Genomic DNA, 241,679 nt, shown 5'->3' with positions numbered 1-241,679 from the left:
TAGATTTCCCGTAGATCCGACTGGCGTAACTGTGTTACACCGTCGGATCGTAACTGCATATTTACGCTGGCCGCTAGGTGGCGCTTCCGTCGAATTCCGCGTTGAGTATGCAAATTAGCTAGATACGTGAATTCCCGAACGTACGCCCGGTCGACGCAGTAAAGTTACGCCGTTTACGTTAGGCTTTTCCCGGCGTATAGTTGCCCCTGCTATATGAGGCGTAAGTGCGGCGTGACAATGTTAAGTATGGCCGTCGTTCCCGCGTCTAAATTTGAAAAAGTTACATCGTTTGCGTAAGTCGTCCGTGAATGGGGCTGGACGTCATTTACGTTCACGTCAAAACCAATGACGTCCTTGCGGCGTACTTTGGAGCAATGCACACTGGGAAATTCCACGGACGGCGCATGCGCCGTTCGGGGAAAAACGTCAATCACGTCGGGTCACAGTACATTTACATAAAACACGCCCCCCTGATCCAAATTTGAATTAGGCGGGTTTACGCCGGCCGATTTACGCTACGCCGCCGCAACTTACGGAGCAAGTGCTTTGAGAATACAGCACTTGCCCGTCTAAGTTGCGGAGGCGTAACGTAAATCAGATACGTTACGCCCGCACAATTTTACGCGGATGTACAAGAATCTGGCCCTAAATGCCTAAATAAAGTGGCATCCACGTGCAAGAGCCCCTTGGCGTATATTTTAGCTTTGGATTATGTGAAGAGCTGTTCTAGATTGCAGGGAAGGGAGGAGTAAACTGTTGTGTTTTTGGGGTTCAGCAGCTCCTCATTTTCAATCCTCCTGTATTCCAACGACACCGGAGTTGCTTCTTGAAAACCAATTTGTGGCAATGCTGAAGATGTAAAACTGGTGCTACCTTTGCAGAGTAGGGGCTTTGAGGGGTCCTCATCGGGGGGCTTTCAGGGGTCCTCATCGGGGGGCTTTAATTTTCTTAAACACCGAGCTACTCTGCTGAAAAGCCTCTCCCCCTCTCACTTTTTAGTGAGGCCTCCCATCCAGAGCAGTGAGCCATTAGCAATGGATGGAAGGTGGGAGCGGCCAGGCAGGGATTCTGGAGCTTGTAGCCATTTTCATAAGCGCTCCCTTGTTTTCTGCAATGTAAACTCGCATAAGCCCACGGAGCGCCGACAGAAATGTCCTAGTGCTCTGGATTGAGACAAGTACACACTATAGATGGATCTACTATGATGTTTTTTGTTTTTTTTACTTGAAACTTTGCAATTTAGTCTTTTCAAATCCAACCAAAGAATAAAGAATTGAAAGTATTGTGTAGAGTCTTTGTTGTGTTGTCCTGTCACATGGATCCATTATAACGGGCCCTTCACCTCCTGTACCTTGTATGCATGGAGTGTGTTCCCATTAAAGCTGACCTCCAGCCTTCCCTTCAGTCTTATTTAGTCCATAGTTTATTGGATCTCCTGATCACACTTGTCAGAAAGAACCCACTGAATGACCGTGCCAGCCATAGAACCGGCATTTTCAGAAGAGTTCAGCAATGGCTGCTCCTAATTTGTTCCTGCAAGTGGTGGTATTGCACTATGAAATTGTGTCCGTAGTACTTCTTATTCACCACAAGATGTCCTCAGTCTCCTGGGTTGGGTGACACTGGGCAAAGGCTGAGGACATCTTGTGGACTGAGGAATGACTGCACTCACTCTACATTATAAACCGTCCCCCACCAGGAGGAGACCGAAGAGGTAGAGGACCCAGAAAAGTGTAAGGAAACAAACAAAACTTTAGAAAAAAAATATTTATTAGATGGAACAATGTATATGTAATGCTATCTTGACAAACAAATGTGGATCAATCATATTTGTTCAGCATTATTCATAAATAGGTATAGAATGGCATGAGAAGCGTAGACAAGCAACATTTGAGATATAGATATACTCGGCTAAATATATTTTATTTAAAATAAACTAAGGCCTACTTTTCTTTCGATAGTTCCACTTTAAGATTGATTCTATTAGAACTCCAAATCTAATAGACCCATACTCGGCTAGAAATGTATTTATTTTATTATTTTTTTTATTATTTTTTTATTATTTTTTTTTATTATTATTAGAGTTGCTACATTCTCTTCATTTGATCTGTAATAAAAATAATATAAGAAAAACAATGTATATACTGTATTTGTGTGTGTTCTCGTATCTGAGGACCATCATTCACTCGTATGGGACTAGGATTTGAGTCAGCTGTTCTCAACCTTTTAACCCCCCAAGGAACCCCTTGAAATAATTTTCCCGGTAGGATCAGTCCAATCGGTGGTCATTGGGAAAATGCCCCTCGTGTTGGTGGTGGTAAGTGGGAAGAATGCCCCAATTATAGGGTGGCCAGAATGACACCCTTGCAGTCATGCCACTGGCTCTGCCAAGTGGCATTGTACCCGGAACCAGGGCTTTTTTTCAGTAGGAACGCAGTTCCGGCACCTCCAGGACTGAATGTGTGCAAGGGGTTCTGAAGGGTCTGCTAATGCTGGCTGCTGGGGGATCTATTATAGCTGGGTGGGGGTCTAGTTTAGCATGGGGCGGGTCTGTTGTTGCTGAGGAAGTCTGTTGTTACTGGTGGGAGATCTATTGTGGGTGGGGGTGGGTCTTATGTTGCTGGGGTGGTTAGTTGTTGCTGGGAGAGATCTACTGTTGAGGGTAGTTGCTGGCTGCTGGAGGGTCTCTTGATGCTGGCTGTGGGGATATTTGTTGTTGCTGCCGGGGGTCGATAGTTTCTGGGGAGTCTATTGTTACTGGGGGTCTATTTTTGCTGGGGGATATTTCGCTGCCGGTGGTCCATTATTGTTGTAGGGAGATCTATTGTTGCTGGAGGTTCTATTGGTGTTGCTGGCTGCAAGGGATCTATTTTACTGCTTTTCTTTGTTTTTATTAACATCCATACAAATTACTTGGCACCAAAAAATTATACTTGGTTCTGTATTCTCTATAAAAGGCAGTAGTGGAAGGTGGGCAGGGGGTGGAGCCAAGGAACGGTCCTCGGAGGTGGGTAGGGGGAGGAGAAATGGGGTGACTCAGAAAGGGGGAGTTCCTGCACCTATTCTCTGACAACAAAAAAAGCCCTGCCCGGAACTACACAGGTATCATCAAATGGGAGGTCACCACTCAAGGAACTCCTAGCCACCGCTTAAGGAAACCTGGTTGACAAAGGCTGACTTAAAGCGGGAGTTCACCCAATGTTGTTTTTTTTTTATCTTTTCCCCTTAGATTCCTGCTCGTTTTGTCTAGGGGAATCGGCTAGTTGTTTTAAAATATGAGCCGTACTTACCGTTTTCGAGATGCATCTTCTCCGCCGCTTCCGGGTATGGGTCTTCGGGAGCGGGCGTTCCTTCTTGATTGACAGTCTTCCGAGAGGCTTTCGACGGTCGCATCCATCGCGTCACTAGTAGCCGAAAGAAGCCGAATGTCGGTGCGGCTCTATACGGCGCCTGCGCACCGACGTTCGGCTTCTTTCGGAAAATCGTGACGCGATGGATGCGACCGCCCATACCCGGAAGCGGCGGAGAAGATGCATTTCGTAAACGGTAAGTACGGATCATATTTTAAAACAACTAGCCGATTCCCCTAGACAAAACGAGCATCAATCTAAGGGGAAAAAGTGTCCTGTGCGGGTGAACCCCCGCTTTAAGTAGGACTATGCCCCCACCCCCTACAGGTTTGCCAGAATGACACCCTTTGAAGTCATGACACTGGCTCTGCCAAGTGGCATTGAACCTGGAACCTTGCAGGCATCATCAGATGGAAGGTCACAGCTCAAGGAAACACTAGCGGCCCTATAAGGAACCCTAGAGTTCCACACAACTATGGTTTAGAATGGCTGACTTAAGTAGTACTATGAAGAATGCCCCCCTAACAGGGTGGCCAGAATGACATCCTTGAAGTCATGCAACTGGCTCTGCCAAGTGGCATTGGTCCTGAAACTATGCAGGCGTCATCAGATGGGAGGTCACACCTTAAGGAATCCTAGGGTTTCATGGAACCCTGGTTGAGAACGGCTGACTTGGGTAGTACTACGTACAACACAATTTCAAGAAGAAAAGGACTTGTGTGCCAAATTTTGGTAAGTCAATTTGGTAGCCTACATTCTTTGTTCAAACCAGAATTTTTGGGATTTGAACAACTTATTTGCAATGAATATTACAAATTTTCCCAAGCAAGCAAACTTAAAGAGCACCACTGTTTGCCTTTGAAGGCGGCCATATTGTGGGCAAAACAGGTATTCATGTTGCAAGAAAAGCAGCATATAGACACAGAAACCTTGGATGGACGCAGACGCTATTATCAGCTGCTGATCTGCATGTATAGACACAAGGGTGAAATGGGGACATGTGATCTTTCATTAGTCCTAATTAGGCTTCTCCCTCAGCCAGCGGTAGGCTAAGAAGACTATAATATCATACATAACGCCCCACAGTAATATGTGGGCACTTCACGGCTGAACCCAGGCTGCACTGTGGAATGTGCAAGGCATGTCCAAACATTGACTTTCTAAAAAGTCTACATTTGCATAACTCCCCATAGGGTGATACAGAAGTATTTTAAGCTAACAATGGTGTGGGTGGCTACACTTTCTGGTGCCTACTGTAATACAGAAAAAAATATATATATATATATTTTTCTTGTTACATCTTTTTACATATTCAGTATGTGGCAGGTGTATTTTTTTACTTTTTTTTTAAAGTGTATTTTGTGCGTGTACTCGAGAGAGGAGCCGGACTGCAGGAGTTGGGAGTAGGCAGGCCTCCCCCAGAGGCAATCTGCCACCTTTCTCCATGCCCCGGGTGGCTATGGCGGGTGTGTGAGGGGGTCCTCCCACACAGCCCGCCCCTACCTGCTCCACTTTAAAGCCCAACGGGGCAGAGGGACTTCCTATAAGGGAGTGAGAGGATCTAGCCCGCTCAACCAGCCCCGTTAGTCCTTTGCCTCTCTTTTTAGAGACCGCGTGGTCAAAGTGTGTGCATTAACCCAATTTCGAGTGCGTGTAAGTGTGGTGGTTTTTGTGGGAGGGGGGCGGGCGTACTAAGCGCAGGCTTACCTCGCATAGCACACCCACCGGGAGCCGGGCTGAGACCACCAAACTCAATTCACATGTAGCCGAGACCAGGATCCGAACCCCTAGCTGCAGAGGTGAATGGCTTGTCAGCGCAGTGCCAATCGCGTTGAGCCACCGCAGCTCCCTGTGGCAGGTGTATTTAATATGGTAGCAGGTGTATTTAATATGGTAGCACAGGGGTCTCCAAACTACGGCCTGTGGACCACATCTGGCCCGTTATTGAATTTTATTCAGCCCACAGCCAGGGTCAGCGGCTGTTCCTTAAGCCTCGTACACACGATCGGATTCTCCCCAGACAAAGCCTTGGACGCACTTGTGTACACACACTCGGAAAATTCGACAACAGACCCTTGTTCGTTGAAAACTTTAAAGCATGCCATCCAACATTTGTCCGCGGAAAATCCGACAACAATTGTCCGATGGAGCGTACAAAACGGTCGGATTTTCCACCAACAGCCTGTCATCACGCAATTCCTGTCAGAAAATCTGATCGTGTGTACGAGGCTTTAGACTCAGTGCACAGATTGAGGATTCAGAATAGAGGATACTAATGGAGACACTAGTATGAGGGGAACTCTTAGGCCCCTTTCACATTGGACCTGTAGCCGTGGTGGCGGTATATCGCCGCTAAAAAAAGCGGCACTATACCGCCGAGATTGCCGCGGGAATCGGCCGCTAGCGGTGCGGTTTTAACCCCCGCTAGCGGGCGATAAAGGGTTTATACCGCCCGCAATGCACCTCTATAGAGGCGCATTGCGGGCGGTATTGCCGCGGCTCCTTATTGTTTTCAATGGGTAGGAGCGGTATACACGCCGCTCCTCTCACCGCTCCAAAGATGCTGCTGACAGGAGATTTTTTTGTCTCCCGCCAGCGCATCGCCTCAGTGTGAAAGCCCTCTGGCTTTCACATTGAGTCTGCAGTGAAGGAGTTTTTCAGGCGGGATAGCAGTGCTATTTTTAGCGCTGTACCGCCTGAAAAACTCCTCAATGTGAAAGGGGCCTAAAGGAGAACCCTTATATGAAATGGGATTTCTAATGGAGATCATGATATAAAAGGGGGTCTCTGATGAGGGCTATGATGTAAGAGGGGATTCCAATGTGTACTTTGTAAAATGGGATTCTGATAGGGACCATAATGTAAGGGGGGACTCTAATGGGAACCATGGTGTAAAGGGGAACCTTGATGGAGACCATGATATAAGAAGGAACTTTGATGGAGATCCTGATATAAGGGGGGATTCTAATGGAGATCATGATATAAAAGGGGGGTCTCTGATGAGGGCTATGATATAAGAGGGGATTCTAATGTGTACTTTGTAAGATGGGATTCTGATAGGGACCGTGATGTAAGGGGGGACTCTAATGGGAACCATGGTGTAAAGGGGAACCTTGATGGAGACCATGATATAAGAGGGAACTTTGATGGAGATCCTGATATAAGGCCCCCCTTATATCAGGATCTCCATCAAAGTTCCCTCTTCTAATGGAGATCATGATATAAAAGGGGGTCTCTGATGAGGACCATCATGTGAGGGGGGGATTTGTATGTGTACCTTGATGTAAGATGGGACTCTGATGGGAACCATGGTGTAAAGGGGAACCTTGATGGAGACCATGATATAAGAAGGAACTTTGATGGAGATCCTGCTATAAGGGGGGATTCTAATGGAGATCATGATATAAAAGGGGGTCTCTGATGAGGGCTATGATGTAAGAGGGAATTCTAATGTGTACTTTGTAAGATGGGATTCTGATAGGGACTGTGATGTAAGGGGGGACTCTAATGGGAATAATGGGAACCATGGTGTAAAGGGGAACCTTGATGGAGACCATGAAATAAGAGGGAACTTTGATGGAGATCCTGATATAAGGGGGGATTCTAATGGAGATTGTGATATAAAAGGGGGTCTCTGATGAGGGCCATCATGTGAGGGGGGATTTGTATGTGTACCTTGATGTAAGAGGGGACGGACCATGATGTAAGAGGGGACTCTGATGGGAACCATGATGTGAAGGAGAACCATGATGGAGATCATGGTCTAAGGGTGTCTCTAATGGGAACCCTGATATAAGGCGGGGACTCTAATGAAGATCATGATAAAAGGGGGGTCTCTGATGAGGGTCATGGCATGAGGGATTCTGATGTGTACATTGATGTAAGAGGGGACGGACCATGATGTAAGGGGGGGTCTCTGATGGGAACCATGGTGGAAAGGAGAACCATGATGGAGATCATGGTCTAAGGGTGTCTCTAATGGGAACCCTGATATAAGGCGGGGACTCTAATGAAGATCATGATAAAAGGGGGGTCTCTGATGAGGGTCATGGCATGAGGGATTCTGATGTGTACATTGATGTAAGAGGGGACGGACCATGATGTAAGGGGGGGTCTCTGATGGGAACCATGGTGGAAACCATGATATGGGAGGGGACTTTGATGGGGACCCTGATATATGCTGGGGACTGTGATGGAGTTCACAATAGGGGGCTCAATGAGGGGGGGGGCATGATGTAAGGGAAAGCTCTGATGGGGACCATGATGTAAAAGGGGTAAAGGGGAATCTTTGAGGAGATCATGATACTGTGGAACCTCGGATTATGAGCATAATCCGTTCCAGGAGAATGCTCGTAATCCAAAGTACTTGCATATCAAAGCGAGTTTCCCAATTGGAGTCAATGGAAATGAAAATAATTTGTTCCGCATTGACTTCAATGGCATACAATACCGCATGCGGCCAGAGGTGGGGGGGGGCGCCGGAGAGCCTCGGAAACAGCTGGAAAGGCCCGAGGACAGCTAGGCTGACCTCTGCAAACCTCGGAAAGGCTCGGGAACAAAGTGGAGGGGGTCACCGCTCCAGGTGGGTCTTTGCAGGCAATTAGAGGAACCTCTCAGGAGTCCAAGGTGCTGGCAATGCACAAGGCAAACATGGAAACATGGGGATAAATGGACAGCCGCACTCCAGAGGAACTTGAAGAAGTCGTCTTTATTAATAAAAGATGGACATGCAAATCCAAAAATACAGTCACATGAGGGGACAGCCGACGCGTTTCGCACTCAACTAGTGCTTAGTCATGGCTCAAAGTATTTTCGTGTCTTTCCGAGCATTTCCGAACGGTGCTGATCTGTGCTGTTTGGCTCGGCTCACCCCCCCCCCCCACCTCGGGCCAAATGCAGTACCACACACAGCTTTGGCCTGAACCTTGCTAGTTTTGTGAGACAACACTCGCAAACCGACTCAGATTTTTTTTTAAATACATCGCTCGTATTGCGAAACGCTCGTTAACTGCGTTACTCGCAATCCGAGGTTCCACTGTACAGTATATAGGGGGCTCTGATGGGGACACTTATTTTTTTATTACTAAAGTTCCCTCTCTTTTGTTCTAAATCATATTATTCGGATTACAAATACATTCAGGTAAAACATATTCATTCATTTTTAAATCAATTTTTTTTTTTTTAGCCCACGAAAATGTGTAAATGATACACTGTGGCCCTCATACTGAAGAGTTTGGGGGCCCCTGTGGTAGCGTAACACACATGCAAGAGAGAAATTAGCACAAAATAGAAGAAGACCTGGACAAATCCATCTCAGATGATCCCGAACTGGGACAGTTCATGCAACTCCAGGTGGCTGAACGCCTCCCAAGGACATATAACAGTGATATCTGCAAGATAATGAAAGAAAAAGACGTTACTAAACAAAATATCAATTAGTGATTCAGCAGGTTAATTAAAAACAAGCATCAGTCCAGTAATTTCCTTCTAAAATGCTAAGTGCCTGGCTGTCATACAAACCTTAACTCAAGTCAATGGGCGTCCGCTCCATAGGGCAAGGGGGGGGGGCATTGTTGGTGTCATAGGGGGATGAATTATGCACCATCGTTGGTGTCATTGGGCGCAATTGTGGGTGTCATTGGGAGAAATTGTGCCCCTTTATTGATGACATTGGAAGGAATTGTGTCCCATTGTTGGTGTCATTGGGTCCAATTGTTGGTGTGATTGTAGGAAGTTTGCGTCTTTATTGGTGTGATTGGGAGGAATTGTGCCCCATTGTTGTCATTGTGCCCAATTATTGGCATCATTGGGAGGAATTTTGCTACCCTGCTTTTTTTATTAATTTTTTTTATAGAAAACAATTTATTTATTTATTTTATTTAATATATTTTTTTTTTTTTTATTTTATTTTTATTAAAGGGCCCAGAGGTCCCCAGGGCCCCGGATGGCTAATCCCCACTTTTTGCTTTTATAATTTTGTAAGGTGCCCAGAGGTCCCCAGGGCAACCCCCCCCCCCCAATTCATGCCCCCCCCCCCGCTTCTCAATTCACAGCACCCCCCCCTCTGCTCCAGGGGGCCCATGCCTGAATTCCATATTCAGAATGGTGGATTGTCTCTCTAGAGTGGTCCTTGTATTACACGCCAGTCACACCACCTCTCTGACCAACAGCTGCTGGGATAAAGCGGCTGATTTACCAAAGGAGCTGAAAATCTTCCCAGAATAAATTGTGCTACTCTTTGCTTCAATTATCTAATAATAGGAAAAAAAAAACCTGTTTACTTATTTCATTTGTACATAAAGTGTATGGTTTTCAGGCTGTCAGACCTGCAGGGCCGGCGCTAGCGCAAGGCAACATGGGCACTTGCCTTACGGCGCCAGTGCCGCCTAGGGCGAAAAATTGACCGGGACAGTCGCCCGCCTGACACAGGCGTTGATAGGGGGGTGCAGACCGCACCTGGGTGACACCCGCCAGAGGGGTGACACCCGTGGATAGCGGCACCGCTATTACCGCCCGCTGCCGTTGATCTGACCTCGCTCTGTTTCGGTGGAGTGGACGGAAAGCCACCGGCTCCTCCTCCTCGCTCTTTACATACAATGAGGAGGAGGAGCCGAGGGACACACACCGCTGTGTGTATACGTCTGCTGCCGCGCTGTTCTGAGGTCTGTACTGTACACTTTATTACTCTATTATAAGTAGATGGACATGTGCGGGGGGGCACTATGGGAGGGGAGAGGGGTGCCTATGCTGATTGTGGGTCTGAACTAAGGGGGGTGTCTATACTGCGGAGGGGCTGTACTAAGGGGGGGGTGTCTATACTAATGGGGGGTGTCTATACTAAGGGGGATTCTATACTAGTGGGGGGTCTGCACTAAAGGGGGGAAATCTATACTGATGGGGGGGGTCTGCACTAAAGGTGGGGTGTCTGCACTAAGAGGGGGGATTCTACACTGATGGGGTGTCTGTACTGAGGGAGGGGGTCTATACTAGCGGAGGGTGGTCTGATCTTAGTGAGGGGATCCATACTGCGGGAGGGGGGTCTGTAGTTAGTGGAGGGGGGTCTGATATATATATATAATGTATGGTGTGTGTGCGCGCCGGGGGGGGGGGCAGCAATCCCAGTGTGCATTGCAGTACATATCCCAGTGTGCATTGCTCCAAAGTACGCCGCAAGGACGTATTGGTTTCGACGTGAACGTAAATTCCGTCCAGCCCCATTCACGGACGACTTACGCAAACGACGTACACTTTTCAAAATTCAACGCGGGAACGACGTCCATACTTAACATTGCGTACGCCTCATAGAAGCAGGAGCAACGTTACGCCGGAAAAAGCCTTACGCAAACGACGTAAAAAATTGCGCCGGGCGCACGTACATTTGTGAATCGGCGTATCTAGGTCATTTGCATATTCTACGCCGAAAACGACGGAAGCGCCACGTAGCGGCCAGCGTAAATATGCACCCTAAGATACGACGGCGTAAGAGACTTACGCCAGTCGGATCTTAGCCTAATTTCGGCGTATCTTGCTTTCTGAATACAGAAAGAAGATACGCCGGCGCAGATTTGAATTTACGCGGCGTATCAATAGATACGCCGGCGAAAATTCTCTCTGAATCTAGCCCAGAGTATATAGTTTGTTGCTTTTGTGTAATTTTTATGTTATTTTTTCATTAACCAAATTCACCACTAGGTGTCACCCTCATCCTATAAAATAAAGCTGTTGGGTGTGATTCTCATGGTAAGGTGTATTGCTCTAGCTTTGTACCTTGGCAGGCATTTCAGTAGGGATGGGGGAATCTGTCCAGGTTTGATTTGTGGTCACTTAAGGGAAAGAACCGCAATATTCATAAAATCAGAACTTTTCTCCCCAAACCCTATTGAAATCTATAGAAGGGGTGAATCTTTATATTCAGTTTGGTCGTTTTGTGGAACTAAAATTCTTGTCAACAAAGAACCCCAGGAACCTGGACACTGCAACCCAGAGGAACCCTGCAAAGAACTTTCCAGTTCCAGGGAACCTCTGCTATAAAAGACTATTAGCCAGATTCACATAGAGTTACGCCGGCGTATCAGTAGATACGCCGTCGTAACTCTGAATCTGCGCTGTCCTATATTTAAGTGTATTCTCAAATTGAGCTACACTTAAATCTAGCTAAGATACGACCGCCGGCGCCGTCGTATCTTAGCTGTCTATTTACACCGGCTGCTAGGGGCGTAAATCAGCGAGATGCGCCGATTCACGAACGTCGCAGTAAAGATACGCCGTTTAAGTAAGGCGTTTTCAGGCCTAAAGATATTCCACCAAAAAGATGGCGCAGCCAATGTTAAGTATGGACGTCAGACCCACCGTCGAATTTCACGTTGTTTGCGTAAGTCGATTCAGAATAGGACTGGTCGTAGGTTACGTTCACGTCGAAACCAATGAGTCTTTGCGGCGTAATTTGGAGCATGCGCACTGGGATACGTCCACGGACGGCGCATGCGCCGTTCGTTCAAAACATCAAGCACGTCGGGTCACGATTCATTAGCATAAAACACGCCCACCTCATCACAATTTGAATTAGGCGCGCTTACGCCGGCACATTTACGCTACGCCGCCGTGCTTTGTGAATACAGCACTTGCCTCTGTAACTTACAGCGGTGTAGCGTATATGAGATACGCTACGCCTGCCTAACGTTAGGCTCATGTTTTTGAATCCAGCTATATATCTGCAACTCAGGATACATTAGTGCGATATTAATTGTAAGAACGCGCCTTACACTTGTGGTCATTGGGAAGAATTACCACCTTACAGATAAAAAGATTAATGATGTCAGTGGGAATTTACACTATATTTTCAAAAGTATTGGGACACCTGCCTTTACACACATCAACTCTTCTGGGAAGACTTTCCACAAGGTTTAGGAGTGATGCCTCGTACACACGATCATTTTTCGGCATGAAAATGTCATTTAAAATGATCGTGTGTGGGCTTCACATCGTTTTTCGCCTTCTGAAAAACGACAAAAAAAAAAAAAAAATCGAATATGCTGCATTTTTTAACGTCGTTTTAAAAAATTTAATTTTTCAGGTTGTAAAAAATGATCGTGTGTGGGCTAAAACGATGTTTTAAACCCGCGCATGCTCAGAAGCAAGTTATGAGACGGGAGCGCTCGTTCTGGTAAAACTACCGTTCATAATGGAGTAAGCACATTCATCACGCTGTAACAGACAGAAAAGCGCAAATCGTCTTTTACTAACACGGAATCAGCTAAAGCAGCCCCAAGGCGAATGGAACTTCCCCTTTAGAGTGTCGTCGTACGCGTTGTACGTCATTTTTTTAAAACGATGGTGTGTGGGCCAAGCGTCGTTTTTAATGATGAAGTTGGAAAAATGTTGTTTTTTGGACATGCTAAAAAACAATGTTTTTTTTCATGCCGAAAAATGATCGTGTGTACGCGGCATGAGTCTATGGGAATTCTTCCAGAAGCACATTTGTCAGGCACTGATGTTGGATGAGAAGGCTTGGCTCGCAATCTCCACTCTAATTCCTCCCAAAGGTGTTCTATCGGGTTGAGATCAGGACTTTGTGCAGGCCAGTCAAGCTCCTCCACCCCAAACTCGCTCATTGTTCATCACTGTTATAGCTGCAAAGGGCGGGGCCAACTCAATATTGAACCCTACGGAGTAAGACTGGGATGTCATTAAAGTTCATGTGTGTGTAAAGGCAGGCGTCCCAATACTTTTGGTACTAGAGAGTATCTGAGAGGCAAAAATTGCTCATGGAACCCCCTAGCAATCTCTTGAGAAACCCTAAAGTTCCACAGAACCCTGGTTGAAAACCTCTGCTTTAAAGGATAGGTTCACCTTCGGTCACTTTTTTTTCTTCCAAATTCCAGCTTCCCTATGTACCAATATAGCATTCATGTACTTTTTTTACACTCCCTCCTATGTACAGTATTTTTTTAAAGATGGCCACACACTATGCAATCTGATTAGTGAGAAGGGTGATCACTGATTTATTGCCTCTCATTTATAAAAACGTGCAGCTGGGAATGGGCGGGTGGATGATGCAGGGTGTGTGCTAATGAGGTCAGCTGGTCAACTCCTTCCTGTACCATGACCTACAATCTGATCAGGAAGTAAGGCAGAAGCAATAGATACGTTTGGAAACATGGATGAGGACAGTAAAGTAGGAGGTCTGTAGATTTAACCACTTGGACCTCCCGGCCATAGACAAAAGACGGCCACAAGGAGGCTCTCAAATGCCGGGAGGACGTCTATTGACGTCCTTGGCTCCTCCGGCCGCTGGGGGGCATGTGAGCGCTGTGTCACTGAGGTGCCAATGCGCATGCCTGGCCGCCACGATGTCCGCCACGTACCCGCGATCGGCCGTTACACAGACAAGGACGTGGATCTGTGTGTCTAAACAAACAGATCCACGTCCTGTCAGGGAGAGAGGAGACCGATCTGTGTCCCTTGTACATAGAGACACAGATCGATCACCTTCCCCAGTCACCCCCCTCCCCCCACAGTAAGAATCACTCCCAGGATCCACATTTAACCCCTTCCTCGCCCCCTAGTGTTAACCCCTTCCCTGCCAGTCACATTTATACAGTAATCGGTGCATGTGAATGGTCCCAAAATGTGTCAAAAGTGTCCGCCATAATGTTGCAGTTCCAATAAAAATCGCAGATCGCCGCCATTACTAGTAAAAAAAAAAAAAAGAAGAAGAAAAATTCATAATTCTGTCCCCTATTTTGTAGGCGCTATAACTTTTGTGCAAACCAATTGCTTATTGAGATTTTTTTTTTTTTTTTACCAAAAATATGTAAAAGAATACGTATCGGCCCAAACTGAAAAAAAAAAAATTGGGATATTTATTGTAGCAAAAAGTAAAAAATATTGGCCCGGATTCAGGTAGAATTGCGCATTATTTACGGAGGCGCAGGGCAAAGTTTTTGCGCTGCGCCCCCGCATATTTGCTCCGCTGCCCTTGATTCACGGAGCAGAAGCTCCGTAAATTGCGCGGGCGTGCCGGCAAAATGGCTGCCGCAAGAGTGCGCAATTTAAATGATCCCGTAGGGGGCGGGAATCATTTAAATTAGGCGCGTTCCCGCGCCGATCGTAGAGCGCATGCTCCGTCGGGAAACTTTCCCGACGTGCATTGCGGCAAATGACGTCGCAAGGACGTCATTTGCTTCAAAGTGAACGTGAATGGCGTCCAGCGCCATTCACGAATCACTTACGCAAACAACGTAAAATTCTAATTTCGCGACGCGGGAACGATGGGTATACGTAACATGGGCTGCCCCTGCTAATAGCAGGGGCAGCCTTGAGCGAAAACCGCCGTACGTAAACAACGTAAATTGCGTACGCAGGGCTCGCGCAACGTTGTGAATCGGCGTTAGTATGCAATTTGCATACTATACGCTGAGCACAACAGGAACGCCACCTAGCGGCCATCGCAAGAATGCAGCCTAAGGTATGCGGGCATAAGAGCCTTATGCCGTGCAGATCTTAGGCTGCAGTCGGCGTAACGAGGTTCCTGAATCAGGAGCACTCGTTACGCCGGGGCAAGTAAGCAATTGCGCTGTGTAACCTATGGTTACACAGGCGCAATTGCTTCTTGAATCTGGCCCATTGTGGTTTTTTTTTCAAAATTGTCGCTCTTTTTTTGTTTATAGCGCAAAAAATTAAAACTGCAGAGGTGATAAAATACCACCAAAAGAAAGCTCTATTTGTGGGGAAAAAAAGAACGTCAATTTTGTTTGGGAGCTACGTCGCACGACCGCGCAATTGTCCTTCAAAGCGTAACAGCGCTGAAAGCTGAAATTTCGCCTGGGCAGGAAGGGGGTATATGTGCCCAGTAAGCAGGTGGGTAATGGAAAGCTTTGATATTTTTTTGCAAAAAAAAGTACATGAATGTTATATTGGTACATAGGGGCGCTGGAAGGCGAGCTTCTCCTTTAACCTCCAAAATTATTATATTTGTTATTTTGGAAAGCTGGCGTAAAAGGAAAAGTATTGGTGGAAAAAATACACTTGGGTTCAACCAATCATTTTCTGAATATTAATTTTCTATGTAACTTGGTGTGTGGCGACTGGCGAGCGATCGTTTGCTTACATACGAATCCCTCTAATATCAGGGGAGGTTTGCCAGCCAGCCGATTCATCTTGCAAAACGCCCGGGCAGTAAGAGGTTAATACACATTTAATTTTATTAGGTAAGTAAATCGCGGATTATGCTCCCTCGTCATCATGTCCCGATGGCACTAATCCCTATTTTCTTGTCTATGGGGAGATGCATGGGAGGGATAAGGAGCTTATTTTTAACAAAAATCCTCTTACCCGCTGCGCATTTTGTCAGCAAAGAATACAACAATAAATATCGGAGACAGAAAAACCTCACTGCTGTCCAGTTTACCAAATTCTTCCGTATAGGGTAAAAAAAGTTTTGTGATTCGCCCGTGACAGGCCAAGCGTCTACAGGTGACGTCATCTGACAATGCGCGTCGATATAATACTAGGAGTGTATAGGGAAGATACACTATGGGCCAGTTTCACGTAGAATCGCGGCGGCGTAACGTATCCTAGATACGTTACACCGCCGCAAGTTTTCATCGCAAGTGCCTGATTCACAAAGCACTTGCGATGAAAACTGGCGGACCAATTCAAATGGGCGTGTGCCATTTAAATTAGGCACCTACTGCGCATGCTCAGTTTCGCAATTCCCGTCGTGCTTTGCGCGCCGTGACGTCATTTTTCTTCGAACGGCGACGCGCGTAGCGTACTTCTGTATTCCCGGACGTGTTACGCAAACGACGTTAAATTTAAAATTTCGACGCGGGAACGACGGCCATACTTTAGACAGCAATACGATTGCTGAATAAAGTTAGGGCACCCAAAACGACGACTAACTTTGCGACGGGAAACTAGACTAGCGGCGACGTAGCGAACGCGAAAATCCGTCGTGGATCGCCGTAACTCCCAATTTGCATGCCCGACGCTGGTTTACGACACGAACTCCCCCCAGCGGCGGCCGCGGTACTGCATCCTAAGATCCGACAGTGTAAAACAATTACACCTGTCGGATCTTAGGGCTAGCTATGCGTAACTGATTCTATGAATCAGTCGCATAGATAGAAACAGAGATACGACGGCGTATCCCTTTTGTGAATCTGGCCCTATACTACCAAAAGTATTGGGACACCTGCCTTTATACACACAGGGGCCCGGATTCACAAAGATTTACGACGGCGTATCCCCAGATACGCCGTCGTAACTCCAAAATGCGGGCCGTCGCATCTCGGCGTCTGAATCGTAGAATCAGATATGCCTCAATGTTGCCTAGACACGAGCGGCGTAAGTCTCCTACGCCGTCGTATCTAAGGGTGCAATATTTACACTGACCGCTAGAGGCGCTTCCCTAGACTTCCGCGTTGAATATGCAAATTAGGTAGATACGCCGATTCAGAAACGTACGTCCGCCCGACGCATTTTTTTTACGCCGTTTGCGTAAGGCTTTTTCCGGCGTAAAGTTACCCCTGCCTCTATGAGGCGTAGTCAATGTTAAGTATGGACGTCGGGCCACCGTAAATTTTTTTACGTTTTACGTCGTTTGCGTAAGTCGTTCGCGAATAGGGCTGTGCGTAAGTTACGTTCACGTCTAAAGCATTGACGATTTGCGGCGTAATTTCGAGCATGCGCACTGGGATTCTTTCACGAACAGCCCATGCGCCGTTCGTAAAAAACGTCAAATACGTGGGCTCACAATTAATTTAAATAAAACACGCCCACATCATCCACATTTGAATTAGGCGGGCTTACGCCGGACCACATACGTTACGCCGCCTTAACTTAGGGCGCAAGTTCTTTATGAATACGGAACTTGCGCCCTAATTTACGGCGGCGTAACGTATCCGAGATACGTTACGCCCGCCGATAGATACACTATTGTATCTGAATCCAGGCCAGGAACTTTAATGGCATCCCAGTCTTAGTCTGTCGGGTTCAATATTGAGTTGGCTCCGCCCTTTGCAGCTATAACAGCTTCACCTCTTCTGGGAAGGCTGTCCACAAGGTTTAGGAGTGTGTCTATGGGAATGTTTGATTATTCTTCTAGAAGTGCATTTGTGAGGTCAGGCACTGATGTTGGACAAGAAGGCCTGGCTCACAATCTCTGCTCCAATTCATCCCAAAGGTGTTCTCTCGGGTTGAGATCAGGACTTTGTGCAGACCAGTCAAGTTCCTCCACCCCAAACTCCCTCATCCTTGTCTTTATGGACCTTGCTTTGTGCACTGGTGAGTAGTCATGTTGGAACAGAAAGGGGCCGTTCCCCAAAATGTTCCCACAAAGTTGGGAGCATGAAATCTTGGTATGCTGACGCCTTAAGCGTTCCCTTCACTGGAACTAAGGGGCCAAGCCCAATTCCTGGAAAACAACCCCATGCCATAATCCCCCCTCCACCAAATGATTTGGACCAGTGCACAAAGCAAGGTCCATAAAGACATGGATGAGCTATCCCTTGTAATAGAAATAAGGATGACAGGTCCTCTTTATGTTGAGATCTGGGGTCAAAAAGACCCCGAATCTCTCCTTTACCGTTAAATGCAAGGTCCATAAAGACATGGATGAGTGAGTTTGGGGTGGAGGAACTTGACTGGCCTGTGCAGAGTCCTGACCTCAACCCGATAGAACACCTTTGGGATGAATTAGATTGGAGACTGCAAGACAGGCCTTCTCGTCCAACATCAGTGCCTGACCTCACAAATGGTCAAGCATTCCCATAGACACACTCCTAAACCTTGTGGACGGCCTTCTCAGAAGAGTTGAAGCTGTTATAGCTGCAAAGGGCGGGGCCAACTCAATATTGAACCCTACGGACTCATGCCCCATACACACCATCACTTTATGTGATGAAAAAAAATGACGTTTTTAAAAACGTCACTTTAATTGACCGTGTGTGGGGGGAAAACGTCGTTTTATGTCTTGTAAAAAACGACCAAAAAAAATTTAAGCATGCTTCAATTTTATGTGTCGTTTTTCAAAACGTCGTTCTTTACTTCACAGAAATTGACCGCGTGTAGCAAAAAACGTCGTTTAAAACGAAGTTTTTTCATCCGCGCATGCCCAGAAGCTACTTATGAAGCGAGCTTCAATGGAAAAAGTGGTGAACGTAACCTCACTTTGCTAGAACATTGTGAGAAAACGATGGTGTGTAGGCAACTTCGTCTTTGAAAATTGAAGTTTCAAAAACGTCGTTTTTTACTTCACAGAAAATGTCGTTTTTTTTCATCACATAAAGTGATGGTGTGTACGGGGGATTAGACTGGAGTGGCATTAAAGTTCATGTGCGTGTAAAGGCAGGCGTCCCAAGACTTTTGGTAACATAGTGTACTTTAAGTCTACCAGTCATGTTATCTCTAAACAAACCAGTCCATGTTTATTACATGGTTGAGTCAAAAAAAGGGCTGGCAACTCGGATGCTCTTGAATGAAAGTCCTTTATTGGTTACATGGGTACACGGGTACAGGCTGACGCGTTTCAGCAAAACATGACAGAGATCGTTTAGAAAATAAGTAGAAGATCTTAACATTTTACTTTCAGAAAGGCTATTTACAGAGACTGGGCAAGATTCTCAAAAGAGTTACGCCGGCGGAACAAGATACGCCGGAATTAGGCTAGGATCCGACTGGTGTAAGTCACTTACACCATCGGATCCTAAATGCAATACAATGCTGACCGCTAGGTGGCGTTTACGTTCAGGTCTCATTTGACTATGCAAATGAGCCTGATACACCGATTCCCAAACGAATTTGCGACGCGTCGTCGTCGTTTACGGTGTTTCCATAAGCGTAAGGTTACCCCTGGTATATGAGTGGTTACCTTACGCCAGTCCGCCGTATGCCATGTTAAGTATGGCGTCGGGTCCGCGTCGTCTTTTTCCGTTGGTTACGTCGTTTTACTAAGTCATTCTTGAATACGACTTTACGTCAATGACGCTCACGTCGGCGTCATTGACGTTTTCCGTCGTGAGCTGGAGCATGCGCACTGGGCTATTTTTCAGCCCATCGCATGCGCAGTTCAATCGGCGCGGGGGCGCGCTTAATTTGAATACAAGCCGCCCCCTTTGAATTACGCGGCCATACGCCGGGCTATTTACACTACGCCGCCGCAAATTACGGAGCAAGTGCTTGGGGAATACGGCAATTGCTCCAGTAAGTTGCGGTGGCGTGGTGTAAATGGCTTACTCTACGCCAACGCGGGATCTATGTGAATCTGGCCCTCTGTCCTCAACTCCCCTTCACAGCACAATCCCTCCTTTATATCAGTGTCCTCAGTTTCCCTTCACATCACAACACCCCTTTATATTACAGTGCCCCTTCATAGTCCAGTCCCCTTTACATCACGGCCTCCCTTTACATTTTTTTTTTTTTTTAAGTACAGATTTCCCATATCTCACCTGTTCCTAGTCCTTCCATTCCTGGAATTTCGTCTCCAAAACTAGAAAAAAACAGAAACCAGTGTGAGTAATAAAAATAAAAACATTTAATGAAATAGGTCTGATAATTAATTTATCCATTTATATTGCATCATCTAATCCTCTGTTTAGAGTACACAGATCATTTACATTTAGGCCCTGCCCCTGAGGAGCTCACACTCTGCTATCCCTATTAGAGTCTCGCACACATACACACCATAGTGGTCAATATCGATGGGGCAGATCCACAAAGATCTGCACCGGCGCAGCGTATCCAAGATACGCTACGCCGCTGTAACTTACTTTGCTTTGTTTCAAATCCACAACGAATTTGCGCCGTAACTTACGGAGGCGTAGCGTATCTCTCGCGGCGTAAGGGCACGGAATTCAAATGCGGCGGGTAGGGGGCGTGTTTTTTCATTTAAATGAAGCGCGTCCCCGCGCCGAATGAACTGCGCATGCGCCGTCCTTAAAATTTCCCGACGTGCATTGCGCTAAATGACGTCACAAGGACGTCATTGGTTTTTACGTAAACGTAAATGGCGTCCAGCCCCATTCACGGACAACTTCCGCAAACGACGTAAAATTTTCAAATTTAGACGCGGGAACGACGGCCATACTTAACATTGAGTACGCCACCAGATAGCAGCTTTAATTGTACGCCGGAAAAAGCCAAACGGAAACGACGTAAAATAATGCGACGGCCGCTCGTACGTTCGTGGATCGTCGGAAATAGCCGCGGATTACGACGAGAACGGCACCCAACGGCTGCCGTAAAATTGCATCTTAGATCCGCCGGCGTACTAAGGCGTGCGCCTGTTGGATCTAACACAGATGCCGTCGTATCTTGTTTGGTGGATACCAAAACAAAGATACGACACGCAAAATTTGAAATTACGCGGCGTATCAACAGATACGCCGGCGTAATTTCTTTGAGGATCTGCCCCAATGTTTTTTATATTGTGGGTGGAAAGTCACAGCAATGGTCATGTGGAAATCCAACCCACATTGCTAACCAATTAAACTTTATTGAATTTTTTATTTTATTTTATGTCACGTGCCTTATGCAACAAAAGTGACAGCGACGGAGCTAGGGGAAAAAATGATTACACTGCCAAATGGGCCCCTAGCAGTTACCGCCATAATTGTAGAAACCTGCTTGACCCTTAGAAACCTATCTGTAAGTCTACCTCTCCCCTCTCGTGTTTTACTTTTATAAGCTGTAGCCCTTAATACATTTTTCAGACTTGCTTTGCACATTGCCTGCTGTGTGTGTGTGTCATTGAGGTCTCCAGAATTCTAATTGCGCTCGCTGCGGATTTATCAGGATCAGGAGGGTGGTCGGCTGTCCAGTAATCTATCCTTTTACATCAGGGGTCTCAAACTCAAATTACCTGAGGGCCACAAGACAAGTTTTCATATGCCATGGGGGGCCGCATGCAAACTTTCAAACTTCAAAAACAACAGTACTGGTGTCAGCGAGCGCATTATTACCACCAGCACTGGTGTCAGCGAGCGCATTTTTACCACCAGCACTGGTGTCAGCGAGCGCATTATTACCACCAGTACTGGTGTCAGCGAGCGCATTATTACCACCAGCACTGGTGTCAGCGAGCGCATTATTACCACCAGTACTGGTGTCAGCGAGCGCATTATTACCACCAGCACTGGTGTCAGCGAGCGCATTATTACCACCAGCACTGGTGTCAGCGAGCGCATTATTACCACCAGCACTGGTGTCAGCGAGCGCATTATTACCACCAGCACTGGTGTAAGTCAGGGTTTGACAAATTTGCTTGGAATCTAGGAGCCAGCTAAAAAAGTTAGGAGCCAGAAAACGCACCCCGTCCCGACGAGCTTGCGCGCAGAACTAAACACATACGTGAGCAGCGCCCGCATATGTAAACGGTGTTCAAACCACACATGTGAGGTATCGGCGCGATTGGTAGAGCGATAGCAATAATTCTAGCACTAGACCTCCTCTGTAACTTAAAACATGCAACCTGTAGATTTTTTTAAACGTCGCCTATGAAGATTTTAAAGGGTAAAAAAGTTTGTCGGCATTCCACAAGCGGACACAATTTTGAAGCGTGACATGTTGGGTATGAATTTACTCGGCGTAACATTATCTTTCATAATATTAAAAAAAATGGGGATAACTTTACTGTTGTCTTATTTTTTAATTAAAATAAGTGTCATTTTTTCCCAAAAAAGTGCGCTTGTAAGACTGCTGCGCAAATACGGCGTAACAGAAAGTATTGGTATTTTATTCTCTAGGGTGTTAGGATAAAAAATATATATAATGTTTGGGGGTTCTAATTAGAGGGAAGAAGATGGCAGTGAAAATAGTGTAAAATGACATTAGAATTGCTGTTTAACTTGTAATGCTTAACTTGGAATACCAACGGCTCACCACCAGATGGCAACAGCTCACATCTGGTGGTAATAACTTGTAATACCAACGGCTCACCACCAGATGGCGCCAGCTCAAAAAAAAAATTTTTTATTTTTTTTGCTCCCCTCACTTCCACCCTGCCTGCGGGCCATTTATAACTGGTCCGCGGGCCGGTACTTTGAGACCACTGTTTTACAGGGACCACCAATCATGCCCACTTTATGGGATGTTCCCACCATACCCCACCCCTAAATAAGCAGGACTACCTATTCTCATCCCAGATTCATGAAATGAATGCCTTTTTGAGTTGCAGTGCAGGACTGCCCTAGTAAATCTGGAATAGTTGGCATGTATGTAATCAGTATAATTGATACCCTGTTTCCCCAAAAATAAGACCTACCCCGAAAATAAGACCTAGCATTATTTTCCAGGAGGGTTGCAATATAAGCCCTACCCCGAAAATAAGACCTAGTTTAAAATGCTTTTAAAATCCTATAATCCTACAGTATTATATAATGTACAATGTGTGTGTTTCTGTAATATAATTGGGGGGAAGAGAGCTCCGGCGGGTCACAGAAGCGCAGAACGGCGCTATAAAGAAGGTATTTGGCACAATTATATTACAGAAACACACACATTGTACATTATATATAATACTGTAATAGAGTGGATTATAAGATTTTACAAGCATTTTAACTCAGTTCACACTGGGGATTCCTGACAGGCAGGGAGAGAGAGGGGGAGAGAAGACATCACATTACATGGTAAGACCTACCCCGAAAATAAGCCCTACTGTGTCTTTTGTTGCCAAAATGAATATAAGACCCGGCCTTATTTTCGGGGAAACACGGTATGTGTAGGCCAACCATAGGTTCAATTTAAAGCTATGTACTGTAACTAATGGACAAACATACAAACACTATGAAAAATGCATACCTTAAAATACTTTCATGTGTTACCTTGAGGCATACACTTTTTTTTCTTACCCTAAAACTCCCCTTTTCGGAGGTTTGCTTTTAAACTCTTTGGACTTTCTCTGTTTAAATCTTGGAGCTTTCCTGGGAGTCGGCCCTGCTTTGCCTTTCACTTCTGGGATGTCCAACGATGTCGTCAGTTCATTGACGTCCATTGATTCGTTTGGCGCCGCTCCTCCTGAAGCATTCTCCACTTGGGCATTCTCCTCTCCTGCCTTGTCACCTTCATTGGCCTCTTCTGCGTTGGCATCAGCTTTTTGCCCTTCATCACCCCTGTCTTCTGTGCTGCCTCCCATGTTATTATTTTCCGTAATGGATCTCGTTGGCGTCTGCTGTGCCTGGCTGATGATATCGGTAATGGATATGGCTGACTCTACCTTATGGTTTTCATCGTCCTCTGGCTTATCTGAGGGTGTTTTAATCCTGTAAAGGGAAAATCACCTCTGTAAACATCAAAGTTTCTAGAAGGACTGTACAATATTGTATGCATGTAGCACCCTCTAGTGTGCTACTAGTGCAAATGCAGGCAAAATTATGTTAAGACTCATGGTAAACTATGTGAGCAAGAAATTTGGTTGGGTTACTGTAGGTCAGGGTGGATCTACAGAGGCAGGTTTCTGGTACCTCCCCCTGGATCTGGAAGCTTGGAAAAGCTTCTGGAAGTTAGTGGGCGGAGGCAATGAAGACCTGGTTTGCATGCTTAAGGGAGTCTGACCAATCCCCAGGCAGAATGTCCTGACAGGGTGGAGATGGATCAGCCCTTAAACATAGCCTGGCCAGCAGGAGAGTCGGGTAGAAGATGGAGTGCTGAGGAGGCTGTCAGTGGCCTGGGAGGGAACCCCTGGGTTTGGGGGGGGGGGGGCTATGCCTCCAAGCTGGGGCTTGGGCTGGTTTAGGAAGATCATAAAGGTGGGCTGGTACACAAGCAGCCAGGAGGGAGGGCTTTAGTACCTGCAGTGGAGTTGGAGACACTCCTGTATACAGTTTGCAACGTGTTGTGCTATATTTCTAAAGGGGACTAAGACACCTTTCACACTGAGGGCATATTGCAGGCGTTATAGCGTTATAAATAGCACCTGCAATCCGCCCTCAAACAGCTGCGCCATTGTCTCCTGTGTGAAAGCCTGAGGGCATTTTACACTGGAGCGGTGCGCTAGCAGGACGGTAAAAAAAGTCCCGCTAGCCGCATCTTTGGAGCGGTGAAGGAGCAGTGTGTTTACCACTCCTCCACAGCTGCTGCCCATTGAAATCAATGGGACAGCGCAGCTATACCGCCCGCAATGCGCAGCGATGGTAACATTTGCATGGTGCTTGCTATTATCGACCAATTTGCACTCCCACCCCCCTCACCCCCCTCACCCTTGCCCATTTGGGTCCCATAGCACTGCTCAGAAAATGTATAGATTTTCAGCTCAGGCAAGAAGAGTTAATCATAAATACTTATCGATTTTTCCGTTCACGTTTCTTGAATTTGAAGCCTCCTCCTCCGATATCCTCATTTAGATTCATCTGTGAAAAGAGAAAACAGATGTCACATATTGCTGGTCCTGCCGTCTCGGTGGTTTATTAAATAAAGTCACCTCTTGGACAAGGGTCACTGTACACGTCCGATAAAGAGTTGCACCACGATAGCGAAAGGCAAAGTCATAATATTTCGAACTTTGAAAATAATTTTGATCACAGAGCATCTTGTTCGGTTATATTTGTGCATATTCTAGGAGCACTGGTAAAATCGAATGCAAAACTTTACAAAATGGGGACCAGGACCGGGACAAGGGGTGGGGAGGAGGGGAGGCTGCCCTGGGCACTGTGGTTTCATGTGAAGTGTGGGGGCACTGCAAGGAGATTGAGGGGGAGAGGCTTGGTGTTGAGAGGGGCAATTTGGGGGGTGGCAGGGGGTAATAATTGCAGGGAGTGGTAATTTACGGGGTGGGGGGGGGGGTAGAGAAAATTTTTGTTTGGGAGAATTTGCTCAGGAAGCCTGCAGAGCAGCGTGCGTTCCACCTCTCAGGAACAGAGAGCCAGCGCGACCAGAAGTATGTTGATTGTGTGTGACCACGCACAATCAAAGCACGGTGACGTACAACACGTACGACGGCACTATAAAGGGGAAGTTCCATTCGGATTAGCGCCACCCTTTGGGCTGCTTTAGCTGATTTTGTGTTAGTAAAAGACGATTCGCGCTTTTCTATCTGTTACAGCGTGATGAATGTGCTTACTCCATTATGAACGGTAGTTTTACCAGAACGAGCGCTCCCGTCTCATAACTTGCTTCTGAGCATTCGCGGGTTTTTCACGTCGTTTAAGCCCACACACGACCATTTTTTACAACCCGAAAAACGACATAGTTTAAAATGTCGTTAAAAAATGCAGCATGTTCAAATTTTTTTTTTTGTCATTTTTCAGAACCCGAAAAATGATGTGAAGCCCACGCACGATCGTTTTAAATAAAAAAAAATAAAAACGTTGTTTTTTACATGCCGCGGCATTAGGGCAAAGCCCATAAACAAGTAACACTTATGTCAAGCACGTAGTAAATAGGAATTGTAAAAACAACTAATAGTTGCATAAGAGAGGCAAATATAGCTCAGGTAATTTTGAAAGTAGATGTCCCTTTAAGATATTCTACAGCGAACTGGCACAACAATCAGTCCCAAGCAGTATCTTAGTATGCAATAAGACAGAGTTAAATACAATAAATGTTTAAGAGCAATTATATGTAGCAGGTCTTCCTGTGGAACTACAAGTGAAACAATTGCTACTTATCCATTTTGTAGGGCTTGAGTTTAGCAGCAAAGGACTCCATAGTGTAGGGCGTCAGCAAGGAAGAACACCCAGGTTGTCCGCAGCGATGGCAGGCTGGACGCAGTGAAGGTCTTTGCTAGCTGGCCATAATGTTGCCTGTATTGTAGCGTGGCCGGTACGGCTGACAATAATAGAACAGTCTATAAGTGTACCCTGAATGCCTTTATAGGCAGCAGCCAGGTGCAGAGCATAAGCACTGATGCGAGGCAGGGCAGCGTTCATGTGCGGTGCACTTCCGCGTTCCAGGCTGGAACGCACATGGCCCCGGGCGATGACGTCATCACGTGGAACGCATTACCAATAACAGACGGGAGCGCCTGTTACAATAAGGGTTTGCAGGTTCATATTTATGATGGCACATGCTAACTTTCCTTCACTCTCCCACTTCCCTGCTCAGCCAAGAGGAGCAGAGAGAAACACTCAGTACTTCCAGGTATGGGAAAGTATGTGGCTCACTCCCCTTTCCCTTGCATGATAGCTCTGGTGATTGATGATTGGCTGCTCAGACATCCAGCACTGTGACATGGGGACCACTAGAGGGTCCTCAGCCCTAAGCTCCAATTCGGAACCCGGAGGTTACCAGAAATTTCCTGCAGAGTTAACATAGCTGCACCCCATCTTCCATAAAGACATATTAGAACGTCAAAACTTTTTTGTGCAACCAAGTGAAAGAAAACTTTCGCTGGCTCAGATAAGGTGACTTACACTCAACAAAAAACTTCCCTCCATGGATACCCAGAAGTGACTCAATCAATGGAAACATGGAAAGGAAAGCCAAAACATGTCCAAGATTATTTTACTTGGTTACTATTCCATCACATAACAGCCGACAGGTTTTGAGCTCCAAAAACACTACCCCTTCATCAGGGCTGAAATAACGAAATAAGTAAGTCTAAGATGGACTCAAAAGAACTGCTAAATAGATCTGTTGCAATGGGGCCTCCAGTCCTAATGAACTGTTGTATGCCAGTAATAATCAGCATGATTTTAAGCCCTGATGAAGGGTGAATGTTTTTGGCCTTCAAAATGTGTTGGATGTTGTATGTGATTGAATTATTAACCAATAATATTTGTCTCTATATTTGTCTCTATATTTTTGGGGTTTTGGCAGTCCTTTCTGTATTTGATTAGTTGGAGGCACTCTGTCTTTCTGCAAGTATTAAGCATTATTTTACTGACGTGTTTCGCCCAACTTGCTCAGTCATACACAATGTAAGCAGAGAACTGGTCTACCATTAAAGTGGACCTTCTGTTTCATCTTACATGGGCAAAGAACATTTTAATGTTCAGTATCAGTACTTTCTTAAAGTCTCTATGGACCTGATATAACAGCCTAGTGATCCAACCATGTTTGGCCAGTTGAAGTGGCAATGTTTTGTCTAGGATGCACCTGCAGACTCTGCTGGCCAGAACGCATTGGGAGGAATAGGGATCATCAGAAAAGGTTAGCAGACCTTCCTTTGTTTAATAAGACAGAGGTGCCTCCCCCACCCTGCTTCTTAGGCTCGAGCTTGATGTGACCATTCATTTTAGAAAAACAATGGCTGACAAGGGTGCCCAAGAACAGTTTTTTTGTTTTTTTGTGTGAGCATGTCTGATCGACCTCTATTGTCCATGGTCGGCACATAAATAGGAGGACTTTAAGCTTTACTGTTTATGCTAGGTCAACAATTCAAATAACTGAATCGGAAGATGAGCACCTCAAGTGGGAATTGGGAAAGTATTTTTTTGGAAGGGGTTTAGAATTACTACGCCAAAGGAGAAATATAGCAGTCGCCTTTGATCCCACTCGCTAGTAGTAATAGCACGCCACTTCTATTCCTAAGCAGATCTTGTCATTTCAGAGTATCATGCCTTGGCATGCCCTCATTGCATCCTACAATGCAGTACAGGCAGGGGTGGACTGACCATTTGGATACTGCCTGAGGGCCCCATGCCACTAGAGGGCCCCATCAGGGCTACCAGCCTCAGTAAAACCAGGGATAGTATGTAAAAAGCTGTGTTTTATAGCCTTTATAGTACCTTTTCAGTGTGTATGTGTATTCTGTGTGTATGTATACTGTATGTGTGTGTGTGTATGTATACTGTGTGGCCCCATAATCTATTGCCTGGGGGCCCCATAATCTCCTATTGTCCGGGGGCCCCATAGTCTCCTATTGCCCGGGGGCCCCATGAGTTGTCAGTCCGCCCCTGAGTACAGGTGTCTCTCAATAGGTCCCTCTAGCAGCCTTATTGAATTGTTGAATGCTGTGCTTAGGCTAATTTCTCAAAAAGAGGAAGCAGCATACAAAGGGTCTGGCCGTCGCAGTAAAGATACGCCGTTTACGTAAGGGGTTTTCAGGCGTAAAGATAAACCAAAAACATGGCGCAGCCAATGTTAAGTATGGCCGTCGAAAATTTTACATTGTTTGCGTAACTCGTCCGTGAATGGGGCTGGCCGTAATTTACGTTCACGTCGAAAGCATGACGATTTGCCGACGTCATTTGGAGCATGCGCACTGGGATACGTCCACGGACGGCGCATGCGCCGTACATTAAAAACGTCAAATACGTGGGGTCACTAGTATTTTACATAGTACACGCCCCCAACCAGCCTATTTTGAATTAGGCGGGCTTACGCCGGCCCAGTTACACTGCGCCGCCGTAAGTTTCAGCGCAAGTTCTTTGTGAATACAGGACTTGCTGCTCAAACTTACGGCGGCGTAGTGTATCTGAGATACGCTACGCCCGCCTAATTCTACCTGAATCTAGCCCTTAGAAGGGAAAAAGGAAAAGGTAAGTGAACCAACAATGCACTAGCTTAAAGGAACCTATTTAGAAAATAAAAAACAAACCTTTACAACCCCTTTAAGGGTTAAAGTATAACTAAAGGCAAAACTTTTTTTTCAGTTTTGGATAGTGGAGAGGGTTTTATTTGGCTGTCTGTGCTCTCGTTATGGAAATTCAACTTCTCTATTTGTCCTGTTTTCTATTATCATTGAAAGTGATAGTAAAGAAAATCCCAAATTTTGTGTTGTTTCCTGAAAAATAATAAAGGGGGAATCTTCCAATGGGGACACGAGTTCTGGTGATCTGGGGGTCCCCAAGAGATTACGGTGGGGCTCAGGTGCGAATTCAGGCCCATTATCTTCTATGGGCACGCATCTAATTCGCAGATGTGTTCATTTCTCTTCAGGATTTGTCTCATTCACCTCAATACACTTCCCCCCTCCCCCTCCCCCTCCCCTCTCCCAGGTCTCCAAATTTGCATCTAAAACGGAGCTGATCTGCTGAACAGATCTCTTATGTCTCTGCAGATATAAGAGAGCTGAAATTTGCACCGCACAAGTGTGAATCCGGCCTAAAAAGTGTATACATATAGGTGGATTCAGGTAGGGCGGCGTATTTTAGAGCCGGCGTAGCGTATTTACGCTACGCCGCCGTAAGTCAGAGAGGCAAGTGCTGTATTCACAAAGCACTTGCCTCCTAAGTTACGGCGGCGTAGCGTAAATGGGCAGGCGTAAGCGCGCCTAATTCAAATTGTGAAGAGGTGGGCGTGTTTTATGTAAATAAACCATGACCCGACGTGATTGACGTTTTTAACGAACGGCACATGCGCCGTCCGTGGACATATCCCAGTGTGCATTGCTCCAAATTACGCCGCAAGGACTTATTGGTTTCGACGTGAACGTAAATTATGTCCAGCCCCATTCACGGACGACTTACGCAAACGACGTAAAATTTTCAAAATTCAACGCAGGAACGACGTCCATACTTAACATTGGCTGGGCCAGCTATTTGTTCGACTAACTTTACGCCTGAAAACGCTTTACGTAAACGGCGTATCTTTACTGCGACGGGCAAGCGTACGTTCGTGAATAGGCGTATCTCGCTGATTTGCGCTTTCTAGGCGTAAATCAGCGTTCACGCCCCTAGCGGCCGGCGTAACTAGACAGCTAAGATACGACGGCGCAGGCTGTCGTATCTTAGCTACATTTAAGTGTATCTCAATTTGAGAATACACTTAAATGTACGACGGTGCAGATTCGGAGTTACGACGGCGTATCTACTGATACGCCGGCTTAACTCTTTGTGAATCTAGCTAATAGCTAAAATTGCAAATAGAAAAAAATAAATAAAAATGCAACAAAGAAACAAAAAAAAGGCAAAGAACAAAACGAAAACATGCAACGAAGAATAAGAAAAAGAAAACGTAGAAAATGTTACTTACCGTGCTGGGATGGGGTGCCTTGTTCACCCGCCTGTTTGTAAACCCAGAAAGCACTAATTAAACTGTGTGGCAGGTGGATAAGCATATTAATAGCGATTAGCCTGGGTCGCTGACATCATTAAGTACTGAGCTGACACACACACGTCTGAAGTTGCAATGTACACGCATTACAGATTAGCAGCAGCTGATTGCATTAAACACTGATACTATGGACCTGGGCAAAGGCTGCCACTTGTGCTGGACTCAGTGCCGGCCCAAGACATTGTGCTGCCTGGGACCAAGAATGAAATGCTGCCCCCCCCCCCCCCAGAAAAAAAATCACGCCAACCAAAGGCCCCCACATTCATTATTTTATATCATGATAACTAAAGAGGACCTGTCATGGCTCTATACATGTATATAGGAGCATAAAGAGGACCTGTCATTGCTCTATACATGTATATAGGAGCATAAAGAGGACCTGTCATTACTCTTTACAGGTAAAGGAATATCAAGAGGACCTGTCATGGCTCTATAAATGTATATAGGACTATAAAGAGTACTTGACATGGCTCTATACATGTATAAAGGAGTATAACGTGGGCCTGTCATGGCTCTATACATGTATAAAGAGAACCTGTCATGGCTCTATACATGCATATAGGCGTATAAAAGGACCTGCCATGGCTCTATAAATGTATATAGGACTATAAAGAGTACTTGACATGGCTCTATACATGTATAAAGGAGTATAACGAGGGCCTGTCATGGCTCTATACATGTATATAGGAGTATAAAGAGGACCTGTCGTGGCTCTATAAATGTATATAGGAGTATAAAGAGGACCTGTCATGGCTCTATACATGTATATAGGAGTATATAGAGGACCTGTCATGGCTCTATACATGTATAAAGGAGTATAACGAGGGCCTGTCATGGCTCTATACATGTATATAGGAGTATAAAGAGGACCTGTCGTGGCTCTATAAATGTATATAGGAGTATAAAGAGGACCTGTCATGGCTCTATAAATGTATATAGGAGTATAAAGAGGACCTGTCATGGCTCTATACATGTATAAAGGAGTATAACGAGGGCCTGTCATGGCTCTATAGATGTATAAAGAGGGCCTGTCATGGCTCTATACATGCATATAGGCGTATAAAAGGACCTGCCATGGCTCTATACATGTATCCAGAAAATAAAGGGACCTGTGAATTGCCGGCGGCCACAATATCTTTTGCGCAAACTAATCAATGTACGCTAATTGTGGTTTTTTTTTTTGGTACCAAAAATATGTAGAAGACTACATATTGGCCTAAACTGAAGAAAATAGTTTATTTTTCTAAATTTTGGGGATATTTATTATAGCAAAAAGTAAAAAAATATATATATTTATAGCACAAAAAAAAAACAACGCAGAGGTGATCAAATATCACCAAAAGAAAGCTCTATTTGTGGGGAAAAAAAGGACATCAATTTTATTTGGGTGGCGGAACGGGCTGGCGGGCACCAGTCTGCTGCCCCCCTAAAAGTGCTGCCTGGTACCCATGGTACCACCCGGTCCCATCATAGGGCCGGCCCTGGCTGGACTTCTTCTGTATAGGGTCTGTGTACCCCCAAATGTGTGTTATAACCATGACCTGCATTACAACACACCGCAATGCATGGTAAATGGTAATGCAATGTCAGTGTGCATTGCAGTGTATTGTTATGGAAAGCCAATTCCCCAACAATGCACATCTACAGCAATGCACCTGCCCTTAAAGCGGGGGTTCACCCTAAAAACTATTTTCTAACATTACATTGAGCTCACTGGGCCGGATTCAGATACATCGGCGTATCTGTCCGGCCCGCGTAACATATCTCCGATACGTTACGCCGCTCTAACTTTGGGCGCAAGTTCTTTATTCACAAAGAACTTGCGCCCTTAGTTAGAGCGGCGTAGCGTATGTGTTGCGGCGTAAGGCCGCGTAATTCAAATGTGGAAGGGGGGGCGTGTTTTATGTTAATGTGCGTTGACCTGACGTGATTGACGTTTTTTACGAACGGCGCATGCGCCGTCCGTGTACATATCCCAGTGTGCATTGCTCTAAATGACGTTGCTAGGACGTCATTGGTTTTGACGTGAACTGAAATTACGTCCATCCGTATTCGCGAACGACTTACGCAAACGACGTAAAAATTCAAAACTCGGCGCGGGAACGACGGCCATACTTAACATAGGATACGCCGCATATAGCAGGGGTAACTATCCGCCGGAAAAAGCCGAACGCAAACGACGTAAAAAAAAAAGCGACGGGCGGGCGTTCGTTTTTGAATCGGCGGATCTCCTCATTTACATATTCGTCGCGTATACAGATGGAAGCGCCACCTAGCGGCCGGCGGGAGATTGCAGCTTGAGATCCGACGGTGTAAGTCACTTACACCTGTCGGATCTTAGGGAGATCTATGCGTAACCTGATTCTATGAATCAGTCGCATAGATACGACCGTCGGATCTCAGAGATACGACGGCGTATCAAGAGATACGCCGTCGTATCTCTATCTGAATCTACCCCACTCTCGACATTGACAAAAAAAAGGCAGTGCTGGAAAATAATGGTGGCCATAGGTGTGCGCAGCCTTTGGCATTAGGGTGTGCACCCCAAAGCTCAAACACACTCTACCGATCACTCACGATGTTCATTCAGAAAGGGAAGGGGCCAGTAAATGGCATATTTACTGACCCCTTCCCCGACTCCTCCTAAAACATCCACAGTAACAACCGGTGGGAGAGGAGGGAAGCTGGCAGTGCTGTGGGGGGTGGAGTAGGGAGAGCCAGGTCAGTAGGGGGGATCTGTTCTGCACAGGGTGATTAGGGTGTGCCTGGGCACACCTGGCACACCCTGTGCGCACGCCCATGATGGTGGCCACATAAAATATTGACACTTTGGGCCCAATTTGGAAATTTTCACTTTTGTTGCCAGCGGTTTAGACATTAATGGCTGTGTGAGTTCGTTTTTGTTATACAAGCTGTACACTCACTACTTTACATTGTAGCAAAGTGTCATTTCTTCAGTGTTGTCACATGAAAAGATAGAATAAAATATTTACAAAAATGTGAGGGTGTACTCACTTTTGTCAGATACTGTATAATTTTGTTTTCTCCCTGCCCCCCCCCCCTCCATGTGCCCCCCCTAAATATGAAATCTGCAGACGCCACTGATTATTTGGCACCCTTTAAAGTCCCTTGTGCATAGAATACACAATTAAAGTATTTATCAATAATGGCCCGGATTCAGAGAGCAATTGCGCCTGCGTAACCATAGTTACGCAGCGCAATTGCTGACTTGCGCCGGCGTTACGAATGCTCCTGATTCAGGAACATCGTAACGCCGACTGCAGCCTAAAATCTGCATGGCATAAGGCTCTTAGGCCACGCATATTTTAGGCTGCATTCTTGCGATGGCCGCTAGGGGGCGCTCCCATTGTGCTCAGTGTATAGTATGCAAATTGCATACTAACGCCGATTCACAATGTTGCGCGAGCCCTGCTTACGCAAGTTACGTCGTTTCCGTACGGCGTGTTTAGCGTAAGGCTGCCCCTTCTAATAGTAGGGGCAGCCAATGCTAAAGGATACCCGCCGTTCCCGCGTCGCCAAATTTGAATTTCACGTCGTTTGCGTAAGTGATTCGTGAATGGCGCTGGACGCCATTCACGTTCACTTGGAAGCAAATGACGTCCTTGCGACGTCATTTGCCGCAATGCACGTCGGGAAAGTTTCCCGACGGAGCATGCGCTCTACGCTCGGCGCGGGAGCGCGCCTAATTTAAATGATTCCCGCCCCCTACGGGATCATTTACATTAGGCGCCCTTACGCAGGGCAATTTTAAAGAGCGTACACGCAATTTACGGAGCTACTGCTCCGTGAATCGCGCGCAGCGCAGATAATTTGCGGGGGGCGCAGGGCAAAAACGCTGCCCTGTGCCTCCGTAAAAAAGGGGCAAATCTCTTTGAATCCGGGCCAATGAAGATTACTTTTTTAATGAGATTTTAGGTTTACATATACTTCAATTATTTCACTGAAAGTCTGTGACAGCCGGAAAACATGGCCTGTTGGTGGAAATGTTTGTAGATGACCAATCCGGATCCTGTTTGGCAGCTCCTGCCGGCACGGTCTTGTTTTGGTAAATTCGGGAGATTGTTAGTTGTATGCGTCCTGTGAAATGGGTCGATCCGTCAAGCGGATTTAAGAATGTGAAGGGATAAGGTGATTGCTTGCGACACATATTCCAACGAGCGGCTGAATCAGCACATCGTAAATCCATGACGTCAGCGTCCAGGTGTGACTGTGTGAGGGAGGAGAGAGGGGCCGCAGACAGGACGCCATACCAATGAGAGCTCATAGATTTGTACCAACCACACATGCTGCTCGCTGCCAGGTCTGCCCTCCACCCATCTGCCATTGGTACCTGGCATAGAAATACAAACATCCCAACATCCTTAGTGTTTCAGAGGGAAACACTGGGGCAGATTCATATAGATCTGCGGATCTTTAGATCGGCTAGATCTACCTGGTTTACGATCCGCCGGTGCAATTTAGCGAGGCAAGTGCATGATTCATAAAGCACTTACCTCGCAAACTGCACCGTCGGATCCTAACTCCCCCCGGCGGAATGCAAATTCCGCGGCTAGGGGGAGTGTACAATTTAAATCAGGCGCGTTCCCGCGCCGATTTAACTGCGCATGCGCCGGGGCGAAAAAGCCCAGTGCGCATGCTCCAAATGACGTCGCTACGGGTTTGCGGCGGGTACGTCGTTTGCGGCCATCGGTATTCCCGATCGCGGTACGCAAACGACGTAGAAAATTAAAAAATCGGCGCGGGAACGTCGGCCATACTTAACATTAGCTACCCCTCATAGAAGCAGGGGTAGCTATCCGCCGGAAAAACCCGAACGCAAACGACGTAGAAAACGAGCGACGGGCGGGCGTACGGACGTGAATCGGCGGTTTTCCTCATTTGCATATGCGACGGGTAAAAAATCGCGCCGACACCTAGCGGCCGGCGGGAGATTACAGCCTAAGATTCGACTGGTGTAAGTCACTTACACCTGTCGGATCCAAGGGAGATCTATGCGGAACTGATTCTTATGAATCAGTCGCATAGCTCCGACGGTGGGATCTCACAGATCCGACCGTCGGGTCTCACAGATACGACGGCAGATCAGGAGATCCGCCGGCGTATCTATTGATGAATCTGCCCCACTGAGTTTTGTCCAATTTTGATGCTCGGTTCAAACTTCAGCAAGTCGTTTTCACCACGTCTAGATGCCTAAATGCATTGGGGCAGATCCACGAAGCGTTTACGCTGGCGTATCTATTGATACGCAGCGTAACTTCTAGTTTGCTCCGGCATATCTTTGTTTTGTATCCACAAAACAAGATACGCCTGAAGCTGGGCTAGATCCGACTGGCGTAGTACGCTTAGTACGCCGTCGGATCTAAGGTGCATATTTACCCTGGCCGCTAGGTGCCGTTTCCGTCGATTTCCACGTCGAGTATGCAAATTAGCTACATACAGTGATCTACGAATGCACGTCCAGCCGGCGCATTTTTTTCCGTCGTTTCCGTAAGGCTTTTTTTGGCGTATAGTTACCCCTGCTATATGAGGCGTACTTAATGTTAAGTATGGACGTCGTTCCCGCATCGAATTTTGAAAATTTTACGTCGTTTGCGTAAGTCGTTTGCGAATAGGGCTTTGCGTAGAATGACGTTCACGTCGTAAGCATTGGCTTGTTGCGGGTTAATTTTGAGCATGCGCACTGGGATACCCCCACGGACGGCGCATGCGCCGTTCAGAAAAAACGTCATTTACGTCGGGTCAAGACGTATTACCATAAAACACGCCCCCATCTCATTCATTTGAATTGCGCGCCCTTACGCCGACACAGTTACACTACGCCGCCGTAACTTACGGCACAAATTCTTTGAGAATACGGGAAATACGCTGTAAGTTACGGCGGCGTAGTGTATCTGAGATACACTAGGCCGGCCGCAAAGAAGCGCCACGCTTCGTGGACCTGGCCCATTGAGTCGCTGCCATGTGATTGGCTGATTAGCTGAGTTGCTGCCATGTGATTGGCTGATTTGTGTTACCAAGCAACTGAACAGGTGTACCTAATAAAGTGACTGGTGAGTGTAGATCAATTATACCTTTAGGAATAGATCGATTAGAAAAGAAATCGATCATTTATTAAACACTACCCTCCCCCCACACTGACAATGCTGCTGTTCCAAGGAGCCCCCCCAACCAGAGTGGAGACAGACTAATGGCCGCACACACGATCCGAAAATTGGACGACAGATCGTCCGACTTTTTCCACTTAACCGCTACCCGACCGCCGCACGCCGATATATGTCGGCAGAATGGCACGGGCAGGCAAATGGGCGTACCTGTGCGTCACTTCGCGTGCCTCGGGAGTGTGCTCGCGGGTCCCGGGAACTCGATTTCCCATGGCGCCCCGCGATTGCGATCAGGAGAGGCAGAACGAGGAGAGGCCTATGTAAACAAAGGCCCAGATTCACAAAAGAGATACGACGGCGCATCTCCAGATACGCCGTCGTATCTCTGCCTTGCGCCGTCGTATCTATGCGACTGATTCATAGAATCAGTTACGCATAGATATTCAGTAGATCCGACAGGCGTAAGTCTCTTACGCCGTCGGATCTTAACTGCAATTTTTTTTTTGCCCGCTAGGTGGCGCTTCCGTCGATTTCCCCGTCGAGTATGCAAATTAGCTAGATACGCGAATTCCCGAACGCACGCGCGGCCGACGCAGCAAAGTTACGACGTTTACGTTAGGCTTTTCCTGGCGTAAAGTTGCCCCTGGATCTATGAGGCGCATTCAATGTTAAAGGAGTTCTCTGACCTAAAACTTTTAACCCGCGCTGTGCCCGGGCTGTAAAAAAATAGAAAATAAACTGTCACTTACCTGCCTACGATCCCCCGTTGTTCCGATATCGCCGTCCCGTTCTCCGGTCCCGGTCTCTTCCGCTTCCTGTGTGTCGGTGACTCATAGTGCGCTCAGCCTATCAGTGGCCGCGACGGGACATTGCTGCGGCCGCTGATAGGCTGAGCGCACTATGAGTCACCGACACACAGGAAGCGGAAGGGGCCCGGGACCGGAGAACGGGACGGCGATATCGGAACAACGGGGGATCGTAGGCAGGTAAGTGACAGTTTATTTTCTATTTTTTTACAGCCCGGGCACAGCGCGGGTTAAAAGTTTTAGGTCAGAGAACTCCTTTAAGTATGGCCGTCGTTCCTGCGTCGAAAATTTATAAAATTAAGTCGTTTGCGTAAGTCGTCCGTGAATGGTGCTGGACGCAATTTACGTCCACGTCAAAAACAATGACGTCCTTGCGACGTCATTTAGAGCAATGCACGCTGGGATATTTTAGGGACGGCGCATGCGCAGTTCGTTCAGCGCGGGGACGCGCATCATTTAAATGATACACGCCCCCCTACCCACCGAATTTGAATTCCGCCTGGTGATTTACGTTACGCCTCCGCAACTTTACACGCAAGTGCTTTGTGAATAAAGCACTTGCCTGAAAAACTTGCGGCGGCGTAACGTAAATGAGATACGTTACGCCCGCACAGAGATACGCCGATCTCTGAGAATCTGGGCCAAAGCATTTCCCTGTTCTGCTTAGTGATAGGACACTGATCTTCTGCTCCCTGTCATCGGGAGCAGTGATCACTGTCATGTCACTAGTAGCCCATCCCCCCCATAGTTAGAATCACTACTTAGGTCAGACTTACCCCTTCATCACCCCCTAGTGTTTAACCCCTTCCCTGCCAGTGTCATTTACACGTTAATCAGTGCATTTTTATAGCACTGATCGCTGTATAAATGTGAATGGTCCCAAAAACTTGTCAAAAGTGTCCGATGTGTCCGCTATAATGTTGTGGTCATGATAAAAATCGCAGATCGCCGCCATTACTAGATAAAAATATATAATAATAAAAAAAACATAAAACGAACCCCTATTTTGTAGACGCTATAACTTTTGCGCAAACCAATCAATAAACGCTTATTGTGATTTTTTTTACCAAAATTATTTAGAAGAATACGTATCGGCCTAAACCGAGGAAAATGTTTTTTTATATATTTTTTGGGGGATATTTATTATAGCAAAAAGTGGCGGCGTAAGGGCGCGGAATTCAAATGGATGTAATGGGGGCGTGTTTTATGTAAATACGTCGTGACCCGACGTAAACAACGTTTTTTTTTTAACGGCGAATGAGCCGTCCGTGGGGGTATCCCAGTACGCATGCTCGAAATTAAACCGGAACAAGCCAATGCTTACAACGGTGACGTCATTCTATGCAAATCCCTATTCGCGAACGACTTACGCAAACAACGTAAAAAATTCAAAATGCGAGGCGGGAACGACGGCCATACTTAACATTGAGTACGCCACCATATAGCAGGGGTAACTATACGCCGGAAAAAGCCGAACGCAAACGACGTAAAAAAATGCGCCGGCTGGACGTATGTTCGTGGATCGCCGTAACTAGCTAATTTGCATACTCGACGCGGAATTCGACGGAAACGCCACCTAGCGGCCGCCGAAAAAATGCACCTAAGATCCGACGGCGTACTAAGACGTACGCCTGTCGGATCCATCCGAGATGCCGTCGTATCTTGTTTTGTGGATACAAAACAAAGATACGACGCGGGAACTTTGAAATTACGCGGCATATCAATAGATACGCCGGCGTAATTCTTTTGTGGATCTGGCCCAGTATGTACAAGATTAATAGTAGGGTAACAAATATACTGATCGCGGGACGCTTGACTGGCCTCTGACGCACGGAGGATTATTACGCTAAGTGAGCTGTCTGCTTTTGACTTACTCGTGCCACTGAGTTTAACTGCCTGAGGGTCAGACCATGGTAATGGAACACTATACCTGTTTTTGGTTCACTTTTATTATTAAGACTAATAAATAAAATAAAATAAATAGATTAAATCAAGATATTGGGGCAGATCTACTGATACGCCGGCGTACTTTAAAATTTCCCGCGTCGTATCCCAGGCTTCAGGCCGCTGTCTGCTGAAAACAGGTCACAAGCTTTGTCTGTACTTCTTTAACAATAAAAATAAAAGTTTAAATATTAATTAAATAGTTATTTAGTTATAAATACCGTGTTTCCCCGAAAATAAAATAAAACAAAATAATCTTATATTAATTATGCCAACAAAAGACACGGTAGGGCTTATTTTCAGGGTACCATGTAATGTGCAGTCTTCTCTCCCCCTCTCCCTCCCTGCTTGTCAGGAATCCCAAGTGCTTGTACAATCCTATAATCCACTCTATTACAGTATTATATAATGTACAATGTGTGTGTTTCTGTAATATAATTGTGCCAAATACATTTGTTATAGCGCCGCTCTGCACTTCTGTTACCCACCGGATCTCTCTTCCCTGCACTTATATTACAGAAACACACACATTGTACATTATAAACTACTGTAATAGAGTGGATTATAGGATTTTACAAGCATTTTTAACTAGGGCTTATTTTCAGGGTAGGGCTTTATATTGCAGCCCTCCTGGAAAATAACGCTAGGTCTTATTTTCAGGGTAGGTCTTATTTTTGGGGAAACAGGGTATATAAAATAAAATGCTGTTTCATATATTTTCTTTTAATGATTTTACATGTGTATAAATATTCATTTAACAAAAAAATTATTTATTACCAGGATCACCTGTGACATTCCACTTATGTGACAAGGATGGGCACATACAGAAATTATGACTCCATCTTTTATTTTAAAAGGAACTTTATTTGTAGTGACATAAATATTATAACAGTTTTATATACAGAACAACAACCAATCCAATCTATGGAATAAATAATAGCTATACATTTTCTATATTATAACCTGTATCAGAGACAGTAAACCTGTGCACTTCGAAATGACAATTTCCAGACTGCCACTGCGGCAATGAGGGCCGCAAGGCCTGCTGGAGCTTGTAGTTCAGAAAAAGGGAGTTGTAAAATGTCAGTATCTGTAGAAGCATTGTATAATGACTCTAGTGACAGGGCACTTTAAAATACATGGCCCAGGGTTAGTCCTACTGTACATGGACGTAATGAGAAGATGAATAATGCAGACGGTACTTAGTGCAAATCGTATTCAGTAAAGTTGTGAATTGTGTTTGTTCTCAAATAAAACCAGGGATGGACTGGCCATTGGGACTACAGGGAGTTTCCCGGTGGGCCGATGGCTCAGTGGGCCGGCTTCAGTGACAGCAGAACGCCGCCCCCCTCTGCTCCTCTGTCTCTTCCTTCCCGCAGTGCTCACCTAGGGGGAACAAAGAAGCAGGGGGAGGACCAGAGGAGCAGGGGGAGGACCAGAGGAGCAGGGGGAGGACCAGAGGAGCATGGGGGAGGGGACAGACAGCTGACTCAACAGCTATGGCCTGGGAGTTTCTCACTTCTGCCTAATCTTGTTCCATAAGGGGGGGCACCAAACTGATTCTTTCCCCCGGGTGAAATAATGTCTATCTTCCCCACTGGTACTGCCTATAAGAGTACCAGTACCAGCCGTTCTACTGTAATAAAGTAGAACGGCTAGTGAAGGTGGAGAGGGGGCTTGGGTGGCCGGCGGGGTGCGGGAGTTGTCCGGCCGCCATGGGAGAGACCTGTCAAAGTGGGCCAGTCTGGATGAAGTCCAGGGCCAAATTTCTGTCCCAGTCCAGCCCTGAATAAAACTATGCATATAAATGGAAGAATGTGATGGATTTTCAAACACTTTGCAATGGGGTGACATAATGGTGGCAATGGGGTGACATAATGGTGGCAATGGGGTGACATAATGGTGGCAATGGAGTGACATAATGGTGGCAATGGGGTGACATAATGGTGGCAATGAGGTGACATAATGGTGGCAATGGAGTGACATAATGGTGGCAATGGGGTGACATAATGGTGGCAATGGAGTGACATAATGGTGGCGATGGGGTGACATAATGGTGGCGATGGGGTGACATAATGGTGGCAATGGAGTGACATAATGGTGGCAATGGGGTGACATAATGGTGGCAATGGAGTGACATAATGGTGGCAATGGGGTGACATAATGGTGGCAATGGGGTGACATAATGGTGGCAATGGGGTGACATAATGGTAGCAATGGGGTGACATAATGGTGGCAATGGAGTGACATAATGGTGGCAATGGGGTGACATAATGGTGGCAATGGGGTGACATAATGGTGGCAATGGAGTGACATAATGGTGGCAATGGGGTGACATAATGGTGGCAATGGGGTGACATAATGGTGGCAATGGAGTGACATAATGGTGGCAATGGGGTGACATAATGGTGGCAATGGAGTGACATAATGGTGGCAATGGGGTGACATAATGGTGGCAACGGAGTGACATAATGGTGGCAATGGGGTGACATAATGGTGGCAATGGGGTGACATAATGGTGGCGATGGGGTGACATAATGGTGGCAATGGGGTGACCATCATAATGGTGGTACTGTAGATACTAATGCTATAATGATGGGAAGCACTATAAGAATGAGCAGTATAATGAAGGTGCTATAATGGGGGCTCGCCGACCACCAATGTAAGAGGAGGTTATTGGGGCTCTTCACTGCACGCCAAAATAAGAGGGGATGTTACTGGGGCTCCTTGCTGCCTACCAATGTAAGAGAGGAGGTCACTGGGGATCTCCAAAGACATGCTGGTAGGTTAATTAGATTCCGGTCTAAATTGCCCCTAGTATGTATGATTGTGAGTTAGGGATGTGTAAGCTCCTTGAGGGTAGGGACTGATGGGAATATACAATGTATATGTAAAGTGCTGCGTAAACTGACGGCGCTAATAAGTACCTGAAATAAAATAGAATAATATAAATACATTTGTGCTGACCACCAATGTAAAATAGGAGGTTACTGGGGATCTGCACGGACTACCAGCGTTAGAGAGAAGCTTACTGGAGCTCCGCACTGACCACCAACGTAAGAGAGAAGCTTACTGGAGCTCCGCACTGACCACCAATGTAAGAGAGGAGGTTACTGGAGCTCCGCACTGACCACCAACGTAAGAGAGAAGCTTACTGGAGCTCCGCACTGACCACCAATGTAAGAGAGGAGGTTACTGGAGCTGCACACTGACCACCAATGTAAGAGAGGAGGTTACTGGAGCTCCACACTGACCACCAACGTAAGAGAGGAGGTTATGGAGCTTCACACGGACCACCAATGTAAGAGAGGAGATTACTGGAGCTTCACACTGACCACCAATGTAAGAGAGGAGATTACTGGAGCTCTGCACTGACCACCAACGTAAGAGAGGAGGTTACTGGAGCTCTGCACTGACCACCAACGTAAGAGAGGAGGTTACTGGAGCTTCACACTGACAACTAATGTAAGAGAGAAGCTTACTGGAGCTCCGCACTGACCACCAATGTAAGAGAGGAGGTTACTGGAGCTTCACACTGACCACCAATGTAAGAGAGGAGGTTACTGGAGCTTCACACTGACCACCAATGTAAGAGAGGAGGTTACTGGAGCTCTGCACTGACCACCAACGTAAGAGAGGAGGTTACTGGAGCTCTGCACTGACCACCAACGTAAGAGAGGAGGTTACTGGAGCTTCACACTGACAACTAATGTAAGAGAGAAGCTTACTGGAGCTCCGCACTGACCACCAATGTAAGAGAGGAGGTTACTGGAGCTTCACACTGACCACCAATGTAAGAGAGGAGGTTACTGGAGCTGCACACTGACCACCAATGTAAGAGAGGAGGTTACTGGAGCTTCACACTGACCACCAATGTAAGAGAGGAGGTTACTGGAGCTTCACACTGACCACCAATGTAAGAGAGGAGGTTACTGGAGCTTCACACTGACCACCAATGTAAGAGAGGAGGTTACTGGAGCTGCACACTGACCACCAATGTAAGAGAGGAGGTTACTGGAGCTTCACACTGACCACCAATGTAAGAGAGGAGATTACTGGAGCTGCACACTGACCACCAATGTAAGAGAGGAGGTTACTGGAGCTCCACACTGACCACCAATGTAAGAGAGGAGGTTACTGGAGCTCCACACTGACCACCAATGTAAGAGAGGAGATTACTGGAGCTGCACACTGACCACCAATGTAAGAGAGGAGGTTACTGGAGCTCCACACTGACCACCAATGTAAGAGATTTTGCTGTGTTACATGCTGTCTCTGCTTTGCTTGAAACGTTCTTCACTGATATTAAATCCCATAATGCACTGCTTCAATAACTGCCTAGTGTACGTATGCCCAGTGAATTAGGGGCAGATTCACGTAGAAATCTGTTACGCTGCGGCGGCGTAACGTATCCCATTTACGTTACACCGCCGCAAGTTTACAGCGTAAGTGCCTGATTCACAAAGCACTTACCTGTAAACTTGCGGAGGCGTAGCGTAAATCCGCTCGGCGCAAGCATGCCTAATTCAAATGTGGCGGGCACCATTTAAATTAGGCGCGTTCCCGCGCCGAACGTACTGCGCATGCTCCGTCCGTAAAATTACCCGACGTGCATTGCGCTAAATGACGTCGTAAATGACGTTGGTTTCAACGTTAACGTAAATGGCGACCAGCGCCATTCACAGACGATTTACGCAAACGACGTGAAATTTAAAAATTCGACGCGGGAGCGACGGCCATACTTAACATTGGTTAGACCACCTAGAGGGCATGCTTAGTTTTACGCGACGCATCTCTACGGAAACGGCGTAAATTTAGATCGACGGGGAAAGCGGACGTTCGTGAATGGGCGTAACTAGTTATTTGCATATTCTACGCCGACCGCAATGAAATCGCCACCTAGCGGCCGGCCTAGAATTGCAGCCTAAGATCCGACGGTGTAACACAGTTACACCTGTCGGATCTTAGGGCTATCTATGCGTAACTGATTCTATGAATCAGGCGCATAGATACGACACTCGTATCTCAGAGATACGACGGCGTATCAGGAGATACGCCGTCATATCTCTTTTGTGAATCTGGCCCTTATTTTATAGTATATTGAAGATAACTGAAGATAACTAAGAAAAACAATAACAATGTGTGAGATTTTAATTTTAAATGCAGGAAGTTACAAGGTCATTAGATTTCCATAAGAATAAACATTTATTTTACTGTACTTGTAGAAAATGTTCTTAGCCTGAAAACAAAACAAAAAAAAAAAGCAGCCATCACGTCTAAGGAATAGTAAGCTGCAAAATATAAAATGTTGTTATTGGGTTTAGATATAGTTCAATGTTGCAGGTACCAGGTACATTTTAGTGTATAGTGAGTGACATCAAGTGACAAACCCAGGTTACTGCAGCTGGCAAAGCATTGACCTTAGATAAGGCCTCTTTCACACAGGGCGTACCTAACATATGCACATAGCTCCCAACTGTCCCTGATTTCGAGCAATGTCCCTCTTTCCCCCTCATTTGTCCCTCATTTTGGTCTGATCTATATAGTTGTATATAAAATGCACTTTTTATCTTTCAAAAGGTGTTTCCGAGTGCTAAACTTTTAATCTAAATTCTAAATTGCTGCATTTGTAAATTTTAAAAGCCAATATAAGTATAGTAGTAAATAGTAGTGGTAAAAAAAAGTCCTTGTGGATTTAATTAACCTTTTTTGGTCAATTCTCATTTAAGGGGTAGATCCACAAAGAAAGTACGTCGGCGTATCTACTGATACACCGGCGTAATTTCAAAATTCCTGCGTCGTATCTTTGTTTTGAATCCTCAAAACAAGATACGACGGCATCTGTGTTAGATCCGACAGGCGTACGTCTTCGTACGCCTTCGGATCTTGGATGCAATTTTTCAACGTCCGTTCCCGTCGTAATCCGCGTAGAGTATGCAAATTAGCTATTTCCGACGATCCACGAACGTACGAGCGGCCGTCGCATTTTTTTTACGTCGTTTCCGTTCGGCTTTTTCCGGCGTATAGTTAAAGCTGCTATATGGTGGCGTACTCAATGTTAAGTATGGCCGTCGTTCCCGCGTATAATTTTGAAAATTTTACGTCGTTTGCATAAGTCGTTTGTGAATGGGGCTGGACGCCATTTACGTACACGTCGAAAACAATGACGTCCTTGCGACGTCATTTGGAGCAATGCACCCTGGGAGTTTTGACGGATGGGGCATGCACAGTTCGTTCGGCGCGGGGACGCACTTCATTTAAATGAAACACGCCCCCTACCCGCCCAATTTTAATTCCGCGCCCTTACGCCACGAGAGATACACTATGCCGCCGTAACTTACGGTGCAAATTCGTTGAGGATTCAAACCAAGTCAAAGTAAGTTACAGCGGCGCAGCGTATGTATGTGGATCTGCCCCTAAGGGTGTGTGGCAGGGGGCATATGCCTACATACGTTTGTTAGTAGGTGTCCCTCATTCCCATCTCAAAATGTTGAGAGGTATGTATGCCTGTACAGGGCCATGTTAAACTGCATGGGGATGCACAGGTGTTCTGAACACCATCATGCAGGCAGTCCCATAGATGTCAATTGGGATGCAATATCTGCAAGGACTCAGACACTGCTCCCAATTTGACAACTGTGCAGGTGCATGGCTCAGAACACACTCCATGTGGATTCAGGGCCATGTGCCCGCACCTACACAGATGTCAAATTGGGAGCAGTGTCTGTGTTCAACCAGCGCTGCATCCCATTTGACATAAATGGGTCTGCCTACACAGGGATGCACAGGACACCTTCGCTCTCCATGTGCGTAAGCATGGCCTTGCGCTGGCATACTCTAAAGTACACCCCATGTGAATGACACTCTATGGCAGTGGTTGTCAACTGATGAGAATGGTTGTCAACTGCTGTCTATGATATCACCAAAGGGCCAAACACACTGTTCAGTATATGTATTGCTAGAAAGGAATGTCAGAGACTGCAGACATACAACAGCAGCTGACCGGGGTTGATGTGGTCCGCATTTATTTCGGTGGTGTTTTGGTTTGGAAGGCATGAATATCTCCACTCCTGCATTTCTTTTGTGATATCTTCGTATACACACATGCGTTTTTTCCTGTGCTCTTTATTGTTAAACCAGCCATAGATAGGGGCATGGTCAGGTAGCACATCAACACCTTTGCTTCTATGTGCTGGGTGTTTGGTGTGCTCCTGCCCCTTTAAGGAGGACTGGGTTACCCCCAGTCACCTGCCCCTTATCTATTGATTAGCACACCTGTGCTCCCACTGAGGAGACTTTAAAATGTTAGTTAGGACTGCAGTACACAGAGAGCCTTGACGGGGCCTGCAGCTCACACAGGTATTTGCAAATGCGTGCAACTAAACCTCTGTTTTTAATGCATACAGTTAGACAGGTGAATTTGCTTTGTTGCTTTTTTGGTTGGTAACTTTGAGTCTGGATATTATGGAAAAATTGTTTATATATATATATATATATATATATATATATATATATTTAATTCTTTTTGAACAATTGCATATTGCTAAAAACGCATCTCATTCAAAGTCCCAAAACCTCCCTCTCCTCTATACAAGAGCAGGGGTCTCCAAACTTTTCAAACACTGGACCAGTTTACTGTCCTTCAGACTTTAAGGGGGACAGATTGAGGCCAGTAAAGGTAAAACATGTCCCAGGCCAGCATCACTGAGAATAAACATTGCCTCATTGTTGGTGGTTGGTGGTCAGTTACAGCGTCTGTTGTCAGTATGGTGCCCCATCATTGGTATTTTTGGGGGGAATAGTGCCCAGCCATTCCTGGGGGAATAGTGCTCCTTTATTGGTATTCCTAGGGGGGGGGGTGCCCAGTCATTGGTATTCCTGGGGAGAATAGTGAACCCATCCTTGGTATTCCTGGGCGGAATACCAAGGATGCAATACACACTCTCCACAGTGTTTGACTGCCAATATGATAACTGGACCTCAGTATCGCTGTCCATGCCTATACGCCTCTGGGGGTTAGTTATGCTTATTCACGGAGGAATCGTGTATCTACAGTATGTACTGATTGGTTGGAATGATCCTTTAACTGATACAAACAAGCTATGTATTGGTGCTCTGGTTACAGCACAGCATATACACATTGTATACCATTAGAGATATAACTTGTCCTGACTTACAATACACATGGGCTGGGAAGGAATGTTGGGGCTCCTCCAACAGCTAATGAGGCACAGGTTATATATATTTATAAAAACTGGGGTAAAGGAAGACTGTAGTATTGCCTATACCAACCAATCATGTTTCATTTATTTTCTAACCTGCGGTGGAAAAATGAAAACTGGAATCGGAGTGTTTGTCAAGCTTCATGTTTCTCCACTTGAGCCGCTGATGTCCAAAATCTTACATACTTCTCTGTATAAAGGCACCTGACCCAGTGGTTGACGGGAAAAGGAGTAGGAACAGCAGCCTTGCCATCAAAACACGGTGGAAGATTCTAGGCTTTCCGTGTCTGCCTGTGGTTTCTTCAGGTCCTCTTGCGCATTGAAGGCTTTATCTACAATGTATATTTGGCATTCCAGGGGGATTTCATTCCTGTGGTAAAGCAAATGAGAGAGCTTTAATATAAAGGATGAGATTCTGGTAAGTTCATTCTAAACGAATATGTTTATACACGATATTATCAAAAATATGTGCACACCCCTCTAAATTATTGACATTTTAGACAATCGTTCACCTCCAACCTTGTGGTAAAAGTTTGGTGCAGGCCATTTTTGGTTCCAGCATGACTGTACAACTGTGTACAAAGCCAGCTCCGTAAAGACATGGTTTGATGAGTTTGGTGTGGAGGGAAATTCACCTACTGAACTTTGGGAGAAATTGGTACGTCATTTGCAAGCCAGGTCTTCTCACATCAGTAGCTGACCTGACAAATGCTCTTCTGGCTGAATGGGCACAAATTCCCACAGACACCCTGGAAAATCTTGTAGAAAGCCTTCCCAAAAGTGTGGAGGCTGTTATATTAATGTGGAATCTAAAGTGGAGACACTTCATAATAATTCCTATGGATTTGGAATGAGATGTAGCTCATATGATGGTCAGGTGTCCACCAACATTTGGGGATTCAGTGTATATGTACTGAAATTAGCTTGTCAAAGTGTAGAACCAAGAGTGTTTGTGCAGGAATCCTAAGAGCCTGGATCCTCAACTGTGACGGCTACTCGGAGAGGCTTTCCTGACCGGCCACATTTAAAATAAGAATCACATGGGGCATATTGTTAAAGTCATAGGAGTACAGCAAACTAAGGGCCAGATTCACAGCCAAGATACGACGGAGTATCTCAGATACTCCGTCGTATCTCTCAGAGTATCTATGCGACTGATTCATAGAATCAGTTCCGCATAGATATCCCTTAGATCCGACAGGTGTAATTGTTTTACACTGTCGGATCTTAGGATGCAGTACCGCGGCCGCCGCTGGGGGGAGTTCGCGTCGTAAACCATCGGGTATGCAAATTAGTAGTTACGGCGATCCACGACGGATTTTCGCGTTCGCTATGTCGCTGCTAGTCTAGTTTCCCGTCGCAAAGTTAGTCGTCGTTTTAGGTGGCCTAACTTTACACAGCACACGTATGTGCTGTATAAAGTATGGCCGTCGTTCCCGCGTCGAAATTTTAAAATTTTTCCTTCTTGCGTAAGACGTCCGGGAATACGGAAGTACGCTACGCACGTCGCCGTTCGAAAAAATGACGTCACTTCGTGCAAAGCACGGCAGGAAATTCAAAAGGGAGCATGCGCAGTAGTTCCGGCGCGGGAGCGCGCCTAATTTAAATGGCACACGCCCCTTTGAATAACGCGGGCTTACGCCGGAGGCCGCCGGCGTAAGTTTTCACACAAGTGCTTGGTGAATCAGGCACTTGCGCTGAAAACTTGCGGCGGTGTAACGTATCTACGATACGTTACGCCGCCGCACTTCTACGTGAATCTGGGCCTAAAATGGGAAGCTTTGTTGTTTGATTACTGTGTTTTTTTTTTTTTCTTAGATATAGTTGTTTTTGTGTTATGTGAGTTTTATGTAGCTATTTTATAGAGTATTAGCTTAGTTAAATTTCCTGGCTTCCGTGCCTATTGCACTACTCATCGGGTAAGGTATCCTTTTCTCTATATACCATTTACTTCATTGCTGAATTTTATTATATGTAATTACTGTGTTATTTATTCTGTAGATTGGTTCTCCTAAAGAAGCGGTATTCCCGCGAAACTAGTAGAGACCCCGATCAATCTCTGATGTGCATTCCTGTCCATTTTTCAAATTTTTATTGTAATAAAATACCTTTTTAATACTTTTTATGTAACAATGTTTATTGTGCTTTATCAGTACCGAGATAGTCCACATACCAATTGGGTGGGTATGCTTTAGGCTAAGCCTCAGCAACTATCCCTTCGCACCCACCCCCCTCTTAGCTTAGTGAAATTGTTACAGTTGACTGTTTTTCAATGTTATACAATATCTTCTTCAAACAATACTGAATAATGTAGACTGAACACAGGCCCTCTCTTGCCGTCTCCCATGGATAATAGATGTTATGTAACTTATAAGAAGATCACAGATGGTTTTTAAATAATCTAAAGCTGGCCTGCAGCTTTTTATCTTTTCCTCTATAGTAAAATGCTCAGTTGGCGGAAGTGATTTTATTATGAAGAGATGGGACTAAAGCGCAAAGTAGTGGAGGGGGGGGGGGGCAGTAAGCTCAACGCAGAGATGTATAAAGGGCCTGTGATATTAAATAACATTGAGTGAAATAAGACATCTTTCCAAGGGCATTAAGTGAAGTATTTGAGGGGGGGGGGGGGGGGGGGGGGGGGGGGGGTTATACAGTCTGCGCGCTTATATAAAAAGAGATTTATTTAAATGGAAAAAAAAAAAGTCTTCAGAAAATGGGTCAGAGCTTAAAAATGTCTTCAGATTTAAGGTGGTCTGCTTTGCTTCACCTACTTTGAAGTTAAATCTGTGTATATTTTGACCTTCCTTCTTTCCCCTCTCATCAACATGCTAAGAACATTTTTTTTTTTTTTTAATAAAACTTTTCTATTTCTATTACATACCTTATTTTAGACCCAGTGACATCATCAATGTATCTCTGTCTTTCTCTGTGCAATGCAGGCAGATCATGGCTGGTAGGAAGGAGGGTCAGCAAGGTGCTGTACATAGCTTCCCAAAAACATCACCCTGTCTCAGTCATATAAGAGACCTACCTAACTTAACAGTGCCAATGCAAAAGTGGAGTTGGCCTTATTGGAAGTTACTGGGAATTACTAATCCCCCCCCCCCCCTCATCCCTGTTCTTCTCCTAACTCCCAACTTACCATCCCCTCCCTCCTAATTACTATCAGCAACAAATATTATACTGCATTGAAGCATTGAATCAATACAGTGTGGTCACCACCTCACCCCTGGCCTCTGATTGGACAGTAAATGAGCAGCAGAATTCTGATGAGCTCATCACTATTCTCTTTTCTCCCCTGCCAGCATGACTGCTGTCTTCACATATACACGTAGCACACCTGATTGGCTCCCAGTTCTGACCCTCCCTCTCTCAGTCTAAGCTCTCCTGTGAATGGCATTACAGGCCACAGATTATGGTACTTACACTAGCTGTCTTTAAAAAATATATTTTGTGATGAACTAATGAATGCATGGTTGCAGTAATTGGTATATTTTGCCTAGAATTCTGCTTTAAGTTATAACAGAGCTCTCAAAAACTTTTAGACACCAGGTTACACCTGAATGTTGCACTGCACATGTCTGAAATTGGAGCTTAAGGTCTATATACCGTGTTTCCCCCAAAGTAAGACCTGCCCCATCGTAAGACCTATCGTTAATTTCCAGGAGGACTATAAGCCCTGCCCTGAAAATAAGTCCTAGTTTAAAATACTTGTAAAATCTTATATTCCACTCTATTACAGTAGTTATATAATGTACAATGTGTGTGTTTCTGTAATTTAATTGAGGGGAAGAGAGCTCCGGAGGGTCACAGAATCGCAGCGCTGCGCTATAATGAAGGTATTTGGCACAATAATATTACAGAAACACACACATTGTACATTATATAATATTGTAATAGAGTGGATTATAGGATTTCACAAGCATTTTAACTCAGTTCACACTGGGGATTCCTGACAGGCAGGGAGAGAGAGGGGGAGAGAAGACAGCACATTACATGGTAAGACCTACCTTGAAAATAAGCCCTACTGTGTTTTTTTTTTTACAAAATTAATATAAGATCCGGGCTTATTTTCGGGGAAACACGGTATGACAACAGTTTTTTTTATATTTCTGTTTTACATCTAATACCCTAAAAAGCTGTTATAGATCATACCGATTTAAATGTTCTGCACAGCCCATACAATACAATAACAAAATACATCAAATTCATTAAAATGCGATTGAGTGCCTTTCCTGCTGCCAGATCACAGTTGTTGGCATTAAAACCAAATTTCAGCTAAACCAATTTTTATTGAGTAGGGAAGAGATAAAGCATTTCCTGTTGTTGTCATTAGGACAGAACGTGAGGGAAAATCGCCAAAGACTTACACAGGTTCTCCTTCCTGTCTTAACTTAAAAAACAAAAAATAATAATATTGGATTCACCCTAAAATGTCAAAGCCTACCCCCCCCCCCCCCCCATTTTTTAAATTGTGGTTAGATTAACATTTCATAGACAAATTCCCCCCAAACTTTTAAAATTTGGATAGATTAACTGTTCAACGGTTAAAAAGCCAAATCACCCCCAATATTTTAGTGTGGACAGGTTAACATTTTAAAGCCTAATTCCCCCCAGTATTTACATTTGTATAGATTAACATTTCAATCCCCTTGTTTTTATAGAGAATTAGATAAATTAACATTTCAAAGCCACCCCCCCCCCCCCAAATGTTTTATATTTTGTATATATTAACATTTCAAAGCCTAACCTATACCCAGTTTTCTTAATTTTGGAGAGATTAACATTTTAAGCCTTAACCCGCCCCACCCCAACTGCATGTTTTAAAATCTCGGATAGATTAATATTTCAAAACCTACTATCCCCAATAATTAAATAATTTGGATAGATTAACATTACAAAGTCCCATTCCCTCCATTAAATTTTTTTTTTTTTGGGATAGATTCAGGCCTCGTACACACGATAGGTTAACCAGAGGACAATGGTCTGATGGACCGTTTTCATCGGTCAAAACCGATCGTGTGTGGGCCCCATAGGTTATTTAACCATCGGTTAAAAAAAAGCCAACTTGCTTTAAATTTAACCTATGGATTGGTAACAGATAGGTCAAAACTGATCGTTAGTAGGCACAACCATCGGTTAAAAATCCACACATGCTCAGAATCAAGTCGACGCATGCTTGGAAGCATTGAACTTCGTTTTTTTCAGCATGTCGTTGTGTTTTACGTCACCGCGTTCTGACACAATTGTTTTTTTAACCGATGGTGTGTAGGCGCGACAGACTATCAATCAGCTTCTTCGGTTAACCGATGACAACGGTCCTTCAGACCGTTCTCATCGAATGGAATAATCGTGTGTACAAGGCTTAACATTGTAATTCCAAATCACGCCTAATATTTTAGTGTGAACAGATTGGCATTGCAAAGCTAAATTCTATCTTACACTTTACATTTTTGGATAGATTAATATTTCAAATCCCCAATCCCTCCCAAATTATTCAAATTTGCATAGATTTCAAAGCCAAATTCCCCCAGCTCTTTTAAAAAACATTTTGTATATCTTAAAATTTAAAAGCCTAATCCCCCCCATGTTAAAGTTTTGGATAGATTAACATGTCAAAGCCTTATCACCCCCAATTATTTAATTTTATTTAATTTTGGATAAAGTAAGATTTCAAAGCCAAACCACCCCCAATATTTTAGTGTGGACAATTTAACATTTTAAAGCCTAATTCCCCCCAGTGTTTAAATTTGGATTAGTTTACATTTCAAAACCTAATCAATCCCTCCCCCATTTTTAAAAATGTTGAAAACATTAACATTTCAAAGCCTTAATCCATAAATCCATAAATTAACACTTAAAAGACCCCCCCCCCAATTTTTTTTAATCCAGAGTAGACTAACAATTCAGTGTGCTTACATTTTGGATAGATTAATATTTCAAACCCTAACCTATACTAAATTCTCTTAGTTTTGGACAGATTAACATTTCAAAGTCTAAACACCCCAATGTTTAAATTTTGGATAAAGATTTCAAAGCCTAACCCCCCCCTTCATTTACATTTTTCATCTCCAACCCTAATAGCGCCCCCCCACCCAACCTCCATTATTTTAAATCTCAGATTGATCAACAAATTTAAAGCCTAATATCCCCAAAGCTTTTAAAATGTTGGATAGATTTACATTTCAAAGCCAAATCCCCCCCCCCCCCCCAATATTTTAGTGTGGACAGATTAACATTTTAAAGCCTAATTCCCCCCCAGTGTTTAAATTTGTATAGATTAACGTTTCCCAAAGCCTAATCTCTCCCTCCCCCATTTTTTTAAATTATGGATAGATACATTAAACATTTCAAAGCCTAATCCCCTAGTTTTTTTATAAAGAATTAGCTTAACTCTTAAATTAAAAGTTTTTTTAAATTAAAAGTTTTAAACTTTTAACTTAACTTTTCAAAGCCCCCCCCCCCCCACCCCAAATGTTTTACATTTTGGATATATTAACATTTCAAAGCCTAACCTATAAACAGCTTTTTAATTTTGGAGAGATTAACATTTTAAGTCTTAACCCTCCCTCCACCCCAACTCCATTTGTTTAGATCAAGGATTGATTAATATTTCAAAGCCCAATATCCCCAATAATTAAACATTTTGGATAGATTAACATTACACATTTTAAATGTTTTGGGGGGGATAGATTAACGCTGTAAAGCCAAATCACCCCCCCACAATTTTAGTGTGAACAGATTAGCATTGCAAAGCTAAATTCCATTCTACTTTTTAAAATTTTGGATAGATTAATATCTCGAACCCCAAATTATTAAAATTTGCATAGGCTTCAAAGCCAAATCACCGCCCCCCCACCACCACCACTTTTTTTTTAAATCATGTTGGATATCTTAAAATTTGAAGAATAATCCCCCCCATGTTATAGTTTTGGATAGATTAGCATTTCAAAGCCGTATCCCCCCCCCCCCCCCCCCGATTATTTAATTTTGGACAAGGTAACATTTCAAAGCCAAACCACCCCCAATATTTTAGTGTGGGCAAATGAACATTTTAAAGCCTTTTCCCCCCCAAGTGTTTAAATTTGGATAGATTCAAAAGTCAAAGTCTAATCACTCGCTCCCCCCATTTTTTAAAATTTTGGATACATTAACATTTCAAAGCCTAATACCCTCTTTTTTTTAATTCCCCTCGTTTTAATATTTTTTGGGGATAAATTAACACTTCAAAGCCTCCCTCAAATGTTTTAATCTAGAGTAGACTAACATTTCAAAACTTAACCTACTCTGTATGCTTATTTTTTGGATAGATTAGCATTTCAAAGCCGAATCCCCCCCCCCCCCACCATTATTTAATTTTGGACAAGGTAACATTTCAAAGCCAAACCACCCCCAATATTTTAGTGTGGGCAAATGAACATTTTAAAGCCTTTTCCCCCCAAGTGTTTAAATTTGGATAGATTCAAAAGTCAAAGTCTATCACTCCCCCCCATTTTTTAAAATGTTTGATACATTAACATTTCAAAGCCTAATACCCTCTTTTTTTTTAATTCCCCTCGTTTTAATATTTTTTGGGGATAAATTAACACTTCAAAGCCTCCCCCAAATGTTTTAATCTAGAATAGACTAAAATTTCGAACCCCCCCCCATTTTTTTTTTTTTAATAGTTAAAAATCTCAAAGCCTAATAGCCCCCCCCCCCCCGCCTCAACTCCATTATTTTAAATCTCGGATTGATCAACATTTTAAAGCCTAATATCCCCAAATCTTTAAAAAATTTGGATAGATTAACATTTCAAAGCATAATTCCACCCTATTTTTTTCAATTTGAAATAGATTAGGTCGAAGTTCTTCAACCTTTCAATTCTGCCTGTGAACCCATTGGGGAGATTTCCCCCCACATTCTATCCCTGTGACACCAGGACAAAAAATAGTCCTGACAGGAAGTCCAAATCTCCCGATGGGGATACAAGATGGCAGAAAAATCCTCAAAGCAGCTTTAACCCTTTCCAGCTCTATGCAAAATGAAATCTAGGGTTTTGGCTAATGTGAGTATTAAATAATTTTCTAATTTAGGAAAGAGATAGCATTAGCTGCCAGAAACAGTTACAGTATATATGAGTATGGCTTGGCCGCACCATATTAATTATTATTATTATTATTAAATAATCTAAGAAAACAAAGACAAGTGACAGAGATTACACCTCTCAGAGCCATTCGCGGAGGGAGGTAGGAAGGTGGAAGGAGCTTCCGGGTGAGCAGAGGAGGAGGAGGCACCGTGCAAGGACTGTCCTTCTTCGGGACAAGCAGGCAATAGATTTCCAGGTAACTTAGCCAAGGGACTGCTTAGCGGGGACAGCTGTGCAAATGAAATAGGAAAACACAGGTGACAATGGTAAAGGTGAGGACATACGCAAAAACACACACATGGAGTTGTCAACATCAACCAGACACAAACTATTTTTTTTCTCCAAGAAAATGGCAGCTTAAATATTTTTGGTCATCTGGAGCACCAGTTTTTCCTGTACATGATATGGCATCAGGAAGACACATTCCAAGCCACTAATTCCTGGCTAATGAATATATTGAATTCCCAATTTGGTGCACAAAAAAAGGTCACCTTCACATCACATCACTGACATGAAAAATTAATCGATTGGCTGTCAGATACACTACTGTTTTTTCACTTTATTTTTCTCCAAGTTGAATTACCCTCTCTGTTGGATCCGAGGTTCTTTTGTTTTTATTATAATTTTTTTAATATACATTTTTTTTTTATTAACATTTTTTAAGATGAATCATTTTTTAATGAATTAATTATCAGCCACAGACTTTCAGTTTTGCATTTCAGTAGAGAAAAAATAAATAAATGACTGCTTCACCAAAGCCTATTGGATTGATTGTCTGACTTTAGATTTTTTATTCATTTCATTTTTATTAGAAGAAACTTTTTTTTATTTTTTTTAGATTGACAAAATTATCCCCAGACAAAAAAACAATTATCGTAATTCTCTCTTTCCGTCTAGCATTATAACTCTACAATTTAAAATTACAGATAAACATCAAGCAGACAACGTAATATTTTAGATATAATAAGAAAAAAGAAAAAACAAATTTGATAGAATGAGTAGACTCAAAATTAAATAATAGAAGTGATTATAAACCTTTGTTTTTTTATAAACCAAAAGAACAAACATGTCATACTTACCGCTGAGCAATGGTTTTGCCTTCAGTTACACTTTAACAGAACAAAGCTAAATGTATTTTTAATTACTGTACAAGTACCTGAATTTTGTTTTACATAAGCTTCCCATAATCCCCTGCACATGAAGAGTCAGAATGGGAGCAGGCTCTGTTGTATAACACTGGGAACATGCTTTTAGAAACAGGGAAGACAGAGATAATGCCACTATTTAAAGTTGCTTATTTATTTTTTAGTCTGCAGGCTGGGAGCGGTAAGGTGGCTAAGAAAGAAGAATTTTTTTTAATGCAAGCACCCATCCATTGGGGCAGCAGCATTATCTATGACTTCGGGGAAGGTTGTTGAGCTGTGTTACAGGAGCATGTTACGCCGAGTAAATTGATACCCAACATGTCATGCTTTAAAATTGTGCCTGCTCGTGGAATGGCCACAAACTTTGGCACTTTAAAATCTCCATAGGCAAAGTTAAAAAATGTCTACAGGTTACCAGTTTTGAGTTACAGAGAAGGTCTTTTGCTAAAATTATTGCTCTCGCTCTACCAATCGTGGCAATACCTCACATGCGTGGTTTGAACAGCATTTTCATATGCGAGAGCGACTTACATATGCGTTCACTTCTGCGCACGAGCTCGACGGGACGGGGCACTTTCAATTATTTTATTTATTTTTCTTATTTATTTAACTTTTTTTTACACTGTCCTTTAAAAAAAAACATTTGGGTCACTTTTATTCCTATTACAAGGAATGTAAACATCCATTGTAATAGAGAAAAAAAGCATGACAGGTCCTCTTTAATGTGAGATCTGCGGTCAAAAAGACCTCAGATCTCACATTGAAGCTTAAATGCAATAAAAAAAATGTCCCCTTTAAGTCCATTGGGCGGAAGTGACGTTTGACGTTGCTTCTGTCATCCAATGGTATGGAGCCGGGTGGGGACCATCTTTCCCTCACTTGTCTCCATGTCAGGTTAGGGAAAGGACCCGATCGTCTCCGCCACTACCGACGGAGACCAACAGGGAGCGGCGGGAGGAGGGGCACCTCTCTGGCCGCTGATAAAAGTGATCTTGTGGCAAATCCGCCGCAGAGACCACTTTTATCTGAAAGCGGACTACCCGCTGTTTAACCGGGCGCATGAATTACATCAGCCAGGGTTTTTTTAAGCACCTAAATCAGAGGCTCTAATAGGCTTCAAAATAGGATAGGCTTGGGTCGCAGAGAATGTGTTCCGATCCCACTCAGGTGTGGTACAACAGCGAATAAATATTAGCTGTTGAGACACTGATCCTCAATCCGGACAATCAGAAGTGGGTGTGAGACCAGTTTTCCAATTGGCCGAAAAGTGAAGACTCCTGATTGGCTGCCGAGGAGGAGGGAAGAAACGAAAGTCGCCGGAGAATGGGAGGCCACCGCCGCCGAGCAGGGGAAGGTGCCGGTGATGTGGTAAGTGTTACCGACCGACCTGGGAGGGGTTGGCATACTGTTTCTCGCCCCCCCAAAAAAAAATATTCCACCAGCTGCCATTGTACAAGCCAATCCCTGATTAGTTGAAGTGGCGAGGATGGCCGGTGACCTCACAATCTACACTTCATCCAATCAGAGAATGTCTTGTAGTCACCGAAAAAACAACAAGGTGTTCTATAAATGGCGGAGGTGCTTAGCAAGCAACCACTTGTAGGCAATGTGCAGAAGCGAAGCCATTCACATAGGACCTTGAAGATTGCTCGTTATCACTGGATGAAGCGCAGGCTTTCTTTGAGTGAATGAGATGGAGATTTTCAGGTTGCCGACCCTCCTTTCCATTTTCGTCTAATCAGAGAATGCTTTGCATTTACTGCATACTTATATTGAGCCAAGCTGGTCCAATGTAACAATGCAAAAAATAATGGGCCAGATCCACGTACCTAGGCGCATATCTAAGACCGGCGTAGCGTATCTCAGATACACTACGCCGCCGTAAATTCCAGCGTATTTTCCGTATCCACAAAGAATTTGCGCCGTAAGCGTAACTGTGTCGGCGTAAGGGCGTGGAATTTAAATGACAAAGATGTGGGCGTGTTTAGCGTTAATTCTACTTGACCCCACGTAAATGACGTTTTTTTTGAACGGCGCATGTGCCGTCCATGGGGGTATCCCAGTGCGCATGCTCGAAATCACGTCGCAAATAGTCAATGCTTTCGACGTGAACGTAATTTACGCAAAGCCCTATTCGCGAACGTTTTACGCAAACGTCGTACACAACGGAAAATTCTACGCTGGCCCGACGTCCATACTTAATGTAACGGGAGTCCCTTTTTGGGCATAGGGTGACTGAGAACTGATATCTCGGATTACATGAGATGGGACATAACTGATAGTTCATATTGCAGGATGTCTTGAGATGTTACAGGTGGTTTCATGCCACACCAGGTCAATAGGCTCCTGAAAGACATTCCTTTGTCCATTTTGTGAGGCTGTTGAGATGCTAACTAAGACTGCTACTGTGGATTGAAACTGAGAGTCAACCTGGCTCCTAGACCTCTCATTGTGTATACTGTTTATGTGTGGAATGTACTTATCGGAGACGTAATGTCTGGGGGATAATTAACTCTGAATATCATTATGTAAAAGCATGTGATTGAAGCCCCCCATGGTGTGATGAGGGGGGTGGAGAGTTTTATTGTTCCTGTGATTACTGTAAGCTGTTGTACTGTATATAAGCAAGCTAAGAAACCATTAAAAGTTAGTTCATATATTTTGACGCAGTAACAGAGCTTGTCAGTCTCGTTATTGAGGGAATTCTTATGGAATGGTTCGGGCCTGCTGGATGGTTGGAGGGTCGAAAGCTGTCTTGGGTTGATGGAATGGGAGATCGTGAACAGTGTTAACCCCTGACCGTTACACTTAACATTGCATACGCCTCATAAAGCAGGGGTAACGTTACGCCGAAAAAAGCCTTACGTAAACGACGTAAAAAAGGCGCCTGGGCGGACGTACGTTTGTGGATTGGCGTATCTAGCTAATTTGCATACTCTACGCGGAAATCAACAGAAGCGCCACCTAGCGGCCAGCGTAAATATGCACCTTAGATCCGACGGCGTGCTAAGACGTACGTCAATCGGATCTAGCCCCCATTCAGTCCTATCTTGTTTTGTGGATGCAAAACAAAGATACGACGGCGCATCGTAGAAATTACGCGGCGTATCAATAGATACGCCGGCGTAATTTCTTTGTGGATCTGGGCCATAGTTTCTAAAGTTCAGCTTTAGATTAGCAATAAATAGGCATGTACATTAAATAAAGATTACTTTCACAGATCTGGTAATCTCTCTTCTAAAAATGTAAGATTAAAGAAAGGTACATGAAGTCACAAGAAAGTTATTAAAGGGGATTGAGACATCGTCTAATGAGGAACCCCGTCATGTCCAATAGTCCTGCATGTACAGTATGTGGGTCATAAATTTTGACTTTTGCTCGAAGTTCTAAATCATCTAAAGATAACTGTTCAGTATATGGAAAGCCTTCTGAAGTTCTGCCCAGATTCTGTGTTTTCATCCTCTGGGGGAAGTTATTTTTGTCATTTTATAAGTCTTTCCCCAGCAGGGGTCTTGTTCTAAGGCAGAAAGGACACACTTTAAAAATATTTCTCTCCCAAGGCCGGGAATGATTACAACTAATGGCCAGAAAACCACAACTAACAAACCAGCTATGTAAACTAACAGCTTAATTTGAAATTTTGTAAGTATTAGAGAATGGAGGAACATTAGAACCTGTAACCTATACTAGAATAATTACTCCATCCTGTTCTTGGACGATCAACATCTACATCAGGGGTCAAGTCCCGGGGAAAAAAGTGTGGGAACTCCCACCCAAGATCCACTCCCCCACCAAAAAAAATGATACGCTCATATGCATAATTACTAAACCGCATGTTTTTTCTAAATCCCGCGATAACTCGCGGCAGACCTCTGCAATGTCTCCTGGGAACAATGACAAAAGCTCCCAGGAGACATTGCGGCATCGAGGAAGTGACGGAATACCCGCACACTACCTGATGAATCCATATACAGGAAGTGCCCAGTAACAAAGGATTACTAAGGTTCGCCTGCCCCTGACAGTGACTCGAGCTGGGCATCGCCGCTTAGTGAAGGATTGGCTCGGGCGGCTCAGCTGCTCTTGGCTGCTCTAGTCCTGCAAAGGGAACTGAGTTCCTGCTGTGAAAAAAGTGCAGGAACTCCGTTCCCACACGTTCCCGCAGGACTTGAGCTCTGATCTACATATTGCAGCAGCACCGCGCAGTCACAGAACACACACAGAGAGCCCGAGGTAGTGACTTTCCAGGGGGTGGGGGGGGGGGTGCGAGCCGCACCCGAGTGACACCCTCCGGAACTCCGGTGCAACAAACCCTTTCTCTCCATGGTTGCGGCTGAGGCTCTGATCAGTATCGTCAGCGGCTGTCACAGCCGAGCAGAGTGAAGCCGCATCCCCCTCCTCCTTTATGTCTACACAGTGCTGTGCATGTCTTGATCATCTGTGTAATGTAAAGGGGTCCAGAAGTGCAGGGGGCTGTGTAATGGAAAGGGCGTCCAGAGGTGCAGGGTGCTGTGTAATGTAAAGGGGTCCAGAGGTGCAGGGTGCTGTGTAATGTAAAGGGGTCCAGAGGTGCAGGGTGCTGTGTAATGTAAAGGGGTCCAGAGGTGCAGGGTGCTGTGTAATGTAAAGGGGTCCAGAGGTGCAGGGTGCTGTGTAATGTAAAGGGGTACAGAGGTTCAGGGTGCTGTGTAATGTAAAGGGGTCCAGAGGTTCAGGGTGCTGTGTAATGTAAAGGGGTCTGGAGGTGCCTGGTTGGGAGAGATGGCTCATGCCGGGTACAGACGAGAGGATTGATCCGCGGATACGGTCCGCCGGACCGTATCCGCGGATAAATCCTTTCGAGGATTTCCGCGGATTTGGATCCGATGGAGTGTACTCACCATCGGATCGAAATCCGCGCCGAAATCCCATCGCGACGCTGTCATATAAGGATACCCACGCATGCGTCGAATCATTACGACGCATGCGAGGGAGGGAATCGGACGGATCGATCCGGTGAGTCTGTACAGACCACCGGATCGATCCGCTGAAGCCGATTCCAGCGGATAGATTTCTTAGCATGCTAAGAAATTTTTATCTGCTGGAAATCGGTCGGCCCGAAAAAAATCCGCGGAAAAAGATCCGCTGGGTTGTACACACCAGCGGATCTATCCGCTGGAACTGATCCGCAGATCAATTCCAGCGGATAGATCCTCTCGTGTGTACGGGGCCTCAGTGTCCTCTGCAAAGAGCCCCGGCGTGAAGGCAAGAGAGAAAAGTGGCGCGGTGGTGTGGCGGCCATCTTGGCAGGAGCGCGTGGTGATGTTCATCCTGCTCTCGCGTCTTCCAATCCACCAGATTCCTCAGAAAAGTATCCCAGGTTTGGAAGGGCAGGAGAGAAGGATTGCACAGGATTGTTCAGAGGGATCTCAGAGCTGCTAGGAAAGACGTCCGCTTACATGCTGCTCCAGGCCACGCCCCCTCCTTAATCTTTTGCTGGCGGAAATTTCGACAGCAAAAGTCCGATGGAGCCTACACGCGGTCGGAATTTCCATTCAAAAGCTCACATCGCACTTTTGGTGTCGGAATTTCCGATCGTGTGTACGTGGCATTACACCGCCTATAGCATGGTCACAGTCTCCAACAACTCCTATTTTGTATAGCCACATTTTCTAACTATCTCCTGTTCCATACTCGCAGTATCAAGCAGCTTTCCGTAGCACTACGGTCATTTGTGTTTTTTTTTTTTTATATGTGAGACCCTATAGTATTATAAAAGGCCACACATACCAGGAAAGTTTATCTCCATTGGCTTACACAAGCAGCTAAGCTACAAATTTAAGTAGGGAAAAAATTGCCAAGTATTTCCACGTTCTTGCCATATTTCTTTCTCTGCACACAGACAGCTCAGGACAAGCTGCCCCTGATTTAGATGCAGGAGTTGAATTTTTCTTGATGCCGGTATTAATGCATCATCACTGAATGTGGGAACAAGAACAGTCTCTCCAGAACAAGCTGGTCTGCGAAACTCCCCAGGGCCTGCTAATTTGTTGCTAGAATCAAATCTGGGGACTTTAAAGGCCTGGGAATCATTTCCGTCGCAGAGGCTAAAAAAACAACACAGGAAAAAAAGGATTTCTGTCAATGACCCGGACAGCTAATAATCCGCTCTTCTAAATATCTAAACAAGGGAATCATGTTACTTGGTAATCTAAAGCTAAAGTTCATGGAAAAAAAAAAGAGGATATTAAATGTATTGCCAGCAGGTGGCGATAGAGCTACAAGTTAGTAAATGTGTGCTCATCAACCAGGAAGGCCCCGTACACACGACCAAACATGTATGCTGAAACTGGTCCGCGGACCAGTTTCAGCATACATGTTCGGTCGTGTGTAGGCGCGAGCGGGCCGAATTCCAGCAAACATTTGCCCGCCGGGCCTTTTCCCAGCAGACAAATATTCCTGGACGTGTTTTAAAACCGTCCGCTGGAATCCTGCCCGCTCGGACATGTACGGTCGTCAGTACAGACCTACCGTACATGTCCGAGCGCCCGCCGTCCCTCGCATGCGTCGAATGACTTCGACGCATGCGTGGAAGCCTTTAAATGGCAGGCCCGCCCACATCGCCGCGTCATCGTCGCGGACACGCCCCGCGTATTGTCCGCCCTCTGGCAGACATGTACGGTGAAAACGGTCCGACGGACCGGTTTCATCGTACATGTTTGCTCGTTAGTACCCGGCCTCAGTGTTTGATCATCTTTTTTTAATTTGTAGCAGTTTCTACGATTTTGAAATTATTTATGAAGAATCTTGATTTCACATTTAACCACTTCCATACCGAGCCTATTCTGGCACTACTTTCCTACATGTAAAAATCATAATATGCTAGAAAATTACTCAAAACCCCCAAACATTATGGGCCGGATTCACAGACACTGGCGCACACTTATGCAGCCGTAGCGTATCTCCTGTACGCTACGCCGACGCAGCGCAGAGAGGCAAGCATTGAATTCACAAAGCCAATGCTCCCAAAACTGCGCTGGGTTTCCAAGGCGTAAGTCGGCGGAAGTGGAAGTGGGCGTGAGCCATGCTAATGGGGCGTGACCCCATGCAAATGATGGGCTGAGCGCCAGACAGATACGTATCGCCAACTGCGCATGCGCCATCTCGTGGACGCATCCCAGTGCGCATGCTCACAAATAGTTGGAACAACTGCCTAAGATACGCCGGATCACTGCCTACGGCGTAAACGTAACCTACGCCCAGCCATATTCACGTACTACGTAAACTACGTAAAATACACCGGCTTGCGTTCCCTGGTGCAGCCCTTTGCATGGATCCTGCTGAGTTACACCTGCTTTATGGGGCATAACTTTACGCCGTACGTACAACTTACGCGCACCAGTAGTAGCCTGCGTCGGGCGCAAGTACGATCGTGAATCGGCGTATCTTCCTCATTTGCATATTTGAATAGAAAATCAATGGGATCGCCACATGCGTCCAGCGTAAATATGCGCCCACTCTACGCCGGCGTAGGCAAGTTACGTCGGTGGAATGAAGCCTGTTTTTAGGCGTATCTTAGTTTTGTGGGCACGCCGCACAAAAAATAAAAACTGCAGAGGTGATCAAATACCACCAAAAGAAAGCTCTATTTGTGGGAAAAAAAGGACGCCAATTTTGTTTGGGAGCCACGTCGCACCACCGCGCAATTGTCAGTTAAAGCGACGCAGTGCCAAATTGCAAAAAGGGGCCTTTACCTGCATAATGGTCTGGGTCTTAAGTGGTTAAGGGAAGTGCCCGGATGTGCGGAAACAACCATATACACAGTAAACAATGTAATAATTAAAAACGAACCAGGAGATTAATAAAAGCAATAGGACGGGGCCCATGGGCTTGAGCCCAGTCAAGCCCAATGGTAAGTCCGGCCCTGGCTGCAGCATCAATCTGAGCTGCAGATGTCCCCCCAACAGCTCTACACAGCGAACTGAGCAATTAAAGACCACTAATACCTGAGTTCTCAGGTCTGCGCTGGGCACAGAGCGGTGACTGTAAGTCACCGCTCTGTGCTCTGCCCCTCCAGTGCTCACTGGAGCAGTGCCGGCCCAAGACATTGCGCTGCCTGGGACCAAGAATGAAATGCTGCCCCCCCCCCAAAAAAAAAATCACGCCAACCAAAAGGCCCCCACATTCATTATTTTATATCATGATAACTAAAGGGGACCCGTCATGGCTCTATACATGTATAAAGGAGTATAAAGAGGACCTGTCATGGCTCTATACATGAATATAGAGGACCTGTCATTACTCTTTACAAAAAGGAATATCAAGAGGACCTGTCATGGCTCTATAAATGTATATAGGACTATAAAGAGTACTTGACATGGCTCTATACATGTATAAAGGAGTATAACAAGGGCCTGTCATGGCTCTATAGATGTATAAAGAGAACCTGTCATGGCTCTATACATGTATATAGAGGACCTGTCATGGCTCTATACATGTATAAAGAGGACCTGTCATGGCTCTATACATGTATATAGAGGACCTGTCGCGACTCTTTACATGTAAAGGAATATAAAGAGGGCCTGTCATGGCTCTATACATGCATATAGGCGTATAAAAGGGCCTGCCATTGCTCTATACATGTATCCAGGAGTATAAAGGGACCTGTGAATTGCCGGCGGCCACAATGTCTTTTGCGCAAACGAATCAATGTACGTTAATTGTGGTTTTTTTTGTACCAAAAATATGTAGAAGAATACATTTTGGCCTAAACTGAAGAAAATAGTTTATTTTTCTAAATTTTGGGGATATTTATTATAGCAAAAAGTAAAAAAATATATATATTTATAGCACAAAAAATAAAAACCGCAGAGGTGATCAAATATCACCAAAAGAAAGCTCTATTTGTGGGAAAAAAAGGACATCAATTTTATTTGGGTAGCGGAGCTGGCGGAACAGGCTGGTGGGCATCAGTATGCTGCCCCCCTAAAAGTGCTGCCTGGTACCCATGGTACCACCCGGTCCCATCATAGGGCCGGCCCTGCACTGGAGTGCCATGCTTTGGAGGGGGGCTGGAGTGGCAGGCTAAGGCTCACAGCAGCGCGCTGAGAAGCTGAGCCAGCTTCCGCTCAGGCATCTGAACAGATCCCGACATTACTGTCAGAACCCCTGCAGAGCCTAGACAGGCTTTGTGATGTCAGCCGACAGCATACTTTAGCCCACTGTTGACTGAATACCGGTCACAGGAGTGCAGAAATAAGTGCACTCCTGTGACCCACAGGGGACGTTTGGCCAAAATAGCTGCGGCCATACTTCTCCTTTAATATAAAAATAATTTTTTTTTTTTTTTCAAAGGATGGAATTGAAATTAGTTTTTTTTAACATGCATTAGAATGGAGCAAATCTAAATTATTTTTTGTCTGCAGAGCCCACAGATAATTAAAAAAAAACTCAGAAAAGCTGTCATGAAATGATCGCTGCATATATAATGCTCTGCAGTCGTCTGTAAAACCCACATATTCAATCTTTCAAATCAGGAGTATTGTGTTTGAATTACTATTTTAATTGTGCTAATTTGTCATTCCGTGTTACAAGGTGACAAGGGCACGGATTCGTCACACAAGAGACTGCGGCCCGACACGGAGTTTGCAAGCAGAGCAGTTTTTATACATGGGGGGAAATAATTCAGGGCAGATAATTGACTGGGATCCCTATGCCAATGGTAATTGAATTCTGAAAGCATGGATATTAATCTTTAACAATGCAGAATAAATGAAGTGCAGTCAATCTATAGAAGGAGAAGCAGAGGAAGGAGGTGATTAGTTCTGTCTATTAAAAAGAGGCTTAACTCTGTCAAAGAAAAAACTTTTTTCTGTAGAAAGAGAAAAATGCGCAATTTAATACTACGTAGGGCAATGGGGAGGACAGCGAGGAGACAATACCAAGTTCCAAGCAATCAGCCATGCTAACCACCTCATTAAATATCCCTTCCTACGTTTTAATATAAACAGAGGTCCACCTGTAATCTATGGCCCAGATTCTCGTAGATCGGCGTATCTTTGTGCGGGCGTAACGTATCCTATTTACGTTACGCCTCCGCAACTTAGACGGGCAAGAGCAGTGGGCCAGATTCACGTAGAATCGCGGCGGCGTAACGTATCGTATATACGTTACACCGCCGCGAGTTTTCATCGCAAGTGCCTGATTCACCAAGCACTTGCGTGAAAACTTACGCCGGCGGCCTCCGGCGTAAGCCCGCGTAATTCAAAGGGGCGTGTGCCATTTAAATTAGGCGCGCTCCCGCGCCGGACCTACTGCGCATGCTCCGTTTTGAAATTCCCGCCGTGCTTTGCGCGAAGTGACGTAATTTTTTCAAACGGCGACGTGCGTAGCGTACTTTCGTATTCCCGGACGTCTTACGCAAGAAAAAAAAAAATTTGAAATTCGACGCGGGAACGACGGCCATACTTTAACCTGGGCTGTGTAAAGTTAGGGCAGGTAAAACGACGACTAACTTTGCGACGGGAAACTAGACTAGCAACAACGTAACGAACGCGAAAAACCATCGTGGATCGCCGTAAAACCTCATTTGCATATCCGACGCTGGAATACGACGCAAACTCCACTCAGCGGCGGCAGAGGTACTGCATCCTAAGATCCGACGGTGTAAGACAATTACACCTGTCGGATCTAAGGGCTATCTATGCGTAACTGATTCTTTGAATCAGTCGCATAGATACTCTGAGAGATACGACGGCGTTTCAGAGAAACGCCGTCGTATCTCTTCTGTGAATCTGGCCCAGTATTCTCAAAGCACTTGCTCCGTAAGTTGCGGCGGCATAGCGTAAATAGGCCGGCGTAAGCCCGCCTAATTCAAATTTGGAAGATGTGGGCGTGTGTTATGTAAATGTTGTGTGACCCCACGTAAATGACGCTTTTTACGAACGGCGCATGCGCCGTCCGTGGACATATGCCAGTGTGCATTGCTCCAAAGTACGCCGCAAGGACATATTGGTTTAGAAGTGAACGTAAATGACGTCCAGCCCCATTCACGGACGACTTACGCAAACGACGTAAAATTTTCAAAATTCGACGCGGGAACGACGTCCGTACTTAACATTGGTACGCCGCCTGTACGCCTCATATAGCAGGGGTAACTTTACGCCGGGAAAAGCCTAACGTAAACGGCGTATCTGAACTGTGTCGGCCGGGCGTACGTTCGTGAATTTGCGTATCTAGCTGATTTACATATTTCTAGGCGTAAATCAGCGTACATGCCCCTAGCGGCCAGCGTAAATATGCTATAATATTCGATACGCTACGCCGGCATAACTATGCGCCAATGTCTGTGAATCCGGGCCATAGGACACCCAACGTTAGAGGTTTATTCTTCCAAAGCAAATACACTTTTGCAAACTGGTACTCACTAGTCCAATGTTTCTCTTCTCCCTCAGTTTTTCTCCATCACTCAGTTAAGGTGCCCTCAATGCTGATGGAGAGGGGCGAGGGAGGGTCAAAGAAGGATGCTATGCAGGCGACTGACAGCCTCCTTATCAACTGATGATGCCATTGGTTGTTAGGATGCCGGTGGCTAGAAGGTTGTAATGGTGCACAATGAAAACCTGTGGCTTTGTGTAAATAAAAGGCAGCTTTATCCACACGCTGGCTTCTATACAATTTTTGGGCAATTTTTAGGCATTTTGACAAGGCGATCCTGAAGAAACCTCAAGGCACCCTGGTGGAAAAAGGCTGCTTTAGGAACCAATAAGAGAATTGTAGGAGGTGGGAGGGGGTGGGCCAGTCCATGACTTTTACAGAGCAAATCAAGATCAGCATCTTAGTCCACCCTGGGTTTTATGGGGCTGTTTGTGAATATAATATATAGGCGAAAACTGTATTTTAACCTCTTCCCCACCGAGCCATAGTAAAATGACGTCGGTGGGGACCTCTCGTCCTTCAGACTGGACATCATATGACGTCCTGGCTTTTCCGGCCGCTAGGGGGCGCACGCGCGCCCCCGCCGCATTGCTCGGGACCCGGTGGGCGTGCCCGGCGGACACGATGTCCGCCGGGCACCCGTGATTACCCGCAATCACGGCAGGACCATGGATCTGTGTGTGTAAACACACAGATCCATGTCCTGTCAGCGGTGAGGAGACTGATGTGTGTTCCCAGTACAGAGGAACACACATCGATCTCCTCCCCTTGTGAGTCCCCTCCCCCCTAACAGTTAGAACACACTTTAGGGAACATACAGTATTTAACCCCTTCAGCGCCCCCTAGTGTTAACTCCTTCTCTGCCAGTCACATTTACACAGTAATCAGTGCAGTTTTATAGCACTAATCGCTGTGTAAATGTGAATGGACCCAAAAATGTGTCAAAAGTGTCTGATGTGTCCGCCGCAATGTCACGGTCACAATAAAAATAAAAAAAAAATCGCAGATCGCCGCCATTACTAGTAAAAAAATAAAAAATAAATAAAAAATGCCATAATTCAATTTCCTATTTTGTAGACGCTAGAACTTTTGCGCAAACCGATCAAATACACTTATTGCGTTTTTTTTTGTTTGTTTTTTACATACATTTTTTCTTCTACATATTTACCAAAAATATGTAGAAGAATACGTATCGGTCTAAACTGAGGAAAAAAAACGTTTTTAAAAAAAAAAATATGATATTTATTAAATCAAAAAGTAATAGATATTGTGTTTTTTTTTTCAAAATTGTCGCTTTTCTTTTGTTTATAGCGCAAAAAATAAAAACCGCAGAGGTGATCAAATACCACCAAAGTAAAGCTCTATTTGTGGGAAAAAAAGGATGTCAATTTTGTTTGGGAGCCACGTCGCAAGACCGCGCATTTGTCATTCAAAGTGCGACAGCGCTGAAAACTAAAAATTGGTCTGGGCAGGAAGGGGGTGAAAATGCCCTGTATGGAAGGGGTTAATATAAGAAAAATAAGCAATTGTTTATGATAATCAGTGTAGCAAAACAAGTGTCATGCGCTTAGGGTTTGACCTACTTTCATTTGTACAGTACCGCGCCAAATGATAGCACTATATAAATCATCAGTAATGAAAACATTACTAAAACACTTTTTTAAGATACAGTATGACACAAGTACTTGATCAAAGATCCGAATATAAACATGTTGGTTATTTTTGGATTAACAAATAAACATTCATTTCATCCTTCCAGATGTACATTCCGGATGATTCTCAGAAATTTCTACCCATCAAAAAAACACCAAAAAACCAGCTACTTGTTTTATTTGTGGACTGTTATGCCGCGTACACGCGACCATAAATTGGTCGTGAAAAAAGGTCGTGTGTAGGCTCCAGAGCATTTTTCTTGACGAGAAAAATTACCATCAAAAGTTTAGAACCTGTTCTATTATTTCTCGTCGTTTTCCACGTTGTGAAAAACAGTGTATACGCTTTAACGAGGGGGAAAAAAATGCGCATGCTCAGAAGCAACGAGTAAGCAGCACAGGATGCGAAACATGTCAGCTCTTTTTTCCTAAACCACTTCTTGTTTGACTGCATGAATTTTGGCTGTTTTTTCCATTTAAATTTTTGTTGTTTTTTCATGTTTTGAATAAAGACATCGTTTTTTGAGGAGTACGGCGATCCAGGATTTTTCTTTCATCTCATGCTCAGAAGCAACTTATGAGACAGGGAAATTAGCATAAGCAGCCCAAAGGGTGGCGCCTTTCAAATGGAACTTCCCCTTTATAGTGCCGTCATACGTGTTGTACGTCACCGCGCCTTGCGCAAGCATTTTTTTCCACGAACGTGTGTAGGCAAGGCATGAGGGGAATCATGTCGAGAAAAACTTTGTTTTTTTCCATGACATGAATAACGGTCGTGTATACGCGGCGTTAGGGATTTATATCTGTGCTGTAATTATTTATCCATTGCATTTATTAGAACAGGGGCCTCCAAACCTTCTAAACAAAGGGCCAGTTTTTGTTGCCCTTTAGACTTTAGGGGGGCTGGACTGCTGGAGTAGAAACTGTACCAGGCTTGGTGGTCAGTGGGAGCAAATAAATTACACAGTGCCCGTGGTCAGTAGAAGTAGGTAGGATAGTTGGTGTCAGTGGGAAGAATCGTACCCAATTGTTTATATCTATGGGAACAATTATGTCTCATCATTGGTGTCAATGGGAGGAATAGTGTCCCATCATTGGTGTCAGTGGGAGGAATAGTGTCCCATCATTGGTGTCAGTGGGAGGAATAGTGTCCCATCATTGGTGTCAGTGGGAGGAATAGTGTCCCATCATTGGTGTCAGTGAGAGGAATAGTGTCCCATCATTGGTGTCAGTGGGAGGAATAGTGTACCATCATTGGTATCAGTGGGAGGAAAAGTGTCCCCATCACTGGTGTCAGTGGGAGGAAAAGTGTCCCATCATTGGTGTCAGTGGGAGGAATAGTGTCCCATCACTGGTGTCAGTGGGAGGAAAAGTGTCCCATCACTGGTGTCAGTGGGAGGAAAAGTGTCCCCATCACTGGTGTCAGTGGGAGGAATAGTGTCCCATCACTGGTGTCAGTGGGAGGAATAGTGCCCCATCACTGGTGTCAGTGGGAGGAATAGTGCCCCATCACTGGTGTCAGTGGGAGGAATAGTTTCCCATCATTGGTGTCAGTGGGAGGAATAGTGTCCCATCATTGGTGTCAGTGGGAGGAATAGTGTCCCATCATTGGTGTCGGTGGGAGGAATAGTGTCCCATCATTGGTGTCAGTGGGAGTAATAGTGCCCCATCATTGGTGTCTGTGGGAGTAATAGTGCCCCATCATTGGTGTCAGTGGGAGTAATAGTGCCCCATCCTTGGTGTCAGTAGAAGGACTACTACCCCATCATTGGCAAAAACCAATGGACACTATTCTGTACCCCTACTCCTGGACCTCTCTGCTGCCTTTGACACGGTTGACCACCCCCTCCTCTTCAAAAAACTCCACGCCTTTGGTCTCTGTGACTGTACTCTTTGCTGGTTCTCTTCCTACAAACGCAGCTTTTGCGTTATTTACAATTCTACTTTCCTTTTCCTCGCCTCTTCCTTTCTCTGTTGGGGTTCTGGTTCTGTTCTTGGGCCTCTCCTATTTTCAATCTAGACCTCCTAAGATACAAGTCAGATTTTTGGTATCCCCTGCAACAAAAATGTAATTTTTGGTAAGATACTTCCAAAGGGATGCAGACCCTGCCTTCCTCTTTATAGCCCTGCAGGTGCAGCAGCTGATTGATAATTATAAAACCACTCCCATACAGATTCACTTGGCACATGGACACAGACGAACAAACAGCTATTAATTTAGAATAAAAAAAGGTAGGAATCTGCAACAAAGTTTGTTAAAATCTTTGCCACGTACAGAGGGTAATGTTTTTTTCTGAAAAAAATGGGGGTTACTATTTAAAAATTACTCTTTTCACAGAGCCAGAGCCTCTGGGGATAATACAAAGCTTCTCACCTTATTTTATGTACAGTGGCGTCACTAGGGTTGGTGTCACCCGGTGCAGTAAAACATGGTGTCACCCCCCCGCCCCCCATCCGTCTAGGCTGCCCAGCACCAAGCAGGCAGGGCACGGGGCGCACCCCAAACCAGCCCCTGTAAATGATAGTATAGGGCAGTATAGTGGCAGGTTAGGGTAGTATAGAGTGGTATAGTGGCAGGTTGGTGTAGCGGGATGGTATAGGACAGGTTAAGGTGGTATAGGGCATGTTGGGGTGGTATAGGGTAGTTTGGGGTGGTATAGGGCAAGTTAGGGTTGCATAGGGCAGGTTGGGGTGTATAGGGCAGGTTGGGGTGGTATAGTGCAAGTTAGGGTGGCATAGGGCAAGTTGGGATGGCATGGGAAAGGTTGGGGTGGTACAGGGCAAGTTAGGGGGGCATTGGGCAGGTTGGGTGGTATAGGGCAAGTTATGGTGGCATAGGGCAGATTGGGGTGGTACAGGGCAAGTTGGGGTGCCATGGGAAAGTTTGGGGTGGTACAGGGCAGGCTGGGATTGCACAGGGTAGGCTGGGCATGTCAGCTAAAAAACAAACAAACAAAAAAAAAAAACGGGATGGTGTCACCCCTCTAGCGGGTGTCACCCGGTGCGGACCGCACCCCCCGCACCCCCCTAGCAACGCCTCTGTTTATGTACACTCGGATGTTCCATGTGGCCATGGCATTAAAGAACCAGCTTTTATGACCTGCATGAACATCCAGGACCACGTGTTGGAAGGGTTTATCGCGGGGTTAGGTGCTCATGGGGCACAATTATTCGAAATGGGGCACCACCAGCATTTTCCTAATCACCAGATATCACAAAGGACTCCTTGTATCCATAACAAATGGTATGACAACAAACACATGACTGGTAATCCACACCTGTGAGATGGCTGCCGGTGAGTTCACTTTACTGTCCCCATCCAACCTTGGATCTTGGTCTCCCGGTGGGAATAGGAAGGCCGGACTGGGACTGGAGTGACGCTGTCTTCTCATAAATGGAAACACGCTGCAACATTAACAATAATGTGAAAGATATGACACAAGTAAAGCACCCATGCACAAAACAAATTCCACCTGAGAAAGGATTCCTCGTCGTGGGCCCACAGGACTTCTAGTAGCCCCATTGATAAACACTTGCTGGAAGCTGTATTACTAGCAGGGCCATCTTTACCATAGGACAAACAGGAGCAGCTGCCCAGCTGCCCATAGTAGCAATAATCCTGTTAATTTCTTCCTGAAGAAGCCCCACGGTGAAACGCGTAGGCGACTTCAATAGGATTCTTTCACTATTCTCTTGTTCTGAATGGTTGTATTGTGATTGTTATCAGTTGCATTCCATTATACCATTGTTAGTGTACATTTTGTAAATTTATGTAATAAAATATATTTTTTATACTTCCACGAGCCTCAAAGTCCGATTTTGCCCACTCTTCTTGAAGGAGTACTGTTCTATATTCTGTTCTATATTCTTATCATTACGGATGCGGCCAATGTGAGTGCTTTCCTTGTGTATCTTGTCCCCCCTCCCCCTCCTTTTCTTTTTCTTTCTGATCATCCCTAGTTTTGTGTTTTTCCTTCCCTTCCCATCCCCCTCCTTCCTTTGTTTTCAATGCCCAGGGCCCTGTCACTGTTGGGGGCCCAAAGCAACCCTCTTTGAAAAAAAAATATATATATTTTTTTTAATATATTTTTATTTTATTTTTTATTAAAGGGACATTTTTTTTTTTTTTTTTTAGAGGTCTGGAGGTCCCCAGGGGCCCGGATGACAACCCCCCTTTTTTTTATAAAAAAAAACCTTTTTTTTTATATATATTTCTTTATTTCTTTTTTTTTTTATATATAGTTACATAGTTAGTCATATATATACGAAGGCATGGCAGCCCATTCAAATCAATGGGCTGCTGTGCCTGCACAAATGAGGGCCGCCAAAACACATACATGTGAACCAGCCAGGCCCAAAATAAGTTGGAGGGGGGCCCAAAAAAAATGTTTGCCCAGGGCCCAAACCATATTAAAGACGGCCCTGATTACTAGAGGAGGACTAGAACCTCTATCAGGTTTCTAATGTCTGTGTTCCCACTTGGGAGCTTTTCCACCACTTCTTGTCCCGGTGACAACCTTCGTGTCAGGGTATGACATGAAGTTATTGGGACAGGAAGTGAGAAAAACTCTTCCAATGGGAATACAGACAGCAATAAAATTCTGATAAGGATTCTCACCCTTTCACACTCCATCCAAAATACGCTTTGTCGGCTTTAGAGATTTAAAGGGGTTGTAAAGGGTTGTTTTTTATTTTCTAAATAGGTTCCTTTAACAACTTAACCCCCGGACCATATTGCTGCCCAAAGACCAGAGCACTTTTTGCGATTCGGCACTGCGTCGCTTTAACTGACAATCGCGCGGTCATGCGACGTGGCTCCCAAACAAAATTGGCGTCCTTTTTTTCCCACAAATAGAGCTTTCTTTTGGTGGTATTTGATCACCTCTGCGGTTTTTAGTTTTTGCACTATAAACAAAAATAGAGCGACAATTTTGATTTTTTTTTATATTTTTTACTTTTTGCTATAATAAATATCCCCCAAAATAATATAAAAAAACTTTTTTTTCCCACAGTTTAGGACGATACGTATTCTTCTACATATTTTTGGTAAAAAAAATCACAATAAGCGTTTATTGATTGGTTTGCGCAAAAGTTATAGCGTTTACAAAATAGGGGGTATTTTTATGGCATTTTTATGAATATTTTTTTTTTACTAGTAATGGCGGCGATCAGCGATTTTTTTCCGGTACTGCGACATTATGGCGGACACTTCGGACACTTTTGACACATGTTTGGGACAATTGGCATTTTTATAGCGATCAGTGCTATAAAAATGCATTGGATTACTATAAAAATGCCACTGGCAGAGAAGGGGTTAACACTAGGGGGCAAAAAGGGGTTAAGTATGTCCCTGGGTGTGTTCTAACTGTAGGGGGGGTGGCCTCACTAGGGGAAATGACTGATCTTCTGTTCATACATTGTATGAAGAGAAGATCAGCATTTCCCCCCCTGACAGGACCGAGAGCTGTGTGTTTACACACACAGCTCCCGGTCCCCGCTCTGTAACGAGCGAGTGCCCCTAGTGGCCTGCGAGAGAGGCAAAGTAGAGCTACGGGATCTCGCGCAGGGGAGCCGACCTGCCACCGTAAAACAACGGTGGCAGGTCGGCAAGCAGTTAAGCTAGTGCATTGTTGGTTCACTTACCTTTTCCTTCCATTTCCCTTCTAAATGTTTTTTTTCTTTGTCTGAATTTCCTATTTCTCCTCAGTAAGCTTGTCCCCATCATCCATAGGGGTTAGTCAGCCAGAACAGCTTACTGAGGAGGAACTGGAAGTGAGAAATTCATAAAAATAAAAAAAAACATTTAGGGCCCTTTCACACGGGGCAGATCCGCCTCCGTGTGTCCGTAAGCTCAGCGGGGATCGCTCCGTATATCCCCGCTGAGCCGGCGGCTGACAGGGCGGTCCCCGCACACTGTGCAGGGACCGCCCTGTCTTTCCTCTGCTCTCCCCTATGGGGGGATCGGATGAACACCGACCGTGTGTCCGTGTTCATCCGATCCGATCCGCAGACGGAAGAAAAAATAGGACATTCTTCCATCTGCAAAATCGGATCTTTGCGGAGGCGGGTGATTACGGGTGTCAGCAGATGTTCATCCGCTGACACCCGCAATCACATAGGGACCAATGTATGTCCCTTTTTCATCCGCAAACGGGTGAAAGGGGCCTTAGAAGGGAAATGGAAGGAAAAGGTAAGTGAACCAACAATGTACTAGCTTAAGGCCCCATACACACGATAGAATCCATCCGCTGAAAAATCCCAGCGAATGGGTTTCAGCGGATAGATCCTATGGTGTGTACACTCCAGCGGATCTGTTTCCGCGGATATTTATCCCCTGGGATGGATTCCAGCAGATCGAATATTCGCTGACATGCCAAACAAATCTATCCGCTGGAATCCATCCCAACGGATGGATCCGCTGGTCTGTATAGACTCACCGGATCCATCCGTCCGAAGGGATCCCCCGCATGCGTCGTAATGATTCGACGCATGCGTGGAATTCCTTATATGACAGCGTCGCGCATGTCGCCGCGTCATAATCGCGGCGACGGCGTGACACGTCATCGCCAGAGGATTTCGGCGCGGATTTCAATGCGATGGTGAGTACACTCCATCGCATGAAAATCCGCCGAAATCCTCGAGAGGATTTATCCGCGGAAACGGTCCGCTGGACCGTATCCGCGGATAAATCCTCCCGTGTGTATGGGGTCTAAAGGAACCTATTTAGAAAATAAAAAACAAACCTTTACAACGCCTTTAAAGCTTAACTCTAGGCAAATATAAAAGACAAAAATGATTAATACAGTACAACCTTGGTTTGAGAGCATTTTGGAAGATAAGCTACATTTTTAAATACATTTTGACTTGATATACAAGCGATGTCTTGATATAAGTGTAGCGTCATGTCACAACTGAATATACGTGAACGTAGCCTACGCCCAGCTAGACTCGTGTCCTACGTAAAATACTTTGGCTTGTGTTCCCTGGTGCAGCCCTTTGCATGGATACTGCTGAGTTACACCTCTTTTATGGGGCATAACTTTACGCCGGATGTATGACTTTACGCGCACATTTTCGGACGGACGTACGTTCGTGAGTCGGTGTATCTCCCTCATTTGCATATGTGAATAGAAAATCAATGGGAGCGACAAATACGTCCAGCGTAAATATGCGCCCACTCTACCCCGGCGTAGGCAAGTTACGTCGGTCGGATGAAGCCTATTTTCAGGCGTATCTTAGTTTTGTGGGCACGGCGCACAGATACGACGGCGCATATTTGCACTTACGCGGCGTATCTCGAGATACGTGGGCGCAAGTGCTTTGTGAATCCGGGCCTATGTCCCCACTATACAAATGAAGAAAAAGGCCAATGTCACCTGGGTGAATCCCATCGGAGAGTCTTCTGCTTACCTCTAAGGAATCACTACCTTGCTGGCCTGGATCACTACAGAATCTCCCTCACTGGCATGAGAGCAATGTCCCATTACCTTAGCTAGCAAAGGAGCGACCCCCCAGAACCAGAGGTAGGTTAGCGACCTTCCACCAAGAGTCATCAGCCTTACAATGATAATACATTAAAAAATAAGTTTTCAAACCCTTTCTTCGTTTCTGGTGGGATAAAAGCTTGACCGAGCAGATTCTTGTACATTTCAGATTTCAAATATCTGGGAAATGAATCCTGAAAAGAAAAAAGAACTAAATTAATAAATTATAAAAAAAAAAAATGAAGACGTGTTGTGTCATTATCTCACTTTTTATTTTTTTTACAGTGGAACCTTGGATTACAAGCATAATCCGTTCCAGGAGAATGCTTGTCATCCAAAGCACTAGCAGTTTCCCCATAGAAGTCAATGGAAACGAAGATAATTAGTTCCACATTGACTTCTATTGCATGCAATACCACATGTGACCAGAGGTGGGCGGGGGGGGGGGCGCCAGAGAGACATGGAAATACTCAGGCCCAGATTCTTGTATATCGGCGTATCTCTTGCGGCGGCGTAACGTATCTGATTTACGTTACGCCGCCGCAACTTACACAGGCAAATGCTGTATTCTCAAAGCACTTGCTCAGTAAGTTGCGGCGGCGTAGCGTAAATCGGCTGGCGTAAGCCCGCCTAATTCAAATGTGGAAGGGGGGGGCGTGTGTTAAATGTTAAACTACTGTGACCCGACGTGATTGACGTTTTTGCGGAACGGCGAATGCGCCGTCCGTGGAATTTCCCAGTGTGCATTGCTCCAAAGTACGCTGCAAGGACGTCATTGGTTTCCATAAGAATGTAAATGACGTCCAGCCCCATTCACGGACGACTTACGCAAACGACGTAACTTTTTCAAATTACGACGGCCATACTTAACATTGGCTGCGCCTCATATAGCAGGGGCAACTTTACGCTGGGAAAAGCCTAACGTAAATGTCGTAACTTTACTGCGTCGCCCGCGCGTACTTTCTGGAATTTGCGTATCTAGCTAATTTGCATACTCGACGCAAAATTTGACGGAAGCGCCACCTATCGGTCAAAAAAAAAAATGCAGTTTAGATCCGACGGCGTAAGAGACTTACGCCTGTCGGATCTAATGGATATCTATGCGTAACTGATTCTAAGAATCAGGCGCGTAGATACGACGGCTCGGATTAGGACTTACGACGGCGTACATGGCGCTGCTCCGTCGTAAGTCTTCTGAGAATCCGGGTTTCAGAGACCACTCGGATGCACTAGGAAACCCTCGGAAAGGATCGGAAACACTCAGGAACAGAGTATTTTGAGAGTTTGAGTATTTCCAAGTATTTCTGAGCGTCTCGGAGCGGCTATGAGTGTCACCGGTGCCCCCGCACCCCTGGCCAAATGCAGTACTGCACACCGCAGAGGCTTGAATCCTGATAGTTTTGCGAGACAACACTCGCAAACCGAGTCAGGATTTAAAAAAAAAAAAGAATTGCTCGTATTCCGAAACGCTCGCAATCCGAGGTTCCACTGTAGTTCAAATTGTTCTGGCTCATTGAAGTAAAGTGACTTTTTAAATATAACATTTTCCCAAATAAAAAATGTTTTACTTTCAGATTTCAAAGATTTTTTTATTTATTTTTTAGTTTTTTTATATGTGTGTACCAGATAAGGATACAAGGATATGCTGAACTATTCAGCCCACCTAAAGGTAAAACTGTTAAAAAAGAGAAAAAGAAGTAACACTTTTACAGCAAATTACAGAGAATGCAGATTGAAAAGTAATCTTTAATAATATTACATTTATATATATATATATATATATATATATATATATATATATATATATATATATATATATATATATATATATATATATATATATATATATATATATAAAATTACAGTTTGGCTTGTGTAGCAATTGTATATGCTATATTATTATTTTTTATTTCTGTATTTGTTTTTAGGAAAGCAGAGTTACTCTTTGTATAAATGTAAAAAAATTAAATACTGTAAAATGTTTAAAAAAATATATGAAAAAATAAATGTATTTATTTTTTTCATAGATTTTTTTAAAATTTTACAGTATTTTATTTTTTTAGATTTATACAAAGAGTAACTCTGCTTTCCTAAAAACAAATACAGAAATAAAAATAAAAAATAAACTGTAATTTAATATGATTATATATATATATATATATATATATATATATATATATATATATATATATATATATATATATATATATATATATATATATATATATTCATATTAATTTACAGTTTGGCTTGTGTAGCAATTTTATATGCTATATTATTATTTTTTATTTCTGTATTTGTTTTTAGGAAAGCAGAGTTACTCTTTGTATAAATATAAAAAAATAAAATACTGTAAAATTAAAAAAATATATATCTGAAAAAATAGATAAATGTATTTATTTATTTTTCATATTTTTTTTAAAATTGTACATTATTTTATTTTTTTACATTTATGCAAAGAGTAACTCTGCTTTCCTAAAAACAAATACACAAATAAAAAAAAATAAAAAAAAAATAAAAACTGTAATTTAATATGTATATATATATATATATATATATATATATATATATATATATATATATATATATATAATCATATTAAATTACAGTTTGGCTTGTGTAGCAATTGTATATGCTATATTATTATTTTTTATTTCTGTATTTGTTTTTAGGAAAGCAGAGTTACTCTTTGTTTAAATGTAAAAAAATAAAATACGGTAAAATTTAAAAAAATATATATGAAAAAATAAATAAATGTATTTATTTATTTTTTCATATATGTTTTTAAAAATTTACATTATTTTTTTTTTTTTTTACATTTATGCAAAGAGTAACTCTGCTTTCCTAAAAACAAATACATAAATAAAAAATAAATAAATAAAAACTGTAATTTAATATAAATATATATATATATATATATATATATATATATATATATATATATATATATATATATATATATATATATATATATATATATATATATATATATATATATATATATATATATAAAATCATATTAAATTACACTTTGGCTTGTGTAGCAATTGTATATGCTATATTATTATTTTTTATTTCTGTATTTGTTTTTAGGAAATCAGAGTTACTCTTTGCATAAATGTAAAAAAAACTTAAATAATGTAAGATTTTTAAAAAATATATTAAAAAATAAATAAATTAATTAATAAATAAAATAAAGTAAATAAATGTAAAAAAATTCTAAAGGCAATTTGTTGTTATTAGTTTTGGAGAGAGTAGAGAGTCATTAGATTGGTTGGATTTTGCATTGTCCTTTAATTTGTAAATTAAGCATATGATAACTTGAACCTTTTTCCTTGCTATCTCCCCCCCACTGCTTTAACCCACGGGAAAAAAATATTCTGTTTGTGTCTTGATCGTTCATTCGACAAGCAATCAAAAATATTTCTCCTTGAAAAAAGTAATCAAGTCAACGTCAACGCAGGAAATAATGAAAGCTTTGCAGAAACACACAATCAGTGCATGATGGAGCCGATTACAATAATTACAAGTGTATACAAAATTCAAGAACAGGTGCGCTGCCTGTCTACATCGAGCACTTCATTTTCATCAGTGACATTCAGGCTCCGCCAAACAGAAAAAGAAGTTTACTGCACAAAAGCTAATCAGAAATGATGGTACAGAAAGAGAAAATACGTTTTCTGTAGATACATATCAGCGGCCTTTTCTATATGTGACCATTAAAGCGGAGTTCCAGCCTTTTTTTAAGTTTATTAAAAGTCAGCAGCTACAAAAAGTGTAGCTGCTGGCTTTTAATAAACAGACACTTACCTGCTGCACGGTTCCAGCAACGCGCTGGCCGGGGCTCTGCTCCTCGGCCCCCCGTCTTCATTCCTAGTGTGGGCACCCGGCAGTGACAGCTTTCGGCTTCACGGCCGGGCACCCACTGCGCATGCGCGAGCGGCACTGCGCATGTGCGAGCGGCGCAGTCCGATTGGACAGGCGCTCGCCTACAGGGAGGGGCTGCAAGAAGGCGATAAAGCTAATCGCCTTTCCAGCCCCTCGGTGGAAGGAGGAAGTGGGACAGGAAGTCCCCTTCTCCTGAAGCCCCCACTCCCCCCCAAAAAAAATTACATGCCAAATGTGGCATGTAAGGGGGCGAGGAGTGGGTTAAGCGGAAGTTCCATTTTTAGGTGGAACTCCGCTTTAAACTGAGATTTAGGAAGGAGGGTCCTGCAACAGGGCCCTTGCTACAAGGGGAGACTGCTATGGCCCCTCCAGGCCACTTGCTGCCCTTTAGTGGCACAATAAAGTTGAATGCATCAACAGGATTGCCAGTACATATCTTTTTTAATTACTGAGATATGTAAACTACACAGATTCTAATTATACACAGCTGAGCCACCATCTTCACGGACCAGTTTCAGCAGACATGTTTGACCGTGTGTACGCGGCCTAAGAATGCAACTTATCCACCCACTAGAGACTGTTGACATCTCTAATAAAGCAGCCCATCAATTCACTAGAGATCAGTGATATCACTGGAAATTCAGCCTATCCTTCAACAGAGACCAATGACATCACTAAGAATGGGGCTTATCCACCCAATAAAGACCAATGACATCACTAAGAATGGGGCTTATCCACCCAATAGAGACCAATGACATCACTAAGAATGGGGCTTATCCACCCAATAGAGACCAATGACATCACTAAGAATGGGGCTTATCCACCCAATAGAGACCAATGACATCACTAAGAATGGGGCTTATCCACCCAATAGAGACCAATGACATCACTAAGAATGGGGCTTATCCACCCAATACAGACCAATGACATCACTACGAATGGGGCTTATCCACCCAATAGAGACCAATGACATCACTAAGAATGGGGCTTATCCACCCAATAGAGACCAATGACATCACTAAGAATGGGGCGTATCCACCCAATAGAGACCAATGAGATCGCTAAGAATGGGGCTTATCCACCCAATAGAGACGAATTACATCACTAAGAATGGGGCTTATCCACCCAATAGAGACCAATGACATCACTAAGAATGGGGCTTATCCACCCAATAGAGACCAGTGACATCACTGAGAATGCAGCCTATTCATTTATTAGAGACCGGTGAGATTATGGAAAATGTAGCCTATCCAGTCACTAGTGACTGGTGATATCACTAAAGGCGCAGCCTATTCATTCACTAGAGAGCAGCAACACAACCAAGAGTTAAATTAAGGTTGAATTGTCATTATGTGTCTTACAAAGTCCATTGCCTTGCTGATGTAGCACCCTGATGCAGGGTTGCTATCAAATTTATTTGCCAGGTGATAGTTGCCTTGGCTAATTGTTAGGAGATCAATTAATTCCTCTCTAAATCTGGACTTGTTGCACCCTTTCTCTTCTGCCACCGAGTGGCACTACACTAGTGACATTAGATAAGACAAGGGCTTTACAAGCTCAGACATGAATTGATGGGGTGTCTCAGCCAATGGGCAGGGATGTTCTTTGGTCCCTTGGCCTGCTGGGAGAGCCAATTTATTTGGGTGGAGTCATGTGATCGGGGTTCTGTGCCGCCTGGACGGCTGTCTGGGTGGACGTGTGTTGTACTGCCCCAGGCTGCTAGGCCAAGCCTGAGGCCTATCCTAGGCTGGCTTGCAGTCCAACCAGGAGTAGCGGTTCTGCCGGCCAGAGAACGTAGTCAGTAGTGGTCAGAGGTAGGGGGGAAGCTGTTGCCACTAAGGGACCAACCACCTTGTTACCGGAGACCATTGTGAGTAAGCGGACGCCAGTAACAGAGCAGTCTTCTCGCCAGCCGGGGATGGTGAAGAAGTGGGAAAACTTCAGTGCGTGCCAAGCCAGGGACCTAGCGGGTCAGCAGGAGTGACACTTGAAGAGTATCTGTGAGTGCCAAGCCAGGGACCCAGCAGGGAAGCGGGGGTGACAATTGAGGAAGACACTGAGCACTAAAGTGGAAGAGTGCAGGGGATTCAGTGGCTATTGGATCCGAAGTCTAGTGAAAGACTGGGAGTTCATTAAGTAAAGACCCACAGTGAGTGACTGTGGAGTAAGCGGAGAACAGTTTGTGTTGCCAATAGTTGAATACAATTATCGTTAATATCTGCTACAAGATTGTTACCATAGGAGACAGCGATCCTACCTATACAGAAGTGGTGTCTGGTTGGAGGCCTTCACCTGTATAGCTGTCTACCTATAGAAGTCTCAGAGTCTGCCAATTGTCATTGCATCTACTTAAGGGTGTCCTCAGTGCCGGCCCAAGACATTGTGCTGCCTGGTACCAAGAATGAAATGCTGCACCCCCCCCCCCCCCCAAAAAAAATTACGCCCACCAAAATGCCCCCACATCCATTATTTTATATCATGATAACTAAAGTGGACCTATCCTGGCTCTATACATGTATATAGAAGTATAAAAATGACCTGTTATGGCTCTTTTCATGCAATTAACCCCACAGTGGAGCGGAGAGCGGAACGGGAGGAGCGGTCCTTTGGCAATTAGCCCCACAGTGGAGTGGAGAGTGGAGCTGGCGGAATGGGATGGCGTGCAGGCAGGAAATTTGCTGCCCCCTTGAAAGTGCTGCCTGGTACAATGGTACCATCGGGTCCCATGGTAGGGTCGGCCCTGGGTGTCCTGACCCTAACCCTCTCTCCCACAGTTCTGTTCAAGAGACAATGAATCTCTTTGCATTCAAAAAGTGTCTGGCGCCCACCGTTTCATCTTGCAGTACACCCACCATGACTTGTAACCCATTCTACACTGAAGGATGTCAGCTGTCCCTGACTCTGGAGGTCACCATTGGCCTCTAGAGCTCCCGGACTTTGCTTTACTAGAATAAATGAATGCTGGAAATGTTGCGATATGAAGTAGCAGTGCCAGTGTCTTGTGAGCACCCACCTTTTTCATCAACATGTAGATATGCATTTGGGCATCATCAAACACATACCGATGTGGGTTCTTTATACCTTCTAGTGTCTTTTCCATTGTCTTGCTGTCAATGTTTACCCAGCGCGTCGCTCCAGGAGCCAGAAACTGCCTGTAATGGAAAGGGTAATGGAAAAAGTTCAGACAGAGAACATATACAATAACATTCTGGAATGTGAAGATTTGCAATGATTAAATGTATTTTTTTACACAGCTAAGAAGGTTTAATGATTGTAACTTCTGCTATCCCCTGTACAACATCACAGACTGAGAGGGAGGGGCAGCACTAGGAGCCAATCAGGGTCTGCTGCATGCACATGTGCTAACAGGAGGACAGAGCAGAGTGATCAGAGTTTAGTATTTTGTGTTTCCCTAATTTCCAATCAGTAGGCATGGGGTGGGGAGGTGACACCACTGTGCTCCTTAACTCAGTGTTTTGAATCGCGTTGCAGATTTGCAGCGGATCTGCCTGCGATTTGACGGTGCCGAAGTGTCAATGACAAAACGCGGACTCGTATTCGAGATTCCATTCATTTGATTGACACCTCAAATCGCAGTGCGGGTCTGTCGTGATTGTCCCGCGATAAAACGTGTTGCAATTGTGGCAACCCGCATTCCGGCCAAAAATAGTTCAGGAGCGTCAGGGGCGGGCCCCTATTGGCTGCTCGGCGAGATGACGTAGATCTACGTGATCTACGTGATCTCGCTCAGCAGAGCCAACCTGCCCCCATAAAACTGCGTCAGCTGGTCGGCAAGCGGTTAAAGAGTCATTGTAATCATTTGATGAAGATTTTTCTTTTGTTTTTTCACTTTGCTACATTCGAATTGAAAAAAAATAATCGATTCGGAAGATACAATATTTATCGATTCGAACTGTTATCCTGCAAACTATAAGGCCTTGTACACACGACCGAACATGTCCGACGGACCAGTTTCCGCGGCCATGTCCGACCGTGTGTAGGGCCTACCGGACAGTTTTCCGGCCTAGCGGACAGGTTTCCAGCGGACAAAAGTTTCTTAGCATGCTAAGAAACTTGTCCGCTGGAAGCCTGTCCGTCGGACATGTCCGATGGTCAGTACGACTCATCGGACATGTCCGCTGGCCCGAGAACCCGCGCATGGCATCAAAGTGATTCGACGCATGTGTGGAAGCATTGAACTTCCGGGTTTGCGGACGTGGCGGCGTCAACGTCACCGCCACGTCACCGCGCTGTCTGTCCGCGGGGATTTTGGTTTGATGGTGTGTACAACCATCAGACCAAAATCTCAGAGCGGACATGTCCGATGAAAACGGTCCGCGGACCGTTTTCATCGGACATGTCTGGTCGTCTGTACAAGGCCTAACAGATCTTGCAAGATTACAGCCCAATCATATCCACCATGATGAAGGGGAGGCATTTCCTCCAAAGTGCACTGGCTTCTCTTGATACCCTTCGTCAAATATAAAAGTTGGACTGAAACTTTTGAATAGTCATGATGAACTTTTGTACTGGGTGCTCATCAACACTCACCCCGAAGTACCAGATCCAGTTCATCTAACATTTGCAGGGAATGTAAAGCTGCAGCTATACAAAGAGAATCAAACCTAAACAACTTACTCATATACAGACTGCACAGTGGATGTCACTTTCGAATGCTCTCCGTACCGTAAATCTTCACAGGCCTCCCAGAAGAGGAGGTTCTCAGCTGGAAAAGTGGGAAACACACATAAAATAATGAATATCTGTTTTAAGAAGAAAAATAAATGTAAATTTCTCCATCAATAGACAGACACCCTTATAATGGGGGCACCACATGACCAGGGCTGCTGTTAGAAATCTCGGGGCCCCGTACAGCCTACCAGGTAGAGCCCCCCATGTATAAAAAAAAGATTTTCACTAAAAATACACTAAAATCATTGTTAGTGGACACAAACAACAGAGAACCTGTGCAAATGAGCCCTTTTATAATAGAACAGGGAGAGGGATCGGTGCGGGGGGAGGAAATTACAGGAACAATGCCCTGTGTCTATGTCTCTCCCTGCAGCAGCTGAAAGCTGGTGGGAGGGAGAAAACCTGTCTTTTATCTGCTGCAAAAAGCCGCACAGGACGTCTTTCTGTAATTGCCCCTCCGCTCGACCACACTGATTCCTCCTGTTGTTCAGGCCCCTCTGTGTGCCGGGGCCCCCTACAGGAGGGCTGGTGGTCCCCCCCTATCAGCGGCCCTCCACATGACACTGGATCTTTTGCTGTAGTCGTAAAAAATGGATGTCTCGATCTGTGTCCCACGTCCTCTGACACCGAAGGTGAATAATAATAACCATGCAAGTTCAGGCTTTGAGGCTGCATTCACACCTGAGCGTTTTGTTGCCTGAAGCACGACGCCCCAAAACGCTAGAGGGGAAAAAATACATTATTCTCTACGGAGATGATTCACATTTCCACTACAAAACGCCTGACGCTGAACGCCTGAAGCCCAAACAAGTTCTGGACCCTTTTTTGTCGCTCAAATTTGGGCGTTTTACATTGGTGACCCTAGACCTGTAAAAAATCACGGTAAAAAACACCGCGTAACGATACGCTCAGGTGTGAATGCAGCCTGAAGGACAAAAATACTGGGCCAAATCTTCAAAGGAGATACGCAGGCGGAACTGCTGTTCAGCCTGCGTATCCCTGTGGCTATCTTTGGAAACGATCCTCAGAAGGATTTTTCCAAAGATAATCAGAAGATCCTACATCTGTAAGACACTTACACTGTCGGATCATAGGATGCAGTACCGCATCTGGCGCTAGGGGCATTTCGAGTCGAAATGCCGGCTAGCGTATGCAAATGAGTACTTAAGCAGATCCACAAAGCTTTTAAGCTTTGTGTTTTCTGCGTAAGTTATGATTTACACGCGTTAAATTAGGGCTGGTTTTACAATGTGTAAAGTTAGTACACCATGTAAAACCAGACCTTTTTTTCGATCGCCGCTATTTTTTTTTAAATTTGAATTTTTTTTCCCGGCGCGTATTTTTTTTTTCACCCGTCGCAACTTTATTGTCCCGTCGCAATCCACAAAGCCCGGCGTAAATTACGTTCGCGCGCTGCACGTCGGGAAAATGACGTCACACGCATGCGCAGTACGTCCGGCGCGGGAGGAATCGCCCCCTCGAGGAGACGACCGCCTTGCGACGGAGGCACTTAGGTTACACGGCGTGTAATTTCTAGGTAAGTGCTTTGTGGATCGGGCACTTAGGTAGAAATTTAACGCCTGTGTAACTTAACTGCTGAAAGTTAAGTTAGGCAGCGTTTTTGAGAATTTGGCCCACTAAACTCAAGTCTTACATTATAGTTGCTGGTGGAACATAACAAGGTTGATTTACTAAAACTGAAGCACAAAAAATCTGGAGCAGTTCTGCAGAGAGACCAATCAGCTTCCAGGTTTTATTGTCAAAGCTTACTTGAAAAAGCTGAAGTTAGAAGCTGATTGGCTACCATGCACAGCTGCACCAGATTTTGCACTCTCCAGTTTTAGTAAATCAACCCCCATGTATCTGACAAAAAAAAAAAAAAGCTTACCGCTAAACTCCTTCTCCAAGAACTGTAAAAACTCCTTGCGGCCCCGCTGGTCATTGAGCACCTCCATAAAATTAAAGGTCCATCGGTCAAGCCGCAGTTTAGTTGGCATTGGTACCCTGGTGATTAGAGAAACATATCAGGAATGTGTATTATCTTGATATTTTTTGTATACATCACTGACCTAAAGCAATTTTATCCCTAAGTAAAGAAAACGAATAACCAGGCTATAAGGAAAGAGCAATAATATTTCAATCTTAAAGTGGAGGTTCACCCAGAAATAAAAAATTTTAAGATTAGATTCCTGCTCATTTTGTCAAGGGGAATCGGCTATTTTTTTTTAAATCGAAGCAGTACTTACCGTTTTAGAGAGCGATCTTCTCCGCCGCTTCCGGGTATGGGCTGCGGGACTGGGCGTTCCTATTTGATTGACAGTCTTCCGACAGGCTTCCGACGGTCGCAACCATCGCGTCACGATTTTCCGAAAGTAGCCGAACGTCGGTGCGCAGGCGCTGTATAGAGCCGCACCGACGTTCGGCTTCTTTCGGCTACTCGTGACGAGATGGATGCGACCGTCGGAAGCCTGTCGGAAGACTGTCAATCAAAATAGGAACGCCCAGTCCCGCAGCCCATACCCGGAAGTGGCGGAGAAGATCGCTCTCTAAAAAGATAAGTACTGCTTCGATTTTAAAACAACTACCCGATTCCCCTAGACAAAATGAGCATCAATCTAAGGGTAAAAAATGTTTTATGGGTGAACTCCCGCTTTAAGCATCTAATACTTTTTGGTGTGTTGGATGCCTGCATCCCCTGCTGTGAGTTGTGGTTCCACCTGCCAATCACTGCACCTCCACAGCTCAGTAGGGGACACTGAAGTGTAGACAAGTGCAATTTGTTTCATTCCGAATTCGTTTTTTTTTATGAATTTCGACAAATTTGTTTATTCAGAAATATCCGAAAATAAGAATGAAGATTCGAAAATCTGAAACAGTTTGACTGTTAGTGAACGTAACGAATACAAATTTATCCGAAGTTACAAACTATTCAAAGTAATGAATGCCGTATCTACATGAATGGAACGTAACAAATTATAAATAATAAATATTAATAAAAATGTTTTTCTATTATTATTATTTATTATGAATTTGTTTCTATTCCATTTGTTTAGATTCCATTCTTTATTTCAGATAATTCGTAACTTCAGATAAATTCGTATTCGTTATGTTCACTAACACCCACATTTTAAAGGAAATTCCAATACCAATAGTTAATAGTTAGTTATTATTAGTTTGTTAGTAATTTGGGATTTTGGTTCTTTCAAATTTTCTTTCTTATTTTTGTTTTTCAAATTTTCCTAATTTCCGAATTTTGGGATTTTCTAATTTTCAATTTTCTAATTTTCAAATTGCTGAATTTTTGAAATTCCAAATTTTTTAATATACGAATTAAAAAATTTCCGAATTTATAAATTTACGGGAAAAAAAACTACTAATCAAATGAAAACTATTTTTTTCGGCAGTACACGTCTACTGATGTGTTATATCAACCAGTGGATGGAACCAATGTGCACAGTGGGGAACACAGGAACGGCAGCATCCATCTTAAAACAAGCCTTTATTGACCTCTCTAGCTTCTTATACTGTGAAGTAATTCATTCCGAAAGTGGAACTAAACTCCAATGTAAAAACCATTGCTGTCAGGAAGGTTCTTGGGATGATCCCAGATATCAGGATGAATTAATTCCTATGTGCATGCACAGGAGTTATGTCACCCCAGTTGGCCAATCAAGATGACTCAAGATATAGACGCAGTTGATGATGAGCTTTGGCATGTAGGTCTGACATAATATGCAAATATGCCTTCGATTCTTGCTCATTATGGCAAAAACCCAAAATGTAATTCTGGTTTAAGGATCCTCAATAATTACAACAAACACTCTGGCCCGGATTCTCAAACGAGTTAAGTCTCCAGATACGCCGTCGTAACTCTGAGTCCGAGCCGTCGTATCTATGCGCCTGATTCTTAGAATCAGTTACGCATAGATTTGTATTAGATCCGACCGGCGTAAGTCTCTTACGCCGTCGTATCTTAACTGCATATTTACACTGGCCGCTAGGGGCGTGTACGCTGGCTTACGCCTAGAAATAGGTAAATCAGCTAGATACGCGAATTCACGAATGTACGCCCGGGCGACACAGTACAGATACGCCGTTTACGTTAGGCTTTTCCCGGAGTAAAGTTACCCCTGCTATATGAGGCGTACATGAGGCGTACCAATGTTAAGTATGGACGTCGTTCCAGCGTCGAATTTTGAAAATTTTACTTTGTTTGCGTAAGTCGTTCGCGAATAGGGCTGGGAGTCATTTACGTTCACGTTGAAAGCATTGGCTTCTTGCGGGTTAATTTGGAGCATGCGCACTGGGATACTTTCACGGACGGCGCATGCGCCGTTCGTAAAAAGCGTCATTTACGTGGGGGTCACATAAAATGTACATAACACACGCCCACATCTACCACATTTGAATTAGGCGGGCTTACGCCGGCCTATTTACGCAACGCCGACGCAACTTTCGTTTGAGAATACGGCACTTGCCTGTAAAAGTTGCGGAGGCGTAACGTAAATAGGATACGTTACGCCCGCACAAAGATACGCGATTCTACGTGAATCTGGGCCTCTGAAGTTCGGGTTTCAGTGGGTTTCTAATAGCTTTAAAAGTTCTTCTTTGTGTTTATGCTAGAAGGTATGGCAGGCTGCCAAGATTTGCTCTCCATACAAAACAACTGAGATTTCAGTGTCTCCGTTGTGATGTTTGAAGATGAATTTCTCCATATTGCCTGCAGCTGCAGAGGTGCTTATGGTACTTTATATTATAGTATGCATTGTCTGTGCACAGGTTCACATTTAAAAAAATAACAACCCCCACCCCCAGCTTATACAATTGACCTAATATTGCTAGTTAAATTGTGAGGACTGTGTACTGGGGGGAGGGGGGAATATCAAAATAATTTTTTATGGCTGTTCCACATCTGCACCCCAAAAGTACATCATAAACTCCTTGTTCACAATTTAGACTGGATGTAAATCTTTTGCCAGCCCTGGATAGACTACAAGCGAACAATTCTGAATATCACCAGAAAGGAGAGATGGTTTAATGTTTCCAGAACTAAAGAGTCTTCTGATTCTTCTAAAGACCCCCTGCAAGGAGCTCTTGGTCATGCCCAACTTTACTCCACTACTTGATTCTCTTGACATCAAGATATTTCCTTTGAAGGTTTTATTTGTATAAGGCTGGGTTCACACTATTGCAAATTGGATGCGGGATCCCAAATGAGAGACACCTATCAGCAAAAGTATGCAGGCAAAGGATGCACCCCTTGCCACGCCCCCTTAAAGGAGAACTGTACAAAAAAACAAGATTGGTTAAACCCACAAGTGCTTTTTTTACCAATAATATTCCTTTATATTGGCTTTTGAAATTTACAAATGCAGTAATTTAAAATTTGGATGAAAGGTTTAGCACTGGGAAGCACTTTTTGATAGATAAAAAGTGAATTTTATATACAACTATATAGATCAGACCAAAATGAGGGATGAGGGACAGAGGGACATTGCTCCAAATCAAGGACAGTCCCTTGAAATCAGGGACAGTCGGGAGCCATGGGTGTCTACGTTCTCGTGAAAGTGATCAGCAACCAAAACTGTAACAAAAACACAAGAGATGTATTCTGGGCCCATACTTACAAGGGTGCATTTAATGTCCAGAATGTGACATCGTCTGTTATCCATGGGTTACTGGGAAGACAGCCAGACATGATGGGGTCATGTGGCAAGTACTGTTCACTGAACTTAATGAAGCTAAAAAAAAAAAGCAATGAAAAAACAGTGACTAAAACAAATAATGCAAGGAAAGGGTGGGTGTTAAAATGGAACGCAATTGGGATAGATGGCTGGGGGACGGGGAGGCGTGTGTCTGATTGTTCCGTACCCGGAGGTTGTCCCATATTAAAATGTTCCTTGGCCCTCGTGAACATGTGAATGTATGACTAAAGGTATATGAGTAAACAAAATGAGCATGCATTTCACCGTATGATACTGTATTTTTATTGACAAATGTGATTGATCTGTCTTGTATTATGTGCTTTGAATGAATAAAGTTGGTTTTTTGAAGTAAAAAAAAAAAAATGGAACACAACATTTTTTTTTGTTTGTTTTTAGTCTTCTCTAATGAGTCAGGATTTGATCCCCACCAGGAAGATCCCACCACTGACCGGGCATAGGTCTCATTACATTGTATATATTGCTGTGAAGAATTCATACCAGAATGGGGAACATGGATGTTCTGAAGGGTAACTGGGAATGTTAATGTTAGGGTTACAAGAAGAGATAGTATTAAAGCACAGGGAAGATTAGTGTTACAGGAAGTTTTAATGTTAGTGTTACAGGGAGAGATAGTGTTAGGGGTACAGGGAGGGTTAGTATTAGAGTAAGGGTTAGTGTTTCTGTGAGGATTAGTATTAGGGTTACAAGAAAGATTCGTTTTAGGGTTACAGGAAGCAATAGTGCTAGGCTACAAGAAAGGTAAGTATTAGGGTTACAGGATGAGTTAGTGTTAGGGTTACTGGTAGAATTAGTGTTACTGTTACTGGGAAGGTTAGTGTTAGGGATACAGGAAGGGATAGTGTTAAGGTCACAGGGAAGGTTAGTGTTAGTGTTACAGGGAGAGATAGTGGTAGGATTACAGGAAGGGCTAGTGGTAGTGTTTCAGAAAGGGTTAGTGTTAGGGCTGCAGGGAGGGTTAGTGTTAGGGTTTCCGTGAGGATTAGTATTAGGGTTACAGGAAAAAATTGTGTAGGGTTACAGGAAGCATTAGCGTTAGGCTACAGGAAAGATACGTGTTAGGGGTACAGGAAGGGTTGGTGTTACAGGAAGAGTTAGTGTTACAGAAAGGGTTAGTGTTAATGTTACAGAAAAGGTTAGTGTTGGGGTTACAGGAAGGGTTATTGTTAGAATTATAGGAAGGGTTAATGTTAGGGTTACAGGAAGAGTTAATGTTAGGGTTACAGGAAGTAGAAAAATAATAATCAGCGCCAAACAACAAAATTTGAATAAAGAGAAAAACTTAAAATAAAATAATAAAAGCTGCTCCTCAAAAAACAATCTTTATTGTGATAAATGAAAAAACGTGTAGAGGGCGCTAAACCACTCAGTGCTAATGAATAGTGAACCAAATTAATAAATGAGAAATAGATTAAATTAAACTATTTCTAATACATATATAAAAAATATATAAAAAATACAAAATTCCAAAAGTGTCTCTGTGTCCAAAGGAATCTGTAAAAAAATGTCCCAATAAGTGTTCAATCAATGCATCACATGTGAACGAAGAGAAAACAAATCTTCTTTCTTGAATATTCTTTATGTGCAAAAAAAAGGAAAGCCGTCACCAACAAATCCAATCTTCTTAATCACCCTCTAATTGGTGTTGAAGCAAACAAATGTGCTTACCAGAATAAGTGGACTATTATAATGAAACAATAGTCAGCTAGACATATGCAGGATTGTGCCTGCATGCACATCGGACAGGAAATCAATAGTGAGCCTCAATGCCAGGGATTCCATATGGGATATATAATAAAACAAAAAGGCAATGGAGATGCCAATAGTGTGATACCACTTTAAAATTTATTGTACATAAAAACAGAAAAACCAAAAAACGAATGGCCCAGATGGCCTCTTACTTCTAAAAGTGCCTACCCGGCACTGGGGCTGCATGCGTGTCACCGCTACCTTGCGGTGCGGTAATGGACAGGGTCGTCTAATCCGGTGCTGTCTCCGCAACACGGTTTGGCGTCCCAGCTGGCAGCTCGTATGGGCAGGGAGGCACTTCTCGTGATCGGGTCCGCCTCCGACGTACGTTTCGTCAGGTATAACGTCTTCAGGGGGGCGTGCCCGATCACTGATGCATGATGGTATATGTAGTCTCATAGAGGCTACTGATTGGTCCAAATTTAAGACGGTGAAATGAAAGCAGCCGCGGTGCCGTTTAAGCCATATATCAAGGCATAACAGTCAAATTATTTAATAAATCATGGAATAGTAACTATACAGCAGCGGATGCCTCAGTATTTGCTAGATAGACTCAAAAAAACCAAAGACAAAAAAGAGTCGCAAAAGAAATCTAGCAAATACCAGAAAGCCGGGGGATGTTAAAAAATACTACACTCGTATCCCTCCGGATGTGCAGACTGAATCTCCATCGTGAAAACAATATATAGTAAAAAACCATCTCGCAGGCTAAACTAATACATAAGGATAACTGGAGAATGAATATAAAAATAAATAAAAAGAGTTGTAGACATTAAATGAATGGTCCACACAATTAGTGACATAAATTAGGGTAAATGAATAACTTTGCATCCCTCCGGTCGTGCAAGTCACCCACTCCACCCCAGTACAAAAATACTAAAAAAGTTTATTAATACCCATATGCACATCTAAGTTTCTGAAAAAAGGAGGATTCTTAGTTGGTGTATATAAATGAGAATATACAATATGAAGAAATATGTAAAAAAATATATATATATACAAATGGAGAGAATCTCTACCCCATAACCAATTAAAATAAATAAATGGATAAAGGTTATATAGAGTGTATTATTAATTGGATGGACTCTGTACCTCAGAGCCCAGACCAATTCAGACAATGAATTAAATTTCATAGATTACTGACAGACCATGATTCGCAATAGAAAAAGGTATTAAATTAAAAAATAAAATATTAATAAATTAATACCGAACCAAACCAAACCCTAGGTTGATCAATGTCCTAGTCATTAGCTAGAAAACAATTTAGGTCTAGCTCGATATTAAGACCAGTGGGCTGCATGGTACGAAGCCTATGCACCCACTTCATTTCATTCTGTGAGACACTCCTGGTCATATGTGTACCCCTCCAGTGCTTACTGATTTTATCTATGCCATAAAAGGTACATAGGCTTGGGTCACTGTTATGGTATTTGGTGAAATGTCTAGAAACACTATGATTGGGGAATTCTTTGGCAATGTTAGTTAGATGTTCATTTATTCGTATTTTGAGTTGTCGGGTGGTCCTGCCAACGTACTGAAGGGAGCACGGGCACTCCAGTACATAGGTCACATGATCTGACCCGCAGGTGATCAAGGGTTTGATGGTAAAAACCTCCCCTGTCACATTAGATTTGAAATGTGTAATCTTCTTCTTGTCTCCAGATTTACGTGTGGTTCTACATGCTTTGCATCGAGTGCAATGGTGGAAACCAGATCCATCTAGAAAGGTGACAAGTTTCTTAGGTGGATCGGGTACGTTAGGGGCTATTTTATTACGTAATCCTGGGGCTTTCCTGTAGATGAATTTGGGTACACCAGAGATGGATGATTTTAGGTCTTTGTCCTTCATTAAAATCGGCCAATGACGTTTGAAAATGGCCTCGACTTGCCGATATTGCCGGTGGAAGCCGGATATGAATGCGGCTTCGCTTTTAAACTCTTTTTTTGATTTAGAGGTTAACAAGGTTTTCCTGTCTAATACAGAGACTTGGTTAAGCACTTGTTGCAAAGTCTCAGCCGCATAGCCCTTCTCTAGGAATCTGTTGGTAAGATGCTTAGCTTGTTCACAAAAGTCTTCATCTGTGTCACAATTTCGTTTTAGTCGCATATATTGCCCTTTAGGCACTGCCCCTATCCATAGGGGATGATGGCAACTATTGGTAGGTACAAAGCCATTGCGGTCTGTGGCCTTGAAGTAGGTAAGAGTCTGGAATCTTTCTCCTTTCTTTCTTATGGTTAGATCTAAATAGTTGACAGTGGTCATACTGGTTTCTGCTGTAAATGTCAAACCATAGTTATTCTTATTCATTTTCTCAAGAAAAAGCTTCAGACTCTCCAATGGGCCCTCCCAAAACAAAATGACATCGTCAATATACCGTTTATAGAAACATAAAGAAAAATGCTTGTTCAAAAAAATGGTTTCCTGCTCCCATTTATTGAGAACAATGTTGGCCACGCTAGGGGCATAGCGGGCCCCCATTGCCACCCCGCCAATTTGATTGTAATATTGGTTATTAGCCCAAAAGTAGTTGTTAGACATCGCTATCTCTAGTCCTTTAATCAAAAAATTGATCTGGATTTTCTTTAATTTAGATTCCCGCTTCAAAGCCCAAGGTAGGGCTATAAGAGCATCTTTCTGGCGGATATTGGTATATAATGACTCGATGTCAATTGTAACCATAATAGTTTGGTCGGTGGCTTGTAAATGTTGGAGTTCTATAATTAGATCTTTGCTGTCTTTGAGATATGATGGACTTTGTGATACAAGTGGTTTAAAAAAACCATCTAAATATTCTCCCATCCGGGAGAAAAGTGATCCAATCCCACTAATTATGGTTCACTATTCATTAGCACTGAGTGGTTTAGCGCCCTCTACACGTTTTTTCAGGGTTACAGGAAGGGTTAGTATAACAGTTAGTGATAGATTTCAAGAGATTGTTAGTGTGAGGCCTCGTACACACTACCGGATCTATCCGCTGGAATTGATCCGTGGATCAGTTCCAGCGGATAAATCCGGTCGTCTGTACGGCCTAGCGGATATTTATCCGCGGACATTTCTCGGCCCGATCGATTTCAAGCGGATATAAATTTCTTAGCATGCTAAGAAATTTATCCGCTTGAATCGGGTCCAGCGGATTGATCCGGTGGTCTGTACAGACTCCGTCCGCTCCCCTCTCTCGCATGCGTCGTAATGATTCGACGCATGCGTGGAAGTACTTACCTTCCAGCGTCGCGCACGTCATCATCGCGGCGACGGCGCGACACGTCACCGCGGATGAATTCCGCGCGGATTTTGATCCGATGGCTTGTACAATCCAGCGGACCGTTTCCAGCGGAGATCCCCTCGTGTGTACGGGGCCTGAGGGTTAGCGGTAGAGTTAATGGGAGGGTTAATGGTAGAGAGGATAATGATTGACTCAAATCTTTACCCAACCAGTATATTTGAGACTAATGCAGTTCAGTAAGGTTATCAATTGTAATTAGAAATCATCACCTGCTTTGTTTTGTTATGTCTGTACAGAGTCTTTAAGTATCAGGCCTCGTACACACGACCGAGAAACTCGTCGTAAAAGAAACATTGTTTTCCTCGACGAGTTCCTTGTCAGGCTTGTCAAGAATCTTGTCAAGCTTCTTTTGCGTACACACTGTCAGGACAAAATCTCGTCGTTCTCAAACGCGGTAACGTACAACACGTTCAACGGCACTATAAAGGGGAAGTTTGATTCCACTGGCGCCACCGTTGGGGCTGCTTTTACTAATCTCATGTTACTGCGTGTTAAGTAAAAGTTTGGTGAGAGACGATTCGCACTTTTCAGTCTGTTACAGCGTGACGAATGTGCTATCTCCCATTACAAACCCTACTTTTACCGAAGGTGCGCTCCCGTCTCATACTTTATTCTGAGCATGCGCGTGTTTCTAAGCAGACACACGAATGTGTTTCTCGTCGTAAACCAGCCCGACGAGAAACACGACGAGGAAATTGAGACTCCAGACGAGAAAAAAAGAGAACTTGTTCTCTTTTTTTCTCGTCGAGATCCACGACAGTTTTCTCGCCAAAAAACATACACACGACCGTTTTCCTCGGCAAAAAAGCTCTCCCACCAAGTTTCTTGATGGATTTTGGCGAGGAAAACAGTCGTGTGTACGAGGCCTCAGTTAGCTTTAATGGCGAATGTAAGTTTAAACCTTGACCCAAACGTGGGACAGTTGGTTATTGGTCAGACTAGGAATGAACCCTTAAGGCCCCGTACACACGACCGAACATGTCTGTTGAAACTGGTCCGCGGACCAGTTTCAGCAGACATGTTCGGTCGTGTGTACGGCCAACCGGACAGGTTTCCAGCGGACATTTGTCCAGCCGACCGTTTTCCAGCGGACAAATGTTTCTTAGCATGCTAAGAAACATGTCCGCTGGAAGCCTGTCCTGACATGTTCGGTCGCCTGTACAGACTCACCGTACATGTCCACTCGGCCGCCATCCCTCGCATGCGTCGAAGTGATTCGACGCATGCGTGGAAGCATTGACCTTCCAGGGCCACACACGTCGCCGCGTAATCGTCGCGGCGACGGCACGGCCACGTCACCGCGTATCGTGTTAGCGCGGATTTCTGTCTGATGGTGTGTACAACCATCAGACAGAAATCTCCGGGCGGACATGTCCTCTGAAAACGGTCCGGCGGACCGATTTCAGCGGACAGTCCGTCCGTGTGTACGAGGCCTAAGATTAATTCTGAAAGACTGTTTGACACCTAGATTGAAGATTTGATCTCCAGTACAACAATAAAACAGCCACACTATAAATGTGTACAGTGATATGCAATCCATTGTCATGACTATGATGCCGCATACACACCATCACTTTATGTGATGAAAAAAAAACGACACTTTCTGTGAAGTAAAAAATGACGTTTTTGAAACTTCAATTTTCAAAGACGAAGTTGCCTACACACCATCGTTTTCTCACAATGTTCTTGCAAAGTGAGGTTACGTTCCACCACGTTTTTCCATTGAAGCTTGCTTCATAAGTAGCTTCTGGGCATGCGTGGATGAAAAAACGTCTTAGAAAACGACGTTTTTTGCTACACACGGTCAATTTCTGTGAAGTAAAAAGTGCACTTTTGAAAAACGACACATAAAATTGAAGCATGCTTCAATTTTTTTTGGTCGTTTTTTACAAGACATAAAACGACGTTTTCCCCCACACACGGTCAATTAAAGTGACGTTTTTAAAAACGTCATTTTTTTTCATCACATAAAGTGATGGTGTGTACGCGGCATTTGAGTCAGGATTAGTATTATGGTTGATTTCATTTGTCAAATTTGTCCTGAATCTGTATTATTATTTGGTATGTTAACTTGAATATAATAGATTTACCATTTACTAGTTCAGAATAGGAGATCCCCGAAGTGGAAATATAGTTAGCTGTATTTTTTCTTTATAGCGTAATATATTCCAAGGTTAGGTAATCCAGGATTTAATAAATGTATATAGAACTCAAGATGCAGTGAGAATAATCTAGCATCCAGGTGGCGGCTTTCCATAGTGATGGAACTTGTTCTTTCCGCTAACAATAACAGAAGAGGACCCGAAAGGTGGGGGTGGTGGCTGTCTTCCTCCAGCTCTGGCTGACTGACTCCTCAGATGTACATGTTAAAGGAATAATTTAAGTAACTTTGGGGACACAGCGTACCTCAGGCTGAACAAGTCTGTAAAAAGTTTCTAAGGAACATTTTAAACTCCTATTATTGTACTTAACTAGGCAACAGAGACAGCTATATATTTTATATATTTTCTGTAGATTTTTAGGGCTTGTATTAATAAAATGTGAACTCTTTCTGGTACTTAATGCAGTTTCACTCACCCTTCTAGGCAGATGGAGGATTTCACCCTAGTTCGTGCCATGGCCTTTTTCAGACATTCTATCTATTGTACAAAAAAAAAAACAATAAAACAGAAACATGGATGTCTACTTGTATTTTGATAATTTCTTTTCACAGCTATTTACTGATAATGCTAGGAATTTGTGCATTAAAATTCAAATATATTAGATTTCCCTCAAGGCACACATCAGACCCTATTCTCCTCATCAACGTTACATTTTTGTCATTATCGTTTATCTGTTTATTACTGTCATGTACCTGGGTGTATTCAAACCGGGATGTTCCTGGTCCCACAGCTGCAGTCTTACTTGTTGTGCCACGGAGGGGCTCTGGAGTTATGGCTATGTTCTCTCAGTTTGATGCATTACCTTGGACTCACTAGCCCCACCTACTGCCAGTTGTGGACAATCTACAATCAAAGCAGCCCATAAATAGCAGCACTTCCTGTCTCTCATTGCCCGTTTGTGTGGACTAGCTCCCTGGGTGTTGTGATAGCTTGGTGACTCTGAATACCTTGTATGAACTTCTGCCTGAATTCCTGACTACTCTCTAGCCTGCTGACTTTGTACTTCACCGCCAGCTCGTGTATGACCTCCGCCTGCCTGACCACTCTCTGGATTTCGAATGTGTACCGCTTTGCCTGATCTGTTGCCGACCTGGCCTGCTTGACTAAGTTTTTTGCCTGAATCCTCAGCACACAAGCTCCACTTCGGACACTACCTACCACTAGACATGTGCACACTGAAATATATTCGTTTTCGTCCGAAAAATAAATGTAGTTACTCCAGAAATTCGTTTTTATTTATTTTGGTTTGTTAAAAAATGCATTAGTCCAAAAATCTGAATTAATTAAGGTCGAATCTGTCAATTGAAGGCTTATGGTGTCTGTCGAATGTTCTAAGAAGATTAGACAAAGCAGCTAAACCGTACGATGCCGCGATCGTACATTTTCGGTCGAATACTCCGCCCACAAGCTATAGTAGAATTCCAATGTTGTATGACTAGTAATAATTATATTTAGAATTCTTCTATAGACTATGGGCTAAGCGGCGATCGTATGTTTTTAGCTGCTTCGTCGAATCTTCATGTCTCTATAATGTCGAATCTCTTCTCTCTATGTCGAATCTTTTCTCTCTGTCAAATAATCTTGGACTAATTTACACCAAATTTGTCTTCATACTTTCTCCTCAGCCTCCATCATCCACTTTCCTTCATAACTCCATCATTATCCATCGTCACTCTCTCCTCTCATCCTATACTCTCTCGTCTTCTGCCATTAGAACCTCTACCACAATCCTATTTTGTTACATAAGATCTCCTCCCTCCCTTCCTCCAAATCCTTGTCATCATCCGTTAACCCTACTTTCAACCAAATGTGCCCTCATCTTCCCTTCTCAGACCTTCCAAAGTCATCTCACCTCCATTACCCTGTGAAGTCCCTCTACTTCTTTGGATCCTTGCCATCATTTCTCCTCCCCTCTAGCCACCAAACATGTTTTTATACTTTCTCCCCAGACCCTCCATCAGCCATTTGTCTTCTTATCCCAAGCACTGTCTATCATCAGTCTCTCTCCTCTCTGCCAGTCATGGTCCTCTATCTTCTCCTCTAATTCGGTTATTACACTCGCTCATCTTCTGCTACTGAAACCTCTACCATAAGGCCTCATACACAGGATAGAATCCATCCGCTGAAAAATCCCAGCGAATGGGTTTCAGCGGATAGATCCTATGGTGTGTACACTCCAGCGGATCTGTTTCCGCGGATATTTCTCCCCTGGGATGGATTCCAGCAGATCGAATATTTGCTGACATGCTAAACAAATCTATCTGCTGGAATCCATCCCAACGGATGGATCCGCTGGTCTGTATAGACTCACCGGATCCATCCGTCCGAAGGGATCCTCCGCATGCGTCGTAATGATTCGACGCATGCGTGGAATTCCTTATATGACAGCGTCGCGCACGTCGCCGCGTCATAATCGCGGCGACGGCGCGACACGTCATCGCCAGAGGATTTCGGAGCGGATTTCAATGCGATGGTGAGTACACTCCATCGCAGAGAAATCCGCTGAAATCCTTGAGAGGATTTATCCGCGGAAACGTTCCGCTGGACCGTATTCGCGGATAAATCCTCTCGTGTGTATGGGGCCTAATACTCTCCCCTTCTCTGTCCTCAGACTTTCAATAGTCATCTCTCTTCCATAACCATGTCATCATCCATCATGAAACTCTTCAATCCTGTCATCAGTCTCTTGCCTTTGAAGTTTCACCATCTTTACTCCTCAAACGTACTACTATAATCGTATTTCTCCTCAGATGGTCCTCCTTTCCTTCAGATCCTTGCCATCTTCCCTCGCTCTTTCTTTCAAATAAACCTTTCTTCATACCCTCTCCTCAGACTCTCTGCTGTCTTCTCTTCTCCTTATCCCAGTCATCATCTGTCATCAGTCTCTCTCCTCTCTGTCAATCATTATCCTCTACCATCTGACCCTCTCATCGTCACTGCTCTTAAACTTTGTTCTACTCCCTCCCTCAGAACCTTCATCATTCATTCATCATAAACCTCTTACTAAAACATTTCACCATCCCCTCCCCTCCACATCCCTGTTATCATTTATCATAACCCTCCTATCCAAACCTTTCATCATCTGTCAGACTCTCTGGCCCAGATTCTCATACAATTACGTTGCTCCTGGGCAGCGTAACGTATGTGATTTACGTTACACCGCCGCAGGTTTACAGCGTTAGTGCCTGATTCTCAGAACACTTACCTGTAAACTTGCGGCTGTGTATCGTAAAAGCGCATGGCGCAAGCCCGCCCAATTCAAATGGGGCGGGCACCATTTAAATTAGGCGCGTTCCCGCGCCAAGCGTACTGCGCATGCTCCGTCGGGTAAATTACCCGACATGCATTGCGCTAAATGACGTCGCACCAACGTCATTTGCTTAGACGTTAACGTAAATGGCGTCCAGCGCCATTCACGGACGTCTTACGCAAATGACGTTGATTTTTCAAATTTCGACGCGGGAACGACGGCCATACTTAACATTGGCTGCGCCTCCATAGACCCAACTTTACGCGTCGGAAAGGCTACGGAAACAACGTAAATTCTCTGCGTCGAGCGCGCGTACGTTCGGGAATCGTCGTAATTTGCTAATTTACATAAGCGACGGGGAAAACGACGTCGGCGACACCTAGCGGCGGGAAAAAAAATAGCATTTAAGATCTGACAGCGTAAGAGCCTTACGCCTGTCAGATCTAATGGGTATCTATGCGTAACTGATTCTAAGAATCAGTCGGATAGATACCCGGGGCCAGATTAGGACTTACGACGGCGCAAATGGTGTTGCGCCGTCGTAGCGCCTTTGAGAATCTGGGCCTCTGTTTTGATCGTTGTCTGAATGTCCATCTTCTCTCTTCTATCATAATATTATCCCTTACAAATCTACATCATCTAGTCTCTCATCTAAAGTTTAGCTGTCCCCTCTTTTCTTAAAACTTTAATAATCACTGCCACTCAAACCTCTGTTATCACCCTTTTCTTCAAATCTGTGATCATTTCCGCTCCAAATCTCTTATCATTCTCTCGGAAATTTCTCAGAAGTAGCTCTTTGTCAAACATATGTTCCCTATCCACATTCCTAAAAACGACTTAAAGAAACTTGTTTACTCTGCAGTTCTGTTTCCCATCATTCGACCTCCCTAAACACTCATTCTTAATTTTATCTGCCACTTATCCTACCAATTCTTTTATAGAAGAAAAAGAAAAGCTCTGTAAATTGACTCATAACTATATCATAAAAATATGAAAAGCACACTTACCTCTCTTTTGTAGTAATCTGCATTCTTTCCCTAAATTAAAAAAAAAACCCTCCTATTACTTTCAAAAACCAAAATACCAGGCGATACTACTTTTCTTATCACAGTAGTGATTTAATGGTTATCTTTTAAAGGGATAGAGTGGCATAACTTTCAGTGGTGTACATACATTCCTGAGGTGTAAAAAAAGTTTTTTATTTACTGCATTTATCGGCGTATAAAAAGCACAGGCCTATAACACACACCTTAACCACTTGAGACCCGCGCTATTGACAAAAGACGTCAACAGCGCGGCTCTCAGGTGCCAACTGGACGTCTTTGGACGTCATTTGAAAGCATTACCCGTGCGCGCCACTGGGGGGCAAGCAGCGGGTAAACACTGTCCCGGCGCATAGCTGGGGACCCGATGCGTGTACCTGGCGGCCGCGATGTCCGCCGGGTACACGCGATCATCGGTAAGACAGCAGGGACGTGGAACACTGTAACTGGTGTAGCGGTGATCAGGGACACTGTAAGGCCCCGTACACACGACCAAGAAACTCGACGGGCAAAACACATCGTTTTGCTCGTTGAGTTCCTTGTTCGGCTGTCAGAAAACTCGTCGAGCCAAATTTTCCCATTGCCCAACGAGGAAATAGAGAACATGCTCTCTATTTGGCTCGACGAGTTTCCCGACGGGTTTCTCGGCGAAAAGTGTACACACGACCGTTTTTCTCGGCAGAATACGTCTCCCATCGAGTTTCTTGCTGAATTCTGCCGAGAAAACCGGTCGTGTGTACGGGGCCTCACTGGTGTGGCGGTGATCAGGGACACAGCAACTGGTGTGGCGGTGATCAGGGACACAGCAACTGGTGTGGCGGTGATCAGGGACACGGTAACTGGTGTGGTGGAGATCAGGGACACGGTAACTGGTGTGGCGGTGATCAGGGACACGGTAACTGGTGTGGCGGAGATCAGGGACACAGTAACTGGTGTGGCGGTGATCAGAGACAATATGACTCATGTGACAGTGATTAGGGAGACTGAGTGGGCGGCGGTGATTAGGGAGACTAACTGATACAGCAGCAGTGTGATTCTGCTGCGATTGTCGGCAATCCTAGTATCATACATGTTTAAAAATTGAGCTAAGCTTATTGTACAAAAAGGAGGAAGAGCTTCTTTTAAGAGACAAATGCGCATTGAAGTGAATGGGTTCCCTATGCGTGACGCCTAGAATCGTGTGAAAATCGCACAACAAAAAAATCACAACCAGAAACGCTCGTTCCCACTATGCAATATTGGAACAGGGCCTAAAATGGACAAGTACTGCACAGGCACCAGGAATGACAAGATTTCATTATCTATGTGCTGGCATCTCAGTCCAGGAAGTAGAGGCTGACCCTGGAGGATGCCTCAACAAAGATGGCGCTGTCCCTATAGAGAAACAAATTAGATGAAGGCACAGTCATAGGCACAGTCATAGGGAGTACTGTGATCTCTGTGAGAGGCAATACATACCAGGAACTATTACACTTACACATTATGCAGCATGTACACACATACCGTGAGAAGACAGATCTGCTGGTAGATCTACTTTGATGTCTACTTCACAATCGGGATGCATTTTTTGCTGATTTGAAAGCGATCTATAAGTGGGTTTTGGGGTCTGAGCCAGGAGATGTTTTGGCCCTGAAGTCATGACACAAAACCAACAGAAGCGTGAGGGAAATGTACACTTACAAGCTGCATTCTTCCCGCATAGCAGTCTCCCCTTTCCGGACCGTGATCCATCACATTTAAACACCCGGGCTATAAGAAACATGAACAATACACAGAGATGTTATGTCTGAAAAAGATAATTTCCCTGTCTCCATTCCTTATAATAATTAGATCTGACCTCCAGCCTTCAGTTCTGCACAGTACCGGCATCTCTCCTCTACTGAAATGGCTCATTCTGATTTCACCGCACACTGTGAGCTACTCACAATGGGCCAGATTCTCAAAAGAGTTACGGCGGTGTATCTACAGATACACCGGCGTAAATTCGAAATTCCCGCCAGCGTATCATTGTTTTGTATTCGCAAAACAAGATACGCCGGAATTAGTCACTTACACCGTCGGATCCTAAATGCAATACAACGCTGACCGCTAGGTGGCGTTTACGTTCAGGTCTCATTTGACTATGCAAATGAGCCTGATACGCCGATTCCCGAACGAATTTGCGTTGCGTAGTCGTCGCGTACGTCGTTTCCGTAAGCGTAAGGTTACCCCTGCTATATGAGGGGTAACCTTACGCCAGTCCGCCGTATGCCATGTTAAGTATGGCGTCGGGTCCGCGCCGTCTTTTTCCGTCGGGAACGTCGTTTTACTAAGTCGTTCTTGAATACGACCTTACGTCAATGACGCACACGTCGGCGTCATTGATGTTTTCCGTCGTGAGCTGGAGCATGCGCACTGGGCTATTTTTCAGCCCGGCGCATGCGCAGTTCAATTGGCGCGGGGGCGCGCTTAATTTGAATACAAGCCGCCCCCTTTGAATTATGCGGCCATACGCCGGGGCCATTTACACCACGCCGCCGCAAATTACGGAGCAAGTGCTTGAGGAATACGGCACTTGCTCCAGTAAGTTGCGGTGGCGTGGTGTAAATGGCTTACGCCAACGCCGATTCTACGAGAATCTGGCCCAATGTGCATTAGAAGCTGCTGCAAAAGTCATTTTCTGGCAGAAGAACATCCAGCATGATCTAGCACTTTCCTCCCCAGCCTGACCCGCCCCTTTCATTTATTGGATATCAATCGTGGAGGCTCTGGATCACATATGGGTGTTACCTACAGCCGATACACCCTGCAAAGGAATGCCCACCCCTCCAGACTAAATGCCCACCCATCAAGGGATTTGACTCGCATAACTCCTCCCAAGAACCAGCCCACTGCTTTCATCAAGCCGGAGGTACAGAGGCAGGGAGCGGTGATGTTTTCAGGAAGCTATGTGGAGCACCCCGCTGGCCCCTCCCACCAGCCATGATCTGCCTACATTACACAGAGAAGCACAGGGAGCCAGTAATGACAGTGGGGTAGATTCAGGTACCTTTTGCGCCCTCTTACGGAGGCGCAGCGTACCGTTTTAACGCTGCGCCTCCGTAAATTACGTGCACTACGCTTCATTCATGAAGCAGTAGCTACGTAATTTGCGCGGGCGCTCCTTGAAAATGCCCGGTGTAAGCGCGCTTAATTTAAATGATCCCGTAGGGGGCGCCGAACGTAGTGCGCATGCTTCGTCGGGAAACTTTCCCGACGTGCATTGCGGCAAATGACGTCGCAAGGACGTCATTTGCTTCAACGTGAACGTAAATGGCGTCCAGCGCCATTCACGATTCACTTACGCAAACTACGTAATTTTCAAACATCGCAACGCGGGAACGACGGGTATACTTAGCATTGGCTGCCCCTGCTAATAGCAGGAGCAGCCTTACGCGGAACCCGACGAACGTAAACGACGTAAACTGCGTACGTAGGGCGCGCGTACGGTTGTGAATCGGCGTTAGTATGCAATTTGCATACTCTACGCTGACCACTACGGGAACGCCACCTAGCGGCCATCGTAAGAATGCAGCCTACAATATGACTGGCATAAGAGCCTTATGCCAGTCATATCTTAGGCTGCAATCGGCGTATCGAGCTTCCTGAATCAGGAGCAGTTGATACGCCGGCGCAACTAAGCAATTGCGCTGCGTAACTATGGTTACGCGGACGCAATTGCTTTCTGAATCTACCCCATTGGGTCTAAAATAGAGTATGAAAGAATGAATGAAAGAAAGAATGAAAGAATGAATGAAAGAAAAAAATAATCTAAATCAGAAAGAAAGAATGAAAAAAATTGAAATCTGAAAGAAAGAAAAAGGAATCGAAATCTGAAAGAAAGAAAAAAAGATAAAATCGAAACCTGAAAGTCAGAAAGAAAGAAAAATAAAAAAATAAAAATCTGAAAGAAAAAAAGAGAATCGAAATCCAAAAGAAAGAAAAAATGTAAAGAAAGAAAGGGAGAAAGAAAATCTTAATCTGAAAGAAAGAATCGAAATCTGAAAAAAAAAGAAAGAAAGAGAATCGAAATCCAAAAGAAAGAAAGAAAGAAAGAAAAAATTTACAGTAAAAAAGAAAGAAAGAGAATCAAAATCCAAAAGTAAGAAAAAAAGAAATAATGTAAATCGGAAAGAAAAAAAAGAATCAAAATCTGAAAGGAAAAAGAGAAAAAAAAAGAATCACAATCCAAAAGAAAGAATCGAAATCAGAAAGAAAGATAAAATCGAAATCTGAAAGAAAGAGAATCAAAATCTGAAAGAAAAAAAAAATCGAAATCCAAGAAAGAGACTGAAAGAAAGAATCGAAATCCAAAAAGAAAGAAAACTAAATCTGAAAGAAAGAGAAAGAATGACAGAAAGAAGGAATCGAAATCCAAAAGAAAGAAAGAATCAAAATCTGAAAGAAAGAAAGAAAGAAAGAAAGAAAGAAAGAAAAAAAGATTCTAAATCCGAAAGAAAGAATCGAAATAAGAACGAAAGAAAGATAGAAAGAATCGAAAATTAAAAAGAGAGAATCTAAATCCTAAAGAAAGAAAGAATCAAAATCTGAAAGAAAGCAACACACAAACAACCAAAAAATGAAAAATTAAAGAATCAAAATCCAAAAGAAAGAAAGAAAGAAATAATCTAAATAAGAAAGAAAGAATCGAAAGAAAGGGCCAATGACAGTCAGGCTGGAGAGTAAATATTTTTTTTTTGAAAAGCCCATGGCGTCAGGCTGGAGAGGAAAGGGCTACATGATGCTGGATGTCCGCTAACCAGGAAATGAGGCGGGCCCTATCTGGCTTACTGCAGCTTCTAATGCACACAGTAAGAAGCTCACAGTGTGCGGTGACATCATAGTGAGCAATATCGGTCCAGGAGAGGAGCCGGTACAACTGTGCACACTGAAGGGAAGGCTGGAGGTCACATTTAAGTACTAAGCATTATCACTATGATATGAGAAGTATTTGTTTACTCTCCAAACTGTGATGATAAGTTTACAGTGCTAAGCACACGTCCCCCATGGGTAGCCCCCCTGCAGCGCTCCTATCGCTGGATCAAACCAGTAGTTAAAAGAACTGAAGAACATCAGAAAAACTGCCGGAAAATTTCCCAGTTTAGTCCTGTTAAATATTCAATGAAAACATGGAAAATAATTTCATACATTTCTATCAATGTTACTTTTTATTTGCATCAACTCCTCCTACACAGCAGCTAAAACCTCAGAGAGTGGGGGTGCTTGTACAGGCAGCTCAGGTCAAAGAGAAAAGGGGGACCACACAAGACTTGGGGCTCATTCACACAGACCAAAAAAGGTGTTTTTATATATAGATATACTGTATACACACACACATATACACACACATATATACACACACACAAACAGTATATATTGTAAAAGATGCACATACAGTGGGGATCGAAAGTTTGGGCACCCCAGGTAAAAATTTGTATTAATGTGCATAACGAAGCCAAGGAAAGATGGAAAAATCTCCAAAAGGCATCAAATTACAGATTAGACATTCTTATAATATGTCAAAAAAGTTAGATTTTATTTCCATCATTTACACTTTCAAAATTACAGAAAACAAAAAAATTACTGATCATTACTGATCCGCCCCGTGTGAAAGGGCCCTAAGGCTGGGTTCACACTTGAAACTGATGCGGCTGACAACAGGGGTCCAGTGCATTCCTGTTCTCCTTTTCAGGGACGAATTCAGACCTGAAACTGAGCCAAAGACGCACAGGACTCCTGTGCAATGAGCTCCACAGCCACTCCGGAGATATGTAAACCGGCTTCATTGAGAGCCGGTCACAATCTCCTATTATGCGAATTGGATGCAGGAAAGTAGCAGCTGCATCTGCACCCACTTGGACAGACTGTAACCTATACAAGTGAATACAGACATAGCAGCTGCTCCATCTAGTGGTCATAATGTGGTATTTTTTTGTCATTCATTATTTTAGGAAAATACCACATTTTGGCCACTAGAGCTGACGATCATAATAGACAGTGGCGGTTCGTCCATAGAGGGTGCTGGAGCGCCGCCTCCTCTGGCTCTCACCGCCACTGAGTCTAATAAAATAGATTCATGCATTGCACAAATCTATGTTATTATCGCCGCTGCCGCTGTTCTATTCAGATGGTCGTCGCTCATCTGAATAACGGCAGCTGGTTGGCTGTACGGAAGTGCATATCAGAGCCAACGGCTCTAATAGGCTTTTCCGAGTACAGCCCTCGGGTCCCGGAAGCTTATACAAGGAACGCACTAGGGATGCACTCCTTGTATAAGACTGACAGGCGTCTCAGCCAATCAGGTTGGCCTTTTCTGGCTAGTTTAACCTGATTGGCTGAGACGCCTGTCAGTCATCGAGGGCGGTAGAAGACATCGAGGGGCGCGGATGGCTGACTCCAGTAAAGGTAAGTGCCGGGCGGGGGGGAAAGGGGCACTTTACAGGGCACAGCGGCGACATCAATGGGCACAGTGGCGACAATAGGCACAGTGGGGACAATGGGCACAGTGGGGACAATTAAAGGGCACAGCGGTGACAATTAAAGGGCATAGTGGTGACACTTAAAGGGCACAGTGGTGACAATTGATGGCACAGTGGCTGTGTTTGATGGCATGGCACAGTGGCTGCGTTTGATGGCAAGGCACAGTGGTGACAATTGATGGCACAGTGGCTACGTTTGATGGCATGGCACAGTGGCTGCGTTTAATGGCATGGCACAGTGGTGACAATTGATGGCACAGTGGCTGCGTTTGATGGCATGGCACAGTGGTGATAATTGATGGCACAGTGGTGACAATTGATGGCACAGTGGCTGTGTTTGATGGCATGGCACAGTGGCTGCGTTTGATGGCATGGCACAGTGGTGACAATTGATGGCACAGTGGCTGCGTTTGATGGCATGGCACAGTGGCTGCGTTTAATGGCATGGCACAGTGGTGACAATTGATGGCACAGTGGCTGCGTTTGATGGCATGGCACAGTGGTGACAATTGATGGCACAGTGGTGACAATTGATGGCACAGTGGCTGCATTTGATGGGCACAGTGAGGCTGCAATTTTTTTTTTCGTTTGCGCCCCCCCCCCCCAAAAATTTTGAGCACCAGCCGCCACTGATAGTAGATAATCATATTACAACCAATGCGGTGGTCATTCGTGCCACCTGTGCGAATGTTTGAGACATTTGCACGGTGAATTATTTTTGCATAGACCCCCACCTGCAATGTATTAAGCATACATAAGCTGAAGGTTCAATTGGGCTTTAAAAATCCTCAACGCACAGAACGCCCGCGGCATTGCCATATTTAGGGGGGAGGGGCATATTAATATTTAGGAAGCTATATAAACTAACATCCTTCTTCACAAGGAAAGCGAACGCTAATTTTTAATAACATCAGATCAGAAAAAGGCCTGCCTGGTAATTATAACGAAAGACGATTTTTTTTTTCTTCCTTTTACTTTTATCCCAAATATTCAAATCCTTCCTGTGAAAAGTAGATCATTAAAAAAAAGAAAATTATAGCTGCGTTCGTGCCAACCAGAGAAACTATATTTAGTTTAATAAAAAAAAAAAAAAAAAAAGCAGCAGCATGTGTTAACAACACGACAGGAAGCAAATTATAGACATCTAATTATATACCGCTCACAAAACCTTGCGCTTTAATAAATATAATTGCGCTGGATGTGAGCTCGTCCGCGACCTTGACGGGAAGATGAAAGGGGCCATCAAAGTCATTCGAAGGTCACATGAAAGCTTCGGAATTGATTGTTCGATTTCTCGCATGTGTGCTTTTTTTTTTCTAATGAAGAAATGCAAAAGAGCGCGCGGCCTATATAAGGCTGAGATGAAAGACGAGCGTGGGAGAAAAACACGCGTTCGCTTCCCAAGGTGTGCAGATGTGGTTATGGCGCTGCTGTGACTCAAGCTGTGATACTTTTGTGCGAGAACTTTAAAGGCCAACAACTACATACTCGTTTCAAAGGAGCCTTGTAGCTGGCAAAATATTTACAAAGTGATACAGTAAAAAGATCGAAAAGTAAAAAGAAGCAATGGTTGTTTTAATGTTTTTTTAAAAGCAAACTGAACTTCCAGTTTAAATCAACTCAATACATTCGAGACAAAGTGTGTCCTACAGTTTATTGTCTTTAGAAAGCAGCCACAGCCTGAGTAGAAAGCCTGTCCCCTGCCAACATGCTGCAAAGAATAACCTTAGCGTAGAAGCAGTGGTCTCTCTGCCAAGGTCTGGCACACCCCTTGCTAGAGCTCTCCAATCAGCTGGCACACCCCTTGCTAGAGCTCTCCAATCAGCTGTTGGTCTGACTCACTGTGGGTGGGCTTCGAACCTCTGCAGAGTGACCTCTGTGTCCACACAGACAGCTAGAGCTCCACTCATTTTCTTATTGAATCCTATGTAAAGAAAATGTGTGGAAATGTGTGTGAATATTGGGTGAAACAATGATAAATAGACCCAGGGGAGTAACTACAGGGGTCACAAGGGTTGCAATTCCGACCCAGGCTCTATGCTCCAGGGGGCCCATGCGGCTCCCCTCTTCACCTGGACAGGAGGAGCAGCATATAGAGGAACCGATGCCCTCCATGTTCCTCCTGCTGCCACTGAATGCTCGCTTCTCCTCCTCTCTCCCACAGGCATTCAGCAGCTGCAGGAGAAACATGGAGGGCATTAGTTCCTCTATATGCTGCCCCCTCTGTCCAGCTTCTTTCTGTGGGCCCCTCTGCTCTCTCCTGGCCCCTTGTGATCTTCCCTGGCAACCTCTCATACCGGCCCCCACACCTCCACCCTGCTCTGGTCCAGTGCTCCTCTCTGGTCCTCCCTATGCTCTTTTCTGGTACCCATGCCCCCCCCCCTTTTTACAGTCCCATACTTATCTCCGCCCCACTGGTGTTTCCTGCCCTCCCTTCTCTTGCCGGCTGCTGCAGGGATGTGTCAGGATGGAGAGCGGGGAAGGGGCCCCTTCCAAATCACTGCTCACTGTTTATTCATAACTGAAGTGTAGTAAACTGTTTACTATCCTTTCAAATTTGAATGAACAGGAAGCTCTGTACAGAGCTATTCCTGTCCATTCATTCCGTGCAGATTAGGTAACAGCGATGGAGATTGAGGGCTGTGTCTTCAGTCTTCTTTCTCTGTCTCAAAGGTGAAACATCAGAGATCTGTTTAGACCCCTGATATCTCACCAAACCCCCCAACAGGGCTCATAATTTTTTTTTTTTTTAAATAATACTGATAACCACTTAAGACCCGTACCAAAATGCAGCTAAAGGACCAGGCCCCTTTTTGCAAATCGGAACTGCGTCGCTTTAACTGACAATTGAGCGGTCATGCGACGTGGCTCCCAAACAAAATTTGCATCCTTTTTCCCCCACAAATAGAGCTTTCTTTTGGTGGTATTTGATCACCTCTGCGGTTTTTATTTTTTGCGCTATAAACAAAAATAGAGCGTCAATTTTGAAAAAAATTCAATATTTTTTACTTTTTGCTATAATAAATATCCCCCAAAAATATATAAAAAAAAATTTTTTCCCTCAGTTTAGGCCGATACATATTCTTCTACCTATTTTTGGTAAAACAAATAGAAATAGGCGTTTATCCGTTGGTTTGCGCAAAATTTATAGCGTTTACAAAATAGAGGATAGTTTTATTGCATTTTTATAAAAAAATGTTTTACTACTAATGGCGGCGATCAGCGTTTTTTTTCGTGACTGCGACATTATGGCGGACACTTCGGACAATTTTGACACATTTTTGGGACCATTGTCATTTTCACAGCAAAAAATGCATTTAAAATGCATTGTTTACTGTGGAAATGACAGTTGCAGTTTGGGAGTTAACCACAGGGGGCGCTGAAGGGGTTATGTGTCACCTATTGTGTGTTTACAACTGTAGGGGGGTGTGGCTGTAGGTGTGACATCATCGATTGTGTATCCCTATAAAAGAGATCACACGATCGATGACACCGCCACAGTGAAGAACGGGGAAGCCGTGTTTACCTACGTCTCTCCCCGTTCTTCAGCTCCGGGGAGCGATCGCGGGACTCCAGCGGCGATCGGGTCCACGGGTCCCGGTCACGGAGCTTCGTACATATACGTTGATGTGCCCAGCCTGCCATTCTGCCGACGTATATGTGCAGGAGGCGGTCCTTAAGTGGTTAAAAAATAATTTACAAAAAATACTGACACCAGTGGCGGAACCAACAGGGTGACAAAGGTCGCACTTACGACCGGCCCTGGCATTCCACCACTGGACTCAGAGGGAAGGGCCCCCAGCTGGGGGTCAGGGGGCCTTCATGGTTGCTTGTACCGGAGCACTGAAGGTTCTAGTTATGCCTTTGAATAGACCACCTTATTTTTTTAATCTAAACAAAACTTTCAGGCATATGGCACATGGTCCCCCCCAGACACAGTAGGAAGAGAGTCATTTTTGTCCAGTATTTAAACTGCTTTAAGAAAGTTCATGGGACTGCGGCATGAACGCTGGTGAATAAAGGCAAATGCATGACCAACCCCATATCTTCTTATGGCCTTACCTGACCAACTCCTGACCATGCACCAAATCTTCATCACTTTCAGAGTAGCTACAATAGGTGATAACACCATGAAGAACTCACCGATGGCTTGCTGACGAGCCAGTACGCCTGTTCCTGGCATTCAATGACGATCCGATCGCCTTTTCGTCGCTGCTTGGCGGCCCTGTTTGTAGAAAAATACCGCATGGATTAAAGCCATGATCAATGGACCTCCTCAACTATTTTACTAGAGCGCTAAGCGCGATCTCTGCCTTCACTTCTAGGGAAATGATGCACCACGGTGCATACATTTCTCCACACAGATCTCAATGGTTTCATTCACTCTTCATTCACTCTTCATTCACTCTTCATTCACTCTCCTAAATTTCTTAAAGCTGAACTTCAGGTATGCATTGTTCATTACCCACCATCTTTTTCCAAATTTATTGATTGTTTGTTGATGTGCCCAGCTTGGCCAAGGCAAGTACACATCTTCCATACCTGTGTGAGGAGTGTGTAAATGCTCCTCTTCCTGACAGCTGCTGGTCCACATCCAGCATCCTGGTTCTGGCTATAATGCATTCTCCCTGTCTGTCCACCTGCAAGGTGATTGATGTTGATCTGGGTGGAGACCAAACCTGATTTAAGCCAGCCAAGGCCTCAGTCTCATGCTTGTGATATTGTGTTTGTAAGACGTGCTCCAAGCTCTCAGTTTGTCTGTAGTGCTCTACTGTTTGGATTGCCTTGTTGACAACCTCAGATAGGCTTTCGACTACTCTCTGAACCCTGTCTGTCTTTTGACTATGGATTTGTCCCTGACTATTCTGAGTCTGCCTTGTATCTGGACTGTCTTTGAACCTGCAGTCTCATACTTGTGATATTGTGTTTGTAAAGGCCCATACACACGATTGGACTTTTTGACAACAAATGTCAGACGGACCTGTTTGATCGGACAATCTGAGCGTGTGTACGCTCAATCGGACAAATGTTTTCGATTTTTCATCGGACAAATGTTCTCTGTGAAAACAGACTTTCCAGCAACAAATGTCCGCTGGAGGCTAATTCGATCGTGTGTACACAATTCCATCAGACTAAAGTCCAAAGTACAAACATGCATGCTCAGAACCAATGCTAAAGATCAGACAACAGCAGAAGTTGCCCACAGGGTGGCGGTAAAGAGCTGAAAAATGTGATTTTGTGAAAGTTGGCTGAAAAAGTCCTGCAGTATGTATGCAGAACAAGTTCATGGCCAACGCCCTTCGAACAAAAATCCACAGAAAAGTCAGATGGAAGTCCAATCGTGTGTATGAGGCTTAAGACATGCTCCAAGCTCTCAGTTCGTCTGTCCTGCTCCGCTGTTTGGATTCCCTTGTTGACAACTTCAGATCGGCTTTCGACTACTCTCTGAACCCGGCCTGTCTTTTGACCATGGATTCGTCCCTGACTATTCTGAACAATGTCTGCCTTGTATCTGTACTGTCTTTGAACCACTCTGCCTGTCTGCCAACCACAAGTACCTCTTCGTCGTGCTCAGTTCACACCTGCCCCAGCAATAAGTACCTGCTTGCCTCAAAGGAAAGGGGGCTGCTATAGGTGAAGAACACATGAGCTAGCTATAATGCCATCCGGGGCCCTGGGGCCCTTTAATAATAATTATATATATATATATAATTATATAATATAATTTTATATATATATAAAAAAGAAATAAAAAAATATATAAAAAAATATATTTCTTTTATAAAAAAAATATAAAAAAAGGGGGGGGTTGTCATCCAGCCCCTGGGGACCTCCAGACCTAAAAAAAAATAAAAAATTTTTTTCCCTTTAATAAAAAATAAAATAAAAATATATTAATTTTTTTTTAATAAAAAAAAAAAAAAAAAAAGGGGGGTTGCCATTTTTTTTTTTTAAAGGGGGTTGCCATCCGGGCCCCTGGAGACCTCCGGGCCCCTTACAGGTGTACTGCCTGTACCCCTCTGATGGCGGCCCTGTATATAGGTAATACCACAAGAAATTGTTGATCCAAGGAATATCCAATTTCCTCTTGATTGGTTCATCTTTTATTAGGGGTTTTTTTTTGGCCTCACTTTGGATCAGGTGTGGGAATAGCATTGTGTATATAGGGGTGTTCTATTTATTTTATTCTATTGATTGAACTAGATAGATCTGTGTCTTTTTTTAACCTAACTATTTAGATATATATAAAAGATCATTCAAAGTTTTGTTTTCACCTCTAGGGGCCAGAACCACGAAGCAGTTACGCTGGCGTATCTATTGATACGCCGCGTAACTGCTAGGTTGCTCCGGCGTATCTTTGTTTTGTATCCACAAAACAAGATACGCCTGAAGCTGGGCTAGATCCGACTGGTGTACGTCTTAGTACGCCGTCGTATCTAAGGTGCATATTTACGCTGGCCGCTAGGTGGCGCTTCCGTCGATTTCCGCGTTGAGTATGCAAATTATCTAGATACGCCAATCCACAAACGTACGTCCGGCCGGCACATTTTTTTACGTCGTTTCCGTAATGCTTTTTTCGGCGTAACGTTACCCCTGCTATATGAGGCGTAGCCAATGTTAAGTATGGACGTCGGGCCAGCGTCGAATTTTCCATTGTGTACGTCGTTTGCGTAAAACGTTCGAGAATAGGGCTTTGCGTAGAATGACGTTCACGTCGAAAGCATTGGCTTGTTGCGGGTTAATTTGGAGCATGCGCACTGGGATACCCCCACGGACGCCGCATGCGCCGTTCAGAAAAAACGTAATTTACGCTGGGTCAAGACGTATTAACATAAAACACGCCCCCCATCTCATCCATTTGAATTGCGCGCCCTTACGCCGACACAGTTACACTACGTCGCCGTAACTTACGGCGCAAATTCTTTCAGGATACGGAAAATACGCTGAAAGTTACGGCGGCGTAGTGAATCGGAGATACGCTACGCCGGACGGAAAAATGCGCGGAGGTACGTGGATCTGGCCCTAGGTACGCAATGACCTGCCCCTCCATGTAAGACTTTTTTTCAGAGCTGTCCATTCGGTGTCTTAAGTTGTTTATTGGCTGCCATTGGATGCTTTTCTTCCTAATCTTTTTTTATGTGAATGTGTCCCATTGTCATTATCGTGTTACAAAATTCCTTTTATTGCTTTGTACCTTTTGAAATATGTCATTGCCCTCTAAAAAAGAATAAAAAAAACTATCAAAAGGATCCGATTGACCTTCATTGCAGGAAGGGAACATTGTGATCTATAATCTTGTGACATTCTGTTTCTGGGAACTTCTTTTTTTAGTAAAATGTTCTAGTTATATTACGTACTGATAAAACATTAAAGGGAACTTTCACTAGTTTTGAAAAAGAACATTTATTATGATTATTGATGCTCCCATAGAGTCTAAAAATATAATAATATTCTATAATATTTTACATATCTACAGTATCTCACAAAAGTGAGTACACCCCTCACATTTTTGTAAATATTTTATTCTATCTTTTCATGTGACAACACTGAAGAAATGACACTTTGTTACAATGTTGTGTAGTGAGTGTACAGCTTGTATAACAGTGTAAATTTGCTGTCCCCTCAAAATAACTCAACACACAGCCATGAATGTCTAAACCGCTGGCAACAAAAGTGAGTACGCCCCTAAGAGAAAACGTCCAAATTGGGCCCAATTAGCCATTTTCCCTCCCCGGTGTCATGTGACTTGTTAGTGTTACAAGGTCTGATGCCCCGTACACACCATCACTTTATGTGATGAAAAAAAATGACGTTTTTAAAAACGTCACTTTAATTGACCGTGTGTGGGGGAAAACGTCGTTTTATGTCTTCTAAAAAACGACCAAAAAAAATTGAAGCATGCTTCAATTTTATGTGTCGTTTTTCAAAACGTCAACTTTTACTTCACAGAAATTGACCGTGTGTAGCAAAAACGTCGTTTAAAACGACGTTTTTTCACCCGCGCATGCTTAGAAGCTACTTATGAAGTGAGCTTCAATGGAAAAACGTGGTGGAACGTAACCTCACTTTGCTAGAACATTGTGAGAAAAACGATGGTGTGTAGGCAACTTCGTCTTTGAAAATTGAAATTTCAAAAACGTCATTTTTTACTTCACAGAAAATGTCGTTTTTTTTCATCACATAAAGTGATGGTGTGTATGCGGCATCAGGTTTGAATGGGGAGCAGGTGTGTTAAATTTGGTGTTATCGCTCTCACTCTCTCAAACTGGTCACTGGAAGTTCAACATGATACCTCATGGGAAAGAACTCTGAGGATCTGAAAAAAATGAATTGTTGCTCTACATAAAGATGGCTTAGGCTATAAGAAGATTGCCAAGACCCTGAAAATGAGCTGCAGCACGGTGGCCAAGACCATACAGCGGTATAACAGGACAGGTTCCACTCAGAACAGACCTCGCCATGGTCGACCAAAGAAGTTGAGTGCACATGCTCAGCGTCATATCCAGAGGTTGTCTTTGGACGTATGAGTGCTGCCAGCATTGCTGTAGAGGTTGAAGTGGTCGAGGGGGTGGTTAGCCTGTCAGTGCTCAGACCATACGCCGCACACTGCATCAAATCTGTCTGCATGGCTGTTGTCCCAGAAGGAAGCCTCTTCTAAAGATGATGCACAAGAAAGCCCACAAACAGTTTTCTGAAGACAAGCCGACTAAGGACATGGATTATTGGAACCATGTTCTGTGGTCTGATGAGATCAAGATAAACTTATTTGGTTCAGATGGTGTCAGGCGTGTGTGGCGGCAACCAGGTGAGGAGGACAAAGACAAGTGTGTCTTGTCTACAGTCAATGATGGTGGTGGGAGTGTCATGGTCTGGGGCTGCATGAGTGCTTCCGGCACTGGGGAGCTACAGATCATTGAGGGAACCATGAATGCCAACATGTACTGTGACATACTGAAGCAGAGCATGATCCCCTCCCTTCAGAGACTGGGCCGCAGGGCAGTATTCCAACATGATAACATCCCCAAACACACCTCCAAGATGACCACTGCCTTGCTAAAGAAGCTGAGGGTAAAGGTGATGGACTGGCCAAAACCCTATTGAGATTCTGTGGGGCATCCTCAAATGGAAGGTGGAGGAGCGTGAGATCTCTAACATCCACCAGCTCCGTGATGTCGCCATGGAGGAGTGGGAGAGGACTTCAGTGGCAACCTGTGAAGCTCTGGTGACCTCCATGCCCAAGAGGGTTAGAGCAGTGCTGGAAAATAATGGCGGCCACACAAAATATTGACACTTTGGACCCAATTTGGACATTTTCACTTAGGGGTGTACTCACTTTTGTTGCCAGCGGTTTAGACATTAATGGCTGTGTGTTGAGTTATTTTGAGGGGACGGCAAATGTACACTGTTATACAAGCTGTACACTCACTACACAACATTGTAGCAAAGTGTCATTTCTTCAGTGTTGTCACATGAAAAGATAGAATAAAATATTTACAAAAATGTGAGGGGTGTACTCACTTTTGTGAGATAATAGAGAGCAGGAGGAGTATGCAGTCCCAATCAGAACAGCCCTGGGTGACAGCGCGGCTCCTCCACAAATACAGTACAGTGAGTGAGGGTTGTCACTCTAGGACAGGAAGTGTGATAATAGCAGGATAACAGGAAAAAGCCTAAAAAAAGAAAAGGAATGCATCCGCCATTCTAATGCCGCGTACACACAATCATTTTTCGGGTTGTAAAAAATGTCATTTAAAGCGATCGTGTGTGGGCTTCAGAGCATTTTTCGGGCTCTGAAAAACGACCAAAAAAAAATTCGAACATGCTCTATTTTTTCACGACGTTTTAAACAATGTCGTTTTTCGGTTTGTAAAAAATGATCGCCCGTGGGCTTTAACAACGTGAAAAACCTGCGCATGCTCAGAAGCAAGTTATGAGACGGGAGCGCTCGTTCTGGTAAAACTAGCGTTCGTAATGGAGTAAGCACATTCATCACGCTGTAACAGACTGAAAAGCGCGAATCGTCTTTTACTAACACAAAATCAGCTAAAGCAGCCCAAAGGGCGGCGTCATCCGCATGGAACTTCCCCTTTATAGTGCCGTCGTACGTGTTGTACGTCACCGCGCTTTGCTAGAGCATTTTTTTTTTCACGATCGTGTCTAGGCAATGTCGTTTTAACGATGAAGTTGGAAAAAACGTTGTTTTTTTCTAGAGCCTGCAAAACGTTGTTTTTTACAAGCCGAAAAATGATCGTGTGTACGCGGCATAAGGACTGGTGCAGCATATTACATTTTTGTTCTTGGGTTTGGATATATGTTGCAGTTTCCTTTGAAGTAAATACCCAAGTCTGGTACAATTTCACTTAGAACCGCGCTAAATCAACATTATGGGCCAGATTCTCAAAAAAGCGCCTATCTATAGGCGGGCGTAGCGTATTCTCAAATACACTACGCCGCCGTAACTTAGTGAGGCAGGTCCCGTATTCTCAAAGAACTTGCGGCCAAAGTTACGGCGGCGTAGTGTAACTGTGCCGGCGTAAGCCCGCGTAATTCAAAGTAGGCTAGTGTGGGCGTGTTTTATGTTAATGTATCGTGACCCGACGTGATTGACGTTTTTTACGAACGGCGCATGCGCCGTCCGTGAACGTATCCCAGTGCGCATGCTCAAAATTACGCCGCAAATAGTCAATGCTTTAGACGTGAACGTAAATTACGTCCAGTCCCATTCACGGACGACTTACGTAAACTACGTAAAACACGACGCTGTTCGTACGTTTCCGACGTCCATACCTAACATGACTTACCCCTGCTTTATGAGGGGTAACTTTGCGCCGGCCTATATGTCTTACGTAAACGACGTATCTTGCTACGCCGGGCGCACGTACGTTTCGTGAATCGGCGTATCTAGCTCATTAGCATATTCGACTTGGAAATCTACGGAAGCGCCACCTAGCGGCCAGCGTAAATATGCAACTAAGATACGACGGCGTAAGAGACTTACGCCGCTCGTATCTTAGCCGAATTTATGCGTAACTGATTCTAAGAATCAGCCGGATAGATACGACGGCTCTCATTCGGACTTACGACGGCGTACATGGCCTTGAGAATGGTCCTTTGAGAATCTGGGCCTATGAGACCAAATTCAATAAGAAGAGGGATCTTTGGCCTTCCAAATGGAAAATAAATAAGGTATTTTATTTCTTGTGTTCTGAGCTGGATTTTAATTCACATGCCTCATTGAAGGAAAAAAAAAAACTCACTGAAATATTTTTGTACGTCTGTAAAAAGGCTTGCTTTAATAAGTACGGACAAATATGGTTCGATGTGCACATGCAGCAAAAATCACAGAAATCTTACACATTATTATGAATTTTTCATGGCGGATTTACATGAATATTTTATGGGCGCCTTCTGTATTAAGTATAGCGAATAAACACTTTACTTATTCATGGGGATTTAAAACACTCTTAAAGGAAGGGAATGTGTCTATAAAAGCGCGGTGCATCATGGGTAATTGCTTTACGTTGCCTGTATTTTCTTTAGGGACGTGCATGTATCGGCTTACAAGCTTGATTAGTCTGACTGTATCGCTCCTGGTGTGTCAAAGTTTCTGCATTAACCCCTGAATTAATTACACAAAGGGTGCATTTATATAAAAATTATTAGCGATTTGGTGAGAGTGCACATACATTCGTTCTGATTGTGATTGGGGCAAAAACAAACAATGGGGTAGATTCAGGTAGCTACGCTATAAGTTACGGCGGCGCAGCGTATTTACTCTACGCCTCCGCAACATACAGGAGCAAGTTCAGTATTCACAAAGCACTTGCTCCGTAAGTCGCGGCGGCGTAGCGTAAATGGGGCCGGCCCTGCCCGGGACAAATCTGCAAAATGCGGGACTGTCCTGGGCAATCCGGGACACGTGGTCACCCTAGTTTAGAGACTAATATCTAAACAAGCCTTAGCTCATCCCTGACGGTAAGTAGGGAACTTAACACAGCAGGGGGTGCAATAAATATTTCCTGCGTGCTAGCAAATGTTGCAATTGCTCTTTGGTCATTTCCTTTTTTCCATAAGAAAAAGGAACAGTCCTTTGTGGACTAAAGCACCAAAAATAATTCTCATCCCGAGGAGGACTGACACCTGGGCACTCCTTCTGGGACAGGCAGAAATGCAATATCGGCACACATAGTGCTGTACGTCTTACTTTTCAGCCAGAAGGCTGTGATTTGATGTCACTCGGCGTGCTTTGATATAACAGAATAAGATTAATTTTTCATTTTCCAGCTGAAAACTAATCTGGGCCTTATGAAAAGACGTATGAGGGGGATTAGTCCTGACATGACGAACTGTGAGCTAATGATGACTGGATGTCTTCTGCTCATAACGTGGAGATATCAGATTCGCCCCCCCTCCTCGCGCTCGGCGTGAGTCAATATGAAATAAATAACAATAGTTTACTGTCAACGATTTGAGGCAGATTGGGCCTGACAGGCCGAATTAATGTGCCAAGGAAGAGCTGTGGCCTTGTCTGTACTCATTTTAAGACCTCAGTCAGTTCTCGTTTACAGTCAGTGGACCTCAAATTGTCAATTGAAGCATCATTTTAGGCCTGTTGCCCAGGAGTTACTAGAGGAATTTATAGAGATTTATAGACATTATTCCGGGTACAGACGAGAGGATTGATCCGCGGATACGGTCCGCCGGACCGTATCCGCGGATAAATCCTCTCGAGGATTTCCGCGGATTTGGATCCGATGGAGTGTACTCACCATCGGATCGAAATCCGCGCCGAAATCCCATCGCGATGACGTGTCGCGCCGTCGCCGCGATGATGACGCGGCGACGTGCGCGACGCTGTCATATAAGGATACCCACGCATGCGTCGAATCATTACGACGCATGCGAGGGAGGGAATCGGACGGATCGATCCGGTGAGTCTGTACAGACCACCGGATCGATCCGCTGAAGCCGATTCCAGCGGATAGATTTCTTAGCATGCTAAGAAATTTTTATCTGCTGGAAATCGGTCGGCCCGAAAAAAATCCGCTGAAAAAGATCCGCTGGGATGTACACACCAGCGGATCTATCCGCTGGAACTGATCCGCAGATCAATTCCAGCGGATAGCTCCTCTCGTGTGTACGGGGCCTTAGTCTCTGCCTTTCCTTCTGTAAGCTACTCTTCAAAATAAAAACTGAGATGATTATTGGTTGCTGTTGGCAGCACGAGAAGTTTTTACTTCAGATGTTTTTAGACAAGACTCAGATGATTGTAGGTCTATGGCATAGCTCCCAACTCTCCCTGATTTCGAGGGACTGTCCCTGATTTGGAGCAATGTCCCTCTGTCTAGGGTGCCCACGTGTCCCGGATTGCCCGGGACTGTCCCGCAATTGACATGTCTGTCCTGGGTCCTGGGCATCTTCATTCCGGGACAATACAAGCAGGCCTGTCGCTACAAGGCAGGCAAACCAAGCAATTTCTTGGGGCCCCAAGCCGGCCTGGGGCCCCAAGCAGGGCCCTTGCTTGCCGCCCTTGCCGTGCTTCCTACAGCCGTCTGAGTGCTCTATAGTGAGCCTGCAGCACTGCTGCCTCGAGTCGTCACTTCCCCTTCTCTGTGAAGCGTGGCCGAGCAGCTCCTCTTCCTTCCTCCTGTCAGTCTGGACTCCGGCCGGGTATCGCGCGGTACAGGAGATTCAGTTTCCTGTTCCCGGCCGGACTGACAGGAAGTGCACAGTGAGTGCTCACTTCCTTTCAGTTCGGCCGGGAACAGGAAATTGATTCTCCCCTCGCGCAGTACGGACTCGGTAGGGAGGTGGGCTTGGGGGGGAGTAAAAAGAACATAGGGAGAGGGGTCCGGGGTGGAGTAAAAAGAACATAGGGAGGGAGGGGGGGCCCGGGGGAGTAAAAAAAAACATAGGGAGGGGGAGTAAAAAAAAAACATGGGGGGGGGGGGCGGGAGTAAAAAGAACATAGGGGGGAGGGGAGTAAGGACACAGGGAGGGGGAGGGGGAGTAAGAAGGACACAGGGAGGGGGGAGGACGACACTTTTTTATTTATATAAAGTGTGAGTGAACTTAAACTGTATCGCTATGCTGTGGTTCCTGTGGGCTTTGCGTGAGTGCGTGTGTGTGTTTGGTGGGGGGGAGGGGTCGGGCGGCCTCCATGTCCATTTTGCTTGGGGCCCCCAAATTCCTTCAAATGGCCCTGAATACAAGGTCCCGGGATAAAATAGAGGACACAGCCACCTCCTACTAACTACGTTTCTGGAACTGGTTGCTAGGGCCAGTGTTGCCTGGCATCTTGCAACCAGTGACAATTTACTCTCAGACAGTGAGACCGGGAGCGAGGCCTGCGCCTAGTGCAGCACTGCTGTCCCCACCCACCTCGGCACCTCCTCCTTCTCTGGCACCCAGCGGCAAGCAGAAGGGACTGGTGTGATCTTCACTCTCTTTCCTTCTACGCACGCGGCTCATGCAGAGGGAGTTACATCAGCATTGCATCTGGTGGCAGGCTATGGGTGGCAAGCGGCACTGCATCTGGTGGCAGGCTATGGGTGGCAAGCGGCACTGCATCTGGTGGCAAGTGGCACATTCACCTGACAAATTCCCCATCAACCCCAAAACTACATTACCCCCCCACCCCCCTTATCTTTTTTGGGGAAGGTGAGAGAGGGGGTGTGTCCCTGAATGGGAGTTTGGTTGATAGGCAAAACTGATGGGCACTGAAAGGCTGCAATGCTGGGTACTTGTGGGTGGCACTGATATGCAGCACTGATGGGGATTGATAGGCAGCACTGATGGGCACTCATGGGTGGCACTGATAGGCAACACTGATGGGCACTGAAAGGCTGCAATGATGGGTACTTGTCGGTGGCACTGATAGGCGGCACTGCTGGGCACTGATAGGCAGCACTGATGGGCATTGATACATGGCACTGATATGCGGCACTGATATGTGGCACCGATATGCATCCCTGGTGGCACTGGTAGGGCACTGGTTGGCAGCTGCCTGGGCATTGATTGGCAGCTGCCTTGGCACAGATTGCCATTTCCTGGGTGGTCTAGGGGACATACCTGGTGGTCTAGTGTGGATGCCCATCCCTGGTGGTCCCGGGCGGCCTACTGTCAGACGCGAGTGAGGAAAAGTCGATTAACAGCTCTTCCTGTTTACATTGTGATCAGCCTTTATTGGACACGGCTGATCACGTGGTAAATACCCTCCAACCGAGACCGGTGTAGCGGTGTGTCAGACTGACATCACCGATCCGCGCGATGCGCGCCCCCACGGGCACGCAGCGGCTGTTATCCTGCTGGATGTCATATGACGTCCAGTCAGGATAACTTAACCACCGCCCAACCGTCATTTTGCTATAGGCCAGGCGGGAAGTGGTTAAGCGGCAATCCTTTCTAGGAATTCAACATAACTGAATGTATTATGTGTTGCAGGGCAAGGATTATGAAAAAGAATGGGAAGAGTGAACTCCAGAATGTCAGTGTCGCACGGGGATCACTCACCTGAGTTGCTCTCGTGCTTGCATCACCACAAAGTCCCACGTGTGGTTGATTCGTTTGTGCAGCTGATTATAGTTATCCTGTTGAAACATAAAGAGAATGGATAGGTATCTTTTGGAGCAATCTACTAAACAAACATGACAACATGGAAACAATACATCTCAAAGGTAGTCACCTCACACACAGATATTCAGATAATAATTGATTTAATTAAAGTGACATGTCCACCCAATATTCCCCTTTGCAAATACTTACCTCCCCTTCACTTCCCAGGCCGCTGGGACTGAAGACAGGAGCCCAGATTCTCAAAGGACTTACGATGGCGTAGCGCCATGTACGCCGTCGTAAGTCCGAATAAGAGCCGTCGTATCTATGCGGCTGATTCTTAGAATCAGTTACGCATAAATTCGGCTAATATACGAGTGGCGTAAGTCTCTTACACCGTCGTATCTTAGTTGCATATTTACGCTGGCCGCTAGGTGGCGCTTCCGTAGATTTCCGTGTCAAATATGCTAATGAGCTAGATACGCCGATTCACGAACGTACGTGCGCCCGGCATAGCAAGATACGTCGTTTACGTAAGACATACGCCAGCGTAAAGTTACCCCTCATAAAGCAGGGGTAAGTCATGTTAGGTATGGACGTCAGAAACGTACGAACAGCGTCGTGTTTTTCGTTGTTTGCGTAAGTCGTCCGTGAATGGGGCTGGACGTAAGTTACGTTCACGTCGACTAGGCATTGAGCGGGCGTAATTTAATTAGAAAATTTGACGTGATACTGAGCATGCATGCGCATGCGCCGTTCGAAAAAAGAGTCATTTACGTGGGGTCATGATTAGTTTACATAAAACACGCCCCCCTGTTCCTCATTTGATTTAGGCGCGCTTACGCAGGCACATTTACGCTACGCCGCCGTAGCAAGTGCTTTGTGAATACAGCACTTGCCTCTCTAAGTTGCCGCGGCGTAGCGTAACTACGATACGCTACGCCCGCCTACATTTACGCCGCCCTACGAGAATCTGGGCCAGGAAGTCCAGCATAGGTGTGCGCAGCCTATTGCACTAGGGTGTGCACCCCAAAGTTCAAACACACATGAATGCCACCCGCTGTCACAGGAAGGGGGCACTGGTGATGGGAAACAGTTGATTGGGAGCATATTACAGTACACCCTAAATACAGGTGTAACAGGTGATTCCCTACCCTATATAAGTGATCTGAGCGGCTGATTAGCCGCTGGATACAGGTTGATACAGGTGTTTTGGCTGACAGCTGCAGCCAGATAGCCAGATTCACAAAGAGTTACGCCGGCCAGGGCCAGATTAAGAACATCATGGGCCTGGTGCTGAGAATTTTGGTGGGGCCTTTTAGGCTGCATTCACACCTCCGCGACAAGTAACGCTGCGTACGCGGCGTATTTTGCCGCGAATAGTGTAACTTTTTTTTTACAAATCCTTCCTATTGCTTTGTATGGCCGAACGCCAATGCCGCCTGAAAAAAAGGGTCCGGGACTTTTTTTCATGCCGCAGGTGTACGGCGTCTATGAGATGTGAACCATCTCATAGACAGCAATGGGAATTCTCCCCTCCAGCGGCACGAGTGGCCGGCGTCGGGCGTTTTGTCGCAGAGGTGTGAATGGGGTGTAATAAATAATAAATAAATGCGTGGGAATGACATGAACGCAGCCCAGCCAAGGCAAGTGACCAAAGGCACAGAACCCAGAAGGAAGACCGGGTGAAGATGGAAGTGTCCAGGCCCCGCCTGATTCATCGCAGCACTGGAGGGCTCAGTCTGAAAATTGAAGTGTACACTAATGTGCTAATATGCTGTGCATACTTGTACATTGTGGCATAACCTACCCCAGGGCCTCTAAAAAGTAGTAATGTCAGGAAAGTTTACTACCGCTTTATTATCACAGGATCCCAGGAGCCTCTCATGGGGCCCCCTACTGACCCGGTGGACGGTGGCCCTTGGGCAGTGCCTAAGTGCACAGTTGCCAACATTTAAAAAATATTTTCAGGGCCACTTTTTTATATAAGTGCTATATTTAGAGTAGCTGAGATCCCCGATGTTCCTCTATACATCATAGTAGTAATCACAAAATTAAATGAGTACTAATAATGGGGCAGAACAAATATGAGAACTGATATTTCCTTTAGTTGAACTAACAAAAGTGTGTCCATTCTAGAGCTGGTAACATTGAGGATATTCAGTATAATTTTAAAGAACTGTTTTTGTGGGTAAGCGACATAGGGGAGGAGTATGGACGGTATATAAGTGGGAAGTATGTGCAGGTGAGGGAGAGGAATGTGGAGGGTCTAACAGTGGGCACTATGTACAGGAGAGGAGTACAAAGGGTACGGAAAAAAGCACTATGTACAGGAGAGTAGTGTGAAGGGTATGACAATGGGCAGTATGTACAGGAAGAGTGAGGGGGTATGACAGAGGGTAGTACGTACCAGAGAGAAGTGTGGAGGGTATGATGGGGCAGTATGTACAGGAGAGGAGTGTGGAGGGTATGACAGTGGGCAGTATGTACAGGAGAGGAATGTAGACGGTATGATAGTGGGCTCTATGTATAGGAGAGGAGTGTGGAGGGTATGACAGTGAACACTATGTATAGGAGAGGAGTGTGGAGGGTATGACAGTGAGCAGTATGTACAGGAGAGGAGTGTGAAGGGTGCGACAGTGGGCACTAAGTACAGGAGAGAAGTGTATGACAGCAGGCACTATGTACAGGAGAGGAGTGTGAAGGGTATGACAGTGGGCGCTATGTATAGGAGAGGAGTGTGGAGGGTATGACAGTGGGCACTATGTACAGGAGAGGAGTGTGTAGGGTATGACAGTGAGCACTATGTATAGGAGAGAAGTGTGGAGAGTATGACAGTGGGCACTATGTACAGGAGAGGAGTGTGGAGAGTATGACAGTGAGCACTATGTACAGGAGTGGAAGGATGTTTAGGGACTGAGTAGTGGTTAAGCGGGTCATACATGGATTGAAATTACGCCAATTATGCAGAGACCAGCCATAGTCAATCTATGTGTGGGCTAGCTGGTTTTACACAAGTCAATCTATTAATCAACTTGAGTACAACCAGCCTGTTTTTTTTTTCTTAAAACAATCAGTGCTGCCAGCTAAAGTTAGCAACACTGATCATTGTACGCACTGGCAGATCACAATAACACTGCAGGAGTGATTCCCCCATCCACAGGTCAGCAGGTGAGAGGGTGTGTGGGGACAGGCTGGGGAGAGATACTAGTCAGTGGCTGGGTAGGCACTGGTAGTATCAGAGCCAGATACACACAGGTTACATACGCCACGATCGTTAGAGCGAGAACAATAATTCTAGTACTAGACCTCCTCTGTAACTCTAAACATGTAACCTAAAAAAATGTAAAGCATTGCTTAGGATACCAAAAAAAGTTGTGCTAACTTAACTAACTAACTGTTTTTTTAATGAATGAAACATTTTTTTCCAAAAAAACATGTTTGAAAAATTGCTGCGCAAATACCGTGCTAGAGCTGCACAAAAAATCGTGATCTCGATTCAACCCCCCTGACGATCTCCAATGCAGAGTTTGCTGATTCTTTCATATAACAAGTGGAGAGACTTTCAGCTGTCAAAAGAAAATATCTGGGCAGTCTGCCAAGTTTTTAACAGGAAACATTGTAACTGACACTTCCTTCTTAGATCAAAGGGATACACTTCTGTGTGTAAAGAACAAATCTGGGCAGTCTGCGAAGTTTGTAAACAAAATGAAACATTGTAACTAACTAACATTGTAACTAAATTTAACCACTTAAAGTCCAACACTTGTTTCTTAAGTTAGAAAGTAATATTATTTGCTAGAAAATTACTTGGAACTGCCAAACATTATATATATTTTAGCAGAGACTCTAGGGAATACAATGGCAATTGCTGCAATATGTTATGTCACACTGCATTTTCCCCACTTCAATGAATAATAAAAACCATAAAAACAAAACAGTGAAGTTAGCCCATTTTTTTTTTTTTTTTTTTTTTTTAATGTGAAAGATGATGTTACGCCGCAACAATCGTGAGAGAATCGTGATCTATCTTCTAAGCAAAAGAATTGCAATTCTCATTTTAGCCAGAATCGTGCAGCTCTATACCGTGCAACATAAAAAGTGCAAAGACCACCATAGAGTCATTTTCTAGCAAAAAACAAATGATGATTTTTACATGTAGTAGAGAAGTGTCAGAATTGGCCTGGGTGGCAAGGGGTTAATTACCATGAGTAATATACAAATAATTATTATAAGCACTGTGATCCTATCATTCTGCTGTAGTGTGTCAGCTTGTATTTATATTGGCCGCTCTGAATGTAGCTTCTGACAGGCTGTGCAAGCAGGCCCGTATCTCCGGAACCATAAATGATAGCCGTCCCATATTTTAACCAGTTGTGGGGTAGCTCTTCCCATGCCTACCCCCAAATGTGGGGTTTCTGTGACCTCTGGTCATCGAGCTACAACCCCCCAAATTCGATCTTAGAAAAAAAAAATTCTTAAAAAAAAAAAAAAAAAAAAAATTTTTTTTTTTTGGGCAAATGGGCCTATCTTGAGAAAGGGGCCTGGAGCTGCAGCTCCATCAGCCCCATTGTTAATCCGGCCCTGACGCCGGCGTATCAGTAGATACGCCGACGTAACTCGGAATCTAAGCCGTCGTAAGTTTAAGTGTATGTTCAAACTGAGATACACTTAAACCTAGCTAAGATACGACGCCCTGCGCCGTCGTATCTTTGGGTGCAATTTTTCCGCTGGCCGATAGGTGGCGCTTCCGAAATTTGTAAATTTTACGTCGTTTGTGTAAGTCGTCCGTGAATGGGGCTAGACGTCATTTACGTTCACGTCGAAACCAATACGTCCTTGCGGCGTACTTTGGAGCAATGCACACTGGGATATGTACACGGACGGAGCATGCGCCGTTCGTAAAAAACGTCAATCACGTTGGGTCATCACTCATTTACATAAAACACGCCCCCATCCTCATTTGAATTAGGCGCGCTTACGCCAGCCCCATTTACGCTACGCCGCCGTAACTTAGGAGGCAAGTGCTTTGTGAATACAGCATTTGCCTCTCTGACTTACGGCGGCGTAGCGTAAATACGATACGCTACGCTGCCGCAAAGATACACACATGTACCTGAATCCAGCTAAGAACCCTGGTATAACCACTTCGCAACAATCACAGACATGTATGTGATTTGGTGGTTAAATGCAGAGATTTGTAGATTAACCACAAGAGGGAGCTCTGTATATGACAGCCACACAGGGAGTGCATTGTTTTGAATAAGTAAACCAACCTTAAAACTTGCAATGTGAGAAAGAGAGGTAATGCCGCGTACACACGAACTATGTTTTTCGGCATGTAGAAAAAACGACGTTTTCCCAACTTCATCATTAAAACAACGTTGCCCACACACCATCGTTTTTAAAAAATGCTCTAGCAAAGCGCGGTGACGTACAACACGTACGACGGCACTCTAAAGGGGAAGTTCCATGCGGATGGCGCCACCCCTTGGGGCTGCTTTAGCTGATTCCGTGTTAGTAAAAGACGATTCACGCTTTTCTGTCTGTTACAGCGTGATGAATGTGCTTACTCCATTACGAATGGTAGTTTTACCAGAACGAGCGCTCCCGTCTCATAACTTGCTTCTGAGCATGTGCAGGTTTTTAACATCGTTTTAGCCCACACACGATCATTTTTTACAACCCGAAAAACGACATCGTTTATAACGTCGTTAAAAAATGCAGCATGTTCGAATTTTTTTTTGGTCGTTTTTCAGAACCTGAAAAATGATGTGAAGCCCACACACCATCATTTTAAATGACGTTTTTTAACCACTTAAGGACCGGACCAATATGCTGCTAAATGACCCAAGGGATTTTTACAATTCGGCACTGCGTCGCTTTAACAGACAATTGCGCGGTCGTGCGACGTGGCTCCCAAACAAAATTGGCGTCCTTTTTTTCCCACAAATAGAGCTTTCTTTTGGTGTTATTTGATCACCTCTGCGATTTTTATTTTTTGCGCTATAAACAAAAATAGAGCGACAATTTTGAAAAAAATGCAATATTTTTAACTTTTTGCTATAATAAATATCCCCCAAAAATATATAAAAAAAAAATTTTTTTCCTCAGTTTAGGCCGATACGTATTCTTCTACCTATTTTTGGTAAAAAAATCGCAATAAACGTTTATCGGTTGGTTTGCGCAAAATTTAGAGCGTTTATAAAATAGGGGATAGTTTTATTGCATTTTTATAATTTTTTTTTTTTTACTACTTATGGCGGCGATCAGCGATTTTTTTCGTGACTGTGACATTATGGCGGACACTTCGGACAATTTTGACACATTTTTGGGACAATTGTAATTTTCACAGCAAAAAATGAATTTAAATTGCATTCTTTATTGTGGAAATGACAGTTGCAGTTTGGGAGTTAACCACAGGGGGCGCTGAAGGAGTTTTGTTTCACCTAGTGTGTGTTTACAACTGTAGGGGGGTGTGGCTGTAGGTCTGACGTCATCGATTGTGTCTCCCTATAAAAGGGATGACACGAGCGATGCAGCCGCCACAGTGAAGCACGGGGAAGCCATGTTTACACACGGCTCTCCCCGTTCTTCAGCTCCAGGGACCGCGGTCCCGGAGCTTCGGACCGGGTCGCGGGCGCGCGCCCGCGACCCACGGCTGGGTACTAGTACAGGACGTACCTGTACGTACATGTGCCCAGCAGTGCCATTCTGCCGACGTATATGTGCAGGAGGCGGTCCTTAAGTGGTCTCCAAACTGCGGCCCTGGGGCCAGATGTGGCCCTTTGCCTGCCTTTATCCGGCCCTTGGGGAAACATTCCTCTTACTGTAATGAGGCACTTTTCGTCCAACTGACACCCAACAGCGAGGCATAATTTCTCCCCCTGACACCAATAATAGGGCATTATTCCTCCCCATGATACCAACGATGGGGCACTATTTCTTCCCCTAATACCAAATATGGTGATGTTTATGCCCATTGATGGCAGAAAATTTCCACTACTACTGGCCACTTGCCGGCCCCCCTAAAGTCTGAAGAACAATAAACTGGCCCTTTGTATATAAAGTTTGGAGGCCCTGGTCCAATCAGAAGGCTAGGAGCGGCTCAGAGAAGAGCTGTACCGTTTCAATGTAGTAGAGAGAGGTCAGGTCTCCGACTTGCCCATGCTGTCTGGCAGGACTACGTAGATTGTACAGCTGGCTGAACAGAATTACCATTTATTTACCAGGTTACCATGGAGGGAATGCAAGTGTGTGAGTTCCGCTTTAAGAGGAAGATTTTTGGAAGTGTTTTTTTCAAACATTAATTCTATACAAGAAATTGTGTGCAAAAAAATAATAGCTCACCTTCTCATGCTCCACCAAATCTCCTTGTTTTCTGATGTTTTTCTTTGCCAGATAAATTGCTAAAGAATAAAACCACAATAGGGAAAATATATTATTACAGACACGCCTAAACAGGTCTATGCTACTAGGTTTTAGGTAAGTAAATAATATATACCGTATTTTCATTGTTTATTTTTTATCAATTTACAAAGTGCAAACAGAAGAAAAATCGAAATCAAATCAATATTTGGTGCGACTACCCATTTTGCTGCAAACCAGCCTCGCTTCTTAAGCTGGATACACACTATACAACTTTTATTGTTAGATTTCCTTTAGATTTACCTTCACAACTATGTAGTGTAAGGGGCTGACTGCATACAAATTGAAATAGGTAGATTCACACACAATAGCCTAAACTTGCGGCGGCGTAGCTTAGCGTGTTTAGGCTACGCCGCCGTAAGTTAGCTAGGCAAGTACATGATTCTCAATGTACTTGCCTGCTATGTTACAGCGGCGTAGCCTAAAGCGGGCCGGCGTAAGGGCGCCGAATTCAAATGTGTGTTAGGGGGGCGTGTTGTATGCTAATTGTGCTTGACCTTACGTTTTTTATATTTTATTTACCTGCGCATGCGCCGGGCGCCTACATTTCCCAGTGTGCATTGCGGCTAAGTACGCCGTAAGGGCCTACTGATTTCGACGTGGACGTAAACGTCGTAAATCGCTATTCACGGACGACTTCCGCAAACGACGTAAAAAAATTCGAATTTCGACGCGGGAACGGCGGCCATACTTGACATTACTATTCCAATAGGGCCTAGCTCTAACTTTACGCGGCCTATCTCTTACGTAAACGGCGTAAAAGTACTGCGTCGGCCGGGCGTACATTCGTGAATCTGCGTATCTCCTCATTTACATATTCTACGCCGACCGCAATGGAAGCGCCACCTAGCGGCCATCCAAAATATTGCAATCTAAGATAGGACGGCGCAAGCTGTCGTATCTTAGATATGTTTAAGCGTATCTCTGTTTGAGAATACACTTAAACATAAGTCGGCGTAGATTCTGAGTTAGGTCGGCTTATCTACTGATAAGCCGGCCTAACTCTTTCTGAATCTACCTAAAAGTGTTTAGGTTTGACCTAATTTTTTATGGTTTTGGTAAATCTAAAAGGAATAAAATCGAAAGAAAATTGTATCGTGTGTAGCTAGCTTTAGGCTCTGTTTCCACTATTGCAACTCCAAAGTGCCGCGTTTTTACAGCAATTTTGATGCGGCTTGCCAGCAATGCCTGTGTATTCTTGAGGTCTTCTTGGACTTCAAGTCGCATAAAAGTGGGACCAAAGTAGTGCATTGACTACTTTGAAGTCGCTGTGACTTGAAAACGCACAGATGTGAACGGTACTCATTGGAAATCATGGGGTATGACTTGTCATGCGACTTTGCAGTCCCAAGTCGCATTGCAAGTCGCACAAGTGGAAACCGAAAATCGTAAGATTCTTCCTCGTGTGTACGGGCCATTACACTTGCACAAAGTCAGGGATTTTGTAGGATTAGAATCAGGTGTATGATTAAACCAACTATACCAAGCAGGTGCTAGTGATCATCATTTTCAGGTAGGTTGCAACACAATCATTAACAGAAACAGCTGTGTAGAAGGCTTAAATCTGGGTGAGGAACAGCCAAACTCTGCTATTAAGGTGAGGTTGTGGAAGACAGTTTTATGTCAAAGGTCATACAGCATGGCAAGACTGAGCACATCAACAAGACAAAAGGTAGTTATACTGCATCAGCAAGGTCTCTCCCAGGCAAAGATTTCAAAGCAGGCTGGAAACCTGTCCGCTAGGCCGTACACACGGTCGCACATGTCCGCGGAAACTGGTCCACGGACCAGTTTCAGCGGACATGTTCGACCGTGTGTACGGGGCCTTACAGTGTAAATTTGCTGTCCCCTCAAAATAACTCAACACACAGCCATTAAGAGAATTAATAATAATATTAATAACTACCGTAGTCCAGTTCTGTGGCAGGCCATTTGTTGGTTGTCCAGAAGTATGGGGTCTAGAAAACAAAAATCTGATATGAAATGACAAATGCATTACTCAAGATTTTCTCAATCTTTTTACCCTAGAGCAGTGATGGCAAACCTTGGCACCCCAGATGTTTTGGAAATACATTTCCCATGATGCCCATGCACTCTGCAGATTAGTTGAGCATCATGGGAAATGTAGTTCCAAAACATCTGGGGTGCCAAGGTTCCCCATCACTGCCCTAGAGGAACCTTTAAAATTATTTCCAGGTCTCAGAGAACCTCTGCTAAACCCATTTTATTAGTGGTCGGTGGGAAAAATGCATCTTTCATGGGTAGTCAGTTGGGAAAATGCTCTCCTTACTGTGGTGGTCCGATGGGCAATTCAAAAAAAACTCTGGTGTCTTGCTGCTGGCTCTGCAATATGGGGTTGGAACCAGAACCATGCAGGCATTACCAGATGGGAAGCCAATCAGCCACAGTTCAAGGAAGAAGAGGCTGGCTGTGGTTTTCCTCCATGGGATAACCCAACCGAAAGCAGTGAGCAGGAAAACATCACCAAACCAGCTCTAGATCTAAACAGAAATATATTGAGATCTGATTGAGACTTGTCCATAGACTTCCTTTTACTGAGCCTCAAATAGCAGATTCCCAGGGCTTTTTTTCTCAGAGAATAGGTGCAGGAACTCCCTACTTCCGAGTCACCTGTTGTGTGCACCCCCTACCCACCTCCGAGCACCATACCTTGGTTCCAACCCTCTACTTCCCTTTGAGCACCATTCGTTGGTTCCATCCCCTACCTACCTCCGAGCATCATTCTTTGGTTCCACTCCCCACCCACCTACGAGCACCATTCCTTGGTTCCACTCCCTACCAACTTCCGAGCACCATTCCTTGGTTCCCACCCCTACTCACCTCTGAGCACTATTCTTTGGTTCCACTCCCTACCAACTTCCGAGCACCATTCCTTGGTTTCCGCCCCCTACCAACCTCTGAGCACCATTCTTTGGTTCCACCCCCTACCAACCTCTGAGCACCATTCTTTGGTTCCACTCCCTACCAGCTTCTGAGCACCATTCCTTGGTTCCACCCCCTACCCACCTATGAGCACCATTCTTTAGTTCCACTCCCTACCCACCTATGAGCACCATTCCTTAGTTTCACTCCGTACCCACCTCTGAGCACCATTCCCTGGTTCCACCCCCTACCCACCTCTCAGTAATGGATTCAGAACCAAGTATCAAGTTGTGGTACTAAGTAATTCGTATATGATAGGAAGTAAAAAAGATCACCTGTAGCCAGCAACAATAGACTCCTCCTTCAGCAGTTGGTGTCTCCCAGCAACGATTGTCTCCCAGTAGCATAAGAGCCCTCCAACAACAATAGATCCTCTACCAGCAACAACTGACCTCCCCAGCAACAATAGACCTCCCCAGCAACGATAGACCTCCCCAGCAGCCAGCATTAGTAGACCCTCCAGTACACCCCAGCACCCCTTGCCATTACATACATTCAGAGCTGGAGGTGCCAGAACTGCGTTCCCCCGCGTTCCTGCTGAAAAAAAGCCCTGCAGATTCCAAATGTTTGTAGACACCTGACCATCACATCTACTATATGACCATAAGTATGTGGTTTATTACCACTACCATCATGACCACTTGTTTTCTTTGGTGAACTTTAAAACTTGGATCGTTGCTTTCACCATCACTTTTCATTTGTCCTTGTGCCAGGTTCATGTTCTACTTTAAGGTACGAATGGACTGCTGGACTTCGAATTTCTGGCCCCCATGTTCCTTTTCTGAGGCACAGCTCTTGGAATTGGAGTGTGGGCAGACACAGAGGGGTAGGGGCAGGAGGAAGAGGTGCAGATCGAGCCCTCTCTCCTCTCCCATCTGTGTGTGTGTTTGGGGGGGGGGGGGGGGGGGGGTTGTTACTGCTGGCTTTGGGCAGTGCGAAAGAGAGTGTAATAGACACTCTCGGCTTAGACAACTGCAGCCAGCAACCTTGCTGGGAAGCCATAGTCCAGTCTGAAACCCAGGCATTCTAAAACCCAGAGGCATGATTCCAAACCTGGAAGGTAGTGAGATCACTGGGAGAAGGCCCTTTTCTATTCCAGCATGGCGTTCACCTTCAACCATTTTGGGGACCTAAACCACCAAAAAAAACTCTAAAATTCAAATCTGGCCACACCCCCGTAAAATTCAGTCCAAACCTGTTATCATCCAAAATTTGTAATTAATATTGTATTCCAATACTGAAAAAAAAAAAAAACATGCGTGCTTAGAAACCTTTTTTTGGCGTCTCGCGGTGACACGGGCAGAGATGTTGCGCTATATTTAGCTCCCCTGCTATTAGGAAACAAGATTTGGTCAGATCCTGCGTTTCAGGCTAGTTAAATCAATCTTCTCCTAGACAAGCCTCTCTCTTTGTTTTGTTCTGTGCCCCCGGAGGAGCAGCATTGCGTCTGCCAGGCCCATAGTGTTCCTGACAGACTGCGGTAATTACAGAGCCATGGCACTACTCCTTGCCATATTGGGAGCCGCTCCTGTCACAATAAATGTCCCGTTGCTTTTGTGAGGATCTCTGGATGTTCGTAACTAAAACTGTTCCTGACATAATCCTCTGATTTGCTCCAAATTTAGCAGCGCGTACCTTAAGGGCAGTGCCCTTGTTATCTCGGCGCTGCCAGCCTCTCATTTGTGCCAGGGATTTGAGGTCTACAAATATTCATTATACGGCCGAGACAACTATTTAAAGGAAAAAAAAAATGGAAGAAGAAAAAAGGTCATCTTGAGTTGTTATGAGTAACTACTGCCTATGTGCCCGCTATCATTTTCTTGCTTTTGTGGTCGAGTCACCACATTTTGTGAGACTCAAAAAGATTATATGAGATGTTAAATTATTATATTATAAAATGAATATACTAATGTTAGGAGTAGAATGAATTTATATTATATATATATATATATATATATATATATATATACACACACACACACACACACACACACACACACACACACACACACACAGTTGCAAGAAAAAGTATGTGAACCCCTTTGAAATGATATGGATTTCTGCACAAATTGGTCATAAAATGTGATCTGATCTTCATCTAAGGCACAACAATAGACAATCACAGTCTGTTTAACCGATGAAAACGGTCCATCAGACCGTTTTCATCGGATGGACCGATCGTGTGTACAGGGCTTTAGTCTGTAGGGTTCAATATTAAGTTGAGTCACCCTTTGCAGCTATAACAGCTCCAAAAAAAAGTAAAGGCCCAGACACACGATCAGACTTTTTGACAAAAACAGTCCGACAGACGTGTTTGATCGGACAATCCGACCGTCTGTACACTCTATCGGACAATTGTTTTCACTTTTTCATCGGACAAATGTTCGCTGTGAATGCTCTCAAACTTTTCGACAACAAGTGTTCAATGGAGGATAATCCGATCGTGTGTACACAAGTCCAAAGTACAAAACACGCATGCTCAGAACCAATGCTAAAGATCAGACAACAATTTCAGATGTTGCCCACAGGGTGGCGGTAAAGAGTTAAAAAAACACGTGATTTGGTGAAAGTTGGCTGAAAAGGTCCTGCCGTGTGTATGCAGAACAAGTTCACGGCCAACGCCCATTCAGAGCAAAATCCACGGAAAAGTCAGATGGAAGTCCGATTGTGTGTATGAGGCTTTAGCCTCAAGCCTCGGACACACGATCGGATTTCCATCGGACAAAGCCTTGGACTTTTGTCCGAAGGGCATTGGCCGTAAACTTGTATTACATACTTACGGCAAAGAATTGTTGGCCAACAAACACAAAACTACATGTTTTTTCAGCTCTTTAGCGCCACCCTTTGGGCAACTTCTGCTAATGTTGTGTTATGGTTAGCATTGCTTCCGAGTATGCGTGTTTTTACTTTGGATTTTTGGGTGACATGATCGGATAATCCGACAACACAAATTTGTTGTTGGAAAATTTTAAAGCACGCTATCCCAATTGTCCGATGGAGCGTACAAACGGTCGGATTATCCGACAACATCCTGCCATCACACAATCCCCATCGGAAAATCCAATCGTTTGTACGAGGCTTTAGACAGCACATAGGATCATGGGACAAAATACTACATGTAATTTTCCCCGACGCCCCCCCAGGAACAAACTGATAAAAATGGAAGTGAGATTTCTTCTTTAGAAAGACTGAAGCAGTAATGTGATGGTGAATTTTGGCAACCCAGATGTTTAGGAACTAAGGGCCAGATCCACAAAAGGGATACGACGGCGTTTCTCCTGATACGCCGTCGTATCTCTGTTTCTATCTATGCGACTGATTCATAGAACCAGTTACGCATAGATAGCCATAAGATCCGACAGGTGTAATTGTTTTACACTGTCGGATCTTAGGATGCAGTACCGCGGCCGCCGCTGGGGGGAGTTTGCGTCGTAAACCAGCGTCGGGTATGCAAATTAGGAGTTACGGCCGATCCACGACGGTTTTTCGCGTTCGCTACGTCGTCCGTAGTCAAGTTTCCCGTCGCAAAGTTAGTCTTTTTTTTGGTGCCCTAACTTTAGTCAGCAAGTGTATTGCTGTCTAAAGTATGGCCGTCGTTCCCGCGTCGAAATTCAAAATTTAACGTCGTTTGCGTAAGCCGTCTGGGAATACAGAAGTACGCAACGTGCGTCGCCGTTCAAAAAAATGACGTCACGGCGCGCAAAGCACGGCGGGAGTTAGGAAACGGAGCATGTGCAGTAGGTCCGGCGTGGGAGCGCGCCTAATTTAAATGGCACATACCCATTTGAATTAGCCCGCCTTGCGCCGGAGGCCGCGGGCGTAGTTTTCATCGCAAGTGCTTGGTGAATCAGGCACTTGCGATGAAAAATTGCGGCGGTGTAACTTATCTAGGATAAGTTACGCCGCCGCGATTCTACGTGAATCTGGCCCTAAATTCCATGATGCTCATGCACTCTGTAGTATAGTTGAGCATCGTGGGAAATGTAGTTCCAAAACATCTGGGGTGCCAAGGTTCGCCATCACTGGCCCTAGGGTGTGTTCATGACAGCCTGATCTCACAGTACGTAGGTTGAATGCCGTTGGTCATCATTGAACTCGGAACACCAGTGCCATCTAGTGGACGAGTGGGCAGCAGCACTGGATTGAATGTAAGTATAGCTGCAAAGGCTGCTTTACTACTCCTGGGTCATTTTTTTTTGTTCAAACATGGAGTTTTGCTTTAAAATAAATTGAATGTTCTGACTTCAGCTTTTTTTTTTTTTTGTATTTGGCATTAGTCCTTCCCTAATGTCATTCGTTACGCAGTTTGTAAGGCAGCTACAAATTTATAGCAATGACCTGAAGGGCATACAGAAAGTTTCATGTAATGAGAAGCTTGGGAAGGTGACGTGGCTCGAACTTTCTCTCTCAGTTTAGATCATTTGTTTCATAGCAGAATCTATTCTAATTCCAGCTATTTACAGCCTCCCTGGTCCTGGGGGTATAGGAAACTCCAATTATCTGACAATTTTCTCGGGAGAATCTGGTGGAGGAGGAAGCCCTGGGGCACAATATACGCTGATTGTTGAACTGAGGCGATGGCGAGGAAATTAAACTCGGGAAGAGTCATCAATACAGTAGCAGGATGAGGAATGGTTTAAGATAACCGTTAAAGCTGAACTCCAGGCAAACAGCTAAATACACATTTCAAATACCGTATATACTCGAGTATAAGCCGAGTTTTTCAGCACATTATTTTGTGCTGAAAATGCCCCCCTCGGCTTATACTCGAGTCACCTTTTTGCACCTGATCTCCCGAACTTTGGGGACCCGGTACTGGCCGGCCATAGGTCCCCTGGACTAGGGTGACCAGACATCCCCAGTTTCAGGGGACAGTCCCCTGATTGAGGACACTGTCCCCGGACCAAGTCTGTCCCTGGTTTTGTCCCCAGATTGGATTTAATAGGGGGCAGGGGCAATTTCAAAGACAGTCAGTGCAGAATTAAAATAAAAAAAATTAAATTACACCCCCCCGCTCCGCCGTGCCTACTAGCATAGGGGGGGTTGTATTTTTCCTATTATCTGTGCCCCTTTCTGATGATCATGTGCTGGTCGGAGCGGAGGGAATATTTCTTCAGTTTCGGGCGCATGCCCATTCAGCTCCGCTCGCATGTTCTCCTGCCTTGGCTCAAATCCTGGCCAGCCACCTGCCTATCTCCTTGCCTTCCCTGGCGGAGTGATCTTCCTCCGCTTCCCATCCAGTAGTAGCCGGGGCCTGAAGAGTAAGACTTGAGAGGCTGTGAGGCGGGCCGCGACGGGCAGAGTGTCGCTGATTGCCGCCATTACTAGTAAAGAAAAAATATGTCCCCGGATTTCATTTTAAAAATCTGGTCACCTTACCTCACCTGGACCCCAACCTTCATAGACTCCAATGTTAAATGGTAATTTCTCTGGTGAATTTGGGGACCTGGTACCGGCCGATCGTAGGTCCCCTGGACACGGAAGTTGGCACACATGTAGCCCCATTTCTCCTCTACAAGTGTGCAAAGTTTGTTGGCTGGAGGACCTACGGCTGGGGAGAACCGATTTATCAAAGCCGGGCACCCCTCTCCATAGACTCCCATGTTAAACGTCAGTCTAGTCATGGGCACAGTGAGGCATGGGCACAGTGAGGCATGGACACAGTGAGGCACAGTGAGGCATGCAGATGGACATCATAGGCTTAGGGGGGATTATAGCGTGGGGTTGTTTTTCAGGGGTTGGGCATAGTCCCTTAGTTCCAGTGACGGGAACCCTTAAGGCGTCAGCATACCAAGACATTTTGGACAATTTCATGCTCCCAACTTTATGAGAATATTTTGGGATTACCCCGTCCTGTTCCAACATGACTGCCCACCAGTGCACAAAGCAAGGTCCATAAAGACATGGATGAGCGAGTTTGGGGTGGAGGAGCTTAACTGGCCTGCACAGAGTCCTGACCTCAACCCGATAGAACACCTTTGGGATTAATTCGAGCGGAGACTGTGAGCCAGGCCTTCTTGTGCAACATCAGTGCCTGACCTCACAAATACTCTATTGGAAGAATGGTCAAACATTCCCATAGACACACTCCTAAACCTTGTGGACGGCCTTCCCAGAAGAGCTGAAACTGTTATAGCTGCAAAGGGCGGGGCCAACTCAATATTGAACCCTACGGACTAGGACTGGGATGCCATTACATTTAATTTGCGTGTAAAGGCAGGCGTCCCAGTACTTTTGGTAATAGTGGGCCAGATTCTTGTAGAATCCGCGGCGGAGTAGCGTAAGCTATTTACACTACGCCGCCGCAACTTACTGGAGCAAGTGCCGTATTCCTCAAGCACTTGCTCCGTAGTTTGCGGCGGCGTAGTGTAGAAGGCCCGGCGTATCCCTGCATAATTCAAAGGGGGCGGCTTATATTTAAATTAAGCGCGCCCCTGTGCCGATCGAACTGCGCATGTGCCGGGCTAAAAATAGCCCAGTGCGCATGCTCCAGTTCTCGACGGAAAACGTCAATGACGCCGACGTGTGCGTAATTGACGTAAAGTCGTATTCAAGAACGACTTAGTAAAACGACGTACCCGACGGGAAAAGACGACGCGGACCCGACGCCATACTTAACATGGCATACGTCGGACTGGCGTAAGGCTACCCCTCATATAGCAGGGGTAACCTTACGCTTACGCAAACGACGTAAGCGACGGTTACGCGACGCGATTTTGTTCGGGAATCGGCGTTTCAGGCTCATTTGCATAAACAAATGAGACCTGAACGTAAACGCCACCTAGCGTTACATTTAAGATCCGACAGTGTAAGTGACTTACACATGTCGGATCTTCAGCGTATCTATGCGAAAATGATTCTAGGAAACACTCGCATAGATACGCGGGTCAAAAAACAGAGATACGACGGAGTTTCCTGAGATACACCGTCGTAACTCTTCTGAGAATATGGCCCCTAGTGTATATAGAAGCAACATTTTCCTGTGACAAAAATGTCCAAGAGTTACTTTCTGCCTTTTATAAACAGTCCCCCAACTGGTCCATTAGCCGCACCATTTATCATATATGACACACATAGACATTTCTGAATTATGTTTTTACGGGAATGGAAGTAAACTTTCTACTATTTTAATCCTCCATGTCCCTGGATTCTATTAATATCGTGGTCCACAGGGGAGTTCAGGGGAGGAAGTGATACAGCTGTTCTTGTAACTAGTCAATGCCAAGCGTTACTCGAGGGGCGTCAGAATGCAGGTTTTCCTCTGAGGACTCGGGAGGAGATGAGAAAGTAGAACTCCATATTGTTAACGTGCAAACTAATACAGATTTGCGAAGGAGGCAGAACGTAAAAGAACGCGTTGGTACAACATAAACATTTCCAAAGACCACTTGTTGGGAACCCTAAACCCCACAGAACCCTGGTGGAGAATGGGTGCTCTAAAGAACTCCTATGTGCAGTATATACTATACTATTAGCATAGGCGTGCGCACAGGGTGTGCCAGGTGTGCCTGGGCACACCCTAATCACCCTGTGTGGTGAAGATTGCACCAAAATATACTGCGTTAAACGTGCACTAACGCACAGAAAAATACAGCATTAAATGGCACATAACACACTGAAATATACACGTTAAACGTGCACAGAAATATACTGCATTAAACATGCAGTAACACACTGAAATATACTGCTTTAAACGTGCACTAATGCACAGAAAAATGCTGCATTAAACGTGCAGCAATGCACTGGAATATACTGTGTTAAGCGTGCACTAACGCATAGAAATAGACCCCTGATATTTCACCAAACCTCCCTAATAGGGCTCCTAAAATCAAAAAATATAATAAAAATAAAAACTACTGACATTAATCTCTGCCCTACTAACACCATCAGTATACTGTATATCAGCCTTTCTCAACCAGTGTGCCGCGGCACACTGGTGTGCCGTCAGAGGTTTTCAGGTGTGCCGCGGGGGTCAGTGGAGAGAAGGCTGTCAGATGAGCTCTCCTGCCGAACTGTGAGAAGCTCTGTCGGCTTCAAAAATGAAAGTGAAGTGCAGAGGAGTGTGCTGTGCTCTCTGCTTCCCCCTAGAGTGCAGTACCCGGCTAAAGAGAAATCTGAAAAGGTACTGAGCTAGAAGCTACATTATTTTTTTTTTAAATGGCTTTATACATTTGTCTGTGTCTGTGTGCACATGTGACTGTCTCTGTGTGTGCACATGTGACTGTCTGTATGTATGTGTGCGTGCACATGTGACTGTCTGTATGTGTGTGTGCGTGTGTGTGTGCACATGTGACTGTCTGTATGTGTGTGTGCACATGTGACTGTCTGTATGTATGTGTGCGTGCACATGTGACTGTCTGTATGTGTGTGTGCGTGTGTGTGTGCACATGTGACTGTCTGTATGTGTGTGTGCACATGTGACTGTCTGTATGTGTGTGTGCGTGTGTGTGTGCACATGTGACTGTCTGTATGTGTGTGTGCACATGTGACTGTCTGTATGTGTGTGTGCGTGCACATGTGACTGTCTGTCTGTATGTGTGTGTGTGCACATGTGACTGTGTATGTGTGTGTGTGCACATGTGACTGTCTGTCTGTATGTGTGCGTGCACATGTGACTGTCTGTCTGTATGTGTGTGTGTGCACATGTGACTGTGTATGTGTGTGTGTGCACATGTGACTGTCTGTCTGTATGTGTGTGTGTGTGCACATGTGACTGTGTATGTGTGTGTGTGCACATGTGACTGTGTATGTGTGTGTGTGCACATGTGACTGTGTATGTGTGTGTGTGCACATGTGACTGTGTATGTGTGTGTGTGCACATGTGACTGTGTATGTGTGTGTGTGCACATGTGACTGTCTGTCTGTATGTGTGTGCACATGTGACTGTCTGTCTGTATGTGTGTGCACATGTGACTGTCTGTCTGTATGTGTGTGCACATGTGACTGTCTGTCTGTATGTGTGTGCACATGTGACTGTCTGTCTGTATGTGTGTGCACATGTGACTGTCTGTCTGTATGTGTGTGCACATGTGACTGTCTGTCTGTATGTGTGTGCACATGTGACTGTCTGTCTGTGTGCGTGTGTGTATCAGGTTTGCCAACTTTCAGTAAATTTACAAAGAGTTTGTAAAATCCATACTTTTTGCATTTGTCCATGAATGTCCGTTACAGACATGCAGCCTACATGTCCGCAATGGACATTCAAGGACAGATGAAAAAAGTACGGATTTTACAAACTTCGTAAATTTACTGAAAGTTGGCAACCCTGGTATGTATGTGTATGCATGTGTAAGCCTGTGTCTGTAGTCTGTATGTATGTTACTTTTAATCCTGCCCCCCCCCCCATTCCTGTACCATGACAATGGATTTTGTAGGGCTTGTTTGATAGCAAGGACTGCTGCTTCTCTGAAAAGCAATCCATGCACAGATCGCTTTTCAGAGGCATTTGACAGGCCGTAAAGAGGCATTATGTTGCCTCTTTACTACCTGTTTTAAGCCCGTAAATGCAGCATCACTACACCGCAACCGTGCAATGCACACAGTTGCGGGGTAGTTGCAGTGCACCCCCATTCACCCTCGGTATACCTCCAGTTGCAGCCACAGCATGTGAACACCCCAGCTGCTGCCTCTGCAGCTAAAGGTAGAGAAGTTGGGAGTGGTAAAAACGTCTCAACCATGTGGTTTTACCGCCCCTTTGACATGTTAACAAGCCCTTGGTTCACATCTGTGCAGCTGCATGTAGGGCAGACCATTCATTTTAATGGGCTTCTGTACCCACAAAAATGCAGGGAAACAAGTCCCCAACCTTCTTTTTTTTTTTTTAATTGCACTGCAGCTAAAGCACCCGACATTTTCCAATGTGTGGGTGTACCATTAAGAATTAATGGTACCTCTAACGAGCAGAGCATTATTCTGTGTGTCAGGAATGAGCGCGATTTTGCGCGTGTTCTGCGACACACCATAATGTGAACCAAGCCTTGGACTGGGGTGCCTCAAGACTGAAAATACTTTTTAAGGGTGCCCCGACTGGAAAAAGGTTGAGAAACACTGCTGTATATACACATGCAATTATGTTTGCGCTTCGGGGTGCACACCCTAATGCAATAGGCTGCGCACACCAATGACTATTAGTCTTCTGTAGATTACCTGGAACCTGTACGGGGAATCGTCTGCTCTCAGAATGAGGTTCCTGGGGTCCTTCAGGGGGTAGATGTATCCAAACTTCACAAGCAAGTTCCCGAGGTGCAGAGACTCTGTGAAACAGAAAAATGGATATTCATAGCATAATAAACATTGGTGGGATCAATTAAAAGGAACGGGTTACTTTATCCAAACAAGCATGCAGATTAGGAGTCCTGACTTCACTTGCTACATGCTTGTTGCAGAGACGGGACCAAGAACGCCAAAGCTCAGCCTCTGCATTGCTCTCGTGACAAGTTTGCTTTAATAAGTACTGCTTGATAGAAAATGATGGTTGCATTGCTCTGTGTTGGGACTGCGCCGGGTTCCAACACACCTGGTGTAAATGGACAATGCAAAATGAAGGGAGGATTTCTGGACAGCCGCACTCCAAAACTTGTTGCTTTTATTGTAAAAATGAAAAACACAGGATACATGCCACAGCAAACGAGGTATAAGCTGACGCGTTTCACACTAAACTTTAGCGCTTAGTCATAGCTAAATGGACCCTGATGCCACGTACACACGATTGGACATTCCGACAACAAAACCACCGTTTTTTTCAACGGATGTTGGCTCAAACTTGTCTTGCGTACACACATGTCGGAAATTCCGAACGTCAAGAACGCGGTCATGTACAACACGTACGGCGAGCCGAGAAAAATGAAGTTCAATAGGCAAGTGCGGCTCTTCTGCTTTTTGTGCGTCGGAATTGGCTACACGCGACCGGAACTTTTGTTGCCGGAAAAATTGAGAACCAGATCTCAAACATTTGTTGGTGGAAGCGACAGCAAATGAACGATGGAGCCTACACACGGTCGGATTTTCCGACAACAAGCTCACATCGAACATTTGTTGTCGGAAATTCCGACCGTGTGTACGTGGCATAAGTGTTACTTAAGTGCAGTAGAGGAAAACCAGAAGGTTTTCTGCCTTGCGAGACAGCGCTGTGACAAGCCCTGTACACACGGGCCAGAATCTCGTCAGGAAAAAAAACGTTGTTTTCCCTAACGAGATTCTTGGCAAGAATCTCTTGCCTCCTGAGTGTGCAGACACTCCTTTCAAAAGAACCATGGTTCTTTTGGAAGGCAAGAATGCAGTGATGTCATCGCGTAAGACAAGCATGCGCTCGTCACATTCAATGCCATCGCCGCCATCTTGCTGCACCCTACCTAGGCCTAGGAAGCTACCGCGCATGCGTCAAAGTAATTTCGAGCATGCGTGGGTTTCCATGGCGACAGGTAAGTATACACACTCTCGGGTTTCTCGGCAGGAAAACACTGGGGTAGATTCAGGTACCTGTTACGGCGGCGTATCTCCAGATACGCCACCGTAATTTCAAATCTGCGTCAGCGTTTCGTTACGCCGATTCACAAAGGCAGTTACCCTGAAAAAATAGGCTTCCTCCACCGACGTAACTTGATTGCGGCGGCGTAGAATTGTGTGCAATATCACTTTGGCCGCTAAGGGGCGCTTCCGTTGTTGTCGGCGTAGAATATGCTAATTTGCTAGATACACCGATTCACAAACGTACGTGCGCCCGGCGTTCGTTTTTTACATCGTTTGCGTTAAGGCTTTTTCGGCGTAAGGCTGCTCCTGCTATTAGGAGGCGCAGCCAATGTTAAGTATGGACGTCGTTCCCGCTTAGAAATTTTAATTATTTACGTCGTTTGCGTAAGTCGTCCGTGAATGGCGCTGGATGCCATTTACGTTCACGTCGAAACCAATGACGTCCTTGCGACGTCATTTACCGCAATGCACGTCGGGAAATTTTAGGGACGGCGCATGCGCAGTACGTTCGGCGCGGGAACGCGCCTAATTTAAATGATCCACGGCCCCTACCGGATCATTTGAATTACGCACGCTTACGCCGGCCCCTTTTACGCTACGCCGCCGCAACTTACGGAGCAAGTGCTTTGTGAATACAGCACTTTCTCCTGTATGTTACGGCGTCGTAGCGTAAATACGATACGCTGCGCCGCCGTTTCATTGCGCGCCCCTACCTGAATCCACCCCACTGCCGAGAATCACTACGAGAAAATAGAGAGCAGGTTCTCTATTTTTCTCGTCGAGATTTTAGGCAGTTTTCTTGTTGAGAAACCTGAAAGCCTCGTACACACGCTCGGTTTACTCGGCAAGAAAGCTCTGCCGGCAGTTTACTTGCTGGTTCTTGCCGAGTAAACCGAGCGTGTGTACGAGGCTTAAATCTCAGGACTGGACGGGTAGATGTACAAATCCATTGATAGGCAACACCGCTCCCTGAGATGTCTTTCATCGAGGCCCGGATTCAGGTACGACTTGCGCATTATTTGCGGAGGCACAGGGCAACAATTTTGCCCTACGCCCCCGCAAATCATTTGCGCTGCCCTCGATTTACAGACAGTAGCTCCGTAAATTGCGAGGGCGCGCCGGCCAGGGGCGGGAATCATTTAAATTAGGCGCGCTCCCGCGCCGAGCGTACAGCGCATGCTCCGTCGGGAAACTTTCCCGACGTGCATTGCGGCAAATGACGTCGCAAGAACGTCATTTGCTTCAAAGTGAACGTGAATGGCGTCCAGCGCCATTCACGATTCACTTACGCAAACAACGTAAATTTCGAACGTTGCGACGCGGGAACGCCGGGTATCCTATAGCATTGGCTGCGCCTGCTATTAGGATGTGTAACCTTACGCGAAACCCGACGTACGCAAACTACGTAATTTGCGTACGCAGGGCTCGCGTAACGTTGTGAATCGGTGTTAGTATGCAATTTGCATACTATACACAGATCACAATGGGAGCGCCCCCTAGCGGTCATCGCTAGAATGCAACCTAAAATCTGCGTGGCATAAGAGCCTTATGCCACGCAGATTTTAGGCTGCAGTCGGCGTAACGAGTTCTCTGAATCAGGAGAACTCGTTACGCCGGCGCAAGTCAGCAATTGCGCTGCGTAACCTATGGTTACGCAGGCGCAATTGCTTACTGAATCTGGGCCTCTGTATTTAGCCTGAAGTTCAGCACTTACATATTTGCCTCCAATAAAAAAGTAAATTAGAAAGTAAAAACATGACATGGTCTCACACACGTCTCCCGAGCATTATTGCTTTCATGTAATATTAAAGAGCGATCATAACATCAGGTCGCCCATCCTGTAATGAAGCACACATCAGCTGCCAATATTTGTTTTCCCACATAAGAAAGATGGCCGTAGCCCCAAGCAGTCTCTTTTACAAAGACGTTTAACGTGCCGTCAGCGGCGTCAATAAGATGTTGTCCATTTTGTTAAAAAATATATATCTATCTCTGCTAATAAAATATGGATTAGGTGTACTATTGCCTGGAAGGAAGGCGTTCTCTTTCAGCTGTTCTTACGACAGCAAATCATCTATAATTGTGTTTGGAAAGACGGTCGGTCACCTACACGCGTCTAAACAAGATATCCGCTTTGACAGATAACGGTTTTTCTTGGCTTGGACTTCCAGTTGCGTGATTTATTATGCTTGTCCTTGGATAATTAAAGGGACAGTTGAAGGGAAGGGGTGACAATTGTAAATAACATCTGGCCCGACAGATAGGCTCCCTCCCGTCTTTGTGTCGCAGTACAACAAGTGAACAATGCGCAAAAAAAAAACAGTGCAACAGATATCAAGTCAGTATAAAAATGTGGAATTTGAAAATCAATAAACTATGGCCCAGATTCACAAAGGGTTTACGACGGCGCAACACCATGTACGCCGTCGTAAGTCCTAATCTGGGCCGTCGTATCTATGCGACTGATTCTTAGAATCAGTTACGCATAGATATACATTAGATCTGACAGGCGTAAGGCTCTTACGCTGTCGGATCTTGAATGCAATTTTTTTTTTTCGCCGCTAGGTGTCGCCTCTGTCGTTTTCCCCGTCAAGTATGCAAATTAGCTAGTTACACAAATTCCCGAACGTACGCCCGGTCGACGCAGTGAAGTTACGACGTTTACGTTAGGTTTGCGTGGCGTAAAGTTGCCCCTGCTATATGAGGGGCAACCAATGTTAAGTATGGCCGTCGTTCCCGCGTCGAAATTTTAAAATTTACGTTGTTTGCGTAAGTCGTCCGTGAATGGGGCTGGACGCCATTTACGTTCACGTTGAAACCAATGACGTCCTTGCGACGTCATTTGGAGCAATGCACCCTGGGATATTTTCAGGACGGCGCATGCGCCGTACGTGGGAACGCGCTTAATTTAAATGCTCCACGCCCCCAACCCGGCTAATTTGAATTAGGCGGGCTTGCGCCAGGTGATTTACGCTACGCCGCCGCAACTTTACAGGCAAGTGCTTTGTGAATAAAGCACTTGCCTGTAAAACTTGCGGCATTGTCGTAACATAAATGACATACGTTACGCCGCCGCAGACAAATGCCGGATCTACGAGAATCTGGCCCTCAGTTTATACTACACATGTCTACTATTGGGTTAGTAATCAGACTGTATCATATCCTTTTTTATTTTGACCAGAGTTCCACTTTAAAGAGTAAATCTGATTTGTCGCAACACGTAGCTCAGATGAGTCCTTCCGATACCGCGATAGAAGGAGGCCCCCGTAAAATACCAGGCTAATATTCGGCTTTCACTTATCTCGAGCCTCCAGATCAAATTTTCATAATGCTCCACTTCAAAAATGAGCCCGGCGTCTCCTAACATCCTAAGAAATGTAATGTTAATATTTCAGGCTCTGGCATTACACAGACCTCGGAAAATGAATTTTCTGCCTCGGCATTAGCAGATGAAAGAGATATCTAGAGGGAATTTGCAAAGTGGAAAAAAAATATACTGAAGAAAAAAAAAAAGGTTTAAGAGAGGATGTTGGATGAAGACAGCGGGCCCCAGGAGGTCGGGGGATTGTGGAAACAGTGCAGAGGAAAAGCCAATTCCTTCCAGGCCTGAGGACTCCCAGGGAAATAAGACGATCTGTTCTGGGACTTCTACAACGTGTTTCAATGTTAGAGTAACACCTGTGCTTCTGCTGGGACCATGAGCTTGGCTAAGGCAATACATTTAGAAGAGCTTCCTTTGCTGACTTAGTTTGGAAGGTGCAAGAGGCTCCAAATACATGTCCTTCGTCATTAGTGGCTGCATTGCAAAGAGAAGCAAGGGTTGAGCACACCACTTAGCCCTGCACTCTGTACACAGCGCACCCCTCAGCCCTGCACTTTGTACACAGCACACCCCTCAGCCCTGCATTTCGTGCACCGTGCACTCCTTAGCCCTGCACTTTTTACACAGCGCACCCCTCAGCCCTTCACTTTGTACACAGCACACCCCTCAGCCCTGCATTTTGTGCACCGTGCACTCCTTAGCCCTGCACTTTTTACACAGCGCACCCCTCAGCCCTGCACTCCGTGCACAGTGCACTCTGTAGCCCTGCACTTTGTACACAGCGCACCCCTCGGCCCTGCACTCCATGCACAGTGCACTCCTTAGCCCTGCACTTTGTACACAGCGCACCCCTCGGCCCTGCACTCCGTACACAGTGCACTCCTTAGCCCTGCACTCCATGCACAGCGCACCCCTAAACCCTGCACTCCAGGCACAGCCAACCCCTCAACCCTGCACTCTGTGCACAGCACATACCTCAGTACTGCAATCCGTACACAGCGCACCCCTCAACCCTGCACTTTGTACATAGCGCACCCTTCAACCCTGCACGCCGTACACATCGCACCCCTCAACTCTGCACTGTAATGATGTGCTGTAACCTCTAGCAACCAACCAGTGAGCTGTAATGATGTGATGTTACCTCTAGCACCAGTGAGTGGCAATGATGTGCCGTAACCTTCAGCAACAAATCAGTGAACAGTAATGATCTGCTGTCATTTCTAGCAAGCAAGTAGTGAGCAGCAATAATTTGAAGTAACCTCTAGCAACCAATCAGTTTGTAGCAATGATGTGCAGTAACCTCTAGCAACCAATTGGTGAGCGGTAATGATGTGCAGTAACCTCTAGCAACCAAGCAGTGAGCAGTAATAATGTGCAGTAACCTCTAGCAACCAAGAAGTGAGCAGTAATAATGTGCAATAACCTCTAGAAACCAATCAGTGAGTGATAAGGATGTGCCGTAACCTCTAGCAACCTATAAGTGAGCAGTAATAATGAGCAGTAACCTCTAGCAACCAATAAGTGATCAGTAATAATGTGCAGTAACCTCTAAAAACCAATCAGCAAGCAGAAATGATGTGCTGTAATCTCTAGCAACTAATCACTGAGCCATTATGTGTGCTGTAACCTCTAGCAACCTGTCAGTGAGCAGTAATGATACACTGTAATCTCTGGCAACCAATCACTGCCTGATTTTCTGCAGTGAACAGATTTTGAGTCTAGCTGCGATTTATTCTCTCAGAGTGGGGGCTTGGGGGGGGGGGCTATGTTTGCCTAGGGTCCAATCAATATTAAAGATGGCCCCGAGTATAGTATTAGTAAAAACGATTTAATCACAAAGATACAAAACACTCAAAAGATGTCAGTTAAAAGTACGCTCGTCTGTTAGTATAGTGTCCTTTAGGTCTGACATGAGCACAAAGATGCCATGTGGGAACGGAAGGACATTATTCTAACAAACGAGCATACTTTTAACTGACGTCTTGTGAGTGCTTTGTATCTTTGTGATTAAATCGTTTTTACTAATTAATACTATACTCAGGTGGCGCTTCCTGCTTTTTCCCCTTAAAGCGGGGGTTCACCCTAATAAAAAAAATTTAACATTAGATTCAGGCGAGTTGTTAGAATCACAATCGGGTGTTTTTCTTTTAAATCGTTGCCGTACATACCGTTTTATAGATATACGTTCACCGCGGCTTCCGGGTATAATCTGCGGGACTGGGCGTTCCTAATTGATTGACAGGCTTCCGACCGCCGAAAGAAGCCGAACGTCGGTGCGCAGGCGCAGTATAGAGCCGACTCGCAGTCCGGCTTCTTTCGGCAACTCATGATGCGCTGTATGCGACGGTCGGAAGCATGTCAATCAATTAGGAACGTCCAGTCCCGCAGATCATACCCGGAAGCCGCGGTGAACATGAATCTATAAAACAGTATGTACAGCAACGATTTAAAAAAAAAAAAACACCCGATTGTGATTCTAACAACTCGCCTGAATCTAATGTTACATTTTTTTTTTTGGGTGAACCCCCGCTTTAAGAGCCGGTTCACACAGGGGCGAGTCGCCCCCAAATATAAAGTCAATGCAGGTCGCCCTGAGTCGACCCCAAAGTCGTACAAGAACCCTTTTTTAAGTCGGAGCCACTTAAGTCGCTCCTATTAGAACGGTTCCATTGAACAGAGCGGACCGCGACTTGTCAGGTGGCTGAGTCGCCTGACGAGTCGCCCCTGCGTGAACCGGCTCTTAGGGCCCTTTCACACGGGGCGGATCAGTAATGATCCGCCCCGTGTGTCCGTAAGCTCAGCGGGGATTCCCTCCGTATATCCCCGCTGAGCCGGCGGCTGACAGGGCGGTCCCTGCACAGTGTCTTCTCTCCGCTCTCCCCAATGGGGGATCGGATGAACACGGACCATGTGTCCGTGTTCATCCGATCCGATCCGCAGACGGAAGAAAAAATAGGGTTTTCTTCCGTCCGCAAAATCGGATCTTTGCGGAGGCGGGTGATTACGGGTGTCAGCGGATGTTTATCCGCTGACACCCGCAATCACATAGGGACCAATGTATGTCCCTTTTTCATCCGCAAAAGGATGGATGAAAAAGCGGACATACGGTCCGCACGTCTGAAAGGGGCCTAAGGGTACTTTGCCTGTTGGAGAGTGACCCAGCTTGGGGAGGCGGTCTGCCCACCAAGGTGATCCATTGGAGTCTACAAGATGTTCTGTGGGATCCCAGCTCAGGGATAACTGAGGGAACTGACTATGAAAGCTGCAGGAACAGCTTGGAGCAAAGTCTGCTGAGGATTTGGCCAGGAAGCTCACAGTACAGGGTCTGGCTGATTCTGGAAGGAGACATCCATGTATACAGGGACACAGTGTAGCTGGATAGTGTCCTCAGCCAAAGTTTTCATTAGTTCTGGGTATACAAAGGCTCACCCTAATCCCTATGCCAGTTCTTTTACACCAACAAAAAAAAGCACTATCTGCTTGGTTACTGTATGGAGAGACTGAGAAAATATCATGAGCCTGTCTTATGTGCATTTACGAGGCAATAGAACCTGGGACAAACAACGGGCCAGTGTGGGGTCTGCGCTTAACATGTACTGTGGTGTGGTACACTGCCAAAAAACGGTACATGGACCTTTATTTGTGCAATTTGGTGTAATTGGCAGCCTATTTTAAATGATCAGCATTTAGACTTGAATAGTGTAATTAATGAATGGGCTGACATAACATGAGCATTCATATGCAAATAAATGGGCTGCCATAACACACATTGAGGTGTGTGCATTATCACCCCACAATAGTGTGAATGGGCCCTGAATTTGGCTATTGATATGCAATTTTCATAATTTAGGTAGAGCGTTACAAAACAAGTAAAAAAAAGGCTACAGCCATTATAGCACCTTGTACTATAATAATAGTACTTGATTGGAGGCTATATTGGCGGACTTTATGGCCTAGATTCACGTAGGGCGGCTTTACGTTGTGCGGGCGTAGCGTATCTTATTTACGCTACGGCGCCGCTACTTAGAGAGGCAAGTGCTGTATTCACAAAGCACTTGCATCCTAAGTTACGGTGGCGTATCGTAAATCGGCCGGCGTAAGCGCGCGTAATTCAAAGTAGGCAGGTCGTGGGCGTGTTGTATTTAAATTAAGCGTGACCCCATGTAGATGCATGGCCGAACGAACGGCGCATGCGCGCGCATGCTCAGTATCACGTCGTATTTACGCCCAAAGATACGCCGGCTCAATGCCTGTGACGTGAACGTAACCTACGCACAGCCCCATTCACGTACGACTTACGTAAACGACGTAAAAAGATACGCTTGTTCCGACGTCCATACCTTGCATGGGCTGCGCCACCTAGAGACCTGCTTTATCTTTACGCCAGCGTATGTCTTACGTAAACGGCGTAACTAATTGCGACGGGCGTACGTACATTCGTGAATCGGCGTATCTTGCTCATTTACATATTCAACGCGGAAATCAACAGAAGCGCTACCTAGCGGCCAGCGGAAATATGCATCCCAAGAAACTACGGCGTAGGAGACTTACGCCGCTCGTATCTTGGCCAAATCTATGCGCAACTGATTCTATGAATCAGGCGCATAGATACGACGGCGGGCATTCGGACTTACGACGGCGTATCTGGGGATACGCCGTCGTAAGTCTTTGAGAATCTGGGCCTATGAGTTTAAGGAGGGAGGGAAATGTTGGAGAAGCCAACGTCATTTCAGAAAAACAACAGATTCTTCCAATTTACGAGACATTATGAAAGACTGTGAGGGGTGGCACCGGAGGGCCAATCAGGTTCTCTTGAATGCACATATGCTGAAGAGTGAACATAAAGCCTCATACACACGATCGGACTTCCATCAGACTTTTCCGTGGATTTTGCTCCGAAGGGCATTGTCCGTGAACTTGGTATGCATACACACGGCAGAACTTTTTCAGCCAACAAACATGAACGTTGAAATGTTCGTGTTTGGTGCCGTGTGTATGCATACCAAGTTTACGGCCACGCCCATTCGGAGCAAAATCCACGCAAAAGTCAGTTGTAAGTCCGATCGTGTGTATGAGGCGTAACACTGCCCAATCATAGGTTGGACGGTGACCAAGCTCTGTAGGCAATATACAGCCCAGCGGAATCTTGTAGGACGGTGATGTTTCTCACAAAGATAATTTGATAAACCACAACCAAATTTCAGCTGCAGTGAGGGACAGCATGCATTTTCTTTTACATGGTTCAAATATGGTTTGGCAATTTATTGAACACTGTACAAAATTCCTTTAAATATCCAATAACACAAACAGTTCACAAAATAATGGAATGTAGAGGGGACTCACCTTCCTCATTGATGGAAAGTTTTTGTATGAGCCATTCTACCACGTCGTTACCTAGATTAATACACAGAGAATTATCAGCAATTTTAGAACAGGATGATATGCAAGAAATGCTAACTTCCAACAGTAAATGTAATCTTAAAAATATCTAATACAAAAGTTTTAGGGACTTAACCCTGTGGGTGGTTCAGTGGAAATGCAGTTGGCTAAAGGATAAATACGAGTGTAGTTGTAAATGGGGTTCACTCAGAACAGAAACCAGTAACTAGTGGTGTATTACAAGGCTCTGTACTAGGTCCTGTTCTATTTAACCTATATGTAAGTGTAGCACCCTCTAGTAGTGCTAGGATTGAGAGTTTTTGTCAGTGCAGGCAAATTCTTGAATTCTTGTAGGCTTGACTGGCAGCCAAGCCTGTCTCTGTTTTGATTCCTGGGTTGTCAGAAAGCCAAGGAGAGCTGGACGACTCGCAGGCAGCATTACTATGACCTCCATCCCTTTAGTTCCAGAGCATGCTAGAATCGTCTGGAAAAAGAGGAGAGGTAAGGTGGAGCTGTCTGGAGCATTCTGCGAACCCTGACCAATCCCCAACTTGGATTGGCAGGGGGCAGGCCTCCTCAAATACTCAGGGTCAACACGGCTGGGGGAGGAGTTGTTCGGGTGGAAGCTGGAGATGGAGTGTTAGGCTGTTGTGGCCTTCGGGGGCTCCCCAGTCTGGGGGCGTGACCATGGGCCTGGGCTCGGGTGCGGATAGGACCCTTTTAAGACACACAAAGGTGTCACAGACTTTCTAAGCAAAGCGTCAGTCCTTCAGACTTTAGGGGGCCCCGACTGTGGCCAATGGTAGTAAAGTGGTAGCAAACAGTGCCTCAGGCTTAGTGGCCAGTAGGAATAAAAAGTTTACATAGCACCCGTTGACAGCAGAAGCATAATGCCCCATCATTAGTGTCAAGGGGAGGAATTATGCCCCATCATTGGTAGTAGTGGGAGGAATAGAGTCCAATTGTTAGTATTAGTGGGAGGAGTAGTGCCCCATCTGCCCCATCATTGGTAGTAGTGGGAGTAATAGAGTCCCATCGTTAGTATCAGTGGGAGGAGTAATGCCCCATCCTTGGTATTAGGGGGAGGAATAGTGCCCCATTGTTAGTATCAGTGGGAGGAGTAGTGCCCCATCTGCCCCATCATTGGTAGTAGTGGGAGAAATAGAGTCCCATTGTTAGTATCAGTGGAAGGAGTAGTGCCCCATCCTTGGTATTAGGGGGAGGAATAGTGCCCCATAGTTAATGTCATTGGGAGGAATCATTGGTATTAGTGGGAGGAATAGTACCCCATAATTGGTGTAATTGGAAGGAACAGTGCCCCATCATTGGTATCAGTGAGAGGAATAGTTGCTCCATTGTTGGTATTAGTGGGAGATAAAGTGCCACACCCTTGGTTTTAAGGGGAGGAACAGTGCACCGTCGTTGGTATCAGGATGAATAGTGTTCCATCAATTATATCAGTAGCAGGGATTACTGTATGCCCCATTTTTGATGAAATAATAGTGCCTCATTGTTGGTGTCAGTGGGAAGTAAAATGCTTTGGGAGCTGGATTAAGACCAGCAAAGGACCCCAGTTTGGAGACCACTGACCTATAGGTAGGTTCACATCAAAAAATGTCTGTTGGAATTTCAACTTTTAATGTGACTCCGCATAAAAAGTCCTGGCCATTGTGTCCCCCTTATGCAAGCTGATAATTTATTATTTAGAGTAAAAAAAGAAAAGTTCCACAGATGTATTTCAGGTTTATTTTTATCTTTAGAGAAAAGAGCAGGAGCTCGGAAGGATACAGAGGAGATTATGAAGTCCCACAAGTACAACGAGGACCCTGGGGTTCAATTATCTCATTACCGCTCACTACCGCCACATAGAAACTGCTTTAATCATATCACTGGTAACAGTACCGAGGATAAAATACTACCGAAAAGATTTCTTATTCCAGCCGCTGAAAATGAAGGCAACCTGCTGCTTCCTGAAGACGATGGCGGTCTCCAAAATAAGCTGTGGTCTGTCGGTTCATATTAGTCAGGGTACCATTGTAGTGAAACACGATGGGGGGTTATTTACGAAAGGCAAATCCACTTTGCACTACAAGTGCAAACTACGGGCCAGATTCACAGAAAAAGTACTCCGGCGTACTTTCAAATTTGCCGCGTCGTATCTTTATTTGTAATTCACAAACAAAGATACGACGGCTTTTGGCTAAGATCCGACAGGCGTACGAAGCTTCGTACGCCTTCGGATCTTAGGATGCAATACTTCGGCGACCGCTGGGTGGAGTTTGCGTCGTTTTCCAGCGTCGGGTATGCAAATTAGCTGCTTACGGCGATCCACGAAGGTACGCGCGTTCGTCGCATTCTCTTACGTCGTCGCTAGTCGTTTTTTCCCGTCGTAAACTTAAGCCTGCTATTTCATGGCTTAGATTTAGACCAGCCATGTTAAAGTATGGCCGTCTTTCCCGCGTCGAATTTCACATTTTTTAGTTTTTTTTTTGCCTAAGACGTCCGGGAATACGAAAGGACGCACGTCGCCATTCAAAAAACACGTCAGGGCGCCGTAATTTCGCGCAAAGCACGGCGGGAAATTTCCTAACGGAGCATGCGCAGAACGTTATTTAAATGGTACACGCTCCATTAGAATTAGGCGGGCTTGCGCCGGACGGCTTTACGCTACGCCGCCGCAAGTTTACACGCAAGTGCTTTGTGAAGCAAGCACTTACGACGAAAACTTGCGGCGGAGTAACGTAAAGGGGATACGTTACGCCGCCGTAATTGTTTGTGAATCTGGCCCTACAAGTGCAAAGTGCACTGGAAATTCCACTGAAGTTGCACTTGGAAGTACAGTCACTGTAGATCCGAGGGGAGACATGCAAGGAAAATAAAAAACAACATTTTAGCTTGCACATGATTGGATAACAAAATCAGCAGAGCTTCCCCTCATTTCAGATCTTCCCCTCAGATTTACAGCGACTGCACTTCCAAGTGCAATTTCAAGTGCACTTTGCACTTATAGTGCAAAGTGGATTTGCCTTTTGTAAATAACCCCCCTATGTGTCAATGTAGTGAGATACAAGGTAAAGATAAAAAGGTGTAGCGCTAATACTACTTAATTTCTGTTAAAACATACATATGAAAAAAAATAATAAATAAATAAAAATGCCTATATAAAGTATTTTTTTGTGTTTTCTTTAGTAAAACATAATTATGAATACCTGCTTTAATAATGCATCCACTTCACTTTTCTACCTCCTGTGAATACCACCACCAGTTGGGTTCCCACCCTAAATATAGGACCCTCATATAATGAAAGGTCATAAAGCGCCTGTGTCCCCTTTAAATGTCCCCCTGAGGAAGTTACGTGTCCTGGTGACGAAACGCATCAGGGCTTTGGATGGCTTTGGATGGTGTCAGCAGGCTATACGCTCATAGCAGCCCGGGACATATGACACATGTCCACCCAGACAGCCGTCCTGGGGCCAGATCCACGAAGCGCTGCACTTCTTTACGGCCGGCGTAGTGTATCTCAGATACACTACACCGCCGTAACTTACAGCGTATTTCCCGTAATTCTCAAAGAAATTGCGCCGTAAGTTACGGCGGCGTAGTGTAACTGTGTCGGCGTAAGGGCGCGCAATTCAAATGGATGAGATGGGGGCGTGTTTTATGGTAATGCGTCTTGACCCGACGTAAATGACGTTTTTTCTGAACGGCGCATGCGCCGTCCGTGGGGGTATCCCAGTGCGCATGCTCGAAATTAACCAATTTCGCAACAAGCCAATGCTTACGACGTGAACGTCATTCTACGCAAAGCCCTATTAGCGAACGACTTACGCAAACGACGTAAAGTTTTCAAAATTCAACGTGGGAACGACGTCCATACTTAACATAGGATACGCCTCATATAGCAGGGGTAACTATACGCCAAAAAAAGCCTTACGGAAACGACGTTAAAAAATGCGTCGGACGGACGTACGTTCGTGGATCGCCGTATCTAGCTAATTTGCATACTCAACGCGGAAATCGACCGAAAATGCTACCTAGCGGCCAGCGTAAATATGCACCTTAGATCCGACTAAGACGTACGTCAGTCGGATCTAGCCCAGCTTCAGGCGTATCTTGTTTTGTGGATACAAAACAAAGATACGCTGGAGCAAACTAGAAGTTACGTGGCGTATCAATAGATACGCCAGCGTAACTTCTTTGTCGATTCGGCCCCTGGTGTCACAGAACATAGATCACCAGACCCCACCAGAATATATAGGTTCTCCCAGCAGGCCAAGATACCCCACATACCCATAACCTGACCTTTTGTTGCCCTTTTCATATCTAGTACCACCAAGCTCCCGGCCACCTAGTGGTAGAAGAGAAAAGTGCAACAAGGCCAAACTTAGAGAGAAATCAATAGATCTCTCTCCATCGACCAAGATAACTACTCTTGGCAAGTAAATTTGTGAGGAGCTCCCTGACTAAACCCCAGGGTGCTACATCAGTAAGGACCACCCAGCCAGGAAAAGAGGCGAAGTGGACCCTACTGTGTTAAATGACTGGGCTGAAGCCTTAACCGCTTAAGGACCGCCGCATGTAATTATACGTCGGCAAAATGGCACGGGCAGGCAGAACGGCGTGCCCGCACGTCGCTGCCTTGCCGCGGGTGGGGGGTCCGATCGGGACCCCCCCCCAGTACATGCGGCGGTCGGTAAGCCTCAGGGAGCGATCCAGGATGAGGGCGCGGCTATTCTTTTCTAGCCGCCCCCTCGCGATCGCTTCCCGGAGCTGAAGAACGGGGAGAGCCGTATGTAAACACGGCTTCCCCGTGCTTCACTGTGGCGGCGCATCGATTGTGTCATCCCCTTTATAGGGAGACACGATCGATGACGTCAGACCTACAGCCACACCCCCCTACAGTTGTAAACACACACTAGGTGAACCCTAACCCCTACAGCGCCCCCTGTGGTTAACTCCCAAACTGCAACTGTCATTTTCACAATAAACAATGCAATTTAAATGCATTTTCTGCTGTGAAAATGACAATGGTCCCAAAAAATGTGTCAAAATTGTCCGAAGTGTCCGCCATAATGTCGCAGTCATGAAAAAAATCGCTGACCGCCACCATTAGTAGTAAAAAAAAAAAAAAAAATTATAAAAATGCAATAAAACTCTCCCCTATTTTGTAAACGCTATAAACCAGTCGATAAACGCTTATTTTTTTTTACCAAAAATAGGTAGAAGAATACGTATCGGCCTAAACTGAGGGAAAAAAATGTTTTATAAATGTTTTTGGGGGATATTTATTATATTTATTATAGCAAAAAGTAAAAAATATTGCATTTTTTTCAAAATTGTCGCTCTATTTTTGTTTATAGCGCAACAAATAAAAACCGCAGAGGTGATCAAATACCACCAAAAGAAAGATCTATTTGTGGGAAAAAAGGACGTCAATTTTGTTTGGGAGCCACGTCGCACGACCGCGCAATTGTCTGTTAAAGCGACGCAGTGCCGAATCGCAAAACCTGGCCTGGGCATTTAGCTGCCTAAAGGTCCGGGGCTTAAGTAGTTAAAAAGCATAAAATCCAGCAAGCGGGGGCCAAAAGGTTTGGGGAGGGGGAGCTAAGATGTAAGACACATTTACGTTAGGAATTACGTTTTGGGAATAATAAAGGAGCGATCGGTATCATATATTATCTGCCGTGAAAACATGTCTGCGAGCCGCACCTGGCAGCGAAGGGTTTAAATGGCTTTCGAGTTTCTGAAAATTAAACTTACTGAATTATTAAGTATGTTTACTGGCAGGAAAACCTCCCTCATTCCCCGGCAAGAATTATGAAAATAAAAAGCAAACATTTCCTAAAATAGGTCAATGCCGGGGCCTCGATGTACATAGCCGTGTCCAATGCCGGCTCGGTACATCTGTCCAGCAAACTAACATGAAATGCGCACGTTTAGAGATTTAAAGAGACACTAAACTCTGGTTTATAAAATAAATGATATTCAAGTATGTATTCTTAAAGCGGGGGTTCACCCTAAAAACAATTTCCTAACATTACATTGACATGACTCTCGACAATGGCCCAGATTCAAAGAGATCTGCGCTATTTTTGCGGAGGCGCAGGGCAACGATTTTGTAAATTGCGAGGGCGCGCCGGCAAAATTGCCCGGCGTAAGCGCGCGCAATGTAAATGAACCCCCCTGGGGGCGGGAATCATTTAAATTAGGCGAGCTCCCGCGCTGAGCGTAGAGCGCATGCTCCGTCGGGAAACTTTCCCGACGTGCATTGCGGCAAATGACGTCGCAGGGACGTCATTTGCTTCAAAGTGAACGTGAATTGCGTCCAGCGCCATTCACGAATCACTTACGCAAAAAACGTGAAATTCAAATCTCACGTCGCGGGAACGGCGGCTATACTTTAGCATTGGCTGCCCCTACTATTAGAAGGGGCAGCCTTACGCTAAAGATGCCGTACGGAAACTCCGTACCTTGCGTACGCAAGGCCCGCGCAACATTGTGAATCGGCGTAAGTATGCAATTTGCATACTATACGATGACCACAATGGGAGCGCCCCCTAGCGGTCAACGCAAGAATGCAGCCTAAAATCTGCGTGGCATAAGAGCCTTATGCCACGCAGATTTTAGGCTGCAGTCGGCGTAACGAGTTCTCTGAATCAGGAGAACTCGTTACGCCGGCGCAAGTCAGCAATTGCGCTGCGTAACCTAAGGTTACGCAGGCGCAATTGCTTACTGAATCTGGGCCAATGACAGTATGCCGGGTTTTTTTTTTGATACCTTCGTACAGCTATTTTCTTCCCTGGCTTCCGGGTAGTGAATCCACGGGAGTGGGCATTCCTATCCAGCAGGTGATTGACGTGACGACAAAAACTACCTTCCTCCGTCGCATAAGGAGCGTCACGAGTTGCCGAAAGAAGCCGAACGGCGAGTCGGCGCTATACGGCGCCTGCGCACCGCCGTTCGGCTTCTTTCGGCAACTCGTGACGCTCCCTATGCGACGGAGGAAGGTAGTTTTTGTCGTCACGTCAATCACCTGCTGGATAGGAATGCCCACTCCCGTGGATTCACTACCCGGAAGCCAGGGAAGAAAATTGCTGTACGAAGGTATGTACAGCAAAAAAAAAAAAAAACGGCATACTGTCAATGTCGAGAGTCATGTCAATGTAATGTTAGAAAATAGTTTTTAGGGTGAAAGAGTTTTAACCACTTCACGCCCCATCATTGGTTCTAATGGGAGAAATAATTTCTTATTGTTGGTATTCAAGGGAGGAATGGTGCCAAATCATTGGTGTCAGGCCGCGTACACACGGTCGGACAAAACCGATGAGAATGAACCGAGGTTCAGTTTCATCGGTCCAAACCGACGGTGTGTATAGCCCATCGGTCTGTTGTCCTTCGGTCCAAAATTTTAAAACATGCTTCAAAATCAAACCGATGGACCGCTGCCCGATCGGTCCAAACCGATGGTTAGTACAGAAAGCATCGGTTCAAAACCCGTGCATGCTCAGAATCAAGTCGACGCATGCTTGGAAGCATTGAACTTCATTTTATTCAGCACGTCGTGTGTTTGACATCACCGCGTTCTGACACGATCGGTTTTCGGAACGATGGTGTGTACACACATCAGAACATCAGGCCACTTCAGCGGTGAACCAATGGAAATGGCCCGTCGGACCATTCTCATCGGTTTGGAACGACCGTGTGTACGCGGCCTCAGTGGTAGGAATGGTGCCAAATCATTGGTGTCAGTGGGAGGAATGGTGCCAAATCATTGGTGTCAGTGGGAGAAAGGATGCCCCATCATTGGTGTCAGTGGGAGAAAGGATGCCCCATCATTGGTGTCAGTGGGAGAAATGATGCCCCATCATTGGTGTCAGTGGGAGAAATGGTGCCCCATCATTGGTGTCAGTCGGAGGAATAGTGCCCCGTCATTGGTGTCTGTGGGAGGAATGGTGCCCCATCGTTGGTATCAGCGGATGGAATGGTGCTCCAAGGACCAGATAAAGGCAAACAAAGGGCTGCATCCAGCCCGCGGGCCGCAGTTTGGGGATCTCCGTGTTAAAGGCAGTTGGAAATTAACAGACTTGCTGCCAAGATCAGTGAGTAAAAACAAAGAAAAAAGCCTAAAAAATGGAAAGTAACACAGCCACTAAATCTGCAATATAATAATTTTTTATTTCTTTTTTTGCTGCAGAGTTTTTTGTTGAAGTTTTTAATACAACTTTAAGGCAAACATTTTTATGTTTTAGAAACAAGTGTTAAGTGATTTCACGGGGTCCGCAGAGGAACGTGCTGATGTGAATTTTACGCAGGGGGGGGGGCGAGAGGGGGGGGGGCGAGAGGGGGGGGGGGGTCAGCTTTAATACAAGACAAAATAAAAAAGGTTTTGGTTTGAATTGAAGAGGCGAAGTGCACTTCTGTACTTTAATAAGCAGAACATTTTAGGTTTGAACATTTTATTCCGCGAGATCGGCACATCGCTGAGAAACGTTCAGACGCATTCTTACAAGATCAATAGCGTTTTCCCAGGTCCTGCAAAAAACCTTTAGTGTGAATTATTCATCTTCCAGAAGCAGCATGAAATACAAACACTTCCTATATAGGAAAAAAGGAGCCTTCCCTTTCATATCCTATCCTGTGTGTCACATCAATAATGTCTCTGCGCCTCGCACCGGGTCCGGGTCTATTCAGTAACAAGGCAGAGACTGGATCAGAAACTGACAGACGCATCAAAACCAATGCAAGACATCAGATCTTCAATCCTCCCCGGGGGCGGCAAGTTTCGACATCGAATTCTACACCTCAGTGGAGTTCGTTAAATGTTGGAAATTAAATAAAGTGGGGAAGAGTTGGGGATGACTTAGGCCCCGTACACACGAGAGGATCCATCCGCTGAAAAAACTCAGCGGATCGGTTTCAGCGGATAGATCCCCTGGTGTGTACGTTCCAGCGGATATTTATCCGCGGATATTTCCGATTTCCAGCAGATAAAAATTTGTAGACATGCTAACAAATCTATCTGCTGGAATCGGCTGCAGCGGATCGATCCGGTGGTCTGTACAGACTCACCGGATCGATCCGTCCGAACCCATCCCTCGCATGCGTCGTAATGATTCGACGCATGCGTGGATATCCTTATATGACAGCGTCGCGCACGTCGCCACGTCATCATCGCGGCGACGGCGCGACACATCACCGCAATGGGAATTAGGCGTGCTTAGGCCGGCCCATTTACGCTACGCCGCCGTAACTTAGGAGGCAAGTGCTTTGTGAATACAGCACTTGCCTCTCTGACTTACGCGGCGTAGCTACGCCGGGTCAAAATTAAGCCGCCCTACCTGAATCTGGCCCTAAGTCATGTTTTGCTTGGGGATCAAATATTATTTTACTATTTATTTTTATCATGTGTTTTTTCTGGATTTTTGGTTGATATTCCAGAGCCGCAATTACATCACTCCAGCGTATATAGTAAATATATCCCAAACAGTGCAAGTTTAGGAGATATTTACAGTACCTAGAGGCAAGCCTTATTATAGGCTTACCTCTAGGTACAATTAAACAGGAAAACGTACTTCCTCTTTAAGCCAAACAGGAAGTCAGATACATTCGGGTTATACTGCCACCTACAGGATCTGAATTCCTGTGTCCCTAATGGACAGGAAAGAAAAAAGTTTTGGCTTTACACAAAAGATTTCTATGACAGGACTAATTACAAACTGCTTCTACTGATAAGACTGGACTCACCGGTCATGGCGTGAGGAATCACCGTGATGAGCAAGCGCTGGTTTCTCATTTTGATGCCGACATCTGGGTCCTGCATGGCCACGATCAAACGCTCCATCTGATGGGAAATAATGGAGGTGTCATTAGAGACATTGAGATAATGAGGGGCAGAAATATATCACTAAATGAACACACTTTAAAATACTTTAGCTCTTTTAAAATAGTCCAAAAATCAAGCAAAATTGCACACTCTATTTTCTTGTGAAAAAAAAAAAATTGCACACTCAAATTTTTTTATTTTTTACATTTCTTTTGCTTTCCTTTGTACTTGAATCTGGAATAATCACCAGTTCAAATATTTCCTGATAAAATCCATTGCAGGAATTACATCAAATTAGGCATTCCCAACATTCTCCTTTAGATAGGCATGGCTCCTGGGTATGGACAAGGATCGGTGGGCAGGGAGCCAATCCTTGGCATTTCCATCTGTCCAGAAGACACAGAAGTGCAGCAGAGGGATGAGTAGGGCTGATGGTATTTGCACAGCCGGGTATCAGAAGTTACATAGCAATTTTTTTTTTCTTTATCACAAAAGAACAGTTTACTAAACACAACCTCTGTACATAGACTGGTCATATAGCGTAATCCTAAATATTCACTTTCTATTGCAGTGTATTCATGGTGCGTACCATACCGATTGAAAGTGTTGCGTGGGATTTGGGGATTAACGCTTGATGTGTGGCAACATTTCCATAATTACACACCAATGGGGGTTTTCCCTGACAGCAAAATGTCAGATATAAGAAGATTATCTGTACAGATATTCAGACATCTGTTGTCCAAATTCTATCTCGTCCAAGTGACTGACCTCTTCCACCTCCAGACAAGCCTAGTGAGTGCAGCTATGGTGAGCTGGGACCTAATACCGCAGAATGGCCAAAGTCAGAGCTACTATGCTCTATAATCTGAAGTTTTATTTACAGTCATCCCTTGTGACCAGAGTCGAAGCCCAATTATAAAAATATAAAAATGAAGAAATGTTATCATCATTTAAATGTTACAAAGAATATAACAGAATATGTAAAAAGGAAATCAAGGACACAAAAATTCAAAACAAACGACAGATTGCAAAAGATAGTAGGACAAACCCCCAAAAATTCTTCAAATATATTAAAAGGTCAAGTCTGAGCATGTAGGCCCTTTATAAAAAAATCTAGAGAGGGTAACGGGGAAAAAGAGAAGGCAAATTTATTAAATACTTTCTTCAGCTCTGTGTATACAAAGGAGCATGGGGGAGCTCATGTCCATAATGGGGGTGGTAGTGGCACAGCCCCAAATGATTCACAATGGCTCAAAAGTGATATAATCCATTATTTAGAAAGAATAAAGGTGGATAAAGCATCTAGACCAGATGGCATCCACCCACGGATCCTAAAATAATTGAGCTCTGTCATTTCAAAGCCATTGGGCCAGATCCAGAGAGAGAGTACGCCGGCGTATCTACTGATACGCCAGCGTACTTTCAAATTTCCCGCGTCGTATCTTTAGTTTGAATCCTCAAACCAAGATACGACGGCTTCTGGGTTTGATCCGACAGGTGTACGGCTTCGTATGCCTTCGGATCGTAGGTGCAATACTTCGGTGCCCGCTGGGTGGAGTTCGCGTAGTTTTCCGCGTCGGGTATGCAAATTAGCGATTTACGACGATCCACGAACGTACGCGCGGCCGTCGCATGTTCTAACGTCGTCTGTAGTCGGCTTTTTCTGGCGTATAGTTAAAGCTGGTATTTTTTGGCGTATACATAGAATTGCCATGTTAAGTATGGCCGTCGTTCCCGCATCGAAATTTGAATTTTTTTTTTTTGCGTAAGTCGTCCGTGAATAGGGATGGACGTAACTCACGCCTAAGTTAAAAAAAATGACGTCCTAGCGACGTCATTTAGCGCAATGCACGGCGGGAAATTTTGCGACGACGCATGCGCAGTTCATTTGGCGCGGGGACGCGCTTCATTTAAATGAAACCCGCCCCCAACCCGCCCAATTTGAAATCCGTCGCCAGAAATACACTACGCCGCCGTAACTTACAGCGCGAAATCGCTGAGGATTCGAATATACGCCAGGTAAGGTACGGCGGCGTAGTGTATCTCTGATGCGCTGCGCCTAACTAAATGTATGTGGATCTGGCCCATTGTTTCTAATATTTAGGGACTTGTTAATGACTGGAATGGTACCACTGGATTGGAAGGGAAGATTAACGTCTTTACCAAGTAACTATAGACCTGTTAGTTTAAAGCGGATGTGCCACTAAAACAATATATTAAAAGCTAGCAGCTACAAATACTGCAGCTGCTGACTTTTAATATAAGGACACTTACCTGTCCTGGAGTCCAGCGGTGATCGCAGCAGAGGATGAGCCGATCGCTCGTCACCCTGCTGCTCCCCCCTCCATCCACGGTGAGGGAACCAGGAAGTGAAGCGCTGCGGCTTCACTGCCCGGTTCCCTACGGCGCATGCGCGAGTCGCGCTGCGCCCGCCGATTGGCTCACACGCTGTGTGCTGGGAGCCGAGTGTTCCCAGCACACAACGGGCGACAGACGGGATGTGACGGAATGCCCGTCTTTCGCCCGTAGCGTGTGGCCGGAAGTGGGTGCAAATACCTGTCTTTAGACAGGTGTCTGCACCCCCCTCCCCCCTGAAAGGTGTCAAATGTGACACCGGAGGGGGGGAGGGTTCCGATCAGCGGGACTCCACTTTAGGGTGGAGGACCGCTTTAACTTCTATAGTTGGGAAGATACTGGGGAGATTAATAAAAGACCGCATAGAGGAGTTCTTGCTGGAAAAAAAAATTTAAGCAACAGACAGCATGGATTCATGAAAGACAGAAGTTGTCAGACAAACCTGAGCAGGGGTGTGCACCAAGCAGGGGTGTGGCGCCAATACGCGGCGGCCGTATTGTAATTCCCGCCTTCTGGAGCCAGTGCAGCGCCTATGATGGACGCCACACGTCCCGCGGTTGTGGCATTGGATCAGTGGGACATCCATCATAGGCGTTGCGCAGGCTCCAGAAGGCGGGACCTGCTATGGGACTCGGCCGCACTCGGCCGCACTCTGCCAACCTTCACCTGTATCAATCCCATACTCAAAGTATCTTTGAGTATGGGAAAAAAACGATTCTGTACGAAGATTTTAAAAGATCTGAGTGAAAGCTTGTCTTTAATTTTTTATTGGATGTCACCAAAAATGTGACCCCTGCACCTCAGATATCATTGCGTGAAATCTCTGCTATCAAGGGAATGCCCCTTATTCCGCCCCCCCCCCCCCCCCATGTCCTTTCTTTCCTCTCCATTTTGCTTTTTCCTCCCTTTTTTTGCACACTTTAGGGGCAGATCCTCGTACAGCGGCGCATCTGTACGCCGGGCGCAGCGTATCTAAGATACACTACGGCGCCGTAACTTTTTTTTTATTTCGAATCCACAAAGAATTTGCGCCGTAAGTTACGGCGGCGTAGTGTATCTTGGGTGGCGTAAGGGCGCGGAATTCAAATGGATGTAATGGGGGGCGTGTTTTATGTAAATACGTCGTGACCCGACGTAAACAACGTTTTATTTGAACTGCGCATGCGCCGTCCCTGGGGGTATCCCAGTGCGCATGCTCGAAATTTAACCGGAACAAGCCAATGCTTACGACGGTGACGTCATTCTACGCAAATTCCTATTCGCAAACGACTTACGCAAACGACGTAAAAAATTCAAAATGCGAGGCGGGAACGACGGCCATACTTAACATTGGCCCAGATTCAGGTAGATCCGCGCAATATTTGCGTGGGCAAAGGGCAACGATTTTTGCTCAGCGCCCATGCAAATATTTCGATTTGCCCGCGATTCACGGAGCAGTAGCTCCGTAAATTGCGCAGGCACTATGCTAATTAGCCCGGCGTAAGGGCGTCTAATGTAAATGATCCCGCCGGGGGCGGGAATCATTTAAATTAGGCGCGCTCCCGCGCTGAGCGAACAGCGCATGCTCCGTCGGGAAACTTTCCCGACGTGCATTGCGGCAAATGACGTCGCAAGGACGTCATTTGCTTCTAAGTGAACGTGAATGGCGTCCAGCGCCATTCACGAATCACTTACGTAAACGACGTGAAATTTAAATTTCACGAGCGGGAAGGGCGGCTATACTTTAGCATTGGCTGCTCCTACTATTAGCAGGAGCAGCCTTGCGCTAAAGTCGCCGTACGGAAACTCCGTACCTTGCGTGTGCAGGGCCCGCGCAACTTTTGTGAATAGGTGGTAGTATCCAATTTGCATACTATACGCCGATCACAATGGCCACGCCCCCTAGCGGCCAACGCAAGAATGCAGCCTGAGATATGAAGGCATAAGGAGGCTTATGTCTGTCATATCCTAGGCTGCAGTCCGCGTAGCGATGTTCCTGAATCAGGGGCATTCGCTACGCGGGAGCAAAACAGCTATTGCGCCGCGCAACCTATGGTTGCGCGGGCGCAATATCTTCTTGAATCTGGGCCACTGAGTACGCCTCATAACAGTAGCTTTAACTATACGCCGAAAAAAGCCGAACGCAAACAACGTAAAAACAATGCGCCGGCCGGACGTACATTCGTGGATCGCCGTAACTAGCTAATTTGCATACTCGACGCGGAATTCGATGGAAACGCCACCTAGCGGCGGGCGGAAAAAATGCACCTAAGATTTGTAGATACAAAACAAAGATACGACGCGGGAATTTTAAAATTACGCCGGCGTATCAATAGATACGCCGGCGTAATCCTTTTGTGGATCTGCCCCTTTAGGCTTTTACTATTAGTTAACCTCTCTGCTTACAGAATGTTACATCTAGGCTCTCAATGTAACAGGCATATTATTAGGTGCAAATTAGCGTCCATCATCAGAGTCCATTAACGGTATTAGGCTGCCCCCACTTGTATCGTTATTTCATGAACATTTGATTGCGATATGTTTTCCAGCTGAAATTCATGCGCTGATGTTAATTGTGTGGTTATTATTCTGCTGTCATAACGTTATGGCATGATCCTTCAAATTTCAATATACATTTACTGAAGAAGAAAAGAAGAATAGTACCAGTTGGAGATGTACTGTCTGATGATCTAGGGGGGGGCTTCAGGGAAATTGTTGAGGGGTGGTACAAAACACTGTCATATACCCCTGTGCAATTCTTGTGACAACACACATTATTTGACCATGCTCTGGGGATGCATACTCACCGGGTGCCATTTAGTGTTGAGGCTTTAATATATATTTTTTTATTAATATAAATAATATTCCTATTATTAGAATTATTTTTGGTACTAAAACACCAATTTACATTTATACAATTTCCTAATAAAACAGGTAAATATTTAATATTTCCTATTTACCACTTGCAGCCAGCAGGTGGCATTCACCAAGCGAAAACCGCTGCTTTTGGCAGACTGACAAGACTTCACAGTTCCGCCGGAGACCTAAATAGCAGTAGATAGATTGCACAGGCTAATGAATGCCTCAGCGAAGGGATTTTGCCCATGGGCGTCCGCTCCATAGGGCAAGGGGGGTCGTTTTCCCCCCCTTGAAATTGCCAGGGAGAGCCAGAAGCAGGGTCGAACTGGCCCTGGGGACGATTTAAGCAGTGACTGCAGCGCTCCCCTTCCCTCTAGTTGTCCCTTATTAAGAGTGCCTGTCCCTCTTCTGGAATCAAATCCATTTTGTCCCTCTTTCCAAAAGGTTCCTCTTTTATACCTGAAATAAATATACTGTCAATATAATGTAGTGTTTCAGTCAAGGGAAAGAGGTGCTGTGTAATGTGAAGGGGTCCAGTGATACAGGGTGCTGTGTAATGTAAAGGGGTCCAGTGATACAGGGTGCTGTGTAATGTAAAGGGGTCCAGAGGTGCAGTTGTGGAGAGGGGGTACACAGTAGTGACAAAGAGATATTGAAAGATGCAATGGACACAGTGGGGTGTTTTTACATTTTAACGTGGGGGGGGGGGGGCGCTTTTAACCCCCGCTAGCGGTCGAAGAAAGGGTAAAATGCGACTGTATCGCCGAAGCGCCCCCCTCTGAAAAAATGTCAGCGGATGCCCATGATTTTGCCCCCTTGCTTTTCAAATTATCAAGCCTGTAGGTAGTGCTGGGCTTTCTCATTAGAAAGCACAGCAACCCTTGATAGAAACATCTAGGTAGATTCAGAAAGAGTTAGGCCGGCTTATCAGTAGATAAGCCGACCTAACTCAGAATCTACGCCGACTTATGTTTAAGCGTATGCTCAAACAGAGATACGCTTAAACATATCTAAGATAAGACGGCTTGCGCCGTCCTATCTTAGATTGCAATATTTTGGATGGCCGCTAGATGGCGCTTCCATTGCGGTCGGCGTAGAATATGTAAATGAGGAGATACGCCGATTCACGAACGTACGCCCGCCCGACGCAGTTCTTTCACGCCGTTTACGTAAGGGATAGGCCGCGTAAAGTTAGAGCTAGGCCCTAGTGGAATAGTAATGTCAAGTATGGCCGCCGTTCCCGCGTCGAAATTCGAATTTTTTACGTTGTTTGCGTAAGTCGTCAGTGAATCGGGGTTTACGTCCACGTCGAAATCAATAGGCCCGTACGGCGTACTTAGCCGCAATGCACACTGGGAAATGTAGGTGCCCGGCGCATGCGCAGTTAAAGAAAAACGTAAAAACCGTGAGGTCAAGCGCCATTAACATAAAACACGCCCCCCTAAAACACATTTGAATTAGGCGCCCTTACGCCCGCCGATTCAGGCTACGCCGACGTAACTTAGCAGGCAAGTACATTGTGAATCATGTACTTGCCTCGCTAACTTACGGCGGCGTAGCTTAAATTCCTTAAGCTACGCCGCCGTAAAGTTACGCGAACGTACCTGAATCTACCTAATCCTGTATAAAGCCTTAGACATATTAACCAGTTGCCGACCACATCACGTATATAGACGTTGTGGTGTGCAAGTGTTTTTTTTTTTTTCAGCAGGTGGCTGGCTCACCCATGAAAAAGATCTGAGAGGCTCATTAGCCACTGGATTGCTTTCTGAAGTGGCAGGAGAGGACATTTACCCAACCCCCACCCCACCATTTGCTGGTGTTTCTCAGGCTTACCCTTTACACCGGCGCACCCGAGAAACGATCTGACAGTGAGGCCCAGCTGGTCACAGAGGCAGTTAGAGAGTAGATCATCTCTGATTGCCTCTATGGTCTTGGAGGACCAGAGCGACGTCATGACGTCACATCCGGTTTAAAACGGAAGTAAAAAAAATTGTTTTAAACCTACATTTTATGGGGATCTTTTGCATTTAAAGGTAAAGGAGAGATTTGAGGTCTTTTTGACCCCAGATCTCCACATATTACAAGGGATAGCTCATCCATGTCTTTATGGACCTTGCTTTGTTCACTGGTCCACATCATTTGGTGGAGGGGGGATTATGGTGTGGGGGTTGTTTTTCAGGGCTTGGCCCCTTAGTTCCAGTGAAGGCGTCAGCATACCAAGACATTTTGGACAATTTCATGCTCCCAACTTTGTGGGAACAGTTTGGGGTTGGCCCCTTCCAGGTCCAACATGACTACTCACCAGTGCACAATGGAGTTTGGGGTGGAGGAACTTGACTGGCCTGACCTCAAGAACACCTTTGGGGTGAATTAAAGTGGAGACTGTGATCCAGGCCTTCTCGTGCAACATCAGTGCCTGACCTCACAAATGCGCTTCTGGAAGAATGGTCAAACATTCCCATAGACACTCCTAAACCTTGTGGACGACCTTCTCAGAAAAGTTGAAGCTGTTATAGCTGCAAAGGGCGGGGCCAACTCAATATAGAACCCTACAGACTAGGGATGCCATTAAAGGGGTTGTAAAGGTACAATTTGTTTTTCCTAAATAGCTTCCTTTACCTTAGTGCAGTCCTCCTTCACTTACCTCATCCTTCCATTTTGCTTTTAAATGTCCTTATTTCTTCTGAGAAATCCTCACTTCATGTTCTTCTGTCTGTAGCTCCACACAGTAATGCAAGGCTTTCTCCCTGGTGTGGAGTGTCGTGCTTGCCCCCCCCCCCCTTAAACTACAGGAGAGTCAGGACACTCTCTACGTTGCAGATAGAGAAAGGAGCTGTGTGTTAGAGAGCGTCCTGACTCTCCTGTAGTCCAAGGGAGGGGGTGAGCACGACACTCCACACCAGGGAGAAAGCCTCGCATTACTGTGTGGAGTTACAGACAGAAGAACAGGAAGTGAGGATTTCTCAGAAGAAATAAGGACATTTAAAAGCAAAATGGAAGGATGAGGTAAGTGAAGGAGGACTGCACTAAGGGAAAGGAAGCTATTTAGGAAAAAAAAAATTACCTTTACAGTTCATGTCAGGGCTGGACTGGGACAGAAATTTGGCCCTGGACTTCATCCAGACTGGCCCACTTTGACAGGTCTCTCCCATGGTGGCCGGACAACTCCCGCACCCCCCGCCGGCCACCCAAGCCCCCTCTCTACCTTCACTAGCCACTTCTACTTTATTAGAGTAGAATCGGTGGTACTGGTCCTCTTAAAGGCAGTACCAGTGGGGAAGCTAGACATTATTTCACCCGGGCCAAAGAATCAGTTCAGTGCCCCCCCTTATGGGACAAGATTAGGCAGAAGTGAGAAACTCCCAGGCCATAGCTGTTGAGTCAGCTGTCTGTCCCCTCCCCCATGCTCCTCTGTCGTCCCCCCTGCTCCTCTGGTCCTCCCCCTGCTTCTTTGTTCCCCCCAGGTGAGCGCTGCGAGGAGGGAGAGACAGAGGAGCAGAGGGGGCGGCAGTCCGTTGTCACTGAAGCCGGCCCACTGAGCCATCGGCCCACCGGGAAACTCCCTGTAGTCCCAATGGCCAGTCCATCCCTGGTTCATGTGCGTGTAATGGCAGGTGTCCCAATACTTTTGGTAAAATAGTGTAGATGTAAGTGCATCGCAATATTTCAAAGCAATCTCGAGCTGTGTGGAATCAAATTACTAAGTGCCCCCCCCCCCCCCCTAATCCTTAGCTCTGATGAGAAAATTCTCCGGAGCGTCTTTGAAATATATCTAGATGGCTACAATCAGATCCGGGAACAGATGGAGCGCTTCAACAAGCACGCTGGAAGTGCTATAGAATGACACTCAATAGCTTGCTTTTCTCACCGAAATCTATAATTGTGTGTACGGCGCAGCAAGGCAATATTCTTTACCAGCTGAGCTCCAGACAGAAGACTGGGGGGGACATAACCAAATGGAAAAGTATGAGTTGTTCAAGCGTGAATTTCGCCTTCGCGCCTCGTAAAAAATCGCAGGCCTACCACGTTCCTATGATCCTTATTCTGATATTTATCTAAAGTAGAACTCCAATCAAAACAATTTACAAGCTCTGCCGGGTTTTTATACCAGTTATTTCGTATGGAAAACTTGATAAATAAAATCCTGTTCGAGGCTCTAACTCTTATGCCGCGTACACACGACATTTTTTTAATGTCATTAACCCCTTAACGCCCGCCGCACGACTATTTACGTCCGCAGAATGGCACGGACAGGCAGAAGGACGTATATATACGTCCTTGCCTTCTAGCGGGTGGGGGGTCCGATCGGGACCCCCCCCCCCCCGCTGCGTGCGGCGGGCGGGTTCCCTCGGGGAGCGATCCGGGACGACGGCGCGGCTATTTGTTTATAGCCGCTCCGTCGCGATCGCTCCCCGAGGCTGAAGCACGGGGAGAGCCGTATGTAAACACGGCTTCCCCGTGCTTCACTGTGGCGGCTGCATCGATCGAGTGATCCCTTTTATAAGGGACACTCGATCGATGACGTCAGTCCTACAGCCACACCCCCTACAGTTGTAAACACACACTAAGTGAACCCTAACTCCTACAGCGCCCCCTGTGGTTAACTCCCAAACTGCAACTGTCATTTTCACAATAAAGAATGCAATTTAAATGCATTTTTTGCTGTGAAAATGACAATGGTCCCAAAAATGTGTCAAAATTGTCCGAAGTGTCCGCCATAATGTCGCAGTCACGAAAAAAATCGCTGATCGCCGCCATTAGTAGTAAAAAAAATTTTTTTATAAAAATGCAATAAAACGATCCCCTATTTTGTAAACGCTATACATTTTGCGCAAACCAATCGATAAACGCTTATTGCGATTTTTTTTACCAAAAATAGGTAGAAGAATACGTATCGGCCTAAACTGAGGGAAAAAAAATGTTAAATATGTTTTTAGGGGATATTTATTATAGCAAAAAGTAAAAAATATTGAATTATTTTCAAAATTGTCGCTCTATTTTTGTTTATAGCGCAAAAAATAAAAACCGCAGAGGTGATCAAATACCACCAAAAGAAAGCTCTATTTGTGGGGAAAAAAAGAAGGCCAATTTTGTTTGGGAGCCACGTCGCACGACCGCGCAATTGTCTGTTAAAGCGACGCAGTGCCGAATCGCAAAACCTGGCCTGGGCATTTAGCTGCAAAATGGTCCGGGGCTTAAGTGGTTAAAAACGATCGTGTGTGGGCTCAAGAGCATTTTTCGCGACGTTAAAAATGGGCATTAAAAATGTAGAACATGCTCTAAATTTTCGAGTCGTTTTTAAGGTTGTCGTTTTTAACGTCGTAAAAAAATGGTCGTGTGTGGGCTTTAACGACGTGAAAATAACGCGCATGCTCAGAAGCAAGTTATGAGACGGGAGCGCTCGTTCTGGTAAAACTAGCGTTCGTAATGGAGATAGCACATTCATCACGCTGTAACAGACAGAAAAGCGCAAATCGTCTCTCATCAAACTTTTACTAACACGAAATCAGCAAAAGCAGCCCAAAGGGTGGCGCCATCTGAATGGAACTTCCCCTTTATAGTGCCCTCGTACGTGTTGTACGTCACCGCACTTTTTCTAGACCATTAAAAACGGTCGTGTGTACGCGGCATAATTCACACTATGCAAGTGTCTACTGGAGGCTTATGCCACGTACGCACAGTCGTTTTTCGGCATGAAAAAAAACAGACGTTTTTAAAAACGTCATGTGTGGGCTTCACATAGTTTTTCGGCTTCAGAAAAGTTCTCCTTCACTTACCTCATCCTTCCATTTTACTTTTAAATGTCCTTATTTCTTCTGAGAAATCCTCACTTCCTGTTCTTCTGTCTGTAACTCCACACAGTAATGCAAGGCTTTCTCCCTGGTGTGGAGTGTCGTGCTCGCCCCCTCCCTTGGGCTACAGGAGAGTCAGGACACCCACTAACACCCAGCTCCTTTCTCTATCTGCAACGTAGAGAGCGTCCTGACTCTCCTGCAGTCCAAGGGAGGGGGTGAGCACGACACTCCACACCAGGGAGAAAGCCTTGCATTACTGTGTGGAGTTACAGACAGAAGAACAGGAAGTGAGGATTTCTCAGAAGAAATAAGGACATTAAAAAGCAAAATGGAAGGATGAGGTAAGTGAAGGAGGACGGCACTAAGGTAAAGGAAGATATTTAGGGGGAAAAAAATGCACCTTTACAACCCCTTTAAGATTGAAAACTACTTTTTAAATTGACATTAAAGCGGGGGTGCACCCTAAAAAAAATAAAAAAATTCTACCATGTCATCCAGCATACTAGCGCGAGCTACAGTATGCCTTTATTTAATTTTTTTGCGCCGTACTCACAGTTTAATCCCGTAGTTAAGTTTCAGTAGTAGGCGTTCCTATGCAGTGGGGAACATGATTGACGGCCGGCTATGGCGCGTCACGCTTCCCTAAAATAGCCGAAATAGGACTTGGCTCTTCACGGCGCCTGCGCAGTCAGCTCCTAGTCTGTGAGCAGGCGCCCTATAGCGCCGTGAAGAGCTGAGTCCTACTCCGGCTATTTTCGGGAAGCGGGGAGTCTGAAACTTAACTACGGGATTAAACTGTGAGTACGGCGCAAAAAATTAAAATAAAAAGGCATACTGTAGCTCACGCTAGTATGCTGGATTTCATGGTAGAAACTTGTTATTTAGGGTGAACCTCCGCTTTAACATTACATTTTAGCAAATGGGTTTAAAGGGGTTGTAAAGGAAAACACTTCCTGCTTGTCTGATTTTACTGACCACCGTGATGGGAGGCTTTACTGCGGTGGTCAGTAACGTGCTCGCCCCCTCCTGGGAACTACATCTGTGCGGCAGGACACTCTCTACGTGTTAGAGACTTCAAGTAGGTGTGACTTACTGGGCGTGCCGCAATGCATACTGGGAAATGTAGTTCTTACATGAACGAGCGATGCAAACCAGGAAGTGAATGAGAGAACAGAAACTAGAATGCCGGAGGTGATATAGATGAAGGAATTTAATAGGTATTTACTCGTTTTTTAACAGAATCATTACACTATTCTGTCTGTCTACCTTGCAGACACAGGGCTAGATTCAGGTAGGGGCGCGCAATGTTATGGCGGCGTAGCGTATCGTAAGTTAGAGAGGCAAGTGCTGTATTCACAAAGCACTTGCCTTCTAATTTACGGCGGCGTAGCGTAACTGGGGCTGGCTTAAGCACGCGTAATTTAAATGCGGATGAGGGGGCGTGTTTTATGTAAATTCTTGGTGACCCGACGTGATTGACGTTTTTTACAAACGGCGCATGCGCCGTCCGTGTACATATCCCAGTGTGCGTTGCTCCAAAGTTCGCCGCAAGGACGTATTGGTTTCGACGTGAACGTAAATTACATCCAGCCCTTTTTGCGAACGACTTACGCAAACGACGTAAAAAATTCAAATTTCGACGCGGGAAGGACGGCCATACTTAACATTGCGTGCGCCTCCTAATAGCAGGAGTAACCTTACGCCGAAAAATCCTAACGTAAACGACGTAAAAAAACAGCGCCGGCCGTACGTAAATTTGTGAATCGGCGTATCTAGGTCATTTGCATATTCTACGCCGAAAACAACGGAAGCGCCACCTAGCGGCCAGAGTAAAATTGCACACAATTATACGCCGGTGTATTCAAGTTACGTCGGCGGAGGAAGCCTATTTTTTTAAACGTATCTGCCTTTGAGAATCGGCGTAAAGATACGACGGCGCAGATTTGAAATTACGGCGGCGTATCTTGTTGCTGAATCTAGCCCATTAATTTTAGGCAAAAAAAAATTCCTTTACAACTCCTTTAATAGTGATATTATATCTTAATAATAGATGAGAGGGAAGGGCACGGTTTATTGGCGATCAATAAGCCTAAAAGGATGACTGATCGGCGCGGTCCTTTGTTCCATTACACGCTGCTTAGCAAACAAGCCTGCAGATTCCATTTCAGCTAAATATAACGCGCTTTATCTGGGAATTCGCTACAAACTGCTTGTCCTGACTTAGCACTGGCTGTAATCAGTACAGTGTAGAGGAGCGCTGATTATCATAGCAGGGAGGCTCCCAATATAGCTAAAACCCAACATGATTTTTTATGTGGGTGCACACATTATAAATATATATATATATATATATATATATATATATATACACACAGGGAAGTCCTAATAAAGGGCATCTCCACCCAAGCCTGACACTTCAGATTTGCATCATTCCTGGCAAGCCGAATGACAGCGCAACGTCTGTCGGAGATTCTTGGACCGTGTTCAGACTGGCTATCTCTCTTATTTATTACAAGGCAAATGGTGGCATCACCCTCCCCCGATGGATTTCCCATAATATAAAAAAATAAATAAAAAATTTGGGTTTATTAAGGTTTTGCAGAAAGGAGCAGAGACATAAACGGGGAAATCTCATTAGGCCCCGTACACACGAGGGGACATGTCCGATGGAAACGGTCCGCGGACCGTTTTCATCGGACATGTCCGTTCGGAGATTTCTGTCTGATGGTTGTACACACCATCAAACAGAAATCCGCGTGGACAGGATACGCGGTGACGTGGCCGCGACGATGACGCTGCGACGTGCGCGACCCTGGAAGGTCAATGCTTCCACGCATGCGTCGAATCACTTTGACGCATGCGAGGGCTTTCGGCCGAGCGGACATGTCCGGTGAGTTGTACAGACGACCGAACATGTCCGACGGACAGGCTTCCAGCGGACATGTTTCTTAGCATGCTAAGAAACATTTGTCCGCTGGAAACCTGTCCGATCCGCCGGAAAATTGTCCGGTCGGCCGTACACACGACCGAACATGTCCGCGGAAACTGGTCCGCCGGACCAGTTTCAGCGGACATGTTCGGTCGTGTGTACGAGGCCTTAGACTTTGGCACTGGCAGCTCCTTTGGCACTGATAAAAGTGGCACCCTAAAAATGATAATTCCTTAACCACTTAAGCCCCCGGACCAATATGCAGCTAAATGCCCAGAGGTGTTTTTACAATTTGGCACTGCGCTGCTTTAACTGGTAATTGCGCGGTCGTGCGATGTTGTACCGAAACTAAATTTGCGTCCTTTTTTCCCCACAAATAGAGCTTTCTTTTGGTGGTATTTGATCACCTCTGCGGTTTTTATTTTCTTTGCTATAAACAAAAATAGAGCGACAATTTTGAAAAAAATTAAATATTTTTTACTTTTTTCTATAATAAATATTCCCCAAAAATACATAAAAAAAACTTTTTTTTTCCTCAGTTTAGGCCGATACGTATTCTTCTACATATTTTTGGTAAAAAAATCGCAATAAGCGTTTGTCGATTGGTTTGCGCAAAATTTATAGCGTTTACAAAATAGGGGATAGTTTTTTTGCATTTTTATCAATTTTTTTTTTTACTACTAATGGCGGCGATCAGCGATTTTTTTCGTGACTGCGAAATAATGGCGGACACTTCGGTCAATTTTGACACATTTTTGGGACCATTGTCATTTTCACAGCAAAAAATGCATTTAAAATGCGTTGTTTATTGTGAAAATGACAGTTGCAGTTTGGGAGTTAACCACAGGGGGCGCTGAAGGAGTTATGCTTCACCTAGTGTGTGTTTACAACTGTAGGGGGGTGTGGCTGTAGGTCTGACGTCATCAATCGTGTCTCCCTATAAAAGGGATCACTCGATCGATGCAGCCGCCATAGTGAAGCACGGGGAAGCCGTGTTTACATACGGCTCTCCCCGTGCTTCAGCTCCGGGGAGCGATCGCGAGGGGGCGGCTAGAAATGAATGGCCTCGCCCTTATCCCAAGTCGCTCCAAGAGGTTTACCGACCACCGTATGTACCGGGGGGGGGGGGTCCCGATCGGACCCCCGACCCACGTCTAGGCAGCGACGTGCGGGCACGTCGTTCTGTCTGTCCGTGCCATTCTGCCGACGTATATGTACATGCGGCGGTCGTTAAGCGGTTAAAATCAACTCTAAACCCAGAGGTTCATGGCCGGCTATAATAGTTTATTTTACCTTTTTCAGCTGATAATGTTAGGAATAGTTAGACCCCTTTCACACTGGGGCCTTTTTCGGGCATTTTTCAGGCACTTTGGCGTTAAAAAAAAGCTCCCTCAATGGGAAGGGGGGCTTTAGGAGTAGAGTATTCATTGCTCCTAAAGCACTGCATAGAAGCTGCTTGTAGGACTTTTTTTGATGCCCTGCCAGTGCAGCGCCTCGGTGTGAAAGCGCTCAGGCTTTCACATTGGGACTGCAGATGAGGCTTCTTTCAGGCGCCTTTATTTAACGCTAAAGCGCCTGAAAAACGCCCCAGTGTGAAAGGGGTCTTATTTTTTTAATATTTGGAGAAGATCTTTATTTCAGAAATGCTTTTTCGCGGGAACGCACCTAATTTAAATGATTCCCGCCCCCTACGGGATCATTTAAATTGCGCGCGCTTACGCCGGGCAATTTTAAAGAGCGCACACGCAATTTACGGAGCTACTGCTCCGTGAATCGCGGGTAGCGCAGTAAATTTGCGGGGGCGCAGGGCAAAAACGTTGCCCTGCGCCTCCGCAAAAAAAGCGCAAAGGTACCTGAATCCAGCCCATTGTTTTTTTGCATGACATGAAAAACGGTCGTGTGTACGCGGCATTACAATATCTAAACACTTACTGTAAAATGAACCCCTAACCTGAACCCTAAACCTCAACCTCAACAGTCAAAATGTAACTCTCCCTTTGCGTTCTATGTAACAGCTCATTCATGTTCATATTATGCAATGTATCTACCTCTTTATGTATAAATAGAATGTTCTTGTTGGTCCTGTCAGTTCACACATCAGTCACATCTAATTTGAGTTTTGTGCCGATGTTAGTTCTTCTTGATGTTGTTGGTTCTCCTCAGCTAATTAGATAATTATGAATGACATCCGCACATTAGATGCCTCCTCCTTAACCCAAGTGTCCACAGAACTGTGCCCAGGTCAGTTGCTGCCTTTTGCCCTGATGTTTACTGCCCCTTTGGTTGTTAGGATACTAGCACAGCAACCAATGATGCTGTGGCCTGGCTGTCAGTATCCAATGACACTGAGCACCATTGATTGCTAGGATGCTGGCGGCTGGGATGTACTGCCTCATTGGTTGTTATGGTGGCAGGCAGCGTTGTGTCCCCACCTGTCATTCTCAGGCAGATATTTGTCTACGGTTAGCTACCACTGAAAGGTTCCTTATATCTATAGGGGGACTTCGGTGGTGAAATCTCTGCACCTCTACTCCAGGGGCTACTTGTCGGATGTGGGGATCCCTCCCTGCTTGATTTTTATTTGCTGTTGGTGACCTCATACTCTATCTGTGACTTGGAAACACGTTACTAAAAATTTCATGTGGACATATCTAGTTGACAGACAGATGGATAGACAGATAGATAGATAGATAGATAGATAGATAGATAGATAGATAGATAGATAGATAGATAGATAGATAGATCACTGAGGTCAGAGGAAGGAAGGAAAGAGAGGAGAGGAGAGGAGAAAAGGGGAAGGCAGAAGAAGGAAGGACGGGAGGGAGGAAGGAAGGAAGGAAAAGTGAGTAGAGCAAAAGAGGGAAGAAAAGGAAAGTAGGAAGGAAGGAAGGAAAAGGGGAAGGAGAGCATGGAAGGAAAGAAGGAAGGAGAGGATGGAGGCAAGAAAGAAGGAAGGTGGGGATGGAAGAAATAAATAAAGAAAGAACGAAAGAAAGAAAGAAAGAAAGAAAGAAAGAAAGAAAGAAAGAAAGAAAGAATAACAAAGAAAGAAGGGAGAGAAAGAAAGAAAGAAAGAAAGAAAGAACGAAAGAGAAAGAAAGAAGGATAACAAAGAAAGAAGGGAGAGAAAGAAAGTAGGGAGAGAAAGAAAGAAGGAAGAGAAAGAAATAAGGAAGAGAAAGAAAGAAAGAAAGAAAGAAAGAAAGAAAGAAAGAAAGAAAGAAAGAAAGAAAGAAAGAAAGAAAGGCAGGAAGGAAGGAAGGAAGGAATATAAATATAAATTAAAGGTAGGTAGGTAGATAGATTGATTGGTAGATAGATAGATCACTGGGGTCAGAGGAAGGAAAGAGAGGAGAGGGAAAGGGGAAGGAAGAAAGAAGGAAATGAGAGGAGAGGAAGGAGGAAAGGGGGGAGGAAGAGGAAAGAAGCAGAGGATAGAAGAAAGGATGGAAGAAATTAGAGGATGGAAAAAAGTAAGGAAGGAGAGGATGAGAGAAAGAAAGAAAGAAAGAAAGAAAGAAAGAAAGAAAGAAAGAAAGAAAGAAAGAAAGAAAGAAACAGAGAGAGAGAGAAAGGAAGGAAGGAAGGAAGGAATCTAAATATAAATTAGAGATAGATAGATAGATAGATAGATAGATAGATAGATAGATAGATAGATAGATAGATAGATAGATAGATAGATCACTGGGGTCAGAGGAAGGAAAGAAAAGAGAGGAGAGGGAAAAGGGAAGAAAGAAGGAAGGAAATGAGAGGAGAGGAAGAAGGAAAGGAGGGAGGAGGAGGAAAGGAGGGAGGAGGAGAAGGAAAGAAGCAGAGGATGGAAGAAAAGAAGGAAGAAATGAGAGGATGGAAAAAAGTAAGGAAGTAGAGGATGAAAGAAAAGAAGGAAAGAAAGAAAGAAAGAAAGAAAGAAAGAAAGAAAGAAAGAAAGAAAGAAAGAAAGAAAGAAAGAAAGAAAGAAAGAAAGAAAAAGAAACAGAGAGAGAAAAAAAGAAAAGAAAAACCAAGGGAAAGAAAGAAAGAGCGAGAGTAAGAAAGAAAGAATGAGAAAGAAAGAGAGGAAGAAAGGGAGAAGGAAAGAAAGAAGTAGATGTAGAGGAAGGAAGAAATGAAGGAAGCAATCTAAACCTAAATTAGATACAAATAGATAGATAGATAGATAGATAGATAGATAGATAGATAGATAGATAGATAGATAGATAGATAGATAGATAGATAGATAGATAGATAGATAGATAAATAGATTTACAGATTACATACAGATAATTTTTCGGGATTGCTGTGATATGTAGATAAACACACGGACATCTAGTTCATAGCTCGGAGCTCTCATGCTGCCACATAATACAATGTTCCAATCACAGTACATGGTGAAGAAATCACATTCTATGAAGTCATTTTCCAGCAACTGGATAATTTCTGTATTCCAATAATAAATTCCTCTCCACACACAGGCATAAAGTGGTTCTCCAGTCATGTCAGGAATAGGACACTCCAGGTTCCTGTCAGTCTGGCGCTCCTCTGAGACTCGCCACTGACAAAAAAAAAGGGCAAACAGTTTTCCAATGGTAGAATTTGGCAGCCTTTCAGCCCTAGAGGTACTACAAGTCTCAGCACTGCCCCCTGGCTCTGGGCACAGATAGATGCACCTTGCTTTGCAGCCTGGTTTAAAATTGCTGTAGAAATGGAACCCATCACCCCACTAGAATTTACACATCTACAGCCCAGAGCAGAAAGTGCCATTCAGTCCCCCAATCAGCAGCATGAAAACAACAAGACTCACCTTGGCCAGACATGACATTTGCACTTTATAATTCTTGCCTTGCTGGAGATTGTTAATGGTCATGATGAGGATGAGGATGACAGGCAGCTCCGGAGGATGAACTGTGTGTGTCTCTTCTGCTTGCAGAGTGCAGTGAGAGCAATGAGTGCCTTGCTGTCCTTATTCCTCCTGCTGCTTCTCATGCCACCTTGTGGCAATCTTGCAAAATGCACCTATTAAAGGGAAAAGACAATAAGCACATTTTGAAGCACAATTCCTGAGATAATAATAATAATAATAATACAGTAAAACCTTGGTTTGAGAGTAACTTGGTTTGAGAGCATTTTGCAAGACAAGCAACATTTTTTAAATACATTTTGACTTGATATACAAGCGATGGATTGATATATAAGAGTAGTGTCATGTCACAACTGAGTATACAAGAGAAGAGAGGCGTCTCTAAGTGTAGCAATATGGTTACATTTAATGAAGGTACAACCAGGGGCAGACTGACCATTCGGGCACCCGAGCACTGCCCGAGGGCCCCATGCCTCTAGGGGGGCCCCCATCAGGGTTGCCAGCCTAAGTAAAACCAGGGACAGTATGTAAAAATCTGTGTTTTTAAAAAAGATTATAGCTGCCCCGCCTCTCCGGTACATTTTCATTCATTTCATTCCACAATCTTCTATTGCCTGGGTGCCCCATAATCTCCTATTGCCTGGGTGCCCCATAATCTCCTATTCCCTGGAGACTCCATAATCTCCTATTGCCCGGGGGCCCCATAATCTTCTATTGCCCGGGGGCCCCATAATCTTCTATTGCCTGGGTGCCCCATAATCTCCTATTGCCCAGGGGCCCCATAATCTTCTATTGCCCGGGGGCCCCATAATCTTCTATTGCCCGGGGGCCTCATAATCTCCTATTGCCCGGGGGCCTCATAATCTCCTATTGCCCGGGGGCCCCATAATCTCCTATTGCCGGGGGCCTCATAATCTCCTATTGCCCGGGGGTCCCATAATCTCCTATTGCCCGGGGGCCCATAATCTCCTATTGCCCGGGGGCCCCATAATCTTCAATTGCCCGGGGGCCTCATAATCTCCTATTGCCCGGGGGGGCCCATAATCTTCTATTGCCCGGGGGCCTCATAATCTTCTATTGCCCGGGGGCCCCATAATCTTCTATTGCCCGGGGGCCCCATAATCTTCTATTGCCCGGGGGCCCCATAATCTCCTATTGCCCGGGGGCCTCATAATCTCCTATTGCCCGGGGGCCCCATGAGTTCTCAGCCCACACCTGGGTACAACATTTAGCAACTCACATGGTTGATGATTAAAAGAGGCACATCCAAGTATGGAGGCATCCGGGGTAAAAATGTCCACATAAACCATCCCCCGCACCACCATTAACATCATCCCTTCCACACTGCGCTCCACGAGCGATTCAAGCATTGCTTTCAGATGGCTCTACTGCAGGGTAGTCTTTACCCCGGATGCCTGCATTCTTGGATGTGCCTCTTTTAATCATCAACCATGTGAGTTGGTAAATGTTGTACCTTCATTAAATGTAACCATATTGCTACACTTAGAGGCGCCTCTCTTCTCTTTTATACTCTGGAGCTCCTGCTGGATTTTGCTTCTAATCCCCTTGTGGAGGCTTCCATTTGTGGATGGATCACATTGCTATAATCTTTTTATATGGACTATAAACTGAAGGACCTATGAATAAATGGTTGTGGAACGAATCATTTGAGTTTCTATTATTTCTTATGGGGAAATTTGCTTTGATATACAAGTGCTTTGGCTTACAAGCATGCTTCCGGAACGAATTATGCTCGCAATCCAAGGTTTTACTGTATTAAAAATAATAAGAAAAAAAAAACAACCCTGCCATATTCACAAGATTGTATTTGACTTAATGCACTAGGCATACACCTACATTTGCCCCCGTTATATAATTACAGCCTGAACCTAGAACCTCTAATCCAACCTGCTGTTCCCTCCAGGGCACAAGCCCATGTCCAGGAGTGGGTCCCATCTGGGACAGGACAAATAGAGCCAACACTAGGTTCTTTAACCACTTAAGCCCCGGACCAAAATGCAGGTAAAGGACCAGGCCCCTTTTTGCGATTCGGCACTGCGTCGCTTTAACTAACAATTGCGCGGTCGTGCAAAGTGGCTCCCAAACAAAATTGGCGTCCTTTTCCCCCCACAAATAGAGATTTCTTTTGGTAGTATTTGATCGCCTCTGCGGTTTTTATTTTTTGCGCTATAAACAAAAATAGAGCGACAATTTTGAAAAAAAAGCAATATTTTTTACTTTTTGCTATAATAAATATCCCCCAAAAATATATATATTAAAAAAAATGTTTTTTTCCTCAGTTTAGGCCGATACGTAGTCTTCTACATATTTTTGGTAAAAAAAATAGCAATAAGCGTTTATCGATTGGTTTGCGCAAAATTTATAGCGTTAACAAAATAGGGCATAGTTTTATTGCATTTTTATTCATTTTTTTTTTTTACTACTAATGGCGGCGATCAGCGATTTCTTTCGTGACTGCGACATTGTGGCGGACACATCGGACAATTTTGACACATTTTTGGGACCATTGTCATTTTCACAGCAAAAAATGCATTTAAAAGGGTTATGTTTCACCTAGTGTGTGTTTACAACTGTAGGGGGGTGTGGCTGTAGGAGTGACGTCATCGATTGTGTCTCCCTATAAAAGGGATGACACGATCGATGCAGCCGCCACAGCACGGGGAAGCCGTGTTTACAAGCAGCTCTCCCCGTTCTTCAGTTCCGGGGACCGATCGCGGGACCCCAGCGGTGATCGGGTCCCACGGTCCCGGAGCTTCGGACCGGGTCGCGGGCGCGCGCCTGCGACCCACGGCTGGGTAGATGTACAGGACGTGCCGGTACATCCATCTGCCCAGCCGTGCCATTCTGCTGACGTATATTTACAGGAGGTGGTCCTTAAGTGGTTAACCGCTTAAGGAACGCCGCACGACCAAATACATCGGCACAATGGCACGACTGGGCACATGGACGTACAGGTACGTCCCCTTTAAGAAGCCCAGACGTGGGTCGCGAGTGCACCGCCAGCGGCGCGCTCGCGACCTGGTCCTGTGCTCTGTGACAGCGCAGGCGGGACCCGCGATCGGGTCACAGAGCTGAAGAACGGGGAGAGGTGAGTGTAAACAAACCTCTCCCCGTGCTTCCTAGTGAGCCTGTCACTGATCGTCTGTTCCCTGTCATAGGGAACAACGATCAGTGACGTCACACGGCAAGCCACACCCCCCTACAGTAAGAAACACACATTAGGGAACACTTAACCCCTTTAGCGCCCCCTACAGGTTAACCCATTGACTGCCAGTGGCATTTGCTGTAAAAATTACAAAATAGTTTCAAAAGTGTCCGATGTGTCCGCCATAATGTCGCAGTCACGATAAAAATCACTGATTGCCGCTATTGCTAGTAAGAAAAAAAAATTATTAATAAAAATGCCATAAAACTATCCCCTATTTTGTAAACGCTATAACTTTTGCGCAAACCAATCAATAAACGCTTATTGCGATTTTTTTTTACCAAAAATAGGTAGAAGAATACGTATCGACCTAAACTGAGGAAACATTTTTTTTTTATATATATATTTTTGGGGGATATTTATTATAGCAAAAAGTAAAAAATATAGATTTTTTTTCAAAATTGTCGCTTTATTTTTGTTTATAGCGCAAAAAATAAAAACCGCAGAGGTGATCAAATACCACCAAAAGAAAGCTCTATTTGTGGGAAAAAAGGACGCCAATTTTATTTAGGAGTCACGTCGCACGGCCGCGCAATTGTCAGTTAAAGCGACGCAAAGGGCCGAATCGCAAAAAGGGGCCTGGTCCTTAACCTGCATAATAGCCAGGGGCTTAAGTGGTTAAAAATTAAATTTTCTTCACTACAGAACATGAACAGTCAGCCATAGAGGATAATGGTGGTACCATCCCTTATCAGGTTACAGTTCTTGGAATAAGGAATGTGTGAGACCAATGTCCTAGCAGAGGATAGAAAATAGTCCCAGAATTTCAAAGGAATGCAATCAGCCTTAGGCCCCTTTCACACGGGGCAGATCAGTAATGATCCGCCCCGTGAACCTCCGCTTGCTCAGCGGGGATCGCTCCGTTGATCCCCGCTGAGCCGGCGGATGACAGGGCGGTCCCCGCACACTGTGCAGGGACCGCCCTGTCTTTTCTCCGATTTCCCCTATGGGGGGGATCGGATGAACACCGACCGTCTGTCCGTGTTCACCCGATCCGATCCGCCAGACGGATGGAAAAGTAGGTTTTTCCTCCGTCACACTTTGGCGGATCGGAGCGGGTCGGATGTCAGCGGGCATGTCACCGCTGACATCCGCGGCTCCATAGAGGAGCACGGAGCGCCTGTTGGAATGGCTACCTGGATATATCATTCTTACAGACAGGTCCTTGGGGAGAAATCCTGCTTTCTTTTTTCCCACAGACTGAAGACTCACTCACCAACCCACCCCAAAATAATACTTCTATAGCCCTCCAGGAATAAACAGGACTAGCAGGGCAACCTAAGGTAGAGTGCCGCCTTAAAGGAGAATTACTGCCTAAGCTGCTCACACTTATAATAGTGACATCTTGTGGTGGTTTAGGGGAACTACAATGGGATATCTACTGCAACTCATACACCTTTATAATAGACAAACTCTGGGCAAAAACTTTTTGTTTTAGAGCAGGAAAGGATTGAAGCCTCTGTCAGGTTTTTATTAACCTCATGGGTTATATTCAGGAAGTGATAAGCAATCTCTTAAAAAAAAAAGTCCTGCAGTAGATTTTAAAGCTGAGCTCCAGGGAAACGGCTAAAGACACATATTGTATACATACAGTGGGCCAGATTCAGAAAGAGATACGACGGTGTATCTCCTGATACGCCGTCGTATCTCTGAGTGCGGTCGGTCGTATCTATGCGCCTGATTCAGAGAATCAGGTTACGCATAGATATCCCTAAGATCCGACAGGTGTAAGTGTCTTACACCGTCGTATCTTAGGCTGCAATTTCACGCTGGCCGCTAGGTGGCGCTTCCGTTTGTTTACGCGAGGAATATGCAAATTACTATTTACGTCGATTCAGAAACGAACGACGAACCCTGCTATATGAGGGGTATGTGCGGCGTATCCTACGTTAAGTATGGCCGTCGTCCCCGTGCCGAGTTTTGAAATTTTTACGTCGTTTGCGAATATGGCTGGACGTAATTTACGTTCACGTCGAAAGCAATGACGTTTTGCGGCGGATTTTTGAGCATGCGCACTGGGATGTTTTCACGAACGGCGCATACGCCGCTCAAAACCCCCCCGGCCAATCTGATGCCCCCAAAAAAGGCCGCCACATCACCGTTTTACTAACTGACAGTACTTGTCTTGGCCGGGAATGCCTGGAGGAGCACAATCCCCGCCCCCTGCTTGTGATTGGAGAAATCATAAATCCCGCCTCTTGTGTCCAATCACTGTGCTGTGATTTGTTACAGCACAAGCTGATTTTTGGGAAGGAAGGGTGTCCCTGAATGGTAGTTTGAAAATGTGGTCACACCTCCAGCTCTGCAGCTCTCATTGGCCTTCTTATGACTCATCCCCCCTCCCTTCCTGTAAAACTCTCACAAGAGTGACAGAGAGAGCTGTGCATGATGTCATAAGCTTAGGCTTTATACCAGACAAGAAACAGGAAGTGGGCTGTATAAGGGAAATCCCTGGCAGAAAAAAAATGGCAGTAAATACTGGCAGAAAAAAAATGTTTTACTATCCAAAGCTAAAGAGGAAGTAAACCTACAATTTTTTAAAAAAAATAATACCCTGCATGCGCGCGGGAGCCTCTGGTGACGGCACATGGACTAAAGCAACTGCACATAGGTGCCATTGCTTCAGTTTTTCCCAATAACATCGGCACATGTGGAGTGTCGTGCTCGCCCCCTCCCTTAGACTACAGGAGAGTCAGGACGCCCACTAACACACAGCTCCTTTCTCTATCTGCAACGTAGAGAGAGTCCTGACTCTCCTGTAGTCCAAGGGAGGGGGCGAGCACGACACTCCACACTAGGGAGAAAGCCTCACATTACTGTGTGGAGTTACAGACAGAAGAACAGGAAGTGAGGATTTCTCAGAAGAAATAAGGACATTTAAAAGAAAAATGGAAGGATGAGGTAAGTGAAGGAGGACTGCACTTAGGCTCCATTCACATCTAGGCGGACGAAATCGCTGCGTTTTGTCCCGCGAATTGCGGCGGCAAATAGCGGCGTTTTGTACCGCCTAGATGTGCCCCTAGGATGTGCCCCTCTATGGAGATGGTTCCCGAACGCCGAAAGCCGCCTGAAAAAAAGGTCCGGGACCTTTTTTCAGGTGGCAGGCGACAGGCGTTCGGCGTGGAGATGTGAACCATCTCCATAGAGGGCAATGTGTTTCCAGCCCTCTGGCGGCAGCGGCGTCACACTACAGGCGACAAAACGCTGAGGTGTGAATGGGGACTAAGGTAAAGGAAGCTATTTAGGAAACAAAAATTGTACCTTTACAACCCCTTTAATAGATGGAAAGATGAAAAAATTACTGAAGGTCCACTTACAGCAAACCTCCTGTAGATGGCAGCCTCTCTCAGTGCTGGCAATAAAATGTATCAAGTTTTGCCTTTAGTTATACTTTAATGCCAAGTGGACCTGAACTTGGAAAGTTCAACACCTTGGTCTCTGTGCTGGGAGCGCATCATGCACCTTGCTCACAGCACAAACACAGCAGCAAATATATGCGGCCCCATGGATAAAGACCTACCTCCATAAGGCCGCATATATGCGTACGCTCAGCGGGAAAGGATTAACCGCTTAAGGACCGCCCTACATACACATACTGCGGTAGGATGACCCTTAAGCGCAAAATCACGCACCTGTACTTGATTTCTCTTCTTAGCTCAGGGGCGTGCGCCGTAGGGTGACCACATTTCCAAACTGCCATTCAGGGACACCCCCCTCCTTCACAAAAAATTGCCAATTTTAAAGGCTTATATGCAAGAAATTGGGCATAATAATAGGAGTATGGGGGTCCGGGTACAGCCTTGGGGGACATGTATCAATGCAAAAAAATGTTTTTAAAAATGATTGTTTTTTCAGGAGCAGTGTTTATAATTAAGCTTACAGGAACAATTCCTCTAAATATAGTGCCTGAGGGGGGTCCCCTTAGTCTGCTTGTAAAGTGGCGCATGTGTACCATGTATAGAACATGCTGCAGCAAAAAAATAATTTCTAAAGAAAAAAGGGGCAAATCACATTTAAATTGACTCACAGTTGCAATTGCTGGCACCCGGCTTTTGAAAAAAAAAAAAGCAAAGAAAAAACGTAGTGCCCCCCTCTCCCCAGTCCATACCAGACCCCTCGGTCTCTACCCCCCCCCCCCCACACACACACCAAAGCACCTTGTCCCCATCTTACCCTAGCTGGTGGTTGTGGTGGCATGCATGTGGAGTGGTTATCAGAATCTGGAAGCCCCCAAAGGGTCTGGAATGGACTAGGGGAGGGGGACCCCACGCTGTTTTTTTTTTTAACTTTGACTTTAATTTGTTTTTGTCTAGCAGCTTTTTTTTTTTATTATTCAGCCGTCAGCGGGGAAGCCCATTGACAGCTGATGACTTATCAGTTAATAAGGACGCTGGCTTCCCAGCCCCGCTCCTTAACAACCAGGGCATTTGGCGGGGCAAACACCCTGGGCTGGGAAACAGACAGTTTCCATCGTCGGCTCATCGGGTGACTGTGTCAGTTTAATTCTGGGACACTGTATTGTCCTGGAATGAAGGTACCCGGGACCCTGAACAGACCTGCAAAATGCAAGACTGTCCCTGGCAATCTGGGACACGTGGTCACCCTAGTGCGCCGGCCACCTGCGATCGTTCACAGGAGAGGCAGAACGGCGGTCTACCTATGTAAACAAGACAGACCTGCCTTTCTTCGAGGAAGCAAAATGGAGATCTTGTGTTTCTGCTAAGCAGAAACACGGATCTCTGTCTTCCCCTAGTCACAGCATTCCCCCCCCCCCCCCCAGTTATAAATCACTCCCTAGGAGCACACTTAGCCCTTTAATCACCCCTGATGTTAACCCCTTCCCTGCCAGTGTCATTTTGCAGTGATTGTGCATTTTTTTAGCACTGATCACTGTACGTGTGTCACTGGTCCCCAAAAAGTGTCACTTATTGTCAGATATGTCCGTTACAATGTCGCAGTCCCGCTAAAAATCGCTGATCGCCACCATTACTAGTAAAAACAATTAAAAAACAAATCCTTAAAGGAACACTAAAGGTTCCCGTTTAAAAAAAAAAAAACAATAACAAACATGTTATACTTACCTCCACTGTGCAGCTTGTTTTGCACAGAGTGGCCCCGATCCTGGTCTTCTGGGGTCCCTCGGCGGCTGTCTCGGCTCCTCCCCGCAAGAGCTAACCCCCTTCATGGGAGCTCTCTCCCATGGGGTTAGTTCTTGCGGGCTCGCTCATGTGATACAGCCCCCGACTGTATCACTCGTCCCCTGTGGGGGGGGGGGGTTAGTGCTGCTTCTAATTTTGACTGTCCTATCATCCTGGACCACAAACCTTCCTCACTGTGCTATGCGTTTTCTTCTGCACCATTGGTTATATCTTCTTAGTCCTCTTCATAAAATTATCAGAAATTTGTGCTTAAAGTAGAACTATAGCAGGGTTTGACAAATTTGCTTGGAATCCAGGAGCCAGCTAAAAAAAGTTAGGAGCCAGAAAACGCGCGCCGTCCGGCCAAACTCACGCGCAGAAGCGAACGCACGCGTGAGTAGCGCCCGCATATGTAAACAGTATTTAAACCACACATGTGAGGTATCGCCGCGATCGGTAGAGCGAGAGCAATAATTCTAGCCCTCCTCTGTAACTCAAAACAGGCAACCTGTAGAATTTTTTAAAAGTCGCCTATGGAGATTTTAAAGGGTAAAAGTTTGTCGCCATTCCACGAGCGGACGCAATTTTGAAGCGTGACAACATGTTGGGTATCAATTTACTCGGCGTAACATTATCTTTCACAATATAAAAAAAAAATTGGGCTAACTTTACTGTTGTTTAATTTTTTTATTTAAAAAAGTGTATTTGTAAGACTGCTGCGCAAATACGGTGTGACAGAAAGTATTGCAACAACCGCCATTTTATTCTCTAGGGTGTTAGAATAAAAAATATATATAATGTTTGGGGGCTCAAATTAGAGGGAAGGAGATGGCGGTGAAAACACAGTGAAAAACTGCTGGTTGACTCGTCATGCCAACAGCCACCACAAGATGACGCCAGATCACAGAAGGAAGCTTAGGCCTGCAGAAAGCCGCGGCCTCAATTACCGGCCGGCGCAGGCCCGCCGCGATCGCCCGGCAGGGGAGGTGGGGGTGCACGGAGACACAGGATGGGGTATCCTGTGTCTCCGTGCGCCCCCACCTCCCCTGCCGCGCCAGCCGGTAATTGAGGCCGCGGCTTTACGGCTTTCTGCAGGCCTAAGCTTCCACGGGCGACAAGTCGCTATTTCTTGACGCAATTGCGACCGGGCGCCCAGATTTTGTCGAACCCTGGACTATAGGCAACACTTTTTTTTAATTTTTTGGATAGAGTAAGGGAGGGTTATAGCCCCTGTCAGTTTATTTTTTTACCATCCCTGTCCCATTGTAGAGATTTATCTTCACTTCCTGCTAGGGTGACCACATTTCCAAACTACCATTCAGGGACACCCCCCTCTCAAAAATCAGCTTGTGGTGTAACGAATCACACACAGTGATTGGACACAAGAGGCGGGATTTATTAATTCTCCAATCACAAGCAGGGGACGGGGACTGTGCTCCTCCAGGCATTCCCGTCCAGGACAAGTACTGTCAGTGAGTAAAGCGGTGATGTGGCGGCCTTTTTTGGGGGCATTAGTTTGGCTTGGGGGGTGGCTGTGTCAGTTTCATTCCGGGACACTGTATAGTCCTGGAATGAAGGTGCCCGGGACAGATCTGCAAAATGCGGGACTGTCCCGGGCAATCCGGGACACGTGGTCACCCTACTTCCTGCCCCATAGCCAAACAGGAAGTGAGAGGAAATCTATGCAAATTAAGGGAATCCATTGCCCCCCTCCCAGGCCCTAAGAACTATTGTCCCCACTGGAAAATTTCAGGGTGGGTCTTAAACATAAAGGGGTGTGGCCTTGACAGGAAGGGGTGGGTCATATTGAAATTAGGGGGGTGCACGAGTTTGGTCAGGCCTAGGGCAGCACAGAACCTAAATACACTACTGAATGGCGGCCTTAGTAATTCCTCAGTGCAGGTTTCCTTTTCCAAACAATGTATATCTCTGGAATCAGAACATTTTCGTCATGTATTTGGGTAGACTATTAAACAAACAATCACAGGCTGCATTAGGAAATAGCTGTACACTCAGGGGAATGCAGTGTTCCCGTACTGATGGCACATTATAGGAAGTGCCTGAGATCATTCACAACAAACAAGGGATAACGAGCGCTTAAACAACACCTGCAATGTAATAACCAACATAATGCTGTGAAAGAGTGGGGGTGAGAAGAAAAGTGTGGAGGAAGGGGGGGGGATTGCAGATATTGGACTATGTTATTCTTCTTCTTACACTGATAAAGGTTTTAGTGCCCCATCTTTAACCACTTAAGCCCCGGGCCATGATGCATCTAAAGAACCGGGCCACTTTTTGCGATTCGGCACTGCGTCGCTTTAACTGACAATTGCGCGGTTGTACGACGTGGCTCCCAAACAAACTTGGCGTCCTTTTTTTCCCACAAATAGAGCTTTCATTTGGTGGTATTTGATCACCTCTGCGGTTTTATTTTTTTGCGCTATAAACAAAAATATAGCGACAATTTTGAAAAAACAAAACAATATTTTTAACTTTTTGCTATAATAAATATCCCCCAAAAAAGATATAAAAAAAAAATGTTTTCCTCAGTTTAGGCCGATACGTATTCTTCTACATATTTTTGGTAAAAAAAAATCGCAATAAGCATTTATTGATTGGTTTGCGCAAAATTTATAGCGTCTACCAAATAGGGTATAGTTTTATGGCATTTTTATTAATAATTTTTTTTTCTAGTAATGAGCGGTATTACTGTACAATAATCTCTAGCAACCAATGAACAAGAAGAAATGATGTGCTGTGACCTCTAGCAACTAATCAGTGAGCAGTAATGTGTGCTGTAACCTCTAGCAACCAGTCAGTAAGTGTTAATGATACGCGGTAACCTCTGGCAACCTTTTGCAATCACTGCCTAATCTGATACCGTAAACAGATTTTAAGTCTAGCTGATATTTATTGTATGTCGCAGAGCAGGCAGAGAGCAAAATTGCATAGGGGGGGCCCCCGAGAATTTTTTTGCCCAGGGTCCAATCAACATTAACCACTTAAGGACCGCCTCCTGCACATATACGTCAGCAGAATGGCATGGCTGGGCACATGTACGTACAGGTACGTCCTGTACTAGTACCCAGCCGTGGGTCGTGGGCGCGCGCCGGCAGGGGCGCTCCCACGACCCGGTCCGGAGCTCCGGGACCGCGGGACCCGCGGACCCGATCGCCGCTGGGGTCCCGCGATCGGTCCCCGGAGCTGAAGAACGGGGAGAGCCGCGTGTAAACACAGCTTCCCCGTTCTTCACTGTGGCGGCTGCAACAATCGTGTCATCCCTTTAATAGGGGGACACAATCGATGACGTCACTCCTACAGCCACACCCCCCTACAGTTGTAAACACACACTAGGTGAACCCTAACTCCTACAGCGCCCCCTTGTGGTTAACTCCCAAACTGCAACTGTCATTTCCACAGTAAACAATGCATTTTAAATGCATTTTTTGCTGTGAAAATGACAATGGTCCCAAAAATGTGTAAAAATTGTCCGATGTGTCCGCCATAATGTCCGCCATTAGTAGTAAAAAAAAAAATATATAAAAATGCAATAAAACTATCCCCTATTTTGTAAACGCTATAGATTTTGTGCAAACCAATCGATAAACGCTTATTGCGATTTTTTTTTACCAAAAATATATAGAAGAATACGTATCGGCCTAAACTGGGGAATTTTTTTTTTTTTATATATATATATATTTTTGGGGGATATTTATTATAGCAAAAGTAAAAAATATTGCATTTTTTTCAAAATTGTCGCTCTATTTTTGTTTATAGCGCAAAAAAATAAAAACCGCAGAGGTGATCAAATACCACCAAAAGAAAGCTCTATTTGTGGGGGAAAAAAGAACGTAAATTTTGTTTTGGGTACACCGTTGCATGACTGCGCAATTGTCAGTTAAAGCGACGCAGTGCCGAATCGCAAAAAGGGGTAAGGTCCTTTAGCTGCATTTTGGTCTGGGTCTTAAGTGGTTAAAGACGGCCCTGGCTAAGTGGATCTGTAGCTTTGCCCTACATGGACTATATATTTGAGAACAGGTTCCCTTTCAGGCCATCTCTAAGATGCACAATAACAATAAAGTAAGAGCATACAGTATACTGCGGACACATGACAACAAAAGCGCACAGTCCATCGCACACATATCTGACATTCCTCAACCAGATCAGCCCGCTGGGATACGATCCATTCACATGATCCTCTGAACTCCCAGCCTGAGCCCTGCAAAGATGGTTCTGGCACCTTTGACAAAGATGTCCTTATTAATAAGAACAGCTCACGGCCTAATCTCCAAAGAAAGATGAGAGACATCAAGTGTCTTTTCTTTGGAAAGAAAGTCTCCTGTGAGATTACCTAATAATTGCCCCAAACTATTCTGTGCGTCAGAATAAATATTTGTCAAGGCAACGCGTTGTCAGAAGATTCAGATTTATCTTATCTTATCTAAAGCTGGGTGTGGGTACAATACTGGGAGACAAGAGGAAGAATACTGGAGCTGAAAGGCGAGAACTGTTTAAAAAGAATCTCCAGCGTGAAAATGTCAATACGAGAATCATAAAAAGAATCAATAATCTAAAATAAGGAATGGTAGCGCTACCCCCATAGGAGCCGCTGGCACACCAAATTTCTACAGCACATTTGAGCCAGGAAACAGTCCAGCAACTTTGTTTTATTGTTTATTAGGGGTATTCAACTTGGATAGGGATAGAGGCAGGGCCAGACTTGGTGTGGTGGGGGCCCCTGGGATTGAGTGTTAAAGGGGCCCCCTGGAGCCGAGAAGGGTGAGCGGGGGGCGGTAGTGGATCCGCCACCCAACCGAACTTGTTGAGAGCGGGCCAACCTGAGTTGTTGAGCTGGGGGGGGGGGGTTCCGCCGCCCGAACAAAGTTGTTGAGCGGGGGGGTAGGGTGCCGCCGATTGGTCATGGTTGTTGAGCGGGGGGTGGGATATCGCTAGATGGACTTCTTAGCTCCTCTTCCTGCTTCCTCCTCCTGTGGTGCACCCAATAGGGGCCCCTTATTGGCCGGGGGCCCATGGGCTTCAGCCCAGTCAAGCCCAATGGTATGTCTGGCCCTGGATAGGGGTATTATGGGATGTCCACTTGACTTTTCAGCAAAAGCAACTCTTCAGGGACACAACTATATACAACTATATACAGGCCATATACACTTCTCTTCTGCCTCCTGCACAAATCTCTTTTGCAGAACACTCAGGCCCAGCTGGGACCCTGTTTAGAGGGATCTGACAAGGCACTCATATTGTCAGGGTCATCGTCTAAGGTGACCAGACACATAGGCTACACAGAGGAACTGAGACCAAACAAAGGATAGATATGTAGCGTCCACCCCAAATCTAGGGGGCGCTATTTCAAATTTAAGGGATGTCTGGGCCAGTTCTTGGGCCCAGACCTGTTTGATACAAATTTGCCTCTGCTCTGGTTGTGATACTATCTGGTAGTTTTCCCTTGTTGCTTGTGGGTGGCGTTACCATCTCAGGCTTATGTTGGAACGCAACCCTTTGGGCTGATTATTGGGCTGATTATGCTAATTTCCCATCTCATAATTTGCTTCTGAGCATGCGCGTTTTTTTCCACCTCGTTAAAGCCTACACACAACCATTTTTCGCGACAAGACAAACTACAACGTGAAAAACGACGAGAAAAAATAGAGCAGGTTCTAAATTTTTAATGCCCATTTCTCTCGTCGAGAAAAAAGCTCTGGAGCCTACACACGCCAGTTTTTAATAACCAATTACAAAAAATGCATTTTTCTCGTCATGAAAAATGGTCGTGTGTACGCGGCATTAGAGTCTGCAAAAGACTTGAGACTTCGGCAGAGGTTAACCTTCCAGCAGGACAACGACCCTAAACATACAGCCAGAGCTACAATGGAATGGTTTAGGTCAAAGCATATTCATGTGTTAGAATGGCCCAGTCAAAGTCCAGACCTAAATCACATTGAGAATCTGTGGCAAGACTTGAAAATTGCTGTTCACAGACGCTCTCCACATCCAATCAGAGCTTGACATATTTTTCACAGAAGAATGGGCAAAAATGTCCGGGCCAGATCCACAGACAGAGTATGCCGGCGTATCTACTGATACGCCGGCGTACTTTCAAATTACCCGCGTCGTATCTTTAGTTTGAATCCTCAAACCAAGATACGACGGCATCTGGGTTCGATCCGACAGGAGTACGGCTTCGTATGCCTTCGGATCTTAGATGCAAAACTTCGGCGTCCTCTGGGTGGCGTTCGCGTCGTTTTCCGCGTCGGGTATGCAAATTAGCGATTTACGACGATCCACGAACGTATGCGCGGCCGTCTGTTACGTCGTCTCTAGTCGGCTTTTTCCGGCGTATAGTTAAAGCTGGTGTTTTGCGGCGTATAGTTAGAATTGCCATGTTAAGTATGGCCGTCGTTCCCGCGTTAAAATTTTTTATTTTTTGCGTAAGTCGTCCGTGAACCGGGATAGACGTAACTCACGTCTAAGTTAAAAAAATGACGTCCTAGCGACGTCATTTAGCGCAATGCACGGTGGGAAATTTCGGGACGACGCATGCGCAGTTCATTCGGCGCGGGAACGCGCTTCATTTAAATGAAACCCGCCCCCTAATCGCCGATTTGAATTCCGCCGCCAGAAATGCACTACGCCGCCGTAACTTACGGCGCGGAATCGTTGAGGTATCGAAATTCCGCCAGGTAAGGTACGGCGGCGTAGCGTATCTCTGATACGCTGCGCCCATCTATTTCTCTCTGGATCTGGCCCTCCCTCTCTAGATGTGCAAAGCTGGTAGAGACATCCCCAAAAAGACTTGCAGCTGTAATTGCAGTGAAAGGCGGTTCTACAAAGTATTGATATTTTTCACATATTAAAAAATTTATCATTTTCCTTCCACTTCACAATTATGTGCAACTTTGGTTGTAACATGACAAAATGTGGAAAATTTCAAGGGGTATGAATACTTTTTCAAGGCACTATACAACTTCCCTCTTCCTCCCTATAGAAAACAATAGTATAATAAGCAATGGGCAGACTAGATTCACAAAAGACTGAAGTTATCAAACAAAGCTGCTTTCTTTTTATAAGGAAGTAAAACCTCAGACAAAGGAGTGCCTGTGAATATAATACACCTGGACATTGCAAAAGTGTCTGACACAGTTCTCCCACACTGGCTCGTGTGTAAGGGAAAGTCTACAGGCTTGTCTGTAAACGGATAGAAAACTGGCTAAAAGAACCATAGGTTACACAGCGCAATTGCTTACTTGCCCCGGCGTTACGAATGCTCCTGATTCAGGAACATCGTAACGCCGACTGCAGCCTAAAATCTGCGTGGCATAAGGCTCTTATGCCACGCATATTTTAGGCTGCATTCTTGCGATGACCGCTAGGGGGCGCTCCCATTGTGCTCAGTGTATAGTATGCAAATTGCATACTAACACCGATTCACAATGTTGCGCGAGCCCTGCTTACGCAAGTTACGTCGTTTCCGTACGGCGTGTTTAGCGTAAGGCTGCCCCTTCTAATAGTAGGGGCAGCCAATGCTAAAGTATACCCGTCGTTCCCGCGTCGCGGAATTTGAATTTCACGTTGTTTGCGTAAGTGATTCGTGAATGGCGCTGGACGCTATTCACGTTCACTTGGAAGCAAATGACGTCCTTGCGACGTCATTTGCCGCAATGCACGTCGGGAAAGTTTCCCAACGGAGCATGCGCTCTACGCTCGGCGCGGGAGCGCGCCTAATTTAAATGATTCCCGCCCCCTACGGGATCATTTAAATTGCGTGCTCTAGCGCCGGGCAATTTTTCCGGCGCGCCCGCGCAATTCACGGAGCTTCTGCTCCGTGAATCAAGGGCAGCAGAGCAAATTTGCGGGGGCGCAGGGCAAAATCGTTGCCCTGCGCCTCAGTAAATAATGCGCAAATGTCTTTGAATCCGGGCCCAGGAGCGCTAACAGATTACATGCGGCAGAATCTGTTTTCTCGGCGGCCTCTTTAATACAAAGTCCCGCCTCCTATGATGGACAGAACAGTCACCCAATGGCAGACAGTGCAGGAGACGGGACTTCCTATTACAGAGGCAGCCGTACAAACAGGTACCTCCCCTATATGTTCCTCCCTGTCCCCTCCAAGGCAGCCAGCATGTATATCTTTTGTGGCCCCCAGAGCTAGGGGAGTCGTTGGGGGGCCACAAAAGTAATACACACGCCTTAACGTAATTTAAGCTGCGCTTTTCGGGCGCTAGCGGGGAGCTTTTACCCCCCTCTCTAGCGGCTGAAGAAGGGGTTAATGGCGCCCGTGTAGCACTGCTGCTAAAGCGATGTGCAGGCGATTCGGCAGCGCTGCCCATGCATTCCAATAGGCAAGGGCTAGTCAGCAGCTACAGTGTTAGTAGCTGCTGACTTTTAATATTTTTTTTTAACTGGACCTCCACTTTAAGTGCCTTTGTATGAAAGTAGCCCAAGGGCCGGATAAAAAAAAACAAAAAAAACAGAAAAGGGCCACATCTGGCCCCCCAGGATGCAGTTTGGGGACCACTGTTTTACAGCAATGAAAATCAATTGACCAGAATGGAAAATACCACATTTGGTCACTAAATGGCGCTAAGTATAGTACTTAGCGCCATCTACTGACCAAATGCAGTATTTTCCATGTAAATCAATTAAAAACATTTGACCAGCACAAGAAAAAACCTAACAACATTGGGCTAGATTCAGGTACGAGATACGACGGCGTATCTCCAGATACGCCGTCGTATCTCTGAGTTGCGGCGTCGTATCTATGCGCCCGATTCTTAGAATCTGTTACGCATAGATTTGACTAAGATCCGACCAGCGTAAGTCTCTTACGCCGTCGTATCTTAGTTGCAATTTTACGCTGGCCGCTAGGTGGCGCTTCCGTCGATTCACGCGAGGAATATGCTAATTAGGTAGATACGCCGATTCACAAACGTACGTACGCCCGGCGCATTTTTTTACGTCGTTTACGTTAGGCTTTTTCCGGCGTGAGGTTGCTCCTGCTATATGAGGCGTACGCAATGTTAAGTATGGACGTCGTTCCCGCGTTGAATTTTGAAATTTTTAAGTCGTTTGCGTAAGTCGTTCGCGAATAGGGCTGTACGTAAGTTACGTTCACGTCTAAAGCATTGACGATTTGCGACGGAATTTCGAGCATGCGCACTGGGATTGTTTTAAGACCGGAGCGAATGCGCCGTAAGTAAAAAACCGTCAAATACGTGGGGTCACACTAAATTTATATAAAACACGTCCACATCATCCAAATTTGAATTAGGCGGGCTTACGCCGGAGCGCATACGTTACGCCGCCGTAACTTAGGGAGCAAGTTCTTTCTGAATACAGAACTTGCGCCCTAATTTACTCACTGGGTGAGTTGAAATGCTATCCCCCCCCCCCGAGACCTCAATCCATCTGTGTCCCCCAAAGCCGAACCATCCGTTCAGGATAGAAATAACCTAAAAGCTCATTAGCAGTAGAAAGTTGTTCAGGCGAGCATTAGAGGACAGCACGTCGGTATGTAAATATAGAGTCAGGCTCGTTTTTCGCTCCAGCGGCGCCCACAATGGAAATGTACGCCCGGTGTTTCCAGGATGATTCAGGACAGAACATCTTTATGGGACCCGTGCAGCTCGGCTAATAGAAACCAGGTGGGGTTTCTGAAGGATTTCGGCTCTCGCCTGGTTACAAGGCTTCGGTTTTCTGTACTCGGAGGTATTTTTATGACGGGAACAATGGAAAGTGTTCAACGCGTGTTCTGTTCAGCACTAAACATGGTTTGTTCTCATTCATTCCGAGTTTTACTAGACGGACTTTTTTCAAGCTGACTATGAAAAACTAAAGGATGTCGGTGCCAAGAACTCCCGTGCCTGAGGCACAAATGGCGCTGTGAGCGCGATTCCAGGATAAGTCAATATTGTCTGAATCCAACTTTTATGTGTTTTCTTCATTGAATCTCGGTGAGCTTTGTGTATTTCTTCCAGATCTGTGCAGTAATCCAGTGTGAGGCGTTACCTCTGTAATAAAGACCGGCCACTGCTGCTCTCTCTGCTTGTGCAGAATGACTGGTCTTGTCTCCTCCCCCTATTGAAGTCTTCTGTAGTGGGTGGACCCATCAAATGCAGCCTCACCAGCGCCCATCAAATGCAACCTACCAGCGCCCATTAAATGCAACCTACCAGCGCCCATCAAATGCAGCCTCACCAGCGCCCATCAAATGCAACCTACCAGCGCCCATCAAATGCAACCTACCAGCGCCTATCAAATGCAGCCTCACCAGCGCCCATCAAATGCAACCTACCAGCGCCCATCAAATGCAGCCTCAGCAGCACCCATCAAATGCAGCCTCAGCAGCGCCCATCAAATGCAGCCTACCAGCACCCATCAAATGCAGCCTCACCAGCGCCCATCAAATGCAGCCTACCAGCGCCCATCAAATGCAGCCTACCAGCGCCCATCAAATGCAGCCTACCAGCGCCCATCAAATGCAGCCTACCAGCACCCATCAAATGCAGCCTCACCAGTGCCCATCAAATGCAGCCTCACCAGCGCCCATCAAATGCAGCCTCAGCAGCGCCCATCAAATGAAGCCTCTCCAGCGCCCATCAAATGCAGCCTCACCAGCGCCCATCAAATGCAGCCTACCAGCACCCATCAAATGCAGCCTCACCAGTGCCCATCAAATGCAGCCTCACCAGCGCCCATCAAATGCAGCCTCAGCAGCGCCCATCAAATGAAGCCTCTCCAGCGCCCATCAAATGCAGCCTCACCAGCGCCCATCAAATGCAGCCTACCAGCGCCCATCAAATGCAGCCTACCAGCGCCCATCAAATGCAGCCTCACCAGCGCCCATCAAATGCAGCCTCAGCAGCGCCCATCAAATGCAGCCTCACCAGCGCCCATCAAATGCAGCCTCACCAGCGCCCATCAAATGCAGCCTCAGCAGCGCCCATCAAATAAAGCCTCTCCAGCGCCCATCAAATGCAGCCTCACCAGCGCCCATCAAATGCAGCCTACCAGCGCCCATCAAATGCAGCCTACCAGCGCCCATCAAATGCAGCCTCACCAGCGCCCATCAAATGCAGCCTACCAGCGCCCATCAAATGCAGCCTCACCAGCGCCCATCAAATGCAGCCTCACCAGCGCCCATCAAATGCAGCCTCACCAGCGCCCATCAAATGCAGCCTACCAGCGCCCATCAAATGGGTGCTGCTGAGGTGCATGACGGTTAGTTACATGTAAACACAGGGTCTGCAGGTGAGTCATCCATACACAACAATAGGGCAGAGCTGGGCAGCATTAGTAGCATCACTTCACACTGAGATATCAGGACACAGCAAAGGACTAAAACTTCAAGGGACAAGAGAATTTAAACTGGGATAATTGGCAAGTAAGAGGCAGCTGCTTTGGGCCCCACAACAATGACAGGGCCCAGGGCAGCTTCCCCTTTTGCCCTGCCTAAGGCCTCGTACACACGACCGAACATGTCCACTGAAACTGGTCTGTCGGACCAGTTCCCGCGGACATGTTCGGTCGTGTGTATGGCCGACCGGACAATTTTCCGGCGGATCGGACAGGTTTCCAGCGGACAACTGTTTCTTAGCATGCTAAGAAACATGTCCGCTGGAAGCCTGTCCGTCGGACATGTCCGAAGTCAGTATGACTCATCGGACATGTCCGCTGGCCCGAGAACCCGCGTATGACGTCGAATTGATTCGACGCATGCGTGGAAGCTTTGAACTTCCGCGCCAGAGAACGTCGGTGTCGTATACGTCACCGTGTTCTCTGTCCGCGGGGATTTTGGTTTGATGGTGTGTACAACCATCAGACCAAAATCCGGCAGCGTACATGTCCGATGAAAACGGTCCAGCGGACCGTTTTCATCGGACAGATCCGGTCGTCTGTACGCGGCCTTAAAGATGGCCCTGGCCATTCCACGAGCAGACGCAATTTAAAGCATCACATATTAAGTATCTATTTACTCAGCGTAACATCATCTTTCACATTATACAAAAAAATTGCGCCAACTTTAATGTTTATTTTTTACAATCTATGAAAGTTTTTTTTTTTTCCTAAATAAATAGCGTTTGAAAAACCACAATGAAAAGTCGATTTTTACATGTAGGAACGAAGTGTCAGAATTGGCCCAGATACAAAGTGGTTAAAGTATATTTTTTTCACCAAAAATTACATTTGAAAAACCACTGACCATTTCATTCTCTAGGGTCTCTGCTAAAAATAATATATAATGTTTGGGGGGTTCTAAGTGATTTTCTAGCAAAACAGAAATACAGATTTTTATTATAAACAACAAATGTTAGAAAAAGACCTGGGGCCAGATTCAGAAAGTTCAGCGGATCTTTCTGCTGGCGTAACGTATGTGTTGCGGCGTAAGGCCGCGTAATTCAAATGGAGATGTTGGGGGCGTGTTTTATTTAAATGTGACTTGACCCCGCGTTTTTTTACGTTTTTTTTTTAACGGCGCATGCGCCGTCCGTAAAATATCCCAGTGTGCATTGCTCCAAATTACGTCGCAAGGACGTATTGGATTCGACATGAACGTAAATGACGTACAGCCGTATTCGCGAACGACTTACGCAAACGACGTAAAATTTTCAAAATTCGACGCGGGAATGACGGCCATACTTAACATAGGATACGCCGCACATACTCCTCATATAGCAGGGGTAACTTTACGCCGGAAAAAGCCGAACGCAAACTACGTTCGTTTCTGAATCGGCGTAAATACTCATTTGCATATTCCTCACGTAAACATACGGAAGCGCCACCTAGCGGCCAGCCTGAAAATGCAGCCTAAGATACGACGGTGATAGGCCCGGTACACACGGGCAAACATGTACGATGAAACCGGTCCGTCGGACCGTTTTCACCGTACATGTCTGCCCAGGGACTTCTGTACGATGGCTGTACTAACCATCGTACAGAAGTCCGCGCGTAAACAATACGCGGGGCGTGTCTGCGCCGTCGCCGCGACGATGACGCGGCGACGTGGGCGGGCCTGCCTTTTAAACGCTTCCACGCATGCGTCAAAGTCATTCGACGCATGCGAGGGACGGCGGGCGCTCGGACATGTACGGTAGGTCTGTACTGACGACCGTACATGTCCGAGCGGGCAGGATTCCAGCGGACGGTTTTAAAACACGTCCAGGAATATTTGCCCGCTGGGAAAAGGCCCGGCAGGTAAATGTTTGCTGGAATTCTGCCCGCTCCCGCCTACACACGACCGAACATGTATGCTGAAACTGGACCGCGGACCAGTTTCAGCATACATGTTTGGTCGTGTGTACGGGGCCTTAGGCTGCATATTTACGCAGGCCGCTAGGTGGCGCTTCCGTATATTTCCGCGAGGAATATGCAAATTAGGTAGATACGCCCATTCAGAAACGTACGTCCGCCCGGCGCATTTTTTTACGTTGTTTACGTTAGGCTTTTTCCGGCGTAAAGTTACCCCTGCTATATGAGGCGTATCCTATGTTAAGTATGGACGTCGTTCCCGCGTCGAATTTTTAAAATTTTACGTCGTTCGCGTAAGTCGTTCGCGAATAGGGCTGTACGTAAGTTACGTTCACGTCTAAAGCATTGACGATTTGCGGCATAATTTCGAGCATGCGCACTGGGGTTCTTTCACGAAGGGCGCATGCGACGTTCGTAAAAAACTTCAAATACGTGGGGTCACAATTAATTTAATTAAAACACGCCCACATCATCTACATTTGAATTAGGCGGGCTTACGCCGGACCACATACGTTACGCCGCCGTAACTTAGGGTGCAAGTTCTTTCTGAAAACGGAACTTGCGCCCTAATTTACGGCGGCGTAACGTATCTGAGATACGTTACGCCCGCCGAGAGATACACCATTGTATCTGAATCCGGGCCCCCTGGTCTTCAAGTGGTTAAAAATTGTGCTTAGGAGAATCAGTGGTGTGAATGAGCGCTGTCCGGCATGTGAAGAATTTTCATTGTAGAGGAAAGTAAATTGTAGGGAGCGATTTTATCACCGATATCCATCCAGAGAGTGTTACTGGGAGAGAAGTGAATTTTCGGATCTATTATACATTCAGGCCGTATTTGGCTGTTAGGCCTGAAGATTCGTCATTCTCTGCATAGTTCCAGCAGGCAGCAACATGTCAGACAATTCTGAAGATACATTGTAACACATCAAACAGTAAATCTCAGGAAAGAGGGAAACGGGATCAATTCTTTTTGTTGCTGAGACATACAATAGGTGCTTCCTATTGTGGGGTGACAACGCTCTGCCCTTGTCCCCTAAATGTGCTCCAGTGTTGTCACCTAGTACTTGATTGTTAGGGGTTAAAGCCGACCTCCAGCCTTCAGTCTTGTACAGTTGTACATGTTCCTCTTCTAGACTGAAATGGCTTACTGAAATGGCACAATGTGCATTAGAAGCTGCAGCAAGTCAGATAGAGTCCTTTACAATCACTAACTACCGTATATACTCGAGTATAGGCCGACCCGAAAAAAAAAGAACTCAGATCTCGGGCCAGATTCACGTAGCGCAGCGGATCTATAGATCCGCTCGATCTACGTGATTTAAGATCCGCTCCCGCAAGTTTAGGAGGCAAGTGGCTAATTCACAAACAACTTACCTCCAAACTTGCGGCGGCGGATCCTAAATCCCCCGGCGGAATTCAAATTCCGCGGCTAGGGGAGTGTACTATTTAAATCAGGCGCGTTCCCGCGCCGATTTAAATGCGCATGCGCCGTCCGGGGAATTTCCCGGCGTGCATTGCTCCCACTGACGTCACTAGGACGTCAGTGGTCTCGACGTGAGCGGGACTTGCGACGCGCGTGTTCGTGAATCAAACGTTAGAAAATTCAAATTCGACGCGGGAACGCCGGCTATACTTAACATTGGCTGCGCCTGATGAAAGCAGGGGTAAGTATACGACGGAAAACCGCTACGGAAACGACGTAAGAACACTGCGACGGGTCCGCGTACGTTCGTGAATTTGCGTATCTCGCTGATTTACATATTATTTATCGTAAATCAGCGGGAACGCCCCCGGCGCCATTTTTAAATTGAAAAAAAAATCCGACAGTGTAACACAGTGTAACACTGTCAGATCTTAGTCCTATCTATGCGTATCTGATTCTATGAATCAGGCGCATAGATAGGACCAGTGTAAGTCAGAGATACGATGGTGTATCTGTAGATATTGTATCTGAATCTGGCCCCTCATATTTACATTAAAATGCAATAAAAAAATAAAAGTGTCATTTAAAAAAAAAAAAAAAAAAAATCTCTTTAAGAGCATTAGGCAGAAGTGATGTTTGATATGGTGACGGGTGGGGGGGGGGTCATCTTCCCCTCACTCATCTCCCTACCAAGCCAGCAGGAGGATGTGATCGCCCTCCGCCACTACCGACAGCATCCGGTAAGCAGTGGAGGGCACAGGTAAGCGACAGGAGGGGGGGCACTCTCCCGCCACCTATGAAAAAGTTTTCTTGTGGCGAATCCGTCGCAGAGACTACTTTTATCTGAAAGAGGACCGCTCGCTGAAGAAAAGGATACCAGGGTTATGGCAGCTAGCTGCTACCATAACAATGGAATTCCTCTTCAAAGTACCGACATAAAACGACAGCGGGTGGTCTGCAAGTGGTTATGGGTTGAAACAAATGACCAATATAGTTTGGCAGTGAAAGAGTTAAATCGCATTCACAATAACTGTCACTTCAAGAAAAACATTGTTATTACGGGAGATAAATCCCTATTACATCTGTAGACTAAGCCTACAGGCTCAATTCACAAAGCTCACAAAAAAAAGGACGCGGCTCCTTTAAGAAAAAACGTCAGTTATTTTTTTTGCTGAGTCCCAAAAAGCCCACTGTGATGTCATCGCCTGACCCAATATAAGGCTGTGCTGAGGTGAGGAATCAGTAGCTGAGTTATTTGCTGTACAGTGAAGACGTGTTCTTCTCTTTGTCCAGTTTTCTTGTGCTATTTGATTGGATTCGGTTTTAATCGATTCAGTTTTATTGCGATTTCTCAGATTTAAAGCGTTTTCTTATTATATCTTCATAATGAGACTACTTAAAAGTAAACAGATTGCTTCTCAAAATAACAACATTGAGAAACCAACCAGAGGAAGCCCCGCTATGGAAGGAGCTATCAACCAACAACAGCTTGTACATCCTACAAGCAAGAAGCCCACCAAAATGCGCAGGGCACGGCGATTTGTAAGTCGCTGCTTCAGATCCGTTATCGGATGTATTGATGCCGGCAGTAAAGCCGATGGAACACGCCGGAACAAAGAACACAGCGCTGGTAAGTTTTATGGATATTGATAAATACAAAATACTTCCATTGGATTCTTTTCCCCCCTCATTGATGACAATCCCCCCCCCCCTCCCATATGTACACATGTATAGGGATGGCCATAGACATTGGGCCAGATTCAGTAAGATCTGCGCAGTTTTTACGTAGGCGCAGGGCACCGTTTTTGCCCTGCGCCCCCGCAAATTTACTGCGCTACCCGCGATTCACGAAGCAGTAGCTCCGTAAATTGCGTGGGCGTTCCGGCAAAATGCCCGGCGTAAGCGCGTGCAATTTAAATGATCCCGTCGGGAATCATTTAAATTAGGCACGTTCCCGCGCCGAGCGTAGAGCGCATGCTCCGTCGGGAAACTTTCCCGTCGCTGCTTCAGATTCGTTATCGGATGTATTGATGCCGGCAGTAAAGCCGATGGAACACGCCGGAACAAAGAACACAGCGCTGGTAAGTTTTATGGATATTGATAAATACAAAATACTTCCATTGGATTCTTTTCCCCCCTCATTGATGACAATCCCCCCCTCCCATATGTACACATGTATAGGGATGGCCATAGACATTGGGCCAGATTCAGTAACATCTGCGCAGTTTTTACATAGGCGCAGGGCACCGTTTTTGCCCTGCGAAAACCGCCGTACGCAAACGACGTAAACTGCGTACGCAGGGCTCGCGTAAGGTTGTGAATCGGCGTTAGTATGCAATTTGCATACTATACGCTGAGCACAACGGGAACGCCACCTAGCGGCCATCGCAAGAATGCAGCCTAAGATATGCGGGCATAAGAGCCTTATGCCACGCATATCTTAGGCTGCAGTTGGCGTAACGAGGTTCCTGAATCAGGAGCATTCGTTACGCCGGGGCAAGTAAGCAATTGCGCTGCGTACAACATTCTGAGCAAGCAGCTATTTTTAGATCTGATTTCCCTGAGCCAAGTCCCCCCCCTCCCCCCCCCCCTCTTTTTCCAACTGCCACCTGCTAACTGACGTTTTTTTTTTTTTAACAAATCTTGCATGCCACTTATTACAGGCTGGACTGATGACCTCAGTGCCACCCAGCAAGATGGCAGAGCTTTACAATATAAAAAGAAAAGAACCCCACATACAAGTTTAACCCCTTGTTACCCACATATGAATAGTTACCAACATTTCAAAACAAATATTCCACAAATATACTGCGCATGTAGCAAGCCATTGTAGGCGGAGAATGTCTTTCCACTTACAATAGGAGTCGTTCTACAAGACGCAGATCATTAAACCAATGCCATACATTACAGTGATGGTAAAGCTTGTTCTTTTATTTTTTTACCTGCTCTGTGCAATGCTGAGAAAAAATATAACAAGCTGCCTCGCGCACACTGGACGTTATGATAACGTTATAAAAACGCCAGTAGCTTTGCAGTGAGTTTTTCAACGTTTTTGCAATAGCATTTTTTTTTTACAGCATTTGCATTTTTTTGCGTTTATTTTTTGAGCCAGCGAGGAGCAAGAGAGCCTTGGCTCTTGTGCACATTGCTGGATCATGATCAGGTTTAGGTATGTATTTAGGGGGGGCTGCATACAGAAGTACATTTTTTTTAGAAATGCAGCAAGATAAAATGCTCAGCCACTATTTACTTTTAGCCTATGTTTGGTAGATGCTGTTTTATTATACTGCTAAAAATACTTGTTGCTGGCCTCCAATCATGGAATTTTAGTGGGTCAGCATAACTTCCAGGCAACCAGCATTTTTTTTACAAAGGCCAACAACAGTTTTTCCTGTGTCACTGTCATGTCGGGTTTACTTTTTGTCCCCGGCAGAGGAGCTTTGAACTTTTTTCTTCATAATTTTACGTTGTATAAAGAAAAATATATGAAATGTAGGTAAAGATGCTAAATCCAATTCCTCTTTGTTTATTGCAGATGAAGGCGAGATTTACTGCAGACACAGCTCACATGGCAGGCCTGCCACAGTGAGCAGGATTGAAAAGGTAGTTCAGACTCCAGAAGAGTGCGTGGCCCACGTTCAGACTCCAGAAGAGTGTGTCACCTACGTTCAGACTCCAGAAGAGTGTGTCGCCCACGTTCAGACTCCAGAAGAGTGTGTCGCCCACGTTCAGACTCCAGAAGAGTGTGTCGCCCACGTTCAGACTCCAGAAGAGTGTGTCGCCCACGTTCAGACTCCAGAAGAGTGTGTCGCCCACGTTCAGACTCCAGAAGAGTGTGTCGCCCACGTTCAGACTCCAGAAGAGTGTGTGGCCCACGTTCAGACTCCAGAAGAGTGTGACGCCCACGTTCAGACTCCAGAAGAGTGTGACGCCCACGTTCAGACTCCAGAAGAGTGTGTCGTCCACGTTCAGACTCCAGAAGAGTGTGTCGTCCACGTTCAGACTCCAGAAGAGTGTGTCGCCCACGTTCAGACTCCAGAAGAGTGTGTCGCCCACGTTCAGACTCCAGAAGAGTGTGTCGCCCACGTTCAGACTCTAGAAGAGTGCGTGGCCCACGTTCAGACTCCAGAAGAGTGCGTCGCCCACGTTCAGACTCCAGAAGAGTGCGTCGCCCACGTTCAGACTCCAGAAGAGTGCGTCGCCCACGTTCAGACTCCAGAAGAGTGCGTCGCCCACGTTCAGACTCCAGAAGAGTGTGTCGCCCACGTTCAGACTCTAGAAGAGTGCGTCGCCCACGTTCAGACTCCAGAAGAGTGCGTCGCCCACGTTCAGACTCCAGAAGAGTGCGTCGCCCACGTTCAGACTCCAGAAGAGTGTGTCGCCCACGTTCAGACTCCAGAAGAGTGTGTCGCCCACGTTCAGACTCCAGAAGAGTGTGTCGCCCACGTTCAGACTCCAGAAGAGTGTGTCGCCCACGTTCAGACTCCAGAAGAGTGTGTCGCCCACGTTCAGACTCCAGAAGAGTGTGTCGCCCACGTTCAGACTCCAGAAGAGTGTGTCACCCACGTTCAGACTCCAGAAGAGTGTGTCACCCACGTTCAGACTCCAGAAGAGTGCGTCACCCACGTTCAGACTCCAGAAGAGTGCGTCACCCACGTTCAGACTTCAGAAGAGTGTGTCGCCCACGTTCAGACTCCAGAAGAGTGCGTCGCCCACGCTCAGACTCCAGAAGAGTGCGTCGCCCACGTTCAGACTCCAGAAGAGTGTGTCGCCCACGTTCAGACTCCAGAAGAGTGTGTCGCCCACGTTCAGACTCCAGAAGAGTGTGTCGCCCACGTTCAGACTCCAGAAGAGTGTGTCGCCCACGTTCAGACTCCAGAAGAGTGTGTCGCCCACGTTCAGACTCCAGAAGAGTGTGTCACCCACGTTCAGACTCCAGAAGAGTGTGTCACCCACGTTCAGACTCCAGAAGAGTGTGTCACCCACGTTCAGACTCCAGAAGAGTGTGTCACCCACGTTCAGACTCCAGAAGAGTGTGTCACCCACGTTCAGACTTCAGAAGAGTGTGTCGCCCACGTTCAGACTCCAGAAGAGTGTGTCACCCACGTTCAGACTTCAGAAGAGTGTGTCGCCCACGTTCAGACTCCAGAAGAGTGTGACGCCCACGTTCAGACTCCAGAAGAGTGTGTCGCCCACGTTCAGACTCCAGAAGAGTGTGTCGCCCACGTTCAGACTTCAGAAGAGTGTGTCACTCAGACTCCAGAAGAGTGTGTCGCCCACATTCAGACTTCAGAAGAGTGTGTCGCCCACGTTCAGACTCCAGAAGAGTGTGTCGCCCACGTTCAGACTTCAGAAGAGTGTGTCGCCCACGTTCAGACTCCAGAAGAGTGTGTCACCCACGTTCAGACTTCAGAAGAGTGTGTCGCCCACGTTCAGACTCCAGAAGAGTGTGACGCCCACGTTCAGACTCCAGAAGAGTGTGTCGCCCACGTTCAGACTCCAGAAGAGTGTGTCGCCCACATTCAGACTTCAGAAGAGTGTGTCACTCAGACTCCAGAAGAGTGTGTCGCCCACGTTCAGACTTCAGAAGAGTGTGTCGCCCACGTTCAGACTCCAGAAGAGTGTGTCACCCACGTTCAGACTCCAGAAGAGTGTGTCACCCACGTTCAGACTCCAGAAGAGTGTGTCGCCCACGTTCAGACTCCAGAAGAGTGTGTCGCCCACGTTCAGACTTCAGAAGAGTGTGTCGCCCACGTTCAGACTCCAGAAGAGTGTGTCGCCCACGTTCAGACTCCAGAAGAGTGTGTCGCCCACGTTCAGACTCCAGAAGAGTGTGTCGCCCACGTTCAGACTCCAGAAGAGTGTGTCGCCCACATTCAGACTTCAGAAGAGTGTGTCGCCCACATTCAGACTTCAGAAGAGTGTGTCGCCCACATTCAGACTCTAGAAGAGTGTGACGCTCACGTACAGAATCCAGAAGAGTGTGACATTCACATTCAGTCTCCAGAAGAGTGTGTCACCCACGTTCAGACTCCAGAAGAGTGTGTCACCCACGTTCAGACTCCAGAAGAGTGTGACATTCACATTCAGTCTCCAGAAGAGTGTGACGCTAATGTTGAGACTTCAGCAGAGTATGATGCTTATGTGCAAACTCCAGTAGAGTGTGATGTGCACATTGGGGCTGTACCAGACATTGCGACTCCAACAAAATGCCAGGGGGACCCTGGAAACATCTCCCCCGGTAAAGATAGGAGCAAGGTTACAAGAAAGGATAAGCAGATACTGGTGGTAGGGGATTCAACTATTAGAGGGACAGAGAGGGAAATCTGTCACAAAGACCGTCACCTCCGAACAGTATGTTGTTTACCAGGCGCTCGGGTTCGAGACATTGCAGATCGCATGGACAGATTGTTACGTGGGGCTGGGGAGGACCCAGCTGTCTTGGTACATATTGGTACCCATGACAAAGTTAGAGGAAGATTGAGCATTCTACAAAATGATTTCAGGGACATAGGGACTATGTTGAAAAAAAGGACCTCCAAGGCAGTATTTTCAGAAATACTGCCTGCACCTCAAGCCACACCACAAAGGCAGCAGGAGCTTAGAGAGCTTAACAAGTGGCTGAGTAACTGGTGCAGAGAAGAGACGTTTGGATTCATGGAGAACTGGTCTGACTTTGCAGTTGGTTACCAGCTCTATAGAAGAGATGGACTGCACTTAAATGGGAGGGGTGCAGCTTTTTTGGGAGCGAAGATTGCCAAAAAGTTGGAAGAAATTGTTAAGACTTCAGAAGAGTGTGACACTCACGTTCAGACTCCAGAAGAGTGTGTCGCCAACGTTCAGACTCCAGAAGAGTGTGTCACCCACGTTCAGACTCCAGAAGAGTGTGTCGCCAATGTTCAGACTCCAGAAGAGTGTGTCGCCCACGTTCAGACTCCAGAAGAGTGTGTCGCCAACGTTCAGACTCCAGAGAAGTGTGTCGCCCATGTTCAGACTCCAGAAGAGTGTGTCGCCCGCGTTCAGACTCCGGAAGAGTGTGTCGCCCGCGTTCAGACTCCAGAAGAGTGTGTCGCCCGCGTTCAGACTCCAGAAGAGTGTGTCGCCCGCGTTCAGACTCCGGAAGAGTGTGTCGCCCGCGTTCAGACTCCAGAAGAGTGTGTCGCCCGCGTTCAGACTCCAGAAGAGTGTGTCGCCCACATTCAGACTCCAGAAGAGTGTGTCGCCAACATTCAGACTTCAGAAGAGTGCGACACTCCCGTTCAGGCTCCAGCAGAGTGCGACACGCCTGTTCAGGCTCCAGAAGAGTGCGATACTCCCGTTCAGGTTCAAGCAGAGTGCGACACTCCCATTCAGGCTCCAGAAGAGTGGGCCATTCAGGCTCCAGGAGATTGGGGCGATCAGGCTCCAGCAGAGTGGACCGATCAGGCACTACCAGAGTGGGCCTTTCAGGCTCCAGTGTGGGCCGACCACGTCCAGGCTCCAGCAGAGTGGACTGTTCAGGCTCCAGTAGAGTGCAACACCCCTGTTCAGGCTCTAGTAGAATGCGATACTCCCGTTCAGGCTCCAGCAGAGTGCGACACCCCTGTTCAGGCTCCAGAAGAGTGCGATACTCCCGTTCAGGTTCAAGCAGAGTGCGACACTCCCATTCAGGCTCCAGAAGAGTGGGCCATTCAGGCTCCAGGAGATTGGGGCGATCAGGCTCCAGCAGAGTGGACCGATCAGGCACTACCAGAGTGGGCCTTTCAGGCTCCAGTGTGGGCCGACCATGTCCAGGCTCCAGCAGAGTGGACTGTTCAGGCTCCAGTAGAGTACAACACCCCTGTTCAGGCTCCAGTAGAATGCGATACTCCCGTTCAGGCTCCAGCAGAGTGCGACACCCCTGTTCAGGCTCCAGAAGAGTGCGACACCCCTGTTCAGGTTCAAGCAGAGTGCGACACTGCCATTCAGGCTCCAGAAGAGTGGGCCATTCAGGCTCCAGGAGATTGGGGCGATCAGGCTCCAGCAGAGTGGACCGATCAGGCACTACCAGAGTGGGCCTTGCAGGCTCCAGTGTGGGCCGACCACGTCCAGGCTCCAGCAGAGTGGACTGTTCAGGCTCCAGTAGAATGCGATACTCCCGTTCAGGCTCCAGCAGAGTGCGACACCCCTGTTCAGGCTCCAGAAGAGTGCGACACCCCTGTTCAGGTTCAAGCAGAGTGCAACACTGCCATTCAGGCTCCAGAAGAGTGGGCCATTCAGGCTCCAGGAGATTGGGGCGATCAGGCTCCAGCAGAGTGGACCGATCAGGCACTACCAGAGTGGGCCTCGCAGGCTCCAGTGTGGGCCGACCACGTCCAGGCTCCAGTACAGTGCAACACCCCTGTTCAGGCTCCAGTAGAATGCGATACTCCCGTTCAGGTTCCAGCAGAGAGGGCTGTTCAGGCTCCAGAAGAGTGGGCCATTCAGGCTCCAGCAGAGTGGGGCGATCAGGCTCCACCAGAGTGGACCGATCAGGCACTACCAGAGTGGGCCCGACCACGTCCAGGCTCCAGAAGGGTGGGCCATTCAGGCTCCAGAAGGGTGGGCCGTTCAGGCTCCAGAAGGGTGGGCCGTTCAGGCTCCAGAAGGGTGGGCCAGAGTGCAGGTGGGTACAGAGTGCAGGTGAGGGGTTGGGGTGAGACAGAGATGGAGGGGGTGAGACAGAGATGGAGGGGGTGGGGTGAGACAGAGAGGGGGGTGACAGAGAGGGAGGGGGTGGGGGTGAGACAGAGATGGAGGGGGTGGGGTGAGACAGAGAGGGGGGTGACAGAGAGGGAGGGGTGGGGGTGTGACAGAGAGGGAGGGGTGGGGGTAAGACAGAGATGGAGGGGGTAAGACAGAGATGGAGGGGGTGGGGGTGTGACAGAGATGGAGGGGGTGGGGTGAGACAGAGAGGGGGGTGACAGAGAGGGAGGGGGTGGGGGTAAGACAGAGATGGAGGGGGTGGGGGTCTGACAGAGATGGAGGGGGTGGGGTGAGACAGAGAGGGGGGTGACAGAAAGGGAGGGGGTGGGGGTAAGACAGAGATGGAGGGGGTGGGGGTAAGACAGAGATGGAGGGGGTGGGGGTGTGACAGAGAGGGGGTGACAGAAAGGGAGGGGGTGAGGGTGTGACAGAGAGGGGGTGACAGAAAGTGAGGGGGTGAGGGTGTGACAGAGAGGGGGGTGACAGAAAGGGAGGGGTGACAGAGAGGGGGGGGTGACAGAAAGGGAGGGGGTGAGGGGGTGACAGAGGAAGGGGGTGAGACAGAGATGGAGGGGGATGAGACAGAGATGGAGGGGGAGGGGGGTGACAGAAAGGGAGGGGGTGAGGGGGTGACAGAGGAAGGGGGTGAGACAGAGATGGAGGGGGATGAGACAGAGATGGAGGGGGAGGGGGTGACAGAAAGGGAAGGGGTGAGAAAGGTACAGATAAAAAACAAACACATTTTAAGCGCCCCCCATACACCCATGCTCATGCACAAATGTAACCATGCATGTAGGTCCCCCATACTTATATAAACAGCAATTTTTACTAAAAAAAACGGAAGGGGGGCCGGCTGGGCCTGTAAGGGGCCCTGGGGACCATTGGGCCCTTACAGGTGTAATGCAAAAAATAAATAAATACATGAATAAAACAGGAGAGGGGCCAGCTAGGCCTGTAAGGGGCCCTGGGGGACCATCGGGCCCCTTACAGGTGTAATGCAAAAAAATATATAATAATAAAAATGGGAGGGGGGTCAGCCGGGCCCCTGGGGACCATCGGGCCCCTTACAGGTGTAATGCCTGTACCCCGATGATGGCGGCCCCGCTTCCACACACAAGTTAATTATTAGCGTAGGGTGAAACATTTCACAGGCTAGGCACACTTACACAGGGTCTCCCAAGATGCCATCGCATTTTGAGAGACCCAAACCTGGAACCGAAAAGTTGAAGTTACAGTTACAAAAAAAAGTGTTAAAAAAAAAAAAAAAAAGGAAAAAATAAAAACACAAAAAAATAAATAAAAAAAATAAATAAAAATAAATAAAAAAAAGAGCATAAATGCCGAAGCATGGGGGCATTAGGGGCGGAGGAGCAATTTTGCTCCTAATGCCGCGTATATACGGTCGACATTCCGACGGAGGCTTGCCCGTGGAAAAGTCAGACCGTGTGTACGCGGCATAACTTTTTTGCGGGAGGATGCCCCCATGCTTCGACATATATATATTTTAGGCACAGGTTGCGTTAAATGTTTTATTTTTTACTATGTTTTTTTATTGGTATTTGCTTTGCAGGTATGGTATGATCTTACTGTTATACTGTAATGTTACTTTGTTTTAATGTTAACCATCATTTGCTTAGCAGATACGCCATTCAGTTGCAGCGTGGATTTATTTAGCGTGACAGCAACAGCGTTTGCTCCCAATATATAGAAAGCCGCGACTCCAACGCTGTAGGAGGTGATTTCACCACCACAGTTCAAAAAAGAGCATATATGCCGAAGCATGGGGGCATTAGGGGCGGAGGAGCGATTTTGCTCCTAATGCCGCGTACATACGGTTGACATTCCTACGGAGGCTTTCCCGTGGAAAAGTCTGACCATGTGTACACAGCATAGAAAAGTCGGACCGCGTGTACGCGGCATAGAAAAGTCCGACCGTGTGTACGCGGCATAACTTTTTTGCGGGAGGATGTCCCCATGCTTCGGCATATATATATATATATATATATTTTAGGCACAGGTTGCGTTAAAAAATGTTTTATTTTTACTGGCCCGGCTTCAGGTAGATTTGCCCCTTATTTGCGGAGGCGCAGGGCAGCATTTTTGCCCTGCGTCCCCGCAAATTTACTGCGCTACCCGCGATTCACGGAGCAGTAGCTCCGTAAATTGCGTGTGCGCTGTGTAAACTTGCCCTGCGTAAGGGCGCCTAATGTAAATGATCCCGTAGGGGGCGGGAATCATTTAAATTAGGCGCGCTCCTGCGCCGAGCGTAGAGCGCATGCTCCGTCGGGAAACTTTCCCGACGTGCATTGCGGAAAATGATGTCGCAAGGACATCATTTGCTTCAAAGTGAACGTGAATGGCGTCCAGCGCCATTCACGAATCACTTACGCAAATTACGTAAAATTTGAACGTCGCGACGCGGGAACGACGGGTATACTTTAGCATTGGCTGCCCCTGCTATTAGAAGGGGCAGCCTTACGCTAAACACGCCAATAAGAGCCTTATGCCACGCAGATTTTAGGCTGCAGTCGGCGTTACGATGTTCCTGAATCAGGAGCATTCGTAACGCCAGGGCAAGTAAGCAATTGCGCTGTGTAACCTATGGTTACACAGGCGCAATTGCTACTTGAATCCGGGACACTATGTTTTTTTTATTGGTATTTGCTTTGCAGGTATGGTATGATCTTACTGTTATACTGTAATGTTACTGTTTTAATGTTAACCATCATTTGCTTAGCAGGTACGCCATTCAGTTGCAGCGCGGATTTACTTAGCGTGACAGCAACAGCGTTTGCTCACACGATATATAAAGCCACGACTCCAACGCTGTAGGAGGTGATTTCACCACCACAGTTCAAAAAAGAGCATATATGCCGAAGCATGGGGGCATTAGGGGCGGAGGAGCGATTTTGCTCCTAATGCCGCATACATACGGTTGACATTCCTACGGAGGCTTTCCCGTGGAAAAGTCTGACCATGTGTACACGGCATAGAATAGTCGGACCGTGTGTACGCGGCATAGAAAAGTTCGACCGTGTGTACGCGGCATAACTTTTTTGCGGGAGGATGCCCCCATGCTTCGGCATATATATATTTTAGGCACAGGTTGCCTTAAAAAAGTTTTATTTTTACTATGTTTTTTTTATTGGTATTTGCTTTGCAGGTATGGTATGATCTTACTGTTATACTGTAATGTTACTTTGTTTTAATGTTAACCATCATTTGCTTAGCAGATACGCCATTCAGTTGCAGCGCGGATTTATTTAGCGTGACAGCAACAGCGTTTGCTCCCACGATATATAAAGCCGCGACTCCAACGCTGTAGGAGGTGATTTGACCACCACAGTTCAAAAAAGAGCATATATACCGAAGCATGGGGGCATTAGGGGCGGAGGAGCGATTTTGCTCCTAATGCCGCGTACATACGGTTGACATTCCTACGGAGGCTTTCCCGTGGAAAAGTCTGACCATGTGTACACGGCATAGAAAAGTCGGACCGTGTGTACGCGGCATAAAAAAGTCCGACCGTGTGTACGCGGCATAACTTTTTTTGCGGGAGGATGCCCCCATGCTTTGGCATATATAAATGGTGCATGTATGCCCATCATTAGAAGTGGGTGGATGAAGGGAGGTATTCTAATGGTGGGCATACCCACCGATCAATCCATATGTGGAATTACACCCCAAAATACATTCTGCTGCTTCTCCTGAGTACGGGGATACCACATGATTGGGACTTTTTGGGAGCCTAGCCGCGTACGGGACCCCAAAAACCAATCAGCGCCTTCATGGTTTTCTAAGGGTGTCAATTTTTGATTTCACTCCTCACTACCTATCACAGTTTCGAAGGCCATAAAATGCCAAAATAGCACAACCCCCCCCCCCCCCCAAATGACCCCATTTTGGAGTCTCTCCTCAGTGTCATATCTGGGTACAGCTCCCTCTCTCTCCTCAGTGCCATGTCTGGGTGCCCCTCTCTCTCCTCAGTGTCATATCTGGGTACAGCTCCCTCTCTCTCGTCGGTGCCATATCTGGGTACAGCTCCCTCTCTCTCCTCAGTGACATATCTTGGTACAGCTCCCTCTCTCTCTCTCCTCAGTACCATGTCTGGGTGCCCCTCTCTCTCGTCGGTGCCATATCTGGGTACAGCTCCCTCTCTCTCTCCTCAGTACCATGTCTGGGTGCCCCTCTCTCTCGTCGGTGCCATATCTGGGTACAGCTCCCTCTCTCTCTCCTCTGTGCCATATCTGGGTACAGCTCCCTCTCTCTCGTCAGTGCCATATCTGGGTACAGCTCCCTCTCTCTCTCCTCGGTGCCATATCTGGGTACAGCTCCCTCTCTCTCTCCTCGGTGCCATATCTGGGTACAGCTCCCTCTCTCTCTCTCCCCTCGGTGCCATATCTGGGTACAGCTCCCTCTCTCTCGTCAGTGCCATATCTGGGTGCCCCTCTCTCTCGTCGGTGCCATATCTGGGTACAGCTCCCTCTCTCTCCTCGGTGCCATATCTGGGTACAGCTCCCTTTCTCTCCTCGGTGCCATATCTGGGTACAGCTCCCTCTCTCTCCTCAGTGACATATCTGGGTACAGCTCCCTCTCTCTCCTCGGTGCCATATCTGGGTACGGCTCCCTCTCTCTCCTCGGTGCCATATCTGGGTACGGCTCCCTCTCTCTCCTCGGTGCCATATCTGGGTACGGCTCCCTCTCTCTCCTCAGTGCCATATCTGGGTACAGCTCCCTCTCTCTCTCTCCTCAGTACCATGTCTGGGTACAGCTCCCTCTCTCTCTCCTCGGTGCCATATCTGGGTACAGCTCCCTCTCTCTCTCCTCAGTACCATGTCTGGGTGCCCCTCTCTCTCGTCGGTGCCATATCTGGGTACAGCTCCCTCTCTCTCGTCGGTGCCATATCTGGGTACAGCTCCCTCTCTCTCGTCGGTGCCATATCTGGGTACAGCTCCCTCTCTCTCGTCGGTGCCATATCTGGGTACAGCTCCCTCTCTCTCCTCGGTGCCATGTCTGGGTACAGCTCCCTCTCTCTCCTCAGTACCATGTCTGGGTGCCCCTCTCTCTCCTCTGTGCCATGTCTGGGTACAGCTCCCTCTCTCTCTCCTCAGTACCATGTCTGGGTGCCCCTCTCTCGTCGGTGCCATATCTGGGTACAGCTCCCTCTCTCTCCTCGGTGCCATATCTGGGTACAGCTCCCTCTCTCGTCTGTGCCATAACTGGGTACAGCTCCCTCTCTCTCCTCGGTGCCATATCTGGGTACAGCTCCCTCTCTCGTCGGTGCCATATCTGGGTACAGCTCCCTCTTTCTCCTCGGTGCCATGTCTGGGTACAGCTCCCTCTCTCTCCTCAGTACCATGTCTGGGTGCCCCTCTCTCTCCTCGGTGCCATGTCTGGGTACAGCTCCCTCTCTCTCCTCAGTACCATGTCTGGGTGCCCCTCTCTCGTCGGTGCCATATCTGGGTACAGCTCCCTCTCTCTCCTCGGTGCCATATCTGGGTACAGCTCCCTCTCTCGTCTGTGCTATATCTGGGCACAGCTCCCTCTCTCTCCTCGGTGCCATATCTGGGTACAGCTCCCTCTCTCTCCTCAGTGCCATATCTGGGCACAGCTCCCTCTCTCTCCTCTGTGCCATATCTGGGTACAGCTCCCTCTCTCTCGTCGGTGCCATATCTGGGTACAGCTCCCTCTCTCTCGTCGGTGCCATATCATTATGGGTACAGCTCCCTCTCTCTCCTTGGTGCCATATCTGGGTACAGTTCCCTCTCTCTCCTCAGTACAGCTCCCTCTCTCTCCTCGGTGCCATATCTGGGTACAGCTCCCTCTCTCTCCTCGGTGCCATATCTGGGTACAGCTCCCTCTCTCTCCTCTGTGCCATATCTGGGTACAGCTCCCTCTCTCTCCTCGGTGCCATATCTGGGTACAGTTCCCTCTCTCTCCTCAGTACAGCTCCCTCTCTCTCCTCGGTGCCATATCTGGGTACAGCTCCCTCTCTCTCCTCGGTGCCATATCTGGGTACAGTTCCCTCTCTCTCCTCAGTACAGCTCCCTCTCTCTCCTCGGTGCCATATCTGGGTACAGCTCCCTCTCTCTCCTCGGTGCCATATCTGGGTACAGCTCCCTCTCTCGTCGGTGCCATATCTGGGTACAGCTCCCTCTCTCTCGTCGGTGCCATATCTGGGTACAGCTCCCTCTCTCTCGTCGGTGCCATATCTGGGTACAGCTCTCTCTCTCCTCAGTGACATATCTGGGCACAGCTCCCTCTCTCTCCTCGGTGCCATATCTGGGTACAGCTCCCTCTCTCTCCTCGGTGCCATATCTGGGTACAGCTCCCTCTCTCTCGTCGGTGCCATATCTGGGTACGGCTCCCTCTCTCTCCTCAGTGCCATATCTGGGTACAGCTCCCTCTCTCTCGTCGGTGCCATATCTGGGTACAGCTCCCTCTCTCTCGTCGGTGCCATATCTGGGTACAGCTCCCTCTCTCTCGTCGGTGCCATATCTGGGTACAGCTCCCTCTCTCTCGTCGGTGCCATATCTGGGTACAGCTCCCTCTCTATCGTCGGTGCCATATCTGGGTACGGCTCCCTCTCTCTCTCCTCAGTACCATGTCTGGGTGCCCCTCTCTCTCGTCGGTGCCATATCTGGGTACAGCTCCCTCTCTATCGTCGGTGCCATATCTGGGTACGGCTCCCTCTCTCTCGTCGGTGCCATGTCTGGGTACGGCTCCCTCTCTCTCCTCAGTACCATGTCTGGGTGCCTCTCTCTCTCCTCGGTGCCATATCTGGGTATGGCTCCCTCTCTCTCCTCGGTGCCATATCATTCTGGGTACAGCTCCCCCTCTCTCCTCGGTGCCATATCATTCTGGGTACAGCTCCCTCTCTCTCCTCGGTGCCATATCTGGGTGTCCCTCTCTCTCCTCGGTGCCATATCTGGGTATGGCTCCCTCTCTCTCCTCGGTGCCATATCCGGGTGTCCCTCTCTCTCCTCGGTGCCATATCATTCTGGGTACAGCTCCCTCTCTCTCTCCTCGGTGCCATATCTGGGTGTCCCTCTCTCTCCTCGGTGCCATATCATTCTGGGTACAGCTCCCTCTCTCTCCTGGGTGCCATATCATTCTGGGTACAGTTCCCTCTCTCTCCTCGGTGCCATATCATTCTGGGTACAGTTCCCTCTCTCTCCTCGGTGCCATATCATTCTGGGTACAGTTCCCTCTCTCTCCTCGGTGCCATATCATTCTGGGTACAGCTCCCTCTCTCTCCTGGGTGCCATATCATTCTGGGTACAGCTCCCTCTCTCTCCTCGGTGCCATATCATTCTGGGTACAGTTCCCTCTCTCTCCTCGGTGCCATATCATTCTGGGTACAGTTCCCTCTCTCTCCCTCACACACTTCCTCCATGAAAAGAAGAAAGTACAATCTCTTCTGCTGGCTGAGGTAATGCTGTCATCAGGACACACCCCTCCCGGTCAGAGCTCAGTCCTGATTGGCAGCAAAGTGAAAGGGGTCCGGCCACGCCCACAGGCGCTCCTCCAACTTTGAGGAGTTGGTCGGTGACTGTGTGCGGGGAGTGCTGGGACTTCTCCGGGGATCGGATCGGTGGAGGTAGGAGGAGCGGCTCTGACCGGAGCACACACACCGTACTAATAATAATGGGGGAGGGAAGATATGTGTGTCTGTCTGATGGGGGATTTCTATGTATAGAGGGCGGAGAGAGGAAAGGCGTGGTGGGAACTTTGTACCGTGCACGTTGTGACATGTTACCGGGCGATCCCTCCCCGCCCATCCCGCTACTGTATGCGGGGATCTGTAGTACGGGAGATATTGGGGGGGGGGGGGCGCGATTTGTGATTGGATCTGCTTTGGGTGGGGATCTAGTATGACCTGTCATTGGGGGGTCTGATGGGATCTGCAATGGAGGAGTTTGAATGGATCTACATGGGGGGGGGGGGGGGTGTCTTATGTGGGACTCTACATGGGGGGGGTGATGAATATGCATTGGGGATGATTTGATCTGCAAGTGGGGGCTGCAAGTATCTGCATGAGGCGGTGGGTCTGATGGGAGGGGGGGGCTACAGGGATCTGCATGGGGGGGTCTGATGGGAGGGGGGGCTACAGGGATCTGCATGGGGGACGTCTGATGGGAGGGGGGGGCTACAGGGATCTGCATGGGAGGGGGGCTACAGGGATCTGCATGGGGGACGTCTGATGGGAGGGGGGGCTACAGGGATCTGCATGGGGGGGTCTGATGGGAGGGGGGGCTACAGGGATCTGCATGGGGGACGTCTGATGGGAGGGGGGGCTACAGGGATCTGCATGGGGGGGTCTGATGGGAGGGGGGGGCTACAGGGATCTGCATGGGAGGGGGGCTACAGGGATCTGCATGGGGGAGGTCTGATGGGAGGGGGGGGCTACAGGGATCTGCATGGGGGACGTCTGATGGGAGGGGGGGCTACAGGGATCTGCATGGGGGAGGTCTGATGGGAGGGGGGCTACAGGGATCTGCATGGGGGAGGTCTGATGGGAGGGGGGGCTACAGGGATCTGCATGGGGGAGGTCTGATGGGAGGGGGGGCTACAGGGATCTGCATGGGGGGGGTCTGATGGGGGGGGGGGGGGCTACAGGGATCTGCATGGGGGACGTCTGATGGGAGGGGGGGCTACAGGGATCTGCATGGGGGGGTCTGATGGGAGGGGGGGGCTACAGGGATCTGCATGGGAGGGGGGCTACAGGGATCTGCATGGGGGAGGTCTGATGGGAGGGGGGGCTACAGGGATCTGCATGGGGGAGGTCTGATGGGAGGGGGGCTACAGGGATCTGCATGGGGGAGGTCTGATGGGAGGGGGGGCTACAGGGATCTGCATGGGGGAGGTCTGATGGGAGGGGGGGCTACAGGGATCTGCATGGGGGGGTCTGATGGGAGGGGGGGGGCTACAGGGATCTGCATGGGGGAGGTCTGATGGAGGGGGGGCTACAGGGATCTGCATGGGGGGGTCTGATGGGAGGGGGGGCTACAGGGATCTGCATAGGGGAGGTCTGATGGGAGGGGGGGCTACAGGGATCTGCATAGGGGAGGTCTGATGGGAGGGGGGGCTACAGGGATCTGCATAGGGGAGGTCTGATGGGAGGGGGGGCTACAGGGATCTGCATAGGGGAGGTCTGATGGGGGGGCTACAGGGATCTGCATAGGGGAGGTCTGATGGGAGGGGGGGCTACAGGGATCTGCATAGGGGAGGTCTGATGGGAGGGGGGCTACAGGGATCTGCATGGGGGGGTCTGATGGGAGGAGGGCTACAGGGATCTGCATGGGGGGGGGGGTCTGATGAGATCTTCATGGGAGAGGGGGGGGTACAAGGCACTTCATGGGTCTAATCTGCATAGGGGGTGGGTCTGATGGAGATCTAAATGGGGGTGGTGGGTGTGGAGGAGATCTGCATGGGGTGGTGGGTCTGATGGGAGAGGGGGGGGTACAAGGCACTTCATGGGTCTAATCTGCATTGGGGATGGGTTCTGCATGGGTCTGATGGAATCTGCATGGGGGGCTCTGATGAGATCTGCATGTGGGGGGGGGGGGGGTTCTGCATGGGGCTATGGGTATGATGGGGGGGGTGGGCCTGAATGGATCTGCATTGGTGGTGTCTAAATGGATCTGAATTTGGGGGGGAGGAGGGATATGCTTTTGTAATGATTTGATCTACATGGGGGGGGGGGTGTCTGATTTGATCTGCATGGGGTGTGGGCTGCATGGGTCTAATCTGCATGTGGGGGATCCGCATGGGGCAATGGGTATGATGGGATCTGCATTGAGGCAGGGGGGGCTCTACATGGATCTGCATGGGGGGGGGGGTTCTAAATGGTTCTGAATTTGGGGGATGGGGTGAGGGATATGCTTTAGTAACGATTTGATCTGCATGGGGTGGGGGCTATAAGGATCTGCATGGGTCTAAGCATTGGGGGGGGGGGGGGGGGTTCTGCATGGGGCAATGGGTATGATGGGATCTCCATTGGTTGGGGGTCTAAATGGACCTGAATTTGGGGGGATGGGCTGAGGGATATGCTTTAGTAATGATTTGATCTGCATTGGGGGGGGGGGGGGGGTGATTCATGTGCATTAAGAATCCTTTGATCAGCGATGGTTTGGGGGGGGGGGGGGGGTGGGATCTGCAATGAGGGCTGATGTCTGTACATTGGATCGGAGGGAGTCTCTGGGCAGAGGACTGTACTCTGTATTTGGTCTGATGATGGAAAATGTGACCCACTTCCCTCCTGTAGTTCATGATTCAATAGATCATTCCAGCGCTCTTCATAGGGTTGCCTGTTACCTCTTGACAGTCCTGACAGCCGTTTTATTGGGGTTGAGGGATTTTTCTGGCTCGTATTGAAGAGTGGATTTACAACCCCCCAAAAATGGGGGACTCGGCGCTGTCAACTTTTATTGATTGGCAGCTGGAGATGTGAAGAGGCGCTGCAGCAGTATCAGAAGTGGGTGTCTGTACAGCCGATCCTCCCATCTTCTATGTGACAATGGGTATGCATGAAGTTATTTATTAAACAAAAGAAGGAAATAGTTGCTGTTTTTCTGTATGGGGGGTTTTCTGCATTGTGTGGAAAGTTCCGGCATGTGAGGGGGGGGGGGGGGGGGGCAATGCAACCAAAACGCAGCATTTGGTGTATCGACTGACGCAGGAAGTATAAGAAAATCCAACCGCTAAAATCTCATATAAGATTTAACATGCTGCTGTGATTTCAGAAGTCGTTTTTAGTTCAATCTGCAGCTTTCATTAAAATAACCCCCCCCCCATGATCCTGCCATGATGGTCCTTGTTCAGGCACTTCCTGTTTATATGGGGACAGCGCTCTGTCTCCTGCGTTGTCACCCGCTCACACAGACGTTCAGGGGAGACATAAGAGTGACCGCAGAAAAAAAAAGACTAAGCGTTCCTTCGAGTCTGTCCCTTTTTTTTTTTTTTACTTTTCTGTAAAGATCAGTTTGTCCCGAGCATGAGACAAGTTCTCTATTCTAAACACGTTGTGCAGACACGATCCTCTGTTGTCTCCTTCAGGAACCCCGCCCTTAGAAATGGCATGCAGTCGTCAATTCTGTGTGTGCGCGCGCGTGTTTAACCACTTGCTTACTGGGCACATATACCCCCCTCCTGCCCAGGTGGAATTTCAGCTTATGGCACTGCGTCGCTTTAACTGACAATTGCGCAGTCGTGCGACGTGGCTCCCAAACAAAATTGGCGTCCTTTTTTTCCCCACAAATAGAGCTTTCTTTTGGTGGTATTTGATCACCTCTGCGGTTTTTATTTTTTGCGATATAAACAAAAAAGAACGACAATTTTGAAAAAAAATACAATATTTTTTACTTGTTGCTATAATAGCCCAATTTAAAAAAAAATTCAGTCTAGGCTGATACGTATTCTACATATTTTTGGTTAAAAAAAAAAAATCGCAATAAGCGACTGGTTTGCGCAAAAGTTATCGCGCCTACAAAATAAGGGACAGAATTATTATTATTTTTATTTTTTTACTAGTAATGGTGGCGATCTGCGATTTTTATCGGTACTGCGACATTATGGCGGACACATCGGACACTTTTGACACATTTTTGGCACCATTCACATTTATACTGCAATCAGTGCTATAAATATGCACTAATTACTGTATAAATGTGACTGGCAGGGAAGGGGTTAACACTAGGGGGTGAGGAAGGGGTTAAATGTATTCCCTATATAGTGTTCTAACTGTGGGGGAAGGGGGATGACTGGCGGAGGTGACTGATCTGTGTCCCTATGTACAAGAGACACAGATCGGTCTCCTCTCTCCCTGACAGCACGCTGTCATTGTGAGAGCCGGCAATGAGAAATGATCGCCTATGTTTACATATGAGATCATCTCTCATTGGCCGCACAGATCGCCTACCAAACGGCCACTCCGATTGGCCGTTCGCGGCGATCTGTGATTGGCTGTGTCCAAGGGACACGGCCAGCACAGAAGTTCCCCGCTGCGCGCTCGGGAGCGCGCAGCGGGGAACGCGGAAAGGGTCGGCCGTAAAAAGACGGCGCCCCAGAGAAGTAGAACCACCCTGCGGCCGTATATAGTCGTACGGCCGTCGGGAGGTGGTTAAGTAAACGGGACATGACTGCTAAGAGGCTGCAGAGGATCAGCAGAGATACAATGGATCTGAAAAAGTGAAAACAATCAGATGCTGAGTTCGTCAGTCATCTAGAGCGAACTTTCTCAACTTTTTTTTACCTGAGCAGAACCTATAAAATATTTCTCAGGTCTTGGAGAACCATTGCTAAAAGGAATTCAGTGTTACAGTGGTGGCCAATGGGGAGAATTGCCCTCCTTATGGTTGTGGTGGCCAATGGGGAGAATTGCCCTCTTTCTGAATCGGCGGATCTCCTCATTTGCATATTCGTCGCGTATACAAACGGAAGCGCCACCTAGCGGCCAGCGGGAGATTGCAGCCTAAGATTGCAGCAATTTTTACGTGTCAAATTGGCGGCATTTGCCGGAAATGGCACTGTCCTTATTGGTGCGTTGCCGCATCGCTGCACCCATTTCAAAAAGTGATTTCGGCCTGCGATTTACATTTGTGCAGAAACTGCACAAATGTCTCTATAATCGTGCCAGGTTGGGTGCTGTACCTGCAACTCCTGGGCACACACACAATGCCGGGTTGGGTGCTGTACCTGCACCTCCTGGGCACACACAATGCTGTGATGGGTGCTGTACCTGCACCTCCTGGGCACACACAATGCTGTGATGGGTGCTGTACCTGCACCTCCTGGGCACACACAATGCTGTGATGGATGCTGTTCCTGCACCTCCTGGGCACACACACAATGCCGGGTTGAGTGCTGATCCTGGGCACACACAATGCCGGGATGGATGCTATACCTGCGCCTCCTGGGCACACACAATGCAGAGTTGGGTGCTGTACCTGCGCCTCCTGGGCACACACACAATGCCGGGTTGGGTGCTGATCCTGGGCACACAGAATGCTGGGTTGGGAGCTGTACCTGCGCCTCCTGGGTACACACACAATGCCGGGTTGGGAGCTGTACCTGCGCCTCCTGGGTACACACACAATGCCGGGTTGGGAGCTGTACCTGCGCCTCCTGGGCACACACACAATGCCGGGTTGGGAGCTGTACCTGCGCCTCCTGGGCACACACACAATGCCGGGTTGGGAGCTGTACCTGCACCTCCTGGGCACACACAATGCCGGGATGGATGCTATACCTGCGCCTCCTGGGCACACACAATGCAGAGTTGGGTGCTGTACCTGCGCCTCCTGGGCACACACACAATGCCGGGTTGGGTGCTGATCCTGGGCACACACAATGCCGGGTTGGGAACTGTACCTGCACCTCCTGGGCACACACACAATGCCGGGTTGCGTGCTGTACCCGGACCTCCGGGGCACACACAATGCTGAGATGCTGTACCTGTGCCCCCTGGGCATACTAAAATTCAGCTACTTAATGCACAGAGGCTAAACACCCAGTGTGGATGTGGACTTAGGGCCTCATTTCAAAGGCTGTTTAGCTTCTCTGCTGCCTATTATTTTTCCAAGCTTCAGCCTGTGCACACTTTGACCTTCACTGGTCCATATCTATGCATACCCCTGTGTGAAGCTTTGCGCATGCACTCGGACACAGATGCTGCTCCCAATTTGACAGCCGCCTGGGTATGGGTGCGTGTCTTTGAATGCCCATGTCGCCTGGCTATCAGATTGGCAGCTGTGTCTGGGCAGGCACGGAGTCCCAATAGATGTGAACTGGACTGCATGGAACACCTATGCATCTCACGCAGGCAAAGACGGCTTTTTGTATGAGTGTACACATACGCCTGTGTGAGTGAGGCCTTTGTGTGAAAACACCGGCGGTGCAGCCAGTACTACCGCTGTTGGCATGTAACTGCTCTTGCATTTGGGTCCTCTGATGGGACAGTTTGCACCCAGGCCTGGCGTTCTCTAGCTGCATGGAAACTGGCCACTGTAAATGGTCTACTTTGTATGCACAGAGTACTGATGCAGCATTTATCAGTGTTTAGTCACATACGTATGCAGCAGCTTAATCAACAGAGTGAATAAGGACTAAGGTCTGATTCACACTTATGCAGGCTGCAGTTTGCATATTGCAGATGCATTTGCGGTTTTTCAATACACGCTTTTGATCCATTAAAGTCTATAGAACCAAAAGCCCCTGGCCCTTTCCATAAAATGCTCAGATGTGAACTACATCCATAGGAGACCATGATAAATGAACTGTAGTGTTTCTGCAAAACTGAAAATGCACTGAAAAATTCAAAGGTGTGAACCAGGCCTTAATGTATGTATATCACTGCCAGCGTGACTAAGGCCTAAGCATATGCGTGCCACTGCCAGCGTGACTAAGGCCTTAGCATATGCGTGCCACTGCCAGTGTGAATGAGACCTAACTGTATGTGTGCCAGTGTGAATGAGGCCTAACCGTATGCATGCTACTGCCAGCATACACTTAGGCCTCATTCACGCTGGCAGTGCCATACATAAGTGTATGTATGCCGCTGCCAGCGTGATACGTGAATGAGGCCTAAGCATCTGCATGCCACTGCCAGTCTCAATAAGGCTTAACCGTATGCGTGCCACTGCCAGCGTGAATGAGGCCTAACAGTATGCGTGCCACTGCCAGCGTGAATGAGGCCTAACCATATGCGTGCCACTGCCAGCGTGAATGAGGCCTAACTGTATGCATGCCACTGCCAGCATACACTTGGGCCTCATTCACGCTAGCAGTGCCATTCATAAGTGTATGTATGCCACTGCCAGCGTTCTTATGCCACTGCCAGCGTGATAAGTGAATGAGGCCTAAGCATATGCATGCCAGTGTGAATGAGGCTTTACCGTATGTGTGCCACTGTTGGCTTCAATGAGGCCCAGCCGTATGCATGCCAGTGTGAATGAGTCCTAACCGTATGCATGCCAGTGTGAATGAGTCCAAACCGTATGCATGCCAGTGTGAATGAGGCCTAAGCATATGTATGCCACTGCCAGCATACACTTGGGCCTCATGCGGGCGATGCCATACATAAGTGTATGTCATAAGTGTATGTATGCCACTACCAGCATGATGCTTGAATGAGGCCTAACCGTATGTGTGCCACTGTCAGCGTGAATGAGGCCTGAGCGTATATATGCCAGTGTGAATGAGGCCTAAGCATATGTATGACACTTCCAGTGTGAATGAGGCCTAAGCGTATGCATGCCACTGCCAGTGTGAATGAGTCCAAACTGTATGTATGCCTGTGTGAATGAGGCCTAAGCGTATGCATGCCACTGCCAGCATACACTTGAGCCTTATTCACGCGGGCGATGTCATACATAAGTGTATGTATGCCACTGCCAGCATGATGCTTGAATGAGGCCTAACCGTATGTGTGCCACTGTCGGTGTGAATGAGGCCTAAGCATATGCATGCCAGTGTGAATGAGGCCTAACCGTATGTATAAAAAAGGGGGGGAAAATGGGGTTGGGACTTTGTATGAGGCATGTGATACACTACCACAGGCCTCCATCCCTGTAAATGTATAGGGGGGAGAGTTGGGACTTTGAATGAGATGCGTTTTTAGCAGTATGCGATTAAGTGTATATATATATGTATGGAATATAATTATTTTTTCCATAATGGCCAGGCTCAAAGTTGCCAACCAAAAAAGCAGTCGTATGTATGCCACTGCCAGCATACACTTGGGCCTCATTCACGCGGGCGATGCCATACATAAGTGTATGTATGCCACTGCCAGCATGATCTGTGAATGAGGTCCAACTGTATGTGTGCCACTGTCAGTGTGAATGAGGCCTAAGCGGTTGTCTTTCTGCCCAGTCACGTAGGGCCTGGCAATATATATATATTTAATGATAAACCAATGATACGTTGCCCCAGGTGTGACCGGGTTCAGTGCTGCACAGTTGAAAAGGAACGGTGTGCACTGGCTTATAGTTAAGTATGGTGGAGTGAATATCCTAATATGGTTGCTATGGGCAACAGGAGCTGAACATGTGACAGCCCTTTCTCAGGCCCTGAGTGCGGCATCACCGCAGTTTCCTGTGTGTGAGGGAACCTATAGGCAGGAAACTGATATCCTCCTCGTGTGAAGTAATACCACGCGTTGCTGAGAAGTCGAAAGCCGTGTACAGATTGCTTTTTGCTTTTTATTTTCTGGTGTCGCTGATTAATTCACGTGAAGTAATTTTTCTCCTTCACTGAGGGGGACTGTCCTGATTATCAGTGTTGATGTCGCTTTTAACACAAGCTGGTTCTCTTCTCCTCTCGATGTCAGCATCAACGTGCGCTATAGCACCTGCATGGTGCGAATGAAGCCTAAAGAGCCATTCAGGGCAAAGGGACTATGGTTTATTGAAGGGTCCCTTGAATCTAAGATGCTCCTGCCTCCGGCAACAATACCTGGTGCTTCCAGGTAAGGAGGACCCCTTGCGACAGCGACCGGATCTTGCAACAAGGCCTGTGCGCTTCAGTATGACCAGGGACTAATGTCATTACGCCCCTTAATGCCCAACACAAGGGATTTGGGTGCCGACTGCGTCAGGAGCAGCGGGCGAGCTCTGGCAAAGTAAGTGGGGAAAGGGGGCAAGGACGCTGTCGCTTACCCTGAATGGGGAAAGGTGACGGGTTCTCTTTTTAAAGTAGGGGTCGACCGATAACCTTATTTTTAGTGGCGATACAATACCGATTTTTCGGCCACCTTTCAGGCCGATAGCTGATATTAGGTGCCGATATTTTGTGCATTTTAAAGTTTTTATTTTCACACTGTCTTTTTTTTTTTTTTTTTAACCACTTAAGACCCAGACCTTTAGGCAGCTAAAGGACCCGGCCAGTTTTTGCGTTTCGGCACTGCTTTGCTTTAACTGACAATTGCGCGGTTGTGCGACGTGGCTCCCAAACAAAATTGGCGTCCTTTTTTTCCCACAAATAGAGCTTTCTTTTGGGGGTATTTGATCACCTCTGTGGTTTTTATTTTTTGCGCTATAAACAAAAATAGAGCGACAGTTTTGGAAAAAAATGCAATATTTTTTATTTGTTGCTATAATAAATATCCCCCAAAAATATATAAAAAAAGTTTTTTTTCCCTCAGTTTAGGCCGATACGTATTCTTCTACCTATTTTTGGTAAAAAAAAATCACAATAAGCGTTTATCGATTGGTTTGCGCAAAATTTATAGCGTTTACAAAATAGGGGATAGTTTTATTGCATTTTTCTTATATATATATATTTTTTTTTTTTACTACTAATGGCGGCGATCAGCGATTTTTTTTTTTTTTTTTTTTTTTTTTTTTTTTTTCGTGACTGCGACATTATGGCGGACACTTCGGACAATTTTGAATTTTTTTAGGGACATTGTCATTTTCACAGCAAAAAATGCATTAAAAATGCATTGTTTACTGTGAAAATGACAATTGCAGTTTGGGAGTTAACCACAAGGGGGCGCTGAAGGGGTTAAGTGTGACCTCATCTGTGTTTCCAACTGTAGGGGGGTGTGGCTGTAGGTGTGACGTCATTGATCGTGTGATCCCTTATATAGGGAACCACAATCGATGACAGCGCCACAGTGAAGAACGGGGAAGCTGTGTTTACACACAGCTCTCCCCGTTCTTCAGCTCCGGGGACCAATCGCGGGACTCCAGCGGCGATCGGGTCACGGAGCTTCGGACCGGGTCGCGGGCGCGAGGCCGGGCATTTAACAATCGCGTACAGGTACGCGATTGTGCCCAGCCGTGCCATTCTGCCGACGTATATCGGCGTTTTTAATACATTCTTTTTTTTTATTATTATCACTTTTATTTCTGTCACAAGGAATGTAACATCTTTGTGACAGTAATAGGCGGTGACAGGTACTCTTTATGGAGGGATCTGGGGTCCAGAAGACCCCAAACCCCTCCTCTGCCCTTGAAGCAATATCGGTACGTTTCTGGCCGATACCGGTAAAATGTGACTATCCGCCATTCTGATAATCGGTTGATCCCCCTACTTTAAAGCTCTGTAAACATGGAGCGCGCCAGAAGATAAAATACATTTGGCGAAGCTGACGGCGTGCCGCGATTCCATCAAAATACATCAAGCAAATTGGCATAAAACAGGAATAAAGCCTTCTGAATTCCGCACTCCACAAGTACTTCCCTATAATGTTGTTCTGGTCTTTGAATGGCCGCCAGAAGATAAGTATGAAATCCAGTACTGGCGCTATTAACCTGTCACTCCTGTCCAGCTCCTCTCTCTGCTCTGTCAAAGAGCTTCAAATATCTGATTCTTGTATAGCGGATGTCCTCACTGTATGTCACTGGATGTGTTTTGGCTCCCGTAGAGAACTCCAAGTGGCGGTATAGTGCCAGCTTGGGTAAGCGAATCCTTCTCTGACAGACCGAGAACTGCGGCATTACTGCACAATATTAACCACTTGAGTGCCAGCCTGTAATACCCATTCGTTAGCAGGGCATTTGTCTGTTTTCAGTGCTGTGATACTTTGACTATTTTTTTTGCTGGCACAATTTAGAGTAAAAGGCCCGGATTCACGTAGAATGGCGTATCTTTGTGCGGGCGTAACGTATCCTATTTACATTACGCCTCCGCAACTTTTACAGGCAAGTGCCGTATTCTCAAACTTTGCGGCGGCGTAGCGTAAATAGGCCTGCGTAAGCCCGCCTAATTCTAATGTGGGCGTGTGTTATGTAAATTTTATGTGACCCCCACGTAAATGACGCTTTTAACGAACGGCGCCTGCGCCGTCCGTGAAAGTATCCCAGTGCGCATGCTCCAAATTAACCCGCAAGAAGCCAATGCTTTCGCGTGAACGTAAATGACGCCCAGCCCTATTCGCGAACGACTTACGCAAACAACGTAAAATTTTCAAAATTCGATGCGGGAACGAAGTCCATACTTGACATTGGTACGCCGCATGTACGCCTCATATACCAGGGGTAACTTTACGCCGGGAAAAGCCTAACGTAAACGACGTATCTGTACTGCGTCGGCCAGGCGTACGTTCGCGTATCTAGCTAATTTACATATTTCTAGGCGTAAATCAGCGTACACGCCCCTAGCGGCCAGCGTAAATATGCAGTTAAGATACGACGGCGTAAGAGACTTACGCCGGTCGGATCTAATAGAAATCTATGTGTAACTGATTCTAAGAATCAGGCGCATAGATACGACGGCTCGGACTCAGAGTTACGACGGCGTATCTGGAGATACGCCGGCGTAGCTCGTTTGAGAATCCGGGCCTAAGAATTTTGTTATACTGGTCACCCCAACATACTTAAAGGGGAGTTCCAGCCATTTTTATGTTTATTAAAAGTCAGCAGCAACAAAAAGTGTAGCTGCTGGCTTTTAATAAACAGACACTTACCTGCTCCAGCGACGCGCCGGCCGGGTCTCCGCTCCTCTCCCCCCTCCCCGGCCGGCGTCTTCATCTTCAGTGTGGGCACCCGGCCGTGACAGCTTTCGGCTTCACGGCCGGGCACCCACTGCGCATGCGCAAGCGGCACTGCGCATGCGCGAGCGGCCCGGCGCCGCGCCGTGTAATTGGCCAGGAGATCGCCTAGGACCTGTGACGTGTCCTAGGCGATCGCCTACAGCAGCCACTTCCTGAAGGCGATTAAGCTTAGTCGCCTACAGGAAGGAGGAAGTGGGACAGGAAGTCCCACTCGTGCTGAAGCCCCCACTCCCCCCCCAAAAAAATTACATGCCAAATGTGGCATGTAAGGGGGGAGAGGAGTGGGTTAAGAGGAAGTTCCAAATTTGGGTGGAACTCCTCTTTAAGCAAAGTTGACCGGGAATAACCCAGTCTCTGTTTTAATATGGAAAATGGATTTATCTGGCTCTAAGTTAGTTTACAATTAGAGTCTCTGAGCGTTAATAGGAAAACACAGTGCCGTCGTGGCGTTGGAAGTCGGGCGCTAGTATACGTTATCTCTGCGTGTGGTCTTCTTTTGGGCACCAGTCACAGCTACGCTCATGTCTTTTGTTTTATTTAACTGTCCAAAAGTTCAATTCACAAAACTAACACACCAGGCGCTCCCTTAAACAGACCACAGATGGCATTGCAACAAAGTCTGTATTCGAAAACGGGGCTATGTGGGACGTTGGCTCAAGAGGATGCATTAAGGTGAAAAAACACGAAGCTTTACAACCCCTTTAACCACTTCATTGTTGGTTACCCTGGTTTACCCCTTCGTGCCCATACCAATTTTCAGCGCAGACGCATTTTGAATGACAATTGCGCGGTCATACAACACTGTACCCAAATTACATTTTTCTAATTTTTTCCCCACGAATAGATTCTTTTGGTGGTATTTGATCATCTCTGCGATTTTTTTTTTTTTTTTTTTTTTTTTTTTTTTTTTGCGCTATAAACATAAAAAGACAGAAAATTTTGAAAAAATAAATAAAACCCTCGGTTTAGGCCGATACATATTCTTCTACATATTTTTGTTAAAAAAAAAGCAATAAGCGTATATTGATTGGTTTGCGCAAAAGTTATATCGCCTACAAAATAGGGGAGAGCTTTGATTTTTTTTTTTTTTACTAGTAATGGCGGCGATCTCCTTTTTTTTTTTTTTTTTTTTTTTTTTCACGCCTGTGATATTGCGGCGGACGTATCCGACACTTTTGACACTATTTTGGGACCATTCACATTTATACAGCGATCAGTGCTATAAAAATGCACTAATTACTGTATAAATGTGACAGGCAGTAAAGGGGTTAACACTAGGGGGTGAGGAAGGGGTTAAATGTGTATCCTGGGTGTGTTCTGACTGTGTGGGGGGAGGGGGACTGACTGGGGGAGGTGACTGATGCTGTGTCCCTATGTACAAGGGACACAGATCGGTCTCCTCTCTCCCTGACAGGACGTGGAGCTCTGTGTTTACACACAGAGCTTCACGGCCCTGCTGTCACCGCCGATCGCGGGTACCTGGCGGGCATCGCGGCCGCCAGGCACACGCATCGGCTTCCCAGCGATGCGCCGGGCACAGTGTTTCCCCGCTGCGCGCCCCCGGCGGCACGAACAGGGAATGTAAACAAGAGGACATCCAAAGACGTCCACTCGGCACTTGAGATAGCGCGGATCCCAAGTGGTTCGCCAGGCACAGTGTTTCCCCGCTGCGCGCCCGGGGAATGTAAACAAGAGGACGTCCATTCGGCACTTGAGAGCCGCGCTGTGGACGCCTTTCGTCCATAGCGCGGATCCCAAGTGGTTCGCCGGGCACAGTGTTTTCCCTGCTGCGCGCCCCCAGCGGCGCGCACAGGGAATGTAAACAAGAGGACGTCCAAAGACGTCCATTCGGCACTTGAGAGCCGCGCTGTGGACGCCTTTAGTCCATAGCGCGGATCCCAAGTGGTTCGCCGGGCACAGTGTTTTCCCTGCTGCGCGCCCCCAGCGGCGCGCACAGGGAATGTAAACAAGAGGATGTCCAAAGACGTCCACTCGGCACTTGAGAGCCGCGCTGTGGACGTCTTTCGTCCATAGCGCGGATCCCAAGTGGTTAAAGGATCTGCTACCGACGGCATGGTGCCAGATAACCACAGCATACCTTCAGAGGTCTAGTGGTGTCCATGGCTCATGTCGCTATTTTGGTGGCAAAACTCAGTATTGAATGAGTGGTCATAAAGTTATAGCTGATCGATTTATATTCAGGCACGATCTTACTAGTCGGAAGTCAATTCCTTTTTCTAATTTGCACATTACAAGCTCTACAATTAAGTATTGTGTTACTTTTAATGCTTGTTTACGATGAGCTTATCACTTCCATCTTTGTTAATCAAAGGCATATGGGCCGCCAATGTTGGGCAACAGCCACACTCCCATCAATACGCACGCATGTGAAAGGCTTTTTCCAGTCGCGTCCTTCAGTATTCACATCTGCTTTTTATTAGCGTAACAGAAACTGTGCCATAGTGTATAACGGGGATATGCAATTAGTGGACCTCCGGCTGTTGCCAAACTACAAGTCCCGTCATGCTTGTGGCTGTTAGTCTTGCAATGCCTCATGGGACTTGTAGTTCTGCAACAGCTGGAGGTCCGCTAATTGCATATCCCTGCTGTATAACATGAAAAAAGGGACTCAAATACAATTCTGTTTCCATTTAGTCAAAACAACAAGCAATTTGCTACTGCAGCAGAAGCTTGTCAGACTGGTTTGGGGACGGGGCAGGTCAAAAAAAAAGGAACATTCCTTTAAGAAACGTGGTTGCAGTCAACCTTAATTGCTCAACAGTCTGCTAAACATGAGAGGGGAAGTTGTTACCCTGGTTTAGTATGGTGAAGATGGGGCATGGGTTGAAGTGGTGTACTTTGCTTTTGAAGGAGGTGTATATACATTGGCATGGATGAGGGGCAGTATGGGTGTGGAGGGGCAGTATGGGTGTGGAGGGGCCAGTATGGTTGTGGGAGGGCCAGTATGGTTGTGGGAGGGCCAGTATGGTTGTGGGAGGGCCAGTATGGTTGTGGGAGGGCCAGTATGGTTGTGGGAGGGCCAGTATGGTTGTGGGAGGGCCAGTATGGTTGTGGGAGGGCCAGTATGGTTGTGGGAGGGCCAGTATGGTTGTGGGAGGGCCAGTATGGTTGTGGAGGGGCCAGTATGGGTGTGGAGGGGCCAGTATGGGTGTGGAGGGGCCAGTATGGGTGTGGAGGGGCCAGTATGGGTGTGGAGGGGCCAGTATGGGTGTGGAGGGGCCAGTATGGGTGTGGAGGGGCCAGTATGGGTGTGGAGGGGCCAGTATGGGTGTGGGAGGGCCAGTATGGTTGTGGGAGGGCCAGTATGGTTGTGGGAGGGCCAGTATGGGTGTGGAGGGGCCAGTATGGTTGTGGAGGGGCCAGTATGGTTGTGGAGGGGCCAGTATGGTTGTGGAGGGGCCAGTATGGTTGTGGAGGGGCCAGTATGGTTGTGGAGGGGCCAGTATGGTTGTGGAGGGGCCAGTATGGTTGTGGAGGGGCCAGTATGGTTGTGGAGGGGCCAGTATGGTTGTGGAGGGGCCAGTATGGGTGTGGAGGGGCCAGTATGGGTGTGGAGGGGCCAGTATGGGTGTGGAGGGGCCAGTATGGGTGTGGAGGGGCCAGTATGGGTGTGGAGGGGCTAGTATGGGTGTGCTATCTCAAGGAAAGGCTAGAGTTTCATCTTTTGTCCTGTGGAATATCAAGAAGGGGGGGGGGAGCTAATGCAATCAAGGGTGCGGCAGAGTGAAAGAAGGGGGAGGAGTATATTGCAGCAAGAGAAAAAGCAGGACGATCAAAATTAGAAATTTACAACAAACGCCAGATGACCATGGGTTGTGGGTAGGGATGAGAGGACCTGACCAGTTTCGTTAGGCTGCATAACTGGATAAAGGTCCATGTGGCCAGACAGTAAAGTTGCACAATTAATCGTTAAAAAATCGTGATCTCGATTCCACCCCCCTGGCGATCTTTATTGCAGAGTTTGCCGATTTTCTTTCATATGAAGTGGAGAGACTTATCTGCTGTCAAAAGAAAAAATCCCGGCAGTCTGCCAATTTTTTTAACAACATGAAACTTTGGGGCTTCCTTCTTCGACCAAAGGGATAAACTTCTGTGTGTAAATGCAGGAAGTTTAACCACTTAAAGTCTAAGGGCCGGATTCACAGACAACTTACGCCGACGTATCTGTTGATACGCCGCGTAAGTTGTTGTATGCGCCGTCGTATCTATGCGCTGTATTCAGGAAACCAGATACGCCTGAATTTCTGCTTGATCCGACCGACGCAAGTCTCCTTACGCCGTCATAACTTGGGTGCATATTTACGCTGGCCGCTAGGGGCGCTTCCGTTGATTTACGCGTCGAATATGTAAATGACCTAGATACGCCGATTCACGAACGTACGTACGTCCGGCGTATAGTTATCCCTCCATAAAGCAGGGGTAAGGCTGGGTTCACACTACTACACTACTTTCATCCTACTTTGCTCTGTGTTCAATGTTTCCCTATGAGAGCGTCTTGTAGCGTCCTACACAAGTCGGTCCGACTTTGAAAATGCTCCCTGTACTACTTTTGGTCCTACATTGATCCTACTTCAGGCGCATTGAATATCATTGAAGTCGGACCAAAGTAGTATCCTGTTCATGAAAGTAGGATGGATGTAGGACCAATGTAGGATAAATGTAGGACCAATGTAGCAGAGCAAAGTAGGATGAAAGTAGTGTAGTAGTGTGAACCCAGCCTAAGTCATGTTAGGGTATGGACGTCGGAACAGCCGTCGGATTTTACGTCGTTTGCGTAAGTCGTATGTGAATGGGGCTGTGCGTAGATTACGTTCACGTCGAAAGCATTGAGCCGACGTATCTTAGGGAGTATATGCAACGTGATTCTGAGCATGCGCCGTTCGTTCGGCCATGCATTTACATGGGGTCGTGGTTAATTTTAATACTACACGCCCACTGCCTTGCTACTTTGAATTAGGCGGGCTTACGCCGGCCATTTTACGTTGCACCTCTCTGTTACGTCGGCGTAGCGCATATCAGATGCGCTACGCCGCTCTAAAGATACGCCGATCTCTCTGAATCTGGCCCTAAATCTTTTTCCGACTCTTGTTTCTTAAGTTAAAATCAATATTTTTTGTTAGAAAATTACTTGGAACCCCCAAAAAAATATATATATATAATTACACACACACACACAATCGCACAATAAAAAGTATGTGAACCCTTTTGGAATGATATGGATTTCTGCACAAATTGGTCATAAAATGTGATCTGATCTTCATCTAAGTCACAACAATAGACAATCACAGTCTGCTTAAAGCGGTCCTCCACCCTAAAGTGGAGTCCCGCTGATCGGAACCCTCCCCCCCTCCGGTGTCACATTTGACACCTTTCAGGGGGGAGGGGGGTGCAGACACCTGTCTAAAGACAGGTATTTGCACCCACTTCCGGCCACACGCTACGGGCGAAAGACGGGCATTCCGTCACATCCCGTCTGTCGCCCGTTGTGTGCTGGGAACACTCGGCTCCCAGCACACAGCGTGTGAGCCAATCGGCGGGCGCAGCGCGACTCGCGCATGCGCCGTAGGGAACCGGGCAGTGAAGCCGCAGCGCTTCACTTCCTGGTTCCCTCACCGTGGATGGAGGGGGGAGCAGCAGGGTGACGAGCGATCGGCTCATCCTCTGCTGCGATCACCGCTGGACTCCAGGACAGGTAAGTGTCCTTATATTAAAAGTCAGCAGCTGCAGTATTTGTAGCTGCTAGCTTTTAATATATTGTTTTAGTGGCACATCCGCTTTAAACTAATAACACACAAAGAATTAAATGTTACCATGTTATTATTGAACACACCATGTAAACATTCACAGTGCAGGTGGAAAAAGTATTTGAACCCTTTGGATTTAATAACTGGTTGAACCTCCTTTTTAGTAGCGATAACTTCAACCAAACGTTTCCTGTAGTTGCAGATCAGACGTGCACAACAGTCAGGAGTAATTCTTCACCATTCCTCTTTACAGAACTGTTTCAGTTCAGAAATATTCTTGGGATGTCTGGTGTGAATCGCTTTTCTTGAGGTCATGCCACAGCATCTCAATCGGGTTGAGGTCAGGACTTTGACTGGGCCACTCCAGAAGGCGTATTTTCTTCTGTTTAACCACTTAACCCCCGGACCATATTGCTGCCCAAAGACTAGAGCACTTTTTGCGATTCGGGACTGCGCCGCTTTAACTGACTATTGCGCGGTCGTGCGACGTGGCTCCCAAACAA

The 241,679-nt window shown here is 46.0% G+C and overlaps 2 protein-coding genes across 3 annotated transcripts in view; one reads left to right on the top strand and one right to left on the bottom strand.

Moving 5' to 3' along the window:
• Positions 1 to 47,240: 47,240 nt before the first annotated feature.
• Positions 47,241 to 184,314, bottom strand: RGS11 (regulator of G protein signaling 11). The gene is made up of 19 exons (XM_040356370.1): positions 184,107 to 184,314; positions 165,325 to 165,421; positions 155,545 to 155,595; positions 145,557 to 145,663; positions 134,374 to 134,425; positions 132,390 to 132,448; positions 124,998 to 125,074; positions 113,628 to 113,709; positions 104,668 to 104,736; positions 102,952 to 102,981; positions 99,110 to 99,171; positions 91,404 to 91,517; positions 87,665 to 87,780; positions 85,723 to 85,810; positions 84,098 to 84,236; positions 77,308 to 77,390; positions 72,991 to 73,117; positions 55,579 to 55,733; positions 47,241 to 47,745 (listed from the first exon to the last, which is right to left on the bottom strand). The coding sequence occupies exons 1-19, from the start codon at positions 184,167 to 184,169 to the stop codon at positions 47,628 to 47,630; spliced, it is 1,689 nt and encodes a 562-aa protein (XP_040212304.1). The 5' UTR covers positions 184,170 to 184,314; the 3' UTR covers positions 47,241 to 47,627.
• Positions 184,315 to 223,411: 39,097 nt separating this feature from the next.
• LOC120943198 (rho GDP-dissociation inhibitor 1-like) overlaps positions 223,412 to 241,679 on the top strand; it is an 88,252-nt gene continuing 69,984 nt past the window's right edge. The window contains exon 1 of one of the 2 annotated variants that reach the window (XM_040356369.1): positions 223,412 to 223,513. Coding sequence is in view for 1 of the 2 variants with exons in the window: in XM_040356368.1 (XP_040212302.1) it covers positions 226,433 to 226,436 (4 nt within the window). In the remaining variant the exon portion in view is untranslated. Of the gene's footprint in view, positions 223,514 to 226,412; positions 226,437 to 241,679 lie in introns of those variants that run through there. The other variant, XM_040356368.1, reaches the window with a different exon arrangement.

This window comes from Rana temporaria, chromosome 6, assembly GCF_905171775.1.
Source record: "Rana temporaria chromosome 6, aRanTem1.1, whole genome shotgun sequence".
Lineage (NCBI taxonomy): Eukaryota > Metazoa > Chordata > Amphibia > Anura > Ranidae > Rana > Rana temporaria.
The sequence above is the reverse complement of the archived record's forward strand: the minus strand, read 5'-3'. Positions and strand labels throughout refer to the sequence as shown.

Bases quoted from the DNA above. Each gene is read 5' to 3' on its own strand.
- RGS11 (XM_040356370.1), bottom strand. From the start codon at position 184,169: ATGACCATTAACAATCTCCAGCAAGGCAAGAATTATAAAGTGCAAATG. The intron at 102,982-104,667 runs GTAAGTGTACAT...TTTTTAATTTAG, and splicing joins ATGCGGGAAGAATGCAGCTT to GGAAAGAATGCAGATTACTA. The intron at 47,746-55,578 runs GTGTAATCTCTG...GCTTTACCACAG, and splicing joins TCCGCGAATGGCTCTGAGAG to GAATGAAATCCCCCTGGAAT.